Here is a 288,358-nt window from a genome sequence, read left to right on the forward strand (position 1 = left end):
CAGCGCCTGTGAAAATTCGTAGTTGCCGATAAAACATTTTTCAAAACACGATTAAATGGGAGATGATTAACATCACATTGTTAAAATAGGGTACATATGACATGACCTATTGGATACATTGTTAATCCAAACCACCGGAATTTCCCTTTATGTCATTTTTACCAGGGTACACGGAGACGGTCTCTTTTCAGGCATGTTGGGGCCCCTAAAAACCATTCAGCCATTGGAAGAAGAATAAACACCATGATTGAAGATTTCCATCTGTCAGCATCATGTCACCTTTATTAACCGAGCTGGCAATATTTTAAGTCGCATTTTAACATTATTCATTGTTTTATATGTACAGTATAAGCACAGGTTAACCAATGTAATATTCAGCGGTGAAAAATTATGAACAGATGTCATTACATTGAAGAGTTACAGCAGTAAAACTAACAGCAACAAAATATTTTGTTTTGATGGATTTCAGACTTCACATCAGATTCCATTAAAAAAACGATGAGGACATTGTGTTACATATTCACGACACACATACACACACGCGATCACGGAGTGAATAGCCATCATATGATCTGTGGTTGCTATGGGAACTGATCCCTGGAGTCAGCCCTTTGTAAGTGAGTCACATGAGTGGATTGAAGTAGACAGGAAACAGACTGTGGATACTTGTTTTAGGATGACGCAGTACATGTGTGTGCATGTGCTGTGTTTTGTCCACTGACACGAGGCTGTATCATATGAGGGGGCGTTAGAGACGTTATTGAGGATTAGCTCTCAGACTTGCTACTCAAATGCTTTCACAATAAATGACTTTTCAACTAACTGTATAACAGAGTTTGAATTGTGTTCATAAAAGTGATTTGCTGTTAATGAGAAGGTTACAGTTGTGTTTATGAGAGCATTCGAGTAGTATTTATGAGACCAAGATTTTTCCTCATGTGGATGAGCGTTTGACCAGTGTTCATAGGAGGGTTTGAGTAGTGCTTAGGAGAGCGTTTGAGTAGTGTGTAGGAGAGATTTTCATTAGTTTAAAAACTGCATTTTGTGTTTCCTTGGGTCATCTCTGAGGGATATTAAAATTGATTTGATGATTTGAAACCCGTTTGTGTGATATGCAAAAAAAAAAAAAAAAAAAAGAAATTTGGAAAGGGGGTAATACTTTTTCACAGCACTGTAACTGAACTGGGCAGCACGGTGGATCAGCTGGTAAAGCGCGGGCCTCACAGTTCTGAGGTCCTGGGTTCAATTCCAGACCCGCCTGCGTGGACTTTGCATGTTCTCCCCCGTGCCTGTGTGGGTTTTCACTCCGGTTTTCTCCCACATCCCCAAAACATGCAACATTAATTGGACACTCTAAATTTCCCGTAGGTGTGATTGTGAGTGCGGCTGTTTGTCTCTGTGTGCCGTGCGATTTGCTGGCAACCAGGTATGGTGTACCCCGCCTCCTGCCCGTTGACAGCTGGGAGCACATCCCGTGACCCTCGTGAGGATGAGCGGTGAAGAAAATGGAGATTGAAATTAAGAATTTGTTCAGTGTACTGAGAAACTAATAGCTATTCGTTCATTGAACCGCTCATGATCTGTTCGACCCGAGTGATTTATTCATGGAATGTCTTAGTTTGTGATGCGCAATGGAGCGATGTACAGTGTGTCACGTCCCATCGGAACCAGAGTAGGACCCAAATGCAGGAACTCGGAAGACGCAAGGTAGTTCAAGAAGAGACACGTTTGTTGTATGCAGAGGTCGGGGATCGAGCAGGCAGTCCGGTGCAGCAGCGGTAGTTGTGACGTCGGGCGAAGAGAACAGATGAGCGGACAGGCAGGAGTCGGTACACGGGGAAACAATCAACGCAGGCAGAAGTATCAAGGAGTCAGGCTTGCAAGGTTGGTCGGAGAACGGACAAAGGTCGGTACACACAGGATCAATCAGGAGTACGAGAGTGCTGGAACAGGACATAAAGCTCAACGAACTGGCGGAGGACCAGTCGTCACCGGGTCCTATATATACGGGGGATGATCAGGCCGCATGAGGCACAGGTGTGTGCCTCCCAATCAGCGCAGCTGCACAGCTCGTGCTGAAGCGGCAGGATCATGACACAGTGTCTTGTGAAAGTATTTGGCCCCCTTGAACCTTTCAACCTTTTGCCACATTTCAGGCTTCAAACACAAAGATATAACATTTTCATTTTTTATCAAGAATCAACAAGTAGCCTCATGGTTTGGTATGGGCCTGCTTTTCTTCAGCAGGGAGGGTCCGGATATCCCGTTCTCCGCTGATGAAATAGATTTTAATTTTAATTTTATATCGGCGGCATTCAGTACACGTAGGCCGCGTGGCCTAATGGATAAGGCGTCTGACTTCGGATCAGAAGATTGAGGGTTCGAGTCCCTTCGTGGTCATTTTTGGTACCGGCAAAGAGCGACGGAGAACCTTGTTCTGGAGCCTGGAACGCGTTTCTCTGTTATCTGCGTGTCACTGCGGAGAACGGAGAACAATAATTTGATATTCCACCAACTGACCTCTATTTAGTTTAGTTTTGAATAATAAAATTCTTTTCAGGGGACAAAAATGGAAATAAAAATGCAACTATCGTAAAAAGCTTCATTAACCGTTCGGATAACTTCAATTATTGTTTTTCAGTTAATAAAGAACAATGTAAATTATAAAACGTAAAAACTACCTTTAAAAAAAAAAGTCTCCCTTGACTTTGATTATAAGTGACGATGCACATTCTTATAAAACTGTGATGCGCCGCTTCTGCCACCCCTTGCCTGGAATTCTGGATTATAGAAACAGAACGGACGCTTTTGTGACGTGGGTTACGCCTGGCACCCGTCTCCCCATCACGTGATACTTTTTTTTTTAATCCTTTTGAAAGGTTGGCGATTAAGTTTTTGTGGAGGTATTTATTGTACTATTGTTATCATTATTATTTGCTGCAACAAAAACGCACAATAATACATTGTGTGTTTTTTTGTTGTTGTTTTTTTTTTTTAAAAAAACGTGTACACAATTTTCTGTCCGCCGATACGGGAATGTTACCGGTCGACACAAAACATATACAGTAATTTAAAAGATATACTGAACAGCCACGGGTGAAGAGGAATTGATTTGTAAACACTAAATTACAGAGGCGTGCTTCAGTATTCTTTTCTCAGGTTCTTTTTATTCCTGAAGTATGTAAAACACCATTCTACAAATGTAGACAAGACTAAATGCAGTGCACAAACAAAAATATGTGGACTATCAATGCCAAGGATGGTCACATGTACCTCATAATATTTATTTAACATTTTTAAGGTCCCATGAAGGAGATTTAAACTGAATAAAGCTGTAGATTTACACCCATTTGGCCACTAGATGGAGACATGCCCCATCTTTCAATTATAGGTCAGCCAAAACAACAATGCCAAAATGTGTGCAATATCCAGGCAGCCAAGAGGAGAACATCCAACCTCCACCCAGGCGGGGCCGGGATTGAACCCGGGTACTCTGAACTGTGAGGCCAATGCTTTACCATCTGAAACACTGTGCCACCCAATTTATGAATGATACAATTAAATATAATTAACGATTTATCCTTTTATTGTCAAACTATTCCACACATTGAGAATCTACATTTTAGCATGCTTTAATTGTCTATGAAAGACCTATCCCAGTAAACGTGACCCACAAAAGGTTGTTCCCCCTCATCTAAATGGATGCCGCACCCACGAGTGTCAATCATTTTTCCCTTTGACTTTATTTTTAAAAATAAACACCCAAAGAGAATGAGTGGATGCCTGCCTCATTTAAATATTTGAAATAAATAAATTGCTCATTTTTTTCCCCCAGTTTAAAGATCAGAGAGACAGTTGACAAATGCAGACAGACTCAGTTTACTAATCTGAAAGAATCCAGTGACAAATTGATTTGACAACATGGTAGTTACACTGAAGACGTGCGTGTGCGTATTGTTGTGATGCTCCATTTGCACAGTCGCCATGTGAATTATTGATATGACAGACCGCAGCTTTGCATGTCAACACATCTCCCTGGATACAAAGATAGAACAAAACCCCTGCCAAGATCAATAGATTGAGAGACAGAAAGCAGGTGGGAAAAGCAAGAGGATGCTGATGAAGCGAGGAATTCCAAACACAATAATAAAGAAACTGGTGTATGGTCAAAGTGTTTGAGAAAAACACATAATCAAAAGTTCCTTTGTGGCATTTGCTGCCCTTTGCAAAACTATCCATGTTAAAATGCTGATGTTCACCTTGTCATGTGGGGAGGGGAACCCGTGTGAGATCGAAGGACTGTGTTACAGCCCCAGACACAAAATCAGCAACTTTTAAACGCTGAAAAAGTCTCAACAATTCAGAATTATATTATTATTAGTATTTACATTTATTTTCTGCCCTTCAAACACATTTAATGTATTGAGAAACAACACTAATTTCTGCTTAGTGCCACTTGAACGCCTGAAATTATTGAAACTACACTCAAATTTATCCTGCTCATGTAAGTATTATTCTCTTTGTAAATATTCTTCTTTTTTTGGTGTTCATCTCACAAACTCATGCCAATTCAAATGATCACAGATTTTTCTGTTACGTAATAATGGAATAAAATGTTTCTTATAGATATGCAAACAACAACCAGATCGACTGCGACTTCATTTCAGTTGGAAAACAATATCAACTTTAAAGCTTACAACACGGTGTATTGTAAAATATGTATAGTCAATAGCTGGCAGAGTATTTTATTTTATTTTTATATTATCCATACCTGTCTTTCTTAACATTGCCCAAGTACCTTCTCGACTTGAATGGCAGGTAGTCATGCGAAAACATGTACGGTTAACAAAGTCCATTATTCAGACAGTTTGATCCTGGAACAGATTTATTTGACTGTATTTTCAATATTTTCAATGGGGATCATTATTTTAAAATAAAATAAAAATTCCAAGGTTGATCACTGGTGTGTTCCGTAGAGCAGTGGTCGGGAATCTATGCCTAGTGAGCCATATCTGGCTCTTTTGATGGTTGCATATGGCTCGCTGAGCCCCCATACCGACATACTGTAAATGTCATATCTGTCACGTATGCAACGCAAATGCGGCAGTGATAGTTTGTCCTAGTAGGGTAGCCGTAGTTTGCTGTCCAATTTGGCAGTTCATGTGCGCAGGTGCAGAAGAGTCAAACGCTGATCGTGTGGGAACAACTAATTGTGGAAACATTTTTGAGAACGATCACTCGAAGAAAAAAAGATTAGTTCTGCAGTTTTTTTTTTTGGCAAGAATGGACAGAGAAATTCGCCTTGGTGGAGAGAGAAGGTTCTGCCGTGTGTCTAAATTCTAATGACAAAATTGCAAAGAGGGGACAGCAGAGAGAAAACATGTCAAGAGCTACTTTCCAGAGTTCAAGTTTGTCAGCAAATCCGTGTTTGGACCCAACAAGGTGAATTGAATTCAGATGGCTTTTCTGGCGCTTTTGCAATTGTGAGAAATGGAAAACTATTCACATAATGGGAGTATGCCAACGCATTCGTATTTGATGTTGCCAATAAACATTTTGACAACTTTGCACAAGCTCATCAAACGAATGCAAGATATGCCTTGGTCATCAAGAACTGTTCACCAACGCATCATCATGATGGCAAATCAAACTGAATGACGTTCACAATTAACGGATGGAAGTGTGAACGCCTGCATGAAGCTCATTCTAACGACGTATGAAACCGACTATAAAGCTATCAGCAAAATCCACCAGAAGTTGCATTAATGGTCAGAAGTACTTTTGTCATCATTGGTGAGGAACAGCGTAATGTTATTTAAAATAATTCAGAGATTTATTGTACTCTAAAATGGTTGGTCTTGTATAAAATGCACAAGCACACTTGTATTTAGTTTTTAAAATCCTGTATGGCTCTTTTGAAATTACATTTTAAAATATTTGGCATTTATGGCTACCTCAGTCGGAAAGGTTCCCAACCCCTGACTTAGGGCATGCACTGACTGTTGTAGATGGGGTATTAGAACAACCTTCTTACCTACTGTTGTTAAATAACATGAAAGGTCAAGATGTGCCGTTGTTCCAAATATATTGCCATGCAGCGTGGCTTTTCCTCACGGGGTCAGCATTCAAGAGCGTAGTAATCCGGCACTCCAGGGTCATTGAGTGAGTGGGTGTATTATTTGTGGAACAGCGAAACATCAGGTTATTACGTCAAACAATATTAAAAAAAAAAAAAAAAGCCTTTATTTTTAAGTCTTTGTGTGCGAAGAGGCCCACTGGCAGTAAAATAGGGCACAGACTGACTCGGCAAAGGGCAGTACAAAGCACTTTGTTGTATTCAGTTATTTATTAATTTGTATTCATTGTTATTCATGCATTCAAATTGTGCCATTGTTATTATTTTTACATGCAGGGTTATTTATGAGTTACACAATACACTTGAGGGCAGATTTATTCAGCTGTGCAGCTGCACTTGGAGAGGTTGCATCTGGGCAAGTCTTGTTTACTAATGACATGTTTTGTGTGTATATATATATAATGTACTGCATATCCATTCAAGATACTTTATATGAGTAGGCTACATGATTTAGTAACCAAAGCCAAAATATTTGAATTATATGAATTATACAATGTCATTCTTGTGTGGGCGCCATGGTGGACGAGTGAATAGCACTTGTGGCTCACAGTTCTGAGGACTATTTAAAAGAAAAAAAAAAAAAACAAAACAGCCTGGTCTGTATCAAGTTTGCATGATTTGTGTGCTTGCGTGGGTTTTCTCCACGTACACCGGTTTCTTTCCACATCCCAAAAACATGCATGGTAGATTGAAGACACGAAAGATTCTGCACGTGTAAATGTGAGCATGAATGGTTGTTTGTTTCTAGGTGCCCTGCGATTGGCTGGCAAACAGTTCAGGGTGTACCCCGCTTTTCACCCAAAGGTAGCTAATAGGCTCCAGCATGCCTGCGACCCCTGTGGGGATAAGCGGCTCAGAAAATGGGTGGATGGATCATTTTCTTGAATGTATTGCAACAGAAAATAACACAATTCGATCATCTTTCACAAGTTTTTTTTTAAACAATAATCAATGATTCTTAACTGAGTGGCTGTAAAAAAATATTATTATTACAATTATTATTGTGACAATTATCCATTCATCCATCCGTCTTCTCCCGCTTATCCAAGGTCAGGTCGGGGAGGGGTTGTGGCAGTAGCCTTAGCAGGGTTGCCCAGACTTCCTTCTCCCCAGCCACTTCATCCCACTCTTCTGAGAGGATCCCGAGACGTTCCTAGGCCAGCCAAGAGACTGAGTCTCTCTAGTGTGTTCTGGGCCGTCTCCAGGGTCTGACACTTTAGCTGCTTGGATAATTAGGGAACACAAACCCCTCCACCACGATAAGGTGATGGCTTTCATTATTATTAAACAGTAGTTTCATTTTTTGAGAGCACAAACAAGTTCAGTCAACAGGGCTTCTGCCCTGAAGTTGGGCACTCCATTTTTCATCAATGGGTTTGAGAGATGATCCATCAACAGTCAAATGCACACAGACTTATTAATATAAGCAGGGGTGGCATGGTGACTCAGCTGTAAAGTGTTGGCCTCACAGTTCTGAGGTCCAGGGTACAATCCCGGCCCTGCCTGTGTGGACTTTCCATGTTCTCCCCGTGGCTGCGTGAGTTTTCTCCAGCCACTCTGGTTTCCTCCCACATCCCAAAAACGCGCAACATTAAATGGACACTCTAAATGGCCCCAAGGTGGGATTGTGACTGTGACTGTTGTCTGTCTCTATGTGCCCTGCAATTGGCTAGCATCCAGCTCAGTGTGTACCCCGCCTCCTTCCCGGTGACAGCCGGGATAGGCTACAGCACTCCCGCGACCCTTGTGAGGATAAGCGGCTAAGAAAAATGGATGGATAGTCTACGTTTCTAATTGTTTTACAATAGAGAACAAAAATGTTTTCTGTGTTGCTCAGTGCTAGACCAGTTAATGCACTGCAATGGACTTGACACCAGGCTGTTGCTTTGCCTCCAAACAAATGATGCTGCATTAGTCACGCTTTTCACACATTTGCTGTTTGTGTGTGTGCTTGATGGCCTGAGGTGGCTGGGGTAAGATTGACTCAGTGTGACAAAATAAGACAAAATAACAGACATTGTTAACTACTGACTTGTGTATTTTTACCCTCACTCAATGTGGACCTAAAAATTCGTCTTGTCATTTCTACACAAGCATGAATATTTTCCATCACCTTCTGTGGGTTTTTGGATTCATCCACATCTACAGTGAAGAAAATTAGTATTTGAACATCCTGCTATATTGCAAGTTCTCCCATTTAGAAATCATGGAGGGGTAGGTGCGTGTCCACTGTGAGAGACATTCATCTAAAAACAAAAATCCAGAAATCACAATGTATGAATTTTTTTTAACAATTTGTGTGATACAGATGTAAATAAGAATTTGAACACCTATCAGCTAGAATTCTGACCCTCAAAGACCTGTTATTCCGCCTTTAAAAGTCCACCAACACCCCATGAATTATCCTGAATCAGATCTACCTGTGGGAGGTCGTTAGCTGCATAAAGACACCTTTCCACCCTTCTTGAATGATGTCGAAGCAGTCCCCACCCGGTCAAAAGACGTAGGCTCTCCACCGTGTCGTGAAGATGTGGCCAGAACACCTCACCAAGGTGTGTGGGGAGCTGACCGAACTTGTCACCCTATCTCTAAGGGAGCGACTGGACGCCCTGCGGAGGAAACTCCCATCAGCTGCTTGTATCTGCAATCATGTTTCAGTCATGACCCACAGCTTGCGACCATAGGCGAGGTCTAGGAACGTAGCTCGACTGGTAAATTGAGAACTGTCTCTTTTGGCTCAGCTCCTTCTTCGCTATTACAGAGCAGTATTAAGTCTTCATCACTGCAAACGCTGCAGCAATCCCCACTACAAACTGCTAAGTGACGTTGACCAGATCTGAGGTTGTTTATGTTTGGGCTCTGCACCGACCAACTGGGACAAGCGTCCCAGTGGCACCCCTTTTAAAACTGTCTTGTAAACTTTAGCCAAGCTCAGACTACACCAATTTTCTTATTTGCTCTTCCCAGATAAATGCTGTATGAGCAGCAAAATTTACCTTAGATATAACTTTGTAACGTTGCACCTTATTTGCATGAAAACAAGCCTTTTTAACAGCCCCTTAATTCCGGTATAGGTTAATACAATGTGAAAGACTTTTTTTTTTCTTTCATTTTCCTCATGCGCTTTATCGACCCCTGACAAATGTTTTTGTGAAATAATGCATGATAATGAATTTTAAAAAAAGAAGAGAAACGCCACTGAAGATTTTGTTGAATATAGCACATGACTTGCACTCGCTACTTGTCAACACAATCTGACACTTATTTGAGATTTTAGAGCAAAGTGTGAGACAGCACTCTATGCTGTTGCAATTGGCAGCAACACTGCGGAATAACTTCACTTCACTTGATAATGTCACTTGCCTAAAGTTTTGAATCTCACTTGCAACCCTAATAAAGGCAAAGAACTATAGAAAACGGATGTCCTGCTTTTCAGTTAACCGGTGGCTTTTAGGTTATACATTATTCAGGAGTATTCCACTTGAGGTAAAAATAAGCCAGTGAATCAAAGTTTATATCTAAGTGTTTTTTTGTAACCTCATTTTCACTTTTCTGCACAAACAAGTGAACATTTCAGTGAGAAATTCAGCTCCAATGCCGCTTTTGATCAAAATTCAGGTAGACTGTCTTATTTTGATTATTAGTAGTGGTTAGCTTCGTTTTACATGATTAAGATATAAGATATTCCTTGTACAGTTCATAAAGTTTTGGTGTCGGTTTGTCCGTGAAACATCTGTATCCATCCTTTTTTTTTTTTTTTTTTTTTAAATGCGAATTATCCTTTCCTGGGAGACACAAAGATGAAGTCTACTGTTGTGTGGTCGGCATTCACAAATTGAGCCAGACATTTTCAATCATTGTATTCACGTGCGCTCATCACTGACTTGACCAACCATGCACTGTCTACATGGAAGTCAGAGAGGTCAATCACTTCACTGTCAGTAATATGCCTGTAACAAATCATTTGTCCTATTTCACGCGGGAAGCTCATTAAATATTTGAAACAAGATAATTTGCTTTGATTCAAAAGGGGGGAAAAAAGGGCAATAAAAGTAAGTTTGTTTCCGCTTGTCCCTTTCGGTGTCGCCACAGCGTGTCATCTCAGATGAACGCACATATCTGTTTGGCACAATTTTTACGCCGGATGCCCTTCCTGATGCAACCCTTCTCAGGGAGTGGAGGCCCCCAGTGGGATACGAATCCACAACCCATGGTTTACCAAACCAGTGGTCTAACCACTGAGCTATATTGGTTACTATATTAAAGATGTACCGTATTTTCCAGACTATTTGTCGCTCCGGAGTATAAGTCACACCAGCCATAAAATCCATAGAAAAGAAGAAAAAAACGCATATATATATCACACTGGAGTATAAGTCACATTTTGGGGGGAAATTTATTTAATAAAATCCAACACCAACAACAGACATGTCATTTAAAATTGAAATGATGAACAATTTAAAATAGAATAGAGGCAACAACAGGCTGAACGATATGCTTACGCTACATGACACAACTGAGAAAGTGCCTGGTATCTTAACAGAACATATTAAGAGTTATCCCAATAAATGTAGCATAAATAACATACTTGGAAGTTTACCAAAACCATCCGTGTCACTCCAAATACCCAGTAACTAAAATCCAATGAAATCTTCATCCCTGGTGTCACTTCTAAACAAGTCCGCCAACACCAGAGGTGACGACAAGCCGCTTCCTCTTCTACGTCACTTACGTCTGACTCATCATCGGTTGCAGTTACAACTAGCCTATTCCAGGTTTTCTGAATCCCGACAGGAAGGTTTTGGTTCTCACGGAAGCCCATACTTTGTCGAGCCATGCAATGACTTCCCGGAAAGTTGCATGGCGGATTCACCCGGAAGCTGTGCTCTTGCAATGATGCAGAGACACTTTGTCCTGGTGAGGTTGCTGTAGTCCACAGGCTTCGTGTCGAACACCGATCGTGTCAGAACAAGTACGTAATTATGGAAACCCTTTTTCACAGAGGCCGCTCAAAGAAAAAAATACGAGGAGTACCGAAGTTTTCAACAATAATGGACAGCCTTTGTGGAGAGGGAGGGTTCTGCACTGTGTGATTCACAGATGGGGAGTTAGCCAAAGCATTCGTCTCGATGTTGCCAATAAACATTTTGCCAACTTCGCATAAAAACAAGATAATAAAACGAATAAAAGACATGCCTTTGTCGGCAAGAGCCGTTCAACATCATGATGGCAAATCAAACTGAATTACATTCAAGATAAACGGACAGAAGTCTCAATGCCTGCATGAAGGTTAATCTAACGACGTATGACAAGTCACATTCATGTTAAGAAGTACTTTTGTCATCACTGGTTAGGAACATCATAACAATGCTATTTAAAATACTCTGCAGAATATAATTTTCTCTTCGATTGCATTTTTCTTCAGTTCTTCTCAGTTGGTATAAGTGACACCCTCTTACGGTTGTCAGTGTGAAAAGAACAGATAAGTGACTCGAAAAATGGATGGATGGATATAATGTGTTAATTTAAAATATAAGTTGCACCCCCAGGCAAACTATGAAAAACACTGCAATTTATAGTCCGAAAAATACAGTACATAAAACAACCTAATGCCAGTGAATGAATACCGCTCAGAATAACTCAAATGTCTGTTTAATTTAACTGAATATCTCTAAGTAAACACTAGGTATGTTGGCATCAGACAAGTATTTTTTTTTACAACACTGCTTAATAGGCTTGAAGTTTCTAATAGAATTTGCTAGAATGAAACGTGTCAAGCGTTAATAACGACTGAATCATGCTTGTGGTCACTCTCAAACAAGTCAGCAAAAAAGAGACGTGTGAGTGATATTGGGCTGTGTGCACTGTCAACTTTGTTTTGCTGACTTCACCGCTTAGGGCTCAGCAGCATTCATGCCAATAATCCTGCCATCATTAAAAATGCGAGTCGGATGAAGAAAAAGCTTTAGCTTTCCGCACTTTCCTCATTTCCCCGTCCCTCCCACTGTATACAGAGAAAGTGACACTTGGACGGAACAGTGTTCCCACTCCATTCTCCAGCAAGACAGTAAATCCTGAGAGGGCTGCAGCCTTTACCCCCAAGAGCCGATTTAGCGGCACGTCTTCCCAAAAGCGCTTAGATTTCTCCGGGTGTTATTTAGCAGGAGGACTGCTGAGAGGACAGTGGATTTTTCCAGAAACATAGTCTCATGTCAACTCTGACTTGGCCTGCAGTGGGGCTTTGCGAACATAGAAAAACTAACACGGCACAACCTACATTCAGAAAAAGTGGAAAAAGTAGACCTAATCTAATTGGGAATGGAGAAAATTCATAACTGTGCCCAAGATTACTCAACTGTAACAAAGCAAGATCCTTGAAGATTTCTAAATAAGTCTCCCACAAGACTGCTAAATTGGCAAGATTCACAATTTGGTTTATTGCTTGGTTGTTCTGTTGGCTATGTAACAAATCTCCACAAAACAGTGATGTCTCAATTGCATTGGAATTCCTGTGAGGGTCTAATTCAGTAAGTGTGTTTTGTTTCACTTCTTTTTAAGATCCTGAAAAAAATAAAATACATTAAAAAAGCGACTTTTTGAAGATACGCAGACTGCAAGCGGACACGTCACCAACACGGAGAGTAAGAGCCATCCATATTCTGAGCTCCTTATCCTCACGATGCTCGCGTGAGTGCTGGGGCCTATTCCAGCTGTCATCGCGCAGGAGGCGGGGTACACCCTGAACCAGGACTCAATCGCAGGACAGAGACAAATTGATCACACCTAAGGGCCCGGAGAAAACCCACACAGGCACGGGAAGAACATGCAAACTCCACACAGGCGAGGCCGGGATTTAAACCCCGATCCTCCGAAACTATCAGGCAGACGCTGGAAGTAGTTGCGGCGCTCTGCCCCTGAAAATCATTTTAATGTAAAATAACCTCAACTTGGCACTCTCCTTACTCACAGCTCAGGCACATAGAATGTCTGTTTGTGCTTTAGTTTTGGCAAATCAAATGCTTATGGTTCAAATCCCATTTCATGCTGTCCGAAGTCACATCGAGACTAACAATTCTCAAAATCTGGCATTTGGGCATGGAAAGGTGACACACTTAGACATAGAGGCAAATATTTGGATTTTTTTTTTTTTTTTTAACCCGAATTCATGAAATATCAAAACAGACATTTGTCCTTGGTTAAACATCAAATGAGCGTTCGAGGATTGCACTACTCTCAAACACCAGTGGGCAGCGCCCTTGTGTGCATGTTTGGATATTTAGCAAATAGTTTGTCACTGTATTTGCATCCCATCATCAAACAGTCCTCTCTCGGGTTTGCTGTCTGTTCAAATGAACAAACAAACTCTGATAATTGATTCAATTCATAATTGATCCATGATTTCAAGGGGACCTGCTAATTACTTTGGGGTCCAGTCGGTGTCTTGTTGAGGGAGTCTCATAGCTGACTGGTTTCAAATAACGCAGTTTATCACACCATGGGGAGTCACTGGTTAACCTCAGTTTGTGCGGCGCATGTTTGCTACAATGGAATACGTAATTTAGAGTAGGATGAGTAGAAAAACTCCGTCCATGTCTTTGGAACTCAGTTGAAATGTTTGCCCTGTTAATTATGCTTATCCTAAGATCATTTCTATTGGAAAAATACTTGAGTTGACTGTTAGAACAATATTTTATCATGTTTATGCCAACATTTTTCTTGTGACGGGAGTTGGGATGGTTTAGATGGGCTTCCAGCAAATGTCATTGAAATTCATCAAGAAGCTGTTCTTTTCCAGAGCGCATCTGTTTTCTCTTTAAGCAACCGAAGGTGACAGTGAAAAGCTAGACATTGTCCTTTGGGGACAGTGGAACTTTTTCAGGAAATCTCCTGTCATCTTGAGTTATTTCATTGCGGACAAAAGCAGTAGATTAACTGTTCAACGGACATGCTCCTCAAGGAGATTCAACTCTTCATCCCTCCATTCAGCCATGACAGAAGATGAAAGATACAGTACATTTGCTGTCTTTGAAATGCACTTGACTGGACAGTGAAATTGAATTGCTGCTCTGTAGACGGGATTGTCTTGCAAAATGTCATTCAATGTTAATTTCTATTGAAAGGGTGGCCTAGTAATTAGCCTGTCTGCCTCAAAAATTTGTGAGGTTTGCCATGAGAATGTCACCAGTTCACGTGCGAGGCTGTGACCTTAATGAGCACAACCACTAGCATAAAAAAGGATAAATGGATGATGATGATGCTTTGAAAAAAACACCAAGGAAGGACACTGCATGCACGTGTTCTCGTTCTTTTGTATATTTCACTTATGCAGTGTCTCTATACAAAAAATAACAATGTGAGAGCAACTAGGACATGGGTTCCACTGTGTTTTTGCTCATTTAGGTTCAAGAGTTTTGGGACCTGCAGATTGTGCTTTCTTAGGGATTCTAACCTTGAAGAGCGAATGTGATGTATGTCAAGGCATGCATTTATGAATTACAGGTAAGAGTGAGCACACCTGTCTCTTTGTGTTACTTTCAGCACACAGGTTGTGAGTGTGTGTGTGTGTGTGTGTGTGTGTGTGTGTGTCAATGTGTACACACGTGTGCTTTTCTTTTCTGCAGCACATTTCTATGGCATGATATGTCTTAATAAATCAGATCAGCAGAACCGGTGACCCCCTTTTACATCTCCTCTTATCTTTCATGGGATCGATTTTCACATTTACTTTCTGTTTAATAGCCATAATCCTCACAGAGGTCAAATTCTTCATTGTAATCAATTCCTATTGCGTAATGTGTTTTTGTTTTTAACTTTTTTTTTTTCTGACATTGGTGGGACTGATTTTGTTTTAATAAAGTAACAAATGTGTTGTGATGCAAAATTCAAGGGGAAAAAAATAATACACAACAGGTGAGGCAGTACTGATTAATCAAAGCATAACATTGTGTCCATGACGCTTTCTCTTATTTGTACAACACAAGTACGTGGAATAATGTGGCATATTAGCACAAACACAAACTCTGCAAAATTCAACAAGTAAACTGACAGCATTGCAACTGATCTGATTACATTATTGCTAAGAACTGTTGGAAATGCTGCAAAGTGATATCCACGTTCTAGCAGTGAATTTTCAAACTTACAACTGATTATGTATTGTAGAGGAGGCATTTTTCTAATGTTGAAAAATTAGTCGAGGGCCACTACGAGCGCAGAGAACCAGTTGCTCTTTTGTATTTGTTACTGCCACGCTACTTCTGAAGTCAAAGTTGTTTGATGGTTTAAAATTATACCAATAAAAAACTCAAGGCTAATTTTCATTACCCTGTTTTTGGTTTTAGAATTAAGAGGATGGACGCTAGTGATCGCAGCAGTTATGCTATGCAGACAAGAAAAACACTATGAAATTAAGAGAATAGAGTGACAAATTCGTCCAGTTTCAGGGAACACCCATCCATTCATCTATTCACTGAGCCACTTTTCCTTACAAGAGTTGTGGGACTGCTGCAGCCTATCCCAGTAATCTTTGGGCAAGACACGGGGTACACCCAGAACTGGTCCCCAACCTAATTGCAAGGCACTTAGAAACGAACAACTGCTCACATTCACACCTACGGCCAATTTAGTGTCTCCAATAAATTTAGCATGGAATTTTTTTGGGACATGGGAGGAAACCATAATGTTCGGAGAAAACCCATGCAAGCACTGGGGAGAACATCCACACTCCACACAGGTGGTGCTGGGATTTGAACACCGGTCCTCAGAACTGTGAGGCAGACACTCCAACCAGTCATTAACTGTTTTTGTTGTAGCCAAGTACGATGGTCATTATTCCGTATCAAGGTCCAGAAAATGAGCCACATCGGCTGGGGGGCGCTCCACAGGCGTTCCACCATCAGCGTGGTCGGTTTTTGAGCACAGTTAGAGATGATGCGTATCGTGGGGGGCGACATCACACAATGGGCATTTATCGACAATGTTGTTGTTGAGTCGATGCTGATAGTTGTTGAGCTTGTGACACCAGCCCGAACGGAGTTGCGATAGCATCGATCAAACGGGCCGTGGGAGTTGTCTTTTCGGATAAGGCTACTGGAGGCGGGTAGCGGCCCAACACGAAGTCAGTCACCGTCCTGCCCTTCAGGGAACAAAACAAAATTTGATTTTAAATGTTGGTCAGAGCTTCTGATATGGCATAAGCCAGAAGAGAAGGCTTTGCTGGTCTTGAATGGACATCAGATAAAGATAGCTAGGTAGAACCTGTAAATCCTGCTCGCTTCATTCTTCCCTTGTACCTATTTGCTCTTGGATCAGCATTTCATCTGTTGGATTGTTGATTGGTTTGTCAAACCCTTTGGATATGCAACTGAAACCTGAGTGGTGAATCAAAATAGAAAGATGGCGGCGCTCCGGACACAGCGTTGGTCCTCGGGAGACAGCACCGGCGAAGGGAGGGAGGGATTAGCATAGCTTTGAGTGACCGAGCCTTTGTCCGGCAACATCTGCAGTCCAAAGATTTGCCTCACACGGCATCGATTTGCACATCAAAACAACCTCTTAGTTGAAAGGCTGCACCTGCTTCAAAATCCCTGAGCATCTATGCTGATGTCCCTCCTCCAGGATGAATCCCAAATGGCAGATGGGAAACGTCTCTTAAACGTGTTATTAGTTAGCGTGGCTATCCAGTTAAGCTCTCTCAGCAGTTGTCTTGATGATCTCATTAATTTGCCATTAGCATACAGGAGCTAGTTTCCCTTCAAGTGCTCATGGAGCTGCAGAGCTTTCAATTATTTAGGCTGGCTGAGCACTTCTACAAAAGACTGTTTTTGTGTTCTTGCTAACCGTGCCTCATGAATTATTAAAACAGACGATAAGAGAAGAGGCCTGTTGAATCTCAGCAGTTTAATCAATGTTTTAACCTCATTAACACGGGGACGAGAGTGAGCATAGCCCTTGCTTGTTTTTGTGTGATTTATTTTTTGGGAGTGCGGGGGGAGAAGGGTGCAGTATTGTCCAAAAAAAGGACAAAAACAGAAAAAAATCACATTTGTATCTGATCTTTCAACAGAAATTAAATTCTGGGAAACATTTACTGCATTGTAAGGCGCACCTTCAATGAATGGTTTATCTTAAAACTTTTTTTCATATATAAGGCACACCACCTTGTAAGGCGCATAGAATAGACACTACAGTAAAGGCTGGGGTTACGTTATGCATCCATTAGATGGAGCTGCACTAAAGGCTCAATATTCATCCACATATAAGGCTCGCCTGACTATAAGGCGCACCGTCGGTTTTTGAGAAAATTAAAGGCTTTTCGGTGCGCCTTATAGTGCGGAAAATACGGTGCCATTGTTGGCACATGCACAATTATTAGGCAAGTATATTGCGCTGTCTTGTATTTTTATTAAAATATTGTTACGTGGTGAGATTTTTAAACCCATTGGATTAAAGGTGCCTATTTAATTGTCTAATATCTACTGCTATTGTACCATCCATTAGTCCATTTTCTGAGCTTCTGATCCTCACATGGGTCGCGGGGGTGCTGGAGCCTATCCCAGATGTCATCGGGCATGAGGGGGTGCCTTTGTGTCTTACCTGGTCTGTGTCAGGAACGGTTTTGACAGATAGATAAACAGGTTAATTGTACCTTCTGCCTTATAATGGGGATGTGTTTGATTCTTCCACCTGTCTTTATTCATCTCTGCTATAGGTAGATGTATGTAGTTAGTAATACTGTAATTTTACAAAAATTAGCCATCTCTTTCCCTAAACAGGTAACACCTCTCCACAGGGGACCTTTTTGGGTTGTGGGCCTAGTTTGTAGTCGTAGTTAGTTACAAGCTTAAATGAAGTTGCTCTGAGCTGCAGCAGATTCAGAGGAGTAATGGGCACCTTTGGAAGGCCTCAGCTGGAAACAATTTATTTGCCTGCTAATCGGGTTCGCCCACGTAGAGTAGATGTAATCGTCAAGAACAGGAAGCACGGCAGACCCTGATTCCAGCCTTTAAGGGAGACAGAAGGATGAGGGAAAGACTTAGATAAGCGCTTAATGATCTATCCTGGAACAATAACCCCCCTACTGTCCCTACAAACGTAGACGGTGTCATCTTTTGGCCCTGCTTTAATGCAGTTAAAGACTAGAGTCAACCAGAAGCTGGTAAAGATCAACCTAATCCGATTTTATTCGATTTAATTTGTCCCAAGGTTGATTAAATTACTTTGATTAAAGGATATGGTTGGAACGAAATTAGCCAAAACGGGCAGGAGAGTTCACGTACAGTTCACCAGAATCCGATGAAAAAGTCAAATCAATTATAAATCTACTTTCAAGTCTTTTTTCTTAAATATTGAGTCGTATTACCAGACATAAAACAATAATAGAAGTCTTAACAGAGAAAATGGAATACCTGCATCCCTTCTTGCTTTCTATACAAATATAATAAACTTACCCTCCCATCTGGTGTGATTGTGAGTGCGACTGTTGTCTGTCTCCATGTGCCCTGCGACTGGCTGGCAATCAGTTCAGAGTGGACCCCGCTTCCTTCCCGTTGACAGCTGGGATAGGCTCCAGCATTTCCGCGACCCCTGTGAGGATAAGCAGCTCAGAAAATGAATGGATGGGTATATATCTATATACAGTGTATACACACACACGTCAATGCATGTCATTTATATATATATATATATATATATATATATGTATAAATTAATCTAATCGCACAAATATTGCATTAAACATTGATTAACTCGGATTAACGCTACTGTATAATTAAACTGTATTTATACAAAAACACCTTTCCCCAAATACTCTATATAATTAACTTGGTTCACTGATGCAATTGTTCACATAAAATGTATGTACCTACAAATACAAGCGTTCATCTGAGATGACATGCTGTGGTGACGACTAAAGGGACAAGCCAAAAGAAAGGGGGGAAAAAAAGAACTGTTGTTGTCTTTCCTTTGCTAACCTAACATAACCTTTTGCAACCCTAAATAGGAGCACTGACATATTGGCACTATCGAATAAAGTGTTGATTCTTACCATATGTTGTAAACAATTTCACTTCAGATGATCTTGATGTTATGCAAAGTTTTTCTTTCTCTGTAATTCAGCCATCTATACATTTTCTATGGTGTTTGACCTCATTTGGGCCATAAGTGAGCTGGAATTCATGCAAGCTGACATTAGCTGAGAGGCAGGGTCTACACTGAACTGGTTCCCAGCCAATTGGCACTACCACACCACAGTGCTGCCCTTCTCCATTATGGTTCTTTTAGTTTTGCCTAACTTGGGAGTGGATTTTGACCTCTTTTCCCTACCGCTTCCAATACAATTGTTGCCACTTTCTCTCAATGCTGAGTGACTTGGAAGAAAAAAAAAAATACTGCTCCCACACATGGATAGATAAATACATAGCTATTAATCCCATTCTCTCTTAAAGCTGAGCTAAAATTTTACAGAATCCTGTACCTTTCTAATCCTGTCATAGTTTCCACTCACGGTGACCTTTTTTCAGATATTTTGTGCTCCCACCCGATCCCGGCGACTTTTGTTTCCGCTTTTGACATTTGCTTGTGATAATGTCCAATCCCATGATAGGTTGTGAAATTCACTCCGAACCGGTCCCAGGAATCCTGAAAAATGTACTTGGACTTTTGATTCACTCCATAAAAGTCATATTGTTTAAAACAAAAATGCATTTGTTTGAATAAATGTCAATACATTGTCATGTTTTTGTTGGACCTTGCAGACGTATTGAGTTGACAAAACAACATATTATGACTAATGCCCGGAATCATCATTATCATATCATTGTAATCATGTTATGTAAATAATTGGGTGTTTCACCGTTCATGTTCCTCACCTCAAGGGAAAACCCACCCTATGATACTTGTGACCTGATGGGAGGGGTTGTGAATCTCGAGCTGAGAAAAATAAGCCCAGTGGTCGTTAGGACTGGTTTAAGATGCTACACTAGCATCAAGTGGCCATAATCGCACAAGCAGAGGGGTTTGCATTTGTATTCGAGGCACTAGATATCGTCATATTGTATTTTTTTCTTTGTTTTTTTGTACATGTGTGAGGGAGGGAAGTCTTTGCTGGGTCTCCAGGGACAATGTATATGGTATATGAAGTCGACGACGGGTTTTTGTGTATATGCACAGACAACATCACCTTTGAAGAACATGGCACGCTTACACTTGCATACATTTGCACACAGTGGTGGGATATAACACATTGCAAATACTGTACTATATTTTGTCGCTGTCCTTACAGATCTTACAGATATCCATACTTGAGTATTTCTCTTTCTGACTTTTTAACTTTTACTCCCTTTATTTATAAACAGATATGGTATTTGTACTTTGTCCACTCATGATTTTTTTTTCCAAAATACACTTATTGCTTTTTTTTTTTCTTTTAACCTCGGTGAATGATGAGCACAAATGGAAAGTGGTAAAGTCAAACACTATCGAGATCTTGGAGTACGACAAGCTGGAACATGAATCCAGGACCATTAACAACAATGACACTAATGGAGAAGGGAGATAATTCCCATCCATGGCTTTGTTTAAGAGAATCATTTGAATTTGCGTGTTGTGTTTTGACCCATTTTAAAAACCACAAATAAAAAAAAAAATCTGTCTAATCTGAAGAGTTTGCCGGCTAATTTATCATTTTTTAATTAGTTCAAACTAATAGCCAAATGATGTTTTGATATATATTTTTTTTTAATTGTGGGAAGTTATCAAAATGTTAATTGGAACTAATTGACAGTTAAAAGAACAATTTTTACTTTTGTACATTCACTTTTTGTAAAAAAAAAAAAAATGTAATTAGGGGAAAGAGTCAAATCAGTATTTAAAGCTTGCATCATCCTTTACACAAGTGTATGTACTTCTATTTAAGTACAGAGGGTGAGTCATTTTCACTCAGTTTGAAAATAAACAAGCTAAAACACACATGCACACACAAACGCTACTAGTTGCATCTGAATATTCTGTATCATAGGCTACTGTGTGTGCGTGTGTGCGTGCGCACACGTCAGTGCCCTGTGATGAGCGCACTCCACGGCTGACGATGCAGCTGGGAGCAGCATGAGTCCGGAGCGAGCGGAGCATGACATGGTGTGTCAGAAAGCCGTGACCCTTATTGTCGACCTCTGCCAGCACAACAGCACGCTGTTGGAGCAGGACACGTGTCAGGAGTTCCTCTTCCTGTTGTCCGGCCACGGCGCCAAGCACACGGATCAGGGTAAGGAGCGCTTCGATCCTGGTGATGATGATGATGATGTGTGTATGTAGAGTATATGCATCAGGCATATGTGGAAAATTTCTTCCTTGTTTTGTTTTCTGCCCCTTTTTCAGCATGCAAGGTTGACACTTGAATAGGGCTGCAGTTTTTTTTTCTGCTCGGCTTGAGAATGTTTGTTTAGGAGCCAGCGTCAGTGTAGGAGACACACTTAATTGAATAAGTGAAAAAAAAAAATGGCGCTCAGTCGTGAACCTGTTTCTGAGTAAAGTTTGTATGAAGTTTCTTGGAATTGCATAATGTTTGTTTTGATGTCTGCCTGACGGTCACAAGGACTTGGGTTCAAATTGCCTTTGCGTGTTCTCCTCCTGCCAGCTTGGCTTTCTTTTTCCTCCTTTTCAAAATATCCATGGTAGGTTTCTAAAATTCCCCCCCTTTGGTGAGAATGTGAGTGTGAATGGTTGTTCTGATTGGCTGGCGACCGGTCCAGGTTGTACACTGCCTCCCGCCCAAAGCCAGACGGTTTGGGCTCCAGCACAATCAAGAAACTAATGAGCGGACAAGCATGAGGAAAAAAATAAATGGATGGATGGGAAAAAATAATTATATCTCAATATTTTATTGTTTATTACATTAATTGTTGCACTTATTTGGTGCAATGAGTCCATGCTGGTGCACTCATAAACCTGTAAAATGATCCTATTCAGAATGTCAATATTAATATACAGAGGAGCCTCTGAGTTTGAACATTTTTTTTTTCATTTGGAAACAACTTTTACCATGCGAATTGTAAAAATCCGTTTTTGGGGAATTGTAATTTAGATTCGAAGGGGCATTGAGGCATCGTTTTAACCTTTTTATAAAAGGCACGTGTGTACAACATTTGAGAAAATAAATTGAAGGATTAATGCCCTTGTTCAATGAAATAGTTGACAGATTTGGGCAAAAGCTACAAAATCTGTCACTTAACCTTTTCAGTGTGGAAATGCAGAGGCCGTTGCAGTCCACTTGCATTGGAATGAAATGTTACAGTGAACACTGGATCCAGCAGATGCTATGGTTTGGGGGGGAAAAAAAGAAATATTCTTTGAAACATGAACACAGCCATGAATTATACTAATAATTTTTATAATATTATCAGTTGATTTAATATTACTAATTGGAGAATGGGGCAAAATAATCCTGATTGTGAAAATCCTAATAATGACGTACTTTAACACACAATGGTAAAATGACATGCAGAAAATGGATAATGTCAGAAATCAAGTATATCGTTTGGTAATAATAATAACTGAAATTCATGTAACGCCTTTCAAGGTGGTGGTCGTCTGATGCCCAAAAGTGGAACTAGTGTTGAGTTTGTTGTCAGGATGTGAAATCAGAAAGTCAAGTGCTGTCAGCAGATGCGATCCAAAATGCTTTACTGCTGGACTGGGCCACTTTTTAGGGTCTGGCACATGCCTCGCCATTCCTGGTCGTCTCTGCTGTCACCCTGCATCATCGTACAATGCGGTGCCATGGGCCTACGCTACATCAAGCTGCTGCTTCACATGACGTCTTCCCACTGATGTAAACCGTTTCTGCCACATAGCTCTCAAGACGAGATACTTGTTGTGATGTTGAGGTTGTATAGGTTTTGAGGTGGGGTCCGCAAGTCCCCACATACATATTTTCCACAATGGTTACCTATAATACGGTTCCTACTGTACATTTTTGTTGTCCGGTCCAGTTCAGCAATTTGGAAGACAATAGGTACCTTGTTTTTGGCTATTATGACTGTCCAGAACTGACCACACATCATCTTTGTCCATATTTGGACCCTTTGCTCTGATTGGTTCCCTTCTTGTAAAGCAGACCTTTTTGTTATGTTGATAGCACTGGCTTGGTAGCAGATGGGGAAGGCAGAGATCTTACTGAGTGATGTAGATAATAAACTTGTGAAAGTCGAGTAAACTCATTTCAGACCTCCCTGGAGAAAAAAAATGTCTTGAACTCAGGAATGTTTGGTTGTTTTTAAATCATATTTCATAGAGACAATATTACATCCCAAATACCTGAAAAATACCTGTTTGGGCTCTGACTGATTCTATTAACAAAATCATGTATCTGTTCATATATCCATCCATCCATTTTCTTTGCTGCTTATCCTCATGAGCGTCACAGGGCGTGCCGGCGCCTATCCCAGCTGTCAAGGGGCAGGAGGCGGGGTACACCCTGAACTGGTTGCCAGCCAATTGCAGGGCACAGCGAGAAAAACAGTCACACTGACAATCACACCTAGGGCCAATTTAGAGTGTCCAATTAATGTTGCATGTTTTTGGGATGCGGGAGCAAACCGGAGTACCCGGAGAAAACCCACGCAGGCACGGGGGAGAACATGCAAACTCCACACAGGCGGGGCCGGGATTGAACCCGGGTCCTCGGAGCTGATCCACCGTGTCGCCCTGTTCTTATATCACAAAACAAAATAAATTCCATGTTGTCACAATGTGAAAAAAGTCTGTGGGTGTATTTTTTTTTTTTTTAATCAATAAATAACATGAGGTGGCACAGTGGAGTGTGGTTAGAGCACTGGCCTCACAGTTCTGAGAACTGGGGTTCAAATCCCGGCCCTGCCTGTGTGGAGTTTGCATGGCCTTGCCCTCGGGTGTGATTGTGAGTGTGGCTGTTGTCTGTCTGTATGTGCCCTGCGATTGGCTGACAACCAGTTTAGGGTGTACCCCGCCTCTTGCCTGATGGTAGTTGCAATAGGCTCCGGCACTCCTGTGACCCTTTGTGAGGATAAGCAGCTCAGAAAATGAATGGATGGAAATAACATCACTAAAACACTAATAGTCAACTCACAATGCCCATTTGATCTATGCAGTAACATATTACACGACAGTTTGGCCGTCGGCACAATTTCTCCCCATTACGCCCCGCGGGCAGTTGGAAAGAGGTGGTGAGCATCAGTGAGTTTCTTTGGCCAGGTGTGTCCTGGACTATCTCCATGAGTGGGCTGTCACCTTCATGGGGGGCTGGACTTAGTATAGCCTCTGGCGTGTCTAAAAGGAAATTTGCTCAAGTCCTTGGGGGAATGTTTGCAATTTCACAGCAGGAAGAAAAGATTTTTATTTTTTTTTTGGTCTGTCATTGTATCGTATATCTCAGAATTAAAAAATGGATAAGCGGTTTAAAATGTTGGTTGAGCAAGATAGAAAACGAGTGGTAACAATAGGAGACTATTCATGTGGTTCTTTATAACAAGATGATATGAGCTACGTGAAAATGGGATATTTTGGTATGCAGTATTTCAATCCAACTTTTGTGTGAAGGAAACAAAAAGAAAGTGCTATATATTGTTCTTTTGCATTCAATTTTCAAGACGCTTATCCTCACAAGGGTCACGGGAGGGCTGGAACCTATCCCAGGTAACTTCAGGCGAAAGGTGGACTACACCCTGCACTGGTCGCCAGTCAGTCACAGGGAGATATCAACACCTTTACTGAGTGGAGTACTATGGTTCATTCAATTAAATATAGGTTGAACATTATTTGGAAATCCCTGTATTCTGTTTTTATTTATGTTTAGCACAATTTTACAACTTCACCGGAATTGAGTTTATTACAGAGTGCAAACACGAATTCCAATTTATTGTAAGTGAATACAGTTCAAGCATAAAAGCCAATACATGAGTAAATACCTACTTTTTATTTATAAATTCATGTTAGTGAATTGTAAAGGACAGGTACATATTTGTTGTTCCACTTGGCCATTTGTTAATCAAGTACGCTCACAAACTGCAAAGAACTTAAAAGCTCTGTTTTCCCCTTTTATATACTCACTAAAATTTTTCATTGCAATCAGGTCAGCCGAAAAGTTGAAGTCAAGGCTTCTGGTACAAAGTTTGTTTATAGTGTCTTACCATGACACACCACCTCGCTGCCTATGTGGTAAGAGGGCCAACTTCATAACAAAAAGCTAAAATAAATATAAATAAACATAAAACCTTCTTATATTCGGCTTCATTACTACATGGGACATCAATGCAATATTAGGTTTTTATTTTGAACTGCCCTCGTAGCATGGTGATAGCACTTAATGAAGCCTGAACCATACATTATTGGCTGACTGTGGGCACTCTTGGAATTTTTTCTTAAGCAGCAGTGCCCGCATTTTAAATTAAAAAAAAAAAAAAAATCACAGACATATTTTCTTGCGGCAGCCAAATTTACAATTACCATTAAAATGTAATAATAACGATGCCCTAATTTCTGGTGTAAAAACAATCCGCTAACTTTTCATTCTTTTATCACTCACCCTATGCTTGTTGTATCTTGATAATGTTGTCAGGGTTTATTTTACTATCATATCATATCATATCAACGATGATATCGTAGTGCGAGAAACCCTTCAATTTCCACTCCTTTGCTACCTAACCCAAGAGAACTACTGCAAAGATTGTTTCAATTCAAGTTTGTGTTGGGCCTTGGTGAGGATGTTTTTCCTGCACGCTATCCATTAATTTTCTTCGCCGCTTATCCTCACGAGGGTTGCGGAAGTGCTGGAGCCTATCCCAGCTGTCAACGGGCTGGAGGCAGGGTACGCCCTGATCTGGTTGCCAGCCAATCACAGGGCACATCGAGACAAACAGTCGCTCTCCCAATCACACCGAGGGGCATTTTGGAGTGTCCAATTAATGTTGCATATTTTTGGGATGTGGGAGGAAACCTGAGTGCCCAGAGAAAACCCGCACAGGGAGAACATGCAAATTCCACACAGGCGGGTTTGGGTTTGAACCCAGGACCTCAGAACTGTGAGGCCAACGCTTTCCAGCTGAGTCACCGTGCTGCCCCTTTGCTCCACTCATTACCTATTATTACAGTTCTCATACTTAATTCTGGCTCAGCTTGATTCTTTTGACTTGCTTAAAGCCACGGTTGCATTTGGTGATGGGTCACATGGTTGGGAGCTGCCGATTAGTCTCATTCCTGCAGGGCCTGAAGCCCACTTGCATGTCAAACCTCATTTGGCTCATCAGCTGCTCTTGAGCAATGCAATCCTGCTTCTTCACTTCATGTTTTCGACATAGATGCAGATTGAACTGTTATGTTGAGTCCAATTTATTGAAGTCCAGTTTTCTTTGAATGGTTTTCACTACGTTTGATCATCGATTGCAGCTTCGGGGAAGAGTTCAATATCATTCTACTATGGTGTAGATGGGAAAAGTAGTCGAGAAGTGGTTATTTTAAATGACAAGATTGCTAAAAATGTCTTGGAGGAGAAAAGAGTGTCCGATTGTGTGATCAGGCTGAAACTTGAAATTAAGGATGGTATGTATGATGAAATTACTGGCTACACCCCACAGGTAGGATGTATGGCCTAGAGGTGAAAGGAAAATTCTGGAAGGAGCTAGACAAAGTAGTTCTAAGCATTCCGGAAAGAGAGTGTGTCATGAGCCAGGCTGGACCACGGCCAAGAGGGGCGTGGCCACTCCTCTGGGCGGTGAAAACCTGTCACCCCTCATGGCTGTTTCACATTGGGACTGTAATTACACTGTGCATTTGAGTTGGAGTTTTTGGCACTGGGATTTGCCAGTTCATTGTGCCTTTGTTTTTGGGAGTTGCATTCATAACAGTAGGAATCTCCACCACTGAAAATAATGTCATGTTGAGCTATCCTCGGTACAGTGTTTCTGTGCCACCTCAGTTTAGTCCTTTCTCAGTATATGTTCAATAGTAAAGTCCTAGTTCCTAGTTTGTCTCCTAGTCATCAGACTTTGCTGCCTCGATGTCTTTTGGATCCTTCTTAGCCTAGTGTTTCTGTACCTCTGCCTTCTCAGACTGCTTACACCGTATGACCTCCACTTGAATAAAACTATGCCTAACATGTCCTTGTCTTGGAGTCTGGCATTTGGGTCCAGCCCTACACCGGAGGTTCGTGACAGAGTTAGTTGTGGTTGGTGCAGATTGTCATGAGCATATTGGTGAAACCGAGTGATGAAGAGGTGATGGGTAGATTTGGCATCCAGGAAAGGAAGTTGGTGGGCCAGATTGTGGTAGACTTTGCAAAAAGGATGGAAATGTCTGTACTATTAAAGACTTTTTTTTTTCTTCCCCCCAGGGGAGGTAGGAACAGGTAGGAAGTGACCTCTAATAGTAGCCAGGTGGATTACATCATTGGAAGGGACAGCCAAAGTTAGATGTTTGGAAGAAAAGGTTCAAGAGAGCAGACTTTGATGGTTTGGACACGTCCAGAGGAGAGGGAGTGGGTATATTGATAGAAGGGTGCTGAGGATGAGCTCCATCCAGGCAAAATAGCGAGAGGAAGACCAAAGAGAAGGTTGATGGATGTTGTGAGGGAAGACATTAGTTGTTGGTGTTAGAGAGGAGGATGAAGGAAAAAGGCTCACATAGAAAAGCATGATGTGGTGTGGCGACCCCTAATGGGAGAAGCCGAAAGGTTTATAAAAAAAAAAAAAAAAAAAAAAAAGAAGACACTAGAGTAGATGAAGTAAAAAAAAAATCCTTAAATCAAGCCTGTGGAGCACGAGAAAAGGATTTTGGGAACACACACACTCACAAATAAACGCAAATGCACATCTAACCACATAAAAAATTCTACTTCCATTATCAGCTGTGTGGGCCTGAATTAAGCGGCCTTATATTTGATCACATTATTCCCCCTGTTAAGCTTTATTAGGCAGAACCCGAGTTGGAAGAGGACATTTGCATCAGTCATCATTCAACACTGGACCGTACTGAATTCACTATCAAAACACAATAAAACAAAACATCCATTTTCTTAGCGGCTTATCCTCACAAGGGTCCTATCCCAGCTGTCTTCGGGCAGGAGGTGGGACACAAAACAAACAAAATAAAAAAAAATTAACTATAATTTTGAGATGAGAAGATGAAGAATTTCTGCTCTTATGCATCTCCTGTCTTGAAAAGAGGGTTCTCGGCCATTATTATCGGAAATTATCCATCCATCCTTTTTCTCAGCCGTTTATCCTCAAAAGGGTTGCGGCTATCGTAAATTATGCCCTCAAAACATACAAATTTAAGTGTGTGAATTTTCACTCACGCAAGCACTTAAAGTAATGTGTCTATTGTGTTATGATTGTTGAGAGACACATTTTCACTTTAACGATCCTGTGCTGCTAAGAAATGTTATCTCTTATCGTCAAAATCTAAAATGACCTTTCTAACCAATGATGTTCAATGTAAACTGCTGAACCATTCAGTCATATTATCTATCCATCCATCCATCCAATTTCTATACCACTTATCCTCATTAAGGTCTCGGGTGTACTCGAGCCCATCCCAGCTATCTTTGGGCAAGAGGTACACCCTAAAAAGGTTGCCAGCCAGTCCCATCCATTTTATATAATGCTTGATTTTATTTTCAATATACATAAGTCAGTTCTTTCACTCAGTGTCATAGTTTTGTGAACAGTCTGAAAATGCTGCTCCACATTTCCGTTTTTCATTATAGCAATTGCAGACTGGCAGATGAGGCAAACGCATTTGGAAAATGACCTAGTGGAAAAAAACGGTCCTCCTCCCATTCTGTATGGAAGTGGTACTTTTTAGTCATTTTTACTTGGTCCAATTCTCCCATTTATTTTTATACTCTTAGGTTTAACTTTCGGTGTAGCCTCCTACATTCGGGGCTAAATCGCTATCTTGCTAGAACGCATCGTTATGTGCAAATGCACAGTGACACGTGTCAGAAAAGGTCACAATGGTTAGTCAAGTGACAGATTTCATAGTCAAGGATGATAGCCCAATATCTACGTTTTCATGGCATGTATTTGACACATTGAGCACCTCTGCTCAAGACCGTATACTGCAGTCTGCATGGCTGTTATTCCATAAGGAAGCCTCTTCTAAAGAAGGCACCATCTGACATGGATGATCAAAAATGTGTTCTGTTCGGACCAAGACTTGCTGAAGAATCAAAAAGAGTAGTTTTAATTCCATGTCGAACAAATGTAACCCAGTGCTGTAGTGCCTCGAGATACAAGTGACCAGACTTGGGAGTTTTTCAAGATACGAGTATCTGCTTTGATTTGTGAGCCCAAACTTGAGGACTGAGTGCTGTATGACTGTCCTCCACTCTCTCGACAGAAAGCAGCACTTGGGAGAATACAATTTGAACATATAATTCAAATTAAAAAAAAAAGAGAAAAACTAAACTGTCCAAAAAGAGACTTCAAATGTGTCCACAATAACCATTTAATGTTGAAGTTGAGCCTCCTAATGTGAATTTACATTGTATAAGCTATCACCCCCGCAGTGTGTTGGATTCCTTTTGGTGCATCCATTCGACACGCCCACAGCATCAGAAAACTGGGATTGACTTGAAAAGTAACCATGAAACAAAGAGAATCAGATGTTGAGTAACCTGATTCTAGTGACTTGGCTGGTCCGACTTCCGTTCCTGTCATCAGGTGCCCTATTCAACTGTGATTTAGACACCGACAACAAGGGTACGTTGACTTACGTGCTTTGTTTTATGATTATAGTTTACAAGAAGCATTCCATTTTGAAGTTGAGCCTCCTAATGTGATTTTTACCTTGTATAAGGTATCACCCCTCAGTACTTTTGATTCCTTTTGGTGCATCCATTCGACACACACACAGCATCAGAGAGCTGGGCCTTATCGTACCATTTTTAAAGCCTGATTTGATAGTTAGTGTTTTTGTTTTTTTCCCCCATTGAAATTTGGCAGGTGAGTTAAAATTACTCCTCTCTGTGATGTGTTGTCTTTACATGCCATTTCTTGGGCCTGTTTAATGGCACTTTGAAAATTATGACACAGATGCTTGCACGAGTACCTCCCTCCTTCTATTTTTTTTTTTTTTTTTGTAAACTTGGGAGGGGCGGACGACAAGAATATTTTGAGGAATCTGAATTTGTTTTTTGATGTATCCTGACTAAAGTTGTGTCGTGGTACATTGACGTGACTTTTGTGGAGGTTTCATGCGTCTGTTCGGTTCCTGCTCACGGTTATTGTGTGTATGTGAGTGTGAACGATTTTCTGTCTATATGTGCCCTGCGACAGACTGGTGACCAGTTCAGGGTGTCACCGGCCTTTCACCAAAAGCCCCCTGTAATCGGCTCCATTGCCCTGTGACCCTGAATATGATAAGAAATGGATTCTAGATTGTGAATAGCTGGATGAATGTATTATGAGTAAGGGTGTATTGCAAAGCAAAGCAAATTTATTTGTAAAGCACATTTCATACACAAGGTAACTCAATCTGCTTTACATGATTAAAGGCATTTGAAAACAAAGAGATGAAACATTTAAAATGGCATAAAAACAATAAAAATGAATAAAAACACAATTAAAACTGCATACAGCGGAAGTGTGTGTTTCTTTCGGCTTGACCCTTTCGGGGTCGCCACAGCGTATCATCTCAGATGAAACGCATATAGATGTTTGGCACAATTTTTGTGCCGGACGCCCTTCCTGACGCAACCCTTCTCAGGGAGTGGAGGCCCCAGTGAGATACGAATCCACAACCCCTGGTTTACCAAACCAGTGCTCTAACCACTGAGCTATGGGGTCCAAGAACTGCGTAAGTAATATGATCAAAAAATGTATATATTCTAAAAAGCATGAGGGGAAAAAAAAGGAGAGTTTTCCACCTGGATTTAAAAACCTTGACACTTGGGGCTGACCTCACCTCTGTTGGCTACTTATTCCATTTGTGTGCAGCATAATAGCGAAATGCTGCTTCACCATGTTTGCTTTGGACTCTGTGCTCCACTATTTGACCCGCGTCAGTCAATCTCAGAGCGCTACTGGGTTTGTATTAATGTAAGCATTTCTTTCAAGTATTCAGGACCTAAATCATTTTGTGGTTTATAGACCAGCAGCAGAACTTTAAAGATGATGGGAAGCCAGTGCAGCGACTTTAGGATTGGATTTATATGCTCTGACCGCTTTGTTTTGGTCAGACTGTGAGCTACTGCAGCTGTTGAATCCTTTTTTTTTTTTTTTTTTTTTTTGGTGGGGGGGGGTCTAGTCAGAAGATCATTACAGTAGTCAAGTATACTTGACATAAAAGCATGGATGAGCTTTTCCTGGTGTGCTTGACATATACATGACTTCACTCTAGATATGTTCTTCATATGATAGAAGGCAGTTTTTGTGATTGATTTGATTGTTGAAAGTCAGGTTGGAATCCATCAGAACACCAAGGTCTTGGTCTTTGGTTTTTAAAGATAGAGAGTCCAGGTGTTTACTAACAGCAATTCTCTTTTCTTTTTTGCCAAAAACAATTGTCTCAGTTTTTGATTTAGTTGAAGAAAATTTTGGCTCATCCGGTTATCTGATTTATACAGTGGCAAAATACTTCAATTGAACTGTAGTCATATGGAGAGACTGCTAGATATAATTGTGTGTCATCTGCATCGCTATTCTCCTCAAAATTAAAGTTTTGGAGAATTTGACCCAAGGTTAGCATATACAGGCTGAACTGGAGAGGTCCAAGAACTGACACTTGAGGGACCCCATAGGTCATTGCTATTTGCTGAGACCGAGCACCTCCAATGGTCACAAAGTAGCTCCTTTCATCTATGTAGGACCTAAACCATTTGAGGACAACATTCTTTCCCTGAGAATGATACGATTCACAACAGTTCAGTGACAAGAAATTGTGTCAGTAGCATGTTGGCCAAAAATTAATCCACTGTCACAGTGAAATCAAAATGCCTCCACATTGCACAGTGCAGATGAAACCTTCTAGATTCATGTTCTTTTATGTAAAGGAATTATGGCTATTAAGTGAGGATAAGCGGTTCAGAAAAGGGATGCAAAAATGAAATACACAGATTTTCCTAATTTACTTATTGCTGTGCTATAAAACAAAGAGGGGAGCAACTAATTATGTGTATTTCAGCTATGACTGTACTTATTTGCCATTTTTTTTTCCCTGAAAAAAGCAATGTTTAATTGTGTGTTAGACTTATGAGCGGGGTCCTTGGAATTTTTAGGAACTAGTATTTCTAAATGATCAAATACAAAACACTGTAAGGTCTTCATCAGAAGAATATTTTAGGAATAATGCTCATAAAACATAGAGAGTTGAATAAATGAACTGCCATTTGTAATACAGTGGTGAGCCTTGGAAACAGTGACAAGTATTTAAGTCAACTCATTCTCCTCTTTTGGTGCCACAAAATAGCCCCTATTGACCTAAATAAATCAAGCTTTAACATGTACGGAAGCCTCACAGTTCACAGACGTCATCCATATTGATAATTTCTTGCTCCTTTTCATCTGCCTTCCACTTGACAGACCGAGGTCTTAAACATCAATAAAAGTGCCTTAAAAAAAGAAACCTTACACACACATAGGCTACGTTCACAATGTAGGGCATCATACCCAATTCAGATGTTTTTTTTTTTTTTTTTTCAATCTGACCATTTTATGTTGTTGTTCACACTTGTATTGTGGACTGTGGATGTAATATTTTAAGTTTTTGCCATGATATCATGTCAGTATAAAGGTACTTTCCGCAGATATAATGTTCACCACTTCTCCTCAGATTAGGCGGGGCACACCCTAAACCAGTTGCAAGTATAGAACTAAAGTAAAAAATGTAGTAACGTGAAAGCAGTCATAGTTATACACTTAAATGACTCAGTCAAAAACGAATGCTGTATTTTCCGGACTACAAGTCGCTCCAGAGTACAAGTCGCAACACCCATAAAATCCATAAAAAACAAAACATATATAAGTCGCACTGGAGTATAAATTGAATTTTGGTGGAATTTTATTTGATAAAATCCAACACCAAGAACAGACATGTCATTTAAAATTTAAATTACAAACAATTTAAAATAAAAATCAAATAGATGATTCTGATTCTGAAATAGAGGCAAAAACAGGCTGAACGTTATGCTTACGTTACATGACACAACTGAGAATGTGCCTGCTATGTAAACATAACATTAAGAGTTATTCCGATAACTATGGGATAAATAACATGCGAAGAAGTTTACCAAAACCATCTGTGTCATTCCAAATGTCCGGTAACTAAAATCCAATGAAATCTTCATCCTCTGTGTCACTTCTAAACAAGTCCTCCAACTCCAGATGTAGCCGACGCGCCGCTTCCTCTTCTACGTCACTTATGTTCAGTTTCATCATCAGTGGCAGTTTCTGAATCCTGAAAAGATGGTTTTGGTTTCACGGAAGCCTAGACTTGGCCGAGCCATCCAATGATTTCCTGGAAAGTTGAATGCCTGGTTCACCCGGAAGCTGTGCTCTCCATCCGACATCAGTTACACAGGCCTAAAGCGCCTTCTTATGGTTGTCTGTGTGAAAATAACAGATAAGTGACTCGAAAAATGGATGGATGCATTTAATAATGTGTTGAGAATTTCACATACAAGTTGCTGTAGAGAATAAGTCGCACCCCCCAGCCACACTATGGGGGGGGGGGGGTAACGCCACATAGTCTGGAAAATACAGTAACTGCATATTTTATTTACAGAACTGATGTTGTTACAGATGAGAGAGTTCAGTGACTGAGGCCATTATTACTGGTTCCTCATTATTTCACCAGTACTGTAAGAAACCAGTACAGAAATACATGTACTGCACTTACTGACCTTTAACAGATTAATACAGAGGTGTCAAACTCATTTTTGTCGTGGGCTACATTGTGGTTATGGTTTCCCTCCGCGGGCCATTATGACTGTGAAACCATACAAATCTTAAATTGTCTCATCATATTTACATGAAATTTATGAACCAGTTTTGGAATCAGAAATCAAATGTAACCATTTCAACCATTGTCAGTGTGTGGTAACACAAACATGCTTATAACATCTCAATGTTATCGTCATGATACATGACAATTTGAATTTTTGTACAGATTTTCACAAGAATCACGGGCCACATAAAGTTACGTGGAGGGCCAGATCTGGCCCACGTGCCTTGAGTTTGACACCTGTGGTCTAATATATTTAATAAAAGTGTGTTACATTTAGTCTATCTACCGGAAAAGCCACTAAAAGTGCACAGTGGAGTCTGACATGTATGGTGCACAACCAGCATCCGGCAGTGTTGAGTTGAGCTTCAGAGAGCTCCAGACGTCACATGGCCGTCCAAGGCGTGCATTTGATCAAAAGAGATTAGCAAAAAAAATAAAATAAGAATTTGAATGTATTATTTTTGGTTTGTTTGTTTTTCTTGCTATCATATTATTGAACAGCGTGCAATTGATTGAAACATCTAAAATATTTAAAAACAGCAAACTGCTTCCGTTAAGGTCAGAATTGAAATGTAAGCTTATTTTTTATTTGGGGTTCATGTTTTTATACGTGATTCGTTATTACTCAGTGCCTCACCAATCATGAACCTATGAACCTCATGACATGTCGCTGACACTATGAGCTAGCCGGGGATATGCAGTTTGTTCAGGCAATAAAGCAGTTTCTGCCCTTATGTCATACTGTGTCTCCGCAAGCTTTGCAGCAGTGTTTACATCAAATTGGAGTTCAAGGTTAGGAGCTTATATTGAAGCTTCGGTGTCAAACTGTCGGCCGTCACAACTGTTTATTAAACACAGGAGCCGTTGTTATTCAGCCAGCATCTAACTACAGACACTTGAGAAGATAAAGTATGAATGAGCAAATTTGATTGACCGGTGAAGGGTTGTCCTGCAGCTCCAGGCTGTCACTGGCACATTTTGCAGGATTTTAGAGCTTTATTTTACCAGCATGGTGATTTTTAAAATTTTGTTTTTTTATTATTATTTCAAATTTGGCAGGCTTTTTAAAAACACTTCTCTGAAGTGAAGCAAATTTATGAGAAATTACCACGTTTGCAGGGACTTTAATGTGATGAGTATTGATTGCTTAAATTATGTATTTCTGGCCCGAAATACCATTGACTCTTGTTCAAAATTTGACATGCACAGTGGTTCAGCGTTTAGTGTGATTGTGTCCCAACTGGTGAAAGTGGGTTTAAATTCAGGGCTGGCTGTAACTTGTCAAACACTGTTGTCACATGGGTGATTTATTTATTTATTTATGTCTTCCAAATTGTCACGAAAGCAAACAATGTTTTTGCCTCATAGCGCTATCTGACACCTGCTTTGTATTCTTATTTTAAAAATATTAATACTGTGTCATTCTGGGTAAATTAAAAGGATAGACGTACAGTACCTTTGGAATTGGAATGTCAAAACATAGCTGCAACTACAAAGAAAAAAGAAAAGAAAGATTCATTTGACATGCGTGGTCCAAATTAGTGGCAGCTTTGGGAGTCCAGACTTCTAGGATAGATGTTAATTAGTTTAGAACCCACGGAGGCTGTCTCACAGCAGGGCAGCATCGAAGAAAGCAGTTTATAGAGTCGTGGGGAGTCCGTCACCTCATTTTGCGGGGGCCATGTCCTCTACAATGTCATGTATTCATTTTTTAATCAATTTTCCATACTGCTTATCATCACTCTGATCACGAGTGTGCTGGAGCCTATCTCAGCTCACTCTCGGTGAGAGACGGAGCAGCCAGAATGGACCCATCCGTTTTTTCACCACACAACATGATTTTGGCGTATATGGCTTTTTGTCACTCCCGCCAGGAAAATCCTCTTGAGGGATTTGTTTATGAGAAGAAGCAGGAAGTGATGTTGGTTGCAGACGCCCACTCAGGCGGTCTCATGTGTTTCTACTACTTTTACCTGCTGGAGGATAGCTTTTTGTTCCTTTATGTTAGCCAAAATGCCAGTTCGTTGTATTGCTGGACATTGCTTGAACACTCGGGAGGACGGATTTACCCTTCATAAATTTGCAAGAGACCCAGTTTGTCGTGAAAAATGGATTGCACGGGTGCAAAGGACGAGAGCTTCGTGGGTTCCAAATGACAGATCGGTGTGTATACAGCTCCAAAAAAAAAAAAAGTCAGGGGGGGGACATAATCCTCTCAGAATGTAACAAAAGATCCACGTACATAGGTCAGGGGCGCTTAATGTGTCGATGTAACCGTCTGCTTCGGCCGCGCCTCATCCACCGCAGACGGCTTCGGCTGGGCTGGCTTATACATACTGTCTGGGAGTCTGTTGTTTGTTAGAAGTGAGCCGCATATCATCTAAATATGGCTTGAAACAAAAGGGTAATATTGCCCCAGCCGGTCACTTCACTCGATTGTGAGATGTTCTCTTCTTTGAAAAGTGCTTCCATGTCCCATAGTAGGTGCCACAGCGTGTTTTCAATGGTGAATGTCACGGTGTGACGTAATGAACAGATGTTGCAGGCAATATGGCTACCACTTGAATGTCGAATGAGACTCCCGCAAGTTTGCGCATGGCTGATGCACTCTCCGCTCATATTTATTTTTTCGTATAGACATTGAAGTGAATAATGTTTTATGTATTTTTCATTACAATACCTATTTTAGAATGTTTATAGGCATGACACTTGACCTTTAAGCACACCATCAGTGACGAATTGAATTTAGTTTAAAAAAAATACTAAGTTAGTTTAAATGCTTCAATACTTCGGTATTATGCAACTGATGTACATAATAATAATGGAGAAAAGATATTGAAACTGCCTTCACCAGAAATCTCATAATATATATCAGAAAATGCTTTGAGAATACTGTGTATCGAGATGAACAAAAATCTAACAGTCTTTGCAACAGTGTGTATTCTTAATGAGCTACAAGTTCATTAGAGTGGAAACAATTTTTTACGCAATCAGTCAAAATGACTCGTTACTATGGTGAAAACATAACCGGCTTGATGAGAAGAAGTCAAGAGTGGCGTGTCAGGTGCTGACAGCTTGGCGATAATGAGGAGGAGGTCTGTTGCTTAAAACTTTATTTGCTGATTAGACAATAGTGTCGCATCACCAAGGATCACACGAAGACTCACCAAGTGAGTTAAAATATGACATTACACGAAACGACTTTGCTCTCGTGGTCATAAATTGTAACAATATAAATAGTGTGGTGAAGAAATCAAATAAAAGTAAAAATGTTCTCTTAAAATTTCACTCTGACCAGGAGTCAACCACACCTGCACGGCCCAACGCTCTATGCCCTAGGAGTAGGGGATACTGGGATTTTTTTTGTTTCAAGCAGATACCATATGAATACATAGCTAGTAATGCAGATAACAATATATTTTTTTAAATTGAAATTTCATGTTCATTGCAAATTTTGTGATTTTTGCCTTGACTTATTACCATTATGATTACACTAAAACACTACAAAAATTTAACTGCAACAATAGACAAAATATGAAAGATTATTAATGTTGCAATAATTATTCTACTTTCACATTTTTTGGGGAAAAAGTCACTGGTGCAAAATACCAAAAAAGGCAGCAATATAACAAAACTATAAATATAACAATGTCAACATTACAACAAAAATTACCTTCCATTGCATGAGATTTTGTAAAAAATAAAGTAAGTAGTGCAAATAAAGTGTAAACTACAGGTGGCTCGCATTCTTAACCTTTTCCTATCTGCTCACAAAGCCCTCATAGGAATAATCCCTTAAGGCGCACTTTTGGCTCTGTTCCCATGTTGACAACAGATTTAGAGGTTTTTGTTCAGGAACAGTAACATTCTTACATTTTTCCCTTTTATTGCAATTCTTCTCTGAGTTAATAAGTGTCCCGCCTTAGAGAAAATACTTGGTGCAGGTACACATGTTGCCATTTGTCTCAGCTGTTTTCTTTCCAGTCTTGCTGAGACAGGGAAATGTTTGCTCATTCATTTTCCAGTATATATTCGAGTCTTTTGCTGGACGACAGAAGAGAAACTGCAGCATTGATTATTTCATGCTACTATCAATCCGATACAAATACTCATCCTGGTATCGATGGTATCGATATTTATACCGATACTAGCTGTGTAGATGATCAGCCAGGTTAACAGTGTGAGCGAAACATCTCCCCACTGGCCATTTCCACATGATTAGCAATGACTTTCGTATTGTCAATGGCCACGAATGAATGAGAAATGACATTGTCTGACTTGGTTATTTTCCACTCTTCCACAGTAGCTTTCAGTATTTCTGTCACACACACACCCGAGTGGCGGTGATGCTCTTTTGTACACGTGTGGAGGACTAGGTTTTGCTAGCCTTCAGTCCACTATGATAAAGTGTTTGGTTATGGTCACGTACCTTTGTTTGCCACGCAATGTCCATCCATCAGCTATCATTGCGATGGATTCAGCCTTTATTTTTATCATTTCTATTATATCATTCATCAGAAAACGTAGTCCCATGACACACACTGGAAAAAGCTTTATGAAGAAATGTTTCTACATTTGAGGCTTATGTTTTATTACATTAATTGGAAAATAAAAATATTAATTATACTCTACCATCTGAGGAATCCCCAGCTTGGAATGTATAATTAAAACAAATTTTGTGTTCTTGTTAGTGAGTGTTAATTATTTGCTTATGGTGTGAGCTATGCCCTAATAGTGTTACTAGACTTTGAGTACATTTCCCTCTTGCCATTCTTATTTAAGTGTTTTTGACTAGCACTGTGAAAGTGGCGCCTCGTCATTGACTGCACGCCTCATTGTACCTCACTTGCGCAGCTTAATGGCCAGTGCTTGAATGACAGGTTGAAATAAATCTGAATAACAGCGGTAACCGTATGTGGCATATAAAGTGAGCGCTCACATAGGTTTGCGAGCTCACGTCGGTCAAAAGTGTGCCAGGTTTTCCAGAGTGGTGGCAACTGAGCGTGCTTCGTAAAGACACACAAGGACAAAATTCCCCCCACCCCCACCCCCACATGTTTGCACAGGACTGGAAAATAAGGTTGTAGGCTTGATGTGACATTTGGCCTAGTGACTGGCCAAAAAGGCGTCAGCTGAGCTGACGAAAACTGATGGCGTGACCTTACATATTGTCTGGTAGAAAAGTGCTGCCTGATCCACATCATCATCTTAAAAATCACCAGCAAAGGTCCTCATCACAAAATGTCAACAACTAAAAATTCTAATGATAGTTGTACTGCTGAATTTCTAAAGGCCATCAGCACAAGCTTATGTGATATTGAATCTTACCACTATTTTCAAGAAATACCAGTTTTATTCAGAATATTGCCAGTGTATGTTTAAAAAAGTTAATGAGTGATTACTTTTTAGGAGAATTTGTAGAATACACTGTAACAGTTTTGGTCTAGAAAAGCGATTGGCGTACCAGAAGTTGGTAAACTTCATGCACACAAATATGAAACCATTGTCAGAAATACAAATTAGAAAACTGTGATGACTGATTCAATGACTGCTGTGTGGAACTGTCTAAACCAGGCAGGCGGGCTTCCTCAGGAGCCACTGGAAGTATATTCCCTGCATTGCTGTTTTGAGGTTGGATTTGATGTTGGTCTCCCGCTTCTAGTCCTGCAAGAGTAATTTCCAGAAATTTGAATGTCTCGAGGGTTGACATAGGGCACTAAGACAGCGTGAAGAGCAGGTGTGGTGAAGGATGCTCTTTGAAGTCCACAATCATCTTTGCAGTCTTGAACGTTTTCAGCTCGAATTTGTATTGGCTGCACCAAAGCTCCAGCCACTCCACTTGCCCTCTATACACAGACAAGTCACCGTCTTTGATGAGGCCCATGACTGTGGTGTCTGCAAACTTCAGGAGTTTGTTGTGTTGAGGTGCAGTCATTTTTGTAGAGAAAGAAAAGTAGCAAAGAGGACGCATCCAGCTGGGTGGGTGGGTATGGGGACTGAATGTAAATCTATATGAAAAGTTATTCAAGTCATCATCATGTCCTTTATTATTCACCGCATGGGGGGATGATCCCTTGTACTGTAGTTTGCAATTGTAATCATTTCCAAACTAATGCAGAGTCACTTGCAGCAAATTTATGTTCCTGCTTTTCTGCAAAATTTCTCTCTGTGATGTTGATTTTTTTGGCATCTCATTTCCAGCCTGATTACACAGGGCTCTGTCCCCATACCAATCGGCATACTCTTCCGCCTGGCTATGTTGGAAAATGTTGGCAATTAACCATGGCTTGTCGGTATCGAATGTTCAAATTTGCTTTGATGGCACACACACACACATTGACTTGGCGACTCTAAATTGCCTGTAGATGTGATCATGAGTGTGAATGCTTGCTTGTTTCTATCCGCCCTGCGATGAGCTGACAACCACTTCAGAGCGTACCCTGCCTCCTGCCAGAAGATAGCTGGGATAGGGTCCAGCGCTCCCGTGACCCTTGTGAGGTTAAACAGCTCAGATAATGCATGAATGGAAAGTACACAGACACACACGCCTTCGCAGAATCTGATATGGGACGCAACATTGTCTGTCCATGCATTCAAGCTTCCAGTTGAAGAAAAAACTCCAACCTGTGGAGTCTAAACATTCTTAAAGGTCTGTCTTTGGTTCACAGACTTCGCAGCATTTGATTCTTTGTCTATATGTTGTTATTAAGTCGATTAAACAGTGATCACACAAGCCCAAAGTTACATGTTACATACATGCATGGTTTGAGTCAATTAAGCATGGTATAGCAGTGGTCTTGAATGCTGTTTTCCCTGATGGGAAAGCCATTGCGCTCCTTGTATTTAGTGAGGTCAATGTTGTGTTTTGCTTTGTTAAAGTCCCCAAGAATATTGAGTGGTGAACATGAGTGCTTTTTTTCCCAAAGTATGTTTGCATTGGTTAACCAGTGTTTGCACTGCGGCTTTCAGTTAACCCGCGGAGATTCAAAATACCAGCGAGTATGAATTAAGTAGACTTGTGCAGCGGGTTGAATGACTTACAGTTCAAAAACAGTGACTACAAGTCGGAGCTGCAGTGTGTTGAGCCCTGTGACATCAGTACACAATTTTCTATCAATACGGAAGCATACTATCCTAATTAGTTTTCCCCGATAGCTCAGTGTCGCGGCCTGGTCTATGAATTTGAAGACCGTGTAGCAGTAGGGCGCCATCAGGGATGCGTTCACAAAGCCAAGTCTCCGTAAAGCAGAGGTCTATTTGAGGAGATCAAGCTCTTCCATTTGAATTTGCGGATTTGTAAAACCTGGTAAAAAACGGTTCAGGGAAGACTCCCTAATGTTTAGCAAGATTTCCCTAGTTTAAGTAAGTTACAGAATGTCTCCAAAGACGAAAGGGGTAAAAAAAGAACCATTCTAGACAAGGCGTTACTGAGGTCACCATTGGCGTAGGCCCCAGTGCGTGAGAAAAATCTGGCTCAATCGCTGGTGTACGAACACATTGCTGTATTTCTGTTTTTGTTGTCATGAGGGAAGAATCTGAAAAATGGAGGTTGACTTTGGAAGTGTCAATGAGTTAAAGTTAACCTCCAAGTAGTAATTTTCCACACAGCCCTAGGCCTTATGTCCCTCATCCAAACTATCTATCTATCTATCTATCTATCTATCTATCTATCTATATCTATCTATCTATCTATCTATCTATCTATCTATCTATCTATCTATCTATCTATCTATCTATCTATCTATCTATCTATATCTATCTATCTATCTATCTATCTATCTATCTATCTATCTATCTATCTATCTATCTATCTCTATCTATCTATCTATCTATCTATCTATCTATCTATCTATCTATCTAATCTATCTATCTATCTATCTATCTATCTATCTATCTATCTATCTATCTATCTATCTATCTATCTATCTATCTAATCGACAGTCCCATGATAAATTATTTGCCCCCTTCTGATTTCATTTTTTTCACATGTATCAGACACAAAGGTTTCAAACCAATTTGAATATCACTCGGAGACAACCCAAGGAAATACAAAATGCAGTTTTCAAATGACAATTCAATTTATCAAGGTCCCCCCCAAAAAATCCAAACCTTTCTGACCCTATGTGAATTAAGAATTTCCACCCCTTGTTCAATCACAAAGTCACTGTGACTAACCACAAATTTGGGAAAGTTAAGTGAAGGTCAATTTCACAAGCCACACCCAAACCTGATTACCATCGTACTTGTTGAATCAATAAATCACTTAAATAGATTCTGTCAGAGAACGTGAAATAGGCTACAAGATCTCAAGAACCAATGCATCAGGCCGAGATCCAAAAAAATTAAAGAATGAGGAAAAAAAGTCCCTGAAAGCCATCATTCTAGAAAAGGTTACAAAGCCTTTTTTTAATGCTTTGGGGCTCCAGCGAACCACTGTCAGAGCCATTATCCACAAATGAAGGAAACTGTGAATAGTGGCAAACCTTCCATGGAGTGGATGCCCAACTAAAATTACTCCATGAGTGTGACGACGACTCATCCAGGATGTCACAAAAGAACAACAACTGAAGACCTGCAGGCCCAACTGGCCTCAGTTAATATCAGTGTGAATGACACTACCATAAAAAAGACACTGGCCAAAAATGGCATCTGTGGGAGAGTTCCGAGGTGAAAACCCCTTTCTGTCAGCAAAGAATAAAAAGGCTCGTCTCACTTTTGCCAAAAAACATCTTGATGATCCTCAAGACTTTCGGATAAATGTTCTGTGGACTGACAAGTTGAAAATGTAACTTTTTCTTAATAGTCTGTGGCTGCTTTGCTGCCTCAGGACCAGGACGACTTGCTGTGATTGAAGGAAAAATGAATTCTGCTGTGTACCACAAAATCCTGAAGGAGACCGTCTGGCCATCAGTTTATGCCCTCAAACTCAAGCGCTCATGGATCATGCAGCAGGGCAACAATTTGAAACAGACCAGTAACTGCATTCCTCAATGGCTAAAAAAAATGAAAAACAGCCAAGATTTTACAGTGCCCACATCAAAGTCCGGATTTAGATCCAATTGAGATGGTGTGGTGTGACTTTATTTCGGCAGTGCATGCGAGAAAACCTCCAATATGATGGAGTTGGAACAATTCTGCAAAGGAGAGTGGGAGAAGCTTTTTCCAGAGTGATGTGAAAGACTCATCACCAATTATCACAAATGCTTGATTTCCCTTATTGCAGCTAAGGGTGGCACGACCCATTATTAGGTTCAGGGGGCAATTACTTTTTCATAGAGGGTCAGAAAGGTTTGGATTTTCTTTGTGCATTAATAAATTGAAATGTTTTTTGAAAACTGCCTTTTGTATTTCCTTTCATTTTCTCAGTGATATTAAAATTGGTTTGATTTGAAACCTTTTTGTATGATAGATATGCAAAAAAAATAATAACAGAAATCAGGAGGTGGCAAATACTTTTTCATTGCACAGTAGGTGAGGACTAAATTGGCCGTCAATGTGAACATGAGTGTCAGTGGTCCTTTCTTCTGTGTGCCTTAGGCCTGACTGGTGACCAATCCAGTCCACATCATGAATGAACGTGTTATTTCTTGGACAAATGGCTTGAGTGAGTTTACTGGCCTACACAAAAAAATGTGTACGCATTATTAGATGCAGAATGCTACCTGTTTTTGCATAGCCAAAGAAAGGTCAGTCTAAGTAACCCCAGTCCAGCCTTACACCCATTACTGACATTTTTGAACTCTTAAACCTGAATCTTGTTAAATTGTACCAAACTGTAGGATACATTCATGAGACAAGTATTAAGTATCAGAATTTGCAGGCTCAGACAGGGAGCCTTGCTACATTATTCAGCTCAAGTCATACACAATTTAATTTGCACGTCTCATTTATCTTTCCCATATGTCATAAATATTCCGTTACAGATTGTGTAAGCAAATAAAAATTACCTTATCTTAATTAGTCCCCCTGCAGATTTAGCTTCATAAATAACAGACAACAGCTATGCTAATAAACAGCAGGTTTTTTTTCTACTTTCATCACGCCACGTACCAACTATTTTCCAAGTACAAACAACAACAACAAATGAAATAAGAATAATGAGGGAATAACATTTGAAATAACTGCAATGTCTAAATCACCTCAATAATAAGACCATCATTGACTGTAAAGTTTTAGTGTCGGCATCTGTCTTTACGCAGTACTACTTGACAAAAATCATATGATGATGGGCTCAAAATATTACAGTAACAGAAGAATGTCCAAATGAAAGTCTGTGATTCACAAAAAGCTTTGTCAATTGTTTCTCTGGCTGGTGAACTTTGGGTTTATAGAAGTAACAGATCTGCTTCTCCATCATCATCCACTTGACTACTAGCAATCATGTCCGACTGCCATTGCACGGTGGACAAAAGTATACAGCTAACAGTCGACGTGGAATATTTAGGAGCGATGAAATTTCATAACTGGCCTTGTTGCACAGGTGGCATCCTATCGGGAGCTCCACGCTGGAATTCGATGAGCTCCTGCAAGTTACCCATTCTTTCATAAATATTTCTCAAAACGGTCTACATCAGGGGTGCCCAATGCGTCGATCGCGATCAACCAGTCAATCGCAAGGCAGTTTCGGTCGATCGCGACGGCGTGCCGAGAAACAAAAAAAAGACATCAGCAGTATTTTCTTTTAACTTTAGCTCACCGCGCATGTACACACAATGACAATACAGGAAAAGACGCTGTCAGTGAGTTCCCCCCTATTTTAAGCTTTTGCGTGAGAAATCTTAACAACCATTAGTATGAATGCTGCAGTAAAGATGACAAAAATGTATCACTTTAATACGGAATGGGAGGCGGACAATTTTTTTAACGATGTCATTTTTGAAGTGCGTTTGGCTCATCTGCCAATGTAATGAAATGTGTCACGGCATTTTCGAACTGTTCATGAAAAATATGACACTGACATTCCGCCGAAAAGCAAGCTGAGAATGAGAAAAGTGAATGAACTAAAATTCCAGTTGGCTGCACACACACACACACACACGCACACGCACGCACACATCTCAGATTGTGAGTGACACAGCCCAGGTGTGCATTTTCATTCGTATGGTGTTTAGTGATCATCAAAGTGAACCCAGATAGTTACAAAAAATGTTTACATAATTATGTTGTGTAATATTGGCTCATGCGGCTATGCAAGGGACACAAACATACAATTACACATCAAGAATCCTCAATATACTTGCATTTCTGTAGTTGGTAGATCTTTGTGACTTGGTCATTCTATTTCATCATTTGTCATTCTTAAAAAAAACCAAACAAAAAAAAAAAAACCGTCAGCCCCCCGCCCCCACGTCGATCGCTAGAGGCTGGATGCTTGAGAAGTAGATCTTTGGGTAAAAATGTCTGGGCACCTCTGGTCTCCATGCTGAGGTGTTAGATTTTATACCCCTGTGGCCACAGAAGTGATTGGAACACTAGCTTCCAAATGTTTGGGTGGGTGAAATATGGAAGGCTATTGTTGATTTTATGTTAAGAATAAGTTTGAGTAAAATGCATCTAATACAAATTCAAATAAACAAATTGTGACTTTGGGACAAACTTTTGGCCAAAATCCTACCAAAAAAAAAAAAAAAAATCAATGAACAAGAAACTTGAAGTAAACATACATGATTTACTGGAGCGAGCCAAAAAAAAACATTGTGGGCTTTATCTTGTCCCCAGGCTTTGAGTTTAATGTAGGAAATAATTTAATAAGAATCAGAATAAAACAAGATCATCAGGAGAGCACCACACTAATTTACATGGTATCGGTGGTGACTTGGGAGTTCATGTGTGGATAGCTCAATATGTGAATAAGTTTCACAGCCGGTATCTCATCCCCTTGCGACATCAATGATCCTTTTTCGACAAGCAAACTCGCAGCCAAGCGTATAATTACATACGGGTGGCTACGGTTGGAGTTCTGTGTGCGATGTATGCCAGCGAACGGTAACAAATAACCTGTCATCGATGTTGGTGGCCGAGCACGGCCGCTAATACTTTCCCTCTTCCAGCATGAAATGAAGACAAATACAAGTCGCGTTGCTAAGTGATTAATGCCACCGTTCAAAGCATCCTTCTTAGCTGTTATGCACACATTTTCCCACTACTATATTTTCCCCAACTTCGACACGTAGTGGAATTAATTAAATGGAATTATGAGATTTAGTCTAGCAAAACCCAAATTTGTCTTTGTTTTAGTGACTCTATTCACAGTTGTCAGTTAGAAGCCATTATATTTTGGTGTTTATTTGGATTAAATTATAGCTACAATATTGCTCCTCTTTGCATGTCTGCACGTCACCACAATACTCACAGCATCATCAGTGTTGCTATTGAAACATCCATCCATTAATTTTCTGTACTGCGTCTCCTCACTACATTTTACATTTATTTTTCCATAATGAACGTCTTAAAATACAATGTAGCCACCCAGTAATATCCAAGGTTTTTAAAACCAGGTTTATTAAAGGGTAAATATTAAGGGGAAATTGAGTTTTTAATAGCTTGTGGGTCTCTAGAGTACCTACATGCCAATCAAGTGTAAAATTAAACAATTAAGCAGAGTGCCCCCCGCTAGGGATGCAACCCCGCTGTAAAAATCCACAAGTAATTCACACTCCTCCTTAAAAAAGGTTTATAATTGCCTATAAGTGCCAGAAAATATCAAAAACAGATTATATGAAGCGGTCAGTGGTGTAGTGGTGCACAAACCCGCCTTTGGTGCGGGTAGCTTGGGATCAATTCCCGCTCAGCGATGGTGTCTATCTGTCATGCGGCTGACTGGCGACCAGTTCAGAAAGCTAGCTGGGATAGGCTCCAGTTTTCCCCAACCCCTGTGAGGATAAGTGGGTTGGATAATGACATGAAATGACACATCATATGAAGCTTTTCAAGTTACTTCAACATACAGTAGTTCCTCAATACCAAAATGTCCCATAAGACCCAAGACAATAATATTATCAGTGGCGGATATTCAATAAGGGCATTTGGGGCTATCAATTTCAAACAAAAATACATATACAGTAAGCATTAAGAGCGGTTTTAATTCAGGTTGACTGCATCTGCCGGGGCTGACACCACCAGTGAGGGATGGCACTGCTGATGCCTTTTCACTGCCCCGAACCAGTGTTGAATTCTTGGTAACGTTGTCACGATGCTCGTTTGAGGCGCTGTCAATGCATGATGAACGTACATAGAAAACTACATTTCCCATCACCTTTATCTTCATCCCAAAGATATTTGTTTTTCCATACTTCTTGGGCTCTGGGGCACAATCGTAGGGTCGGGAAAATAAGTGTAGACATGTTTCTGAGGAAATGAATAGTAGTGAAACAATCCTCTGGTGGTACAGTGTATACTTTTGTGCCTCGTAACTTTATATTGCAATATGAATCAGACATGCAGCACTTCAGCAAGCTGATAGGTGATGCTAGCATGTAGCTAGCCAGTCTCCATAAAAAGTGGGAGGCATGCACATGAGCTGTTAGAATTGTAACACTGTTCAGTTGATTTTAAATTAAAATTAACAAAGTGTAAATGCCCTCAAGTTTAAGTTGAAACTCTGCAGTTAAAGCAAATTTGTTTATTTCACTCCAAATCTATAGTGGTGGTTCCATGCGAAAAGCAAGGCAAAACAAATGTACTTATACATTACAGCTCATACGCATAAGTCATCGTGCATTGGATGATTAAAAGCATTTAAAAACAAAGGAAAAAAAAAAACATCTTTTAAAAAATTTAAACTGCGAAAAATTAAACTATAAACACATACCGGTACACAAAGTTCATGTCTTTGTTGTTGGCGCTACCCTCTTCTTTTTAGAAGTGTCCCTCACCCAATATGTTAAATGTACAAAACAAAAAAATGAAGTATATACCATTACTTTTATGATGCATATTGTTTATTTATATTTAAAACAGCAGACACTGCAAGAAAGATCACTTTTAATGGGAAACCCTCCAAAAAAAAAAGAAGGGTTTGTAACCTGGACTTAAAAAACATTCACACCTGGGGATGATGTCACTTCTGTTGGCAACGTTATTCCAATTGTGTGCTGCATAAAAGCTAAATGCTGCTTCACCATGTTTGCTTTGCTCTCTCTGCTCCACTCTTTGACCTCAGTCGATCTCAGACCTCTACTGGGTTTATATTCCATTAGCATTTCTTTCATGTCTTCAGGACCTAAACTATGTAGTGACTTGAAACTTGGAAAACTATTCTAATCTGTTCAGACCTCCCGAGCTGCAGGATTCTGAATGATCTGGACCTGGCAGCCTTTTATCCCTGTACCGTGATTGTGTGTGGTGTAATGCATTATAATTGAAGAAACTGGTAGGGGTGAGGCAAAGCAATCGCAAGGCAGTACTGACTTGGAACCACCGTCACCCCCACCAGCCCGACCACCCCCCTGAGGATTTGAGAATGTATATAGCGCAATAAAGAGCCGCAGGAGAAAGGCATGGAGGGCCAGAGAGCAGGCTGAGTATCCTCCCCAGCCCGACCCTGCCCTCCCACCCACACACAGATGTATGATGAATGAGAAATTGAAAGAGCGGCAGAGCAGTGAAGGTGTGGTTGGGGTGTAGTTTGGGGGGGCCACTCCGCACATATGATTGAAGAGACAAAGAAGTTTACTGAACAAAATTTATGCATGAGCTAAGCTCATTCATGTATGATTACCATGACATAGATGATAATGATAAAAATAATAATAATCACCCTACTTCCTCTATAGGATAGAAAATCTGAAACATGTCAGTCAATAGACTTATTCAGTGTTTTCAAATCTTTGTTGAGTTGAGGCATTTATTTTAGATTACATTCGGAAAAACCTCTTTTTCAAGCAAAAATACCATAAAAACTCTTAACTACTGAAAAAATGATCTTGACTCAATTCAGTCACACATGTATTTAGCCTATTCAGTGTCAAATCTGGGCTTCTTTAGATGAACATAAAGTTAACATATTGGCAGAAGGCTTACTCTGTTGTATGAGTTGTCACCAGTGGCTACACAGGTTTATTGTATCTTAAGAGCATTTAATTTTTCTGACTTTTACTACGTGCCCCTGGCACAGATGGAAGAATGTATATTTCTGAGTAATAAAAAAAAAAAAAAATATATATATATATATATATATATATATATATATATATATATATATATTGAGGCAGCATGGCGGATCAGCTGTAAACGTGTTGGCCTCACAGTTCTGAGGTCCAGGGTTCGATCCCGGCCCCGCCTGTGTGGAGTTTGCATGTTCTCCCCGTGGCTGGGTGGGTTTTCTCCAGGCAGTCGGGTTTCCTCCAACGTCCCGAAAACATGCAACATTAATTGCACACTCTAAATTGCACCTCGGTGTGATTGTGAGTGTGGGCTGTTTGTCTCTATATGCCCTGCGATTGGCTGGCAACCAGTTCAGTGTGTACCGTGCCCTCCTGCCCATTGACAGCTGGGATTGGCTCCCGCACGGCCTCTGACCCTTGTGAGGATAAGTGGCTAAGAAAATGGATGGATGGATATATATATATATATATATATATATATATATATATATATATATAAGGTGGCAGTCTTGCGGCTGTGGGTTGTGATGGGCTATACACTCTACACCTACACTGATCGAATCAAATATAGTCCACGGTAAGTCCCACCCATTTCTTTGGGCTGTTACAGAGGTCACCCGCCAATCACTCTGTGCTTGCTGTTCTAACTTCTTGATATTAAGCCAGCAGGAAAAAATGGGAAACAAAAAACATGCCCATAAGAAACAGGTAGTGCTGGAAACCTGAGCAATTTAAAGAAAAAAAAAAATCAATGACCACTTATTTGGTCATTGACGAATCTGTAGGTTCGAATCTGTAGGTTATTAACTGACTTACTACTAATAATTTTTGTAATATGACGATGATCCTGCTAAAGCCAGGATGTCAGTGGATTATTTGACCAGGCCAAAGCCAAGTCATTCTACATTCCACTTACATCACAAGGAAGTCAAGTAGATAATAGTACAGAGGGGCTTTTTTTTCCACCCACATAGGCCATCATGCATGATTCTCAACTGTTATCACCCGGAAACCCACATTTTTCCATTGTTGCTTGGTTGTGACCCACTTTTTTTTGGGAGAAAAATGTATTGCTCAAAAATTGCTTTTGAAAATATACAAAATATTTTTTTTTAACATTAAAACACTACGTGCACGTTCCAAGTGCCCTTCACGGTGCCCTGTCCTCTTAAGAAGATAAAGATTAACATTACATCTGCAAGCGCAGAAATGAATAGATTACAATTATCACAGTTACCGGTACACAAAGTTCATGTGTATCTTGTTGGCGCTACCCTCTTCTTTTTAGAAGTGTCCCTCACGCAATGTTACATGTACAAAACAAAAATATGAAGTATATACCATTACTTTTATGATGCATGCTTGTTAAAGTATTGTTTGTATTGTTTATAAAATAAAAGACAAGTAACACCTTCCACACGAGATCTTCAGTTAACGACACAGTTCTGCTTTAATGTTAAGACAAGTCAGAATGCATCATAGTCATAAAAATCATAATCACTAACCTACATAATCTTAATCAGGAACCTACACTAACCCAGTAATAAAAACATGAAAACTCATTTCTTAAAAAAAAAAATCAACACTTAAACGGCAGGTGGTTTCCTATAATGCTCATAAAGTGAACCTGTCAATGACTCCCCAGCCACTTTTTATCCTAGTAGGCACCTTCTTCTGCCCCAATGTTATTTTACCCCATTTTGCATGAAAACACCCTGAGTGGTTCTGCCAATATTAGACATGCCATGATCAGCTGCATTGAATGAAGATCTTCCAAAATGTTCGAGAGGACCAGAGTGACATGTCCATGTGCAACCTCATACATGCAGTGTTGTGGATGAACTGATACATCCATCCATTTTCGTAGGCGCTTATCCTCACGAGGGTTGCGGTAGTGATGGAGCCTATCCCAGCTGTCAACGGGCAAGAGGCGGGGTACACCCTGAACTGGTTGCCAGCCAGTCGCAAGGCACAGAGAGACAAATAGCCACACTCACAATCACACCTTGGGGCAATTTAGAGTGTCCAATTGATGTTGCATGTTCTTGGGATGTGGGAGAAAATTGGAGTGCACAGAGAAAATCCAGGCAGGTACAAGAAGAACATGCAAACTCTACACAGGGAGGGCTGGGATTGAACCTGGGACCTCAGAACTGTGAGGACAACACTTTCCAGCTGATCCATCGTGCCACCCATCCAAGAGTTAAAATGCCTTTATTGTCGTGACCTTCACTCCATTTTTTTGTTTTTGTCCCTCCCTGGGCTGCACAGTACACCCAACAAGTAGAAACAAGAAGGCAGTTGCAGCGTACACCCGCCCACAAGATGACAAAAGCCATCCCACTGAGTGATGTGGAAGAGGGTTAGACATGCACACTTGTAACGAGAACCATGGATGAGAGCACTTGCATGAGACGGGAGTAGCCACTAATGATCGGTTATTGTCTTGATTGTGTCGTGAGTCTTCAGTCAAATTTGGCCCTTGCCTTAGCACGTCTAACGAGATTGGAAAATTTACAACAGCTAATATGAACTTATACCTATACAAAGAAATTGAATGAACCAATAAAAGTGATTCGGTCAATTTGTCTTTTAGTTTCAAGCCCATTTTATCATCCAGATTTCAACTTCCAACAGGGCGGGGAAACAAATACCAATCACCATCTGAGGAATTGGTACTTTGCAGTACCGGTGTGCCGTTCAACCCTAATAAAACCATTGGCATTTTAAAAATTGTTTTGCTCAAACCTCCTCTCTTCTCTAATTTGGCTCCATTTTCCTCACAACTTGCCAACTCATTGGTTTTACTCCCCCTCTTTCTGAATCAACTTTGCACATGAGCATTCACCCGATTAGAATTGCGTTTGATGCGTTTCTAAGCAGGTGAATTGGGACTAAAACGGTCCTAATTGCTTTGGCTTGAAGAAAACTTTTAATCATTTTTTTATGAGAACTTTGGCAGCCCCGGAAATTCTCAGGGACTCAGGTAATTGCATGCGTTTGGCCTGATGGCATGTTCAGCTGCAAGATGTGCAAATACCGATTTTTTTTTTTTAATCCAGCACTTCCGTGCAAAGAAAATGAATGGATGGATGGAATATATTGGTCTGTTCATGGATCCAACTCCTGTTGTGAATCTGTGTTTTCAAATCCACACAAGCAGCCCGTGCCATAGAAAAACTGAAGCACAATCTATCACTTGGGTTTATTTTTGCATAAAAGCAATTCGATTAATACAGATATATTACTTGTTATTGTTGTTATACAACTATTGATTGATCTCGTCACCTTTGCAATGAATCACCTGTCCATTGTTGAGGGTGAGCTGGAGTCTTTCCCAGGTGAACTACACTCTGGATTGATCGAAGATGGCCAAAAGTGTATCTACCACTCGATTACTTATGACACAGCAGACCTTCACATCTTTTCATCAGAGGTAGTGGACGTGTATCCCTGTACACAATTGTTTCTATTTCAAGACCATAAAAAGAATTGCATTGTGTCAACCCAAATGAATTTTTGCTTGTGAACAAATGTCTGTTCCACTTGACAGCGTTAGTCATTTCCTGAAGCCGTACAAAGGGAACTGGAGCCAGAGGCTTGATTACCTGTGATGGGAAACTGTGTGGAATGACAAACTAGACCGATCTGATATATTCATCTTCCTCGAATGAAGGAGCAGAACACATTATGTTTTTCTTCAGAAAACCCGTACATTAGTTCTCTGTTCAGATGACTCAGGTGGCTGCTTCTCCATATTTTCCAGGTCAGCGCCACAAACCAGGAGAGGATTATAGAAGGTCTATATTAAATCTCCTCCTATAACTTCCTAAGTAGATTCTGATTTGTACTCTCATGGCAAAAGTCTACCGTGACCGCTGCTCCACAGCATGAGCCCACTTTCCCTCTGAGTAGAACTTTCATATTCCTTCCTCAGGCTGTCGGCTTCAAGCTACTTTGATAGGGCCTGAGGCTGCTTTGCTACAGCCTGAGAATGAAGGAAAGTCATGGTGTGCCATTCATTGAAAAGATGAATGTTACCTTGGGACTCCCCAGTGAGAACTAATTCCTTCTGGGTACATTCATGACCACAGGTTTACACACAACTTTCCACAAAGACATGGAATGTGTTCATTGATACATTTGAGATTGGAATATTTGTTAATCTGAGGATGTAATTCCTACAACACAAAAATATTGGGTAACATTATATATATGTATATGTCTATTTATTTTAAGAATATACAGTATATATTGAATATAGTGCAGGCTTTTCTGGTCTTGCATGAACAGACTCAAACTCCACACAAGCCGGTCCGCGATTGAACCTGGGTCCTCTTAACTGTGAGGCCAACGCTATACCAGCTGATCCACCGTGCTGCCAATATTTATTTTCATTTCTTGTAATTATTTGGATTTAGAGTTTGAAAGAATTTAACCCCCTCTCCTGATATCATTGTTTTTTTGCATAATTAGAGCCACCTCAGTAAATAAAATGTAGATTGACTTAAAAAAAAAAAAGTATTTGCAGCCCTTTAGTTTTGTATTTATTGATTTATAAAAGACGACACGGTGCAGCAAATGGTGAGAGCATTTGGTTTCACAGTTCTGAGAACCAGGGTTCAAATCCCAGCCCCGCCGTTTGCCTGTTCTCCCCATGTCGGTGTGAGTTTTCTTTGGTCATTCCAGTTTCCACCCACATCACAAAAACATCCGTTAACTGGCGACTCTAAATTGGCCCGTTTTGAGTGGGACTGTTGTCTGTCTCCATGTGCCCTGCAATTCTTCCAATTGCACCCAGTTCAGGGTGTACCCCGCCTCCTTCCCGATGACCACTGGGATAGGATCCAGCATTCCTGTGACCCTTGTGATGATAAGCGTCTCAGAATATAAACCTCAGGTTAGGGTTGCACAATGAATCAAATTTTAATTGTAGTCTCAATTGTGGCTTCCAGGGTTGAATGAGCCCGATCATGTGCATTTTTTTTTTTTTTAACTTTTAAACTGCGGGCGCTACTGCATATGAAAAGTGTCTCATATGCACCAGTCCCCTAAATTTAGTCAGCCAGACATCAATAGGGGCGGAAATACTTTTAAAGCTTCATTGAGTGAGGAAATGTGCTGGAGGGCCAACTTCACAATAAAATAGCATTGATTTCCAATGTAGTAATATATGAAGTTTTTATTTTTCAGTTGGGCCTCACAGCATGTTGGCAAAAAGGCAGCGTGTCATGGTAAAACACGATTAAGAATCGTTGTGGTGGGGAGGGACAAAAAGGCTTTGCCCTTTCTTAAAAAAAGGCAACTAATTTTGGGTGCATGGATTTTTCCTTGTCCATTTATTCAAATCAAAAAAATCATTTTCTGCTGAAAACTTTTTTCGAAAAATTTTTGTTAAATTTGTGCAATAAAATGACGATTTTTCTCAAATATTGAGAAATAATTATGATTAACAATCATGATTACAATGATAATCAAAATAATCATGATACTAATAACAATCCTGATGATAATCAAAATAAACGGGATCATTATATTGACCTTAATCATGCAACCCTACCTAAGGGTATTGTTGTGGGTATATAAAGATCAGATCGGAACATCTCTTGTTTTCCAGAATATTTCTTACTATTGTGAACGTTGGGCTCGTTTCAGGGGTGGACCTGTTTTGCAGTCAGTGTTGGTGCAAGAACGCATAAAAAATGGGGGGGAGCTCAATAAAAGTTGATAATATATATTTTCTGTCAACAGCTAATGTGCTAATAACCCAGCTGTTGTACGAAAACTTCCAAAAGTGCCTGTTATTTACATTCATTCTTTAAATGTGCATGTGTGACACCAAATGTTGGGCCAAGTTTAAAAACAGCCAGTATACTTGGCGTCGCCATTAAATGAATGGTACTTCGTTATACAGTCCATTGAGCATCTGTCGTTTGTAATGGCTGTTGCTATCTTAAAAAACTACTTAACTACCTGGAACTGAGGCTCACCGAAATCTGATCGTATTCCAGACTTGGTTTTTAAAGGATAGTGAGTCCAGGTATTTATTAACAGCGATCATCTTTTCCTTATTGCTAAAAACACTTTCCAGTTTTGTTGTGGTTTAGTTGAAGACAATTTTGACTCATCCAATTCTTTTAGACAGTGATCCAGCATCTTAATTGAACTGTAGTCATCTGGAGACCCTGCTAAATATAGCTGCAATATAATCTATAATCGTCAAAATTAAAATTCTTTTTACCCAGAGCAGCGCATATGAATTGGATGAAAATGTAATTTATCAGGTAAATAAATTTGGCAGAGTTGAACACTTGCACCCTGCCCGCTTCTGGGTTTCGCATTTGTCTTGAAAAAGGCTTGCCCCGTTCCTTTTTTTTTTTTTTAGATGGAATGACAACCTTTTTATTCATCAGTCTCAAAAATCAATTGAAGGTTGTTACATGTGTTCTCGACGTACAGGGATCAATACACCAAGACACACGTCACAACAAGCAGTGAAATTTTAGATGGAATTAAAGAGAATCTATATCATACAGGCATGACTACAAAGTACAAAAAAGGAAAGAAACTAATGCTAAAAGAAAATCAGCTATACAAAAATGGACAAAAAAGTGTGTGTCTGCGTGTGTGTGACCACTGGCTAAGGACAAATGTTTATTGGGGTTTAATAAATTTAGTCTCCATGAGAGAGGACAGTGCTGCAGCTTCGAAAGAAGCTAGTAATTTACCCCAAATTATTAGGCTCTGGTTGTTCCCTGTAGCAAGCATTGCATTGTGTGACTTATGCCCGCTGATGGTGTGGTCTTCCCCAGAACTTAAGAATATGAAGGTATGGTTGAAGCAGGAAGAACAATGGCAGACTAAAATGATAAAACAAAACAAAGATAGGCAGAGGAAAAGTTGCTGTCGACACCTTGTTGGGTGAGTCATGATTATTTCTCCTCCTGGTTGGCAACTTTAAAGGAACCGCACTCGGCTTAAAGCATGCCAGGTCTTACCTGCGCTGATCGGCTAGCGGTCGCCACAATAGACCTTTCCGACATGTCAATCACTCGTACAATAACAGCCAATCGGATAGCTGCATTGTTTTAACCCTTGGCTTGTCCCGCCCCTCCCGTAGCCATGTCTTACAAACAACACTGTCGGTAGCGTGCGTTTAGAAAAGTTAATGTTAGGAAGAAAATGGTCCTCAGATGCGCTTGGCGAACATGCAATTGTGACGAAAGATATCCTGCAAGGGGCTCCGGGTTGATTCATTTTCCAAAGCCTAAAACACAGTTGCTGAAGTGTCTCCGACCTCAAGGATAACTCGGTGTGAAAAATATCAACAAATACAAGGCTGTTTGTTAGAAGGGAAGTGAGGGAGAAGTATCTTCTGAGTTTTTATTGAATTATCAGTGCTTTATACATTGTAGGAGAACAAATTTCACTTTGTTAGTGTATCACTGACCTGCTGAATGAAGTGTGTCATGTTTTATGCCGATGAGTCGGGTTCGTGATACGTAAATGCGTCATGTCATGCAAGAGAAATGTCTATTTACCCATTTGTATCACATCAGACTTTTAAGACAGAGCACTGGGTTCCATTACGAGCCAAGTCAAATGAATACACCCACTCACTTACAAAGACTTAAATGATATTATTCGTGAGCTTTCCAATTAAAAAGTACTCACCCTGCTTTACATGTACAGTAAGATTCCACTATTTTATTCTGTTAGATTTCAATATGAAGTTTGTGAGGCATCAAACTTTTTTTTGCATCGATCCTCAACGTTTTGCTGTAACTCTCACGTTGCGTCCTGCTCCGTCCAAAATCTCCATTCTGTGTACATACCCTTGCGTGGAATAGTTGAGACGTCTCTGTAGAACTCTCTTGGACAAGTCCGACACGTTTGACAAAAAACATACCCCAATATTATATGGAATACGCGATACCCAGTTCAAACCTATTATGTTCAATCGCCATTTTGGAAGGTTGTGGGTCCATGGCAACTGTAGCTAAGGGGGGCGGAGCTGAAGATCGCCAGTCGGAAAGGTCCATCGGCTAGGAAGCCAAGTCTACCCTCATCCCAAGATCTCGCAGTGACTGTGCCCAAACAAAAGAAAAAAGGGTCGGGGGGGTAGTGATGTATGGCCACCCAGCTGGTGTGTGACTAGCAGGGACCGGAAGACAACATAAGAAGCATAACAGTTCCCTTTTTCATTTGACAAATCATGTTTCTGAAAACACCAACCTCCGCCATATTTTTCCACTTTCAAGAAGCTTCTGTTACAATAAGATGGAGATAATTCCTTTGGATACAAAAAAAAAGAAAAAATGCAGCATTGCTCTTAACGTCCTGGCAGTCCTGGTTGTCCTATGGACCAAAGACAAAGTTTTTTTTTTTCACGGAAATGACTGAATGTGTATTTTTGAAAAAAAAAAATATGGTTAGGCTAGTGAGTCCAGATATCATCATGGCTTACATTAGCTGCAGGTGCCTGCTCAGCACAGGTTGAGCCTCTGGATGCACTAATTGTTCCCTCTTCTGACACCGGCGGAGCCGAGGGAGGCCCTAAGGACGCAGCAGCGGCACCATGACAACAGAACCACTTCTTTAATTTGTTTTATTTTCAAACGTCTTAGGAGTAGTAAAATTAAAATCCGATATGTCTGTTCACCGGTAGCTCAATGCGCACTTGTTTTGAAATTATGTTAGAGTATCGCGTGACAAATGAGCATTCCAGATTTTGAATATATGGCACGACATATCCAAGTGTGCAATTTTTTTCTGATGTTTATTTTGTACAGTATTTTTTTTTTTATTTTTAAATGTTTAGTTCACTGTAAGGGACTCAAACAAATACACAAACGCACATTAAACGTTAAATGAAGGCTGCACTGCAGGGGCCAGTGGTGGGAGAGCACAGCAACTCATTTGCGAGTGCACTGGCAACTTATTTGGGCTGGCGTTGCTCAAGCAGGTCAATTTAAACACCTACGCTGATGAAAATCCAGATGGTCCTTTATGGCCATGAGAACACAAGGTCCAGCATTTTCAAAAACAATTTGAAATGTGGACTCCTAAGACCACGGGACACCTTTCCACTTTGCTTCAGTCAGTCTCAGATGAGTGCCGCTTTGCATTGGCATAGATGTCGCAATGAAGTGTGTTTATTGACAACTGTTTTCTGGAGTGTTCTCCAGTCCACATGGCAACGTCCTCTACAAAAAAAGGACGGCGCTAGTAGAAATCAGTCCAGCCGCAGTTAAGCCCTACCTTTCATTTATTATTCAAGTTAAAAAAAGATTAAAAAGTTCACTAATTGTGGAACTCTTTCAATCCACTCCCCATTTACGTGTTTGTGCTACTTGGACTGTACCTTATTTTTGTGCGGGGTGAACCAGGGGAAGACTTTAACATACTAGCCTACAGTCTGTTGTAGCGATGGATCATTTTGTGATCAAGAAAAGCACTTACTTTTCCAACATAGATATGCAGGTAGAAAATGAAAACTTCTCCCGGGTAAAAACAAAACAATAGGGAGATTTGAAAATTTAGCCTGGTGGTCCTGTAAGGAAAGCAAAGTAATAAATGCCATATTTTTTTTTTATGGTTGGTTGTTTGTTGGTAGCAGAAATCACCAAGATGAGCCAGTTCATTTTATGCTCTTTAAGTGTGTTCCCTATTGCCACAAAGTGTTTGCACTTCTCATAGTGGATTTGGATAATATTATTGCTATTTTTGACCTCATGATCTTTTGATCACAACCATCGGTGTGTATGCACTATTGTCTGTTATTATTGTAATTTTGGGAATTATACCACATTTTTTAGATTTTTAATTGCTGGAGGGTTTGATTTTTTTTTTTTTTTCAAGCCAATCATGACACCTTTTTCTAATTAATTTGTTCACCTGTGAAATGGTACAAACAGGTGTTGTTTTCAAAATGTTTTTTTTTCTTTTGTTGCACGTCCAAGCTTTATTTTGCAGTTATAAAATTCAAAATGAGAGAATAAATGTTCATCAGTTTGAACATTAAATATCTTGTCCTTGTTGCGTTTTCAATTGCTTATGGTTGAAAAGGATTTGCCGATCATTGTATTGTATTTTTATTTACATTTTCTACAAGGTCCCAAGTTCACTGAAAATGGGGTTTGTACAATTATTAGGGACTTTGACAAAAAAAAAAAAAAAAAATTGTTTTTGGAGACTTCAGGAAACTCTTGAACAACAATTTGGACAACAATATGTTCACCCCCCCCACACACACACATACACACCCACACACGCACACACACAGAGTGACTGAAAATAAAGTGAGTTTACTCAAACCCACCAGTAGTTTATTTAACTTTTTTTTTTTTTATGGAATCCAGCAATAGTCGTTGGCTCTGGCAAATTATTTCAACCAAAATAGATGATAGATGAAATAGATAGATGATGATGCCAATGCCAGTGCACCCCGCCATCTGAGGTGACCAAGTTTCATGGGCATTCTCAGCAGCTTGCTGCCTTCCTGGTTCATTGGAGACTTTTTATTTCTCTTATTGAGACCCTGGAGAGAATGATCTTGCCTTCCTGCTGCCTAATCACTGCTAATCCTTTCACGACAAAAAAACACGGTTGCTCAGGTTACTCTTCCAGAAGGATTAGCTTCGGTTATTTATCCATCCGGAGAGGTTAATTATGGTGGGTGGCTGGCTCCTGCATGCTTAGAACCTTTTGTGAGCACTTCTGAAAATGCTATGCTTTGAGGGCTCCATAGCTTGAACACATCCCCATAAAACAAAACAAATAAATAAATAATAAAGGCGCCACGGTGTATCACCTGGAAAGTGTTCTGCAGTCCCGGGTTTGATGCCAGCCCCCGTGCCTGCGTGGGTTTTCTCCGGGCACTCCAGTTTCCTCCTACATCCCAAAAATATGGAACATTAGTTGGACACTCTACAGAAGAAAAAGAGGAATGCACAGAGCCTACAACTGAGTGTAGGGACTTTGAATGTTGGGACTATGACAGGAAAAGCACAGGAGTTGGTTGACATGATGATTAGGAGAAAGGTTGATATTCTGTGCATCCAAGAGAGCAGGTGGAAAGGTAGTAAGGCTACAAGTTTGGGAGCAGGGTTTAAATTATTCTACCACGGAGTAGATGGGAAGAGAAATGGAGTAGGGGTTATTTTAAAGGAAGAGCTGGCTAAGAATGTCTTGGAGGTAAAAAGAGTATCAGATCGAGTGATGAGACTAAAATTTGAAATTGAGGGTGTTATGTATAATGTGGTTAGCGGCTATGCACCACAGGTAGGATGTGACCTACAGTTGAAAGAGAAATTCTGGAAGGAACTAGATGAAGTAGTTCTGAGCATCCCAGACAGCGAGAGAGTTGTGATTGGTGCAGATTGTAATGGACATATTGGTAAAGGAAACAGGGGCGATGAAGAAGTGATGGGTAAGTACGGAATCCAGGAAAGGAACTTTGAAGGGCAGATGGTGGTGGACTTTGCAAAAAGGATGGAGATGGCTGTAGTGAACACTTATTTCCAAAAGAGGGAGGAACATATAGTGACCTACAAGAGCGGAGGTAGAACCACGCAGGTAGATTATATTTTGTGCAGACGATGTAATCTGAAGGAGGTTACTGACTGTAAAGTAGTGGTAGGGGAGAGTGTAGCTCGACAGCATAGGATGGTAGTATGTAGGATGATTCTGGTGGTGGGTAGGAAGATTAAGAAGACCAAGGTAGAGCAGAGAACCAGGTGGTGGAAGCTGAGAAAGGAAGAATGTTGTGCGGCCTTCCGGAAAGAGGTGAGACAGGCTCTCGATGGACAACCGAAGCTCCCGGAAGACTGGACGACGACAGCCAAGGTGATCAGAGAGACAGGCAGGAGAGTACTTGGTGTGTCATCTGGTAGGAAAGGGGAGAAAGAGACTTGGTGGTGGAACCCCAAAATACAGGGAGTCATACAAGGAAAGAGATTAGCGAAGAAGAAGTGGGATACTGAGAGGACTGAGGAGAGGCGAAAGGAGTACATCGAGATGCGACGTAGGGCAAAGGTAGAGGTGGCAAAGGCTAAACAAGAGGCATATGAAGACATGTACACCAGGTTGGACACGAAAGAAGGAGAAAAGGATCTCTACAGGTTGGCCAGACAGAGGGATAGAGATGGGAAGGATGTGCAGCAGGTAAGGGTGATTAAGGATAGAGATGGAAATGTGTTGACTGGTGCCGGTAGTGTACTAAATAGATGGAAAGAATACTTTGAGAAGTTGATGAATGAAGAAAATGAGAGAGAAGGAAGAGTTGAAGAGGCAAGAGTGAAGGACCAGGAAGTGGAAATGATTACTAAGGGGGAAGTCAGAAAGGCACTACAAAGGATGAAAAATGGAAAGGCAGTTGGTCCTGATGACATACCGGTAGAGGTATGGAAGCAATTTGGAGAGATGGCTGTGGAGTTTTTGACCAACTTATTCAACAGAATACTAGCGGGCGAAAAGATGCCTGAAGAATGGAGGAAAAGTGTTCTAGTTCCCATTTTTAAGAACAAAGGGGATGTTCAGAGCTGTGGGAACTATAGAGGAATAAAGTTGATGAGCCACACAATGAAGTTATGGGAAAGAGTAGTGGAGGCTAGACTCAGGACAGAAGTAAGTATCTGCGAGCAACAGTATGGTTTCATGCCTAGAAAGAGTACCACAGATGCATTATTTGCCTTGAGGATGCTCGTGGAAAAGTACAGAGAAGGTCAGAAGGAGCTACATTGTGTCTTTGTGGATCTAGAGAAAGCCTATGACAGAGTACCAAGAGAGGAACTGTGGTACTGCATGCGTAAGTCTGGTGTGGCAGAGAAGTATGTTAAAATAGTACAGGACATGTATGATGGTAGCAGAACAATGATGAGGTGTGCCTTAGGTGTGACAGAGGAATTTAAGGTGGAGGTGGGACTGCATCAGGGATCAGCTCTGAGCCCCTTCCTATTTGCAGTGGTAATGGATAGGCTGACAGATGAGGTTAGACTGGAATCCCCTTGGACCATGATGTTCGCAGATGATATTGTCATATGCAGTGAAAGTAGGGAGCATGCAGAGGAACAATTGGAAAGATGGAGACATGCACTGGAAAGGAGAGGAATGAAGATTAGCCGAAGTAAAACAGAATATATGTGCGTGAATGAGAAAAGTAGAGGGGGAAGAGTGAGGCTACAGGGAGAAAAGATAGCGAGGGTGGACGATTTCAAATACTTGGGGTCAACAATACAGAGCAATGGAGAGTGTGGTCAGGAAGTGAAGAAACGGGTCCAAGCAGGTTGGAACAGCTGGCGAAAGGTGTCTGGTGTGTTATGTGACAGAAGAGTGTCTGCTCGGATGAAGGGCAAAGTTTACAAAACAGTGGTGAGGCCGGCCATGATGTACGGATTAGAGACGGTGGCACTGAAGAAACAACAGGAAGCTGAACTGGAGGTGGCAGAAATGAAGATGTTGAGGTTCTCGCTCGGAGTGACCAGGTTGGATAGGATTAGAAATGAGCTCATTAGAGGGACAGCCAAAGCTGGATGTTTTGGAGACAAGATTCGAGAGAGCAGACTTCAATTGTTTGGACATGTTCAGAGGCGAGAGAGTGAGTATATTGGTAGAAGGATGCTGAGGATGGAGCTCCCAGGCAAAAGAGCGAGAGGAAGACCAAAGAGAAGGTTTATGGATGTGGTGAGGGAAGACATGAGGGCAGTTGGGGTTAGAGAGGAAGATGCAGGAGATAGGCTAAGATGGCAAAAGATGACACGCTGTGGCGACCACTAACGGGACAAGCCGAAAGGAAAAGAAGAAGAAGAAGAAGAAGTTGGACACTCTAAATTGCCCCTAGGTATGATTGTGAGTACAACTATTGTCTGTCTCTATGTACCCTGCGATTGACTGGCAACCAGTTCAGGGTGTACCTCGCCTCCTGGCCGTTGACAGCTGGGATAGGCTCCACCACTCCCGCGACCCTCGTGAGGATAAACGGTTAATAAAATGAATGGAGAAATAAATGAAAATGACACCATGGACCAGCAAGGTGCTCACCAGCATGCTGTTATTTCCCTGCTGTTCACCAGCAAGAATAGCACGATAATGCAACAAAAAACAGCAAATGTTTGTGAGCTTTTGCTCGTCTATAATGTATGCTGTGGTTTTTAATTTAGCAGTGTCAGGCTTACTCTCACCCTAGTAGCAATTTGGTCAAACTTACCTAATCAATAATGAAACCCTGTGTTCCAGAGTTGAAACAACCTCGACCTTTAAGTAACATTAAGGTAACCACAATGTAATAATCAAGCACATCCATGCATCTGCAAACCGTGGAGTCAATGTCCAATTTGGATTTCTCAAACTTCAAAAGCTTTTAACTGCACAGGTTACCCCTGACCTGAATTTTGTAAGTGTAAGTTTATTTTTTTGGAAAAATCAACTTGCCAACTTCTGTTCAAAGGGGTAACCACTGAGGAACTTGTAAATTTGTGCCAATAATAATGATAACAATATACTGGATGGAATTGGACAATACCTCACTATGTGTGTATCTGAAGGAGGGGGTGGGGGTGAGGAAAGGTTGTTCATATCAAGCATGTGGGGAAAAAAAAAGAATTCCTGACAAAATTTTGAAAATCTGGAAATTCAGATAAATTTGGATAAATTGTTCTGGATGTGAATTTCTATCTACATTTGCACAAGCGCTCTCCTGTCTTTATTTGGGCTAAAATAGTACCGCCACAGATGAAATATTGGCGAAATAAAAGTGCAAGTTAACTGCAGCACGGTACTTGATAGTTGTCCCCTCAGATTGACTAATCTCTAGTTTAGGTTATACCTCATCTCTTATCTGGGAAAACCCTCCAGAACAGCAAAATGTTGGTAGAAATTATCATTTTACCCTTAATGCAACAGTCACACTTACTTCACTGATTACTGTATATACTACATTATATACTACTCTCTTTAGTGATTGGTCGGCAGTAAATCACATATAAACAAACAAAAATTAAAATCCATAGATAATTTAGACTGGAGTCTTCAAACTAGCTTTTGGAACACAGCAGGAAGTTGGTTGACCCAGAGAGATTCCATGCAAGTACAGCAAGAACATGTAAACACCACACAGGCCTGAACCCAAAAAACAAATCCAGAGTCAATTGACTGTGAGGCAGACACACCAAACAAACCATCCATCTATCTATCCATCTATTTTCTGACCCGCTTATCCTCACAAGGGTTGCGGGGAGTGCTGGAGCCTTTCCCAGCTGTCAATGGGCAGGAGGCGGGGTACACCCTGAACTGGTTGCCAGCCAAACGCAGGGCACATAGAGACAAACAGCTGCATTCACAATCACACCTATCAGCAATTTAGAGTGTCCAATTAATGTTGCATGTTTTTGGGATATGGGAGGAAGGAAAACAGAGTGCCCAGAGAAAACCCACACAGGTACGGGGAGAACATGCAAACTACACAGGCAGGTCCAGGATTGAACCCGGGACCTCATAACTGTGAAGCCAATCCTTTCCAGCTGATCAACAACGCCACACCAAACAAATCAGATGTACAAAAACATTCCATCTAGAGTCCAAGGTTGACAACACTTGATTTAATATAGCACAGTAATAATGCCCAAGATGTTAATTTTTGATGGACACATCAGACAATGGCAATAGCTTGTTAAAAAAAAAAGTTTTCATTGGTCAGTACTTGGAGTTGAGTGCAGACAATCCTGTCATATAAAAAAGTCAAAATGATAATAAAGTGGACTTACAAAGTCTGCCATCAGACACACAGTACGGCGCTTGGAGGGTCTTCCTCCTCACATCATCCAGGGAAAAAGCTTTGATTGTGTTTGCGCTCCATCTAAGCTGGTTTACTCTGGTGGGACTCCGCTTATATTTGTAATCGCAGCGGCAGTGCTTGTGAAACAGGCCCCAAGGCCATTTTCAACATCATCACGAGTCACTGCCTGCTGCTTCCCTTCACCATTGCCTATGTGGGGGGAATAAGGAAAGAAAGCGTATATAAACATGCTTTCATGCTTCAACTGGCCCTCACAATGGCCAAAGTACCAGACAGACGGAATGAAGCTTGGGATCTTAATGAGAGATGACAAAGCTTGAAGCAGTGCAGCTCTTATCGTGACAACGGCCTTTAAGAGATGGGTCGGGGTATTCCAGAAGTTTTCTATGTTCAAGAGAAGATGGCAATATCAGATGTAATACCACGGTTGAGTACCCCGCGGCAAACTGGCACTATCTTCCTATGGCACCACTGTTCTGTCCAACTTGTTTGGCAAAAAGTGTCATATTTGCACTGGTATTTCAAAGTGCTTAATCACTCACAAAATTCAACTGTAACATCTGACCGGTGTGCTTCAAGGTTATAAAGGGGTTGTTATTTTTTGCAAAAGAGCTCCTGCAATCAGGGTTGAGTGAAAAAAACAAACGGTAATTTCTCGTGAAAAATGTGCACTTTTTCCCTGAAAAATGGCGTTAAAACCTGAGGGTGCATACTATACATGTATATTAAGGCTATGAACGGATTTGTGTTAAAAAAAAAACCAACAACAATGCAACCCAGCACAGATGTGGGAGGACCCGGCCGAGCGTCCGCCTCATCATGCTTCGTGCCAGCCCTCCGGGGGACACTGAATCTAATGTGATGTGTCCAATATGCGATATATATACACTGTGAGTAATAAAAATTTGTAGGGTGTGTGAAATAAGAGGCTGGACTTCAGACCAACCCGACGATAACACACAAAAGTTTATGTTTGTGCTTTATGTCTGTCTTACCAAACCACGTCCCGATTCTCGAATGCTGATGTAAGATAGGGACGGGGTAATGTTTCTAATATGACGGAAATTACAAAAAAAAAATAGATTTGAAATCCCTATAACAGTAAAATTATTGTGGACCACTGTATTGATGCTTTTTTGTGTCAGTGCCTTTGATACTAAGCAGGCCAGTTTCTGATTCATAGAGAGTGGGCCAGGTAAAAAAGAAAATGGTGGAAAAAAATATGGACGAGGGCTTTGTTACATCCAGGCGACCATTCTAGTTCTGAACCCCCACCTTTTTCCTTAAATAGTAAAGTTCAAAAATGGAATGGTCATAAGAGTGGGCAAGCTATGATGGAGCTGTTTTTCTTCAGCCGCCAGAGGCGTACTATGACCCTTATAATTTTTGGGCTGCTCGGAGTACTCCTTTCAGTCACTCTCATCTCAAGTGAGTTCATTTCTTGCAGCACCCTGTAGCAAAGACTTGAGCCTATCTCTGTGTTTCTAAACGAGGTGGTAATATACAGTAACAATACTTACAGACATGTTTTCTCAAACCGCTATGAAAAATGACTATCACAGGTTCTTAGTGACTCGCTTGCAATAGTAGTAGAAGGAAAAAGCGCTACTCTTTTGTATCTACACCACTGATAGTGCCTGTCAGGAGCTAAGGCAGGCAAACCAGAAAGAGCAGCACAGTGAATTGAATTGCAATATTAAATCATTATGTATAAACTGTGTAATTCTTTACATTCCGTTAAATTATGTTATCACGGTTTTAATCATTTACTGAAGTACAAAAACACAAACAACACTGCTTTTAAATACTTATCTCAACCACTGTAGTACAAAGTACTATTATTTTGTGAAAGACAAAGTCTAGTTAGTTTGAGTGGATGAAGGTAGTGACAAATGACAATATGAAGTGATAGTCCCAATCTCCATACATATTATTGGATTAACGTATACATTTTATTGCATGTATTTGTTGGGAATCCATAAAAGATATTTTATATTTCTAATTTACGCACGGGCGGCATGGTGGATCCGCTGGAAAGTGTTGGCCTCACACTTCTGAGGTTCCGGGTTCAATCCTGGACTCGCCTGTGTGGAGTTTGTATGTTCTCCTCGTGCCTGCGTAGGTTTTCACTGGGCACTCCAGTTTCCTCCCACATCCCAAAACATGCAACATTAAGTGGACAGTCTAAATTGCCCCAAGGTGTGATTGTGAGTGCAGCTGTTTGTCTCGATCTGCCCTGTGATTGCCTGGCAACCAGTTCTGGGTGTACCCCGCCTCGTCCCTGTTGATAGCTGGGATAGTCTCAAAGCACTCCCCACGACCCTTGTGAAGATAAGCGGCAAAGAAAATGGATGGATGAATGGATGGATGGATAATTTACACACAAATAACAACTACCAAAGTCTAGAACTCACTTCCCAATAGCAGCTTTCGCTCCGTGAGTATCTTATTGACAGAATAACTGCAAGTTTTGGCGCCTGCCTGATAAATGATTCAGACTGCACTGCATGGAAAACATGATATACAAGGGAACTCAGAATCCAGCAGAATTAACTGGGCTGCAGGGACGAATAGCACAAGTTTTGAGAGGGATCTACAGACCTTGCAACAAGACGGAAGCAAACAAACTAAGAGAATACGGGCAACACATAAAAAACATGCTGACACATACACTTCATGCTTAATAGTTGCTAGGTACTGTACTAGTCCACTTAAATGGATCCACCAGTTCTTTTTCAGAAAACTATAACTATATATCCTGCATATATACTGTATATACAGTTCTGGCACGGTGGACAACTAGTTTGAGCGTCTACCTCACAGTTCTGAAGACAAGGATTTAAATCCTGGCCCTGCCTTTGTGGGGTTTTCATGTTCTCCCGTACCTGAGTGGGTTTTCTCCAGGCACTCCGGTTTCCTCCCTCATCACAAAATCTTAAGTCAGTTGAAAATTATGAAGTGCTCGTTGGTGTGAATGTGTGTCCGAATAGTTGTTTATCAGTCCAATGCGAATGTATGACAACTGTCAGAACTGAAAGAGGACGTCAGTGCCATCAAGACAACAAAGTTACGAGAGGACAGTTGTTGCTGTCAGGAAATAATACGATATAGGCATAATACTTTCCATTTACAGTGAACCCAAGTTTATCGTGAGGAATATGTTCTAGACTCAACTGCAATAGCTGAGGTCATAGTGTGACACTTGGGATTTTTTGTTGGTATGACGAAAATTAATACAACTACTGTAATAATCCTTCTTTTAAGAAGGTGACATTTAGATAACAGTATTCACATTTGTAAATTGATCCTGTCAGACGGGATCGTGGCCTTTGATTCCACTTTCACGTATCGTGTCTGACTTTGAAATGTTAACAATAGCAAATGTTTCCCACCAGAGGATCTTTACAGTCACATCTCGTACTGGATGTGTTCGCCATTCAGTCATCAGCACTTGAGCTGCTCCTCCGCCCGTCAATGCCAATCCAACTGCTGTCAGCCGACTGACTGCTTTAAAGGTCATTGTTAGACAAGTTTGCACTGATGACATCGTTATGTGATGAGATTTGATATTGGTTGGACTAGATGCACGATGTAACATCCGGTTAATATTTAGCGCCTGTCATTTTGATCTTTCAAGTGATCTGTATTTGATACACTACTTTTGTTTACTGAACACGGGGAAAAAAACTTGTCTGCACCTATGCCAAAAATCCAGGTAAATAAATTATGTGACAACACACAAGTATGCTTAGCTACAAAGTATCAAAAAGCTAAATATTGCTCGAGTTTGTCTGGACTGATTATTATTTTCACATTATTCTATATTTCTTTCACAAATTAAAACAAATGTACCACTAATGTCACGTCGCATGTACATACTTTTATAACATAAGATGCTTCCAGATGTTGCTCATTTCTTCTCTAAGCCGTTACTTCTGATGACTTTGGGCTGCCGTCACAATTGTGCAGGGTAGGTTCACCTGTTTCTCCAGAGATGAGGTTCGGAAAACCAGATTCTGTGGTAAACCCTTCTTCCCTCAACGTGCTGATAGTAATAACAATATTGTTTACTTACAAATAACTCACAACTATCGTAATCTACAACTCACCATCACCATATCATGCTATTTTGTGAAGATCTTTTTTTCTGGGAATTCCATCACTTGAACTATGCAATCTATTTAAGAGCCACCATTTTCGTCCCTGTTCTTTGACATTTGGGGTCTTGCAGCAAACCCTTGGGAAGGTTCTTTCACTTTAAAACCTTTGTATCCCCAAGCAGAGGAGTACAGTCCACAGTGCTCAAATGACAAGAATGGAGAACATGTTGCTTTTTCACACCCACTTTATTACTAGGAGAAGACGAAACGTGTTACCTTTGTCCCATTCTGTAAGTCTCCAATCTCTATGCACCAATATAGTGCTCAAAATACTGCTTCACCCTTTTGTATTCTTCCACTGGAATTGGTACCCCAATGGAGCAATGTCCAAAAGTCTTATCATATTTCCTAAACTGAGTAAAAAAATGTCTGCTTGTTGTAAACATGACCACAGATGATAATTAATTGTGACTGATATCTTAGTCTCAGAGTCCATGCTTCAGAAAGCTAGAATAAATCAGGAAAGAAAACCTCACTTCAATCTGGACCCATTGTCAAAGGCTACGTGCACTGATTACAATGAATACTTCACCATAATGATGATCAAGATCTGCTCTGATGCAGCCAAACAGGACAAGTTTTTTTTTTTTTTTTTTTTTTTTTTAAGAAAGATCTGCTCTTCCTCTTCTTCAAATTTTCATCTTGAGGTTCTGGATTATCAAATTGCCACACTACAATGTGTTTTGTCAGATGGGACATTGGTTCACAATTTCCTAAACTTGCCAAACACACATCATGTGTTACTTGTACTTTATAATCTAATGTCCCGGTAATATATTTTAAGACAACACTGCTGTGACTGTACGCTATTTCTGAGTTTCTGCCGTCCTTTTGTTTTTACCCTTCTTGAATAAAACTCTCATGAGATCAGGTTTTGATGGTGAAGCAGCACTCCCCTGTGCTGCTATCAAAGCACACACATTATCAGTGTAAACTTTGCAAAATGCACATGAAATGATGCATGACACACAGTTCCATGGTGACGTGTAATAAATCAAGGGCAAGTCAAGGTCGGATAGAGTGCAACCTCTATGGCTGAAAACAATCCATTATGGGACAACCTCATCCTTCTCATCCGCTTATCCAGGTTGGGTCACGGGACATTAACCTAAGAAGAGAAGCTCAGATTTCCCTTTTCCCTGCCACTTGTCCAGTTCTTCCAGGTGGATGCGACAGACTGATCCGGAGTCTGCATCACTGCAGACCTTTTCCTACTGAGGACCATGGCTTCAGATTCAAATTCTCATCCTGAACTCTTTACACTTGGCTGTGAATTGCTTCAACAAATTATTGAGTTTGATGAACTGAAAAGGACCACATCATGTTCAAAAAGCAGCCGTACAATACTGAAAGCATCAAACCATACCCCCTCAATGCTTTTATTGTGCCTAGAAATTCTGTCCACAAAGTTCTGGACACCACATGTGACAGAGGGACACCTTGGGCCGAGTCCAGCTTTCACTGGAAATGAATCTGACATACAATGCATACAAAACTCTGACACTGGTCGTACAGAGCATTAGCGAGTCTGGTACCTATACTCCTGGACGCTCAGCACGGGAACCCTAAAATGGACCACAGGGGAATTTCCATGCACATTCCAGGACCTGCTAGGGGGGTAAAATTCTTCCTAACCCAAGATTTAACATCCCTATGAACCCTCCTCTCAAGAACCTCCATGTAGATATTACAAAGGAGGCCAAGGAGTGTTAGCCCCCCAAGATTCTAGTCCCCCTTCTTAAAAAGGGAACCCATCATCCTAGGTTGCCAATCCAGAACCACATTAGCCCGATACTGAGACGATTTTAAAGACTCTTGTCAACCAAGACAACATCACGACATCAAGACCCTTTAGACTTGGCAACGGGCACCAGACACCTCTGAGCATTTTTAACCACCTCTGGGACCTCAACCACTGAAATATGAGCGTTAACCTCACAGTTGCTTCCTCATATTAACATGGGTAAGTAATGGTAAGTAATCTACCTCATCACCTATGAACAGGCCCAACTGGACTGTTTCTTCATCTTGACAGGACCCCTCACCAGTGCTGTCCATCAAGATGTTAAGGGATTAAGACTAAGAGAGGCACCGGCTGCAGTGACCACAGCTTGGATCTGTTCCTTCACCATTTAATAAATTGAACGCGGCCCATTAAGGCTCCTCCACTTGCCCCAGATTGTGGTTGTAGTTTTTCTGGAGGTGGGAGTTAAACTCCTTCTGACAGGGAACACAAGTTCAGGGTGTACCCCGCTTCTTCCCCGTTGACGGATGGGATGCGCTCCAACACTCTCACGACCCTTGTGAGCATAAGCAGCTAAGAAGAAGGATGGATGGATGGATTTATGGATGGATGGATGGATGGATGGATAAAGTAATCCATTCCAGGGTCAGAGCATTGCCTTTACAAATTAATTTTAATTCATTAATGACCTGAACTGGAAATGCGAAAACACACACACACACACCACACACACACACATACATTCTAACAATCTTAAAGAAATAAAAATAAAAACGTTGAAAAAAAACGTGTTCTAAAACTTAACTTCAGTTACCAGTGATGTCAGCAAAAATTAATTATGGAGGGCACCTCCATAAAATATGCGACCACGAGACTTACTTTACAATAATTGCGCCATGAAGTGCATGGTTTTGGAAGTGTTTATGCACCGGTTATGAATGACTTTGTGAACACTAATAATTCATGTGAACATTGAGAGGAACCTACTGCCATATTGTGAGCCTGCATGAACTTCTACAGCTTTTTTAGAAATCGATGTTTACATTAGGCAGCACGGTGGATCAGCTGGTGAAGCATTGGCCTCATAGTTCTGAGGACCCGGGTTCGAACCTGGCCCCGCCTGTGTGGAATTTGCATGTTCTCCCCGTGCCTGCGTGGGTTTTCTCCGGGCACTCCGGTTTCCTCCCTCATCCCGAAAACATGCAACATAAATTGGATACTCTAAATTGCCCCTAGGTGTGATTGTGAGTGTTTTGCTTTTCAAAGCTCCTTTATTTATATTAAAAGTCTCATACTTTGCCAAACCAACTTTCACAAGTATTTGGGATCTAACATTGCCTCTATAATGCTTTAGTAACCATGTGAAATTATTAAAATGTGAAATGATTAAAATCGTCCACGCATTTCTAAATTCCAGATTTATTTCTGCTGAGAGGCATGAAATCAGGTCTTTGGAATTTCTCGATCTTATCTACATACAGTAACTAGGGAAGATCTCCCTCTCTACCCCTCTGCTTCCAAGCACGAACGCGTGTTCTCTCACAAGTGTATCTTCTCAACTGAGGCAAATAATCAGAGGAAAGGGGGCGGAGTTAGCGAAACATGGACAAAGTGGGTCAAACAAAAGTACCTGTGGGGGGGGGGGGGGGCTTTTCCGGACAATTCAATGATTAAAAAAAAAAGGAGTCTTTTTCAATAAAACGGACATGTTTAGAGTCCATGTTAGAGAATCACACAATGGAGGTCTAAATTGTGAAAACATGGGACCTTTCAAAATCACATTCTAAAATATAGTATATTAGATATATTCTAGATGATTTCCCACAATCTCCACGTATGTCCTGCAATTAACGATGGCAGAAGTGGTCATTTTCCAAGATTTAAATGCAGCACAACCTTCAGTAATGCCAGTCGATTTCCAAATAGTTTGTAGTTTCAATTTCATTATTGATGATTTCAATTATTTTCCCCTAAGAAAATAACGAAAGTAAATCAATAAGGTGTATTTATTAAGCTGTTGCTCCTGCAGTGTGAGGCAGTGGTCACATGTGGTCTCATCCTCCAAAGGCTGCTGAGGAAGTGATGCTAATCTTGCTGGAGGGAAGACTGGAAGAAGTGCAGGAGGCAAAGGGAAAAGAGGGCTGGGTGGGTAGGGGGACAATCACCTCTCCTACTCTCTCTCTCTCTCTCTCTCTCTCTCTCTCTTCGCTCTCTGTCTCGATGATTGTGCTGCAATATGTCGCATGGCCGCCGTGAGGACTGCAGACGAGTCTAATAGTTAATCTTAATAATCGGGGTTTCACTATTTTCATTATGTAACAAAGCAATAGTTTTATTTCACCTTTTGAAATAAGAATGTAGTAATAAAAATGCTCCTTTTGATTCCATTGTAGTCAGGTATAATTTAACGTTAACCACGGAAACAACTCTTTGGATGTATGAAGCATTCAATCACCTGCTTTGATATTTATGAGGAAGCCACCAACTCCACCGCGCACCCACCCAATCCATTGATATTCATGCGGCTCAAACTTATGCATCTTTGCTGCATCGTCGCTCGTTTTTTTTCCCCTCCCCAACGCTGCATGCTCAGTCTCAGCGTTGTGGTCTGACCTGCAACCCCCCCACCTCACCCTCCAACCCCGCCCCCCATTTTACACCGCAGCATCCCGCTGCTATAGAAACCAAATGGAGCATCCCGGGTGCTGCATGCAAGGCTCTCAGTAACGTGCGCTCAGGAGAGGGAGAGCATCAGCAAGTGATAGAGCTACCAGAGGGGTGGCATTGTTGGTTGGGGGGGAGGCGAGTAGAAGCAGAGGGAGGGAGAAGTGAGCGGGTGAGCTTACCCAGAGAGGAAAAGTCACTTTCACGGGTGAGTACGGCATGGAGCGTTGTTGAGTGTCTTTCTTTTGTCTTCTTTGTTGACGAGTGATTGTGGGTTTGCCACGGGGAGGCTGTGAAACAGGTAGCGGGAGTTGTGCTGTCTCATATTGTGGGTTGTAGAGTTTTAGTTTCCTTAGTATTTTACTTTTTGATTAAAAACAACTAGCTTCTTTCTTTTGCAAGTCATACATTTTCGCTGGACTACCGTATTAATATTTGATTAGGCTTTCTGTCTCACTCGCCTCTGGTCCTTTTAATACCATCTCTTTGTTGTCCTCCAGCTTTTATCAGTCATTAAACTCATGTAAAAGCCCGACATGAGGACACCTGCTCTGCTGCATAGCGCAAAAAATGTTCAAGTCAGGCTTTTGAATTCTGTGTGAGCGCCCGTTCTGTTCTGTCACTTTCCAATCCTCCTCTTGATCCTGCTCTTCCTCAGCACTCCTTGTCCTGCCACTTTGATGAAGGGCCAGAGCTGTTGGGCTAATGGGGAGGAGATCCTTCCTAATCTGTAGGGAAAAAATGTAATTGTGACAGCAGTTGGCACCTTTGAGACGTTTGTTGTTCGATAACAGGCCAAGCTGTGAAGACAGAAGGCAAAAAAAAAAAAGAAAAAGAATCCGTGCAACCTGTTAATGATTCTGGTGCCTATTCACACCCTCTTCTATTCCCACACCCCCTAAAAGCAACAGAAGCCTCATGGTAGTGCACTTTGCTTCGTTTTGGGTAAGCTTTTGTTTATTTATTTATTTATTTTTGCATAACCCTTGTCCAAAACTGTGAAGGGGACCAAAATGGTTAAATAGATTCTCACCACTTTTGGGCAGATTGCTGCTAATAGTACAAAAGCACCTTGCAGTATAGAAACGTACTGTGTCTTGTGATCACGCTCGTTCTTGAATGACATTTACAAATGCTGACCTTCAGACTCTGTAATATGCATGAGATGGCAAAGTGTAGTAAATGCACACTGTGCTGAAGAAGAACTGTTTTGAAGTTCAGACTGAAACAGGAACACTATCTTGGCTAAAATGTCACTTTTTAAATTGTTTTCCTTTAAAAAAAAATTTTGAATCTGACCCTTTGGCAACATTACAGCTGTTGTTTTAGGAATGCTAGAATAAGAATTACGACAGGTTACATAACCTGCTGTACACATTTACAGTAGATTCCCTGTTACAAAGGCCAAACTCTCTTCATCACTTTTTTGGCTTTCTTCCCATTTCAAAATTACAACATTTTATTGTATTGCCCATGTGAGAAATATCTGTCCACCAATCAATGAACAGTATTGGGTTCCGTTCCTACTTAGTTAAACAAATCATGCTGTATAACTGTAACCTTCAAGACGGAGAAAATGTACTAAAAATTGGGATGATCGTATTTTTGAGGACGTATGTATTTAAAATTACAGAGAAAGGGTAACACATACATTTTCTTAGTAAAGCAGAGTATTTGTCTGTTGGGCTACCAAGTGCAGTGGTCTGATAGCCATTGAGCTTTCTCTTTCTGAATAAGCAAAGCAACGCTAAGATTTTTTTTTTTTTCTATAGTGTATTTCATACACAAGACACTCTCAATGTGCTTTACATGATTAAAAACATTCGAATTCAAAGACAAAAATAAATATAATACAAAATAATTACAATTAAAACTGAATATAGTGCAAGAAATATAATTAAAAGTGGAAATACTCGAAAAAGCATGAGGGAAAAAAATAACATTTTCAGCATAGATTTAAAAACATTCAAACTTGGGGATGACCTCACCTCTGTTGGCAACTTATTCCATTTGTGTGCAGAATAATAGCTACATATTGCTTCACCATGTTTGCTTTGGACTCTGCACTCCACTATGAGACCTGAGTCTGTCGGTCACAGAGCTCAAATGGGTTTTCGTTCCGTAAGCATTTCCTTCATGTATTCAGGACCTTAACCATTTAGTGACTTATAGACCAGTAGCAGAACTTTAAAATCTATTGTAAAGCTGACTGGAAGCCAGTGTAAGGACTTTAGAATTGGTGTTATATGCTCTGAGATCAAATAGGATAAATACAAAAGTAAAAGGTAAGCCTGCTTTGTGGTTGTGATAGAGCAACACCCAGGTCATAAAGAAAGATGTCCTCATTGTGTTTTGATTACTGTCTTCTTGTCCTTTTTTGTCGTCAAAGCAAGATGGCTATTATTTAGACTCCCAATCAAACACTGAGAAATTAACTGGACTGGAACGCTTAGTGGAAACCTGAATTGAAACATTTCCATTCTTTCGTATATGACCGCAGTTGCCCTTCCTGACTTGCTATTTGTGTGTTTGTGCTCTGTGTACAGAACATGTGAGTATGTACGTGCGCATCGGTGTTGACATGATGGCGTGTAAGGCGAATGACCGCTGGAGTCGCTAGTTTTCTTTCCATGTGGATACACGGATTCGTGGCGCCTCTCATGTGACACCTTTTATGACTTTTTGTTTTAAATGTCACTCACTGAGGCTGGACTGTAAAGCAACACCCCGCACACACGTTGCTCTGTGATAAACTAGGGGAATAGGCTACAGTGTTGGTGTGATAATGATGACAACCCCCCACTCCACCACAACCAATCTCCTCCAGGCACAATTTGTTTCAATTCATAGAGCCCTTTGGCCCAGATCAATTCAGTGTGAGAGGAAACAATATTAGCCTTATAAATGAGGGGAGGTGCTCTAGTGAAAAAAATCACACTTGTTACAGGGAGCTCATGTGTAATAAACAAAATAAAACTTGTGTGAATACAGTAATGCTATCCTCTGTAGCCAAGACACAACAACATACTTAAAAGAGTTGCATAGAGAAGGTCTGACACTTCAAAACCGTTTTTCAGTGAGGGATAAGGGACTGCATCTGACCGTAACCTGCACATTTCCCCTCCAGTATAAACAGATCAAAACAGCCAGAGGCTGCTCCATCTCTGTGTTTTCGTCCGGTGAACAGAAAACCATAAATTTAGTATTCCAAAAACAGTCAAGTCCCAAAGTCGATACTGCGTTGGAGTTTGCAGGAAACAGTGGAATGAAAAAAGTGCTTTCAGGAAGTGTGTAACGGTACTTGAGTAAAAACAAAGGAAGAAACTAACTGGAAAGGAGAACCTCTGGGGTTTATTGATATGAATTTGTTGAATTAATCCATTCTTGGATCAAACTTTTACCTTGTACGCCTTGATCAAAGGGGGAGTTTTGAGCGTTAAAACGGTTAGCAAGATTTTTTATTTTTAAATAATTTTACCAAGAAAGGCTCAATGAGTAAAAAAAAAAATTCTAGGAGACAAGAGTCAAGACAAGGTTTTCCTGGTTTAGAACAACAGGTAGTCATGGAACACAAACATATATAAACAATACAAAATAAATGTAAAGGCACATCGACATATCCAGTGAACTCTCGAAAAAGCGTATCCCAGATGAATCTGGTCGAGAGGCTGGTACACACAGAACTGCTTGCCAGCCATTCACAGGTTACATATAAACAAACTACCTACCGGCAATTTAGTCTTCAACTAACCTATTATGCGTGTTTTTAGAATGTCAGAGAAAACTGGAGTACCAGGGGAAGATAAACACGGAGGCACAAGGAGAACTTGGAAAGTTCGCACAGGCAAGGGCAGATTTGACCCTGGTTTCTCAAAACTGGGAGAGAGACGTGCTAACCAATCACCCATCTTGCAACCGGTATCAACATCCAATCTCTTAAATTTCAAAGATTTAAAGAGGCCAAGTACTACTGCAGAAGCCGCTTATATAAAACCATTTTTCATTTCCCATTTCAAGCCACACTTTAAGAAAAGACAACAAAAAAAGCTCTTCTGAATGAATAACAAAATGAAAACTGTAAGTTCCAACATTACTCACCCTGATATCATCTCAAAGATAAAAGGGAATGACAGTCACTCACATTTGAAAAATGTACGGGTGTGGTCAGTCATGCTCGCAGATAAAGTTGCCGGTGTGTTTAGGGATGGAATCTCAAAACCTTAAAATAACTTACTGTCCATCCATCCATTTTCTTTGCCGCTTATCCTCACAAGGGTCCCGGGGAGTGCTGGAGCCTATCCAAGCTGTCGACGAGCAGTAGACGGGGTACACCCTGAACTGGTTGCCAGACAGTCGCAGGGCAATAACTGCAAATTAAAAACAAAATAGACAAATACATAACTAAAATGGAAAAATTATCATTTCCAATTTCAACTGATATTAGCAGAACATGATATAAAACGTATGTGTGCGTGTGTGTGTCTGTCTGTCTGTCCGTGAGTGTTGATCTTTCTCTTGATCTCTTTCTGTTTGCTTGTTTATTGTAAAACAGACTTTTTGTTACCATAATTAAAGCGCACCCAGGTATAATATGCACGCCCAAAGCTGACCGCAAAATTCTGGAAATCCTGGAATATATAAAGAGTTCAGACGCAAAACAAGATATATCCATTTTTGTTGTTTCTGAAGATTCTTTGATTTAAATAATGTAATTTAATTTATCGATGCGTGTTTATCAAGATGAGGAAGCTGTGCAATCAGGCTCAGCTCAGGTCAAGTTAATGATGTCAGTAACAATGACTGAAACCCTGCTGGTCATCTTTCTTCTACTAGCCACTGAGTGTCTGAGAACACACGGCCCAAATGTCAGCCCATGCGTGATCCAACAGGGTCACAGTGATGGATGCATCATATCTTTATGCTGACTTGCTATTTTCCGCCATCGGTCTGAGCCCTGGGGGCCGAAGGTCGGGTCAATGCTTGGAGAAATTTGATGTGGTGGCTTCTTTTCTTCAATACGGAGCAAGGCTGAAGCCAAACCAACGGGGGGTGTAAGACATCTCTTTAAAGAATAATTATGACAAACAGTATGCATCAATGCTGTCTTAACCCTCAATTTATGTTTGCTTCTTATGTCCACAAGCAATGTGCTTGGGTCAATGTGACATGCTGATCAGACCTTAAATCATCAAAAATTATAAAAACAAAAATCGTTATTTTTTTTATCCATCCATTATTGCTTATCCTCCCAAGGATTGCGGAGGTCCTGGAGCCTATCCAAGATATCTTAAGGCAGGATCCGGGCTACACCCTAAACTGGTTGACGGCCAATCGCAGGAAAAATCAAAACAAACAACCATTTAAACTCAGAATCACACCTCAGAGTAATTTTGAATCTTCAATTAATGCATGTTCTTGGGATGTGGGAGGAAACCAGAGTGTCAGGAGTAACCCACAAAGCCACTGGAAGAACATGCAAACTCCACACAGCCAGGATCAGGTTTCGGTCCTCAGAACTGGGAGGCAGATGCTCAAACCAGTACACCATATTTTTTTTCAATTATTTATTAAACATACAAAATAAATGGAAAAAATACGGCCAGGAAATCATATTTTTTGCAATATTTTCTCAGTTTAAAAAAATCTATTTTACTTTCGGCGTAACAGTGGGGTCAGGTAATTTTTTTTATTTTAGAAAAGACTGACATTAATGACTGATAACGACCACGTGAGCTTTTTTTTTTTTTTTTTAGATTCGCTGGGGTGCACTGGTGCATAAACTTACCAACATTGGCTTGAACATACCTCCGTGTAGATTTATGTCACACGCCACACCGCATTTACGACAGTCATGAAAAATGGAGCCCAAAGTGTTCATTAAAAAAAAAAAATTGTGGCTAGTATGGTGGAAACTGGAAAAGCTATTTTGACGCAATACTTTCAATTTACGTGACACTATTTTTGTTCTCGCAGACTGACAGACAATAACGTACGGAATTACTCTAATATTTAAACAGGCACTTGGTGATGTCGCTCTTCCCACTTTCGATTGTGTTTGCTGTCATTGTGGTTGCAGGTGAGCTGGAACTTAATCCAGTTGACTTCGGGTCAAAGGGAGTGATTGGTCGTCAGCAAATCATAGACTTGGAAATATGGCTTCATCAACTATTCTGGTTGTCTCAGAAGATATTTAACCTTTCTTCATCAGTTCACACAACAAGACTTAATTGGGACTCAATGAGAATAGATGTGAGAAAAACTCAACTATTTATGCTCCAAGTTGGAGTATATTAATTTTACCATATGAGGTTTGGGGCGTTCCTCCAATTTAAATAATATTCCACACCAACTAATGACTTGTGAGTCCTAACCAAGCCTTTGTTACGTGAACTGTTGCGGTGAAACATCTTATAAGACAACCACAACAGTCCATTTGCAATCGGTTAATGCCCCGAGAACAGAAAGGCCCTGGATGCATGACAATATTCACAGGCAAATGTGGCCTTGTAAAGAAACATTCCATGCACGCACACAGTCTTCGGCTCACCTTCCAAAAATGAATGTAAAAATTACAAATTTGATGTATGTAAGTGACGTGAGCCTCTAGGACACATTAGTGAAGCAGTAAAATTCGATGGACAACATGGTTGACTTTCCTATTCAAGCTAGTCCAAATGCCTCACTAACCGATGCTACATGCACTCATATACTATTAAGTCAGATCGGTATTTTCCGTCCCTCTCTTGTCCTTCATCAATGTACCTCCCATATTCCATTAGTAAAGTATGAGTGCCATTTTGTGGACATTTGTATAATTTTGTAAACAACTGGGGCCAGGGTAGGACCAGCTGACTACTGCAGATGCAAACTGAAAACGATGACAAAATCTGGTTTTGGTTGGATTTGCGCTTTCAAATGTTCCACAATTGTTTAGTTTTTATGATTATTATTACTTTGAAGAAAATTCTAAATAATTCTGCAGAATCTGTTGGTGTGGGAAATGAAGTACAAAATATCATAATTACAATGAGAATATTGTAAAACTACCTTGTGGCATAGTAGCCATCTCTCAATGAAGGACTTGGAAACCAAACTATCATAGGGTTTATGGATTTTCTCATTGCAAAGCAAAGCAAAGCAAATTTATTTGTATAGCGCATTTCGTACACAAGGTAACTCAATGTGCTTTACATGATTAAAGGCATTTGAAAACAAAGAGATAAAACATTTAAAATGGGATAAAAATGACAAACACAATATTAAAAAAAAGACAAAACTGCATACAGTGCAAGTAATATGATCAAAAAGTGGATATATTCTGAAAAGCATGAGAAAAAAGAAGAGTTTTCAACCTGGATTTGAAAACATTCATACTTGGGGCTGACCTCACCTCTGTTGGCAACTTATTCCATTTGTATGCAGCATAATAGCGAAATGCTGCTTCGCCATGTTTGCTTTGGACTCTGCGCTCCACTATTTGACCTGAGTCAGTTGATCTCAGAGCTCTACTGAGTTTGTATTCCATAAGGATCTCTTTCATGCATTCCGGGCCGAAATCATTTGGTGATCTGTAGACCAGTAGCAGAACTTTTAAAATCTATTCTAAAGATGACTGGAAGCCTGTGCAAGGACTTTAGGATTGGAGTTATATGCTCTGACCGCTTTGTTTTGGTCAGAATGCGAGATGCAGCATTCTGAATGAGCTGCAGCTGTTTAATACTCTTTTTGGGGAATTCAGTCAGAACACCATTACAGTAGTCAAGTGTACTTGAGATAAAAGCATGGATGAGCTTTTCCTGGTCTGCTTGACACACACAAGACTTGACTGTAGATATGTTTTTCAGATGGTAGAAGGCAGTTTTTGTGATTGATTTGACGATTGTTGAAAGTCAGGTCGGAATCAATCAGAACACCAAGGTTTCGGACTTTGTACATCTAATTGTTATAAAGTTTGTATAAAGTTATCTTTGACTATTCATGAATTAATTTTCCGAGCCGCTTAACCTCACAAGGGTCGCGGGATTGCTGGAGGCTATCCCAGCTGTCATCGGGCAGGAGGCGGGGTACACCGTAAACTGGTTGCCATCCAATTGCAGGGCACATGGAGACTGACAAAAGTCGCACTCACAATCACACTTAAGGGCTATTTAGAGTGTCCAATTAATGTTGCATGTTTTGGGGATGTCGGAGGAAACTATAGTGCCTGGAGAAGACCTACGCAGGCAGGGGGAGAACATGCAAACTCCACACAGGCGGGACAGGGATTGAACCCGGGTCCTCAGAACTGTGAGGCCAATGCTTTATAGCTGCGCCACCGTGCCGCCACCTTGATCCATTTTCTATATTTCAGGTCCTCATTAGGTATGCAAGTGAGCACGATCTTATCTCAGCTGAGTTACACCCTGGACTGGTCACCAGCCAATCACGGTGTACATATACATAAACAATCATTCACACTCATGTTTACAGGAAGGCCAAAGCTGAGGGTCCAACCCAGAACCTCAGAACCGTGACGCACACGTTAAGCACTACATCACCATTGTGCCCTGTATTAAAATAGCCTTGGAGAAAGGGATTACCCAAACCAGTTTTTCCAAACAAATCCGAGACGTTAAGCAGATAAAACGCTTCCTTCCTCAATCAGCATCACTCATACGCCCGCAATCCACTCGACAGGCTTAGACGCAGTTGTATTAATTCGTCGCAATAATGCCACGCTTCAAGCCTGCGCAGTGCCAACTAGCAGGCAATTGTAGCTCGTGTTTGTAATGGATGCAGCAAATCCATTTAAAATCCCCGGTGATGAAAATTAGCACCACTGAAAACAAGTGGGAGCCATCTCGTCTGTCTGTTTTTTTTTTTTTTTTTTTTTTTTTTTTATAACAAGGCCTTGTTGGACCCTATTGGTTTTTATTGTGATGCTGCTGCAAATGAAAGCATCCATGGCACAGCACATCACATCAATAATGTCTGACATTATTATTGGATGGCATCATGCTGCCCTGGTCCGACACTATCGGGCCGACACTTTTGTTTATAAATGGATTATAATACTGTTGGTCATTCATATCCTAAAGCCTGAACAAACTGCAATGAGTCATTACGGTACATAAAGGCGGTTACAAGTCCTTTGCAAATAGTGAGCTCACAATTATTCCTGTCCTGCTGTGATCTTTTGCTACTTTCAAATGGTTTGAAATTATTATTATTACATAATGACGTTTCTGACACAGTAGAAAAATACTGTACTTTATTTCCACAAGAATAGAGTAGAATAGCCTTCCCCAAGGGTTGGATGCATAAATTGTGCCAAATGTCTTGCTAAGCGTAAGAATTCAGGGCTCTTGACCAACTACTGATTGCTTTGGTAATTTTTGAGTGTATGACGTGTATAATACATTAAATCTGGTTGATTAATGTTTTAATTTCCCTCCAGTCGCTGCACTAGTTGCTTTATTTATTCAGGTAAGATATTTCATCTCAACAGGACTTCCGAGATCCTTTGGCACAAGTACATTGATATAAGGTTTGCCTGTACTGTATTCACTTTTTATCAATTGCTAAAACACATTTCTCGAAACCCCCGCTCATTCTCTCAACACCTTAAACATAAATCCAAGAATTCATGCTAAATTCACAAAGCCCCCGACTCTCCCTGCAGAACCAAATTGTTAACCCCCATAAAGCTTCCAAGCCACTGCACAATCATGAGACACTACATCGGAAAAAAGGAAAACGCAATGATTGGGTCATCAAGCTCCAGAAATGATCTTTACTCTTCACAACAGAAATGCATTTTTCAAAACAAATCAAGTCATGTTTAGTACCTCAAATAATCGCCATCATAGTCCTACACATACATAACAAATTGGCACTGCTTATCCTCACTAGGGTGTGCTGGAGCCATCCATCCATCTATTTTCTGAGCCGTTTCTCCTCACAAGGGTCACGGGAGTGCTGGAGCCTATCCCAGCTCTCTTGTGGCGAGAGGGTGGGGGGTTGGGGGGATACACCCGAAACTGGTTGCCAGGCAATTGCAGACCACATCTAAACAACCCATCATTTATACCGCAGGTGTCAAACTGAAGGCCCGGGGGCCAGATCCGGCCCACCACATGCTTTTATGCGGCCCGTGAAGGCAAATCTTCTGCGTCAACTTCCATGATTCTTGTGAAAATGTGTACCAAAATGTCAATAATTGTTATATAACACAAATGATACTGTAACTCCAATGTGGCCCGTGACAAAAATTAGTTTGACACCCTTGAACATCTTACTTTTCAATCAACGTATTTTGCATGTTTTTGGGGTATGGGAGCAAACCAGCATACCTGGAGAAAAAAAACCATACAGGCATGGGGACAACATGTAAACTCCATGCAGGGGAGGCCAGAATTTGAACCCAAGTCCTCAGAACTGTGAGGCAAATGTACGAATGTCCAGTCAGTCACCGTCTCGCCTCCTTGCACTAAATCAAAGTTACATATAATATTTTTTTAAGTTTTAGTACAGAGTTTACAAACCATCATAGTAACCGATCCACGACTTGCTTTTGCGTGGTACTAAAATGATGTTGTGTGACACAAATGGACTCTGAGGCTTGATTTTGACACCTGTGATGTAGGTAATGAAAAAAAAAGCAATTACCTGTTCATGTCTCCGAATCTTCAGACTACATTACAAAGGGGACACTGAATCTGCTTGGGGTGGGCTGCACTCGCTGTATTCCCGCTTGCCTCATTGTTAAAAAGTGGAGGAGTGCATGATCTATGAAAGTTCACCGAGAATTTCATCTAAAATATGGTACCTAATTGCTTTTTGTCTAATACAGTCGTGGACCTTCACTTTCTGCTCTTGCTCTTGCATTACGCAACAAAAGTGCATCAGAGTGCAATATGTGTAAAAGTGGATGAAAATACATTGGCAAGCTGTGTCTAAAGAGGTGAAAAGTGGTTACGGTTCAATTCAATAATTGGTTTCAAGACACTGAGTATTTAGTTGGAGAGTAGGATTTTTTATTTTAGTACTGTAATTGTCTTCTCCTTAAGTATAATATCTACCGGTAAGTCTCCTTCTGTATTTGTCCAGTTATTACTCCCTTTTTCATCCATCGGTCACTGTTGTTCATTTTTGTACTTTTTGCATGTATCCCTTTCTTCCAGGCCTGTGATTGGCTAAAAAGCCCTTACTTTTTACAGTTATAGTGCAACCAATTTATTTTGCCATGCACCCAAAAGCCGGTTCAGTGTTTTCATGTGAACAAATTTAATGGGACCCTAATGTTGAGAAGAATTTTGCTTCCAAAACTACACTTAGCAAGAAAAAATAGAATCAGACTGTATGTTGGAGAACTAGCCCGAAATAATTTGATCCTGGAATCCCATCTCCCTGCGGCATAAGCTGTCACATATCTTTTAAAATGATTGGCTTCTTTGCCATTCAGCATAAAGAGGACAGAAGAGTTTATAGTGTATGGGGTTTACATCCAAATTACAATTCTGCTAAAATATTCTGTGTGGATACTAAATGATGCTGTCCCCAAAAATTGATGAATGGGTATAATGTTGGTTTTGATTCATCACAGCATATCATCACGATCCCCAGATATAATGACAATAAGCTCCCAGAGGAACGGGTTTCGATACTTACGTACTGCATTTCTTCACTGACTCAGTTATACAGTGGAGTGTCAACGCTAGAGAAAAATTGTAATCTGAGGACAATTTGTTCGGATTACTATTTGTTTTTTTTTTAATACTGAATAATGGTCAGTAGAGTTTAATACGTTTAATTGTAGGTCACTGATGACCTGTAGTGGTGCATTGACCTGACTTCAATGCAGGCAGTGTGACCAGTGTAAGTGTCTCTCTATATCCTGTATGTGTGGTGTGAATGACTGGCAACCGGTCCAGTGTGTAGTCTCCCTTTTGCCTAAAGTCATCTTGGGTACGCTTCAGCTCCCTCTGACCCTGAACAGAAAACACCCTACTCATAGTGGATAGCTCGATTTTCCATTATAAAACAAGGTATTGTTAAGAAACATTTCACCACTTACTGAAGTTTAACTGCTGCGATTGCCTGGCAACCACTTCAGGGCGTACCCTGCGTCCTGCCCGTTGACAGCTGATATAGGCTCCAGCACTCCGGTGACCCTCGTGAGGATAAGCAGCAAAGAAAATGGATGGATGGATGAAGTTTAAGTACCTTACTAGCATAAAATTATTTTCAACACTTCCAATTGTAAAAACAAAAAACAGTAAATATCCAGCTCAACTTTGGTATCCAGTTATGACATACAATGTGTATAGTAGCACAGGAGTCTAATTGCTTGAAAGGGATTTCATCATGTTTATATTATTCTTCTCTTGTGTCCTTGAAATAAGTGAAGTAAGAAAAAAAATGAAGATGGCCCTTTTTGGCCCGAACAACCTTAGTGTAAACTAACGACTTTTTGCGTCGGGATGGTAAAAAATGGAAACAATTCCCCAAGTAATGACTGAGTAGCTAGTAGTAGTTGAGTAGTTGTTGTAACTGCATCTAAATGCATCTGCATGCTGATGATAATTTTGATCCAAATATAAAAATGGTCTCTTTCAGGTGATAAGAATTGTCCCACTGCGTGAACATTCAGTCATGAAATCGCTGAATAAGCGTCGCATGTTGTATTTGAATGTTAAAATATGATTTCAATATTTGCTCTGCCCAAGCAGAGGCAGACCACCAATCATATGTCAGAGATAGTGACTTGCGGTCAAAAAGCAGGTTAATTGTTCAATTTTCTGCCATACTCTATTGGCCATTAGAAGTCTTCAAGGAAGCAGGCATAAAATTACCTTATTAGGGCACGATTACGGCAAGAAAAAACAAACATCTTCAACTCCCAACTTCTGTTTGATTTAAGTTTTTATTGTTCTCAGAGTTAACGATGATTAACGATGAAGAATTACGGTACGGTGATTTTAACATAAAATATTACCGCAATCCCTTCAACATTGCTTGAATGTTGTTTTCTGTGATTTCCAGCCCATAAGCCGCGATTTTTTTCGTACCCTTTCACTCCTGCCGTTTATGCAGTGATGCGGCTAATTTGTGCATTTTTTTCTAACGGCTGCAAGGGGGCACTCTTGCAGAAAAGGTGAGAGTGAGACCTGTGGAATAAATGTGCCGATGTGCTGTGATTTACCGGTCCTGCCCTGATAGCGCTGCGCTACCGTGTTACTGCCGTGTCTCAGTGATTTTTCCCAGTATGTTTTTTTTTAAGTGGCCCTGTTAGCGCGCCGCTAGCTCTAGTGTTAAACTCTCTGTGTACCGTTTTTCTTTGTAAATATCTCATGTTTCAATGTGGGTGTCACTGTAGGCACTTGCGACTTTTATACAGCTGCAGCGTACGTATGTACCAAATGGTATTTCCTTTACAAATGTACTGGGTGAGGCTTATAACCAGGTGCGCTCTGTAGGCCGGGAATTAAGGTAATTGTATCCATTCTCAAAAGATGAGAAAAATCACCTGTTACTCATACAAGAATGATGAAACACCACTTAAAACATAAAACAGTCACAGTAGACTTATTGACGAGTTATTGACCATTTTCAGTATCTGCACTAATCTTTAAATCTGACTCATAGCAGTGGTTCATGTATTACAGAATCAGCAATCTCTTTGGACGTCCATACCACGTCTGAGATGCCCAAAAATGATCGGGGACCTATAAAGCATGGTGCCGCTGTGTTTCCACAGATGCAAAACATTTCTTACCTTATCGTATTTGTGCAAGGCTCAAATTAAGCCATCTCGTATTGCACTTTGCGAGTCTAAATTTGCATTTTGCACATCAAAAACATACTGAAAAGCAAAACTGCAAACCAGTGTTATTGCGGAGTGAGGATGAAAGCAGACAGAGGCGTATGTGAATAAACGCGCCCATGTCACCGATGCGTGGATGCGAAAGTGAAGTTATTCAATTGAAGGGAAGGAATGCAAGGGTTGCAAAATGTGACAAAAAACGAATGGTAAAAATGTGGTCGGTTTTCACAGTGAAATGCAAAGCGAGGACCCGTTCTTTTCAACACAGGCCGAGTATTGAGGCTGGGGAACTCTCGCCACCAAGAGACCAAGATGAAGTTAATAGAGTGAGCTAATCAGTGATCTTAACATTAGTCTAGTTTACAACATGATGTCAGCCTGAGTGTGGCTTGTTTTTGTTGTTGTTTGTTTGACAGTATCAAGCAACCATAGCTGTACATATGGTGTGCTTTCTACTCAATGTTGTTACTCTGTAATATGGCCAATTCGATGACCTGTTAATGGCAAAACTAATAAAATACACTAATTGAATGCAAATAATCACTACAATTTGTTAGTAGTGAGTAAGTAGTTTTCTAAATACTGCAAGTAGGACATATGACAAACTTCTTGAACTCCCACATGAGCATCGTTTACCTCATTGCCGGAGTGTCAAAAGCATTTATATTTCTTCTTCTCCCCCACCGTGGTCTCACACATCCAGCTTATCCACTAGCACTTAACACCTCCTCGCAAGTGCTGGAGCTTTAGGATTTGGGGCTGTGGGGGGTGGGATTATGGGATTTTGTGAATAGGACACCACAGAATAAGCACTCCAAAAATGGCTAAGGTGCCCACATCAAGATTAGTGGGAATTATTCCCGCCCTTGGGGAAAGCAGGCAGGAAGACAAGATCCCTGTGCATGTTGACGAAACAGCTTTTACACATTTACGTTGCAAGCGACAAATCCCATTTTGTGCTGAATTTTGATGTATTGTACATTTCCAGTGTCATGGTATGCCAATCCTCCCCCGGGTCCGTTTTGATTACTCAACAAGCACAGAAGTGCCTTGTAATTAACTCAATTTCCCAATTAAAACACAATACATGCACTTAAGGGAGTTTGAGATAGCACTATGTATGCAAATGGTTTGGGAAAGGTCAGCAGTGTATCCAAGTGCTGAGTAGTAGTCGTCGTAGTAGTTTTATCAGAGCTGAACCACGTCTGTTCAAGACAGTTCAGTGTGTCTGTTAAATGTTTTCTTGCATCTTGTCAATCAAGGGCCCCTTCAAAAATGACATTTATCACACTTAGAAATTTGGGATGTTTTATGTGTCAGGAGAGTCGTTTTTCATTCATATGTAAAATGCTTGAGGTCTGTTTAGTTGTGTGTTTGGTGCTATATAAAAAAAAAAAAAAACAAATAAAACTAGAAATGGACTGAATTCGGCTGGCGGCACAGTGGCTCAGCTGGAAAGCGTTGGCCTCACAGTTCGGAAGTCCCAGTTTAAATCCAGGACCCACTTGTGATGAGATTGCATGTCCTCCCCGTGCCTGTTGTGGGTTTTTTCCGTGCACTCCGGTTTCCTCCCACATCCCAAAAACATGCAACATTAATTGGACACTCTAAATTGCCCCTCGGTGTGATTGTGAGTGCAGCTGTTTGTCTCTATGTGCCCTGCGATTGGCTGGCAACCTCTTCAGGGTGTACCCCGCCTCCTGCCCGTTGACAGCTGGGATAGCCTCCAGCACTCCCCGCAACCCTCGTGAGGATAATGGAAAATGGATGGATGGATAATTGAACACTCTAAATGGGCCCTAGGTGTGATTGTTAGTGCGACTGTTTGTCTCGATTGGCCCTTCGATTGGCTGGCAACCAGTTCAGGGTGCCTCCTGCCCGTCGACACCTGGGATAGGCTCCAGACCTCCCGTGACCCTCATGAGGATAAGCAGCTAAGAAAATTGATGGATGAATCAATCAGGCTAGGTGAACTACTAATTAGCACATCTGCCTCACAGTTCTGAGGACCAACGTTCAAATCCCCCCCCCCTAGCCCCCCCAAGAATATACCCCGCCTCTCACCTGGAGATAGCTGAGATGGGTTCCTGCATGGCCATGACCCTGGTGGAGATAAGCAGTACAGAAAATGGACAAACTGTGATGAGCTCAGATGTCCAATAACAGAATCTCACCTGGGTTCTGGTTGGGGGTGAAGTTTGGGGGCCAGGGAGGGGGGGTTCTTCTTGATCACACCCTTTCAGATTTCACGGTCATTGTGCACATGAGCTTTGAAGTCCCCCGTGGAATTCGGAAGAACTTTCTTACTACAATAATTTTATGTGGCCCATGAACAGAAATCTTCCATGATTCTTGTGAAAATCTGTATCAAAAATTCAAATTGTCATCCATCATGAACAATAATGTTGAAATATTACAAGCATTTTTGTATTGCCAAATATGAACAATAGCTGAAAAAACCATTACCCTTGATTTCTGATTGCAAAGCTAGTTCATAAATCTTGTGTGTAACTATGATGAGGCGATTAAAGATTTTTACAGTTTCACAGACATAACAGTCCTCTAAGAGTAACAACTTTTTTTATTTTTTTTTTTATTTTTTGCATGGCTTCTTTTAATTAATTGGTGGGGACAGAAACTTTTATCTCTGGAATGACCCAACTGCTGGTTTCGTTCCACAAAATTAAATCCAAACAAGGTAATAAGTCAACTCCAATTAGATTATCATACTGCATTTTCCGTCCCGTAGAATTTTGTTGTTTTTTTTTTTTATTTTGTTTCTTTTTTCTACTCAGGTTGATGAGCGCTTTTCTAACAGATGACCTGGTTTCCATAGAGACACTGTTTGATTAGAGGAGAAAGCCCTCGGGTATCAATTTGCGGTCTTACTCCATTTCCCACCAAACGTGTGCACCACTGTTGGAACTCATTGAAACCTCAACTTAAATGTTACGTGGCATTGTAATGCAGCATTGGTGGTGGCGGTGTACTTCCTTTGTGCAAGTCATCCGACAAGGAGCTCAGACTAAAAACATCGTCGCCTGCCTTGCTGCCCTTTGCTTCAGAGCCAGCAGCCACCTGAAGGAGCGTTGTGGCCTGATTGATCTCGCTTCGGCGTTATTGATTGCGAGGAGTGTTTCTCAGCGTGAAGGAACCCCGAAGAGATCGAGTACTGGCCGGCAGTGTTCCACTCCTGCAGAGGCGTGGGTGTAATCATTAATAGTGCAGCTAAAAAAGCTGGAGGTCGTTCCATTCTCACGCTGTCAGGGGAGCTTGCATCCGGCGGGAATAATATGTTTCGCTCCATTAGCCGTGTGTCTAAAGAGGAAGACCAACGGCTTTTCTTTTTTTTTTATGATCACTTCAAATTCATCTTACGATCATGGCTGTCTGTGTCTTACTGTTGCTGGATTATTAGCGCTCAGGTCTTTCTTTGCAGCACTAATGTTATTAGCTGCTTTTCAGCTTGGGTGATTCTATTTCTGTAGCCATTACCGTAAACACTCCCTTCACTTGCACGTCTGATCGACAAGTGTGCAGAAGTGTGGTGGCGCAGTCGTTCCCTCATTAACCTTTTCCCGCTGGACTAGAGAGTCAACACTCACGGAAACTGTGAAGAAAGGTTGAATACAAGCAGAGCAATTAAATGAAATAAATAACACCTTTACACCTTCAATTACAAGACCAAACCCTATGAACAATTTAGTGATTTTATTTTTTCAACATAAAAAACAAGAACATTTTTTCCTTTAGGTCTTTAGAAAGTTTCATATTCAGAAAAGATAGATAACACCATATTGTGTGGGTGTGGCACAGTTCAGAAAATGCACGGTTTTTGTTTGGCTATAGGGTGACTTTTATTTCATTGTCATTTACATTATTTTGATTAATCATAAATATATCTATCTATGGCAGTGCCGTTTAGTAAGAGGCAGAACAATAAAACGCTCTTCAACTGGATGGCAAAATGTACAATAAAGCTGTGTATCCAGCTTTTGCAATTCATCCAACAGAATATGTCGTGACACCAAACAAATAAATCACCTTTGCGTTCAAATAGGCGGCACGGTGGATCAGCTGTAGCGTGTTGGCCTCACACCTCTGAGGACCGGGGTTCAAATCCCCAGGTGTGTCGTCAATTAACTCACATGTTGTTTTCAGTTAACCGATCATCATCTGGGCTGTCCCGTGTTCTTTGAAGAAAGAACTTTTTGTGCATGTAAACTTTTGACATTGAAGAAAATAATGCAAAACTCTCTAAGGCACTCTCGTTCTCATTATTGTGGCATTTAACAAAATTAAACAATTTTAGCGATCCTTACTGACCTGAAACAGGAGAGGTTTATTTTGATATGACTTCAGACAGTGAGACAAAAACGAAATGAGTGTTTTTGAACAGTGTATGTACACTTCTGGCTTCATCTATCCATCCATCCATCCATCCATCCATCCATTTTCTGAGCCACTTATCTTCACAGTTGTCACGGGAGTGCTGGAGCCTCTCCAAGCTGTCATCGGGCAGGAGGCAGGGTAGATCCTGAACTGGTTGCCAGCCACTCGCAGGGCATGTATCTTTGTCATATCTCCTCTTCATCCACACATGGCCATCTCCTGATTTGCTTCATACTTCATGACTTCTTATTCCTGGTTCGGCTCAACTCATGCAGGTCTGATTAGGGTCACAAAGAAGACAGATAGAAACAGAAAATAATTTTGAATCTGTTTATGGTAGACTTTTCAAGTCTTTTGGGATTGCACTAGTTCCATATGCAATGTTCTCTGCCTTTTATTTACAAAACCCTGTCCAGTCTGTTAACTTTCTACAAGTATCTACAAGTGTAGTGTCAGCTTCAGTTTGCCACGAAGAAGGATGGTCAGGGTCAGCCATGGCATAGTCACCACCAGGCTTTCAGCAGCTCTTCTGTGATATTTCACATGATGTGTGCTGGACTCTGCTCCTGTAAACAACAGAGACCTGAGTTCCTAAAGAGCAGAAATTCCTGTGCATCGCTTGGATGAGCTGACGAGAGCCGTTCAATTAGGTACAGAACTTCAAAGTCATCTCGGTGTGAAAGCAATCTGTTCCCGTTCAAGTCGGTAACATTTAAGATCTGTTAAGATGTGATATTCAGTTACTACACAAAAGCGCTTTTGACTCCGAGACTTTTCCCTTCTCTTCCTCAAAGGATGCTTATTGTCCTTTCACATTTCATCAATGGTGTGGGTTTAAAGATTAAACAGCCTCACCAGTGAACATAATAAAGATGTAAAGCACAAGGAAGCAATCTGCTTTTCTCGTAAGAAAACCAAAAACCGATCCAGAGTGAACTCATCCTTGCCTGGAGGTTATAACAGCTTCTGTTTGTCTTTAGCAGGGGGAGATTTAGCTCAGTAAACATTCTGGAGAAAAAAGAAAGAAAGGAAAAAGCTAATTCAGTGTGGCCTAAAGCGCCTTCCTGCGATCTGTGCACTATCACATGCAGACTAGCATCTTCTGAGAGCACCACTCATGTGTGGTAGATAAATTAGCGTCAACGCAGTGGGTGGAATAGAACATTGCTCTAAAATGTGGGGAATTGAATTCAAACTTGGTCGAATGGGGAGCGTTCCAGGTATTAGACGCTGAAATATAATTACATGGAATGAAAAAAGCAGTGTTGCTTGCTTGTTCTCCCTCGGGCCCCGCGCATCTTGCTTGTCAGTGTCCTCGGCCCGTGTCCAAGTCTTTGTGTTCAATTCCAAGCGCTTTCAAACTAAACAGATGTGACCAGGCTCTTTTTTCTCTCAGCCATTTTGACACCTCGTCTCTCATCCCAGGAGTCTTCTTGGATTGCCATTCCAATGGATTATCTTTAACCTGTAGTTTGCATGTTCTTCCGTGCTTGTGTATTTTCTCTGGGTACTCTGACCTCCTCCCACGTTCCAAAAACATACATGTCATGTCTTAAAGACTCTAACTTGTCCACTGGTGTGAATATGAATGTGAATGGTTTTATATGGGTCCTGTGATTGGCTAGCAATGAGTCAGAGTGACCGGCTAGCGAGCAGTTTTGGTTGTAGGCTTCGACACACCCAGCCGTGAACCTAGTGAGGAAATGAGAAAACAGGTGTGCGCCTCTGGCTCACTCGGTAGAACACATCATCCAGTACCCAAAGGGTCACAAGTTTGAATCCTGGCTCCAACTATCTGCGTGTTGAAGTGTCCTCGGGCAAGACACTGAACACTAATGTGATCTCAATGGGCGTGGCAGCAGCTCCCGGTTGTCATATGGGTGAATGTGAGGCTTTATAAAGTTCTTTGGGTACTGTGATGGTGTAGATAAAGTAATATATGAGTGAGATCAATTTCCCATTATTACATTTTGGATCAATGACAGTTTAGATGTCCTAGTTTTGTTTTGTTTTTGATCGTTTTAATATAATTAACCATGCATAGTTGAACTTATGATCACGAGTTTTCCTTTCTGCTTGAGTTAGCAAATATGGAGCGGTGTCCAATAGAGTTCAAAAAACTATTTTTCTTACTTAATATATTGCAGTGTTCCATGAAAATACAGCACTAGGTTATGTGCAAAAATACTGACCTAATATACTGTCTCTATTTGTCCTCTCACCCTCATCACTGCCATCTGTTCATCCATATTGTGTTCTCGGACCCTACGGCTCGCCACCAGACGCTACTTTTGGCCTCCTCCTTGGTGTGTTTGTGCTCTGTGGCTTGGTTCTGTTGGGCCTCCTGGCTTTTGGCTCCTGGAAGCGGTGCGGTCTGCCTCAGCGGCGCAAAGCCAGCTTCCTCGCTCCGTCCCCCAGCCCGGAGCACCACCCACTGCAGCTGCCTCGCCCGTTGCCATTGCCGTCACCCCCAGGTCCCCGGCAGCAGCAGCAGCCATCGGTTACCATGGCAACCGAGAAAGTGAAGGACCCCGTGGGCCCGATGGGCTTCCTGGAGGCCGCAGTTAAGATAAGCCACACTTCTCCTGACATTCCCACTGATGTTCAACTCTCCATGAGGGAGCACTTCCTGCGTCGCACACAGCGCATGCAGAGACAAACCACAGAGCCAGCTTCCTCTACCCGGTTAGTTACAACACGTGTCTTTGTGCACTCTTCATACACATACTGTGTGCCAGACTTACTAATAAATACTAACACAAAGTCTAAGACTGATAGCTTCAACACAATGCACCCTGGTTTCTTATTGGTTATGGCGGGGATAAAATATAAGCGTATAGTAAGTGTTGGTATCATTAAAACATTTACTCATGAGACAAGTTCATAAAAGACATAATATATTATGTAAACTTTAAGGCTAGCCAAGTCATTACAATGTTTTAAACACTGTAGAGCAGCAGCTTCCAAACTTTTTTTTTTTTGCTCAAGACCGGTTTCACAGAAATATGTTGGTGGAGTACCGTATAAAAATCCATTAAGAGTTTGGCACTTTTAATGATAGCTATGGAGGAAGTCACGTCCAGTCAAATATAATATTTCATAGTTTAAAAGCAATTGTCTATTCTGTATATACATAAAATAATATTAATTCAGTGTCTAAACAGCATTTAAACATACAGTATATGTCAGAATATGAAACAATAATGATAAATATAACAAACAGTACTCTTAAGCAAATTCACACAAATAACTCAATACAAATGCGCTCTGTTGAGCAAAAGTGCAACTTTTTTACTTCAAACAATGAGGGTAAACATGAGAAATTTGTGCTAGTGTTTTGTGATCAAATATTATGTATTTTAAACAGGGCTTCAAATCTTAGTAGCTGCTAGAGAATTATTTTATTTTTGTTGAAAATGTTTAACTAGAATTTCAATGTTTAATAGCTAAAGTGTTGTGGCTGTTTTGTTGCAATTTTAATTCTTCAAGAGGGAACATACATAATAATTTTCATTACTGTACTCCACATTTTGTTTGCTCTCCATTCTCCTGAGATATATTTTATTCTCTTTTTTTTGTTAAACAGTGCGAAATAAACAGTAATTGGGGCAAAATAATTTTGCAATAAACTTCCATGCAAAATACATTTTACATTTTCTGTTAGTGAGTTTTTTCTTTTTTGGTTAAATTTTTATTGCGTTGTATTTATTGTGGTCTTTTCTAAATCTCGTATCTGACACCCTGTAATAAAAATTACAACTGGAACCAATGCTTACGATAAATAATAAAATCTAAAATAAACTTTTTAAAAAAAATTAATAGTTATAAAAAAGCCTAGCAAACATGTTCCAAAAAATTATTAAAGCTAATTTAATTTTAAAAATAAAAGTGATAATGATTTTTTTTTTAAATTAACACAGATGTCCATTTTTGGAATTTTCTCTCACATTATTTGGCTTTTTTTTCTGAAGAATCGCTCCCAAGATGTTTTTTTTTTCCCCAAACAAATATTAGCTTTTTTGTGTGGGTACTTTTTTTATGTATCATATTAATTGACCAGCAGTTAAACAGATGTTCGGAGGCACAAGCAGATATGACTGATTTTAAAAACTAACAGACTCCATGACAAAGATTAACAGTGAAAGGGAGAGATTTGGGACAGAATTATAATGCATACGGAACATTTTGATGTTCCTTTCACATTTAATTGAACAGCATCGTTGTTGCGCTTCATTGGCGAGGAGAATAAGATCGCATTTGATGCAGCATATTATTTAAAGACATTCTTACATAATCCTAGATGATTTTTAAGGCAAAAGTGGGTTGTAACCCGTCGTGCAACAAGTCAGCAACCTCAAAGGCATGTGCATCTTCTTGCAGGTCATTAGAGTGAAGCTAATTACATGTGACGACTTCATCTGAAGTTTTCCACCAAAGGGACAAAATGCTGTGCACGATTGTGTGTTTTCAGCATGTTGAGCGACCGCAGGCTCGTCATCCTTTGAATCATTTTGTCCTTGAATTAAAGCAGGAGAACACCCCCGCCGGGCTTAAACTCAACGACTCATCAAGCATTCGGCATTGACTCGTATCTGTGGCAGTGGTATCAGTGTCACTTCTTCATCACTGATTAGCGGTGAACAGCATCTGCTCAATTTTGACTTGATCCACTTCTCTATGTTACCATTCAACATTAATTAAAAGTACGCTTTTGTCCTAAGATGAAAAATTAACCGCTTTGGAGGATGCAAAAAAAAAATGAAGTTGGACAAAAGCTCTTACTTGTCCCTGAATTTTAAATGTTCATTTTAGAACTACATTGTTGCTACACACAAAAAAATAAATCATAACTCATTGAATTGTCACGCGGTGTTCATAGTTTGATTTTTTTTTTTTTTTTAGAACTATTAGATGTTGCTACCATTACAAAAAAGACTTGAGTGTTCAACAATGCAGCATAATTATTACATTATAACTGTAATTGTCAATAAAGAATGGTTTTATCATGTTATTTAATGTATTTGTTAGGGTTTGGCTCTTTTGTTTGTGTTCATTACCGAACACTTCAGTGGCAGCAGTGCACTTAAATGTGCAATCTGCTGGAAATCAAGATGAAGAAATTTGACATCGTATGGAATGAATACAATGCAACAATACATCTGTAAATAGTACGTTTCTTTCAGCTTGTCCCTTTCGGTGTCGCCGCAGCATGTCATCTCAGATGAACGCACATATATGTTTGGCACAATTTTTACGCCGGATGCACCTTCCTGACACAACCCTCCTCAGGGAGTGGAGGCCCCAGTGGGATATGAACCCACAACCCCTGGTTTACCAAACCAGTGCTCTAAACACTGAGCTACGGGGTCTCCACAATACAGCTTTAAATAAACCGGATAAAAATATAAATGCAATTCCGATTTTTCAGAATGTCTCAGTGTGCAAACCTAGAAGTTAGTAATGGTGTCCTGGTTCACTTGCAGCTATGGTGCAAAAAAGGTGATGAATCGTTGTCGTTGAATGAGAATGGATGGATGGAAGGATGATTGTTTCAGAGAATGGGATGACACACTAGGAAGTGTCTGGCCATAATTTGTCCTGTATTTTCCTTTTGTCAGTAATTCCTCTAAGCCTGATATAAGGGCAAGACTGTACATATTGAAGCTATGACGTCAAATATCAGAATCAGGATTAGAAAAATCGTTATTTGCCAATTATGTCTGAAACGCTAGTTGGAGCCGCTCTAGTACGACGTACGTTATGACAGACACACACTCAATTGAGACATAAAGACATTGCAGTAACAGTCACGGAGTAATAAAGGACTGCTAGGAATCTGGCAATGATTGAACTCATTTCTTTTTTTTTTTTTTTTTTTTTTGATAATTGTGCAAAGGATGGCGAGTCCTTGAGCATTTCAGTTAGAGTTCCTAATAGAGCAATAGTCCAGGGCAATGACCATTCTGCAAAGTTGTCGAGACTTCGAGGAATGTATGAAGTTTAAAATTACTAGTTGTGTGATAATTTGCAACAATGTCAACTGTGCAAGTGTTGCAGATATTCCTCAGTCGATCGTGCAAGTGAAGCTGATGCATGCAGGCTAGTACTGTTTTGCTGTATACTGTATTGTTCAACAACAGAAGTGCAGACGCTTGGCCTAAATCTACATTTTTCCTTTTTCTTAAACTATGGTCAGACAATACAGGATCAGAGAAACATCCCATTGTTAAGCACTTCACCTCAGGCAATCTGATGCTCGACAGGCAAAGAGTTTCTCACACCCAAATGCGAAAAACAAAAAAATCCTCAACTTTGCGTAAGCTTTTTGATAACAGTCACATAAAGTTGCATGGTAGCAGTTACTAGCATACGTCCAGGTCACAAATACCTGGATGAAATCTACCTAGGCGCCGACATGCAAAAATAACAACTATGTATATAACTAGAGTTCAGTAACACACTGTAGTTCTGAGTGAAACATACGACATACTCGCATCGGCACACTTCACAGTAATGTCAGCGGCTGGATGAGTGGCTCATTTATATGATAGGAAACAAAAAACATCTACATATTCTAATGTTTTTTAGGGAGAATGTGAAGTTTGATATAAATTATCCTTTGAGAAATTTGACTCACTAGCTACACAGTGCTAGCTAACCCATAATAAGGATATCTTTATTATAAAGTAGTACCACAAGTTTGAAAAATGAAATTTTTTTTTTTTTTTGCTAAACTCCCATTAATCATTTCCATAACTTCCCGTGTCACTTGTCTCGCTGCAGGCACAATTCCTTCAAAAGGCACCTTCCTCGACAGATGCAGGTTGGCAGCCTGGACTTGGGGAACGACTACATGTTGGAAAAAGAGGAAAAATCCACAAGCATCGGCCGCATTCAGCCGGAGCTCTACCAACAGAAAACATTAGACACCGAGGACTCCTCCAAGAACGGCAGCAGCAAAAACTGTGGTAGGATTAACTTCTCTCTGAAGTATGACTACGACAATGAGGCCCTACTCGTCAACATTATCAGGGCGGTTGACCTTCCCGCCAAAGACTTGTGCGGCACTTCCGACCCTTACGTCAAGATCTACCTGCTGCCCGACCGCAAGAAGTTCCAGACGCGCGTCCACCGGAAGACCCTCAACCCCAACTTCAGTGAGAACTTCCACTTTCCCGTGCCTTACGACGAGCTGGCAATCAGGAAGCTCCACATGAGCGTCTTCGACTTCGACAGGTTTTCAAGACACGACATGATCGGGGAGGTGGTGATGGACAACCTCTTTGAGACGTCGGACCTAGCCCGCGAAACAAATATATGGAGAGACATCGAATATGCCACCAGCGTAAGAATACAGTATTACAATACATTACTTTTAATCCATACATTGAGGTCTCTTCGTGTGATTTCTTCAATAGTTTATCTATCTTCTAAACTCGTTCCAGTTCAAGTCGACAAATTAATGGACTCCAAAAATCATACAAAACCTATCAGGGATCTACAACACATGTTTTTGCAAACTGCACAATGAAAGGACTGAGCACAGATTCAAACCCAGAAGCTCTTGTATGCGGGGCAAACGCTTCTACACTAGACTTAATGTTATAAAGCAAAGCAAACTTATTTGTATAGCGCATTTCATACACAAGGTAACTCAATGTGCTTTACATGATTAAAGCCATTTGAAAACAAAGAGATAAAACATTTGAAATTGGATTAAAATAATAAAAATGACATACAAAATATTTAAAAAATAATAATTAAAACTGCATACAGTGCAAGTAATATGACCAAAAAGTGGATGTATTCTAAAATGCATGAGAAAAACAGAAGAGTTTTCAACCTGGATTTAAAAAGATTCAAACTTGGGGCTGACCTCACCTCTGTTGGCAACTTATTCCATTTCTTTGCAGCATAATAGCGAAATGCTGCTTCACCATGTTTGCTTTGGACTCTGCGCTCCACTATTTGCCCTGAGTCAGTTGATCTCAGAGCTCTACTGAGTTTGTATTCCATAAGCATCTCTTTCATGCATTCCGGGCCGAAATCATTTGGTGATCTGTAGACCAGTAGCAGAACTTTTAAAATCTATTCTAAAGCTGACTGGAAGCCAGTGCAAGGACTTTAGGATTGGAGTTATATGCTCTGACCGCTTTGTTTTGGTCAGACTGTGAGCTGCAGCATTCTGAATGAGCTGCAGCTGTTTAATACTCTTTTGGGGGGAGTCCAGTCAGAAGTCAAGTCTACTTGAGATAAAAGCATGGATGAGCTTTTTCTGGTCTGCTTGACACATACAAGACTTGACTCTAGATATGTTTTTCAAATGGTAGAAGGTAGTTTTTGTGATTGATTTTATATGACTGTTGAACGTCAGGTCGGAATCAATCAGAACACCAAGGTTTCGGACTTGGTCTTTGGTTTTTAAAGATAGTGAGTCAATGTGTTTAATAACAACAATTCTCTTTTCTTTATTCCCCAAAACAATTGTCTCAGTTTTGTTATGATTTAGTTGAAGAAAATTTTTGCTCATCCAGTTATTTATCTGATTTAGACAGTGGCACAATATCTCAATTGAACCGTAGTCATCTGGAGACACTGCTAAATATAATTGTGTGTCATCTGCATAGCTATGATCGTCAAAATTAAAGTTTAAAGAAGAATTAAAGAATTAAAGAATTTGACCCAAGGGTAGCATATACAGGCTTATACAATAAATCCTTTTCATATGCCATTAATTCTCTATCAATATAACGCATGGGAGTAAACGTTTGCAGCAGTTTGGCCGCTTGTTTGAGTAAAATGTAAAATAAATCTCACAGTTGTCAGAAGGGTGTGACATGTGAAACAGTGCAACTTCTGCCACAACCCACCAGTGTTACCTCATGCTTTTACAGAACTTGACGGCTGTGCACTCACATCACAGTTCGACTTTCACACCTTTCAAAGAAAATTTCTCACCACGCCACAGGGAGACATGCACATCACATGTTCATCTGTGTGTGCGCAATACTGTGCACCTGGTTTTGCCTTGCTTGCCCCTTCACAATGAAAGAGCATCTCAGTTTTACTTATTACTGCAAACAGATTTAAAAAATGTCTTCCTTTGGCCATTTCATTTTCAGTGCTGAAAACATCTACAGTATGTTTTAAGTGTTCGTTATAGATATGCAAGTACTTGACAGCCAAAACAACGGTGGACAACAATATTGTCAAATCAAAGTTAACGTTTAGTACACAATGATCATTCCCGTAGGTGTGAATGTGAGTGCAAGTGGTTGTTTGTTTATATGTGCCCTACGATTGGTTGGCAACCAGTTCAAGGTGAGCACTGCCTCCTTCCCAAAGTTAGCTTGGATAGGCACCAGCACTCTTGCAACTGTTGTGAGGATAAGCGGTACAGAAAATGGATGAAAGGATCATTTAAATCTCCACTGTCATGCCTGTTAACATTCTAAAATAGATATTGTAATGAAAAATAGATATAACATTATTCACTTCAATGTCTATACGAAAAAATAAAAAAGAAATATGAGCGGAGAGCGCGTCATCCATGCGCAAAGTTGCGGAAGTCTCATTCGACATCCAAGTGGTCGCCAAATTGCCTGCAACGTCATCAGAAGATATAACACCGGGACATTCGCCTTTGGAAACATGTAGTGGCAACTTGCCATGGAACACGGAAGCTCTTTTCGAAGAAGAGACCATCTCACAATCGAGTGAAATGATCTGGCCATTATTACCCTATCATTTTGATGATACACGCATCACTTCTAACTAACTACAGACTCCCCGGCAGTATGTAGTGTACTCAGGAGGATCAATGCCGGGCAGGCTGGAGAGCTCCTTTCTCCTCCCAGACGCGGAGACAAACCACCTCCACGTCGGGGTCAACGTGGAAGCCGTCACCGGTGAGCCGACACGCAAAGTGGGGTGCCCAGACACCGGTGGCCGGTGGGGGGAGAGCCCGGCCAAACCACCTCCCCACCCGGGTCACCTCCGCGTGGGGCCCGGCCTTGCCCACCGTGGACAAAATGGGTTTGGCAAATGCGACCATCGCCACGATTGCAGCGCATGCTGAACCAGATGTGATGAGTCAAAACATTTGCAACAGCAGCCACATAAGAGATGAGAAACCTAGTTGGTCGTAATAAAATGGGGTCAATGGAACTAAACCTGACAGTACATAATAGAGTGTGTTAAAATTTGAAGGCACTTCCAGTGGGACAGTAAGCACAAGTCAGCCCCAGGCATCTCACACTCGCTGCCAACAACTCTTCTAAAACTAAATCATGTGTTTAAAATGGGACCACAACGGCATTCCTGTTTATAATGCTTGATGTTTAATATGTGTGTTGAAGAGAGGGCGGGGGGGAGCACAAGAACATAGTGCACTCCGAAAGTGAATAACATGTTTTGATGGAAGAGAAGGATTTGTGAATTAGTTACAGCAAACCAATATTATCAAACATTTATTCACCGGCAGCATGCAGCCGACTGTGCTAATGTAGATTCCGGAGCCGGGCCCAGGAGAGGAGCTTCTTTCAACTCTGCCGGGGTCACGAATATGCTCTGAAATTGCTTGCTGTGATGTTTTATATGTAGAATGCCTTGACAGAATGTGAAAAACATGAGTGACCCCATAAGAATATGACAGGCCAGGAGGGCTCGAACTGGCATCTGTGATAAACTGCGGCCTGAAAACGGAATGCACTCTTGACCGTCCGGGACTCAGCAGGCCCTTCTGCCCACGGCCTGTCATGGATGCTGTGATAGGCTGTGAGAAAACTTTAAACATAGCCTGAGAGAGCGATTTCAAACGCAAATGTTGTCGCAATCTTCCCTCAACTGCTTCAATAAAAAAATTAATCATCTTTAAGGTCTGCTCACTTTATCAAATTTGCAACAGCGAATCTAACAACCAAAACCTGCTTCTAAAATGATTAATTTTTCCTTAACTTGTACTGTTGTTGTTCCTGCTTCCGGACATTTTCACCTGCTGATGTGTGTGTGTGTGTGTGTGTGGTGTGTGTGTGTGTGTGTGTGTGTGTATGTGTGTGTGTGTGTGTGTGTGTATGTGCCTGGTTTTATTCCACAGGAGAGTGTCGACCTTGGGGAGATCATGTTCTCACTTTGTTACCTGCCCACTGCTGGAAGACTCACACTGACTGTCATCAAGTGTAGGAACCTTAAAGCCATGGACATCACTGGATACTCAGGTGTGTGTCTGTGTGTGTGTGCATGCGTGTGTGTGTGTGTGTGTGTTTACTGTTGTTTGAATCAAATGAACACACAAGTGTCTGGCAACCTGTCTGTTTTTTTTTTTTCCCGCAATTATTTAAGAGCATGGCATGCAATATCAAGCCATTGTCAGAAAGTCACTGAAAACATTCTTCTTCTTTTTTTTTTAATAATTGTCTGCCATCCCATGTCTTCCTGCATCACTGATATTGCTTGTTAAAGGTGACTTTTATTGTTCTTTAAATGCCAGAGTTCAATTATAATTGGGATTTATTGTGGCATTTTCCCCTCCTGGAGTTTAATGACATTGAAGTTGAAATGTCAATATCAACCCATATTTTAAGACCGAAATTTGGTCTTTTTTACCTTTATTTTAATCTGGGTTTCATGAATTACTGTAATTTCTCGAGTATAATGCTTCCTGAAGTATAATGCGCACTCCAAAGTTGACCTAAAAAAAAAAAAAAAAATCTGAAAAACCCTTCTACCAATGTACAATGCGCACCACCAATTTGCTGCTACCCATATGACCAAAATATTGGGAATTATCTGTATTTATATTTTGTCAGGTTTGTACTTGTATTGTTTTTCAAAAACTGTCTGTACAACAATCATTAATAATAATCATTGTGGATGTGCTGATGTAGCAGTAATATAATCTCAGGAAAGGTCACAGGACACACTTGTCTTGGTCCCTGTAATTCTCAGAACAGAATCTCTCAACCAACTAAAATAAATGATCAATGATGGCATAACATTTTATTAATACTGTTACAACACATATTTCAGTCTTAAATAAATATTTAACACTATTAGACTTGAAAAAAAATTGCGTTAAATATTTGTGCATAGTGCAGTTTATCCTCTACATAGAACATCCTTGGCCAAGACTTCAAAAGCAACATCTGGCTCGTCTCCAATCTGAAAAATATCCATCGTACCTGTGGTGACTTGGTCCAGTCCTGGATTTCTCCTGAATTCATGAATAGTGAGCCTATTTTGCTCCCACAGCATCCTCTGTGCCATCCGTGGCATTTGTGGGGAAACATTTTTTGAATCCCAAGACTTTTGGTTCTGCAGCGCAGCCTCTCGCCTACCTGATGCCATAGCTTTCATATGGCGTCAGGTGACTAACAAAACAACTTGAGCTCAAACTACGTACAAACGAGGGTGATGGGCATATTTTTAAAAAAGCAACCCATTTCAATTGTGTGCACTCTCTCATTTTTTTTTTAATGTGCCCATGACACTCGTATTACGTAGTTTGAGCTCACATTGTTTTTATACCCCCCTGAAGCCATTGAGGTGAGCTATCGTTGTTTCGGACTGGGCGCTACTTCCGGGTTGGCGGAGTCATTGGCACGAGTGTTGACATTTCTTTTAAAAGGGTTTTTTGTCTTGGTTTAAGTTAAAATAAACTCACGGGCAGTCCTTTCTGATCTTTGGTGCAGTAGCAACAAACATGCTTCGCTAACAATCGTAAAATGCAAGCTCCCTGAGAGGTCATAGAGTTCAGGTTGGGGATGCACATTACCACAATAAATACAAATGTCTAACATAAGACATCAAATATCATATCAAAATGTATATGTATACCTTTTTTTCACAACTCAATGTACCTGTGTACAACTATACAATGTGATTGTATTTTTTATTTTTCATTTTTTATCATTATTATTTATTTTTTTTCATTATATATATATTTTTTTTTTAATTTTATTTTTTTTTGTCTTTCATCCATACCTAAATATGCTTAATATGCTCTATTAACTTTATGAAAATATTTTTGGAAAAATGTGCGCATTATTTTGGAGAAATTACGGAATATACATAAAGCAGCCTGAACATAGACGGTTTCCTCTTATAATGTACACTAGTGAGTGGGATTTTATTTACTCAGTTGCAAAGCCTGCAAGTTTCTTGGGGTAAGACTTTCATTGGGGGAGGCCTTGAGCTTCGCAAATTCATTTTTATTGCACTAATAAATATAATTTTGCACACAATGCTTAACAAATTTATTAAACCATGTCATAAAAATGAAAATCCACCATCAGAGTACTATAATGCAGGCTTCTGATTTCTTGAAGCTCCCGACATTTCAGTTTTCAACAAGAAGGAGGAAGTTCAAAATGCGTTCATCTTTTTATATTTACATAATTTATCATGCACAGCTGGGAGACATCGTCTCTCCAGCGTGACTTGGGTCATCCTCCCAGTGAAACATGCCCAGAAAACACTTCACTGGGCAGGTGTCCCGGAGGCATCCGAATCAGATGGCCGAGCCACCACGTCTGGCTCCTCTCAACGTGGAGAGCAGCGGCTCTATTCTGAGCCACTCCTGGATGATCAGGCTTCTTTTTTTTTTTTTTTTTTTAAATTAAACATAAGGAAAACAAATACAATGGGTCCGGAAACTAGTTAGACCCCCTTAAATATTTTCACTCTTTGTTATATTGCAGTCATTTGCAAAACTCAATCAATCAAAAGGCTCCCCGTATTGACAGGAAAAAAATGGAATTATTTAAATTTTTGTCCATTTTCACCTGTTTAGAAACACAGTACTGCAGGGGTCACCAACCTTTTTGAGGCTGAGGGCTATTTCGTGAGTACCAATCGTATGAAGATCTACATGGCATTGTGGAAAACTTCCCAAATAACAAAACTCATTATACTTTACAAATATATAAATACTTCATATTATATAGCATTATTTGAAATATGGGCGGCACAGTGAATCAGCTGGAAAGTGTTGGCCTCACAGTTCTGAGGTCCCGGGTTTGATCCCGGACCCACCTGTGTGGAATTTGCATGTTCTACCCGTGCCTGTGTGGGTTTTTTCCGGGCACGATGGTTTCCTTCCACATCGCAAAAACATGCAACATTTATTGGACACTCTAAATTGCCCCGAGGTGTGATTGTGAGTGTGACTGTTCGTCTCAATGTGCCCTGCGATCAGCTGGAAACTAGTTCAGGGTGTACCCGGCCTCCTGCCCGTTGACAGCTGGGATAGGCTCGAGCACTTCCGCGACCCTTGTGAGGATAAGCGGCTAAGAAAACTGATGGATGGAGAGTAATAATAATAACAATTTGTGACCAGTGCTATTTTTAGAACATGCCTCGCGGGAGCCTTAAATGGTCCTCATGGGCAACTACGTGCCCGCGGGCAACGCGTTGGTTATAAGAAAAAAAAAAGGAAACAAAACAAATACAAACAAAAGAAATGTGAAATATGATGTGGAAAAAGTAAAAAAACTATTGGGTTCCACCTTCAGTTCTGAATGCATATTTGACTTGTATAATTGCAATAATATAGGAAGCTAATCATGTGCAGTATACACTGCAAAAAAAGCCAGTCTAGAAATGATATGACTCAAGTATAAGTAAAAGGTAGTCCTCCAAATAACTACCAGTGAGTAACTTGTGATGTATTTATTAATCAGAGCATAAACATGAAATAAAATAAAAGAGAATGCAAATGTGCAAATTCATTCAGTATTTTTGCTGAACAATAACAATCCAAAAACATAACAAATCAAATTTTCATCAAAAAAAATCTCTTGAAAATAATTAAGGCAAATTTAATTCCAAGAAAAAGTGTTTCTACTTAAACTGGTGTTTGAGGCTGAGAAATTCTGTCAAGATGTAGTTGAGCTCACCTCAACACACAGCTTGGGCTACAGTACCAATCCACTTGAGAGGACATTGACTCTGTTCCTCTCTGTTGTTGCCCACAGCGAGATGCGTAAAGCAGGTGTGGTCATACTTATTGCTCCCTGGCTCGGAGCCTTTTCATTGGGGTCACACTGGTGGACACGATGCTATCCTGCCTCCATTTTGGGGTTTGATTTAGTCTTGGCTGTTGTTTGTGCCTATGCACCAAACCAGATCTTGGGCATTTTGCCTTTTTGTGGACATCTGAGAGGGAATGCCCAACAGCAGTCCCATTTTCTGTTGGGGGAATTCAATGGTCACGTGGGCAATGGCAGACATATTAGATGAGGGAATGTTGGCAATATTTGCCAACTGTGGAGCTGTGAAGACCTTTGTGAGTCTTTTGTCATCAAGGGCTATAATAATCAAATCGAAATGACCTGGCCGGCCCGATCAGGAGGAAGGGCACCCACAACCATAACCCGAGTGGTGCAGAACCCGAGTGACGTTCTGTTATTGGACTTCTGTGCACTTTATGGATCGTCCATAATGAATACCATGTGCAGTTCATATGTGCACTTAGCACCAAGACACACTTGGCCACAGTCTGATTATCTACTTTGTGGTTGTGTCATTGATTCGTGCTTGCATGTCTCGGACACTCGAGTGTAGAGTTCTGAGTTGTCAAGTAATCAAAGGCAGGTGGTGTGTATTGACTCCAATGAGGGGAAAGATGTCCATCCGATCTGGCAGACTTTAGCATATATTGATGAGGTGCAAAGAAGCGCTGACAGAGTCCACTGTCAGAGGGTGTTTCAACTCCCACTTCTGTCAGAACTTCAACCGTGTCCTGGGGGAGGGAGAGGACACTGAGTCCAAGTGGGCCAAGTTTCTCGAATGAATGCGCCAAAAGGAATCAATCATACTGAGGTGGTGATATACGATGTGAAATCATGTTTGGAGGCTCAACTTCAACACCGAATGGTTATTGTGAACTATAATCCTAAAAATAAACACCCAAGTCAACTTACCCTCCTTTGTGGTGACTGAACATGGCATCTGACGACAGGAAGCCCGGGCAGTTTGACAGTCAACATTGCCCCATTCACAAGTATCAAGTTACTCACGAAGCCACGTTGTCTCTGGTGAACGTTTACTAAACAATCCGTCGCATAATGCATGCTACAGAGTTGTCTGGTAGTGATGTTCAGCTGGCCATCTGCACGTGACTTCAAAAGGTCAGCCCTTGTCGGCTAGGCCGAGCCGGCCGGCGGCTCATTTTCGCCGGCGAGGTGGCTTATCAGGGCGCCGAGCCGGGCCGCTTTACAGCGTTGTCGTAGCACGCGGCTGAGTGCGCCATTACCGGCAGCTTTTGTTCATACCGCCGCCGTTCACGAGCCCGACGCGGCAGTCGTCCGATGCGCACATCGACACATTTAGCACCCCATTCATACGTACACAGATCTTTTATTACATTATGAGAGACCAATTACGTGGTCCGCCCCAAACTATTATTTTTTTTTTTGGAGCTGTATACACACCTACCTGTCCTTTGGAACCCACGAAGCTCTCGTCCTTTGTACCCGTGCAATCCATTTTTCACGACGAAGCGAGTCTCTTGCAAACTTATGAAGGGTAAATCCATCCTCCCGAATGTTCAAGCAATGTCCAGCAATGCAACGAGCTGGCATTTTGGCTAACACAAAGGAACAAAGAGCTACCTTCCAGCAGGTAAGACTAATAGAAATAAATGAGTCCACCTGAGGGCGGTCCTGCCATGTATGTCACTTCCTGCTTCTTCTCGAAAACAAATCCCTCGAGAGGATTTTCGTGGCGGGAGTTACAAAAAGCTGTATATGTCAAAATCATGTTTTGTGGTGAAAAAACGTTTTTTCATTAATAACATCCTAAAAATCATGCATTTGGTGACAGTGGCCCTTTAAGTCCCGAATTTTTTTTGGAGGTAAATAACGTCACCAAACCTTTCTGTAAATTCAGCCATCCAACAACGAACTCATAAGTGAGAAGCATAGCCCAAAAAAATAATTTCAATATCTTTCTGCAATAACTTTCTGTCTGCTGACAGCAAATACTGGATATCAACCTGTAACATTACATTCAGGATTAGGAAAAATACAAATTTACAACTTGTACAATTTACTTTTAAAATTTGTAGAAAGAGCTCCAGCGAACCACATTACATGTATGCAGAAAATTGACATGTTTTTCTGATTTATCCACACAATGCACCGAGAATCCCCCAGACACCAATTTTCATGCTATGTAGGAATGCGCACCAATTAAGTGCTTTGGCCCTCCGTTGCATAATAGGGATAAAGATTTTCAATTCTGCTTGACCTAGCAACAAAACAAAACAGGTTTAAAAAAAAACAAGCAGTGTGAGACAGCACTCCCCCTCTCAGTTGTGCATTTAAATGTTTGTGTCCCCTTGTGACTTTTTTTCCCTCTTTCTTCCTCCTTCCATCCAGACCCTTACGTCAAAGTGTCACTAATATGTGACGGGCGACGTCTAAAGAAGAAAAAGACTAGCATAAAAAAGAACACCTTGAATCCCACCTACAACGAGGCCATCATCTTCGACATCCCACCTGACAGCATGGACCACGTCAGCCTGCACATCTCTGTCATGGATTACGATTTGTACGTAAGAAAAGTGGGACATACATCATTTTTTAACATTTTCACTGATTTTTAAAATGTAAGAGACCCCACACAGGATGAGGCAGAAAATCGCCACGTGTGCTTCCTGTTTTTAAAATGACCAACACAGCATAGAGCACACCCATAAAGATGTTTGTCGTAGCAGCAGGACTGATGTGTGAGATGGACCATGGTTCCCGAGGGAATACAGACTGAGAAAAAAATAACAGAAGAGAGAAGAAGTTCTTTTTGGCCATTTTTTTGTGGTAAATTACTTTGGAGACACTCAACAAAACCAGTTAGTTTCACTTGAGCTTCATATCATTTCCTAATTGGCTACCGTTCTGTTTCTCGTTACAATCACTGAGTCTGATTCTTGCCCCAGCTCAGTGTTGACCACACACTTAACACCTGGATCAGAGTGCAGGATTTTAGCCCCATTATTGGGCCAATTTGAGAGATGCAGCCCCCAATGCCGACATTGTGTTGGAACCAACAAAACTTTGTGTAGTGTGATAATCCACGATTCAGTCTGGATTTGCAACATAAAAAGTGGCATGCAATCGTTAATCCTTTCCCAATTTTTACAAAAAAGGGTTAACTTTATTCATGTATCACTCTTTTAGCCAATGATATCATGTATTTTGATATATAGTGAACCCTCTTTTATCACAGGGGTTACTAACCTGACCCTCCAGCCCCCTCCCTTGCTTTTACCTATTTTCAAGATGTTTGAATCTCCCCATTCTGATACTTATTAATATTTCTCACAATTTATTTAACCTCAGCCATACTCATAAACATTTAATACAGTCTTAAACACTTCTTATACTCTTCAACCTCTATAAAATGAACATAATGAGAAGGTAAACATCATCAAAGTTGATGCCGATTTTACTGCAAAGCCTGCGAGAGTATTATAGCTATCACGCTGATATTATTTCGTCCTTCTTTATGAAGCGGACCGAAGATTAATTGATGCCATAATAGCTCCAGACAGGCATAGACCTTGTGCTTGTATGCCCTTGCTTCAACAGGTCGAGAAGTCTCATCTTTATTGCTCGATAGTTCCTAATAATACCATCTTCCGCCACCGCTAACTCCCAGCTGGCAGGTTGTTTGGACGGACCTATGGGACTCGACATAAAATACTGTAATGTCTTCCAATGATACACTACGAGTAGTTTGTCTGGTATTTATTGATAAAGTAACAAAACACTGTGAGAACTCCACCATCACCAAACTCTCACTTCACTCACTAGCACAACTGCGCTTTCGTACTGTATTATACAGATATTTTATTTCTTGCAATGTGTTCCAAGTTTTGGACTAGAAAATGCTTATTTTAACAGGAAAATCAAGAAAAAAAATCAAATGAAAGCCTATGATATTATGAGTAGATGAGAATATGAGATTATATTGAGTGAATTATCCTTCCATCCATTTTCTGTACCGCGTATCCTCTTTAGGGTCACGGGCGCGCTTGAGCCTATCCCAGCTGATTGTCGGCCCCGACCATTTTGCAAACTCAAATTAATCCATCCATCCAATTTCTTTGCCACTTATCCTCACAAGAGTCGCGGGTAGTGCTGGAGCCTATCACAGCTGTCAACGGGCAGGAGGCGGGGTACACCCTAAGCTGGTTGCCAGCCAATCGCAGGGCACATCGAGACAAACAGACACACACACAATCGCACCTGCCTGTGTGGAGTTTGCATGTTCTCCCTGTGCCTGCGTTGGTGGTTTCCTCCCACATCCCAAGAACATGCAACATTAATTGGACACTCTAAATTGCCCTTAGGTGTGATTGTGAGTGTGGCTGTTTGTCTCGATGTGCCCTGCGATTGGTTGGCAACCAGTTCAGGGTGTACCCGGCCTCCTGCCCGTTGACAGCTGGGATCGGCTCCAGCACTCCCGCAGCCCTCATTCGGATAAGCGGCGAAGAAAATGGGTGGATGGATGTAATCTAATTGTGACATGACCGTCTGACAGTGGGTGTTTTGTACAACACGATGGTTCCATGTTTGTAGACATCAATCATTTGGAAGACAAAGGCATTATCTCTCTCTCTACACACATTCAATCAATTATTTAATTAGTGGGGACACAGGGGGCTTTATGTGATACCCAGCTTTTGAAAAAGAAAAAGAACAAACTCACTTTAGCAGTGTTAAAGACGGCAAAATGGCTGTTTTGTTCTGTTATGTTTAGTTCAACTTTGTCAAATAACAGGGCTTCCCATTTCGGATGCCACTCCAGTGTCTGATTGAAATAATTAGTGTTGTTGTTTTACAATGAGTGACACTGCACACACCTTTCCCCTGCAGGGTCGGTCATAACGAGGTCATTGGCGTAATGCGGGTGGGATGCAACGCAGACGGTTTGGGAAGGGACCACTGGAATGAAATGTTGGCTTATCCTCGCAAGCCCATCGCACACTGGCATCCCTTACTAGAGTCCAAGAAATCTGAGAAGGAGGTGAGTGTGTGTGTGGGGAGGAATTTTGGTGTCTCCCTAACGTTTTGATTGTGCGGAAATGTAAACAAATCAAACTAGTGACTGTTGAGAGTGATTTTGTTTCATTTACAGCCAACATTTTCAATATTTTCATTGCTTTCATCAAATTCCATCTTTATTTTTACCAGGTGTTGACTTTGAAAAATAAATGTCTGCTGTGGACACACCCAACCAGTGCAGACATGAACTTTCACACTTCCTAACAACAACAAATTTTTACACGTCAGTTTTTGGGTGGATTTTTCTTTTTCATGATGTTTCTGTATCCTCATGAAAGGAGAAAAACCTGACATTTAAACAGGGGTGTGAGATTTAATATTTTCGCTATGAGTCCAACATAATCGATACATGAATTTAGTTTACTGAGTACCACGAATCTCTGTGTGGACACAATTGTTTTTTAATGTCATGGTTAAAATGAAACAAGAATCTCTCTTTGCATGTGTGCATGTGTTTGTGTCGCAGTGGAAAGCAAGGGCCGCCAGTTTTGACAGTCAGGGCTCCTGTCCTTCCCCCCGCCCCCCGGCGACACCCTGAGCAACGCCACCTGAGACCTCTGCAACCTCCTTTCAACCCAGATGAGCAGGGGGCAGTAGGAGGTTCTTCCTGCCTCCTGCAGATCCATTTCCTGTCTGTGTGATTATCGAGGAGAAACCCTGCTGTCGCTCCGTGCTCCTGCCAACCCCCCAGACTGACACACACACACACACACACACACATACACACACACACCCCTCTATCCCACTCTCCCAGTTGACTGCCACACCCCACTTTCCGCCAGTGTGGTCCAAGAGGAGTTAGAAGCACGTCAGATCAGGTCGTATTTTTGGAGGTTATGGCGCTCGATCTGCAGAGAGGGGTTTTTTTAATGCCCCTCTTCCCTGTTAGGGGATGTGCGCACACCGTTAAACTACGGAAGTCTCGGAGGGAAGGGAGATGTCTGAGGAGGCACGTGTCGCCTTTTATAATGTCCTGGTGCTGTTGTCATTTGCATCAAAACTAAAATCAAGCCCTAGCTTCTTTAAGGTGTTAAAATTGAGTTGTCAGTTGCATCCACCTATTGTGATGCTAAATTTTCAGACTTCTGGCTAAATCATGAATGAGCAGAAAAGGATGAGGACTGAAATATTGATTTAATTAGACCTCAAGAGCAAGCAAATATAAACAAAAGCTATTAACATACGGTAAAAAAGTTCTTGATTGCTCTGACCCAATTAGTCACCGGTTGCATTATCTACTTAAGACCAATAAAAACCCTCAAAGAGAGGCCAACCTTTTCAGACCCCCAAAAAAAACAAAACAGAAAAAACAAACAATGTGAGATGAAACGTAATTTTTAATGCATTATGCTAAGTGGAGGCAACAGTGATTTGTGTTCCAGTTGACTCAGCTAGGGAATCGCTCCCCGTGGTGTCGTGTGCATCCGTGTTGATGCTTCTGCCAAGTCTGCGTCATTTCTTGATGTTTCGCTGCACTTCTCCATAATTCATTTTATCTCGGTTTAGTTAATAAATAAACTTCCATATTGTATGAATATAAAACGTGAATTAAAAAATACATTTACACAAATAAAAGTACAGCATCCAACCCAATGTAAAAGTGCCCCATCCATCTGCAGTTTAGTTAATAAGCACACATGTCCACGATCGCACAATTTCTCATAGTTTCTGATTGATGTTCGCATTGCCTCCTTGGTCTCTTGTCGTTGTGGAGGATCTGTATGTATAATTTTGTGCATATATTTGCTTACATCTATTTTGTGATTGTTTGCATTCTTTTCAACCAGACAAAATGTGAAGCTACATGTAGTCTAGCACGTGGTGATAATGAGAGAAAAAAGAAAAAAAACTCTTCCTCGATTTTTACACGTCATGAAAGTTTGCGTTTGTTCTCTTATGTAAAATGTTATATTTTGTCACCCAGATGCCGTTGTGGTTTTGTTGGCTCCCCTTATTCAATTTGCTGGACCTGCTGTCTTTCAAACAAAAAAGGTGAATTTTAATGACGAAAAGTGTTTCGTTGTGATGAGAAATCTGTACTTTGGTTTGTTTTGTAGATGAACAAGTAAATATTTTGTACCAAGAACAAATCTCCTTTTAGGCTGTGTGAGTGAAAAAACGGTGTAGTTGTTGCATTACTAAATGTAAATGTGCGTTATGAAAAACCAACAGGAGGCAGTGTAATTACAGCACTCACAATAAAAAAAAAAAAAAGTTAAAGTTTGTTTTTATCTGAAAAACAATTTGTTTTTTCGCATTTCAAATGACATTAAAACCCAAAGGGGAAAAAAAATCATCGTGTATTACTACATACAGTGAAGAAGGTGAGTATTTGAACATCGTGCTAATTGCAAGTTCTCCCACTTAGAAATCATGGAGGGGTCTGAAATTTTCATTGTAGGTGCTTGTCCACTGTGAGTGCGATAATCTAAAAAGAAAAATCCAGAAATCACAATGTATGATTTTTTAAACGATTTATTTGTGTGATACAGCTGCAAATAAGTATTTGAACACCTGTCTGTCAGCTAGAATTCTGACCCCAAAGACCTGTTAGTCCACCTTTAAAAGTCCACCTCCACTCCATGTATTATCCTGAATCAGATGCACCTGTGTGAGGTCGCTAGCTGCATGAAGACACCTGTCCACCCCATACAATCAGTAAGACTCAAACTTGTGTCACGGCCAAGACCAAAGAGCTGTCCAAAGACACCAGAGACAAAATTGTACAATTCCACATGGCTGGAAAGGGCTACGGAGAAATTGCCAAGCAGCTTGGTGGGAAAAGGTCCACTGTTGGAGCAATCATTAGAAAATGGAAGCTAAACATAATGGTCAATCTCAATTGGAGTGGAGCCCCATGCAAGATATCACCTCGTGGGGTCTCAATGATCCCTTAAAAAGGTGAGGAATTAGGACTACACGACAGGACTTAGTCAATTACCTGAAAGAGCTGTGACCACCATTTCCAAGGTGACTGTTGGTAATATACTAATACGTCATGGTTTGAAATCATGCATGGCACGGAAGGTTCCCCTGCTTGAATGAGCACATGTCAAGGCCCGTCTTAAGTTTGCCAATGACCATTTGGATGATGCAGAGGAGTCATGGGAGAAAGTTTTGTGATCAGATGAGACAATAATTGAACTTTTTGGTCATAATTCCACAAACCATGTTTGGAGGAACACGAATGATGAGTTCCATCCCAAGAACACCATCCCTACTATGAAGGATGGAGGGGGGGGGGTAAAGAGAGGATGACCACGGCCATGTATTGTGAGATTTTCATGCTCTTTCCCTCCGTCAGAGGATTGAAGATGGGTCGTGGCTGAGTCTTTCAACATGACAATGACCCGAAACACACAGCCAGGAAAACCAAGGATTGGCTCCGTAAGAAGCATATCAAGGTTCTGGCGTGGCCTAGCCAGTCTCCAGACCTAATCCCAATAGAAAGTCTTTGGAGGGAGCTGCAACTCCATGTTTCTCAGCGACGGCCCAGAAACCTGTCTGATCTAGAGAAGATCTGTGTGGAGGAGTGGGGCAAAATCCCTCCTGCAGTGTGTGCAAACTTGGTAAACAACTACAGGAAACATTTGACCTCTGTAATTGCAAACAAAAGCTACTGTACCAAATATTAACATTGGTTTTCTCAGGTGTTGAAGTACTTATTTGCAGCTGCATCACAAAAATAAATCATTAAAAAAATCATACATTGTGATTTCTGGATTTTTCTTTTTAGATGGTCTCTCTCACAGTGGACATGCACCTACCATGAAAATTTTAGACCCCTCCATGATTTCTAAGTGGGAGAACTTGCAATATAGCAGGGTGATCAAATACTTATTTTCTTCACTGTACATACGACATCTTTGGACAGCGACGGATACTAGCAATGAACATGAAAGTCTTCACAGGATTCTTCTTATTCTGAAAATAGAGCAAGAACAAGAAAGCATGAGTTCTAATGAGTTATGACCACTGTTTTCAGTTTATAAAACATTTTTCTTTTTAATGCCATGTCATTTTATACTGTTAGTTTTGTTACTGTGATGTTAACAAGTGGTTTCTTTCCATATGGTGAAGTGTTTAAACTGTACTGTAGAAACTGTTTAGAAAAATGCTGGTACTCAAATTGGAAGGTGATCAGACATATCCAGCGGAAGTCAATGAGAGCCAATTAGCTGGGATTTAAAATGTGATTATGCAGTTCCCAAGTGAACAAAAAGAGGAAAAATTAGACTTTGATAGATCGTAATGGGCGAATAAAAAACTAATTTGGAACAGGACAATGGCAAAATGTGGCCTCATCCAGTTGTGATTCAGATCTTTCCCTGATAAGGCAATGTTCAGTTTAAAAAAAATGTGTCCGTAGTTCAATCAAATGACCTGAACTAAAATCAAATTAATTAATTCAAACAAATGCTAAGTTGCTGTCAAAATTGTAACGGAAACTAATTGGACAACAATTTAGTATTTCAAATCCACTGGTGGCGCATCAAATTCTATCTCTGGTGGCTTTTAAGATTTGTCTTTACTGCCTGCAAATGGCCAAAAGAATTACTACAGGCATGGGGGAGGGGGGGTGACCTGATTGCATCTTTTAAATAAACAAAATCAAAGGAAAGGCTGTCAGCCAATCAGATATTTTAATAAAAACATGTCAACAGGGTTGACTGTTCCAGGAGTCCTGCCACAAAAATGGCACTAGGAAAAAAAAAAAAAAAAGATTGTGTTCAATGTTGAAACAAAGCTTCTGCCATGATGGATTTCACAGTTCTACTGGCCTCACTGTGTTCACATCATACATTGCAGTTTCTCTCGACTGGCTTGAGGGCTTCGGGATCAGTGCAGATGTTTCCGCACAGATCTGTTTTAGACATTTACTCCCTGTTTGGTGTGTCGACAAGGTGAAGCCAGTCCAGTGGGGTCTTTGTGTTGAATTGGCTCTCGTTGTTTGTGCTTTGATGTCACCCCTCGCCATATCATTGAGGTCTCCAACTTTGATCTCAGTCGCTTTTATTGGCCTTTGATTAAAATTATTTTTTTTTTGCATTTTATCTTCTGAGTTCTGTTCTTTGCTTAGTCATACACTATGGTGGATCTGTATGTCTTTTTTTATACTGGAACTGCCCCAGTAGGGGAAAAAAAATAGCAACAGATATAATAACTGCCAAACATCTAGGGATTTAAGTATACCAGTACAACACGAGAACAAGTACAAGCACTTACAGTATATTTGTCTACTTGGTGATATCCATTAAAATGTTTCTTTTGGCTTGTCCCGTTAGGGGTCAGCACATCGTGACATATCAGATGAACGCTCATATTTGTTTGGCACGGTTTTTATGCCAGATGCCATTCCTGTCGCAACCCCTCTTGGAGAGTAAAGGCCCCTGTGAGATACAAACTCACAACCCCTCGTTTACCAAACCAAAATTCGAACCCCTGAGGTATGGGTCCTCTATTTGGTGATATCCATTACGTGTTGCAATTAGATGAAAATGCTTTTTACAAAAACTCAGAAATGTTCTTAGACATGGAGGAGATGGTCAAGGGCCACCGAAATGCTCAGAGTCCTGGGACACTTGTACCCTTTTTTTTTCCCGGGTTCGATGCCCCTATTTACATTCCCTAATAGACACATTTTACTTTAGCGGGCCACATAAAAAGATGTGCCATCCTTAAGCTGGGCCCAAACCGTTGGCAAACATTCAACTCCAACGTTCAAGCTGTCACTATCTTAAATGAATAATTGGAATTTCCATAATTTTTTAATTTTCTCAAGACATTTACCTTGGGACACTTATTACAGTACTGTATATTATGTAATGGGATGAAATGCATATTGTTTTATTTCACAACATAACAATTACTCTATAATTATGAGGATAAATTACGGCATCAATAATTGTTATTAGGGCAGCACAGGGGTGTGTCTGGTTAGGGCACTGACCTCACAGTTCTTAGGTCTGGGGTTCAATTCCTGCCCAGCCTGTGTGGAGTTTGCATGTTCTCTCCATGCCTGCGTGGGTTTTCTCCGGGCACTCTGCTTTCCTCCCACATCCCAAAAACATGCATTCATTGGAGACTCTAAATTGCCCCTGGGTGTGATTGTGAGTGGGACTGGTTGTTTGTGTCTATGTGGGCTGCCATTGACTGGCAATCAGTTCAGGATGTAGCCCGCCTCCTGTCTGATGATAGCTGGGATAGGCGACCCTTGTGAGGATAAACTTCTCAGTAAATGGATGGATATACGCTATTCAGGTGAAGTAGTACACAGTAGATGTTCTTGGAATTTAACTGTATTAATACCAATAGTCTGATTAACCCATCCAAACGCACAGGGGCCAGCATGTTTGTAGGAGTATGATGGACATCCAAGCCATACTATATATCAGGGCTCGGGAACCTATGGCTCGCGAGCCATACCTGGGTCTTTTGGTGGTTCCATATGGCTCGTGGAGCCCACATAATGACATACTGTACATGTGATTTCTGTCGTACAGAGAAGGTTTGTCCGAGTGCGGTTTCCGTCGTTCGGTGTGGGAGGCAACGCAAATGACGTAGAGACAGTTTGGCCTAGTGGGTTGCCGTAGTTTTTGCGTGGTAGTCGATGTCCAGAGGTGCACAAGGGTCTAACGTTGATTGTGTTAGAACAACTAATTATGGAAACACTTTTGACAAAGGTCGCTAAAAAAAATATATATATATGAGGAGTCCCAAAGTTTTCAACAAGACTGGACAGCCTTTGTGGAGATGGAGGGTTCTGCTGTGTGTTTAAATTCCACAGATGGGGAGTATGCCAAAGCATTCATACTCAACATTGCCAATCAACATTTTGTCAATTTTGCATAAAGACAAGATAAACAAATGAAAGACATGCCTTTGTGGGCTAGAACTGTTCATCATCCTACCCACATGATGGAAAATCAAATTGAATTACATTCACGATTAACAGATGGAAATCTCAACACCTGCGTGAAGCTTAATCTGACAATGTACAAAACAGACAATCAAGCCATTAGCAAAACCAGGAAGCACCTGAAGTCACATTAATGGTAGGAAGTGCTTTTGTCATGATTGGTTATCAACATCATAACGTTATTTAAAAGAATTCAGAGACTTTATTGTATTCTAATATTGTTAGGTCTACGTAAATGCGCAAATACACATGTATTTAGTTTTTTAAGTATTGCATGGCTCTTTTGAAATTAAGTTTTAAAATATTTGGCATTTATGGCTCTCTCAGTGGAAAAGGTTCCTGACCCCTGGTATATATGCAACCTGGTTCCACAGGTCAAAGCACTTCCTCCCAGTTCTTGTGAATAGCAAAGGAGATTGTGATAAATTAACTGTAAGGAACTTGAATGTCTTTTGTAGAACACAAGATGTCACCATAGACCCACCAAAAAGAAAAAAATGTTTAATTGGTGTTTACATATATCGAGTTATTCATCCATCCATCCATCCATCCATCCATTTTCTTATCCGCTTATCTTTACGGGCCAATCCCAGTTGTCAACGGGCAGGAAGTGGGGTACACCCTGAACTGGTTGCCAGTCAAATGGAGGGTCCTTAGAGACAAACAGTCGCACTCACAATCACACCTAGGAGCAATTTCGTGTCCAATTAATGTTGCATGTTTTTGGGATGTGGGAGGAGACCAAAGTGCCCGGAGAAAACCCACGCAGGCACGAGGGCCGGGATCAAACCCGGGACTGCAGAACGCTTTCCAGGTGATACACCGTGGCGCCTTTATTATTTATCTATTCATTTTGTTTTATGGGGATGTGTTCAAGCTCTGGAGCCCTCAAAGCACAGCATTTTCAGAAGTGCTCACAAAAGGAGAGAAACCCACTATACACAGGCGGGGCCGGGATTGAACCTGTGATCTCAGAACGGTGAGGCCAACGCTCTCCAGCCAAGTCCCGGTGTCGCCATTATATCAGATCATTTTAGTGTAAATAGAATATTAATGATTTAACTTTTGTTCAAACACACCAGCCATAGAAAAATCACATTTAAACAAGTTTTGCTTAAAATCATCAAACGGTAGCCGTTCTTGTCAGCATAGCATAAACCTGAAACCAGCTGATCTGTTTTCCAGTTTGGTCGCATGACACTCCACGTGTAGATAGACCACATGTGGATGCTCTGACTGTGACCAAGAACAATTTCTCATGCCCACAAATTTAGGAGCATCTCAAATTCTTCTAAATCTGCATCAAAGAGAGAACACTGAGGAACGAGCGTCGAAGAATCTCCGTGGAGGAGCTAAAATGGGACAGCCACCCCTGTTTCTTTTGCAGATGTTTTGTAGCTCCTCCACAGTAATGTTTAAAAATGGCCTTGTAACAGCTGTATCATATAGCAAATAAAATTTATTTGTATAGCGGGTTTCATAGACAAGGTAACGCAATCTCCCTTACATGATTAAAAAAAATTACAAATAATAACGGAACATATTAAAAAAAAGTGCTTTAAATGCAGCACCAAGCCTAGTTCATGCCAGCAAGGGCTGGTTTGACAAATGTCAGAAACAGTTTGAACTTGAAAGTGTTTCTCTGCGTGGTGAGGCCGCCTCTGCGGATACCGCTGGGGGGAGGTGTACGTGAACAAATTTAAAGTCATCACCATGGGGTGGGGGTGGGGGTGGGCTCTATATCTGAAGAAGTTTTTAATATGGATGAGATGGGCTTATTTTGGAAACGAATGCCCTCTTGCACCTTTATAATGCAGGACAAAGCCAAAAGCGCAGTACTGTATTTAAGTCCCAAAAAGGTTGTGGGACTCTGGTTATGTGAGGAAATGCTGCAGGGTTTATGATGAAATTTGGGTTTATTTGTAGGTCAAAAAAAATGCAAGAGCGCTAAAAAAGAAAAATAAGAATGCCTTGCCCGTTTACTGGATGCAGAAGGCAGAATGCTTGACAAAATTGATTACTATGGATTGGTTCAAAGACTGTTTCATCCTGGAGGTCAAGCGTTATTTGACAAGAAAATGACAAGACTTTAAAGCGCTGTTACTCGTAGACAACGGCAGAGGCCACTCTGATGATTTGTCATCTGATGGTGTGCAAATTGAATTTCTGCCACCAAACACTATATCAGCGATATAGCCCATGGACCAGGGCATGATCCGTGCTTTCAAGGCCTTCAATATGCGCTACACACTGCAACTAAATCTTTAAACATCTGCTTGAAGAAGAAAAAAATGTGCCCAGAAGAGGTGCACAACTCTATTGGATGCTCTCCTGATGTGTTGCATCACTCTGCGGGTAGATTCATCTGTGAATCTGGCTAAACAGCTTGGGGGAGATGGCTTTAATGATATGACTCCTGACGACATTAATGCCCTCACACTCGCTGACTGATGAAGACCTGGCAGAGATGACGAGGCCAGCAAGGAGGATGAGGGAGAAGAGGAAGAAGAGGACACGAGTGCATGACGAGGATGCTGTAACACTTGACAAAGCTTGACAACCATATTGAAAATGACAAATGAACTTCAGTGAGCAGCACAGGAATAGGACCCTTGGATGTTTCGTTCATTGGAGTTCTCAAGCATAATTGAATGTGGCCATGTCTGTTTCTAAGAATATTTTCATACAGAAGAAAAAAGAGCATCATCAATGACCCAAAACTATGATATTCACATGCAAAAAGAAACCGGAAAATGACAGCAGAGCCGTGCCAGAACGAAGAGGCACGGCCAGAGGAACTGTAAAATATGCGTGAGTCGCTATTAATCATTTATTGTATATTATTAGGGAAAAAAAATAAAGAGTATACAAACAGTGATTTGGACGTATCGTTAACAGGGTTAGTTTTTGGAGGGGCTTTTTTTTTTGTTTGTTTTTTGCAAAAAGAGTGACCACATCAGGAGGGTTCACAAATTTTCAAGCAGCATTGTTTGTTCTTGTTCATTGGAAGAATCTCTAACTACAAGAACACTCAAAAATGACCAGAAATAGCCATGTTCTTCACGACAAAAGATGTAAGCATTCTTAGTGATTTATACGTGTAAGACTTGGCTGTAATTCTGAGTCCCCTCATGTTTAAACAGGTTGAATAAAAGGAACAGGACTTAAAATGAAGTGCTTCACCAGTTGTTTCATCATTTCATTATATATATATATATATATATATATATATAGAGAGAGAGAGAGAGAGAGAGAGAGAGAGAGAGAGAGAGAGAGCGTCTAGTAGTGCCATGATTTCATTACACAGGCTCATAGTCACTGGATAATGAAAGTCTGTTATAATTAGGATGTCATTTTGTCAAATGCATTTGGATACAGGGTTGAGAATAATTCCACTTGAAAAGTGATAATAATAATCAAGGCGTGGTGATGATTGATTTGTGACATCTCAGTGATCTGTGACTGTGCACTGCTTTGAAGAACACACTGCAATTTGAAGGGGAAATAAAATGAAATGAAATGAATGTAATCAGAATAATTTTCTTATGACTGAACACATGTTGGAATCAATCATCAGCAAAAAAGCGGATGTGTGCTGTATACATAGACCAGCAGTTCCCGACCTTTCTTGCGGCACAGACCAGGCAAGTCGTCAGTATTTAAGGTCGAATACAAACACAATTTTTTTAAAAAAAGATCCAATATTCAAATGATTATTGTCCAATTACAAATACAACTTTTCGTATTATGTAGTGGTTTCCCTGCGCTTTCAAAAAATACTCTCGACCACCTGCAGCACACAGACTTTGAAGAGAAAAAGCTATCAACTGGCAACGATATTTTTCTGCCAATTAAAGGGTTCATATGTCGATATTCGGCCATCAACGTAATGTGGTGGGGACACATTACGGCCGTTGGGCAGTTGGCAAATGTCGATGAGCGCAGGTGAACATTATGGGCTTTCAGCCCGAGTTAGCCGACTGACTCCTCCGCGGGCACTTAAGTGAATCAAAGTGTAAAATTCGGTGATTTGCCTTCTTCGGGATCTGCAGTGCATTTTTGACAGGGAACTCCCACAATACAGAGAAGCTCCACCTCGGTTGTGTGTCTGGTTTGAGGGTGTGTAAATGACGGAATTAACCATGCTTAGGTTGTGAAACCTGTAATTTCCTTTTGGTAGTCAGTCTGTATAGGATTTGGTAACCATCGTCCCAACTGTAGAGTTGTTTCTCGTCAGAGTTGTACTTTAGACTGGCATGTGCTCCATACCGTCGGGGGAAGTAGAAGAGGGGGGCCTCCTCACTCAGCACCTTGTCATTGACATCAAATATACACTGCACCCGGGAGCGACTGGCCATCTGAGTGTTGTAAACAACATAGACAATGCCACAGACAACGAAGGCCGACTCTGAGTTCTCCCTTGGGCAGCGGGTGTCCCATATTTGTTCAATATCGAGCGAGACGGGATCCATTTTTGCCAGGTTGATGTTGGGTTCGGTCTCACTGCTGGCATAAAGAAGCCAGAGGCCTTGGTCATCAACTGCGAGGTCTGCCACCGTTTCGGGGTTGAGGCTGTAAACAGCAGCTTGGCTCTCCACAGGGAGGATGGCTACGTCCATCAGCTCATCCCCAAGGAGGTCATATCTCACCACATGCACGTCTTCCCCCTCCTGGATGTAATACAGATAACCGTTGTAAACAGCGATGCCGCTCCCCCTCCAGTCCAAAGGCAGCCTGATCGGCCGACCGAGTGCAACTTCTGGAGAATGTCCAAACTCCAAGACGGAGTCGAACTGGTAGATGGTGTCCCCTGCTGTCCCGTTAAAGATGTAGACCTTGGATGACCGGGGGTCTCGGAGCCACACGCCCTTAGAACAGCCCACTCGCTTCAGGATCTTCACAGATCGGATGGCAGAAATTATTTCCACGCAGTCTGTGTAGACACAAAAACCAAAAAGTTGGTTTCAATGCACGGTATGTTGGAGATACATACGCCTCGCAGTTCTGAGACGTGGGGTTAAAATACCGGCCCCCTCGTGTGGAATTTGGATGTTCTCCCCATGACTGCATGGGTTTTTCTCTGGGTACGCCGGTTTCCTCTTACATCCCAAAACCATACAAGGGAGGTTGATTCAAGACTCTAAATTTTCTCCACAGGTACAGTGTATTAATATGAATGAGAATGGTTGTTGGTTCATATGTGCCCTGCAATTGACCCCTGTGTGGATATTGCGCAATCCGCGTCACTGACCAATCAGAGGCCAGAGATCTGCATAAACCAAAGCCCGTTTTTGCTCCCGCCATTTTCTCAGACAACATTGGATGGTGCAGTATAGGTTTAGTTAGCGTTTTATCGCGTATTTGGGTTATTTAACAAAAAATATGGTTAAGAGGTGTAGTCACGGACTTTGTAATAGTGACGACAGGTATCCTGAAAGGCTAGTTGGTGGAGTTCGATTCGTACCCTTCCCAAAACCGAAGACCCAGTACGAAAAATGCCTTCGATGGATCAAACTTTGTGGAAGACTGCATCATCAACTAAATCCATCTAATATCAACCGGAACACATATGTTTGCACGAAGGTATGCCCTATATTTGATTTTCAATACATGTCTCGTATAAATGAATTCGAAGTTCTTCGCTAGCATAACACTGCTGCGTGTGAACGATTGACACACTTGTTCTTTGTTGAGCGATATTTAGCGATGATCGGACTGCACAAACGTATTGATTTCTTGCTGGCTCACGGCCGCAGCTTAACCAGACTGTGTTTGCACGAAGATATGCCCTAAATTAGATTTTTAATACACGTCTTGTATAAATGAATGAGACGTTCTCCGCTAGCATAACACCGCTACGTGTGAACGATTGACACACTTATTCTTTGTTGAGCGATATTTAGCAATGATCGGACTGCACAAACGTGTCGGTTTCTTGCTGGCTCGCGGCCGAAGCTTAACCAGACTGTGTTTGCACGAAGATATGCCCTAAATTTGGTTTTTAACACACGTCTCGTATAAATGAATGAGACGTTCTCCGCTAGCATAACATTGCTACGTGTGAATGATTGAATGAAATCAGAAGCATGGCGTCTCTCTCAGTTAAGAATGTATTGTATTTAGAATCTATAATATATCGTTGATTTGAATGAAATCAGAAGCATGGAGTCTGTCTCAGTTCAGAATGTATTGTATTGTATTAGCCATTTTTACTGTTTGTCTTACGTCAGCGCACGTGGCGTGACGTCACTTCAGGAGGCATGGTTAAGTGCCCTGTACGGAGGGGTCAATTGGTTGGCGACCAGTTCAGGGTGTTCCCTGCCTCATACCCAAAGATAACTGGCGAAGTCTCCAACACGACCATGACCCTAGTGAGGGTAAATTGTACAGTGAACACCAGTATATTCATGCTTTATCATATGCGAATTTGCTTATTTATGGATGCTTTTTGGGAGCCTATCCTCCTTTATTGGCTGAAATCTTGCTTCTCGTCCCTGCCTTGTTTGTACCTGACCTTCCCTGTGCCTTTTTTATAGGATCTGGTTTCTGTTTCTGGCCAAAGTTGCCTGTACCGTCTGCCTGCTTCTGCTTGACTTTAGTCAGCTTGTCTCCATGGCTCACCTCGCCCGGGATAAGACTAGCTTCTAGAAAACCCCCAATTTAGTAAAGACTTCCAGTTGACAGTGTATGGACATAAATCTGTATTTTTTTAACATTGTTTTGGGGTCCTGTCCTCTGCAACAACTAAGGAGAGGGAAAAAAGACATTTTATCACGTGAACCATGTAGTGCAAATCCTTCACAAATAAGGATCATAACCCAACTCTGACTGATTAATTGAAGTTACTATACATCTGACTGTTAGTTTGACAATGGTTGTCAACACAATACCAATCTCTGCCTAGGAATTTAACCATAATTCCTACTGGGTACCATCATGGAATCACCAAATTTAGACCAAAGTCCCATTCAAAGCCTTGTGTGAGGCACATGGAGTTGTATGGACGGAACATAAAAGCGGCATGGGGTAAAAGAGGCTGGATACTCAGACATGACCGGGGGCAAATAAGCATCCAGCGCTCCAACAAAATCTCCTTACAAGGTTCATTTTGGGTCACCTCACAATAAACACAATGTCTCTAATGATCTATCTCTGTGTTGCTCTTTGCTTCTGGGAAAAACATCAAAGCCTCATTCTGAAGTATATGACTGCACAGGCATCATAATTGCACTGTATTTTATGTGTGTTATTGGCTTTCTAGAATCATTGAGCAAATTGTTCATTTTGCCTAAATACTCCCAAAGCACTTTCACGATCCAACATCATCATTTAGAGCCAAATAAGATGTATTTTACATTTCACTTCATGTTCCAGCGAAATGAATACTGATGTGATTCAATAAATCCAAATAATTTTAACTGCATTAATTAGTCCTGTAAACAACTCTGCTGAGTTTTGGAATCTGGAGTTATAAAGACAACTGCTGTTCACCATTACTCAAATTTTAGATTGTAATTCCCCAAAGAAATTATCACTGGAAAGTGACTCATTGCAGGCTATTTACGTAAGTAGAGTTTGGAGTCTACAACAGACTTAAAATACATTTTAGCATTGATGACCCAAACACATACATACGTATGAGTGCATACGTGCATCAAAGACAATTTTCTGTCTGACAAAAACATGTGCTTTTATCGCCATTTAAAACAAAGTATCTAAACATTGCCCATAATCATCCATCCATCAATTTTCTGAACCGCTTATTCTCACGAGGGTCACGGGAGTGCTGGAGTCTATCCCAGCTGTCATCGGGCAGAAGGCAGGGTACACCCTGAATTGAATGCCAGCCAATCGCTGGGCACATGGAGACAGAACGCAGTCGTACTCCATAATCATTGTTTATAAATATGTTATTTTTTTGTAATGTGGATTATGGTATGCATCCATCGATTTTCTACACCACTTATTCTGTTCATGGTGGGGGAACTGGAGCCATTCCCATCTTACATCAGGGCAAAAGGCAGACTACTTTCTGAAGTAGTTACCGATCATAGAGCAGATTTCACAATCACATTCATCTACAAAATTTCATTAGTGGAGACTGAAATTGTGTAATTTAAAAGTCTCATATCTTGCCACATCAACTTTGTGTGGTATTTTGGGTGCAATATTCTCTTTATGGTGCCTCGGTAAATGTGAAATATGAGTCAAAAGTCATCCACGCATTCCTGATTTCCAGATGTTTTTTTCTGCAGAGAGGACTGACATCATCCATCCGTCCATTTACTGAGCCACTTATACTCACGAGGATACTCTGGGTAATGTTGCATGTTTTTGGGATGTACGAGGAAACTGGAGTGCCGGAGGAAAATCCACGCAAGCACAGGGAGAACATGCAATCACCACACATGCGGGTCCGGGATTTGAACCCCGGTCCTCTGAACCATGAGGCCAACGCTGCAGCTGTACCACCGTGTCATTCAAATTTCTTGAGTTTATCTTTGTCACTAGCAAAGAGCTCCGCCTTCTCTCTGCTACCTAGCCAGCAACCTCAAAATAACAAACGTGTGCTCTCAGAAGTGGATCTTTTACACGGAGGCAACCAATCAGAAGAAATGGGATGGGGGAACTTTGTCATATATGTATGGACAAAGCAGGTACAAAACTTGGTTATACAGAAGTAGCTGTCAGAGGGGACTTTTCAAAACACTCTTTTGTATGTCCACCATGCCGCGAGACACATTTTAATTAAAGTCCCTGTGAAATGAAAATCAATCGCTCTTGTAACTTTAACACCAAGTAAAGAGTTAAAAAAAGTGAAAACAAAATGAAATACAAGATGAGGCTCAGCTCTGAAACGCTGTAACCATGGCCACTGGATGTTTTAAAACCCGTTGTGTGTCACATACCTCTACTGTCTGAAATATTTCTTATCTCGAAGCATTCCTCCGTCTTTGAGCTGCAAAAATGTATCTACCTAAACCCTAACCCGGCACATATCCTACCGAGTTGTCGCGGTGCTATCTTTGCCCTTGACACCAGTTAGCTCACTAGGTAACATGCTATCAGAGGCTCCATGAAGCTGACTCCACCGACAGAGTCCACTGTGTCACCTCCACGCTCGCTAGTGTAAAGGTGCGTTGGTCCATGTTATCAAAACACTTCCAGGCAAATCAAAGATTTATTAGCTGAGTTTCATGTCATCCAGTGTCTAAATGCAACCGAGTTCAGCAAAACACTTGAAAGCACGGGTTACCTGGTAGAAGCTTACAGAAGGTAATGTCTTTTGTTTAATACAAGATGTCAACACAGAGCCACCAAAGATGCCAAACAACCATCCATCCGTTTTCCAAGCCACTTATACTCACCCTGGTCACGGGAGTACTGGAGCCTATCCCAGCCAACATCGACCAAAAGGCAAACTACACTCTGAATTGGTCGCCAGTCAGCCACAGGGCACAGTTCAAGAATATCACATCATATTTGTATAAATAAAGGGCATGTATTTACTGTAACCATCTAAAAGAAACCAAGTTCAGCTTCGAACCATAACTATTCTTGTTAGTGTAACATTAACAGAAAGTCTTGGACCCAATTTTTCGGGTTTGGTCTGTGATATTCCGCATATCAAGATTTGAGCACATTCTTCACACATAGTTCACTTTGAAATTAAAATCACGGAGGAGAGCTATTTTTTAGCTTAAATTGTGGCATCCACACAAGCTGTATTGTCACGGTATCTGAATTCACTTTACTGAGTCATTAACCTTTTTTTGAGGGTAAAAGATGAGCTGAATTAATGCAACAAAAATTACAGGAGTCTTGATAATGTAAATTTTGGTGGTCCAGCTAAAAGAATGGGGTGGGCCATAATTTACCCACCCCTGGTTCGACTCTTAGAATAACCTAATGTATATAACCTTATATTTCTGCAGTTGCCAATCTTAACATACATGCATTTGTCATCTATGAGGGCATTTTTGAGTCTTCAAAAGGATTTAACTCACCAGAGACTCCGGAGGGCAGCTCCTGCCATCCCTCCTCTTCCACAAGTCGGCTCTCCTCCTGGCTCCACACTCCTTGCTCCACCACCCGGTCTGCTCGGTTACCACAAGCCCGTGGGGACATCCGGCTTTCTACTAAGTCCATGTCTCGCTCCACCCGGTCCAGTTGGAGCGCTGCTGCTTCCACGTCTGTGGAAAGTGTGCTGTGTGCCTCCTTCAGACCCTCCACAGTCTTCTGGGACTCTTTGTAAAAATTATGAAGGGCCATGCGGTATTGACGAGATTGATCTCGGCACAAGTGCATGTGGTCCTGAAAAAAAAAAAAAAACGGTGACATGGAGAGACTTTTTACTCGGGTATTTGGGATTTTTTTTTTTAAATGCATTCAAGTTTTTGCTGATAGTTTCCCTCACAGGATGAATAAAGCATTGGTCCCTCTGTCTCTCTGCAACAGCAATGTTCATGAATACTGGCACCCTAGGGTTTTATATATATATATATATATATATATATATATATATATATATATATATATATCATACGTTCTAGTATGACATTCAGTAAATAAATCGGCTCAATTCACTGATAAGATGAAGGGCCCAAGTGACCAGGATTCAGCAAAATATGTTGGGGTTTTTTTCTTCATGCTGATAACAGTTCCAAGATTGTCAATTACATATTACTGCTGCTGCTGTAACAAATGGAAATGAAAAAAATTCTGTCTCCTAGAAAGGCATTACTTCTGGTAAAACAGCACATTGAACTTAATGATTTCACTGGAAGAACATCTCCACGAGGCACGCAAATGTAATGAAGTAGGCCTCTGGTTAGTCATTACTTCACTCTGCTACCTCAGCTGCAATGTTTGTTGTTGAAAAGATGGTTGTGGATGAGACTCAGGAGGAGAAATATTTGTTGTTCATGTCTACTGTAGTGTTATTTCTTTGCTGACATTGCCAGCTACTGACCTGTCACACTTATCCGTTTTCACTTGTTTTTGCTGGGCTGTGTAAACATTTGTATAATTTTACATTGCTTCCATTTTATTTAATTGCTATTGTGTAATTATACAATGACCTTGTAGATGGAGGAAGGAAGCGTGATGATGCCGCATGCATCTAAGGATAAGCCATCGGAAATGAATTTGATTACCTCAATAGCCAACAATCTGTTCTCCAGATAGTCCATTAGGGCCTGGTAGTAGAACTGAGCTCCACACAGCATCCAGGCCGTGGAAAGTAACATGATGAACAGCGGCTTCATTGTCCTCTGATTGCTTCTGTGTGAAAATCTTCACTTTTCGGGGTTCAGAACTTCCTTACATGCACGAAAGGGCCACCAAGCACGCATGGGCTGATGGCCGTGGTGCTGTGTTTCTTGGGGGTGGTGGTGGTGGGGGGGAGACTTTCCACTTCCTTGAGCACTTTCTCTCTTTTCTGGAATGTTTTCTCTCAGGGAGGAGCGTTCTCACTACCTCCAAGAGTGAACTGGGACACTGTTGCACATGCATCCTGCATGAACAAACATTATTCATTTCCATGCAGTCAATATTCTTCATTCATCTCATCATAGTCTAGAGCATTTAATCTTTTTTATCCAAGTACTGCAGCTGTATTTATATTTGGATCTGACACCCAACACATAAGATAGCTTTAATAGTAATGTTATGAAAAACAGAATTTTTAGTTGCGTAAACGTGTACATGAGACTTAATAGCTTGCAAACTTTGTCTGCAGTAATTCCATCAAGCATGTGAGCCACTGCCCATCAAACTATTGCAGTGTTCTTTTGTGACGCTCTTCCAGGCTTTCAACAAAGTCTCTTTCAGTTATTGTTTTTGGGGGAGGGGAGTACAGACTCTTCTCTTTGGCAGGTAAAATACACCTTCTATGGGTTAAGTTCCATTCTGACTTGGCCCTCTACTGTTTGTCAGTAAGAAGTAAATTTCAAAACCAACAAAGTTGCTGTGGCTATATTGTCAGACAGCTGGAAGAAGTCTCACAAACACAAATCATTTGATAGATACAAACTGCCGTAAAGCATAACGATTTTTCATTTGAAAAAAAACTCTTCCCACAATGTTGAAAAGTGAACCAAAAACTCAGAGACCCACACCTTTATACTAATTATTAAACACCTTAATGCACATTAAGAACCTCTTGATTACTTAACTTGACTGTGCCTTAGTCTACCTTTTAATTCCCTAACAGTAAGTACAATTAAAAGACGTGTTAAATTAAATAAGTCTGCTTCTAGAGTAATTTATTTAAGACCCAAAAGATGTCACTTGGTCCCCTGACTTTCTGCTTCCAAAGATGAAAATCATGCTTAGAGCCACATTAACCCAGTTACAATGATGACTCCCTTTGACTGTAGGGCTCAACCCATATTAATCTGTTTTAAACGACCTACTGGCAGAATAATTGTTGCGTCACAGCAACAAAGGATCCTTTACATTGAACTTGCCCCGGCAGTTTTATTTTTTTGTGGCGCATATGTGGGAGTCTAGGGCGCTAAGAGGCCAGTGGGTACAGCTGTATAGGAAAATGAATAGTTACAAATTTTGCATCAATTATGGACACAACATCCGCTTTGAACCAATCAGCGTTTGTTTATATTCTAGCTGTTTGTGCTAGTCCAATTTCTGATAGACTTATAAACAGAGGAAGGTAGTAGTAAGTTTCAAGTCTTTGCCCTCAAGTCCGAAGTCAAGTCCCAAGTTGAGACAGGCAAGTACCAAGTCCGGTCTCAAGTCAAGACATGCAACTCCCAGGTCAAGTTCCACACCTTGGGTTTCAAGTCCTTTCAGAATAATAATCCACTTTATTGGCTAAGTATTGCATGGCAAAAACACAGAAGGAATTTGTCTCCGGTAGTTGGAGCCGCGGTAATACAACGACAATGCACCCAATGACAATAAATACTTGTAAGACATGAAAAGGGCGGCACGGTGGATCAGCTGGTAAAGCGTTGGCGTCACAGTTCTGAGGTCCCGGGTTCAATCCTGGAACCGCCTGTGTGGAGTTTGCATGTTCTCCCCGTCCCTGAGTGGGTTTCCTCCGGGCACTCCGGTTTCCTCCCACATCCCAAAAATATCCAACATCAATTGGACCCTCTGAATTGCCCCTAGATGTTATTGTGAATGTGGCTGTTTGTGTCGATGTGCCCTATGATTGGCTGGCAACCAGTTCAGGGTCTACCACGCCTCTTGCCCGTTGACAGCTGGGATAGGCTCCAGCACTCCCCGCGACCCTTGTGAGGATAAGCAGCAAAGAAAATCGATGGATGCACATGAAAAGACTACGGTTCTGCTGGTTTTAGTTAAAATCAGTAGCACCTCCCTGAAGGAAGGAGCTGGAAGAGGTGGTGACCACGACTTGGAGTTCTACAAGGATTTTAAATGCTCTTGTGTTTGTTCCAGCAATATGACAGTCCTCGTCAAAAGAAGTCACGGCTGTAATCCTTGAGCAGCCCCAGGAATAAGGTCCACATTGGGGATCGTTCCAGAACTGAAGGATATTTTCTATCCTGCAAACTCCAACCACGAGAAAAGCCAACTGTAACTAGCTGTCATGAAGGTGATGCCACTGCTATTTAATACATTATGAGCACTCCCTGAAACAACCTCTTTCTCCTGTTCACTTGATGACCAACATATATCAAATATACAACACACACATGGATAAAATACATTTTGAATCAGCTTTGGCATGCTGTGGTATTGATATGATTTTGTCGATATGGATTTTTTTATAATGATCAGACATTATGTGTAATTATGCTTTGAAACTGTCTCTCATCATTCACACGACCCTTTCAAGAAAACCTTTTAACAGGTTTTGGCCATCTATACATATTGGGCCCTGCAGGTTTTGGGGTAGGGGGGATCCTGTTCTCCTGCAGGTCATGTGGGGTGGTGGTGAAGTGGCTGTCAGGGTGGCATTGGGTCCCTGTGGGCACTGCCTGGTGACCAGTTGTCGGGGAGCCTCGGGGGGCGTGCCCTGGGTCCCTGGACGTGGGACGTGTCCAATCCGCGGGGTTGCTCTCGGGTGGATCCCTGTAACTGTTTTCATCCTCGATTGATTGTGTGGGGTCCATCGTCTCCACATTGCCGTCACAGCAATTATAAGACATTTCTGTCAGTCTTTTTGGATGCACAATGGTGAAAAAAATCTCTCGTTTGTAGGCAAACACCTCCGGGATTGTTTCACTGGGTGTGGGACTCACTTATTGCAATAAACAATTCACCTATACATGAAGAGTTGATGGATCATCCCACTTAAATTCTTGTTCCATAGGCCTCATCATTCTCTGTCAGACCCATTGCATTCTAGTTGTATAGTCAGGTTCACGACCTTTGTCTTGTTTTGCATGCTTCTGTCACTATACATTGATGGCAAGGACAGATGAACAAATAAATATTTGTAACTGATAAATTCTAAGGAAAAAGATTATTTTCAGGAACATACCTGATGATCTCTCACCACACTTGTGTGCCATGGTACTGTAATTGCAAAGCACTGCATTAGAAAGATGCCCTGCACATTTTTTTCACAGTTGAGCCACCAGATGGGAGCATCATACCACGTGTCTGTGTGTGTGCGTGTGCTTGTGTTTGTGCAGGCCAGTCAAAGCAATTTTAATGTACTATCCAATTAATATGTTAAATATACCCAAAATATTCCCTTAATCAACCTGAAAACACATATGTTTACCTACCTTTTATTACTTTGAATTCAAACCACCTCATGGATGAAAAGATTTTGATGACATAGCTACTCTGTTAAAAGATTATCTATTCTATTACTAGATGGATTCATCCAGCCATCCAATGTCGGAGCCACTTATCCTCACAAAGATTGCGGAAGGAGCCGGTGTTCAACCTGAACTGGTCACCAGCCAATCGCAGGGCACATGGACACAGACAACAGCCACACTCACAATCACACCTTGGGACAATTTAGAGTGTACAATTAATGTTGCATGTTTTTGGAATGTGGAAGAAACAGGAGTGCCAAGATAAAAAAAAAACCACAGGTGGGCCTGGATTTGAACCCCAGGTCTTCAGAATTATGAGGCAGACGCTCTAACCAATAGCCCCAACGTACCACGGATGAAACCAATGAATATACAACGACTACAAAAATAAATTTTAATTCTAAGGTTTGTTCACATGACTGTAAAAACAACAGTAGCTCTGAAATTCTATAGTGCTTATAGGTTTTTTAATTTTTAATTATTGTTGTACTCTGCGAGCCAAGTACTATTTTGAAACTGTAATTACTTTCACAAGACTATACTATGGACCATTTTATAATGTTTGCAAATGCCAGCATACCCTCAGGTGACATAAAAGAAGAAGTACTTCCGACAGGATGTAATGTCTTGCAATTATAATGGTTAAATGGGGAAGTCATAAATGTGGCGTGAGAAACTAAACTTAAAAAATCAGTTCATAGAGAGAAACACAAAGACTTAAAATGGGACTAGCGGAGACGAAATAAACAAATCTGGGAAAAAAAATTAATAAAACAATAATTCCAAAATATAAATGCTGGTGTTGACACTGGTTCTCCTTTAAGTGGTCTGCTTTTCAACATCTCGAATAGCTCCAACCCTGCTTGTTAATCAAAATGTGGGAGGAGAAGGTCATCAAAGCTGCAGCTCAGTGCCGGCTCGCATAAACATTCAGACTGGGAGAACATGATGATCATGGAGCTTTTAGTCTCTCCTAAATGGTTTTAATCCACCCAAGGCGCCAAGTCACTTGACCTGTGTGAGTCCTGCTGCTCACAGGCTTTCTGGCTGACTGAGCAGTCTTTTTTGCCCCTGTCGGTCCAGGTGATAATCATGGCCTGCCAAGCCAACTTGTATGTGTCTCCGATACTACTACTACAGTACCTATCAATCCCAAGCATCCTACGCGCCACGTTTGCCCACCTGTTTCTTTTCTTTGTGTTTCAATTTGAAATCAGAGCCAAGGGCTGTGCTCAGTTCTAGTTCATCTTGGATATATTTCACGGGCTCGGTCGTCCTCACCGCAAGTAGCCAGGCACGTTTTTATGACAAAATAGCCTTCGCTAAACTCACAGGGACTAATTACTAAGGGCTTATGTCCAACCTCTGACTGATCCATGAGTGATAAAGTGTGTCCCAATATATATGTCTATAGTGTTTTGTTTTGTTTTGTTTTTAGTTAAAAAAAAAAAAAACCCAAGCATAAAACAACAACAAAAAAAACCTTTTTGTTTTATGCTTGGGTTCTTGGAATCATGTGTTGTAATAAAGTTAGATAATTTCTATTCTAACAGTGTAGTGCACAGTTTGGAACAGTTTTGAAAAGTTCTGACCAAGTTCCTTTATTGCTTAGCTGTACAGTATTGCCAGACCCGCTTGAGGTTCTGTTAGGCCAAACATAAAAAATACATTGTGTATTTAGTAAAATCACATAATGTTGAACACAAACATAAACATAATAAAAGTCCACTAGCTTAATGTGGCAGAGTTTCTCAGCTGGTAAAGCGTTGGCCTCACAGTTCTGAGGACCCGGGTTTGATCCGGTCCTCCATGTGTGGAGTTTGCACGTTCTCGACGTGCCTGCGTGGGTTTTCTCCGCCCACTCCGGTTTCCTCCCACATCCCAAAATCATGCCACCATAATTGGACATTCTAAATTGCCCCTATGTGTGATTGTGAGTGCGGATGTTTGTCTCCATGTGCCCTGTGATTGGCTGGCAACCAGTTCAGGGTGTACCCAGCCTCCTGCCTGTTGACAGCTGGGATAGGCTCCAGCACTGCCTGGCAACCCACATGAGGATTGGTAAAGAAATTTGATGGATGGATAGCTTAATGCTAACAAAAAAAATGTGCAACACAATCAATGAGCTAACAAAACTACAATACAGATATTTCACCAATGTTGCAGCAACATTCACATTCAGAGCTTGTAATACTCACAGACACACTGCATGTTTTTTAAGGGTTATGAAAGCGACTCAACATTATTGCTGCTTAGTTGCAGTAAAAGTAGTAGTAATAGTTTCAGTCTTCTTCATGTTTCATCATCACCATTTTATCTGCAGTGTAGTGCAAATGGATACTGCGGCATGACGTATTGCTCACTCACAGTCTCTGACTGTGTACAATGACATTTTCGAAGAGCATCGGTAGGAGTCACGAGTGGAGCCATTTCCGCTTCGAATACCCAAGATGGTGTTTTCGATGTTAGTGGAAAAAAATGTAAAGAATTGTGGTGACCTGGGGGCTGGAAAAGATTAATGGCCTCTTGCTTGAGTTGAGATACTGGCCATGATCTCTTATGATTAACCAAAGAATTTAGTAGGAAGTAGAAGTACTCAGCTTTTTTTTTTGTGTCTCTACAGTAAAAAATCGTGAATGCCTGTTTTTGACAAAAGCTAAAAATCACAGCATCATACAGACGATTGCAAGCAGTTTTCCACCACCATGTTGTGATTTATGAAGGGTAAGTCTAAATGTAAACAACAATGGCAGAGCACTAACCCTAACCTAACTGAGGCAGAGGAAGTTCTGAACAATTTCAGTGAAGTGTGATTTATCAATTTTTTGGAGGCAGAAGCTTGGTTGAGGGATGAAGAGGCGAGAAATTGTTCTAACAAAGGACTTCAACCTGCTTCATTTCAACTACAGCGCCTTGTGAAAGTTTTCGGCCCCCTTGGACTTTTCAACCTTTCGCCACATTTCAGACTTCAAACATAAAGATATATATTTTTTTGTCTAGAATCAACAACAAGTGGGACACAATCGTGAAGTGCAGCAAACTCAGTCCAGAAGTTCAGTGAGGATGTCTGAATGCTCCAATGTTGACTGATGAGGATAAATAGAATAAAACTGTGTGTGATTTGCAGTGGTCTGATACTCCTTCCATTTCAATATGATTGCTTGCACGGAGCTCCTTGAAATGTTTAAAGCTTGGGAAATCTTTTTGTGTCCAAATCCGTCTTTAAACTTCTCCACAACAGTATCTTGGACCTGCCTGGTGTGTTCCTGGGTTTTCATGATGCTCTCTGCACTTTAAACAGAACCCTGAGACAATCACAGAGCAGGTGCAATTATACGGAGACTTGATTACAGATCGGTGGATTCTATTTATCATCACCAGTCAACATTGGATCTTCCAGAGATCCTCATTGAACTTCGGAGTGAGTTTGCTGCACTGAAAGTAATTATCAAGTAATTGTTAAAAAATATATAAAATATCCAATAAATTTCATTCCATTCTACGATTCTGTCCCACTTGTTGCACGGTGGATTAGTTTGTAAAGCGTTGGCCTCACAGTTCTGAAGACCAGGGTTCAGTCCCGGCCCCACCTGCGTGGGTTTCCTCCCACATCCCAAAAACATGCAACATTAATATTTATTTTTTTCCGGGCACGATGGTTTCCTTCCACATCGCAAAAACACTCGAAGTTGTGAGTGCGGCTGTTTGTCTCGATGTGCCCTATGATTGGCTGGCAACCAGTGCGGGGTGTACCCCGCCTCCTGCCCGTTGACAGCTGGGATAGGCTCCAGCACTCCCTGCGACCCTCGTGAGGATAAGCGGCAAAGAAAACGGATGGATGTTTGAAGCCTGACATGTGGTGAAAGGTTTAAAAGTTCTAGGGGGCATTGTATATCATCAATTCTGAAATCAGAAGTCAAGGATTGAGTTACTGGAAAAAACTTTTTTAAAAAGGGCAATTCATAGAAAAAAATCTTTGCAATACTTTGACTATGTATTTAATATGACAATTTTGCAGTACAGATTTTAGCAAGGATCAAAGGAGTTGATGCAGATGATGTCCTTCCGCGGGCCACTTACAATTCCGCAGAAGGCTGGATCTGACCTTTGACACCTTGAGTTTGACACCTGTCATATATGGCATACCAGCAATTTGTAAGAATGTGCTGGAAACACTTGGGAGGACATCACAGAGCACCAATGTGTGATAACATCCGCAACACTTTTCCTTCAGTGGATTAAATTAGTTTCTAGCACCTAGAATGAACCTGATAACGAGAATTCTGCCACCAACATAAGCAAATTAATTTCATCTATCAACTGTTAGGAGTTCTGGAGCCCTCTGGCTCAGGGGAGGGGGATTGTGAGCTTGTCAACCACAGCAAAGTTCTTAGTGAGGATTTCGGAAATGTGTTTCTGTGCAGCCCTTGGTAACAGTTCAAATTACAAAGGCTTTGTCTGTAGAGGTCAATAGTCACTTTGGAGTTTAGATTTTCTCCACTTACATTCTGCTTTGCTACACTTTGATTTAGAGGTCTTTCCTATCATAGTACTCCTCCACAGTATTCAAGATTGTGTTCAATTTCAACTTAATAACCGATGTGAATGACAAAAAATACATTTATACTGAATATTTATGCTTTTTTCAGCATCTTGAAGAAGACCCTTTAAGTCACCAGTCATTTTCACAAGCTCGTAATGCCTACTCATACAGAGCTTGCTGCATCATCTGCAAACACACATCTCATTGCGAAACTATTATGCCACATTTAAAGGGAATGAAAGATGCTGCTTTGATTGGGAAGAATTGAAGTCGGGTGTGATGATGCAGACACCAGCACAGTTGTCCTACTTTTAAATGCTCTGGGAGTATGCCGGTCCATGAAATTACCACAACCAGTACTAGCCTGCCACCCCATGAAGTTATTTTAGTCACGAAAATAGAGTTCCAAGTCTAGTGATTCTTTACAAATTAACCACTACACAACAACTTGGCCATTGTTGTCCCGTCGTTGCACATGAAACTTCTAAAACATTTTAAAAGTACCCTAAATCTTACGTGTGCAAGGTGTGCTCACCTGTGGTAGTCCAACATGATGCAATGGCTCCCTTGGTTGATTTATATGAGTTTTTATTGGAGGCACATGATAATTACAGAGGATGCCTTGCATTCATACTTTCACTCATCCAGACGTGGAGCGAGCCGCTAAACATGTCATCACTTTGTTAAAGAAATATGCAGCGTTTACATTGTGAGCCGGTGTTAAGTGCCAAATCAATGCTGGGACGCAACGCCAACGTGATGGGCTTAAGCGATCAATATAAGTGGAATGTCACCGACTCCAACGTGTGAGATGCATGGCGGCAACACATTTTGGAAAGGGACTCACAGGTGGTCCCCCCTGCATTTACACATTCGTGTTCATTTCATAGTTTGGCGGGCGTCATGCTGCAGACATGTCTCTGCAGTGAGTCATGTTGGGAGATGAGCATGCTGCCAAGGGGAGGGGGGGGGGGGGGGCGTCGGCCCGAGCGCCGCCGCACTCAGCGTGACGCAGGGAGCGTGAGGCAACATGTCTGCTGTGATAGAGCACATGGCCGATGGTACTGTCAATGCTAAATACCTAAATGGTGAAACATATTTCTGTGTGTTTGACACCAGGTTTAGCGGAAAACAGTCAGCTCTTAACACCTTTTGGCAACCAGACATAAATCTGCTTTTGTAATCAGTGAAACATTTTAAACCTGCAATACAGATTATGAGTACGGTAAACATGAACATTTAGTACACACGCCTTACTGTCAAGAGGCCCTGGTTTCCAAGCTTTGCACACACCTTCCTGTGTGGACTTTGCAAGTTCTCTCTGTGCTTGTGTGGGTTTTGTTGCCTGCTTGTGTTTCGTAATGTATGAAAAGTATGTGAAAATATGTCAAGCAAACGTCATCTCCTCAGCACCTGGTGATAATGCAAGTTTGTTTCTTCTCTTTTTGCGCTCCCACATCCCCCACGGCAACATTCACATGGCGATTTATTGTTTGACAAAAGTATGTCGTCGCCCTTCTAACGTTTGTATACGATTGTGGTGGAAGGTGACACGTTTTCTGCTCATGCCTTTGAGAGTTTGATTTGACAAGATAAAGCCTAGTGATCTTTAAAGAGAGAAGACAGTTTTATCGGAACAGATATCGTGTAGTATAGACACTGTCTGACCAAGATACAGCAATATTTTATGGCATTAGTTTGACATAATCCAATCTTGAAAGACATTTTTTTTATTATTATTATCTGATCCAGCGCTAACTGAGCCCACCAGCATAACACTAATGCCTAGATCAGGCTACAGGATTTCAACCTGGCGATACTGTTGCAGCACATTGCAGATGTGCCTCACCGCTTGTCAACGTTGACATGCTCTGGTCGTTCATTTGGACCTTCTTTGTGAGAACATGATAAAGCAGCTAGAGAAGATCGGATAAGGTTTTCTTTAAGAAGAATCGTTACGGAATTGATGCTGGGCCCAGTCGTTGGCACAACCAGTGTACTTCCCGCTCCCAAGTACAGTGAGCTCATCCAACGAATTCTGGAAGCTTTTCCAATGTTTAAGAGCAACAAACATTGAACCAGATGGTGAGTCCTTATGACCTGCCGCCATGTGGTCTAGTTCAGTTCACCACAGTACTCTCTGGTACAGTTTCCAACGGGGCGGGAAATTAACCCACTTCCCAATATTACCATGATACTGTCAAACCTCTGATTATTGGGCGAACATTTTTGCTAATATGTCACTCAAAGCCTGCATCTGAGTTTTAATCAGGTCAAGTCATGTGAATATAAAATATTAAAAATGATGTGAAATTATTCACATTTTATAGCAATTGCATTATTTTAACTATAAAATAATAATAATTACATTTGCATCATTGATAATTAATCCATCCATACATCCATTTACTGAGCCGGTTATCCTGACGAGGGTCTCGGAACTGCTGGAGGCAATCCCAACCGTCGTTGGGCCGGTGCCGGGGCACACCATGAACGAGTTGCCAGCCAATCACGGGGCACATGGAGACAGACAACAGTCACACTCACCATCACACCTTGGGGTAATTTAGAGTCTCCAATGAATGCATGTTTTTGGGATGTGGGAGGGAACTGGAGTGCCCGGACAAAACCTAGCAACGCTAAATTAGTTACGTAGCTTCAGAATGTGACATAGCTCTCTAATAGTATTGTCTCATCCTTCATAAAATGCAGTACAGCACTGAACATTCTAAAAAATCTGTATCGACAAAATCATATCAATACCACACCACGCCAAAGCTGATTCAAAACGTATTTTATCCATGTATGTATTTTATATTTGATATATAAATCGGGGGCGGTACGGTGGATTAGCTGGAAAGTGTTGGCCTCACAGTTCTGAGGTCCCAGGTTCAATCCCGGACCCGCCTGTGTAGAGTTTGCATGTTCTCCCCGTGTCTGCGTGGGTTTTCTGCGGGCACTCCTCCCACATCCCAAAAACAGGCAACATTAATTGGACACTCTAAATTGCCCCTAGGTGTGATTGTGAGTAAGACTGTTTGTCTCTATGTGCCCTGCAGCAGCCAGTTCAGGGTGTACTCTGCCTCCTGCCCATTGACAGCTCCAGCACTACCGTGACCCTCGTGATGACAAGCGGCTAAGAAAATGGATGGCTGTATGGATAGGCCGCTATGTGAAGGTTGATGCAGTGTGTGCACCGTATGCATGTGCAGATGCAACAAACAAAATCTGTACTTCGACCAGCGATCTATGGTGCAAATGGGTTACTTTCGGATAAACAAAAACTTGGGTTTATAAAGTATTTCATAACTCGTGATCCATTGGGTATTTGTACTCCATTATTTGATAGTCCTTTCCCTTTTTTTCCAGTTCAGATTTGTCAAGCAATATAATACTGTGTAATTCTACTGAAGCATGCTGGGTTGTGTGTGTTTTCTTTGATTCCAGGCCAAGGCTGGGATCCAAAGCAGCTATTAATAACATGTGTTTGTTCATGAACCACAATGTCGTGTCCAATATAAGGCAGGGATGTGAGAAGAGAGGCCAACCTGGGCGAAGAGGGAGAAAGAATAGGAGCGTCGGGATGAAAGAGAAAAGGCTTTCCTAGTCAGACTGTCTGGCTGCAGTGCGGTCTCCAAGCACTCCTCCTCATGTGATTCTGGGGTCAAAGGTTAACCCCAAAGATGGATATCGAGCCGAGGCTCATCTCGTTTGCAAAACTCAGGGAGGTTTTATGTATCTTATCTTGTTTTTTTTTTTTTTTTTACATCCACTGTCTGGAAAGTTTGATTATAACGCCATCCCAGATTTTTATTTACTGCCCTATCAGAGAAGAGGAAGCAGGTGAAGATTCACTTATAAAACTTGCATGGAATTTTCATTTGGGGTACAGAAGACTCCTCCTGTAACACATTTAAATGAGATCGGATACAAGAGCTGGTTCAAACATTCTGCCTTTTAAACAATAATGCTCACTTTGAGCTGATGCTCAGAATGTCGATGGTTGGACATTTACGAGTACGTGTTCAAGAAATCAATTTCTAAACACATTATTCAGGTGTAGTACGTCAAATGTGAGACATTTTTATTTCTTTTATATCATTTCAATCATCTTCAATTGTGTACCTAAAAAAAATATCAAATTCCAATTGCTTAAGTCATTGCTAAATTATTGTTTTCTTTTTGTTTACTTGACATTTTTTCTTTATAAGGTTTTCCCTGACCAGCAGGCAGCAAGGTCAAAATGATCCAGAAAAGTCTGCAAAAGTGAGCAAAAACTGTGCCTAATAAACAAGCCACCCCCACACTTTCAACACACCAAAACGTGTGTTTTTCTTCCCAGGAGTCCCAGGTCGCCTCACCCTTATGCCCTACCCCAACCCCAATCCTGGGTGATCACCTGGAGAAAAGATAATGGAGGATAGTTGCACTTATTAGTGCAATTGAAGTCGTTATCATGGAGAGGACTGGCCTGTCCTACACTTAATGTCTGCTATCTTTTTATTTTGTCTGCTGCACAGACTCCTGAGACCAGTTAATCTAATACGCTGTATTTATGTATAATATAATATTTCAAAACAATTTTCCCTGACACATAACTATTACATTCACAGCCTTTAACGAGAAAACAAGGGCAAACTGAATACGTAATAATCATCATGGTCATTTTAGTAGGCTTACATTCCAATGGGCTTTTGTACATATTAAAAAGTAAGAGCCTAGAGCCTCGATTTGCTCCCATGACCTCATAACTGTGAGGGAGATGGACGAACCTGTAGTCCACTATGCCACTTGCTTCCAGACCAATAACCATAATTCTTACTCTTGACGATAGGTTCTTGAACTAACGACCTGCACACTGACTACAAATCAACAGCAAGTGGTCTAGAGGGTAAAACATTTACTGCACGTTAACTACACAGAACGAGAGCTTTGTAGACTAATCAATGTTGGCATAAAAACTAAAGGTCATTGCATCATTGACTGACATGTGAACTGATTGAGGATTTTGTAAACAGGAAGACACCATGCAGTAAGGTTCTGAAATGTACGTCACAGCGCAGTTGGATGAAGACTTTTCTTCTTCTGACCCTGGAGGAATGTCATCCATTTTACCGCTCATACCCACAAGTGGTGAGTGGGTGTTTTTACCAGGTACATGGGCATTGAGATGATCTGCCGCGGATATGTATTTCAGAGGGAATCGCAAGTCACAGCTTTCAGGTTTCTATGTTCTTGTTTCCGTGAGAAAAGCAAGACAGTTGATTAAATAAATGGCTCTGAGTGTGCAATTGTCTTTTATCATGACAACAATTTAAAGGCGCTCCACATTCCAGGGCCTCTTATGATTTTCCTGCTATGTGTCTTGGAGCCCGCGGAGCCATTAACACGATACCAATCTGACCAGTGGCTCCAGTCCGGGCCCCCTGCGGGCCCTTGAATGCAACCATCGGGACAAACAATCAATACCAGTGACAGATCCCCTTCAGAGAGAATGTAATTACAGCTTTGTGAAGGATAGAGTGTCATTTAAGCACACGCACTGGATGTGTTTGTGTGTACGTGTCTGCGTCTGCGTCTGCGTCTGCCTGCGTGTCAATTACCTTGTCCAACTCTTGTATCTGGTTGTGTACTTGGGCAGTGAATGAGGCCGCCTCTTGCTCAAAGTGAACGGGATGCGGTCCAGCTCATCCGTTACCCTAGTAAGGACTAAAGATGGATTTGGACATTCACTGTCATATACAGTGAAGAACACCGTGCTATATTGCAACTTCTCCCACTTGGAAATCATGGAGGGGTCTGAAATTTTCATCATAGGTGGATGTCCAATGTGAGAGAGAAAAACCAAGACCAAAGAGCTGTCCAAAGACCCCAAAGACAAAATTGTACAACTCCACATGGCTGGAAAGGGTTAGGGAGAAATTGCCAAGCATCTTGGTGAAAAAAGGTCCACTGTTGGCGCAATCATTAGAAAATGGAACAAGCTAAACATGCCAGTCAGTCTCAATCAGTTCTGGCGTGGCCGACCCAGTCTCCAGACCTGAACCCAATAGAAAATCTTTGGAGGGAGCTGAAACTCTGTGTTTATCAGGGACAGCCCAGAAACCTGTCTGATCTAGGGAAGATCTGTGTGAAGGAGTGGGCCAAAATCCCTCCTGCAGTGTGTGCAAACCTGGTGAACAACTACAGTAAACGTTTGACCTCTGTAATTGCAAACAAAGGCTACTGTACCAAATATTAACATTGGTTTTCTCAGGCGTTCAATTACTTGTTTGCAGCTGTATCACACAAATAAATCGTTTAAAAAAAATCATACATTGTGATTTCTGGAATTTTTTGGTAGATCTCTCTCATAGTGGACATGCACCTATGATGAAAATTTCAGACCCCTCCATGATTTCTAAGTGGGAGAACTTGCAATATAGCAGGGTGTTCAAATACTTATTTTCTCCACTGTAAGTGCACATGTTAGTGTATACATTAAAATGTATACATGTATACATAAAAATCACAATAAAAAGCTTGGCCTAACTCGAATGACAACATTGCACTGTCATTAATCACGATAACACACATTGTTCAAAAAATATATTCTTGTTTGTTAATTGTAATTGTGGAAGCGCTAATATGTTAATCATTCTGATTGATAAAAGGTAAAAGCAATCAATGTTAGCTTTGATCACAAGCAGCCACATATATGGCGACGCTGGAGTCGAGCATGAATCCACTTTATTCCAATCAATCATGAGCTCAAACGCATTTGACTTTACCTATCTCTATTTATGTCTTTTTCACATTGTGTCGTCATCTGCATCCAGCGAAAAAAGTGACAAAACACATTTTGTTAAAGTAAGAAGTAGATATCCATCCATTTTCTTAGCCACTTATCCGCAGAAGGGTCGCGGGGAGTACTTGAGCCATTCCCAGCTGTCAGCGGTGGGGTACACCCTGAACTGGTTTCCAGCCAATCATAGGGCACATAGAGACAAACAGTCGCACTCACAAAGACACCCAGGGGGAATTTAGAGTGTCCAATTAATGTTGTTGCATGTTTTTGGGATGTGGGAGGAAACCCACACAAGCTTAGGGAGAACATGCAAACTCCACACAGGCGGGTCAGGGATTGAACCTGGGACCTCAGAACTGTGAGGCCAACGCTTTACCAGCTGAGCCACAGATGCCTCAAAAACTGAAGTGTTTGTGTTGTCTTACATCTAACCTCTGCCCAAAGGAAACTGTTTTTTTGTGGGTGAGTTTACCCATTAATGACTTTTTTTTTTTAATCTGACACAAATCGTTAAAATAAATTATGCTCCTGCATTGGATAAAGCAATTTTGTGTGCATGAAATTACGTAAGCACAACAGTGGTTAAAAGTCCACGATGATAGAAAGTTTGCCTTTGTTGTTACATTTTAATCGAGCGCAGTTCTTGTCGAACCCTTTTCTTTTTTACACTTTCTATCCAAGATATGCAAAAAGGTCACTTGAAATTTAAAAAAAATAAAAGCTCTACAAAGTTTCAGACTGGAAAATGTTGGTCACCTGAAGGAGGTGAATGAATGAATTAATGAACGCATTTGTTGTAAAAACAGATTCCTGGAATAGATCTGCTTGGAATTCTGAGGTTCCAGTGCAAGGAAAACTTGTTGCTCTCTTTTTTTCCCTCTCCATCTCCTCATCCTGAAGGAAGAAAACAGTATCATAGCAACCCGTTTGTTTGGTCCCAGGTCTGTATCAGCAGGACTTGGACCGCCAAGGCTGTGTTTGGAGTAACCAACAGCAGCGGCGAAAAAATCTTAGGCATGCTAAAGACATAATATACAGGAGCCGGGCATGGTTTGCACGCAGTCTGAGTGTCTGATCCTCTCTGCAGGTCGCCATGTTTGGAAGTGCTGACAAAACCAGAAGGAAGACAGAAACCGCAGACTCTGGGCCGGTGCCTGGCCCTCTGCCAGGATTGCTCATCCTCTTCACATTTGGCATCCTGCTATGGGCTGAAACTTGAATAAAAAACGGGGCTCAAATAAACAATTCTCATAAGACTTCATTCAAATATAAATAATACAATTAGGATCAAACGCTTACCTTCATCCAACCGATAACGTTAATGATATACATTGTATAATTGGTTTTAAAAGTAATATATAATATATAACTGTCAAGTCTAAAAAATAAGTCAAGCACTGTAATAAATAACATCACACAAAACACTGTCAACAACATTCACATGAATGCCACATTTTTTGACATGAATGTAAAAAAGAGTCACCTCGTATTTAAAAGATGACAAACAGTAACATTCATGACTAACTAGCTATCAGTAAAAATCAGCTTTGCCAATGTGAGATATTCCATTTTTGATTTAAATGAAACTGAAATATCCCCTGCCCTATGTTAATGTTAAATAGTTTCAGAGGCTTGGCGGGTATTCAACATACACAACCAGATTTCCCATTTTGGCCCGTTCATGTACAGAATTGTATATATAACCGTCCATTTTCTGTACCACATCTCCTCATTAGGGTCGCGTGAGTGCTGGAAACCACCCAAGCTATCTTCGGGCGAGGGGCAGTCTATACTGTGAACTGGTCGCCAGCCAATCACAGGGCACCTATAAACAAAGAAAAATTTACACTCACATTCACACCAAATCCACAAACAATTTTGAGTCTTTAATCCAACTACCATGCATGTTTTGGGGATGTGGGAAAAATCCCTCACAGGCTTGGGGAGAGCATGCAAACTTCATGCAAGCTAGGTTGGGATTTGTCCACTGTGTTGCGATATATAATGTATAATAATTCCTCTTTTTGTGTATTCTTGTGTATCATAACTGTAAAACAAAGTGAGCTGTCTGGTTGAAGTGGCAGCAGCATAAGATATAATAACTGCCTGTTGCTGTGTGTGGATATGACCTGTTTTAAGGAGAAATAGACAAAATTGGGCTTGTCACTGCTGCTTTGCTATTGAAGTTGGATGTGCGCAATTAAACTGAATTAAAAATTATCCTGGCACAGTGCATGACTTTTTACCACATTTTCTTCCCAGTTCTGAGGACCCAGGTTCAACTAAGGCCTTACCTGGGTGGAGTTTGCGTGTTCTCCCTGTGGCCTGTGTGGATTTTCTTCAGCTACTGTGCTATCATTCAACATTCCAAAATCATGCAAGGCAGCTTAATTGAAGACTTTAAATTGCCCGTAGGTGTGAATGGGAGTGTCAATGGCTGTTGTTGGTTTTTTTTTATATGTGCCTGCGTGGGTTTTCTCCGTGCACTCCGGTTTCCTCCCACATCCCAAAAACATGCAACATTGATTGGACATGCTAAATTGCCCTTAGGTGTGATTGTGAGAGAGGCTGTTTGCCTCGATGTGCCCTGCGATTGGCTGGCAACCAGTTCAGGGTGTACGAAGCCTCCTGCCCGTTGACAGCTGGGATAGGCTCCAGCATTCCCGCAACCCTCGTGAGGATAAGTGGGTAAGAAAATGGATGCATGGATATATTACGTGCCCTGCAATCGGCTGGGGACCATTTCAGGGTGTTCCCCGTCTCTTGCCCAGAAGGCTCCAGCACCCCCATGACCCATGTGAGGATAAGCAGTACGGAAAATGTTCAGTGTATGAGAAATGAATGGATGGCTAGATGGATAAAAACTGATCCATTTCATCCTACCACCTGATCCAGACAGGAAAGCCTGACCTGAGATTTGAACCCAAAGCCTCTTAACTGTGAGGCAAACATTGTAACCCTGACCATGACAAGTTGAAAGTGTTACCTTTTATTGTGTATTCTTATATTGTTTTGAGTGTTGAATAATCGGGGTGAAATTTGAAAGAATAATGCATATGGTTAGATGGGTCTTGCGCTGATGGGTTTAGAGCTACCTTAAAACTCATCCTTGTTGGAACATGGAGGGGAAACGATCCCGGAACATTAACATTATAATTGATGTAATCCCACTTTGTTTAAAATGTGTGATTTTACTGCAATACGGATTCTTCCTGAGGTGTCAGCCGTCATCCGGCAGGTCGTCGAAGTGGAGGAATGTGTTAATCAAAGCCTCATTAAGTCTGCACACACACAAATACGCGCATGCACGCGCTCGTGCACACACACTAAGCACACTTCACAGATTGACAATGGGCCCCATTCATGCCAAAAGACTTGACTCTGGAGGGAAGCACAAGCAAGAGTGTCTCTCAGCATTTGGACACATGTAATTGCCATCACTCAGCCTGTCTGATGCTGATAATGGCACGATGGGAAATTCCTGTCAGAGCGCTTTCGCAAGCGACTTTTTTTTTTTTTTTTGGCAGCCTCTGTGTTCCACTGCGGGCCAGTCAAATGCGTTATGACATGCCCACATAGCTGTCATTAAACACAATTTGGAAAAAAAAACACACAGCATCGAGACAATTAAAACTCACAAGCGAGTGTGTGTGTGTGTGTGTGTGTGTGTGTGTGTGTGTGTGTGTGTGGTGTGTGTGTGTGTGTGTGTGTGTGTGTTATTGCCTGGCGTCTGAGTAGGGTCTTGTCTGTCAGTTGGACATGTTGACAGACAGTCTCCACCTTCTTTATTTTTAGTGCACTTTGAAACAACATGAAACTGAAGAGGACTAAAAACATGCAAAGTGGGTCTCGCCTGAGCTGGCGCAACGTTCCTGTGGTTAGTGCTCGCATCCAAAATGTGTGCGCTTGTCATCCTGGCAGCGCTTCGATGACTGGCAGATTGCTAACATGCACTTTTTAACTGCATTTTGCCTACAGGAATTCTACAAATGCTTTTTAGTGGGGAAAAAATATGCATATTAAACCTTGTTTGGGCATACTCTATGTGTAATGGCGCAATGGGACTAAACAAGATTTTTAGTAGCTGATGATGATGATGATGATGATGATGATGATGATGATGATGTTTTAAATATAACTGAGGGACCCCAAGCTTGGATGTCACCAATGTACATTACACAATATATATTCCCCCAACATGAGGAATACCTGTACAATCAAATGGAATGCAATTTGATAGCTAAACCATGTCTCTGTCTGCGCAAATATGCTATAGTTTTTTTTTTTTTTTTATATGATGACACATGGCGGCTCAGCTGGTAAAGCATTGGCCTCACAATTCTGAGGACCCGGGTTCAATCACGGCCCTTCCTGTGTGGAGTTTGCATGTTCTCCCCTGTGCCTGCGTGGGTTTTTTTCCGGGTTAGGGTCCGAAAAACATCCACCATTAATTGGACACTCTAAATTGTCCCTAGGTGTGATTGTGAGTGCGGCTCTATGTGCCCTGCGATTGGCTGACAACCAGTTCAGTGTGTACCCCACCTCCTGCCCGTTGACAGCTGGGATAGGCTCCAGCACTCCCTGCGACCCTCGTGAGGATAAGCAGGAAAGAAAATGGATGGATGGATGGATGGATGATGACACATGCTTGGCGTGACAGTAATGTGAAAAAGTATTAGCCCCCTACTCAAATTGCTATATTTTTGCATAGTTTCTCAACCTGAATGTATAAGATCATGAAACAAATGCAAATATCAAACCAATATCACCCAAGTAAACGTAAAATACAGTTTTTTAATGTTGATTTTATTTATTAAGGGGAAAAAACCCATTCAGTTTCCTGGCCTGATATGAAAAGGTAATGGTACAAGTAAATGTAAAATACAGTTTTTTAATGTTGATTCTATGTATTAATGGGGAAAAAACCTATTCAGTTTCCTGGCCTGATGTAAAAAGGTAATGGGCCCCTAAACTTAATAACTCAGCGACAAATCTCAATTAAAAAGCTTCAACAATACGCGTCTTGAGGTCCCAAATGCTTACTGAGTGAGTGCCAGTTTTTTTTTGTTTTTTGGTTGTTTTTTTTTTGGAATGTATTGCAGGTATTTAATTCAAAATGAGTTTATAGTCCTAAATTTAAAAAAACAATCTGTTTATCAATTTTAACACTAAATAGACAATCTATTTTAATTTTTTAAATATAGATTGAAAAAGATTGAAAAATCATTGCCTTCTGTTGTCATTTGCAATTTACACAACATTCCATTACACAACATTGTGTATGTGCATTGTCTGCTTGCTGTTGATTTATGAAAATGACTGTGGGGGATTGAATCAAAATGCCTTTCTAACAGCTTAGCATACACTTAATACAATGAATATGAAGAACAAAATTGTAACTTTTTTTGCTTCCAGTTGGTATTGGTTTGAATTTCCCGAAGGTGGTCTCCAGTTTAGTTTTTTGTTTTTCTTGTTGTTTGTCTCACGTTTTATGTGTACTTTGTCTTGGTTTGTCATGGTTCTCACGGAAAGCGAGAGTGTACGGTAGCTGTGGCCTCACATCTTGTCACATTGCATCTCTGCAGATTACATTTTACAGGCTTCTCCCGACGCTCTTGATTGTGTTCTACAAAAGTCTGACAGTGCATGCGGCCTGCAATCCTTGTAAAATTAAGCCATATTTAATTTACCTATGATCCATGCTGCAGCATAAATGCCTAATATTAAACATGTATGGAGAAATCGTCCGTGTGTCCCACTCCGCTGACATCACGGCACCCTAAATGTTACTTAAAACTTTGAACCGAACAGTTAATGAAGGCTTTATTATGGCAAAAGTTGTTACTGTTTTAAATAGGGAAATTTGGAGGTCGAACTGTCCTTGAACGGGTTGTGTTGCCCCATTTTATGGTGACAAATAACTGTTAAACATCCCTTTTGAGGACAACTCTCTCTCTCTCTCTCTCTCTCTCTCTCTCTCTCTCTTTCGCTCTCTCTCTCTCTATCTCTCTCTCTCTCACACACACACACACACACACACTATCAATAAAATCTGTCCACCAAACAGCTTCGTCCTTCAGTCATTTAGTGGCTAAAGCAAATAAGGTCTTGGTAAAGTCATATGCGTGTGTTGTTTTTTATCCATGTAAAACTTTAAAGGGTGGCAGGTGTGTGTGTGTCCAATTCAGAATCTCTCCAGTCAAAACCGGCATCATTGTGTAAAGGTTCTTGTGGGCTCAAGAACACTTTAGCAAAGAACTCTGAGTTAACACAATTCATCTCTAAATCTACAAATGCTAATTAGAACTATACCACGCAAAGCGAAAGTCATACATCAATAAGATCCAGAAATGTTGCTGACTTTCTCTGTGGTACCGAGCTCATCTGTGATGGACTGACACAAAGTGGATAGGTGTGCTGTGGTTTGACGAGTTCACATTTCAAATTGTTTTTGCATATCATGGACTTCTTGTCCTCTGGGTCAAAGAGGAAAAGAACCACCTGGATTGATATCATTGTTTGTTTAAAAGTTTAAAAGCCAGCATCTATGATGATGTGGGGGATGGTCTTAGTGCCCATGACTTGGGTTACTGCACATCTGTGAAGGCACCATTCGGATACATATAGGTTTGGAGCAGCATATGCTACCGATCCAAGCAATGTCTCTCAGTGACCAGACAAAGCCAAGCCATATTCTGCATGTGTTACACCAACATGACTTAGAGGTAAAAGAGCCTGGGTACTAAAATGGCCCATCCGCAAACCAGGCCTGCCGACCACTGAAAATGTGCCGTGGCATAAATTTTAGTTAAATTAAAGGGGAAATCCAATGCTTTGCATGAACAGTCTATCCAATTGATACACAAACCGATACTGCTATTTCTTCATTAGATGATGATAAATACGAGAAATTGGTGCTGGGCATAATGGTCTCCCATGAAATCGAGCGTTTGGTGCGCACCTTACATGTCACCTCTGCACACGTAGGTCATGTGACTCACGAAAATGGGAGGGCCCCTGAAAATTTGTAATTGTTAATAAAAATCTTCTCAAAACACTATTAAATGAGAGAGGATTTAACATCACATTGTCAAAATAGGGTACATATTACATGACCTATTGGATACACTGTTCATGCATAGCACTGGATTTCCTCTTTATCTAAAATTTATGCCACAGCATAATGTTAAACATTAACAGCGAAGGCATATGTGTGCCCCACTGCGCCGTAATCATGGTAGCCTAAATGCTAATTAGAACTTTGAACTGAATAGTTTCTGGAGGTTTTGTGATGGCAAAAGTTCCAACTATTTTAAAATGAGGTACTTTGGAGGTCAGTGTTCTTGAATGGGTTGTGTTGAATTATAAACAGACCATTTTGTAAATGTGACAAAGTGTGCAAATACAAATGTATCCTCTTTATTATTGTCACTACAATGTGGAGTGACTATGTCAGTTGCATCCAATACAAACATACCAGCATAGTACAATACAGTAAAAAGATATAATTTTATTGCTGCAGGAATCTGTCAAATACCATAAGAGTGATACATTTTCTCAAACATAAATATGAAAAAGTATAATCCTAAGGAATCTTGTGCACTAATGATAAATTACAAATGTATGGCAGGAATATATAACAGTCACTGATATACAGCCTGCTGATGCATTTGGGCAGGATCAAATCAACATTTCTGTGACATCGAATAGTGTTGCGATAACAACCACACTCTTAAACAAAACACCTTTAGGTGCTGTGTTTTTACCATCTCAGCAACACTCACAACTAATGTAAAAAATAGATATATACTGGATTATTATTAATTGTTCGAGAAAATGCACTAAAGACAGTTTGAGTCATATATATATATGTATATACGTATATATACAGAAAGAAGTTCATATTCATTCTATGTTGTACAGTACGTGGAGTAAAAAGACTCATAAGCACAACAATAACGTTTGACATGTTCAGGTCATTTTACTGGTGAAGCAGCACAACCTGGTCCAAGGGAGAGGCAGTGAAATAGAAACCACAACTCACTTTAGCTCCGCCCACTTCAACCCACAACTTATCACACAGCGTCGGGTCAAAAGTCAGTTGGAACTCGCTCGGAACGTGGCCGTGCTTGCTGTCGTATTGTGGCGCCCGTAAGCGGTTCGTTCGAAGACAACGATCGCAGTTTGCCACGACGTGACGCTACACCCCGAGGAGCACACCCATGAAGTCGGAGCCGTTCTGTATCGTAATAGAGGCCCCGGCTGCGTTGTCCACAAAGATGGAGGTGTATTGGCCGTCCTGCAAAGGGGCAACAAATTCTGTGACGCATTATTCCATACATTCCATCAATGTATGAACTACAGAACTTTACAAAATGTAATTGTCTTATGTAATCCATCCATCCATCCATCCATCCAATTTATTAGCTGCTGATCCTCACGAGGGTCATGGGAGTGCTGGAGCCTATCCCAGCTGTCAACGGGCAGGAAGCGGGGTACACCCTTAACTGGTCGCCAGCCAATCGCAGGGCACATCGAGACAAACAGTCTCACTCACAATCACACCTTTCAGCAATCAGCAATTTAGCGTGTCCAATTAATGTTGCATGTTTTTGGGATGTGGGAGGAAACCGGAATGCACAGAGAAAGCCCACGCAGGCATGAGGAGAACATGCAAACTCCGCACAGGTGGGGCAGCGAACGGACACAAGTCCTCAGAACTGTGAGGCCAACGCTTTACCAGCTGACCCACCGCACTGCCCTGTCATAAACCTATGATGTCAAAATGAAAGGTCTAGCATGTGTACTGAAGCTTTAGAGCAGCGGTCACCAACACAGTGCCCGCGGGCGCATAGTTGCCTCCAAGGACCACCCAAGGTGCCCGCGAGGCATGTTCTGAAAATAGCACAGATCAGAAATTGTTGTTATTATTATTATTATTTGTGATTTAAAATTTGAATCTGACTTCCTTACATTAATTTATTTGCAAATAATGTCTTATTATTGAAAGTATTTATATATTTCTAATGTATAAGAATTGTGAAGGTTTGCCACAAACATGTAGCCCTTCATACGATCAGTGCTCACAAAGTAGCCCTCAGCCCCGAAAAGGTTGGTGACCCCTCCTTTAGAGCATGAGTGGTTTACATACATTAGTGCTAGCACTAGCCTGCTCGGCTACAAAAAAAAATATGTTGCCTGCTTGTAAGCCACATTGTATTAAAAGCATGTGAACATACTTTCAGGTGTTTTTGAAAGGACAGCCCATTCACGAGTACCGGTGACGATGCCACACTGTTCCAATTTTTTTCTTTTTTCCCCAACACAATGCAATACATGGGTGCAAGCTATTGTTGCTGTTGTCTCCATGGTAATGGGTATATCGAGTCACGTTGATTGGTGTGTGTTTGATTTGACAAGATAAAGGTCAGCGATCATAAAAGGCAGGATATGGTGCTATCAGAATAAATGCTGTGGGGTGTTGCCACTCCATGTCATAAATGATGTGGTGAGCTGGATCTGGTCCTTGGGCCTTGAGTTTGACACCTGTGTCTTAAATCATTCAAAAGCTCTAAAACTGCATTGCTGGATAGGAGATATGTCATGATAATGTTTGTCTCTGGCATTTGAGAAATGTAAATGCTAGCGGAAAAGATGTGTTCCGCCTGTTATTGTGCCTGCCCTTCTCATCATGGTTCCACACAGCAGTTCCGTTTGCAGCTGCCCTTTAGATATGCTCTTTAAAGACACAAAATCAACCGTAGCAATTTGGCTCGGGTTTGACGCATGCCTAAATGCTGTATTTTCATATGCTTTTCAAACAATGTGCAAATAAACCTGGTGGTAATTTTGAACATTTGGCAGAAACAAACGTTCATGCAGCTGTTTAGAAGATCCGCTCCAACATCTATTTGCTCAAAGCAATGAAATTTGTGCCAGTTTTTAACAGTCAAACCTTTAGAAAATCAGGCTTCATAAGAGTAGTAAGATCCTTTGTTGATTTGTTTTCCTTGTCACTGTGGGGTCTTTTAAATAAAATGAAATTTAATAAAATAAAAATAGTTAAGACGTTAAAAAAAAAACACATATGCATGTAGAGTAACATCACATCGGCTATGGGAAGTTGAGCGACATCCAGACCTCCTGCACAGTTTTTCTGAGCTGCACTTGTTTGTTCAATTCAACACAGGTATGCAAACAGGAGTTCAAAACATCCAGAGATACTTTCACATCCCATTAAGAATACTATTTTAAAAACAGCTAACTAGTCAATTGGTTTGCACGATAGTCAATCGATGACATTTACACTAATCAAATGTCTGTTTGTCCCTGACCAAAGCAAACCACAAAAAGTATGTAGAGCTCCGTTAAAAATGAACCACAGTTGACTCACCTGGAGCTCCAAGAGTCCCTGAACGCTCACAGTGAAGATCCGACTGTTACTTTCCAAGCCAACAATCATCTCCAATGAGCTGTAAGATAAAAATTGTGTTTCAATCACTATTATTGTATACAGGAGACCTTCTCATTGGTATACAATACAATGTTAAGTTGCGTCGGACTTTGCATAGGAAGGAGTTTTTTTAAAGGCTTTCTGAAGCTTTAGCTTCGGAAATAAAAGGCAGGTAACCAAAACAAACTCCATTTCAATGAAGTTGGAATGTGTAAACTCATTTTGAACTGACGATACGTGCACCTGCTCAGTGATTACTTGGTTTCCCCAATAGCAGCCAATGAGCAAGCGTGTGTCACAACATAAACAGACCAATTCTTTTCAGGTTAAGACTCAGCCGTTTACTGCAACTCAAAGGAAAACAGGCCCCTACTTTTTAACTTGTCCTGTTCAGCTGAACACAAGTAACATTACACCGTTATTTTTGGATGGAAGGGGCCATCTCCAAACTGTTCTCGAAAAGCTCGAAATGTACAAAATATTAGCTCCTGAGCTTCTTCAACAGGAACACTGAATGCTTGATGAGATTCTAGACAGTCAAAGAGTCTGAGGATGACCCCTTCCTGTTCCAAAATGTCTATGCACCAGTGCACAAAACAAGGTGCATAAAGGCACAGGTGAGAGAATTTGTGCGGATGAACTGCACAAAGTCCTGCCCTCAACCCGATACATCACCTTTGAGTTGATTACAAGTGGACAATGAGCAATCCCTCCTCATCCATCATCAGTGTGTAACCTCACAAATACAGTATGCTCCTGGAAAACTGGGCAAAGAGTCCCATAAACTCACTGCTAAACCTTCTTGAAAGCATTCCTACAAGAGTTCAAGCTGTTACTCCTGCAAAGGCTAGTCCAACATTATATCATATAGATTTAGAATGGTCTATCACTTAAAATCATGCAAGTCAAGGCAGGTGAGCGAATGACTTTTGGTCTTACAGTGTAGGAGGATGGATGGGTGAATTCCCAACTCTTTTTTTCTTTTTCGTTTTTTTTTTTCAAGTATGCAGATTTGCAGCGTTCGACATAGTCCAACATGAGCGCTACATGTCCAGACATTCAAACGGAATTTTCTCAGTGCCACTGTACTCTCAAATAAGTGTCGAGAACAAGAATTTTAACTGACGCTTTGTGTGCTTTCAAATAGGAAATTCCAAATTGGTTCCACACATACCGAAACGGTGCAAAAACTCAGACATGAATTCAAGTAGCGCTTGTCAGCAGTAAAATAACATTGTACATTGCAAAGTAAACAAATTGACAAATGGAGAATGTTATGAATGTTAAACTGCCACGGCGGTCAGATTTATTTGCTTCTGAATAAATATCTAACTATGTTATAAAGGTTGATGCATGTAAAGAATGTGAAAATGAAAAAAAACTATAAACAGGAAAAATTGCGCGAACGAAGCCAACTCATATTCAAAATAATAACAAACAATGTCACCCTATGTATCGACCTTTTCAGTGTTTTATAGTTTACTACTGATGGTCGTTTTCTCATTTTGATACTTAATAGACAGCAAAAGATTTAGAATGTTAAAAGATAAAATACATATGCAAAAAGCATCATCTCAACTCCAGACTTTAATTGAAACACTACAATAAAATGCTTAGCTCACCATATGTACTTGCCCTCAAATTTATTTTAAATAATAAGATAGTTTCGATTTTTAGAAAAATGTTATGTGGTGCTTTGCAATGGATTAAAAAAACAAAGTAACCCTCGTAAAAATTGGCTGAGAAATAATCAGGTTCAGACTTAATTTTAAAGTCTTTGCAATGCCTTTAACAAGAACATCGACCTTTCCAACATTGCTGCCAGACAACCACATCAGTAAGTTGGTCTGCCACAGCACGCTGCCGAATAGTTTTCATTTATATGGTCAGAACTGTTACATACTGTACAATTGTACTGTGGCAACTTGAATAATGTTTAATTTGATAACACAAGACATGAAACGACACCGTACCACACGATGATGCGTCGATTACTCCACTTAAAGTGCTGAATGTTAATGTGGCGGCATTGACTCAGCAGGGGCTTGTTATGGCGTCTCCCACTAATAAGATAATTACACACTTGGCGCAATCGAGCTAATTCCCAGTGTATGTATCAGATCCGATATAAAATGTCTTCTAAGCTAAGCTATATCAAGTTCTTTCATCATTATTATTATCAGTAGTAGTATCCATCCATATTCTTTACAGCTTGTCCTCACAAGGGTCACCGGTCAGCTGGAGCCTATTCCAGCTGTCTGAGAGGTGGGGCACATCGTGAAATCCCCGCCGACCCATCTAGGGCACATAGAAATCAACATCCATTCATATTCACACCTATGGGGAAATGAGATCCTTCGTTTAACCAACCATACATGATTTTGGGATGCGGGATGAAGCCGGAATACCCAGAGAAAACCCACACTGGCATAGGGAGAATATGCAAACTCCACACAGGCAGGATTTGAACCCCAGTCCTCAGAACTGTGAGGCAGACACTCTAACCAGTCGTTCACCAGCTGTACTGCCAGTACTATTATTATTATTTTTATTATTCTTGTCATTATATCATATCACCCTGTTTTGGGTCATCCAACAAATGGTCTTTCTCGGTCTTTTAAAACCTCGATCAAATTTCGCAAGTCTTTCCAAAATTAGGTCATGGCCTCAGCCTGAACATTTTCTTAAGTTACATTATAGCTCCAGTTTATTTCTAGAACTGATTATTATATACATTATCATCATGTTTGTGAAGAAATGTGTTTAACAATCTACAAATATCTAATCTTAATCAGCGCCCAGATTGGATTTTGTTTTGCTCTTGAGATTCACCTTGTGTGATACTTACGTGTATCTGTGGCAAAGTGACTCGATGCAGATTAAGACACGGACATTGTCCCTGGCCTTCAACTGGCTCTTGCTTTTCTTCACTTCACTGTGATCTGGAAAAAGTTCACATTTATTTATTGTTATATCAAAAGCAACACCACTGCATTTATGTACATTAGAAATTGGACCATAGTAAAGCTCCATCATTGTTTCAGAAGATTATGTTAAAACACAGACAAATGTTTTTTAATTTAGCGTGTGCTTTTGCTCTCGTCGTTGTAGGTTAACAACTTAACAACTTTACCACAGTGGGTTAAAAGTGTCTTACTTCATACTTTGAAGGAAGGTCTGTGGTGATAAAGCGACCTTTTGAAAATCAATTTTGTTTTAAATGTTTTCTTAAATAGTTAAGTTCAATCGTTTGATTGTTAGTATCCACAACAACATCATACACTTCCAAGTCTACACAGAATCCGTCAATGCTTACATGAGGAAGTGCATTGAGAATATTACCGTCTCCACAACCATTTCCATCAGGGCCAATCAAAAGTCATGGCTCACAAGGGAAGTCCACAGGCTCCTGAAGGCCAAGAATGCTGCCTTCAGAATGAACGAGGTGAGCCGAAGGAAAGCCAGGGCCTACCTGTCATGTGGCATCGGAGAAGCTAAGACAGTCAGGCCCTGTCTGACAGACATGCCACCCCCTCCCCACCAAGACCTGCGACAACTCCTCTTCTCTGCTGGATCAGCTGGCTTTGCTTGCTTTGAGGCAGACAACAACACCCCAGCACAGAAGATCCCTTCACCTCCAAGTGACCACATGCTGCTGCTGTCTCTGGAGAGAGTGTGGCAATCACTCAGAAGTACCAACACAAGGAAAGCCTCCGAACCAGACAACATTCCTGGTCATGTCCTGCGAGACTGCACAGATGAGCTCACAGATGAACTCACAGACATCTGCAACACCTCACTGACCCAAGCCGATGTCCCAACCTGCCTCAAGCCACCATCATCATCCTGGTCCCAAAGAAGCCATCTCCCTTCTGTTATGTATGTTCTGTAATGACTACCGCCTGGTTGCACTCACTCCCATTATTATGGAGTGCTTTGAGCACCCAGTCATGAAGCACATCGATGCTCCTCACCCCCACCCCCACTCTGGACTCCTGCCAGTTATTAGCATATTGGTCCAACTGACCGATGATCCTATCTCCATAGCCTTCCACTTAGGCCTCACCTACTAGGAGACCAAAGACTCACATGTCAGGATGCAGTTCATCAACTTCAACTCAGCATTCAACACCATCATGCCCCAGCAGCTCATCCTCAAACAAGACCGGCTGGGACTCAATAACTTCCTGTGCAACTGGCCGTTCAACTTCCTGATGAGGAGACCGGAGGCAATTCTGGTTGGCAGCAACACTTCCAGCACCATCATGTTGAACACAGAAGCCCTCCAAGGATGTGTGCTCAGCCCCATCCTCTTCACTCTGCTGACCAATGACTGCACACCCCTCATGCAGCTCCAACATCTTCATCAAGTTTGAAGACTAAATAAAGTAACTGGTGGATCTCTCAACAACAACGATGAAACAAGCTACAGGAGTGAGGTGAGCTGCTTAGCTATGTGGTGCAAGGACAACAATCTTCGTCTGAACAAGGAGAAGACTAAGGAGATCATAGTTGGCTTCAGGAGAAGGCATACTCAGCATCCTCCACTAAACATCATCAGTGCTACAGTAGAGTGGGTGAGCAGAGCCGAATTCCTAGGTGTACACATCTTCGAAGACTTATCCTGGATCACTAACACCACAGCACTGGCCAAACAGGCCCCCACAGCGGCTGTACTTCCTGTGGAAACTGAAAAGTGTGAAATCCCAGTCCCCAATGATGATCTTCTACAGAGGGATGATCGAGAGCATCCTGTGCAGCAGAATTACCGTGTGGCATAGCGCCTGCACTAACTGCCGCAAGATCCTGCAGCACACTGTGAGAGCAGCTGAAATGATCATATATGTTTTTCTCCCCTCTCTTCTGGACATTTATCACACCCACCTCACTTTCAAGGGCACCAGCATCGCAGGTGACCCCTCTCCCCCATCCCACTGCCTCTTCAGTATGCGGCCATCAGGGAGGAGACTGCAGCGCTTTCTGGCCAAAACTAGCAGGCTCAAAGAGTTTCTTCCACTAGGCAGTCAGCATGCTCATCTCCCTCTCTGACTTGCCTCATTTCCCCTCCCAGGCACACATTACCACTGAATCTAAATCATAAATTCAGCTCATGCACAAACCACACTTTAAGCACTGTATTTGTGTTACCCTTGCAGCACTGTCTACATTACCAAACTGATTATTCTGCTACACTGGTAATAAACGTCTATAATTTAATATACCCTCCATAATACTCAACTACGTACATTGCTGCTCATAATGTCAATAGCAGACATATATTTGTATATGGGAGTTGCAGTTCCTCATGTTAATTTAGCCAGATTGACAATATTGTTTATATTGTTTCTAATGTAATAACGTACATATTTTACACAGAGCAGTTTATTTATCTTTATTTACCTTCATTTATTTATTTATTTTAACTGTTTAGTTTGGTTGGTTATTACACCACCCCAGGTCTGAGAGGAATGCAATTTCGGGTATGTTGTACGTCATGTCAGATCTGACAATAAAGTTACTTGAATTGGCATTAACCAAACAAGCCATCAAAAAATGTTACATATTCTTACAAAAAAAACAAGAAATTTGTACCAGGGACAACTTGCATTCACCTTAACATAACAACAACAATTCTCAAACACATAACTCATGCATTATACAATCAGGTTGAATATCAAGTTATGAAGCAGCATGTGTGGCCCGTAACTACATCTTTAATAGTAGGTGTTTTGATTTACCAATGTGGACATTGGCAGAGAACTGGTAGATGCCTGTGATGGGGGCGGTGAATCTGCCAGTAGCCTGGTCCATGCCTGACCCTCTCAGGAAGGCTCCCTTAGCTGGTGGCTGAAATCATAGTGACATCATAGACGGAATTTTACAAATAACAGATAATAATTGATGATAAAGTATTATGTATGGAGGTACGGACTGGAAAGGAAAGGAATGAAGATTAGCCGAAGTAAAACAGAATATATGTGATTGAATGAGAGGGGCGGAGGAGGAAGAGGGAAGGTGGACGACTTCAAATACTCATCAATACAGAGCAATGGAGAGTGTGGTAAGGAAGTGAAGAAACTGGTTCAAGCGGAGTGGAACAGTTGCCGGAAGGTGTCTGGTGTTCTATGCGACAGAAGAGTCTCCGCCAGGATCAAGGGCAAAGTTTATAAAACAGTGGTGAGGCTGGCCATGATGTACGGATTAGAGACAGTGGCGCTGAAGAAACAACAGGAAGCAGAACTAAAGGTGTCAGAAATGAAGATGCTGAGGTTCTTGCTTGATGTGAACAAGTTGGATAGGATTAAAAACAAGCTCATTAGAGGGACAGCCAAGACAAGGTTAGAGAGAGCAGACTTCAATGGTTTGGACATGTTCAGAGGCAAGGGAGTGAGTATATTGGTGGAAGGGTGCTGAAGATGGAGCTGGCAGGCAAAAGAGCGAGAGGAAGACCAAAGAAAAGGTTGATGGATGTTGTGAGGGAGGACATGAGGACAGTGGGTGTTAGAGAGGAGGATGCACAAGATGGCTTAGATGGAAAAAGATGACACGCTGTGGCGACCCCTAACGGGACAAGCTGAAAGAAAAAGAAGAAGAAGAATTGATGAGAAGTTATGTGAGAGAGTTTGAGAATAAGGAAACACACAAGTTGGGAACCTAGAATCCAGTTCATTTGTCTAGCTTGGCTAATCGAGGCCCATGTTACCCTTCCTCATACATGGGACCATATCATAGAAAAGTCATGTAATTAATGCCTCGCCAATAGTTGGGACAGCTAAGTTCCAAGATTGAGTTTATCTGTGTGGATGGCCTCGGTTCCATGCTTTCTAGTATTTTCTACGTTTTGTGTTTTTCATTCATCTTTTTGGTGACAACTTTAATAATTACATGGACAATTTAGTAGGCTAGACTACAGTAGCATATGGTGAAGCATATGCCATCTCTCAGTGAAAAGAAGAGAGACAAAATCCTCCATGCATATGTTCTAAACCCTAGATGTATTCAATAACTCATGGGTCTCATCTGTTTACAGGCTACATGTTGTTCCGGCACCATGATGATGTTTAGGGTTGCTTGAAAAAATGTTCTGTTTCATTTTACAGTTGGATTCGTACTACTACCGAAAAGCTTCAGGTAAAGTTAGGAAGGGCTGAAATGTCTGGTACCAAAGTTTGATCGCGAACAAAGCAGATGAAATCAACATAATATTTGATTAAAAACAAAAAGATTCCACGAGGGGACCTTGTTTTTTTCAACTATCTGAGCAAGTCACAACTCCACACAGCTAGCCCCCGGCCTGTCCACCTCCGTCTATAAAGAATCTGCTATGCTACCCTTGTCAACAGCTTTCTTCCACTACAGCAAGCTGTTTCTTAAAGTGTCTATTTCTGTCCTCTCCAAACTTTATTCCAAGTCACAGACAGAGTGGCTTTTGTGTGCTGTCCAGAAAGTGATGTGTGGAATTGAACTGATATTTTGGTTGGTCTTTGGGTGGAACTTGAGGCTTCAGCATGCCAGTTCCCACTGCAGGGGACGATGCCTCACACAAATTAAACAATGACTACCAAACACTAAACTCTCTCCACAACAGGCTTACCAGTGAAAAGTAAGTGGGCCAGAAACAACATTTTCGAGAACAAATCTTCAAGTTCTGTCCACAGTTTCACAGGGAATAAAAAAAAAAAAGATAACAATATAATTTATCAGATTATATTTATCTGTATTTAGAGGAAAATATATTTAAGTTGGGAAATACATTTTTTGAAGATCCAAAAAAGATTCATTTTGACAAAAGCACATCTAAGTCGAGCCTCATAAATATATATAAATATACCACTTTAAAATTAGCTCAACAGGGGTGCTAGAGCTCCTCAATGTAAGGCTTTTTTAGGCAATCGTTAGCCTGAAGAAAAACATTTTCTGGAAAGGGCACAACAAGAACATAAAATGAAAAACATTGTGAATTACAATATATAGTTGACCATAAATTAGTCAAACTAAAAGCATATGAAAAAACAGTGAAGAATGTTTGAAGAACTGTAGACGCTATGACCGCTTCCAAAACAGACAATTTAAAGAAATGTCCCTAAGCACAGGGAATATAGGATCGCCAATTAACCCAACATAAAAGTTTTCAGAATGTGCCAGGAAGTCAGACTATTTAGAGTAAGCCCACATAAGAGCACACACAGGACGGCCTGAGCCAAGATTTGAACACAGACTCTCAGAAATGTGAGGCAAACGTGTTAACAACTTCACACTGTGCTACCCACATATGAACATGCAAAAAAATAAAAATATTACTAAGGACTTTGCTTCAGTCATGCAGCAAGTGGAGCGTAGTTGTGAACGTTTGCAACATACTGTTTGAAAATTCTGGAGCTCCACCAGAGTCTTCTTGTCCACAACTATGGGTCCCTTGAGTTTGCAGTGGAAAGCCTCATCTATCCTCCTGTAGGAGGTCATGCCTTCCTGCAATGTGAGGAGAGCCACGGGCAGCTGGCTGGAAGAGGGTTGTCGATCCACAGCCACCGCTCGTCTCTCCGTAGCCTCTGTTAGGAACACAAGATCGTCACCAACGAGGTCCAGCGGATACTATTTTCGCAGATTATTTGTCCTACATTGACCGGACAACCGAGCAATTACCTTTTATCATTTCTTTGAACTCTTGGAGGAGAACTTCCTGGGTGACCTCGGCTCCAGGTGAGCCGGGTGGTCCTTGTGGGCCCGGAGGACCTGGAGGACCAGGTGGGCCTGGCTAGGGTAAGGACAGACACTGAACTTTAGGAACCAAACAGCTCACCAAAGTTCACATTTTTAGAGAGTAACTCCTCAAGTGTCATGCGTGTGTAGGTGGGAATTAAGGCCAGATGGAAAATAAAATAACAACAATAGAGGGTGTATTTCTTCTTGACAAGTGGCTCTTTATTTCAAGAAGAATCCAACCTTAGGCATTTGTCTTCTTGGCATTCTGGAAGTGACCATTCAATGTCCATAAATCAACACACTGCATTACGTGTCTAGCTCTGGCCTTTGGGTACCCTGCCAGAGCTCTTGGTGCATTCATGAACGGATGCAAAAAAGAAAAAGTGGTATGGTATGGAACAAGCAAATGCATGTTTCAGTCTCATTTTATTTTATCCGCAACCCTTGTGAGGATAAGAGGCTCGGATAATGGATGGATCTTATTTAATCTTTTAACTCAAGGAGATATTAGCAAACAGAACCAAACGTTATTGCTTGATGGAAATGAAGCATTTTTGGATACATTTTTTTCAAGAGTGCAATGCTCTCTGCCATCTTCTGGGTTTACCAGAGGTCTTTTCCTTTTGCGACATTTTGCTGGGAAGTTGCCAACAGGTCTTTTGACAAAGTCCATCCATGATCCCAATGGATCCACTCTCTGGTTGTCAGAAACCTGCAACGAGAAGGTAATATTGCCTTGGATTTGCAAAGAAGGAGGAACAGTCTTAGGTAAAGTTATAGTGAGCCCATCTGTGAAAGCTGTATATTTTTATATTTGAAGAACTATTTTCCAAAACACAACAAGCAACAAATTTAGAAAAGACTGACCTTGCCATTCTTTTTTGTGTACACTGTATTAGGTTTTGTTCAGGCTGAGTGGATAAATCACATTTCCTGGATTAGTCACATTTGATTCTTAGCATGACGGAAAAGAGCTCTTGATTTGCATTATTAAATCATGGGATTTTCCAAACAGGACAAATTGTTTTCAATAACCATCAGCATTCAAAGTTACAGTTTGAAGTGTATTCAATGTATTCTGGCCAAAATAGAGGAAACTAGGAACAAAGGATCAATATAAAAAATAATTAATTGGTTTGTGTTTTGGAGTCAATGTTAATGAAGTCAATAAATTCCATGCAAGTTATATTTAATGTTTTTCCTATGCCATAGGGAAAACCTGAGCCTTGCAAAAATGCCGTTTCCTGTTGATTTGAAGTGTAAAATAAAGTTAGTTGGCGAATGTTTGCCATGTATCATCAGACTGCCTGATAAACTGATGCGGAAATTGTGAAGCTAAAGTTTAATTCACAATCATTATTTATTTGTAGAAAAATAAATGTTGCCTCCAAATAAACATCTTCTTGGTAATAGTTACCTGGTATTTTCAGCAGTCATATATTAAGAAGTATTTTAAACTTATATACATATTTTGTCGACATAATGTAGAATACAGAATTAGATCATAATACCGTCATAATATATAATATATGATAAATGTATGTTAGTAAATGCATACCTGAAGGACTATTTAAGATTTTTTAATAGTAATTTTAAAGGTCCAATTAAACTAAGGAAGACTTTCTGTCTCTCTTGCACCATTTCCTTTAACGAGAAAAATGAAATGTGGCTTTTTGGTTAACCATTTTCAGTTTGGCCAGCGGCCTTTTAAAACAATCAATTACTGTAATGCGAATTTTGTCCCTCTATATTTTTTTTTTTTTGACTCATGTGCCACATCAAATCCTAATTTCCCAAACAGCCTCAGACAAATATAAACAAAGTGAATGATTTCTGGAATGTTCCCTAAGCACGCTGGTGAAAAACATCTTTGCAATGCATTTGTCTGTGAACTGTCATCGTTCGTTATTGTAATAGTATGCAGTATAGCCCTACTTCACTTGATTAAATTGAGTTAGTCTATTTGATATGTACGTATAATTATCTGAAACAACTCACTCATAATAGGTTCGTGCACAACCCCCGTTGGTTAAACACGAAATGTTCCAAGGTATCTGGACACAACCTTCTCATGCATTATACTGCATATTTTGATTTATGTCAAACGAGAGCCTGAATGAATTCCAGTTGCATCAATCTTAAGCAGCCTTTCACCAAATGTCAAAGTCTTTTGCAGTCGAGATAGATGAGGAGATAAAGACGAGCCACGAAAGGTGAGTCGTCTGAGATGGAATTTGTTTAGGTTTGGCAGCGGGACGCAGATCACTTATCTGCAAAACCAACACACAATTTTTTTTTTCACTGTACAAGACCTGCCTCTTGTTCCACTGCAATAAAAAAACTGACTTCTTGTTTGCCTTCTCAATGTGCTGGAATTAAAAAAAAAAAATTCCCCTCAAATATTTGGAGTTTCTCTTCTGTTTGACAGGAGACTAAATAAACAAGTTAACATGTTGGATTTTCTTCAGTTTTTTTTTTCTTTTTACTTCTGAGTCTGGGAAACATACAAAAGCAATGAAAATGAGAACTTATAGGACTACTTTTCCAGCCTCCAATACACTTTCCATAAAATAGAGCCTAGTAGAGGTTTTCCATTGAGAGGTTTTAAGAATAAGAACAGTTTTACAGGGTGATTATGTACTTTTTTTTCCTCAGTAGCCAGCAGTCAGTGTTAACATAGCAACTCTAAGACTAGGAAATTGAGTTCTCATTTTTTCCTCAACAAGCATGAAATAAACAACAAGACATGTTTGAATTATTGTTATCATCCCTGGTTATCTTGGCAGCCAAATAGTGATAGTCAGAAAGTGAGCAAACAATAAAGTATTTCTCAAGCCAAGCAGCCATTGTGGTAAAGGCTCTGGGTCGCGTCCCATTATGTTTTGTCAATTGGAGCCAAAACCCAGATTGCCCTTGCAAGACCGTGGCTTCTATGTTAGAGTTGTGAAGTGGAAAGCAAAAACTTTCAAATGAAAGTGTTAAAACCTCATCCATGTATTCACATCTTGTGGGAAATGAAAGGTTAGATTAGTTAAGTTCTACTAGTTTACACTCGTATGTCTAATCATTGTTGTTAGTTGTTTATAAAGATTTAGGATTTTGATTTTGATAATGCAAAAACAATTTCTACATCTACTTGATTTAATATTTCTTATGGAGAGGGGGAGTTAAAATCTAACAAAAATTGAAGGGTGGGCCACAAAATTACCGTTTGTAATTATAGCATTTCTATTTGATGAAAATTCCTAAACAGAATTTTCCCAAATTTTTAATATCATGGAAAAGTTTATTGACTTGGATAATTCCATAAAAATGTCATTGATTGTTGAGTCAGGGCCCACAATTTAAAAGATTTCAAGAATTTTTTTGTTTATGTTTTACAAAATTTGAGATTCTCACTAATGAAACCCACAAAATAAAATAAAAAAGTAATATAGTGAAGAAATCAGCCAAAATTTTGCAGGCCATAAATGATTTATTTATTCAATTCAGAGGACCTGCAAAGGTTTCCCAGATGTCATTAAATTGCTCCAGTTTGGTTCAATGGTCTCAATAGGGTTCAATATGGTGAAAACCGTCAGAATTGGGAACTGGCCAGAAGACCATCATTGATGCCCCCCATAGGATGAGCAGGCCACAAACATTCATAGGGAAGAAGATTGTCTGTATACAGAGTGATTTGTCCAAAGATATCAATGGAAAATGTGGTGTAAGGGCAAAATGTGGCAGATGAAGATGCACCAGCAAAAGAGATGACCATGGGTTTCACCTCATTATCAAACTGAGAAGATTTAAGAATCTAGATGCAGAGAGAGTGGAATGACGTGGAGTCACAGCTTCAAAAACCACCACATTCAGATGCGTCCGGGAGATGGGAAAGACCTTTAACACTTTAGGTGTGACTGTCCATCCATCTTTTATTGGGGCCGCTTATCCACAAAAGGGTCATGGGAGCGTCGGAGCCAACCTTCTTTAGGACAGGATGCGGAGTGCACCCTGAACAAACACCTGTTCTTTAGATAATTTAGAGTGTCCAATTAATGCATATTTTTGGGATGTGGGAGGAAACCGGAGTGCCCGGAGAAAAGCCATGCAGGCATGGGGGAGAACATGCAAATTCCAAACTGGTGGGGCCAGGATTTGAACCCAAGTTCACAGAACTGTAAGGCCAACCCTCTACAGCTGTGCCACCATGTCACCTCCATAAATATTAGTTGATGGTATGTTAGTATTTGAACCCTGAAGCCATTTTTGGGACATCAGGAGAGCAAATTCCACAGTAAGTCGAAGCTTCACATTGGTCATGTCATTGAGTAAACTTATGAGGCATTGGAGCATTGGTTTTGCCTGCATAAAAAGAAAGGCAGCATATAATTAACAGGAGTTCATCCATACACCGAGATCGTTCTTGTTAAAACACACACACACATGCAGGCATCATTATAATTAAGATATTAAAACTTTACCCCTCAAGGATTTTCTGTACTCAAGGACGAACGCCAACAGCAAATGTAATTATTGACTTCATTTATGTGCTTAAAATCACAGTTATTACTGGAGTTCAATCATCATCTTAAAGAATGATGAACTTGTTCCATTCTAATGCTTCTCCTTATTTATGGTTGTGAACCGTTCGACCGCAGTGGGGTGCTCTGATGGCTTGAACACCTTATGTGCTTTTTACACAAGGATTTTATTTCAGTTAAACATTGATTTACACTCCATGCTTAACTGGCGTATTGCAGAATTGTTGCGGTCAGGACAATAATGTGATAATATTGTATTGTGAGTCCTTTTGTGATTCCCATCCCTGTTGTGCATCCGTGTAAAGTAGTCAGTGTAGACATGCATGTGCAAATCCAACAATTCACAATTAGTATTTTTTGACTCCGCTTCCCTCCAACATCCCAAAAACATGCACAGTAGGTTGACTGAAGACACTAAAATGTCCATAGATGTGAATGTGAGTCTGTGGTTGTTTGTTTATATGTACCCCGCGATTGGCTGGCAACAAGTTCAGGGTGGAGCTCGCCTCCTGCCTGCAGTTAGCTGGGATAGGCTCGAGCACTCCTGTGACCCTTGTGAGGATAAGTGGATCAGAAAATGGATGGATGCAACAGGAGTGTGCCAAATTTTCTAAACGACTGCTACAATTAACATTTACAGTCAAATGACAGACTAGAAGCATTGAAAAGGATTGCGATTTGTCACATTGAATTTTAACCCTAACCTTGATTGTTTGTTTTTATGGAAAGAGGAGAGAAGCTGTCAGAATGTCAGGTGGTGTAGGTGGGCAGTGTTTTGTCTTGCTAACTAGTGGGTAAGAGTTGGAAAAAATGGAGTCCAGGTTGGAGGAGCCCAAGAGAATTTTGATTGCATGCAAGTCCTGAAATGTGGGAGGAGAGGGGGGGGGTGTAACTACACTTTTTATACAGTTTTCACTGTACATTGAACAGTCTGGTGTCTTCAAATGGAGATGAAGCGGGCCTTGGTACCAGTCTGACAGCTGACAATGAACACTATCGATGCACGAGTGCCTGGAAGTAACTTCGTCTGTCAGCAACCCAAACCGGGAGAACGTGTCACGTCGTCTGCCTGAAGATGAGTAGTTCGTTCTCGGCAGCGTTTACCTTTCTCAGTGTCGCTCCAGGCCATGCCACGGATACGCTAGTCTGGAACTGATCCCCGACAAGTTTGGGACCATTTACAAAACACGCTTTTAAACTAAGAACAAATAAAAATGGAGTTGCTTGCCTGTTTGCTTTTATGAAAAGAGCAAAACAACACAGTTGTCGTAAATATTGATAGCGATCTGACATGAATGAGGACAACCAAAACAAGGGACCCCTGTGGTATTTTTGCATATTTACTGCTACTCCATCAACAGTCAAGTTACATTCTGTTCTGATGATGCTAGCCACTGCTCAGCAAGCATAGTAACAGTGTTGTCACTCATTTCTGCAGGTCCACGTGGCAGGAAATGGGTTTGATAATATTGCCATCTTTATGTAAAACATTTAAAAAATTCATTATGGAAAAATTCCGATTTTTAAGAGGTCACTGTCAGGTAACCCTTCCCTTATCCTACATTACATTGAAAATGGTACAGTCGCCCTTTTTGAACATAGAGAAACATCTATCCATCCATTTTTTTCTGCTTATCCTCACAAGGGTCGCAGGAAGTGCTGGAGGCGGGATACACCCTGAACCGGTTGCCAGCCAATGGCAGGGCACATAGAGACAAACAGCCACATTCACAATCACACTTAGGGGTAATTTAGAGTGTCCAATTAATGTTGCAGGATTTTGGGATGTGGGAGGAAACCTGAGAGCCCGGAGAAACCCCCCGCAGGCACGGGGAGAACATCTAAACTCCACACAGGCAGGGCTGGGATCGAACCCGTGTCCTCAGAACTGTGGGGCTAATGATTTATTAGCTGAGCTACCGTGCCGCCCAAAGAGAAACAATAAATAAATAAATAGAATGAAACGTGGCATGCCACGGATGAGTTATTTTGGACCTTATGACATTAAAACAAACAAAAAAAAACATCGAAATGCAAACCAAAAGCATTTGACATGGTGGTTCCATACTGAAATCATCCAACCACGAGGTACTGAGGTACAATCTCCCCCATATACTGCATATTATCATTTGTACTAATAAAATCATACTCTTTAAAAGACTCCTTACTTAAATTAAACACCAAATATTTGCTGCCCCCCCCCAGAAACACATACATATCATGACTTTAGGAAATAATGTCAATATTCACTACTACAAAACTACAAAGTCACAAACTACAAAATCACTCAATGTATACAAAGCAACCGAATTATCAATTTTCTGAGCTGCTTAACATAATAATTACTGTTATTATTTACAGAAGCCTTATACTGTATTTTACCTCAAACAAAATCACGATCTGGCAATATAAATATTCCTTCGAGTTGATGTGTTTGTGGGGTGAGGCTGGGGAATTTGGTTGAATTTTTATGATGCCATAAAAGCAAAAATGTGGCTGGCACAACAGTACCCTGAGACTTCATTTCAAGCATCTCCTGTTTTTTTTTTTTTCCATGAATTTTACTTCATTTTACAAGTGCTTGCGCATGTGTTGGCGCACAGGGGCAGAGAGCCATGTTTTGTTGCTGATAAAAGTGTTGCACAGGCAGGCTTGAGGCTAGATAGACAGGATGATGAAGATCCGTCTAATCCTCTTGTTATTTTCCATGCCTGTGCTGCACCCTGTGCAGTCATCCATGCATGGCTGAAAGGGGATCACAGTGCACCCATCACGACCTGAGAGGCAGGGATCCTGGGGAGGTACAAGATAAGAGCATCCTGCTAACCTGAGTGCATCCAATTTTTTTACAGTACATGAGACAAATTATCTCTGAAGATTGCCTGTTGTGAATGTTTGAGAATATTGTTCCTGTCCGAAGAAACTCTCATTCAATGTAAGTCCTCAAGCCGATTGCCCCTGAAATCATACAATTTGAAAATCCATCCATAATTCTAGGGAAATATTCAACATCATGCGACGTCAGCATCTCATGAGAGTTCATTTCAGTAAGCACAAAGTTGCTTTTTGTGGGTTTCTTACAGCGCATAATCCAGTCGGCGTCAACAAGGGACATTAAGAGAAATGAGACACGGCAAGTTACTGAGCGTGAAGTCAGCCGAATCAAATTCAAATCAGCAACAGGATCCAGGATCGGCTCTTGGCATCAAATCCTTAGATAACCATGAATAAGTATTGAATAAGAGGCTCTGGTAGAGGCCTCACCTTTGTTTCACTCCAGCACTTTATGGCCACACCAAGTGTAATGTTTGACTTGACTCGAGATTCTTTGGTCCTCTCAACAATGATAGACAGCTCACAATTTTTTTTTTTTTTTTTGAAGAGCAATGAAGGTTGCAGTGTCTTAAAGAGGTTAAATTGGGACAATGAGAGAGGTTCAGGCAAAATTATTATTTTTTTTTTAAAACATAAAACAAGTCCTCATCTCAATATTGTGATTTTAGTACCTTCAAGGAAAATGATGTGAGGGTTCCCCACTGCAAACAGCCCACACGCAGGATTGGTCATCCTGGAAGTGTTTCCACTTGGCATGAAGGGGTAAAAAATGTAAATGTTTGGCCAGTTTGACATCAACTATTTCATGCAAGGGTGCCTCGACCAGACATGCTCTTTTTCTTGCCATGTGTCGAGCGATAACAAACTAAATAAGCAGTCTGAGTTGTTTCAGGGAACACTTTTGCCTCTGAAAGCAGAAAATTTTGGCAACGGCGAGGTAATGTTTTTTTTTTAATTGTTATTTTTAGTTTATGTGATGCTAGAAGTTCAGGTCGTCATCAGAGGTGACACCATTTGGCAAAGACAGTCTTCTGGCATTGACCTGCATCATTAGGGGGGCCGTTTGTGCCATGACAGCTATTTAAATGTTTCACAGACAGATGACGGTGTTGCCGCAATAATATTTGTTCACACAGTTCCAAAAGTGAATAAAAGCAATGTCACTTTGTAAACAAACGCATCACACATGCATATCAACAGCTCTAACTCCCAGGTCTCTCGAATAGACTTCATCAACGTATGAGTAGGTTTAAAATGTAATGTACTTTATTTACTGTAGAACTTGGCAATTTGTTTGATCCTCAGACAACTGATCCTTAAAAGTGCTGACTGGTCCTTGGACTTGCTCCGCACATTCTGACTGAACGCAACAACTTTTTTCTTACAAATTTAACTGTATTTTTTGAACAAATGTAATGGCAAACTTTTTAAAACAAAAAATTAACACCAGAAATTGCCAACAAATCTCTTTATTATGACAGAGAAGTGTTTCATACTTTAATACAAATCCCAGGAAATGTTTTCACTTCTTTGTTACTTTGTTACTTGTGTGTGTGTGTGTGTGTGGTGTGTGTGTGTGTGTGTGTGTGTGTGTGTGTGTGTGGTGTGTGTGTGTGTGTGTGTGTGTGTGTGTGTGTGTCTGAGAAGGTTTTTAAGCGGTTAGTGCATTTATGGAACAAAATTACCATGCATAACTTTATTATACACAAATATCATCCATCCATCCATTTTCTGAGGCGCTTATTCTCATAAGGGTCACAGGAGTGCTGGAGCCTATCCCACCTGTCAATGGGCAGGAGGCGGGATACAGCCTGAACTGGTTGCCAGCCAATCGCAGGGCACACGGAGACATACAATTGCACTCACAATCAGACTTGGAGCAATTTAGAGTGTCCAATCAATGTTGCATACTTTTTGGGATGTGGGAGGAAACCGTAGTGCCCAGAGAAAACCCACGCAGGCATGGGGAGAACATGCAAACTCCACACAGGCGGGTCCGGGATTGAACCCGGGACCTCAGAACTGTGAAGCCAAAGCTTTCCAGTTCCTCCACCGTGCCGCCATACACAAATACCTTACAAATAAAATTTACTTAATTAAAGATACGCAATTTCACTTTAAAATTTCAAACAAATTGATGTCTAAATTATGTTAATTACAAAGTTTCTTTGAATCCTACTAGAGGACCGGTTGACCAATTAGGGTGGCCCTTAGTTGTCTTTGGGTGTGGACTTCTGAGGCCTAGTTGCCCTAAAATTCTGTTAGCCATATTAGCAAGTGGTGTTCTGTCATTGTTACAATTGTAAGATACCTGTGCAAGGATATACTCAAGACTGAGCACGGCTATAGTTTATCATTTCAATGTTGGTGTTGTTTTCAATTTTCAAACTTTGCACTTTGAGACCAGTTTTCAGTTTAAAAAAAGGTTTTGTGTAAAGTCTTTGGATGGATTATGTTAAGTCCAGTCTGAGTGTGAGAGATCAACCCAATGTTAGTCGGCAGAGACAAGGTAGGGTTTGAAGTGGCGCTAATCCTAACCAAAATGTTCTCTTTCAGGATCCATCGGAACAGGTTTTGAACTTACACAGTAGGTTGTCCCACTTTTCAGAGCTGTGCCACCCCATGATTGGATGTCCCAGACTCAGTGGAGTCAGACAGGGTCACTGACTGACAGAATCAATTGACTGGGAAGAACACCACCACGGTTTTTAAAATATCCGCCCACCTAACGCTCCCAGGAATTACATCATGGCACACGGCCTACTATGGTGGAACGTCGGCTAGGGTAGGTAGGTGTTGGAAAGACATTTGTGAAAACAAAACACCCCCGGACCCTTTGGGATGGGACAGAGGAGTGGAATCTGAGCGGGTTATAATCTTCGGCAGACTTGAGAGCTGACACAAGGTCATTCTTCATTGGTTCTGCTTTTACAGCGTGGTCCAAGCCAAATAAACAGCAGCGGACCACAACCACCTACATGGTGTTTCATAGATACAAAGGAGAACTCACTGCTTGTTTCCACGGGAGTAAGATTCCAAAGGTAGGGACTGAAGGGAAAGAAAGCTGGTATATAGGACAGTATGAGTTGTATGCCAACAGAATGGGTGGGCTGAACACAAGCAACTTACCCTGGTGGAAAACCTTCACAAATATTCATCGCCAGCAATAAACCAAAAAGCAAACACCCTCACATTCATAGCTGAGCTGCCCTTGAGCAAGGGACCCAATTTCTCTCGATGCTGGAAATCTGGTGTTTACTACTGGTAGAGTCAAATCCACATAAAATATTTGTGGAAATACACCTACTATCTATTAGAGTTGGAGCTTTGGTCTCAAGAGCTCAAAAGGGGAACATTTCATCCAAAACGTAATAGAATCCGACAAACACAACCAGTGATCTGAAATCTAATGGGTAAAAGTATCTGAACATTGTAAATGGGATTTTCCTCATTATATCAAAATTCCTACCAAATGCACTGGCTGGATCACATCCAGATGAAACAGTTTCCTGTTAAAGTTGTGACTGCATAAAACACCACATTTGGTTTAAACTGGACAACAGACTACTAAAATAATTCTCTACAAATGTTGTACATTTTGAAATTAGCTTTTTGTTTTGATCCTGATGGAGTACAGGCTGTGCTCCTAATGACAGGTGTGGTTTGATTCAAAAGAACTCAGGTTCAATTTCTCTCATAGTGCTGAACAGTAACATTTATCCTGGATCCAGATCCTGGTCAAGATGTTTTCCAGTACCTTTGCTCTAGTTCACAATACCCATCCATCTAATGTCTGAAACACTTATCCTCACAAAGGTCATGGTAGTGTTGCAGGCAATCTCAGCTATCTTCAGGCAGTAGGTGCCGTACACCTTGAACTGGTTGCCAGCCAATCGCAGGTCACAAAGAAACAAACAACTAATTACCCTTACAATCACACCTAGGGACAATTTATAAAACACAACATATATAATTTATTTGTCTTCAGTCTTGACCTATTCATAACATTACGATTGAGAATTTATGTCTCGACTAAATTAATTCGGAAAGCTCCTCAGGGGGTGAGGAAAAGTTTGCCTACTCCTGAAAAGAACCTCTGAATTTTGCTCTTATCTGGAGTATTTTTGCAGGTTTTAAGGTTGTTCAACAGATGTTTCAACGTCATCAAGAGTTCATTTCTCTGATATTAAAGCATTGAATAACTTCTCCTGGGAACTTTACTCCTGGAGAAGGCTCTCAGTGACTGTTTGGATTAATTTACCATAGGTTGCCATGTCCTTAGCCGCCACAGACTCCAGGTTTACCTCCTTGGGCACTTTGTCCGAGAGACGGATGAGTATCAGCTGTATGTCAACTGGCTGCAGTGACTTTTTGACTTTTTGCAGAAAACCTTTGCTCAATTTCACCAGACTATGCTGTAACAACATGGTACTGTGTGACGCTCAAGAATGGTCTTCAGAAACTAATGATTCAAAATCCTTGTCCTGTCAAATGACAGTTTTAAGTTGGCACTAGTCTTCCACTTCCTGGGCTCTATCTCCATACAGGGGAGCCTCTGTGAGACGTTTCTGATAGCATCTTCTATAATGTTAACAAAATATCTATATCGACTGTTTTGTGCTTCATCTGCCTGTGTTTTTGATTGCTTACTTACTCGGAGGCACAGCGCTCCTGATTTTTCTCAACATATAGCAACATCAGCCTGCATTCTCTTAAAATCCAACAACTTAAACATTTAAGAGTAGGGGGGCATTTGGGATGGAGCTTGGAAGGGACGCCATAGGATTAAGTATACCTGCAGAAGTGCCTTGAAGACTTAATAGGAACTTGATGTTCGACCAACTATATCAGTTGTCAGCTTCTCAAATTACATTTGTGAGAACCTGACAAACCTTTTCATGGGGAGCAAGACTTGGCAGTGGGTTGGCTGTACACTTGATGTCTCAATGTCTTCTGAATCAACCTCAGGTCAAAAGCAAGCCTTTCTGGGCCTCTGCTGTTCCTGACTATATCTGAGCTATCGTGAAGGTCATCTACAACAGTTGTGACAATGTCAGACACTGTGCCATTACCATCTGGTGGGGAGGGTTCTTCAGTCAAAAACCTGCAGGTTTAGTGTCTTTCCATTTAGACCATTTGTGGAGGATTTGAAATACTGCCTCAGCTTGTCTCATCCATTCATTTGATTTAAGGGAAAAGGATTACTTTTGACTTGGCAGCTCCTCCATCTATATTGGGTAAGTATGGCAATGTCGTGGACTGACAGCTGATCCCAGCACGGTCCAAGAGACCAAGGTGTCAATATAACACAAGCCACATGAATCTACAATTCACCATAAGCAAGAGGTACAATCTGGTAAAGCATTTTGAGAGTGGTAAAAATGTCAAGGCATTAGATGCCATGGATGTAGATGATGTGGGACCAGCGAATGAGCAACAATCTCGATTACTGAAGTCAAAGTATATGTATATATATATATGTGTATACCCTTTGGGAAATCCCATTTGATATCAGTAAGTCGAACCTGTTGACATAATCGCACAGGTACACTGGGATACTAAGCACTGTGCACACACACGCATGCAAATGCACAACTCATTGAGCCCTCCAGGACAGGAGTTACCCGATCAACCCTTGTATCGCCGAGCAGCTGGTGCACCGGTATAATCGTTTTCAGGGCATCGATGGAGAGTTTATTTAGTCATCTCTGTGAACATGTCTGCCAGAGTTCCATCTGTGCCAGAGTCACAATCACCTGCAGCCAGCAGGCACCACTGAGCTGGCAAGATTTTTGCAAAATGTCTCGACACAATTGAGAGAAGAGTCCGCTGCTCCATAGCCAAAAACAAAACTTGACTGTCGAATGATCATCTTCGAGCTTGGTCATTACTCAGCCTCGAAAAAAAAAAAACTCCCACAGCATTGAATAACAATAATAATAATAATGGGAAGAAGAAGCAGAAAAAGAAGAAAAACGAGAAGGTAATTTTTGTCTGAGATTAAAGCCTGCAACTGACCTTATTTGTCTCCAGAGTGGTTGAAGGACATTCACACTAGACTTCACACTAATTGATGCTCTGATCAGTTTTTTGCAGTTCACATTCCTGGCATACCCGTGGAAGTCATCCATTAAGAATTTCACACATTTCGATGTGGCCTGCTGAGGTCTGACCTAAGAGGTCACACCTGTCCCCAGCAACCATTTAGCTTTTCCGTTTGGGGACTGCAAAACGCTGAGAAACCTGTTCATGTCACTTATCGCCGTTATTTAAAAGAAATAGCAATGCAGTACAATTATATGTTGGTTTTAAGGGTTCTAGTCACTACCTTGGGAATTCCAGATTCTTCTTCGCTGTTGGACAGAGTCACGTTGTAGGTCTCCGTGTGTTGCAGTGGTGTCTCCTTGAGCTTTTTCCTCTCCTTTTTAGCTGCTACTCCATCCAAGATGCAGTAGGTCCAACACATTGCAAGCACCACAACAAGGGGAGCAGTCCCACACCACATGTCCAACAAATTTCACCTGGATTTTGATGGAGACTGAATACTCTTGAGGTGGCGTCTATTTTAGGATGCTCACCAACCCAGCGTCCTGAATGATGAGAAGGAGCCAAAGAGAACACAGCAAGTCCAAGAGACAGTCACACTGACTACTGCAGCTGGGACCCCCCCACCCCCCCACCCAGTCCCCCTCACCCACCTCGGCCACTTGGTGCAGGCTTACTCAACTATGAAATGTTTCAAGCAGAATGCTCCGAGGGAATGACACATGGGCTCGGATCTGACAGCAAATAAACCCATTAGTGAGATTTTTCACGCTTTCTGCTCTGTTGGGGGGTGAGCTGAAAGATGGGAGGTAGGGGGCTAAGGAGGTCTACCAGAAGATGAAGAAGCAGAGAGGAGGGGCATCAAAAATCTGAGGGTTTGCAGCGGCTGCTTCTTCTCACACTCTCACTGTGCAGCGGATCCGGCAAAGTGATGTGGTAATTGTTAAAAGGCGAAGGTCAGCAAAAGTCGGGGTTGGCAAAAAGATGTTGCCGTCTTTTAGTGCGTCCACTCGTGGGACAATTGGAGACAGAGGTCTGAGGTCCAGTCTTTCAAAACTCTTCCCAGTGGTTCCTCTTAAAAATTCCTTTGCACAATCATAGGGTCGAGCTGCAATCTTTCTACCGCATGGCACTCAGGTGCCCTGGTGGTTCGCTGAAGGTCGCCCCCCCCCCCTCCAGCAAACTCACATCTGTTTGACATCAGATGCCAGGAATGAGTTTTGCTGCTGTTCGCTGTGTAGCCATGTTCTCCCCTGTTCACTTTCTGAGCATCCAGGAGGAGCACTGTGGAGTTTTTATAATGAGCTGTCCTCCCACCCCTCTTCTTTGCTGTTGGCAAGCACACAAGTTGGCCCAGGTCTGTTTTATCTCACCTGAAGCACAAGAGCTTCTTTGGCAGCAACTTGTTTTTGCATGAGAGGTGTGTTCGGACGTGTGGATCTCCAAAACGCTATTCTCACTTCCAAGTTGCCTTGAGCAGATTCTTCTAATCTTAGATTTAATAAATCTATTGATGAGATGAAGGATTGTGCTAAATGGCAGTTTGGCAATTAAATAAAAAAAAGGAAATAACTGGTTGGGGAGTGTTATCTGGTAAGTACAACTATCAGTACAAAGATGTGTAAAAGATAGTTGTATCGCAAGTCAAAATACTCACTTCTCAACAGTTTTTAGGCATGCAATATTATATATTTTAGCATTGTGCCACCCAGTGGCATAATCGTAAAGTACAGTACAACTTTTTAAAAACACTGACCTTTCCAATATGGCTCCTAATAAGGGCGTCATTATGGATAACTACATAACACCCCCTGGTTGCGCTAAAATGAAATGTCAAAGTGGAGCAATAAAAGCAAATAAACACTTGTGAGCACCCTTAAATCCAGCCCAAACGCTCCGAACAAATGAGTCTTTATTTCCCTTAATCTGGCTCCGGCAATCCCGCAACCCTTGTGAGGATATGTGGCTCAGAAAATGGATGGATGGATTTGACTTAATTGCGACGAATTACTCTGCTTGGACCTTCTGATACTATTTAATGGTCTCAAATACTTTAAGGGTTGAAAGTGGGAGCCATTTTGTACTGTACAAGTCGTACCATTTGGCAGCGATTGTCATTATTAGGCTTCTTGTCGATCATCAAGAACAAGGCAATGGATGCTCTTTATTTAGAAAATATGTCACACTTCATAGCCACATTTTATAATATTTTTACGCACACAGATTATATAAAATTTACAATCAATATGTTTTGATAAATGGTGTGGTACATTCATTAGGAGCACATGAAATCATTATATAAAATATACATACGTTAGTGTAGTGCTTATCCTAAGCATATGGACGGAGTAAACGAACTTTATAGGTTGTCGTGTTAACTTTGTACACTTTGTAGCTTGTCGTTTTACCCATTGCGGGCTCGACATGCCACATATAAAATGGCAAATACGCTGACGTAATGTAGCCAGGGATAAAGCCACTCAAAGAGGAGTTTATGTATTAATGTCTACGAGTCTCTCAAACTGGGAAGAACGAAATTACGAAAATTGGGTCAGTTGAGTGGATTTCCCGAAAGTGACACTAAAGGGACATTCATAAAATATGCGAGATATAGTTTCAGATTCATTTTTACAAAAACAACATTTGTAATCAACATCAAGAAAACGTGAAATTTATATATTAGTTGGGTATTTGCTGTATTTTAAAATCTAATTCTCTAATTTTGTTTGAAGCCCCGTTTTCCTCCAGTTAGTACAAAAAAAAGGAGTATCCCAAAACAACATTCCGTGTAGCATTATTTGTTCAAATCTGTAAAAAGATTCGCTGTTTGTTGTTACACGTATTTTTCTCAAAATATAAGTGCAATTATAGAAGGGACGTTAATAACTGCTACATGTTGCTCAGTTTTGTAAATTGATTTTAATCAATATTATTCCACCGGGAAAGGAACTCATTTCTAAGTGAAATTCTTTAAATGTGACGAGTTTTTTTTTTTTTTTTTTTTTTTTTATAAGAAAATCGTGATAGCAGAGAGGTTGGCCAGGAATATTTACGGCCTTATTGTGAAAGTCCGAGTTCCTGTCGTCATTTCCTCTGTGACTCGTCAGACACACACCAAAAAATAAAATAATAAAATCAGCATCGTGCCAAAAGTCTGACGTATATCTGACTGCGTGAGATCACGAGAACTTTCCATCCGATTTTAGGGTCACTTTCGTTTAAGAGCTTCGCGCCGTGCCTCACGCGTTATCTCGGTGAAGGGAAGGCCACGTCCACAGCTAACCCCGGCGGAAAAGACGTAGCGCCCGGTTTCGTGGTAGCGGCTGGGCACCAACTCTGCTAGCCGCCCGCCTCTCAACTACCAACGGCGTCACTAGCAGAAGTATCTCTTCGAGAGGCTTTTCTTCGGTGAGTGTGCTTATTTTGTCGATTGTATAATAACGGCATTGCCGTAACAATGCGATCATTGTACACTAACGAGCGAGATAGTTGACACAGCGTTTTGAAGTACTCAGTCGTGTTTAGCAAGTTTCCTTTCGATAAGCAGTCGCTTGTCGCCCAGAAATAGAAATTGTCTTGGACGGGGGTACCGACTCGATCGCCCATTAAGCCAAATCTCAAATGCACGCCCAACTCGATAAACATTGAACATACAAGACCTAACTTCTTTCAACATACGTGTGAAACGAAACTCAGGCAGGATGCAGTAATTTTTCCAAAATAAATCAAGTATAACTTGCAATCATTCAAAACATTGCTGTCCATAGAACTCTCAGAATTACAGAAATAAAATTGCTACGAGTCATAGTTTAATTTGGTTGGGGTAAAGTTGGGTTTTCAAATCCCGGGATGGATTGCAGGTGTCCATCAGTGTGGCAACTCAATTTTATATTACAAAATAATTTATTAGTTACATTCAGCATCTCCCACAAGTAATTCATAATACAGCAGTAATACACAACTTGCAAATCAGTACCCTTTCAGCGATACCCGTCATTGCAAACTCAAAATAGGCCGTTTTCCGTGTATCATATAGATCCAGTAAGTTTTGCCTGCAGGGATGGAGTGTCGCTATCGTCACAGATTGTTTCAGACTTATTGAAGGCTGGCTAGGCCATTTACATTAATTATATGGATCCAAGGAGTTTTTACTCTGTGGTGTGATCCTTCACCACCGCCACCATCGCTGACGTCATAGGCCATTTTGTACTCCTTAAATGCAGGTAGCTAGATCAGACCACACACATTTCTTAATATTGCTCTGCAGCGGAGTACTATGTGATCGCATTGGCATGAGGATCTGCAGGTGCACTTGGGATCTGCTTTGCGTATGTCACAGAAATTGATGAGACGAGAAAAACCTGCTGCTGCATGAAGTAACGGTACTCTTACTCTGTTACAATGATCTAAATGTTGCTTTCTACTATCATCAATTATTGCGTACTTGTAAAGTATTTCGTCCATGAGACTATGACTTTGACTTACACATTTGGCACTGTTTGCTCCAATCCAATTGAAGCGTTAGTCGAGTTCACCAAACGACACAAGAAAGTAGACTTTACACCGATATTGTCGGCTAATATATATATTTTTTGCTGATCGGTTTTGATATCTTTCGCTGATCCGCTGTCATAGTTATTACCAGCCCTCAACGGTAACCAAAGTTAAAACTTTGTCCTGATGCAATGGCTTAGAAAATCCCAATCTGCGAGTTGTGTCCGGGCATGCCTTTCACTTTTTGAGAGATCTTGAAATCCGCCTTGTATTCTGATATGATGCTTATCTCTCCACAGGCAACCATGGCAGTTCAGAGAAGACTTGGCTACCAAAACCTTGCAGTGTCGCTGTTTCTGTGGACCTTTTTCCTGGGCATGGATGTGAGAGCTCGGCCGGCCAACATGTCTGCCCCGAAAGACAAAAGCTTAATCAACAAGGACGAGAATGAGATTCTTCCGCCAGACCACTTGAATGGCATGAAGATGGGCCTGGATGGTCAACTCAACAAGGACTTTCACCAGGAGGTCTTCTTGGGAAAAGAGATGGAAGAGTTTGACGAGGACTCTGAGCCAAGGCGGAACAGAAGGAAGCTTATTGACATCTTTTCTAAGTACGATATCACGTTCATTAATCAATAATTAGGATCCAGTGTTGAGCACACCCCATCACTGTTGGATGCGTGCGGTTAATTGGGGAGTCTGAGTATTGGCTCTTATGAACAAAAGCTAAGGCTTGGTTACAGGGATGACCAAAATAATGGATTGATCATTCATTAAGAATTGAGCGTGTGCGCTTGATGGCATCTTGGAGAAATTGAGGTATAATGGGGTTTACTACTCATCTACAACCAGCAGAGAAAATCCATCCATTTTTGATAGTCCACATTGGGGTTATGTGTGAGCTGGATTCTAGCTTTACTCGAGGCTAGTGGTGAACGATTTACCATTTTCAGATCAAAATTGTGATTTCAGACAAAAGAAAAACAAAAAACAGTTTTTCATGGAGTCTGCTTCTGGTTTGTGCTACATGGCACTTACTCCAAGCTCCCCTGCATTTATGGTACTAAAGGAGTCCTGATGGGTTTCTCTTTTTAAGGGGTTAAAGCTCCCCATTGTCCTTACCTATTACACAATATACCGTAAGAAATGGTTTGTGAAATAGCTACTCACTCATAAATAACATTTCACTTCAATCCTTTGAAATGAAAACCAAAAACATCAATCGCAGGAAAAAGTTGGTTCCATTCAGTCTCATTCGATGACACATGAAAACCATTCAAAGTAGATGTCTCACTCCATTCTTATTTCTCGTCCCTAGATAGGACTTTGTTCACGAGGACATGTATCTTGATATAGATATGATTTTGAAAATGAATTATTCATTCATAAAGTCACATAAATGTCTGATTGTCACTTCATCCTTTGTGCTGCAAGATACTGTACTTGGCCAGTAAGCCTGATTCTGAAGGAAATTAACAATTAAAGTGGGCTAAAAATGTGCATTATAGCACACTGGTCTATATTGTGAATCGCAAGTTGAGATTTAAAATCAGTCCCTGCTGCCACAATGAATTTACCGTTTTTGGAGCCAACACATCATTAACAACATCCATCCATCCGTTTTCTTTGCCGCTTATCCTCACAAGGACCACTGGAACTTATCCCGGCTGTCAATGGGCAGGAGGCGGGGTACACCCTGAACTGGTTGCTAGTCAGTCGCAGCGCTCATTGACACAAACAGCCGCACTTACAATCACACCTAGGGGCAATTTACTGTGTCTAATTAATGTTGCATGTTTTTGGAATGTGGGAGGAAACCCACGCAGGCACGGGGACAACATGCAAACTCAACACAGGCTAGTCTGGGATTGAACCCGGGACCTCAGAACTGTGAGGCCAACGCTTTACCAGCTGATTCACCGTGCCGCCCAACAACATACAAATGTTAATTTTTTTTTTTGTTCACGGTAATTAAAAAAGAAATCTTGTATGAGTGCAAAATTTCCCTTTGCAACCCATCTTGGTTCCCTTCCCCCAGAGTGGATTTCAACAAGGATCACAGTGTGAGCGCCAAGGAAATGCAGCGCTGGATTATGGAGAAAACTGAGGAGCATTTTCAAGAGGCCATGAAGGAGAACAAGAACAGCTTCCATAGCGTTGATCCGGATGGTGACGGTAAGTGTGTGGATTTAAAAACAAGAATTTTTTTATTTCTATTTCTAAACTTGTTTTTTTTTCCACATTGATTACCAATTACATAGGTTATTACTAGACAATTGATCTCTGCTCAAGTCATCTTAAAACAATCTTTGTTTCCCCCCCCCCAAAAAAAAAAAAAAATTTGCAGGTCATGTGACATGGGATGAATACAGAGTCAAGTTTCTTGCCAGCAAAGGTTTTGATCAAAAGGAAATTGCTGAGAAAATCAAGAATAACGAAGATCTTAAACTTGATGAGGATAGTAAGTACAGAACTCAATGGAATATTTCTTGAATTTTTATTTGTAGTTAAGAGGATGTGATGGAATATTGAGGAGGGAAAAAAGTCCACTGAAAAAAAAAAGTTTATAAGTTTTACAATAACCAATCCAAATGGGAAAAGTTATAACTTTACAAGATAGTTAGAATATTCTTTTTTTACCCTCATTCATAATTCACAAATACATGCATAACAATTTAAATATAATTGTTTTGTAATAATCAATGTTATAAGTATTTTTTAATGGAATATTAACCAAACATAAGTATTCTTTAATAATTTCAGAATAAATTTTTAAGTCAGTTTTTGTAATAAATTGAATAGTTACCGAATAAAAGTAGTTATAAAAAGTTGTGATTTTTGTTTCTTTAATTAAAAAAAATGCTTAAATCAAGATGAAACCCAAAATATTACTGACTTGTTTAAAAACCAGACATGATTTTCTGGAGTTCTGGAGACTTAAAAGAACTTGCAAAAAAAAAAAATGGATGCTCATAGAGCACTGTACTGTATAGTATAGTATAATAGTGTAGTATAGTATAGTAGGGTAACAATTGTTAGGGGGAAGGAAAAAGGAGAGAGACAGGCAATTTTCAGGCAATAGCAATTAAGAAATCCTGGGGAGCTTCATATCGAGCAGATTGAGGCTGGTGTCATTGCATCAAGAACCGTGACATACAAATGTCTGGATCACATGGGCTCCAGCTACAGAATTCCACAAGTCAAGTCAAAGCGGTTGAGCCAATAAAACTTTGCCCAACATATCAAAGAATATTTAAGAAATGCAAGATCTGTAATGTACGTATAATATGATTTTTGAGTGAGCTGAGTTGTTTTTTTTTTTGTGTGTTTTTTACTAAAAGAGGTAATAAGTAGCACGCAAATGCTTAACATTTCGCAAATTCTATAAAATACATTTATACCATACACTGAGCACCAACATATGCAGTTTAATGATCAAAGTCCAGCCTTCATAAGTAATAAAATGCATTTTAGTAGTAAAAAATACCAAAATTAATAGTGGGTGTGCAGGGTTATTATATAATCAATAAGAGAATAAATTCTAAAAGGATCTGCTAGTGACAGCTCTAGGTGCATTTATCATAAATGTTAGTCATCATTTTGTCTGCGGCTTATGGATTTTTAGTGGACTACCCAAATGTACGTCATCAGTGCTCAGTGATTGAGGTAATACATCCCCGTTTGTAGTGTAAAAGTTTGTCAATTTTTTTTTTTTTTTTTTTGCTGTCACTTATAGCGCAGGATGTTCTGGAGAGCCTGAAGGACCGCTGGTTTCAAGCTGACAACCCTCCAGCCGACCAGCTCCTCAATGAACAGGAGTTCTTGGCCTTCTTGCACCCGGAGCACAGCAGAGGCATGCTCAAATATATGGTCAAGGAGATAATGCGTGACTTAGGTGGGTCCCACTTCTCCTCCACTCGGCTGTCCTCGTGGCATCTCGATCATTTATTCTCCTCTATCACATCATGATGTCTCCAATACGAAATACAATTGTTCATTATTGTGTCATTTTGTATCATTTCACTGTTACAGTATGTATTGAACTTTCATAAAGAGTGTCAACTATCATTAACATTTACATTTACAAGCAGGAATTGGAAATGCCGCATTTCCTCAGATTTCCTTCTCCTAATGCTGTGCTACATCATCCACATTTCCAATCAGGAAAAAAAATTGTCATAACCAGGGGTGTCAAATTCATTGTCGCTCAGGGGCCATATGGAGGAATATCTATTAGCAAGAGCACCGGACCAGTAAATCATGGTCTACAAGTCACATACTTTATGACTTAAAATAAAAATATTTTCTTTGTTTTAATACAGTCACTTTTACATCACAACATCACTATTAATCCTAAGGCATTTTTTTTAATTATGAGGAAAAAGAACACACAATCACAGAACAATTTCAGGGTGTCATTTCTCAGGCAGAAATAGATATAAAAATAACATAATCCTGTTCCCTAAACAAGTGGAAGAAGAGCATATTTTGTCATACCGCATAACAACTTTGTTGCACCCTAGCAGCTGTTTGTTGAAGTTATTCCGGTGCTTTGTAACATCCACCATAAATGCAAGGTTCCGCATCCAATCTGCGGAATGAAATTCTAACACTGGTTTGCCCTTTTCCTTTTTTTCCGTGAACTGTCCAATTTCATCTCATAAATCAAAGATACGTCTCAGCATGACACATTGTAATCTGGTGTGGCACGCCATACGTGTAATCTTTTATCTCTGAGAAGGCTGTCAAACGGACGGTGATTCAGCCTTCTGGATCAGATTAAATTAACAGTTTTGATGACCACTATCATGGCGTTATCTAACTTTAATGACTTGCAACACATAGCTTTCTGATGCAAAATGCAGGGAAAAGTCCAAAAATCATGTCCTCCATTTGCAGATTGCACTTTCACAATTTTGTGACAACACCTGCTGTTTTTTCTCGATCGTTGAGGGGGCGCACAGTCTGCAGCCTGGCAGACAGTGCGGGACCAGCACTACGACGAGTGCGGTGAAATTATCAGATTCTGTCGTCATATCTTTCATTGGCACCCTCTCCACAAACTCTCCAGCGACGGTCAATGTATCAACTCTGCTGATTTAAATAACCAGTTGTGCAACGTCTGTCATGCCCATGCTTTCATCTGTTGCAACTGAAAGCGCAATAAAGTATACTTTACGTTGTGCTGTAACTAGTTGTCCAAATCTACTGAAAGATCGAAAATCCCGTCTGCAGCGGTGTTTCTGGTCAAGATCATATTTGCAAAAGCCTGGCGCCTTTCAGGACAATCTCTGCTGCCTTCATCATGCATGTTTTTACAAATTCAGCCTGATGAAATGGTTTTGAACCCACTGCAATTTCATTAGCATTGAGGTATCCAGCCTTCACAGCCTCGTGACTGATGTCTCTGCTGTGAGTAAACACAGTGCTGCAGCTTCAAACCCGCCAACAGTTCATTCACCTTCTTTCTTCTCCGTTGTCCTAGAAAGTCTCTCGATTCTCCAAGTTTTTTTTTCCAGGATACATTGTAATATTGCAGTAACATGGTTTAATATTATTCCCAGAATGCACTTTTGGTGGGAGGTTAGGAAAAAAAAAATGATACATTGTTTGCATCGGACTGAGGCTATAATCTGTAACAAAAAACAAAACAAAAACAACACGATTTTGAACATGAATCTATCCACTGCACATTATCCACTGAAAACCTTTAACTTAAAATACAAACCTTCTTTTTTTTTTCTTTGGTTTTGCCATAGACCAAGACGGTGACCAGAAGCTGACCTTGTCTGAGTTCATCTCACTCCCTGTGGGTACTGTGGAGAACCAGGAAGGCCAAGACATGGATGACGATTGGGTTCGTGAGCGGAAGAAAGAGTTTGAGGACGCCATCGACGCCGACCACAATGGCATTGTCACCTTGGAAGAACTGGAGGTGTCCCTACTTCCTCTGCTTGTTCTCTTGATATTTGTAGAATCTTCTTCCTGTCAAACACAACACATATTGATGGCATAGTACAATTTGATCAATCAGTAATGAGTAATCCTAAAAACTCATTGGGAATAAGTAACCGTGATTGCAGTGCAATTTTGAGTGATTTCCCCCAACCCAATATTCCATCATCACTGAGTTTTGGATAATTCACTGTTGGTGTCCACCAATGTGTTTGGGGTGTTGCCTGCACGACAGCCACCGACCACCGTACGGCCACAGCTCCAGTCGGCTGCCTCAGCAATGGAGGTGCGGAACATTGTCTACTCAGACTCAATCTCCCCCATATCCCCTGGAACATTTGCAAAATTCTTTGGTTGGTGGAAATTGAAAATCCTTCTAACAGGAAAATCTGCCAGCCGTTCCCAGCAGACCCTCACAATAATGTTTGGGCTTGCAACGTCGGATTGGCATCTTCCCGCAACATCGGAGCCAGCTCACTGCCAGGTGGTGATCAGTTGACAGCTCTGTCCCACTCTTCACCCGAGTGTCCAAGACATGCGCCCGCAAATCCAATGACACCATAAAGTCGATCATCGGAACTGTGACCTAGGGTGCGAAGTGCACTTGTGGACACCCTGAGGCCTGACCATGGTCTTTGTTATGGACAATCAGTGATGAGCACAGAAGTCCAGTAACAGAACATCACTCGGGTTCTGATCGGGAGGCCATTTTTCCCTATGCAGATAAGTTATATTTAGCAATGTCTCCAGATGACTACAGTTCAATTGAGGTCTTGGGTCACTGTCTAAATCAGACAAGAAGATAATGGGATGAGCCAAGATTTTTTTTTTCCCAATTAAACCACAACAAAACAATAGTTTTTGGCAATAAAGAGAAGAGAATTGCTGTTAGTAAACACATGGCCGCTCTAGCTTTAAAAAGCAAAGACCAAGTCCAAAATCTTGGTGGTTGTGATCGATTCCGACCTAACTTTCAACAGTCATATCAAGTTAGTCACAAAAACTGCCTTTTACCATCTGAAGGATTGCATGTGTCAACCAGACCAGGAAAACCTCACCCATGCTTTTATATCAAGTCGACTTGACTATTGGAATGGTCTTCTGGCTGGACTGTCCAAAAAGCTGCAGCTCAGGTTCTGAGCAGAACAAAGTGATCACAGCATATTATTCTCGTTCTAAAGTCTTTACACCAGCTGCCAGTCAGGCATAGAATAATTTTAAAGTTAAAAGAAATGCGCTGTTTAGCCAGCCATTGCTTGTTGCAAAAATTATATTCACAGTGAAATGTATTTTGAAGATATAACTGGAATTACTCAGTATTTATAATAGACAAAGCTAAGGTATGCCAAATAGGGTAGATGCATGAATGAAAGGGTTGGTGCAGACCCCCGCGAGTGTATGATTTTACATTTTAATTTCTACATTTTGTCATTTTAAGCATTTGTGTTTTTTTTTTTTTTTTTTTCATTGAAAGATTTTAATATATGATCATGTCGTTGTTTGTTCAACTTTCACCCCCACCTCCTTCCCCCAAACCCGCTGCTGGCCACCAAGTACCCACCGTAGAATAGCTTCTGATCCTATGGGAAACACTGAACGCCTACAGTATGTGACATCACCGTTCCGAGGCCTAAAGCCTTGAGTGAGGCTCTAAACAAAGCAATCAATCGACTAACCTCGTATTTTCGACAGATATTAATGTACATGCAAACTTTACCTTCTCGGTTGACGAGTGTCTTGCGGACAGGCTGCAATTTCAGAAAGCCTACTCAACTAACATGACTTTGTTCACACATTATTGTTAAAAAAAAAAATATATATATATATATATATATATATATATATATATATACACACACACACACAGACTTTTAAAATACTTTTCCTGTTTGCCAGGAGTACATGGACCCGATGAACGAGCACAACGCTCTGAACGAAGCCAAACAGATGATCGCGGTAGCTGACGAGAACCAGAACCACACTCTGGAGCTGGAGGAGATTCTCAAGTACAGCGAATATTTTACCGGCAGCAAGCTGATGGACTATGCCAGGAATGTCCACGAGGAGTTCTGAAGGGCCCACTGTGTCGATTTATGCGTAGCCCGTTTTTATTGCCGACCTGAGTTGCTCAGTCTCGTTCTTGTTTGGACTACAGTACGTGCAGGCAAAGCAGCTGGCTGTCCCCTTGAAAGTGTTGCACTATATTCAAAATTGATTAGTGTGTTTAGCCCGTTTGCAATATGTGTATATGAGATGTATCCCAGAATGAGACCGAAAGATCAGCTTCTAAGTGTGTACAGTGTAAATATTTGACTCGCATGCAGCTGCTTTCTCTTGTTCATTAAATTGTGCTTCCTTCTATATTAAGTAAATAAAAAATACAAGTAACAAATTAATATATAATACAAGCTCAGGTTTCCCACAAAAAAAACTAGGATTTATTTAGATGTGCTACTTTCCTAGCCCAAATATACATTCGTATGAGCAGCACTGTTTAAGATATTGCTATAGATGTGACACGCTTTGATCATTTTGTAATTTTAGCAGATTTTCAAGTGCGTGAAGCCCAGCCCAAAAGTCTGTTTATACCCTGTATGCTTGGAATACTGCACAATAGATGTAAGAAGAATGACAACTATTGCAGATGCACTGTGAAACAAATACATACTTGCTTTCAAATTTTTGGGTGGAAAATATCGATTGACTGTATCCCTGCGAGTGACATTTCAAAGAATCAATATCGGCAGTCAATGTTTCCGGGGAATTGTCCACACGCACGCGGTCGCAGCGGGCGTTTACGAAACATTATCTCGTTCTTATCCGACGAAGATGATGATGAGACTTTGTCAGCTTTTTCTTTTTTTTTTTTTATTTAATAAAAGGTCTTGTAGAGTTAGCTGCCGGTGTGACGGTCTGAGCGCTCCCCCGTGTCTCCTTGTGATTAATGCGCATGCGTTACTAATAGGGGAACTCTGGGTACGGAGTAGACGCTTACTGGGAAATCCCCTGATCTCATAGTTCCTTCTTCTCCATAGAGGGAGCTAACATACGTTATATCCTAACCTTAAAACAAAAGTTGAAAAAAAGATATACACATATATGTATGTTCGCTGTGTTGGTCTTTCTGAGACGTCCATAGCGAACACGAACACTCGGCGACAAGTCGTCGAATGGCACATGTTGAAGCACGGATGGAGATGTTTCTGACTGGCCGGAAGTTTACAAAATATATGCGCATGCTCATTCATCCCAAGGAGACTTTTCAGCACGGGGAGCGCTCAGACCGTCACACTGGTATTCACATTCTCACCACCACATTCCTTTCTCACCCCACTTCACAGGATATGGAAGGTGGGCTTCCTCGATGTGCGGAGAAAGAACGGATCAAAGCCACAACTGCCAGCTCGTGTTCATTTATCGTACTCAAACCATTCCCAAAGCTTAGATACTTACTGAGAATCTCCACAAAGCCCTTTTCTACATTTATTTTAATATAAAACACCAAATATGTAATTTTACATCCATGGAATTGATGAAGTCTCAATCAGAAAACGCCCTACTTTTTTGCCGACTTTGTGAGAAATGCCATAACTTGTCCTGATGGCTGTGCATCATTTTGTTAAAAAAAAAAAAATGCTTTGCAGTTTTGTTAGTGATGCATCAGACTCCTTTGCATGCTCTTCATCAGACAAATTTCTGTATTCACCCTCATCGTTGGTCATGGAATGGCGATTCAAATAGTAGTCTTTGAAACACAGCGACCTGTGTACCACAAATAAAGCACACAGATTTAGCTTTGATTTCTGTAGAGAAGTTCGTGGCACTCCGTGTCTTGTTGAAAACACGGCATTCGTTAATCAGCTTTTCGCTGACATTTTGAGGGTAACCTCGCTAGCATCACTTACACAGAAGTTTTTCTTCTCTAAAATAAAAGTAACAGTTGTATTGCACGCACGGCATACATATTTTTTTTGTAATTTACATTCTAATTAATATTGGCCTCACGCTGGCTGGGCTGAGCCGACCACCGGGCCAGATGTGGCCCACGGGCTGCAGATTGCCCCAGTCTGCTCTAACCAGTCATCCACCATGCCGACTTACCCATTCCATGTTTCTGACATCTCCTGAGTTTTAATAATAGAGCTATGATGCCATTTTATATGTTGAAACTACCGGTAAATGCATGTTGCAACAATTTTTTACTTCATTTCAAGATTTTGAAATCTGTGGATTTATTACTAATGTAATTTAAACACACTAACATCAAATATACAACTTTTTTTCCACCACAACTTTCAAAAAGCTTATGTTCTGTCTACTTATAAAGATGGGTTTGATCCATTTTATCACACAAAAACTAATAAAAAGCAAAAAAATAAAAGGCAATAATCATAATCATTGCATCGTATTACTAAATGTTTTACCTTTATTGTATGATGGAGTCCGATCCAGGTGTGAGCAAAACTGATATCAGTCCCTTCAAAAGTCACTTCAAGAACAACCGCACTTTCAAGAAATTTGCAAATGGAGGGCGGATTCCCATCAAGAACGGGACAGATGCTCTAATATTAGAAACAAAGTCAAAACAAAAGAAAGCATTAAAGGTGGCATTTCATGTACAACGTGCAGTGGAACATGTGCAAATTGTCAGTGCAGTAAGCTGGTGTAAAGGTGCATTGCAAGATCAGTGTGGACCTTTTTCATATCTTGCATCTTCAAAACTTGTTTATCTTGAAAGATGAAATGGGAATCATTCAACTGGGCTCATCTTTCAGGACCGAGGACATCTGCAAAACATTATTTTTGGTTAAAGCAAAGCAATTTTTTGTATAGCTTTATTTTATACACAAGGTAACTCAATGTGCTTTACATGATTAAAAGCATTTAAAAACAAATAAAAATGCTTGTAAACATTTTTAAATGAGAAAAATGAAAATATAATTAGATCAGCGTACATGGAAGAAAGATCATTTAAAAATGGGAACGCTCTAAAAAGTTCTTTTGTTTCTTTGGTTGTTTTTTTTTCTGAATTGTTTCTGTCATTGCCATAAATCAAACTTCACTGTCGATTAGCCAGCATGTCTCATTTTTAATCATGATCTGATTTTGCAGCAGGATCCGCATGCTCAATTTCATAAGTGAAAATACCCCACGGATAGATCTTATTTTTGAGGATCATGTGTAATTTTCAGCCTTTGTGCATACGCTCACTGTCAGCATTCCTACACACTCTTTGATGAATGAGGCCGCAGTTTCTTTTCAGTTTTAATTCATTTGATTTTGCACATTGTTTACGATTTTACGCCGCCTCCTGCTTGAAGATAGCCGAAATGGGCTCCATCCAAAAATCCCGCGAACTTTGTCAGGAGAAGCGGCTCAACCCTTTTGATGTGGCCCTTAGGTGTAAATAATGACACAGGTGGCTGGGCTATGGGCCTAGAGGGCTCATCGACCACTTTTAACTGGATAGAGGAACAAACTCCAGACACATCTCACCACTTATTTGATCGATTTATTGTGCTGTATTTTGTTTTCAGCAAAAGACTGAAGGGTGCTTTAATTTCTGGCTTCAACTATCAGTCTCGCCGCTGTCTGTTATATATTAAATATTTGCGATATTTTGCAACAGTCACAGTTGATGGGGTGCACTCTTGCAAATTCCCAACAAGTGTACCCCATGTGCGTATGCAGTTTGGTAGGATTTTTTTTTTTATAGTTCTACGCCATTTTCAACTTTCCTATCCTACGTACTCTTCGATAAGGGAGGCCCCTGATCATTGTTCAAGTGTACGTCAGGACCCAAATGCACCTTTTTGCTAATACTCTCCTGTTTTTATGCTGAATACGAATCTTAAATCCATGATGAAGGATACATTTTTCGATTATTTGCAACAAATGACCCCACATTGTTGTATCCGCCGGAAAAGGACAGAAATGTGGCGAAAAAAGCCGATCAGGGGCGTAACGTAGATTGTTGTGACAACATGGATCACACAGGAATACACTGTAAGAACACCAATAAATTTTCCAATAATTCGAGTGATTAACATTATTCTGAAGGGTGCCACGAAGACGGTGAGGAATATGAGCTTTATGAAGGCGTTAAAGGTTATCAATTTCAGCCAGTTAGACACCACACACGTTCGAATTCAGATGACGTAGACGGCGATGAAGAAGCCGACACAGCAGTCAGCTCCATCGTGGACGATACGCCTCGTGTTGAAAATATCGATTGCTAAGCGTTTGTGAAGTTCTTGTTTGGTTTAGTCATAAACTGATAAATAGTAAAGGCTTCGATATTCTGATTCCAAATACGAAGTTTTCAGTTTTGTTTTGAAATTACGCAAACCCCGTGTATTCAGTAATTTGGTACGCGACTACTTTGCGTGTAAAATGCTTATTGCACCAAAGCACACAGAAGCCGTTAAGTAGTCCAAGTTTGGATATCTTCACAAGTGAGGATTTTAAAGAACGTAATCCATTTAAAATGTTGCCACATTTATTTGAGCGCTTTAGCTGGTCATAACTTACTTCACCATAAATAGAATTTCACGTGGTAAACTGATGCCATAACCAGACAGTACCGAGACCCGTCCAAACCCCATTTTTGTCATAATTTTCCCAAGATGTAATGAGCAGTACCACAAAACTTTATGCTGAAAGCTGATATCCTGTCCTTTTGTTTGGGCATTAAATTCTTAAAATACAATTGACTCCCATCTTATCGTGGTTCCAAAACAGCCCATCCCAGATTTTGTGACGTCAGAGGGCCACCCACTAAATGCGTCGTTTTGCAGGTAAGAGAAACTAGGTCAAAGTTCCCGGACTTTAAGTCATGAACATATTTTTTGGGTAAAAACATCAAACAGCATATGCATTTTATGGAACAGTTGAACATATATTTTTGTCTAGATAAGATAATTTGCATAAGAAATTACACATTCCATACACTTTAAAAATGAAGGCACATTTAGAAAGTGGCATAATTTGCCTTTCAAGATCTACGGATGTGACATGGTCTTTTATACAAATATGTTTCAGTGACATCACAAAGTGCATTGGTTCCCTTGTCATAGGGGCTAAAATGAAGCTGCTCAGTGGGCTGTGCAGAACGATTGAGAATCGGGTTACAGACCGGCAGTGTTTACGGAATCCATCATGCAGAATCAACCAGCAATGACGGATTCCCCAGCGCCTACATCAGCTATGCCAAGTATCTACGTCGTGTCACCTCTGCAAGAAAAACTGGCAAGAAACATTGTGAGCACGCTGATAATGACGCTTGTCCAGCGCTTCCCAAAGAAAGTCAGGAAGTCGATTGAACAATATGACGTACAGCTGATAATCGGGTGGATCTACCGTAAGGTTCTGAAGGAGGTCAACCTGGTGCCCCTGGCCGCTATGGACATGGTCACCTACAATAAATTTATCAAGACTGTGATTGAGAACCTCTTCCAGCAGTATCATTCACAGGAGAAATTGCTGGAAGCTCTAATCTCTGATGAGCCATCGTTTGATGATGTTGTGTCAAATCATCTGACCAAAAATCTCAAAACCTTCAGCCACGCCTCAGCGATGAGCCCAATGAAAAGGTTCTTAACGGCCTTGGGCAAGGCCTTACTCAGGCCCACCTCTCCGCCAGTCGGTCTCCAAACAGTCTCATAAGTGTTTCAAGTTGGAAGTACCCCCGCCTTGTTTATTGCATCCATGACGCTGCAGTTTGTACTCGGTGCAAATGTTCCATTATTAAATCATATACTCTGTGAACCACTTTGGCTGTTTTGACCATCCATTTGCATCTGATTAGGGAAACGTGCCATCTGACCTAAGAGATTTGTATTCAACACCCAATTTTGCCCTTCATTGGGAGTAAAACTACAACTGAACAGTACATCATACTGAAATAAGATGCATTGACTGTTAAATGAGACTCGCTGACTAATACGAGCATACGACAGTGTCTGGCAAGGCTTCTAATTTACAAATCCCCGTTTACAGCGACCTAATCTTCAGCTACAGTCAGTATTCAACCTAGAAAATTGCAAGCCGTTTGCTTCATGATTATCAATAACCACACACTCTCCCAAAGGGAGATTGTTCTAGGGAGGAAATGATCAATTTACATTTTTCATTCGTGGAGCTTGATGAAACCAGAGTAAAGGCGTTGATGGTGAAATGTGGTTCGGTTGCTTCCCCAAAAAGATTCCGTTTAGTCAACCTCATTCATTTACCTTGAAATGCATTGCTTAAGTACTGTGACCAACGCTTGGATTCTATGGGGTCACTAAAGCACAATTTAAATCAACCAAGGCAGACAGCGAGCACAAAGAATCAGATATTACTTCAGTAAAACCTTTCGAGCAAAAATTTGAAATTAATAGGAGGAAAGGTCACACAAACACGAAAAAAAGTCCATCAAATTCTTTCACAACTTGTATTTCACAGGAAGTAAATCAATTTTCTTTGCCGCTTATCCTCACGAGGGTCGCGGGAGTACTGGAGCCAAACCCAGTTGTCATCGGGCAGGAGGCCGGGTACACCCTGAACTTGTTGCCAGGCAATTGCAAGGCACGTGTAGACAGAACAGTCGCACTCACAATCACACCGAGGGGCAATTTGGGGTCTCCAATGAATGCATGTTTTTGGAATGTGTGAGGAAGCCGAAGTGCCCGGAGGAAACCCACGTAGGCACAGGAAGAACATGCAAACTCCACACAGGCGGGGCTGGGATTTGAACCCTGGTCCTCAGAACTATGAGGCCAACATGCTTAATAGTTCATGCCACGGAAGTAAATCATTATTTACGTGATTAAGGGTCTGCCGTTCAAGATCTACTGATGTCACCAGCCTCATGCAAGGGAGGCTGAATCACATCATAAGGTCATCCTTTGTCACAGAGCTAGATTGAAAACTGCTAAATGGAATGTGGCACCTCGAGGATCGACAATCAATTGAGTGCTCAAAATGCATAGACCGGAATGAAACGTGGGACACACTGGACAAGAAAAATGCAATCATACATTGGAGTTGAACAGGAGACTCTCCTGCCAATTGTGTCCAAATATTTTGAAAACATTTCATCAGCTCAGTGGTGCCTGCTGTCTGAAGGGCATTTTGACTGCAGAACAGGGGCCACACTGGCGGACATGTGCACAGAAATGACCCAAAGACTGTCTGCTGATGCATTGAGACTGGTCATACCAGTGTTCCTGCAGCGGGTTGGTGATGCAAAGGTTGATTGTTTGACTCCAGTGCCCGAGGGCGCAACGAACAGTGCATTTGCTTCAGCGCTTAGCATTCCAATACAACAATGTGACTACGCCAGCAGGCTGGACTCGCTGTTAACGGATGAGGTATCAAAAAGGGTAAATCGTAGTTTGGCATCAGCTACAGATATGAACGCTCAACAGCTCGTGCCGCTCATCTACATCCCTGGCACTTTTACTAATCTCAATGTACTTCACCAGATGGTATGTCTAGCTTGCAGTGCACTGTGGACTTATCTAGGTCATGTTGAGTCATCGACTCGATGCTTTGGACCATGCTGGCGTCAACCTTCAGTCCACAAGCACCACGGGCACACCAAAATAATTGAGATTGAGGAACTACCAAGGAAATCCTCCTGCAGCCCAAAATCAAAAATTAGTGTCGATGAGGCCACCGAAGCAGTAACTAAAATCCTCCGCAAATGGTCTGAATGCAAGGAAACAGAACCTGCAGGTTTGCAGCTGAAAACCACTCGAGATGTTCAGGGCACAGCATCTGACATTGTCTCAACAATTGTTGGTGATCTTCACTATGCCTCAGAAAAGGACAGGAACAGCTGCAGCCCTGTAAGTCCTCATTTTGATCTGAGGTTGATTGAGAAGACATTGACCAACTTTTTCTCATCCCATATGCAAGTGACTTCAAGCAAAAACAGCTTTGTTGAGTTCTCAAAACTGAGATTTGACAAAATGATATCTGACGTACTCAGTCAGGGTCTGTGCAAAGACTCAGAGTATCTGGTGACTTTCCAAGGTGCCTCTGCTGGCGTTGGTACGCAAGACCCTGAGGTGTCCCTGCCAGACATCATCACTCCTCATTTGAGTTTTGAGGGTATCCAGGATGATGTTGAAGACTTGTATAACAATTTTGAAATGGCCGAAAAAAAAGTCAATAGAATCCATGAAAGGCTCAATGAGGAGGTTAAAATGTTTTCAAAAAAGATGCGGGACAAAATCTATAACCATATTCAGGCAAACCAGATGACCTATACCTCAGAGCTTGTTGGCAAGCCAACACACGAGCAGAAGAAGCACAAAAAACAGCACCCCGATGTAATGTTCAACATTGTAGAAGATTCCGTCGGAAAGTTCTTGCAACAGATGCTCCTTTGGATGGAGATGGAATCCAGAAAGCAGAAGACCCGTACCAATGCCGTGTGTGGTGCCTTAGACGATATCGACACGCTTATGTCCTCAATTGAGACGAAAGATAAAGAGGAATCCAGTTTGAAGGACGACAGCGAAACCATCCGGACAAAACCAGAAGCATTGGTGTCTCCAGAACACCAGAATGAACTGCAGTCCCACACAGCATCAGTCGCTATCACAACAGCAATCCTGGAGAAGCTGGCTCAAAGCCTCGTGAGCATGATAATCATGACCTTGGTGCGACGGTTCCCCAAAAAAGTGACAAGGTCTTTGGGACAACATGAAGTACAGCTGATCATCAGTAAGATCTATCATGAAGTTTTGAAAGAGGTCAACTTAGAGTTCCTTGCCAACATGGACATGGTCACCTATGGGAAATTAATCAACGTAGTGATCAAGGACCTCTTCCATCAATATCATTCCAAGAAAAAGCTGTGGGAAACTTTCAAGTCCAATTCTGATTCAATTCGAGAAGCCGTATCAAAACATCTGACAAACAACCTCAAGGCTTACAAAGATGGCTCAGGTCAGACCAAAAGATTCTTTCCCATTTTATTCAAACCTTTCACATCTTAACGCCTGGATTACAAACATTTTCCGGGTTGTTCAAGAAACAATGAATTCCCATTCAAGACATTTTAACGTTGACGTCCAAAGGGGATTCTCACATGTAAACGGGATGCATGTGATGATTGGTAGTGTCCACGAAGAGATGGAAATACATGGATTTGGCTCCACCTGTGCAACTAACAGCTGAAGTTCGGATGGATATAAAACAAAGGACCATATCAGTCACATTTTTAGACGACTTCCAGTTCACGTTTGCACTTTTTCTGTAAGAATTGTCAGTACTTATAGGTACTGGAAATACCGACGTCCCAATGGGAGTCTGGTCAATGTGACCAATCCTTGGTTGTTGTTCAAGAGGTGTCTCACGGGCACCCGTGAGGCAATGGCAGGTGTGACCATTTGTAACAACATCATTGCATTTTAAATATACAAACAACTTCTGACTATGCTCGGTTTTTATGACATTTCAAAATCTAATGGTTCTGAAACTACCTCTTTGACATATCACGGACGGACACAGAGTAGCCTTATTCTGGAGGTCCTCGTGCTTGGGTTCGTCGGACCAACTACATTTAAAAGTCCACACTTGAGTTTTCACAGGCTAAGTCGATTTATTCGCAATCAATGTATTGTGTCAAAAAGTCCACAAATTCAGTGCTTCTTTATATGTTTACTATCGTTCATGTATCACTTAATAGCAGCACTCTATTAGTATGCCTGTCTCCCATTACAGCATACTCTCGAGATGCATGAATAAAAGCCACATATATTTAATTCCCTTCCACATCAAGTTTCAATTCAATAAAATAAAGATGTTCAAAAATCCATTTTTGTGCATGTGTCGTAATATGGCTGCCGAGCAAGCGCCTCAGAATTATTTTTGACAGTCCAGTGATTTTTTTCCAAGGCCTTGGAGGTAGTTGGGGTTTTCCACAGTGTACTTTATTCATCTTCATTCATTTACAAGTCTTTTTTTATTCAATATAATTATACTCCGTAGAGGAAATGATCGTTAGGGAAATGTCTGCTTTGAGCCAAATTCTCAGAGAAAATGCTGGATTTACTTGTTCTTCCTCAAGATAGATATCTTATGAGTACTGCGGGAAGAACAGTACCAACAAGGTTTCATCAGCATCGATGCCTCCAAGAATGGGGTCATTTTCATGTGCTCCACCACCATCGTCATCCCACTTGATGTTGCTCCTGAAACGCCACTCCTCCTTACATTTAAGTTTATTCCACTACTCAGTCATTTGTGCTGTGGGTGACCTTCATCCACCACCAGAGACCAATTTTACTTTTTAGAAGCCAGCATGGGGGCTTCTGACTGGGAGTAGTCACCAATGCCAAAAATCACATTTCAAATTCAAAAGTCACAAAACCTTTTTTTTTTTTTGTATACCTCTTCCCTGTATGCCTATATTATGTATTACCTATAACGGGGGTCACCAACATGAATGGTAGCCCGTGAGGTATGTTCTAAAAATACCATAGGCCACAAATTGTTACTATTATTTGAGCTTTAAATTCTGAATCTGACATGCTTACATGGATCAAAATTTTAAAATACCTGTAATGTCATTTACTACAATAAATTAAAACGAAAATATTTTATGTACGTGTAATGACCTGAGTCTGAAATTCTCCGCAAACAGGTCACGTAGCCCTTCATACGATCGGTGCTCACGAAGTAGCCCTCAGGCTCAAAAAGGTTGCTGAGCCCTGACCTATAAAATCATAACCACTACCATGCGTGAAGACATATACCCATCAGGTTGTACAATTTGGTTGATTTGCCATATGCTAACATTTTGGATTCTTCTGCTGATGCTTTTGTTGCAATGCACGATGTAAACGGAAGATGATAGGTAGTGTGATTTCATAGCAACTCCCCGAACTTAGTAAAGATCTGACATCCACAAACAAGCAACACAGACAATATATATTTCTCTCGCTGTCGTAATGACTACATTGTATAAAACACTTTTTTTCTTTCCATTCCACATTAATTACCCTGTAGTCGTATCAGTGGAGACAAGTGTACAAGTATTATACTACCCATGTAAGAGTGCTTAACAGTGTGATCTTCAATGAAAACACAGAAATGTGTACCGTACTAAAGTTAAGTGAACCACAATGCTTTGTAGGAAAAGGGATGTGAAAGTGTCCTACTAGAGTACAGTAAGGAGGAGAACAGGTCCTTCTGTGAAGGTCATTCCTGTTCCGTGGTAACACAAGTGCATCCCACAGCCAGCGCGTAAGGACACCTGCACCAGACCTCGCTTTTGTGGTGGCGCATTCTCTCAAAGACCCAAATTTGGATGTAGATGGGCTTGGCAACCATATGTGCCAAAATGCAGTTCTTGCATACAGCATGCTCAATGACCGCAGGCTCCCTGTTGTCAGCAACATTCAGGCTGTAAAGAAAGGAAAATTATTGAACGCAGGATTTGGCTTTGAAGATCCCAAAAAAAAGCTCTTATCAGACTTTCTAAAATACGTTGGGCAACTATTAATGGGCCCTTGCATGGCCCTATTTAAGGCCAATCCTTAAATAAGTGTGTAATTTGACTTTGAAAGGATAAAAAGTGGCTCCGTCTGATGGACATTTCTAAATGTTAAACGTGGGAGACAGGTGTGCGATTATGGTTGCTAGTCAACAGCTCATCTGCGACCCTAATGAGGTTAAGTAGAATGGAAGCTGAATGACTGGATATTAAAATTAACATGGGTGTCAAACTCATTTTTCCCCGCGGACCACATTGTGGTTCCGGCTTCCCTCGGAGGGCCGTTATGACTGTGAAACAATACAAACATTTCATCGTCTCATCGTATTTACATCATCAATTTATGACCTACTTTTGGAATCAGAAATCAAGGGTAATGTTTGGTCGCACAAAAATGCTTGTAATATCTCGACTTTATCATTTATGATGCAAGACAATTTGAAATTTTTGTACAGATTTATACACGAATAATTGAAATTGACACTCTAGATTTGGCTTCGCGGGCCACACAAAATCATGTGGCGTGCAGGATCTGGCCCTCGGGCTTTGAGTTTGACACCCGTGACATAGAGGTTTTCTTTAGTTTATGTGATGACAACTGAATTGAAAATGTCCATCGTTTCATCCATTTTCTGAACCATTTCCTCACTAACGTCACGGGTGTGCTGGCGTTTAGCCCAGCAAACTTTGGGAGGTAGGCAGATAACACACCCTGGATTGGTCGCCAGCCAATTTGCAGACAAAATATACACAAACAAATATTCACACTCAACGACAACTCCGGACAACTTATTACCGCAGCTCCCTCACGGTTCTGAGAAGCCGGGTTCAAATCCGGCTTCACCTGCGTGGAGTTCCCGTAATCTCGCCGTGCCTGTGTGGGTTTTTCTTTGGGTACTAAGGTTTCCTCCCACATCCCAAATGTGATACACGTAGGCTCTAAATTGTCCCTAGGTGTCAATTTGAGTGTTTGGTTGTTGGTTTATAGGTACCCTGCAACTGGCTGGCAGGCAGTTCAGTGTGGGCTCCAAATAGCCTGCGACCCTAGTGAGGATAGGCGGTACGACAGATGGACGAATAACTGAACTGAATGGCACAAAATGTCCCTACGATCTTAGCCCAACCCCTCCTGTGACCATTTTAGGTTGTTAGTGACAAAGACTCAAACTCACGTCAGTTCCCAGGGAGCAACGGAAGAGCCTCCCAAATCCGATATGTGCTGGAAATCCGTGTACTGAAAATCCGATGCATTGGTGCACCTTTTGGGACAAACAGGTCTGCTGCACACTGTCCCCAACGTGACCAGTAACAACTGGAAACCCTAATAAAGAAAACACAAACAAAAGCACGACTTTCATCATCGGTATGACCTCTTAAGTGTTGCCATATCACATCACAGCAAACTTATGCAAATCCAACCCATTGGAGAAAAGACGGACTTTCTTATTTGGAATTTTATTAAATTAAAATTAAAATTAAAATTAAATAAAATTATTAAAAAAAAAGGCGCCATGCTAGAGTCACTCTATCAGTATTATATAACACCAGCAGATGTTTTGTTTGAAGAGATCACAGCTACAGGGCTTGTGATGGTGATGATCATTTATCCCACCAATAGTTGTGCTTGTTATTATTCACTCACTTCATACTCCCTAATCACTGTCAAAGGATTTTTATACAGTAGCTAACTTATTAGTTAAAGAAGGAAAAAAAGGGGTTTCTAACAGTAACCTGCTGCAACATTAATTACATATTTCCTACTACATAATTACAATGTACTTGAGAAATATCAGTTGTTGACATTCTGTAATACGTATTGAATAAACATTTTTAATTACATTACATTGATTTCAGCTGAGTGCATGCAATCAAAGCATTCTGCCCGTCCTGGTTTTGATGCCTGGCTTTTTATGAATCTGCACGAGGCATCATGAGTGATAATGCTTTTCTAGCAGCCATTAATTGTCCACGAGCTTTTAAAATGCATTACATTGACAGCATAATCCAAGGAATAACCTCTACTCGCTAGATTTTCGAGCAGCACTAACTCATTGACACAGCCGAGGGTAAAGTCGAAGTTGTTTTCTAATTTAGTGGCTGTGTACATTTTGCAACACCAGCTTTGACTAAAACCAAATCAGTTAGCTACCCCACTGTGACAGCTTGCTGATAATGTTTGCTTGCTAGCGATATTTGCCTACAGCTCTCCACAAAGACCAAGTATGGAGGATGTCCTTCTGCATTTGTAGGCAGCGTACCACTCAGAGCTATTTGTATTTTCATGCGGATTTTCTAATAACACATTGAGTCCCATTTACAAAACTGAAGAGTGTCAAACCCGCTACAAACTATCAAACAGGCGACGATGCCCCTTGAAAATCAGTCCTCGACAGGGTGGACAACTTTACGAGTGAATTTAGCTAATTTAAGCTAAACTGCAATGCACATGCTTGACTCTTCCGTATTTCAGTACTTTGTACACAATAGGAGAATTCACAACAGACATTTGATCCATTAAAATTTGAAATACACGCCCTTTACTGTCCCAATTTGTGGCTCGCCCAATCTTTCTGTTGCAACAGGCTGATGACACTATCAATCTCATCTTTATGCCCCGTTTCCCTCTGAGAATATTTTGTGATTGTTTTTGAGCGAACGCCAAAGCAAGTGTCTTATGAATGCAAAAAGAGCTGGAACAGTGCCGAGACCTTAGCATGGTTTCTGCATAATAAAGCAAGAGCCCATATTGACGTTGATGGCAATCTGACAGAGGTCATGATTACGGAAGCTTGATGTAAAAATACAATCAGTACTCACCAAAGTTTTGCTGGCCCTCATCTTGATGACAGACTAGTAGATGCTTAAATAATGTCCAAACTCTGAATACCTGTGAGACAGGTGGCTCATTTTTTAAATACCCTGCCATCCCTGTGACGCAAACACATATTTGCATGGTGGGCTGACCACAAGTGAGTTACTTAGGTTCCGTCATCCAAAGCAGAGTTGAAAACAACACCTTAGTTATCATTTTTATCTTCATATGAATTATGTAGGACGGGGGTGTCAACTCTTTTTCGTCACACGCATCATTGTAGTTGGGCTGTCATGACTGTGATCCCGTATGAAGGAATTATCACCTCATAATTAGACGTGCAGAGCAAATTGATGAATATCTACTTGTAAAACCAGAAACCGATAAAAAGAACTACTACATTTCTGTTCAAACCTGGATCGGGGATGAATAAAGAATGCTTGCAATATCTCAACATTATTACTGGAATACAATTAGCAATTTTGAGTCACTTTCGCTGGCCACTTAGAATGATGTGGCGAGCCGGATCTTGGCCCTGGGCCACCAGTTTGAAATCAGTGATGTAGGATATCGCCGTATCTCTGACCCAAGATTCTTGAGGTAGCTGTGGTCCATGTTAGAAATTTTTACCTGGTTCCTATTTAAATTGTCTCACACTGAAAATCAGGGATGGCCAAACAGTTTTGAGCTCTTTTGAACGTAACCAAAATAAAATGTGGCTACTGGTAGCAGTTAGTATTCTCAATATTTAAAAATAATGTGTGCCTAGTTTGTGGAAGCTAGTTTCTCAATTAAATAAATCTTTTTTGGGCAATACAATACTCCTTTTCACATATGGAAAGCTAGGTCAGCCAGCCCAAACGTGTTAAGCTAGCAACAGGTCAGAACATCGCCCTCATAGTTCCAAGGTTTTGCGTCTTGGCTGAGGCCCCAAAGTGTGGATTTGACGTGTTGGCTTTTATCTTTCCATGCACGTTAGATGCGAATGTTTATTTCGTCTGTTTTCTCTCTGCATTTGATTCGCAGTCACTACCTATAGTCCACGGTCAGCTCTCAAATGATGACAACCACAAAAAAAAAAATTAAAAAATGGGTTGACAGTTAAATAACATTTCTGCTTATGATGATTAAAAGCTTCGACCAGAGTTTGAATGCATTTTTAATGTTCATGCGGGAGAGGATGTGTGGCATCTTGGTTCATTTCTTTTCTGTGTTTTTGCATTTTACAGTGTGATGGCAGCCATGTATGGGAACTGTTTTCTGTGAAAATCGGATCCATATGACCCGATGATCAATTTCTGTTATGCAGCATGACCAATACAGTATCAGGTGTCTCCGAAGTTCATACTCCTGAAGTTTCATGATCCAGGCGCTGCTGTGAGTCACCCCTAGCAACACTCCTGTTTGAAAGCAAACAATGCTGAGGCCTGCCTGATTTCCCTGTGTGAATGAGAGAGCATGTCCGGTTTTCCAGGCAGTACCAAGAGATCACCGGTCTTCCTTGTGGAATTTACAAGTAAAAAAAATGGGAAGAAGAATTCGAGAAGGGGGCCAACACATTTTCACGCCAGGTTATGTTCACGTAAATATATATGTATATGTAGTGGGTCTAACTCTATGTTGTGTATTTTTTGGGGGGATGATAAATGAGAAGACACACACGTTGGCTGGTTTAATCCTCTCTCTGTATTATAAAGGAGACACATTCACGGATGTTCACAGGTTTCTCTTCACAGATACTCTCAAAACGCTTACACTCAGATGTCTCGCAAACAAAAGGAAGTAGTTCCTACCACCACATGATAAGTGTGGCTTCAAAACAAAGCACGCAGCCTACTGCATTTGTTTCTCAGACCCTCCACCAACAATTCAACGGCATTTTCTGCCCCACAATGAACATTTTTAAACACGCAATTTCTTATACCATCAATGACGATGGAAAGAACAAAAAGGAATAAATGACAGAGAAAGTGCTGCCTTTCAAAATAAAAGTGCACTTCCACATCCTGTTCCTATCATAGCGCACAACATCTCACCATTAATACAGTGTAGAAGAAAAGTATTTGAACACCCTGCTATATTACAAGTTCTCCCACTTAGAAATCATGGGGGGGGGGGGTTCTGAAATTTTCATCGTAGATGCATGTCCACTGTGAGAGAGATCATCTAAAAAGAAAAATCTAGAAATCACAATGTATGATTTTTTTCACGATTTATTTGCGTGATACAGGTGCAAATAAGTATTTGAACACCTGTCCATCAGCTAGAATTCTGACCCTCAAAGTCCACCTCCACTCCTTGTATTATCCTGAATCAGACGTGAGATCTGTGCGAGGTCGTTTCCTGCATAAAGACACTCGTCCACCCCTTACAATCAGTGAGACTCAAACTTGTAACTTGGCTAAGACCAAAGAACTCTCCAAAGACACCAGAAACAAAATTGTACAACTCGATTGGTAATAAACTAAGACGTCATGGTTTGAAATCATGGATGGCACTGAAGGTTTCCCTGGTTAAATCAGCACATGTCAAGGCCTGTCTTAAATTTGCCAATGACCATTTGGATGATACAGAGTAGTCATGGGAGAAAGTTTTGTGGTCAGATGAGACCAAATGTTCCATTTTGGTCATAATTCCACTAACTGTGCTTGGAGGAAGATGAATGATGAGTTCCATCCCAAGAACACCAACTCTACTGTTAAGCATGGGGGTGGTGGCAGCATGCTTTTGCGGTGTTTTTCTGCACATGGGACAGGACAACTGCACTGTATTGAAAAGAGGATGACCATGTGAGATTTTGGGGAACAACCTCTCTGCCTCAGTCTGAGCATTGAAGATGGTTCATGGATGGGTCTTTCAACACGACTGTGACCTGAAACACACAGCCAGGTAAACCAAGGAGTGGCTCCGTAAGAAGCATATCCAAGTTCTGGCGTGGCCTCGTCAGTCTCCAGACCTAAACCCAATGGAAAATCTTTGGAGGGAGCTGAAACTCCGTTTTTCCTCAGCAACAGCCCAGAAACATGTCTGATCTAGAAAAGATCTGTGTGGAGGAGTGGGCCAAAATCCCTCCTGCAGTGTGTGCAAACCAGGTGAAGAACTACAGGAAACATTTGACCTCTGTAATTGCAAACAAAAGCTACTGTACCAAATATTAACATTGGTTTTCTCAGGCGTTCAAATACTTATTTGCAACTGTATCACACAAATAAATAATTCAAAAATTCATACATTGTGATTTCTGGATTTTTCTTTTTAGATTATCTCTCTCACAGTGGACATGCACCTATGATGAATATTTCAGAACTCTCCAAGACTTCTAAGTGGGAGAAATTGCAATATAGAAGGGTGTTCAAATACTTATTTTCTTCACTGTATACACAGTACACATGTATATACTGTATGTATAATAGAATACCCCTATACTGTATTCTCTTATGTAGTTAAAATGATGCTTTCCCGACATGTTCAGAGGCGAGAGAGTGAGTATATTGGTAGAAGGATGCTGAGGATGGAGCTCCCAGGCAAAAGAGCGAGAGGAAGACCAAAGAGAAGGTTTATGGATGTGGTGAGGGAAGACATGAGGGCCGTTGGGGTTAGAGAGGAAGATGCAGGAGATAGGCTAAGATGGCAAAAGATGACACGCTGTGGCGACCCCTAACGGGACAACCCGAAAGGAAAAGAAGAAGTTAAAATGATGCTTTCCCAATGATGTCATCACTTGGCATGATGTCAGCACACATGGCCAATGACATCACCTCTTGGGCCAACTCTCTCTATTGATGACAAATCCAGTGAAAACAAAGTGAGCTAAAGAAAAATAAAATAAATGGGTGTTCCATCTCGGCAACCAAAACCTTCATTTGTGGTCATACCTGTGAAAGTAATCCTCTCCACCTTCGTCCCGCGTCGATGGTGGCTGAGACAGTTGCAAACATTGAGGTCGTCACGTGTCATTGAGTGCCCGAGAGTTTAGGAGTTCAGGTCACACAGCGGTGGCAAAGAATGGGGATAGTGGCTTCAACATGATGAAGAGATGTTTGAAGATCTGGAAAAAAAACCCAAAAAAAAACCAGAGTATTTAGCCGAGAAAGTGTGTTTTCTCCAACTCACCACAGGCATGTGCGAAATGCTGAGTGGTCCGTCAGTCTGAAAACAATTCCCATCAGCCATCTTTTGGGACCGATCCAACTTTCCCTCTGTGTGCAATTGCATTATAACATGTTGAAACAGGTATTAGTTTTATGTATCTACTTCAGATACATCCCAGAGTTTAAACTATTTCCATTTTTTTGCACTATGAGTGCGTGTGTGTAAAAATGTGCAGTCATTTATACGTCCAAACCATAAACATCAGTTTTACATTCCGCAGAAACCCCTTGAGAGATATTTCCAGACACGTTCGTGACAACGAAAACATCGATAGGTCAGATGATTTTTAAAGATATTTTCTCAGTAGAAATTTTAAAGGTTGATATTACCTGATTTAGGTAATTCAATAAAAATCCAAAAGAAAACAAATGCGGCAGTTTTTCCATATTGAGGTTGGCTAGTGCTCCTGGTCTCGACCAGATTCTACAGTACCTTGTGAAAGTATTCGGCCCCCTTGAACTTTTAAAACTTTTGCCACATTTCAGGCTTCAAACATAAAGATATAGAATTTTTTTTTTTTTTTTTAAGAATAGACAAGTGGGACACAATCGTAAAGTGGAACGAAATTTATTGGATATTTTATACTTTTGGAGGCACGGTGGATCAGCTGGTAAAGTATTGGCTTCACAGTTCTGAGGTCCCCAGTTCAATCCTGGAGCCGCCTGTGTGGAGTTTGCATATTCTCCCGTGCCTGCGTGGGTTTCCACCGGGCACTCCGGTTTCCTACCACATTCCAAAAACTTGCAACATTAATTGGACACTCTAAATTGCCCGTAGGTGTGATCGTGAGTGCTGCTGTTTGTCTCAATGTGCCCTGGGATTGGCTGGCAATCAGTTCAGGCTGCACTCCGCCTCCTGCCCGTTGACAGCTGGGATAGGCTCCAGCACTTCCCGCTCCCCTCGTGACGATAAGCGGTGAAGAAAATGGATGGATTGATGGATTTTATACTTTTTTAACATAAAAAAACAGAAAAGTGGGGCATACAATATTTTTTGGGCCCTTTGCTTTCAGTGCAGCAAACTGACTCCAGAAGTTCAGTGAGGATCTCTGAATGATCCAATGTTGACTGATGATGATGAATAGAATCTACCTATCTGTAATCAAGTCTCCGTATAAATGCAGCTGCTCTGTGATATTCTCAGGGTTCTGTTTAAAGTACAGAGAGCATCATGAAGACCAAGGAACACAAACGGTAGGTTCGAGATACTGTTGTGGTGGAGAAGTTTAAAGCCGGATTTGGATACAAAAAGATTTCTCAAGCTTTGAACATCTCAAGGAGCACGGTGCAAGCAATCATATTGAAATGGAAGGAGTACCAGACCACTACAAATCTATCAAGACCTGGCTCTCCCTCTAAACTTTCACCTGGAAGAAGAAGACTGATCAGAGATGTAGCCAAGAGGCCCATGATCACTGGATGAACTGCAGAGATCTACAGCTGAGATGCGAGAGTCTGTCCATAGGACAACAATCAGTCCAACACTGCACAAATCTGACCTTTATGGAAGAGTGGCAAGAAGAGACATTTCTCAAAGATAGCCATAAAAAGTCTCGTTTAAAATTTGCCGCAAGGCACCTGGGAGACACACCAAACATGTGGAAGAAGGTGCTCTGGTAAAATGAAACAAAAATTTTACTTTTTGGCCACAATGCAAAATATTGTTTGCGCGTAAAAACAACACAGATCATCACCCTGACACCATCGCCACTGTCAAATATGGTGGCGGCAGCCTCATGGTTTGGGCCTGCTTTTCTTCAGCAGGGACAGGGAAGATGGTTCAAATTGATGGGAAGATGAATGGAGCCAAATACAGGACCATTCTGAAGGAAAACCTGTTGGAGTCTGCAAAAGACCCGAGACTGATCCTGAGATTTATATTCCAACAGCACAATGATCCAAAACATAAAGCCAAATCTACAATGGAGTGGTTCACAAACAAATGTATCCAGGTTTTAGAATGACCAAGTCAAAGTCCAGACTTGAATCCAATCGAGAACCTGTGGACAGAGACTGCTGTTCACAAATGCTCTCCATCCAACCTCACTGAGCTTGAGCTGTTTTGCAAGGAAGAATGGGAAAGAATTTCAGTCTCTCCATGTGCAAAACTGCTAGAGACATACCCCAAGCACCTTGCAGGTGTAATTGCAGCAAAATGTGGCGCTGCAAAGTATTAATGCAAGGGGGCCGAATAGTATTGCACGCCCCACTTTACACTTTTCACTTATTTGCCCCCCAAAATTTAAATATCCAATACATTTCATTTCACAATTGTGTCTCACTTGTTGTTGATTCTTGACCAAAAAAAAAAAAAAAAACAAACAAATATATATATATATATATATATATATATCTTTGTTTGAAGCCTGAAATGTGGCAAAAGAAAGTTCAAGGGGGCCAAATACTTTCACAAGGCACTGTACATCGTGGCTAAATTAATATTGATCACGTGATTGAAAACTACAGTACCTATAGGGGTTTTGAATACTACGGGTAATCATACAGTTTCCAAGTACTGTTGCATTGTGTTCTCGTGTTTTTATCACTTTCTTTCAGGGTGTGGGCATGGCAGAGGACGTGCGCCAACTCTGATGGGCTAGGAGAGGCATGCACGATCAAAAACAAATAAATAAATAAAATAAATCCTGTTTCGGCCGAATCAACAAAATCTACACAATACGTCCCAGTCACAAACAAGAAGTTTGTGATTTGCGGCAAATGTTCCCAGAGTTAAAGGAAAAACCTGTCGAGTTGAAACCATTTTTATTTTTGTAGTCACGGTGGCGATCAATGACAAACGAGGCCTTACACATCACAAGGCATGACACAGAACTCCAGTTTTTTAAGAGACAAACCCAATGGTATCGGTGGAGGAACGTCACTTCATGTCACTTCCCATTTCATTACAGGCGAAAAACTGAGGCCAAAGGAAGTGGGCGAGTATGTCATTCCTACATCGTTGTGAGATACGGGGCAGCAGGACACACACAGAAAAAAAAAAAAAAAATTGACGTGATCAAGGCTACAAAAACTGTTTGAATTCATGAGAGAACAATTATGATACAGATACACAATAATCCCCCCCAAAAGAAGTGTGTCCAAAAAAAAAAAAAATCTGGGAGTCGGCACACAATCTGCTGACCCCAATCTGCACTTTTGAGGTAAAATTCAAACCAGCAAATAGGGGAAATGGGGAGGGGGGGTTTGAATATTTAGACCACAAATAAACTGCCATAAACAAATGCATGGTCATAGATGCCCAAAATGTATACCACAGGGCATCCTCCAAAAGTTAATGATATATTTATATGCAGCACAAAAGTTCCAATAAGACAGACAAGAAAAAGAAAAGCCAGCACATCATTTGATTTGAAGAAAGCGGAAACACTTTTGGCCCGTATTGGCATCTGGAGTATTATTAACGACGTTAAATCTGATCTGCGTTCCTAATTAAATCCTGACTCGTGTTCTGCCACAAAGTTTCATTGTAGTCGCTGACAAATGAATCCAATGTATCCGCCCCCGCGATCCAGCAGCTTGGCTCCTTCGCAAAGAGACGGACATTCTTGGGTTCGATTCCAAAGCACGGCAGCGGACTTTCCCCGCTTCTTCCCAGACTGGCCAGGTACCCGCCGATGTGGAGCCACGTTTGCGATGGTTCTTCGCTGTAATCAGGCAACATTCCAACAGTGACTTTGTAACACCCTGGGGAAGCCATTTGTGTCCTTGTGCTGTTGCCGTCCTTCATCCGGAGGTTGGATTTGGTTGCGAGGAATGTTTGCTTCAAACACAAATTGTCTTTTTGATGTTTCTCTCTTTTTGGGTTATTTTATATGAAAAAGTAGAAAAAAACGGGGACATTTCCGTCCTCCTTGAAAACATCTTGCTCATTTGATGTTGTTGAACCGTGCCGCACAGGCTCAAGTGTCACTGGTCTTCAGAACAATTTGGCGACAGCGTCAGAGGAACAATGGAGGTGAAAATGTGAAGGGGCAAAAATGCTCACGGAGTTGGCAAAAGTCAGTTATTGATGCCTTTTTTTTTTCCAAGGCTTCCAAAAAGACAAGCTTTGCAGTACTGTTTGTGTTTATTTCTGTCACCTGATCAGACTTGCTCAACTACACAAACACATTGAGGACAGGTTTTTGAAGGTCACCAATGGAAAAGGTGTGCTGTCCTTCATTACCTGATGGTTTTAGCTGCCAAAAGACTGTGTAACCTAATAAACCGATATAATTCAACTGAGAGGATTGCAAATATAATTGTCTTTGTGAACGCGCAAACTTTTCATCACTTGTCACAGTAACAGCACAACGTTAAATTCATGGTCAATTGTTCTTATTCATCCAGACGCAAGTATCAATTATGTCTTTGTGAGCCATCAAATAAAGATGATTGGGTTTTATTACAAATGTTGTAACTTCAAGGCAATTTGTTTTTTGGGGTTTAGGATTTGAATGCTTATTGTTGAGGCCTTTTGACAGGGTTGCCATGCTACATGAGGTCGCCAGACTCCCTGGTAAAAGCTGAGCTTTGCGTCACATTTTCATCTCTGTGTTCCCCCCTCAGAGTTTCCGACTGAGAATGTTGGACCGGACCAGTGTTGATGTCTTCTCATGCGGTGTCCTTCAGGTGGTCTGCAGGACACAAAGCAGGACAAAAAAAAATATGATAATGCTGAAACACAGGTAGGGGTTGCTCCTGCTATGAAAACACAGCTGCTTCAATCCTGTGAATAAAACGAGCAAAAAATGCAGTGGCTCAGTGCAGTCAAATGTTATAAAGACTGAAACTAAAACAGCAAACAGAAAGCGGTGGCTGCAAAGCAGTGTTTTTTTTGTTAAATGCTCAATTCAATCCTACTTTTGCAAAACAGGCCCTCTCCCCCAAATTTATATTATTATACCTGTCTGCACATTTGTGTATATTGTGCCCTGTGATTGACTGGTCATCAATCCAGCAACAAAGGCAGCTGGGATAGGCAGGACCCACCATAGATAAAGAATCAGTCTACGTTTTGCTGAGCTTTTTCTCAGTTTTGGGCTGGCTAAGTAATCCTGATGTCAACAAAAGATTTTGCCGACTTCTTATTTCCAATTTTACGAAATTTAAAATGAGTGCAACTGTATTGTGAAGACAAATACGGAACAGGTCCAGAATTCTTTTCAGCATTATTGTTAGCAAACTGTTGAAAATGCACCCTGCTATGTGTGATGGAAACAGAATGTGTTCATTTTAGACTCTGCTAACATTTAACACAAAAACAATCTTTGATGAATGAAAAAAAATGTGTCCCAGTATTTCTCAGTAAAAATGACTTCATATTTTATTCTTTCAAAGACCGCCACTTCTGGTAGATAAACATTCTAATTAGCTTCAAACTAGAAATTCGAAAACATTATTGAGCCACTGTGCGGGGGGCGAAACCTTGGAATGTTTAAAAAAAAAAAAAAAAAAAAAGTGACAAACAACCGTGCATGACCCATAAAGTGTTACCGATGAGATTTACCTCACGATTATGCCTTCACGAACATGTACATAAATAAAGCATCTTAATGAAATTCAATTATTTTTAAACTCCAAATGTGTAACTCCTCTTTCCTTTCATTGTGCTTTCCATCAAATAATAATACCACTGCTTTACATAGTTAGTGTTTTGGATCTTTCATTGTAAGCACAGCAACAGCATATTTGCATCCCAGCCTTGTCGAGCGCAGCAGCCAGCCATAAACATTTGTTGGCACAGCAACAACCTAATTAACCCTGACAAATACTATGATTGAGACAACTACCAAGGTGAGCTGCAAGATGTGGGGGGGGGGGAGGGAGGGGAGATGACATTGTGGATTTGTTTTAACCTGTGATTACAAAATGTGATGAGAAATAATGCAGGATCAGTGTTGGAGATTTTTTTTTTTTTTTTTTTTTAAATACAAACTACCTCAAAGTTCATTTCACCAGTGAAAAAAGTCCTATTCTATTAGATGGCAGGAAGTACATACAATAATTATTTCATCCATTTTTGGTGACATTTAGTTTTGTTGGTGTGCCGTGGGATTTTTCCATTGTAAAATATGTGCCTTGGGTCTATAAAGGTTGGAAATGACTGACATAGAACACCAAACACCTTCCGCCAGCTGTTCCAACCTGCTTGGACCCATTTCTTCACTTCCTTACCACACCCAGAATTACTCTGGATTGTTGACTTTGACCATTCGTGGACAGCGTCCCATTTATGGGAAATCATGAATTTCACGCATTATATCCTTCAGTATATCAAAATATTGAAGTGTTTTAATCTGAAGCCATAATTTAGTATCAGGAGAGGATAACCCATCGGGTCAAAGTTAGCACGGAGTTATTTCCCTTTCCTTCCTCACCCAACATGGCTGCCTCAAGTACACATGGAGCGTTTTCCAAGAGAAGAAAGGGAGAAAGGTCAATATGCAACCTAGTTTGTCTTCAAAATGCTAATCCATCATTATTATTAATGCGTAAGTGTCATTCTAGAATAAGAATTAATTAATAAACATATGTCTAGTATGTACCACTTCACAGAATTGATAACATACCCATCCCAGTTTTGGGACGTGTTACATTGCTTGCAATAAATGGTCTTAATTTTGGAATGAAGACTTTGAATAAATATCTATATATGTTTATTAGGAATAAAAGAAAATTGTTTAGATTATTTCATCCTTATCATTTCCATGATGTATTATTTAGTGATAAAATAAAATAACTTTTTTTTTTAAATAAAATGAAATGATTTTATAATACATGAATGCAAAAATCTAATTCCATCTGGTTAGTCGATGAACTACAATGGAGTAATTGATTCTAAAAATATTCAGTAGTGACAGCCAGCACAGCACTGTTCACTCAATGACATCACATGTGGCGAGGTCTGGGCCCTCCCTACTAACCTGCCTCGGCATTTTGTGGCCTGAGCAGGACGACAGGTCTTCCTCCCCCGAACCCTCACGTTCCGACTCCCGTTCGCGTTTTCCTGTGATGCCGCCTCTGATGTGTGAAATTCCTGAAGGTACAAATTGGGGAGGGGGGTGAGGTGGAGGGGTTATCGAAGATACAAAGTGAAAAAAAAAAAATACAACATGACCTTAAGATCTTATCAGTGCTGTACTAAACAAGTTCATTAACTCCTTCATATTTTGGGTGAATCTGAACTTAACTTTTTTATTTCTGCCTAATAAATGTTTTATAGAAAGTGCGTAATCTCACGTGTGAACACATTTTGAACGACAATTAACATTTGCTCAAGAATGCCAAGTTTGGTTAGGGACTTTCAAACGAAAAAAAAGGCTGAACACACTTTAGGAGTCAAGGTGCGTGATTAATTGAAATGGAATTGTGATTTCAATTTTGTTTTCTTGGGATTATAAAAACAACAAATTCAGGTTGTGTATGGACATTTCTTCATTGTTGAGGGTTAATACACGATTTATAGTTTTTACATTCTGAACAGTTAATTTAACACAGTGTTTGCGTTAAGAATGTGAAAATGTTACTGAAACATTGTAGAGTTAAAGTTCTAATCATCACTCACAAGTGATCATAAATCCACACAAACATAATCCAAATTCTTGTCAAGTCTAAGAAGAGTAGAGTAGTTTACATTACAAAGGGAATTGGGGTACTACATTTACTTATTCCAAAAATTTTCGTCAGGAATGACTTCCTTCAGCTTGCGCCATCCTACCTGGATGTTGAGGCACGGCAAACTCGTGGTACAGTCGGGTACTGGTGACCATCAGGTTGTTTTCTGGCACTGGATGGTAACCTGCAAGACAACGTGAAATGTTACAGATCCCACTTACACTTCAAAACTGAAATTTTGTTACAGATTATCACAAAAACCATGGAAGTTGATAGACATAATTTGCCTTCGCGGGCCACATAAAATCATGCAGCGGGCCGGCTCTGGCCTCTGGGCTTTGAGTTTGACACCTTTGATTTAAACAAATTTCCCATTTGCCTACGGTATATCAAACGCCGTGTCATGGAATAATAAAGAAAAGCATATCAGTCAAGTGCACCCATTCATTTACAGATGTATATTTGGGGTCCATGAGAAGGGTTGCGTCAGGAAGGGCATCCGGCGTAAAAATTGTGCCAAACATATATATGCGTTCATCTGAGATGACACGCTGTGGCGACCCCGAAAGGGACAAGCCGAAAGAAACACACACACACAGTGTATGCAGTACATATCATAGGCAGTTTAAATGTACCCTTGCCTACACTATAGAGCTTGTACACCCAAATCACATCACTGGCCAGAAGTGACGGTCAAACAAACCATTCTTCAATGCTAAGTTGGTTGGAGACTACGCGAAAATACTTCTTATAGCACAACGCCCAGAGTTTTATCCGATACAGTTAAACATTTAGAAGGTGATAATAAACGAAGGTATATGGAAAAATGAGAGACACTTGGCATAGAGGACCCCATATTTAACGCCGAAGTCGAGGTTTTCACCGATAAGAAGTTGGACTGTTAACCCACTTCTGCTCGTCTTGGACAAGTCTATCTACAGATGGATCTGGTGAATAAGTCATCGAGATTTACACAAAAAAGTTTGAAAGCGTAGAAAAGTCCGGACGCATACAAATACTTCGTTGCTGGATCTGTTCTCAATCAAGAATAAATCCAAGTAATGGAGCCACTCGGATTTTTTCAATACAAATACCAATATTGAAATAAATGACCCCTGATTTTACACAAACTCGCATTCATTAACTATGATTGGAAAAAGGAAAGACAGTGAGTCGGCTCCTCGTACACGGAAGCGCGTTGCGGCCACATGAACTTTGGTAAACCGCTTTGTGATAAATCGATGGGATAGGCTTCAGCCCCTGTGAACAGAAGCGTGTTGCGGCCACACGGTAACCTACGTAAACCTCTGCGTGACCGACGGTTTATATACATTTTCTTTCTTTTTTTTTTTTTTTTTAAATACGCATTGGACTCATTTGAGAACAATGAATATTAAAAAAAAGAGTCTGTCAGGGAGAGGTTTACTGAAGATTAACGTGTGGCCGCAACACGCTTCGTGTACGTTGGAGACGACTCCCTGTCTTCTTTTTTGTTTGTTTTTTTTTTTTAAACGCATTGTTCTCAAACGAGCCAACTCGGCATTATAAATACGTCTTGGGAATTTGAGATTAAGTAGAATAATTCCTACCTGAAATCAAGTGCTCATTACACAGGCGTGTGCGTATTTTGGTTGTGCACCATCCATAATGTTTAATTGATGAAATCCATTGATATTTTCTGGTCTTTTCAGCTGGTATTCTATAGAATGAACTCTATGAATATCTGTCTCGTCTGTTGTAACAACCAACAGGACAACAGGTCACGGGCAATTTGAAAAATCTGCTCTGGTTCAACGGCACTCGCAGTGCAGAGCAGCTAGATTTGACCAGCAATATGGCGCTGTAAAAATGGTGATGTCACGTGGACGAGCTCTATTGATTTACGCCTCTGACCAATCACAGTAGCGCTTTTGTTTGGTTTTTACTACAAACACTCAAATCAGGAGTGAATGTGTTATCTGGCCACATGACGTCTGTAGTTTTCAACTGCTTGTTCATGCCGGCTGGCGTGCCAGCAGTTACATGGGAGGTGCAAAATAAATGTGAGGCTTTGTTTTGTACTAAAGCCATTTCATTAAAACTAAACTCGAGAGTGTGCCACATGAATAGATGTATTACAAAAGAACAAGCAAACCTATGTTAAAGTAATTATACTGATAGGACTTGATGAGAAAAATGAATTAAGATGGGATTTCCAATCATATTTAGTGCCTGTAAATAATTTGCTGTATATGAAATCACAGGTGTGCCTTACACTTGGGAAAAACAGCTTCCCTGATTTTGGAGCGAAATTTGGGAGTGTGCATATTACACCCGAGAGGGCAGTATACATGAAGATTTACGGTACTTCCTTTTTTGAGTATGAAAGTAGCTTCAAGCACGTCTGACCACAGAGATAGAGGATGGAGGACAGAGATGGAGCTACTAACTGTATGTTCAGCTAGCAGGGGAAAGTTAGGTGTGGAGCTAACCTGCTATGCAACAGTTACAAGCTGTGACTGGGACTAGTGCGGCAAAACTGTCCTTAAATGATGCAGAACTGTTACTCTAAAACCCTAATCCCTGCCTCCATGCTAGCAAACAAGATAAAGACTTCTGAGAAGAATCCTTATCACCTAAAGGAGGATGAGAATTAGCTAATAATGGGACACATTGAGCGATCAAGAGCAGGAGAAAATGGAAACGCAATCTGATCTCATAGTGCGAAAGTGAAATCTAGACTAGCGAAACACGAGAATAACTGTTCAGTATGTACTTTACACTTTTAACAGATGTCTGGGTGGAACCCTATTACAGCGGCTCAACTTTCAATAACACACAGGGTTTCCTCCAGTTAAGACGGTCTCGACCTAATACGTTTCGACTTTACAACGCCCGTGCCCCATCCACAATTTTGTCTGGCTAATGCTTGTCGATGTTTGTGCGCCGTGAGAATCTTTGAATTTTTTGCCCTCCTTTCCTGTCTTTTGGTAATGCTGTTGCAGGCAAAAGAAAATCCATGACCATGGAAGCAAAGCTCAAGATCATTAAAAGATTGGAAAAAGGAGAGACACCAACACCACCAAGGCTTCAGTCGGCCGACCGTGGTGACACTTAATAAACACAAAGCCCGTATTTTAGCGCATGTTAAGGGTTCCGTGCCCATCAATGATCACAAAACAAGGTTCTTTGATAGTTGTCGAGATGGAGAGGAATGAGGACCAGGTTCCTTAGCAATAGCTAAGCTCTCAGCAGTAATGCTAAGTACATCATCTTGTTTATTTCAATGTTTTTTTATACAAAGTATTTTGATGTCAATTCTGACTTTAATTTTGTGCAATCCGACTTAAGTCGAAATTCGAGTTAAGTCGCTACTCAGTCGTAGAGCGAGGTCTCCCAGTATTAGCATGTCAATTAATAAGAAAAATAAATACAAGACCTACATAAGCACACGACAGAAAACCAGAAATCCATCGGTGTATTAAAGTTCATGTCAGCCACGACAAAACTATCAGATTATATTAACACGCATAAAGACCCTTTAGAGACTGAGGTTTTAAGTTTTATTTCTGCTAGTCTCAGTACTTTAAGGTCAGTGCTCAAGCCCCTCTAAGATCAGACCTGTGATGACGGTGAGGAGGAGACTCCCCTCTCTCACCTTCCAACCAATCGCACACGCGCACACCTCTGAAATGTTTGAATCCATGTGCCTTCTCTAATGTATAAAGTTAGGGTGAACTGCCAATTTTGTATCAGGGTTTTCTAGGGCTGCACAATTGATGTTAATTGTAATCACGATCGCAATTCATTAACTGAGCCAGATCATCTGCAATTTTTATTATTTTCTTGACATGTAATTGTAATAGTGCTGTGTGGCATATACAGTGTAAAGCACTTTGTCAATTTAGTCAGGAAGCCACCAGGGGGCGAACGTTTCATTGAGCTCCCTAAACAACCCTGCAGTGGTAGCCTCCCAGTCATTCTTGGTGGAATTACAAGAATGAATCATGCCTAGAGAAGCAAGTATAGTACAGTAAAGGTTAGAGCGACCACTTCTGGACATATATTTTGATTCAAGGCAAGAAGTTTAACGGTCTCTTATTTTGCCTACAAAAACTGCCCCCTTTCCGCTGCCTAATTCCACGTAGAAGACCAACTTAAGAAAGCACACGTGAGAGCAAGATAGAACGTTGAGGGTTTAATGCTAAGCGGTATGTGTGGAGGAAAGTAAGCACTGCTCATCATCTGTCCAATGCAATCAATCAAAGGAAACATGAATGCGTTCAAGTATAGCAATATGCTAGATGAAAACATTCTCCAGAGTTATCAGGACGTCAAACTGGGCTGAAGGTTCACCGGACAAGACAATGACCCTAAGCCCACAGCGAAAATAAAAGGAGTGACTGTTCTTGAATGGCCCAGTCAGAACTCTGACTTAAACCCAATTGAGCATCTTTGGAGAGAACTGAAAATTGCTGTCCAACAACGTTCTCCATCCAACCCGACAGGATTGGGGAATGGCAGTGAATTCCAAAAATCAAGGCAGGGAAACCTTGTTGCCTCTTTCCCATAAAAACTCAATTCTGTATTAGCTCCAAAGAGTGCTTCTAGTAAATACTGAGCAAAGGGTCTGAATACTTCTGGCTGTGTGATATTTCAGTTTGTCTTTTTTTATATATCTGCAAAAATGTCAAGAATTCTGTCAATAAGGGATGCTGTCTGTATATGAATGAGGTAAAAAAAAAACTTTATTTTATTAACATACATTTACTTTATTTATATGTTTACTAATATATATAGCAAAGAGTGAAAAATGTAAGGGCGTCTGAACACAGTACTGTGCGTACCAACTATAAATTCTAGGGTTTATTGGTATGATTTTACATGAAGGTACAATGTTGGGAATTATGACATCTGATGGATATTTTCATCCGTTAATAAACCACAAACTCAAGTGTATCATGTGACCCACCGTGCTGTGGCACCATTGGCTGGAGTTGCTGCCCCGACTGTTCCTCGCTGTCAAAGTTGAGAAGAATGCTGCCGCTACTGTTGCCCGTTACAGAGCTGCTTGACACGCCGGGCACTAGGAAGACATCACAGAGGAAGATGAAAGCGGGTGAGCGTGAGCAGGATGCGCTATGACAACAGCGCCCACGCACTTACTATGGGGGGTGTTGTTGTTGTTGTTGCTGGCAGTTGTTGCTGTCCCCGGGTGTTGTTCCCCAGGTGAATAGGCCATCATTCCTCCATTTCCGTTGCCGTTGGTGGACGGAACAGATGCCAGCAGGCCTGAAAAAAGCACAGACATATTTGGACCTAACCTATCACTGATTACCGTAGTCCTGAGCCTAAAATACTGACTGATATTAGAAATATTGCGATTGGAAAAAAAAATTTTCATTTGGAGAAGGCTTTTTTTTTAAAATAGTGACCTGACCTCTGTATGGATAAATGTGTTGTAAACCTTTTCACCATGGCATGACGCACACCTCCGGGTGGCAATACAAAAGCTGTTCTCCAATAGCGTCATTTGTAAACGAACCCATCCATTTTCCCAATCGCTTATCCTCACCTGGGTTGCGGGAGTGCTGGAGCCTATCCCAGCTAACTTCGGGCAAAAGGCGGACTACACTCTGAACTGATTGGCAGTCATTCGCAGCGCACATATCGACATCATTACTGAGTGTGAAACAATCTCACGCTGCCCGCACCAAAGTCAGGCTTTTCATATAATATTTGACCATGGCAGAGAGACTGAGAAAATATCGGAAATCACACGTATGACGATTTGAGCCTTCTCTATAGCTGGAATAGGAATGCGCGGCGTCAATTCAGAAGACGACGTTGTGCCAAATTGCTTTCCAGTAAGAAGGAACGATGGCCGTGATTTATGTAGCAACAGGTAACTTGATTGAAAAATAGCTAAGGTAAAAATTTAAAGCTCATAAACATGACCAGTGAAGAATTGGCTGATTATTTCGTAAAACACAAAAACCAAAGACCAAACAAATTAAAATACCGGACACACAAAGAAAATATTCACACTTTCCCTTGAATTCTTGCCAGCGTCCTCTCTCTTTAGCAACCTGGTTCTTCTTTCACTCTTAATTCATCATTTTATGGTTTAAGAAATGTGATCAAGTACAATACTGTATATTGTATGTACAGCATCAAACACTTACACAGGCTCACAGTTCAGGGCGCTAAATATACAACCCTTCCCACGATGTTGGAGCATGTTGAAACGGGGCGAGTCTTGCTGAGGAAGGCCCTGGGATTTCCAAGAATCTTTGTGAAATGGGGTCCTCCCTGTCCGCTATTGTAATTTGTTTTGTCTTTGGTTTTTGTGTTTTATGAAATGTTAAAGTGTTTCATGTTCTTTTTTTAGTGTTTGATAAATGTTAAAGTGTTACACCATTTGTTATATTGTTTGTTCCACTGTACTCGTTGACATTTTTTAAGGGGGAAAAAAAAAATCCTTTATGCCTCTATCTAGCAGCACAACTACAAGTTTTTGTCATAATTTTCAGTTCAGCTCAATGGTAGACTTTCAGTTTCTGCCACCTAGAAGTACCCTTGGCGTCTATTGTTTACATTGTAATGAAGGTCTATTTGGGAAAATTAAACTTTAGTGCTGATTCAAAAAGATATATGGATATTAAACATTTTCTCAACTTCACAGTGAATTACTGACGCTTCCTAATAAAAAAAAAAAAAAAAGAAAATATGTGGATTTTTTAGCTTGGACATAAGTTTTGCTCTACTGTTTTTGCATTCCAGATTCTTTTGATTGTTAATTAGCAGGATTAGGTAAAAAGAATAGTACTGCACCCATGTCACTGTAGTATTCAAAACCATGAAAAATCTTACTTTGTAAAAATGGTCTCACTATTATTAAGGATTATAAATAATGTTTTGTGCCCTCACCCAGTCCTCTGTATCGGCTGAGCTGCTGGTAGATCTGCTTCATCCTCTCAATGTTGAGTCGGCTCGTCTCAGCGTGGTGCACCATAGGTTTCGGGTAGTGGATGCCAATGATGCATTTGGCGGCCGCTTGCACAGACTCAGGCGCATTCCATGGGTCGTAGATGAACTTAGCAGGAAAAGCTCGGAGGACAGGTAAGTAACGTCTGCAAGCACAGGAGGACATCAGGTAGGCCGGCGAGTGTCAACACGATGTGGATGCTTACACATCTAGTGATTAACCACCATACACCCACCAGTGCACAGCAATGGAAAAACATTGAATCAGTACTGTATTGCTGTGTGTTTTAGCCTCCACATACAACAAACTATAATTTTGTAATTGAATCACAAAAACACATCCCATTTCTTGATCGTCAAAGAGCAAGGCAAAGGCAACAAAGGCAAAATTCTAGATTTTTTGAGAAGCTACTGGCAATTATCGATGGCCCGACTCACGAACTGCACCCATCCTTTTTGGCAACAGAGACATATGGTCCTGTCAAAATGTATTAGCTGCCTTCTTAAATTCTTATACTTTTGCAAAGTTTAAGATCAATAAACAAATTTAAATGTCAAATACATCCCGTGAGGTCAAAATGCTGTTTTTAAATGGTGATTTCATTAATGAAGGGAAAATGAAAAAAACTACTGCAATTTCTGACTATAAGCCACACATTAGGACACTCACTCACGCCCTGCAGATCCAATCGGTATTAGTATGAGTAATATATAGAGATTTTATATATTTATTTATTTTGCAGACCGCATGATTCATCACTTATACTGCTCCATTGACAATAACACACTTATCTATATAGATTTCACATCTTGCACGTCTTATAAGGAATAATTCCTATAAACAGAATGTCTTGTTCTTGTTGCTATGGTGTTCCATGTTCTCTGTTTTCTGTTCTGTATGTTGTACCAGGGCAGCACCAACTGCAGGAGACAAATTCCTTGTGTGTTCTAAACACTTGGCCATTAAAGATAATTCTGATTCTGACCTGATTATAAGCCTCACCCAGAACACTTTTAAAGGAAAAACTATATACATTGATAAGCCGCACTTGTCTATCAGCCGCATGTGCCCTCATTGAAACATGAGATATTTACAAAGAAAGACGGTACACTGAAAGAGTTTTCTAAGTTTTAAAAATATATCTTGGCTTTTACTTCCAAACAGTGCCTGTGAGGCGGCAGTAACACAGCATTAACAGGGCTGGGTTTAAAAAAAAAAATACTGGTAAAAGTCACCAGCAACACGGTTCAAGGCCACCTGCTTTTATTACCTCTGAAATCTTTTTACATTGCTCTAGTTCTTCCCAATTCCAAATTTACGTGCAGCAGCTGTTTCCTTCTTTATCTGTCAGCTCAATTACTTTTAACTTGATAGCTGCGTCATTTGTATTTCTTCTTGCATTTTCCATGTTCATGCTAATTTTATTCATGCACAAAGCGTGAAGTGACATGAAACTTGCGTCTTCCTCGACAGATATATTCCGCCTGTCTCACTCTTACCTTTTCTGCTCGAGTGCCCCTGGCGGCCGTTAGACAAAATGCATGAATTAGCCGTATCATTGCATAAGCCGGAGGGTTGAAAGTGTGTGACAAAAGTTGCGGCTTATAGGCCGGAAATTACGGTATCCAGTTACCTGGCCCTGTGTGAAAATGTAATGGCCCCCGAAACCTTACAACTAATTGGGGCATCTTCTGTATGTATATGTTTTATATAACTGGCAATGAGCCTTTCACATTTCTCTGGAAATATTGTTCTGTGCAGTTCTTCAATGCAGAACTGTTTGAATTCAGTGTAAGGTTTTAGAAAAATGTGTCTAAGGTTTTATTTTGAACCTAATAAAAAATTTGTCAAATTTTCATTTTATATTCAAATTCCAGCTCATAACGACAGCCTGTGCCAGGAAAGGTACCCACCTGATAAAGTCCCCGTTGGGGTCGGTACGTCGGCCAAAGCCCACTGGGCAGTAGCAGTGAAAAAATTGCTGGAAAAATGAACTGCAAGACAACCACATCCAACTTCCCGCATTCACACTCCAGTCGGCGTCAAGGAGCAGCTCCTCGAAGACCTGCAAAACCAAAAACTAAAGTAGGAACAGCTGACTGAACTGCACATGATACTGACAAGCTAGCCAGGTACATCTGAAAATAAAGAATAGCTTTTTCTGACCACAAATTAAAAAAAGTTCTCCTCACTTCATTTACTTTACTCTGTGATGAACCCATAAGGTACATAAATGAAATATAATTAGTAGGAGTGGGTAATATGGGCAAATAAAAATCTCTATTTTTTAAGTTAACTGATAATTTAACAATATTCTATTAAAAAAAGGTGTAAATCTCTTCTTGCCTGCCAAGCCATTTATTGATTTCTGAAGTTTACCCTTTTTTTCATATTTACAGTGAAACCTCCATATAATGGATTGATATAGGTTGTCTATTACAGCTGATAAAAAATAATAAAATTGAAAAAAAATGTCCTAAAGCACCCAGTACAGTAACAAATATTGTAAAAAAATACAGAAAAGCTTGACATTGTTTGAGGCATTATACATTTTATCCAAACTTATCACACTGCCGTAGACATTGCTGATATTTGGGGAGTCGGTTTCAAGAGCTGTGAGGAATTAGTGCATTAGTGCATGCTGTTGCCATACACAAACGCCTTGACAGAAAAAAAAAAACATCTTCCTGACACTACAGACTTGTGTGTCCTATTCCTCTTCGAGCCATGTGCGGTCTCTCTGTGCAGAGCACTATGCTAGATATGCCACTTTCATAGACCTCTTGCCATGTGGACTGGCAAGTCAGTGGAAGATCTGGAAATTATGCCCCATTCAACATGGCCACTACGTAGTGAAAGAAGGTCTGTTAATTCTATCTTGTCATAGTGTGACCTAAAAATACACGTCTCTGAGTCTCTGCCTATATTGTGATTGTGCCACAGCACCAGTAAACAACAGTGGGCTATTCTGGAACTAAATGAATTTTTCAACGCCAGTTTAAGTGACAAATGGAAACTATTTTTGGACACATTGATCGGGCTTGAAGGCCTGTTTTAACTGATATCCTTGACATCGGGGCCCTTTCATCGAGCTCCACTGCATATCTTTTGTTGAGAAATTTCTATCGCTTTTTAAGGAGCCTACAGATCAAATTGTTAATATTGATGACAAACATCCAATTGTAGCTAACCTTCATCCCTTCTTCCCAGCTGATCCAAAGGTCCCCTCTGGTGAGGAAGCATGCCACAGCATGACGGGCCAGATGATGGATCCAGCCCTCCTGCCTCAGCTGAGTCATGATGGCGTCTATCCAAGGGAAGCCTGTCTTGGCCTCAGCCCACTTGGCGAGCGCCTCGGGGTTTTTGTCCCACGGGATACGGACACAGATGGGATTGCCCTCCATCTTGTCGAATCGCGGGTTGTTGGTGGCTGCTGTGTAGAAGAACTCCCGCCATAGTAATTGTCCGTAGAGCGAAAGAGGGGGAGAGCTGTTCTTTTTCACCTAGGACCAAAACAATGAAACAAGGACTTAAATAAAACATTTGTAGAATAGGCAAATGACAGAATAAAGAAAACATCTCCAATTCAAACTGTCAACAACTGTCAAGACAGGGCACCCTAAATTGCTCCTAGTGGGCCTGTCAGTATCTTGCATGACAGCAACCACCCATTAGTCTATGGATGTGTGCGTAAATGCATGAATATTCACGTCTGTAAAGTGCTTTGGAACCAGTGATCATGAAGACAAATGCACTCCAACGTTTTCAAACCTTTGTTCAAAAAACACTGTCACCATTATAAAACCGTTGACTGTATATTGAACAGCAACACAATATTCCTAATAGTCATCCAAGTGTCAAAAAAAGTTCAGCACTGTTCATGGACGACGCCACAGAAGGTTACACATAAAGGGCCATTTTAATTCTCCCACTTATGGCTAATAGCCAAAATTAAGAACTTTTATTTCATGGGCACTTAAAGTGCACAGACACATAAAATATGATTTTTAGTGTGTTTGTAATGAAAAAAAGGCAGCCGGAATGGACCTATCCGTTTTTTTCACCAGACAACATGATTTTGACATATATGGCTTTTTGTCAATCCCACCATGAAAATCCTCTCGAGGGATATGTTATCGAGAAGAAGGAGGAAATGACCTTGGTAGCAGACCCCCACTCAAGCGGTCTCGTCTGTTTATACTAGTTTTACCTGCTGGAAGGGAGCTCTTTGTTCCTTTGTGTTAGCCAAAATGCTGGTTCGTTGTATTGCTGGATATTGTTCGAACACTCGGGATGATGAATTCATTCTTCATAATTTTCAAAAGACCCGTCGTGAAAAATGGATAACTCGGGTGCAAAGGACGAGAGCTTCGTGGGTTCCAAATAACAGGTAGGTGCATACAGCTACTAAAAAAAATGAATAGCTTGGAGGTGTGGGGTGGGAGGGAGACGTAATCATCTCAGAATGTAACAAAAGATCCGAGTACGTAAGTCAGGGGTACTAAACGGGTCGATATACCCGTCTGCGCCTTGCTCTGCATGGTTTCGGCCAACCTGGCTCATACATACTGTTTGGGAGTCTGTAGTTAGAAGTGATCCGCATATCATCTAACTATGGCTCGAAATAAAACGATAAGATAATTTTGCCTCGGTCACTTCACTCGATTGTGTCTGCGGCAGACGGCTTCGACCGGGCTGGCTCATACATACTGTCTGGGAGTCTGTTGTTAGATAGAAGTGATTGGCGTATCATCTAAATATGGCTAAAAACGATAGGGTAATATTGCTTTGGTCACTTCACTCGATTGCAAGATGTTCTCTTCTTTGAAAAGAGCTCCCGTGTCCCATAGTCGGTGGCACAGCATGTTTTCAATGGCGAATGTCATGGTGTGACGTAATGAATAGAGGATGCAGGCAATATGGCTACCACTTTGATGTTGAATGAGACTTCTGCAACTTTTCCCATGGATGACGCACTCTCTGCTCATATTTATTTTTTTGAATGGACATTGACGTGAATAATGTTATATGTATTTTTCATTACAATATCTGTTTTAGAATGTTTGTAGGCATGACACTTGACCTATGAGGACACTGAATTGAATCAAAAATAGCAAATGATCAAATAAAGTTATTACATTTTAAGTATACAGTTTCACAGTTATAATTGCAGGAAGCCATTATTAGTATATAGCATGTGCCAAAACTGACTGACACCATTGCATTTTTGTTGCGCTATGGAAAACCAATCCTGATTTCTGTGACAATTTCTCACCTTGCGGTAAAGGTCAGTGAGCTTGAAGTAGAAAAGACGGCAGGAAAGGCAGCCGAAGCGCAGGTACGGGCTGAGGCCTGTTGGACTGGCCAGCAGCGAGTTGGCGTTCATCCTCGGACGCTCAAAGTTTGCCACCCATGCCTGGAAGGTGCACAAGGAGAACAGGGGAGGGGAGGTGCAGAGCATCCCACAGCAACCAACTGTAAGGCTATGTCCACATGTGCACGGGTATTTTTAAAAAAAAAAAAAAAACTAAATTTTTCCCACTCTGGGGTGTGAAAAAATAATTTCCACATCAAGACGCAAGAGCATATTGAAGAAACAGGAGGCGTTATAAAAGAACAGTGCAACATTTTAATCAAGCTATTTAAGGTCAAGGTGCATCGACAACAATGTAAATGTATTAAATGCTATTTATTTGAATTAGCTAAACTCAGAGTAAGAATAAAAAAATACTTGGCAGAGACATAAGAAACCTCACCCACACCAATGAACAAAGACCACCAGCTTAAAAAAAAAAAAAAAAAAAAAAAAAAGCAACCTTGCCAGAGTTTTCCAAAAAGTTATTTTTCAGATCCTTTAAATTTGGTTATAGAAAAATATGCACTAAAAATATTTTATTTTAAAAATATATTTATTCATTTTAAAAATACCCATCGTTGTGGACATGGCCTTACATAGCATTCCAGAAAACAGGGTGGCACCAAATTTAGGACCTCCAGTTTGAGGAAGTGCAATTGAACACAAGGACAGAAATTGACTGATTTCACAGAGTTGCGGTAGTCCTACTTCACTTAACAATGATAAGAATATAAAACCTCTCCAAACAGAAAAAGCATTTCTCCACTTCATTAATTTCTCATCCTTACTTTGTGATGGTTTGAGCAGGTCAAAATGTATGTAAAGCGTCACCACATTGTTTTGATGATATTGCTTGGTTTGCATCAGTTTAGTTAAAACCAGAGCGAAATATCCATTTTCCACACCACTTATCCTCACTAGGGTCACGGGACACACCTGGAACTGGTCGCTAGTCGCAAACAACGATTCGCGTTTACACCTACGGCCAATTTAGATTCTTCAATTAAGCCAGAATCCATGTTTTGAGGATGTGGGGAAGAAACTTGAGTACCCGGAGAAAAACCACATTGGCACAGAAGGAATGTGCCAACTCCACACAGGTTAGGCCAGATTTGAACCCAAGTCCTCAAAACTGTGAGCCCGGTGTTTTAACCAGTCGTCCACTGTGCCGCCCGCACACAGAAACTGGAAGCTAGTATTATATTTACACGTACACAGTCATCACTGCACTTTGAAAACAAAATGTACCGTCTTCATATTTATTGGTTATAAGAGTGCCTTTTAAGTCCATCTATTCTTTATAAAAAAAATCTGTGGAAACATTTGGATGTACAAGAAATCTGATTTGCAGTTCTCAGCCAAGTTTTTGTACACATTTGCCTTGAGCACACCAAGGTCAGACCTGAGACGCTCCAAACAAGACGTCTCACTTCCCAGTTTTCTGGAATACAGTGTTTAAATCTTTGTGGATACTTGGGGAAGTCTGTCTCATCACAAATACAGAAAAAAAAAAGACAGCACTCACTTTTCTTTCTAAATGGCGCTCTATTCTGGTCAGAGCCTCCGTCTCTCCTCCTGGCCACACGGCAGTCGGCAGGCCATCAATGTCAAAGCCTAAATACGCCCCCCCACAAAAAAAAAACAAAAAAACAGGAATTTAAAATCAACTAAAAAGGCAACTTGTAACGTATAAAATGAAATGCAGTGAAACGTTTAAGTTGAAATGCAATCCATTCAATGACACTGGACTGAACGCAGATTTGGTTACCTCTAGGATCACTCGTTCCCTATGGGAAATAATTGGAAACCTACTGGGTACTCAAACAGGGTTGGTTCAAAGTTGTTATTTTATTATTGATGTCACATGAGCTATTTTGCACTACTCATCCAGGTCAGAGACATGCATCACTTTGATATGATGTGACGAGTTTCATTCCTGTTCTACAGAATGATCATTATCACGTTTTTCTCCGTGCATTTCTGTTGTTGTATTACAAAATACTTTTCTACCAAAAAAAAAGTTATTGCTGTCATCAGACAATAAAAAATATAAACAAGTAGCATAAAAATGTATACATCAAATACAGTACACACATTAACACAGAGCTAATCTTTCTCCTCATAGTTCAAGTGTCTACACTGACAAGAACATGCACAGTATGTATATGATGTTGCTTTATTATTTATTTATACAAAGTGACAATTCAAAATTTTTGCTCTGAAGTGCACAAGGGCATTGTAAAAATAAATGGAATCGAATATACTCAGACGTGAAAGAGACTTCTTCCAAACATGCGTAAAAATTAGATATCTGATTATCTGCCAATGTGACAGCTGCGTAAAAGCACAGATAGGGTATACCACATCAATACGAGCTTAAGACAAAATACACTATTACACAAAGGTGTGGACATGGATTCTATTTCAATGGCATGAGAAAGTGTATCCAAACATTCGACTTGTCGTGTAAATACAGATCAACACAGCGCACATGCTGCTACTGGTACTCCATTGGAACTCAGTTTTCAGCTCCTCCAGGTGGGAGCAGCAGATGGCTTCCTTACGCTAAATGTGGCCTGACAGAGGTTAACGGTATGACTTTGTTCAAGGCTAATTACGGGAACAAACCTGCCTGACCTCATTAGGAACCTTAAATATACTGTATACTGGCACTGGCATCTTATGTGAAGGGTCAAAGTGTGAGCCAGGTGCTGGCAGCAGACGGCTGCAAGCTAGTGTTTGCTCTCAATGGAGCCAAACCATCTGTGAATGGAAAGCAGACATCTGGATGGAAGCTCAGAGGAGGATGAGCTGCCACACAATTAATCCAATAGTCAGATTTAGACCAGTCGGGTCTTTAAATACAAAAAGTTCCCTTGACAGATGGACTTAATTTGACAACGGTGCTCAGCTACCACAAAAGAACATCCATCCATTTTCTACTGGTTATCCTGTACAGGGTCACAGGTGACATGGAGCCTATCCCAGCCGAGTTCCAGCGTTTTCTGATTTCTCTTTGGGAACAATGGTTACTTGTATAACTCTTATTTCACATGGATGACAATTAACTTTGCTAATGTGTTTTAAATCACTAATCGCATATACAATTTTGATAATGGTTAAACTTAGACCCATTCATTACTTGTGCGTATTGTGTAAAATGTACTCAAAATCGAGGAGAAAAAAAAAAGATACATAAAAATTGGCATATCCACCTGTTGTAATGCAGCCACTGTATTTTATAACAATGTCCAACTTAGGTAGTATTCCAGTGGCCTTTTAGAGTAGCATAATAATAACATTTGGTATAATTTACACTGTGTGACTTATTGCAATTTATGTCCACATAAACATATTTTCATTATTATTAATCATAGCCATTGATGGTTGTTGAATTCAAATATCCATGTTAACATGGAGGCTTGGCACTGAATGAGTTAATAATAAAAGAAAACTATAAATCACAGAAACAAGTGACATTGCCATTATTTAGTTGTGTCTCTCACCAAGCTCCTCCAGGGACGGGACCCCATACTTGTCTCCGTGGTCCTCCAAGACAGGGGTTATGCAGTTGGCCATCAGGCTCTCTGAGAGTATCTCCACGGGCATCTCAGGAGGATCCAGGCGACTGATCAGTGTCTGGAAGCGCTTGTAGGTAAGAGGGGGTTGGCCACCGTTCAGTTCTATAATCCTGGTGGGTAAGCGAAGAGGTAGAAACCATCATTCGGTCTAGTTCTACTGTATTTACCCTAACCATCAGCAGATTTTTTGTATGACACTTATTCAAAATTATACTCTAGCAATACTTATATATTATCACCACTCTAGTCATTACCTGTTCTAATTAGTGGTTAAATAACAAAAAACGGGAATCATCTTTACGCAACTACTTTCTCATTTTTAAAGGCTGAATGATTGCATCGAAACATTTACTCAATTCAATTCAATTTTATTTCTATAGAGCTAAATCCCTCCAGACGTCATCTGAGGGCACCTCATACGTGGAGCGGTTCAGAGACCACATTACTCGCTTTTTAAAAGACCAACTGAACATCACATAAGTGAGGCTCTAGACAATGGAAGCAAGGAAAAACTCTTGAGAAAAAAACTTTCAGGAGACCTAAGACAGTGTGGTGTGGACATCTCACTCAACTGGTTAAGTTTGAGAGACGGAAAGACAGATGAACAGAGTAAGAATGCAACAAAAAGAGACATGACAGGAATAGAGTGACAATGAGAAAGAAGATATAACAAATGATGCTATCAAATTATTTTCCTCCATATCAGATAATTAGAAACTGACTTCCTTGAACAATATCTTGCAACCTGATGTGGTGAAAATGTTTGAAAAAGCCCAATAAACATGTTCTTTGGAGAAGTCCCCTGTTGAAATGAACTTCTCATAACAGCCTGACTAATACCCAGAGGTTCATAATGCTAATGAGAAGTTTAGATTAATGGTCTAGTGTCAGGTTTTTCAACATACGTACTTATCCAGGTCATAGAGAGTGTGTGAGATCTTGACGATGACCTCTACTCCTGCCTCCATGGCCAGTTTCTTGATGGCGGCATCTCTCTCCTTCCCAAAAGGCTCAGAGTCATACTCAAAGGTCAACCGAGAGATCTTCCACTCCTAGCGCATACACAACAAACATTTATCGTTACAAGTGTCCAAATAAAAATCACAAAGCCTCCTGGAGGGACACTTTTAGGAGAAGCTGACCTTAAAGAGCCGTGGGAATACATTGGCTGGTTGGCCCCTTATGACGAAAAGGCGGGAGTTAAGCTTCCGAAGGTTGGCATCCAGATCCTCCAGACACTGGAGAAGAAACCTGACCAACAAGGGGAAAAATAATTAAGTTGATTTCAGCACAAATATACAAACAAGCACTTGTCCAAAGTGGTGAAGAACAAAGTCCGCTGCACCACTGCGCTAGACTTGCGTTACCCTGTTGGTTGCTTACTTTGTTACTTTGCATGACTTAATACCTACACAAAACAATTTCTATGAACCTTTGCATATAAATATATATGTATAAATAAATGCAATTTATTTAGTGAATAAAATGTCGAACTGAGTAAAGATATTGTGAATTAATTTTAACATTGGTACTGGTCCAAGATATCGAACTAGAAATTCACAACTTCAATTGTGAAATTGTGAAGGCTCTACTGAGCCTGTATCTTTCTAATCCCAGATCCTTGGTGCATAAAAAGGAAGCCTTGGAACTACAATTTACTGGTAATCGCCATGTTTGTGACTGTTGTGTACTGATTATCATTGAAACCTGGCTTCATCCGACCATACCCAACACTAGCATGCAACGAGCAGGCTGCACGTTGCTACGCTGTGACAAAACTAGTTTCTGGTAAGACCATCAACCTCTGCTCTGCCTCGACCCCCACCCCCACCTTCACAGTCTGTGAGCATGACATCAGGCAGGTGCTTTTGGCAGTCAACCCCAAGAAGGCCCCAGGCTCACATCGAGTTCCAGGTAAGGTACTCAGAGGGTGCGTCTCCCAGGTCACCTGCATCTTTACCAGGATATTCAGTCTCTCCCTGACCCAGGCAGTCATTCCATCCATCTGAAAGATCCCATAATCATCCCAGAAGAAAAGAAATCTCACACCACCAGTCTGAATGACTACCGCCCAGTGCCCCTCACTCCGGTAATCATGAACAGCTTTAAGAGACTGCTTCTTCACAAGAACAATGGCTATGTTCCCGCCGACCTTGACGCCTATCAGTTTGGGAAACCTGATCTCCTGAAGTTGCCATTGCCATAGCCCTCCACATCATGCTGGCTCACTTGGAGCAGCACATCAGCTACATCCTCATGCTCTTTGTAGACAATAGAGTGCTGCGTAAAACTATTCACCCCTTCCTGATTTCATTTTTATTTTTTTTTGCATATCACAAACAGTTTTCAAACAATCAACCCAATTTTAATATCACTCAAAGACAACCCAAAGAAATACAAAATGCCGTTTTCAAATGACAATTCCATGCTTCACTGTTGTCATAATGTTTTTTTTTTTCCCCAAATACTGTGCCATTTTTAACACAAGGTGTAATGGGCCACACACCTTCCAAAAAGTTTGATTTCTGACTCATCAGTCTATAGTATGATTCTTCAAAAGTCTTGAGGATCACCAAGATATTTTTTGGCAAATGTGAGATGAGTCTTTGTCTTCCTTGCTGACAGCAGGGGCTTTTTTCCTGGGAACTCTCCCAAGGATGCCAGTGTGTTATGGTAGGATCATGAACACTGACCATAACTGAGGCCAGTGAAGCCTGCAGGTCTTTAGATGTTGGTTGAGGTTCTTTTGTGACCTCTTGGTTAAATTGTTGTTGCACTCTTGGAGTAATTTTAATTGGTCATCTACTCCTGGGAAGGTTTGCCACTGTTCACAGTTTTCTCCATTTATGGATAATGCCTCTGACAGTGGTTTGCTGGAGCCCTATAAAACCTTAAATTAAATTGTCATTTGAAAGCTGGATTTTGTATTTTCTTGGGTTGTCTCAGTGATATTCAAATTGGTTTGATGATTGGAACCTTTGTGTGTGATTGATAATGGGGAAAAAAAATGAAATCAGGAGGGGGCAAATACTTTTTCAAAGCACCGTAGCAACGCCATCAACGCATTAATCCCAGACATTCTCATTACAAAACAAAAACACCCTTGGCCTTCAACCTCTTACAGAGCCTGGATAAAGACCTCCCTCACTACCAGTCCCAGACTATGAGACAAACAATATCTCAGCAGTCCTCGGGAAGCACAACCATAACTCCACCCTGCTCCTGACCTTGTATCGCTCATCCATTGAGTGTCTGCTTACATTCTCCATTACAGTGTGGTATGGGAATTGCACCATAGCTGGCACAGAGTGGCTGCAGAGGACAGTAAAGACAGCTTGGAAAATTATGGGCTGCCCTCTCCCCTCTCTGATGGACATTTACAACACCTGCTGTCTCAGTAGAGCACAAAATATCATTAAGGACATTTACCACCGTGGAGCTGACTTGTTTGAAATGCTTCCATCAGGGAGGTGCCAGTTATATCAAAGCAAGGAGAAATCGACTGAAGAACATTTCTTTTTCCAGAAGCCATCATGACTAAGCCCAACTGCCCCAGACCATCCCTCAGGACATCTCTGGAACACCACTGCGCAATAGACATTTACAGGATGGAATGCAGTGCAATCTTTTAGTATTTTTAATGCAGAATGTGTTTGATCTTAAATTGTTATTTATTATAGGATTTATTGTTTTATTTTTCACTAAAAGGAAATGTTTGAATTGCATTGTACATGTATATGGTGACAAAGAGGCAAGAGCTGGAAACTTGGTCTATTTTACCACCTTGGGGGAAGACTTGACTCAACTTAATGCTCTTCTACATTATTAATTTCACCCAATCAGACTTTTTCTTTAGGAGACAATGGTAATTATGACAATGAAGAGGTCAATGATGAAGAAAATGTTTCTCCATGGGTAGTCATATGTAGGTGTGTGTGTCAGGCCTCACTGACGTCCACTGCAAACTCGAAACTTGACCTGAATGTCACTTGTGCTCCCAACTTGTGTGTTTTTCACAGAGCAATCTCTGACATCCATATCTGCATTTAAGCGTTTCATATGGTATAGATTAGCAACAATTTTGTTTTGTTGTGTTAGTTCTCTTCTGTATCACAAATGTGGTCTCTTATTGGTCTGCCTGGATTGATAAAATCAAATTATGATACATGTTAAGAATCTCAACTGAGCATTTTTAGTAATATTGGTATAACCAATAAAACTTAAGTACTCAGAAAATTTGCTTTGATATTTTGTTGATTGGTAGACAGAATCTTGCCTTCTTGAAATAAACCACTTGTCAATTTGTACGTTACATTGGTGATGCTGCTATCACTATCCTCCTCCACACAACACCTCAGGTTTTATCACCCCAAACTGTGAGAAAATGATCTGCTGTTGGAAAACATGACTGAAACACCCTTGATTGTTGAATGTTCCAGTGTTCATTCACACCTGCATGTATGACATACAAACCAGAATTGAGACCAGACTGTGTTTGATCTGGATGAGGATCAACCAGTAGCCTGGCAGGCCACTCCTGTCCATGTCAGTCAGCCTGTCCCTGAGGAGAAATGCCCTAAAGACAAAGCTAATTTTTTCCTCACAGTTCAAGTTCATTTGTCTGCTGCGATGAGAACAATATGACGCTTTGCAGATCTGTTTGTGGTCTGTGATGCGTTAAGCTATTGCAAGTTTCTGCTGTTCAGCTGCTGGTTGGAGAAAAGTCAGTACCAAACCACCCATCCATTCAACTCCTTTACCGCTGATCAAGGTGAGGTTCATCAGGAGCCTATACCAGCTGACTTTGGGTGATAGGAATTAGGCACACAACTCACTGGATTTGTCCAGAGTCTATCACACAGCACATATGTGAGTTAACTATGAATAGTTCTTTTCCCTTGATAAATGAAATCACCATTTAAAAACAGAATTTTATGTTCACTTGGATCATAATTGATATTTACATATGTTTATTGGTCTTAAACTGGAGAAACTATACAAAAATGATAATTTCAGGAGCGGTTAATACTTTTTCACTGCGTTGTATTGCTATGCTTGTATTTAAAGATTCCTTTTGAACTTTTAACATACGGTTCGTTAAAAAGCAGTGCTGCAAAAATAAAGATTTTCCCCAAACATGAGGAACAATCGTGATTACAATACTGGTGAAAATAATTGTGATTATTAGTTTGACCATAATCGTGCTGTCCTAGCTATTGCTGCATCAAATAAGAAACGTGTTTGTGCCTTAAGATCATTGTCGCATTGTGAAAAGTGCTAAAGTGATAAGACAAACATTTCCTATCCTATTGTTAGTATTCTTTCACAAAATTACACGTGTGCGCGTGTGTGTGTGAGAATGTGTACGCGCATGCACGTGTTGACTAAATCATCAAACCGAACACCTTATATAACTGTTCTGTCCTACATCTGTTGGTGCAAATAAACTTTGTTTCCATCAGACCACTACACAATCCCTTAGCCTAGAAACCTCATTCCTGTTGAATGTGCACAAAAACAATGCAGTTTCTGTACCACTGCATTAAAATGATATTAACAAGGCCAGGAGTATTTTCCGAGTTTCAGTTTTATGACAAGCAATCACCTTCAAAATACATGACAGTTGAACCTGATGGTTGACATAAATACATTTTATTCACCTCACCATAATATAGAATTTCCTCAAACACTGGCCACTCCCAAAAGTGTTACCTTATTGTGGTGGTGGGGTTTGTGTGTCCCAATGATCCAAGGAGTTACATTGGATGGGGCTTTATGCCCTGGCAGGGTCACCCATGAAAACAGGTCTCAGGTGAGGGACCAGACAAAGCACGGCTAAAAGAGTCCTATGATGAAAAATATTAATGGATCTAGGTTTCCCCTTACCCGGTTGCGGGTCACCAGAGACTGTTGTTTGTGCCTATGTACTGAACAGCAGTTCAGAGTCCCCAAACGTTTTGGAGTCCTTTGAGAGGGTGCTGAAGAGAACCGGTGCTGGGATGTTCCATCATTTTGCTGTGGGACTTCAAAGCTCCTGTGGGCCGTAACAGTGAGACCTGCAAGGACGTGATGAGGAGGAATGGCCTCATCAATCAGAACCCGAGCGGTATTCTGTTACTGGAGTTATTTGCTCATCAAGGATTGTCCGTAACAAACACCTTGCTCAATCATAAGGATATTCATACGTGCACTTGGCACCACGACGCCCTAGGCTGAAGTTTGATGATCAACTTTTGGTCGAGTCATCATACTTTCAGCTGCATGTCTTGGAAAACCTGGTGAAGAGAGAGGCGGAATGTCAACTGATCACCACCCAGTGGTAAGTTATCGCCGATGGTGGCGAAGATGGCGGTCCGACGTGGCAGGCCAAACACAACCTTGCTCAATCATAAGGATATTCATACGTGCACTTGGCACCACGACGCCCTAGGCCGACGTTTGATGATCAACTTTTGGTCGAGTCATCATACTTTCAGCTGCATGTCTTGGAAAACCTGGTGAAGAGAGGCGGAATGTCAACTGATCACCACCCAGTGGTATGTTATCGCCGATGGTGGCGAAGATGGCGGTCCGACGTGGCAGGCCGAACATATCGTGAGGGTCTGCTGGGAATGTCCGGGAGAATCCCTAGTCAGAAGGAGTCTTAACTCCACCTCAGGCTTCACCCATGACCCAGGTGTGGCGGGCGACATGGAGTTAGAGTGGACCATGTTCCACATCCATTGGTGAGTCGGCCGAATGGAGCTGTGGCCGTAGGGTGGTCCGTGACTGTCGTGGCGGCAACCACCAAACCAGCTGGTGGAAAGATTATTGACGAAAGTGAAGGATGCCATCTAGATGAAGGCGGAGTAATATCAGGCCTTTTTGGACTATGGGACTCCTTAAGCAGCTGATGGGTCTGGGCTGGTCAAGCGGAACACAGCTTTGGTGGTCGCTGAGGCAAAAACTCAGGCATGGGAGGAATTCAGTGAAGCCATGGAGAAAGCCTTCCAAAAGCTGTCAATTAAATTCTGGTCCTCCGCCCGGTGTCTCAGGGGGAAGCAGTGGACAATCAACACAGTGTATAATGAGGATGGGGCATTATTGACCTTGGCTCGGGACGCTGTTGAGTCGGTGGAAAAAAACAGATTGAACACCTCAATTCCGCCTTCCCATGAGTAAGCAGAGTCTGGAATCTTTGGGGATCTCCAGGATTGAGGTCACCGAGGTGGGAGAGGAAAAAAAAATATCTAGTATAATATCAAGTATCTCGGTAGCAGAGCCCTGGGGGTAGATGAGATTCACCCAGATTTTCGACAGGATTAGGACTGGATAATGTGGAGCAGTCTTAATTGACATCTCTGCAGCAGGTTTTCATCCTGGCCGTAAAACAGTGGACCAATGCTATATTTTCTTTCTAAATGCACTCAACAACAACAACAACTTTCTTTCGGCTTGTCCCATTAGGGGTCGCCACAGCGTGTCATCTCAGATGAACACTCGCATTTGTTTTGCACAGTTTTTACACCGGATGCCCTTCCTGACGCAGCCCCTCCTGGGGAGTCCCCAAAAGGCACTCAATCATTCCAAATGTGTTTTGTGGACTTGGAGGTGGCGTTGGACCATGTCCTTCGCAGAGTCCTGTGGGAGCTGCATTGGGAGAATGTGATACCAAACTGTTGGACTGTTCGGTCCTCGTACGACCAGTGTTAAGAGTTTGGTTAACATTCCCAGCGGCAAGTTGGACTCCTTTCCAGTGAGGGTTGGACGCCACCATGGCTGCCCTTTGTCACAAATTCTGTTCAGAACTTTTATGGAACGTAGTCTTATTAAAGTATTATAATTTTAAAAAAAAAAAACCTTTGGGTTTAGTCCCCTTTAAGTACGGTAGTAAAGAGTCATACAATGCAGCCTCTGATCATCATAGCTGTCTAGTGAGAGTTTTGTCCATGACGTGTAAACTGAGAACAGTTTCAACTTCCTGTGAAAATGAATTCTACAAAACTTACACCCAAAACATGTTTCAGTTTTAAACAATGACATGTATTTGAGAGAAATAAAATGTTAATCATGTAACACGAGACTGCATCTTCCTCCCCAACTGAAATTCAGATGAAACATCCTTTCCAATCACAGTTACAACTTCAATCTATTCATTTGAACACAAATTGTGCCTCCTTAGCTTAAACAACCACTAAATCATTCTGTCACTTAAAACTGCAGGACCTGTTGTGTTTTGAGCAGATTGCCTGCTCTCTATTATAGCACACTACTACTACAAAAAATAGCAGTTAATTCAATATGTCAAACAGCAGTGGTATCAGTCACTTTTACATATATTCTCAGTGTATATAAATATATATATATATACATACATATATATAATGTGCAGGCTTCTAAGTTTCACTCCAGAGACGATTATGACGTTTTATTTACACCATTGCATGTTTTGGCAGACTGGAGTGTTGGCTGTGTATCGAGCAAGTGCACTTCCCTCTGCCATCATATTTGCCTGCAGCTTTTTTCAGGGAGCGCGTCCATCAACTTGGAGAGCGCCTCGCCGCAAGTAGGTCACGATCACGTAACCACTCATAAGTTGCATTTGGCTGTCTGGCACACTAACCTACATCTGCGTCTTCTATTGATGAGGAATATTTGCCAAGACAAACCTTTCTACTTCGTCCTGTCATTTCCGGCACATGACAGGAAATGGGTGTTAGCATCAAGTCAATAACTAAAGCTAGTGAAGCTAATCCTGGCAGCGGATCCGTGGAAAGATGGTGGAAAACAAGGGCAATGACACTCATCGCCAGATTGTTACATCTAATAATTGGTGGACAGCAAATGTGTGCCAACAAGAGGTTTATTCATGATAAAAGTAAAATCATGTGCACCAAGTATATGACACTTTATGGCACTGTGTCGTGGTGGGGATGTCATAACACAGAATACCGCGTACGGCCGGAATGTGTAAAGGATAGATATTGTGCACTATCGTGGTTATTTAGCTTTATGTTGTAAAAATGTATTGACATGAAACCGGTCAGTGGCCAAAAATGTTTTGGCACCTCTGCCTTTATACAAAAAAATATCATTGATATTGTGTATTATTTGTCTATGTACTTATTTATTTCAAGGATAGATCCCTATGACCAACTCTAGTATCCATTCATCCATCCATCGATCCATCCATCTTCTTTGCCGCTTATCCTCAAGAGGATCACAGGGAGCATTGGAGCCCATCCCAGCTGTCAGCAGGCAGGAGGCGGGGTACACCCTGAACTGGTTGCCAGCCAATCGCAGGGCGCATTGAGACAAACACCCGCACTCACAATCACACCTAGGGGGCAATTTAGAGTGTCCAATTAATCTTGCATGATTTTGGGACATGGGAGGAGACCAGAGTACCCGGAGAAAACGCACGCAGGCACGGGGAGAACATGTAAACTCCACACAGGCGGGTCTGGGATTGAACCCAGGACCTCAGAACTGTGAGGCTAATGCTTTACCATCTGATCCACCGTGCCGCCCAACCCAATTATATATGCACTATTAGTACACACACGCGAGTGCACGCACACCGTGGCTGAAATTGGTCTTTAACACATCACAATTTTTCTCACTTCCAAAGGTGCCATTGACCTGAAGATTTTACCAGCTGTTGGGAAGTCCATGCAACCCATATATACGAAGAAAGTCGGAAATTGTGTGTAAAAATTTGAAATGACAGTCAAAAAGTATTGAACACATGAAGAAAAGGAGATACAAATACGAATGGAAAGCCAAGCCAACACCTAACATCTATCAAAATCAATCAAAGCAGCAATCCAATCAGATGGTTTGTAGTCCAATTTATGGCCTACAAAAAGGTCTCATGGCTAAGGTGTGTGTCAGGACACATCTCAAGATGCAAAGAGATAAAAAGCGACAACTGACCCACTGTAAAATGAATGCGCAATGAAGCTAGGTCTTAATGCTATCATAAACAATTCCATGACGCACATTTTCTCTACTCCATGATTGGCAAACTACTACAGTATTTTGTTATTTTCTTTCCTTATTCACAGAGACAACACAATCGCTATACGGTCTAAGGCGTTGTTTAGTTAACGTTACAGGACGGGCACGGAGTCGCATCTCTCTGTAACATGATACATGCGTCGCACTCAATAACGTGTGTAATCAGAGGATTTTACATGGATATTCCTGTCTTCATCGTAACATATTTGATAAATGTGTTGCAGACTATGGTTGTTTCCAAATGATAGATGGGATCTTTATGGGATCACAAGGCACTAGCATCATCTTTTCGATGTTGTCCCCGTGCACCAAGGGCTACTGGCGGGAGTTTCACGGGATAGCAAAATGTACAGAGAATAAAATTGATGAGATCCTTTTACAAAATTGAGAATTAATTCAATATTGATCGAATCAAGCATCTCAAAATAGCCCCTGGAACTTAGAAGTCTGGATAAAAGCTAACCCATTGTACTTCACAACCACTCCACAAAAATAGCATACAATCTGCCAAATTCATGCTAACCTTGATGCACTAAGTAGTGTTTCATGCAGTTCTAATATAAAGAATATACCATTATTGTGTTGCGGTTGTTATTTTATATGAAAAATCTCCACTAAATCCACACTCAATAGGGGTCATGATGATGTCTAAAGATGCATAAATGCCACAGAAAAAAAGGCTTACCTCCACCTGTTGACCCCGACATTGGAGGAGCCTGCAAACCAAGGGTCCAAGAAGTAAACGCAGCGTACTGTGGCTGCGCCCTGGACGGCTTCCCTGAGCGCTGGGTTGTCATGCAGACGAAGACCCTTCCGGAACCAATGGATGGAATTGGGGGCCATGTTAGTCTGAGGAAGGGATGAGACAAAGATGACCGAATTGTGTGTTTTCACCAACTGCAACGTATGTAGTATCACCGGTGCCAAGCCTTTGGTGTAGTGAGTGGAGAATAGAAAAAGTTGATGAGCAAAATTAACAAACGATGTATCCAGCAACACCAATCCGTTTGCGCATGTGCAAACTCATACTATGAAACCGCATGCTTTTGGGATGTGGGAGAAAACCATACAGGCACGGGGAGAACATGCAACGCCACACATGCGGCGCTGGGATCTGAACCCTAGTCCTTGGAACTGAGAGGCAGACCCTCTAACCAGTCGTCCATTGTGCTGCCGCTCGAACCGTTCCCAAATATATAAATATATATTTTGGTCCTCCTGTAATCTTGGTTTGACCCGACTGATTAGAGTACATAACCTGGTAAGGGAATATTTTTGAAGGTGCTCAGTTTCGAGTACACGAGTATCTATAGTAAATGAGCAAGTCATTTAAATAGACACATTGGTCCGTCTTGTGATTGGATCAGTGATTAGTTATTTTAAACAAGCTGACCAGGCACAGAAACCCTGATCGTGTAAAGCCTAATGAGTCAATACTGCCACATTATAATATAGTGCATACATTTTTCCCACGCCAGGTATGCATGGAATTTGGTCTCCAACCTCTGCCACTGACATCATACTAGGACATGAGAGGTGTGTCCATTTTGCCAATGATTAAGTAGTGTTCCAAAACCAATTAATTATTTACCAATTGCTCCATAAAGGGATTAATATAATTGGAATTGACTTCCATTTTATATTCCACACTTAAACACTTAAAATCAATTTCCTAGCAAAATATGGACCTTTAAGACACCATAGCGCTCTCAAATCAGTAGGATGGGTGTTCCATTCAAAATGAGGGAAAAAAAACCTGAAAGGAGGCCATAGAGATATTATTCCCAGGACTATGCGAGAAAACGGTGGCAGACATACAGTAGCCCCTTTACAGTCCATTTCAAAGCCACGTTTTGTTTGGTTTTTTTTCCCCCATGTTGCTATTCTGCATAAACCACACCGACTTGGAATGGTAGGAAAAAGTCAACATGACAATTTTCTGCCTCATGAGGTACAGTCGTATCATAGTCAAATCAGCGACACAACTGTGTGAAAGTGAATTCTGCTATTCTGGAACCAAAGTGGGAAGTTGTCAATTGTCTCGCATCGTTTCCTTGGACGCAAGCAATTACTGCCGTCCAACCTGTATTGCACAGAAGGCACGGGTGGATAAATCCCAGCACTTTTCTGTTCCAGCCCTGATGAGGCAAATCTGTGTTTAAGATGCTCTGTGATTAATAGCTGACAAGAACCTAGCGATCTCTTCACCTTGCATCATGTATCATGGAAAAGCACAAGGATTCTGGCAAAAATACAGAAGTCTCGAGATCAGACACCTACCAAGCAGATCTATATTCTTAGCTACCAATCTTCTGTCAGCTACCATAAAAACTTTATTCCAAATTGCTGATTATAAACAAACAACTTTATTGATTTGAATTATAATCCAGTCTCCTCAAACAGGTGACAAGCGATATGATAAAACTGCCTGTATAGTCAGCCTGACAGTCTATGGCAAATGAAGGTTTTATGAAAGCAGGAGTAAAGATTTTTTTAACATAATCTGGTGTAATTGTTCCAACTTGTCTTGGTTTGAAATTGCACCATCATTTCCTCAAATAGGCAGTCCTCAAAACGGAAGTCCTCATGACATGACAACAACAATAGTGTATCCTTCACCAGGAACAGGGAGAGATTTATAGATATTTGATTAATCCTATACTTTATTCATGTCGTGAGGGAAACTGCTCATCGCTTCCTCCACCATGTTATCGATTTTTACAACAAGGCAGCTCAGCTAAATACACAACGGTGAGAGACGCCAACACTCAACAGGTTTGTCATGGGAGTGTTTCGCATGAATGGTGCCAGCCCTCGTATAACATAAACCCTGTGACAGCAACAGACTGTTCGAGTGGAAGGGAAAATGGCTCCTGTTTGACAACAATTTGATGGCTCAATTAGAATACTCACATGGGACATTTTGATGACTGAAGCAATGAAAACAATGTTACATGGCAATGACAACCACTGATTGGATCAGATTTCCAAAATATTTTTCTCCATCGTAACCTCAATTAACAGTTGAGACAAACGTGAAAGCAATTTAACCACTGTAAAGGTAAAAACAACAACAACAATAAAACTAGACTGTTATTACAAACGTGTCACCTTTGTACCAAGTATCCTAAAATACAAGAAGGAATTTGTAGGCAGTAGACAATTTGAAAGTTATGATATTGAGATTTTTAACTGGACTTTACATCGATCTGGTCAGCCTGATCGGCGTCAGCCACTAATTAGCATTTTAAGATGATCAACTTTAATGTCTTAATTTCCCGATCGTTTGGCTCTGCAATAGACATTTACTCAGCGTCGCCATCGTGTACATTATATCTGAATCCGAAAGCTGGGTTATTTTTAGCCTGGTTGTGTCTTTTGACGTATTACTGTAAATACCTGACAACCAATAATGTTATTTAGAAAAAAATGTCACTTGCAGGATAGACAAGACATCTGAGACAGACAACTGAATGCGTTGATCAGACAAGAAGACAAATTTGGTCTTTCACGATTGCACCATCGCACCCTGTTTTTTACTATCACTGGGCTAAATCTTCTCAACTCAGAGGTGAACAGATACATTTGTTACCATGCTAACAACAACGAATCGCAATATGTATTTATAGACCAACATGGGGAAAAATGTGTGTTAATGGTCACTGGTGCTCAGGAGAGAATGTTCGGTTAAGGCTTGTTTGGGGTAGATTCCCCACGATGCGGCTGCAACAAAATGTTATGTATTCTAGAGAGCTGCTGCTAGCACTAACAGTTGCAGGTAAACATGATGCCGTTCTGTCGAATTGTGCTTGAAAGTGGGAGAAGTAACTTAATGACATTACGTTAGCATCGATTATTACCTGACTGATGATGACCTGGCTCATTAGAATACATCATGACCTGACGAGAGGAGTGATTTTTAACCCTGATGGAGCCAAGGGACTGTGACAGAAGACTGTCCGCTAGGATGAAGGGCAAAGTTTATAAAACAGTGGTCAGGCCGGCCAAGATGTACGGATTAGTGACGGTGGCGCTGAAGAAACAACAAGAAGCAGAACTGGAGGTAGCATAAATGAAGATGCTGAGGTTCTCGCTCGGTGTGGACAGGTTGGATAGGATTAGAATTGAGCTCATTAGAGGGACAGCCAAAGTTGGATGTTTTCGAGACAAGGTTCAAGAGAGCAGCCTTTGATGGTTTGGACATGTTCAGAGGCGAGAGAGTGAGTATATTGGCAGAAGGGTGCCGAGGGTGGAGCTGGCAGCCAAAAGAGCGAGAGGAAGACCAAAGAAAAGGTTGATGGATGTTGTGAGGACACTGGGTGTTACAGAGGAGGATGCACAAGATAGGCCTCGATGGAAAAAGATGAAATGCTGTGGCGAACCCTAACGGGACAAGCCGAAAGAAAAAGAAAAAGATGGAGCCATATCTTAGAATTGAAAACGATCACAACACACCAACAACAACAAAAAATGTCCAAAAAGTAATTTGTTCTGTTACTATTATGGCTCAGTGGCATATATAGATGAACTGAGCTACATTATTTACTGTAAATATAATGTTTTGAGCAATTAAGTACATAACCATATGCAGTAAATGAACAGGTTATTTAAATACGCACATTGCTATATAATCTTTCTTTCTTTTTTAAACACAATGACCGCCCCCCCCAAAAAAAAATATCCTGATTTTAACATAACGAAATAATGTACTTATTTAGTGACAGTACGCGTCCATCTTGTGCATTCACTGCAACATTAATGATGTACGACACAATAAATACCAGATGCGCAATTGCACACATCTCCGGTGGTAGTTTGTGGTGAACTTCCCGTCCATGGAAAGAAACTAGGTCATGCGTCTGTTGTGCATTGGAACCTGGCGCAAACTTCATTCACAATATCAACCACAAACTAAGGCCATAGCCAAGGGATCCTTATTCAAAAATAATAATGATAAGATTACACCCAACAAACAAAAAAAAGGAGAGACCGACAATAAAGTGAACGTGATCCGTGGGAAACTCGAAACCGGGTCATGGGCGCCATACTTATGTAAGCGGTAACGCTATTTGTAGACGTAACTTGCTGTACTTTGCAGACCTAACTTAACACTTTCCGCCACCAAATCAACAGCCTTACCTCGCTCTGGCACCATGGAGTTGATATTTATGTCAAGCCTAAAGAAACGATCATTCTTCCTTCCTGTGTGTGAACGTGCGAGCCGCCAGCTGCATGCGTGACGCCTTTGAACAGAATGTCCCACTAGTGTACAAAACTACTTGCGGCTTGCCGGGTTTCATAAGAGTTGGCCTCAGTGAGCATGCGCCGACTCCGTGTAGCCTCTTTTCTTGCGGCGTTCATTGTTCTCGTGACCTCTTTGTATAGCAGACATTCCACGTATAAAAACAAAAGCACAGGAGGTCCGTAATCGGCAAGTGTGCTTTAACGTGATACAAATAAGGTAATGATACTACTTTCGAAAAAATGACAGTGGATTGGATTGACATAAATATAAACTTTGGAATATCGCAGTTTAGGATTATACTCTAGAACGCGTCTATCTTATAATAAACATAACTGCATCATATTTAAATTAGATGCGATCTAAATTTATATATACTATAAAATTGATAGATTTCAATCGAATGTATTAATTAGTTGCCGCCGTTCCGCGCTCAGCATCTGTGATGGCCCAACATTCGACATCAATTGAACGCGGCACCAGCCCTTCTCTCACGTGAACGCAGCAACGCTTCAATTCTGGTTTCCGATTGGTCGGTGCGTCGGTGTCGTCGCCAACTGGGTCACGTTTAAAAGGCGTGCAAATCCGGAAGTTCCCAAATTTGTTTATTTCCCAAGATAATGTTTCCATTATTTCCATATCGATAAGATCATTTCACCACTGTAAAATGCAAGCGAAAAAAACCGACTACCATTTTGAGAAGCGTTGAAGTATTCGAGAGGAAACGGGGACATGTGAGAAGAGCGTTTTATAAGTAAAACTGCTGCTATGGCGGAATTAATTAAATGTACATCTGCCAGGAGGATACGAAAACAACTTCTTCATTAGATGTGGATTTTTTTCGTATTGTATGTCATTTAATAGTTAAAATTATTTCGTAGATTTTTATGGTGTTTAATTATGGGTTCTCTTACTGAGCAGAAAAACGTTTACTGACATTTTTGCATGATAGTTTGAACTTTCAATTTTTTTTAATTATTATTATTTATCTTTTTTGGAAGTTTTTCTCCCAAATGTATGACTAATGGAAAATCTCACTTTGAATGCCCCACTGTTTTGTTTTGTTTTGTTTCTAGTTTTGTTTGTTTTATAATGGTAATAGTTTGACAGTTTCTTTTTCATCAGTGTAAAATGAACAAATTAGAGAACAAGTAATTGCCCAGAACAGGTAGTGTTCAACTGGATAGTGGTTTGATTGCGTGCTGGTTCTCTTTCATAAAATAGAATTTGGATTTCCCCCCCGCCCTTTGTATTTGAAAACAATCCAGGTTCCCTCTTTTTGAGAGTTTGCCATCCTTCAGGATTTCTTCATGGCATTATCTTTGGCTTGCGTCACCTCCTCTCAGCTTCTCGGTCTCTGACGCCTTCGCTCAAGGTCTTGTGCTGGATTGACGTATAACCACATTTGTTTTTAATGCTTGTCAGGGACAGTGGAGAACCAAACAACACCAAATAATGTTGATACAAACATGTCGTCCAAATTCCTTTTCCCTGTTTTTTTTTTACTTCTTTAAGAGTGTTTTCAATACTCTAATCTGTTTGCATCTCAGACTAAACTTCATTACTATCTTGTATGCAATTAATCGAGAAGTGTTTCTCTGCTATAAAGTAAGCTACCATATTTGCACCATAAGGAAGTGCTCAATTTCATACAACCAAGCAGAAAAAAATAAGGAACTAAAGTGTCGACAAGAACACCACAACAATGACAATGTCGCTGTTATTATTTTCTCTCCTAAAATGATTTTGAGAAATAAATGACAGACTTTAAACTGGTGCTTCTCTTTGATAACCAACTGCGGCTAGACGTGGCTCCATCTGATAAGCAGACGGTTCCAAGTACGGGATAACACCATGCCTGACTGGAATTCGCAGTTGGTCGGGTGGTGGCTGCAAGGAACCTGATGCATTCCATGTTCTCACACTTCTCTTTCTCTTCCACGTCACATATTCAGGCCTAATTTGTCAGACTTACCATGTTTCCTGATCTACCTCCAACAAAGACACATTTCCACCAAGCTTTGCATCTGAAGATGCTAAAATGCCTTTGGTTCAGGATGGGCCTAACTTGGAGCTACTGATTTCTTTATTTGTGTATGTGGTTGCAAACATTGCACAAAGAAGTCATTTGTGCTGTTTCTAGCAGTGGTGGTCCTGGACTGAATGGCGCTCTGTGGATTTCTCTGAGATTGCGGATAGTGCTGCTTGTGGATAGTTGGTGGAAAATTAACGGTCCCAAAATTATCTAAATAAGTAAGGCATTGCGTTGAGTGCCACTCCCCAGAAAATGACATATCGCCGATATCAAGAACCACATCGGCCAAACAATTCTAACAATTCAAATCGAGTAAGGGGTTTCACTTCTCTTTATTTTCCATAATCATCATCTTTGACAAGGAGTTTAAGTGTCGTAATTTCTCAGATATAATATGCTTTTGATTATAATGCACACCGCCAAAGTTGACCCAAACAAAAATCAATGTACAATGTACACTGCGGACCCTTGACTTTCTAGTAGTGGTGTAATGATTGATTCATTACATCGATGTACCGATTTATTTTCCTACAATCCAAGTGGATCGGTCAGTGATCGGCAAGTTACTGTTCCAGACATAAATATATTGATTTAGATCAGTTTAAAAGGTAATCAATGGATTGTACTGATACTAATACGTAACGCACAGGATCTAATCATGCCAGGCTTTTTATGGAGTGCATGTGTATTTCCAAGAAAAAGCCTTCCAGTTTTTTTTACTTCCCTTGATAGTTTTCAATTACCACATGGGAATGAGCACTGTCAAGGTCACTGCTAAAAAAAGATGCAGCAGAGACCAGCAAGGTGAAAACCAGCAAAACAGCCATACTCTGTACTTTTGTTTTTTTTTTTTGTGTGTGTGTGGTTTTGTGTTGGTCTTGCTGGAACTAGCATACCACCAGCATGCCGGTTTAGCTGGTAACACCAGAAAAACCGAATCTGACTGGCAAAGTTGAATGTCAACCAGCATTGACCAACAGCCCATGTTGATGGTAAGATAAACATGATTTAACATGTCAAATAAACATTTTACTGAACATTTCTTTTAAAATCAATTTTATCCAAGAAACACATTTATCAATACACGAAACGTATCTGGCAATGATTACCTGGTCTTATGGTCTAGTACTTTATGCAACAATTTTTATGAATTGTGTCAAATAAAACTAACACAATAATAGTGGTTTAATCACAGGTATCAAACTCAAAGCCCGGGGGCCGGATCCAGCCCGCTACATGGTTTTATGTGGTCCGCGAAGGCGAATCATGTGTGTCAACTCCCATGATTCTTGTTAAACTCTGTACAATAATTTCAACTTGTCATATCATAAATTCTAAGATGGAGATATGGCAAGCATTTTTGGCTGACCAAACATCAACCATAGTTGAAAAACACATTACCCTTGATTTCTGATGAGTTCATAAATTACAAGTGAACATATGATGAGGTGATTACAGGTTTTCATGGATTCAATCATGACGGCCCTCTGAGGGAAACAGGAACTACAATGTGGTTCACAACAAAAATGAGTTTGACACCCCTGATATAAATAATAACACTGAATAACAATTAACAACAATAACATTCACAATAATTAATCGTAGTGGTTTTACGTGTCCTCAGATGTCATTCAAAGGTTGAGATTTTTTTCCCCTCTCTTCTCTGTGACGTACTGTCCACATTTTGTCACCCAAGCATCCACTGTTGACTTGTCCATTTTTTTCCCCTGTGGAGCCACTCTTTGTAGCAAGCTAAGACAACACAGATTGGTTTGATTGGTATCGGCAGATAAGTAGCATTTTATAATGATCGGCTTTGATGTCATAACTCCTAATCACAAATTAATAATACATCCACAAAAGACATTTACTCCGCGTTCCCATTTTGTACAGTATATTTGAATCCATAAACAAGTTTAATTATAGCCTTGTCGCTTGTCTTTTGACATAATACTGTAATTATCTGACCATCAGTAAAGTTATTGAAAGAGACAGACAACAGGTCTGCTGACAGACAACATGTAAGGCCTGGATCTGACTGCAACACAAATTTGGCCTTTCATGATTGCTCTAGATCTGACGACTGCAATCAAATCTTGTATTCCGATACCACTGCATCCCGTCTTTTACGATCGCTAGGCTTTATCTTTATCAAATGTGACCAGATGCGCTTGTTACCATGGTAACAACAATAGATTGCGGAAAACAACAAAAATGAGGAAAATGAGAAATGTCACTGATGCTCAGAGAGGATATTCATTCAAGAACTGCTTAAGGTGTGTTCACGTACTTTTAATACGATGTGTCTCGCAAGCAGGCAACAGAACGTTCTGGAGCCAAGCAAGCTAGTGTTAGCACTAACTGTTGTACGTCAACATGCCGGGATTCTGTTGAATTGTGCGCTAAAGTTTTGGTGTGTGGGATGTAATTTATTCATCCATCCATCCACTTTCTGAGCCACATATCCTCACAAGGGTCGGTCGACCCAACAGCAGGGTCGCACTCAACCCAATGGCTGGGTTGCATTCAATGCAACAGCAAGGTCCTGCTTCAATCCATTTTCACGTAGACAGCCCTAACCGTATCCACTCAATGTTATTCTGAACCGAAAATCTCTTCTGGATCAAAGGAAGCAAAATTATTTACTCATTTAGTCATATTTGGCTGGGTGATTTTTAAACACTTTGTTCAAGACCTTAAGACATAAACGTGCCATCAACCAAGCACACTCGTGAGCCTCAATGGCAGCTTGTCTATTAGTCAGTACTAAATCATCCAGGAAAATGTGAATAATTCAACAATTACTGTCCATGCACACTGTCACCTTGTTGACCAGGAGCATGCAGACGATTTACTGGTTGCCAAGGTAAGGGTGTCTTTTTGGTCAGGTCTTGTTTCCACCAGTGACAGTTGAGGAGGGTGGTAAGGGAAGCAGCTGATGTCACACATCATCAAACAGCTAATGGTGCCTCTGTTGCAGAAGTTAATATGTCAAGCCTTATTAATATTTAATAGTTTGATGTCTGTTGCAGATGTCAGTAATCCAGTTTTCCCCTAGACAAAAAGAGTATCTGAGATATCCCTAACTCCATTCTTCCCACCCACATTTAGCATTTCAGATATCTGCAACTTACAAAGTTGTTTTACCTTGGACAAATGATGTCACTTTTGAAATTCACGTGTATGGGGTTTGTCATTACAGGTATCTAAAACTGATTTCACCATATCTGGACGTATTTAATACATGTACATTTTGTAACTCCGCTTTGAGCTAATGTATCCACAACTGGATTCTCACTGGTCAGAATTCCAGTTCATTCATTCATTCATTCATCCATTCATAGGGCTCTGTGAGCTGACATCCGAGTTATTGGTGGAGCAGTGAAGACCTATGTGTGAGTGACAGTCTATTTGGCATAGGTCACACTTTAGGGATGGTTGTTGGTCTGTTGGAGTTGCTGCGGTCCTTTCTATGGGCTCGCTTCTCTGCAACAGCCTCCACCTGCTTTGTTTCGCCCGTTTTGAAGTGCCGAGTCAGGGCCTCTCTCCACTTTGAGCGGTCGTCTTATCAGCCTCTCGCTGGTCCCTGGGTTATGTTGGTGGGCTTCAGGATCCTCTTTACGACATCGCGGTACTGTAGCTGCGGTTGCCCCGTAGTTCTCACCCCAACAACCAGCTTGCCGTACTGGATGTCTTTGGGGATGCGGCCATCTTGCCTTCGGTGGATGTGGCCCAGTCATCTGCCTTGCTGCTGTCAGAGCACAGTTTACATGCTGGGTAGACCGTTGATGCTGGGGCTTGGTCTTGAAGAACGAATTGGCGATGCACAGGTTGTGGTCTAGGCACAGCTCAAGCAGTTGTTGGCCGTTCTCGTTCATCTTGCTCACACTGAACTGTTCATGGCAGGAGGGCCACACTACTCAGTGCATAAGAATGTTCAGCTTCAAAAAGTGTGTTAAGAGAACATGAGAAGAGACGAAAATGCACAGGTAGTGACATGGCTTAGGCAGACTCACTTTCTTTCAAAGCAGGACGACTCCAATGTTCCGGTGTTACTTTGTCATCAAAGTTAAGCTAGACTGATTTATTGTTTTTATGCTTTACAAGAACAGCGGTTAACTTCTTTTTAGGATTGTGGGACACTAAGAATAGTATAATACGAGATGTGTGAGGCGGACCTGGGAGGCAAACCACATTTATCGTGAAAGTGGACTCATTCACTGGCAGCCTTCCCAGTTTGATACTATTGGTAGTAACTGCTTGTCAATGACAGGAGTTGACTTTTAATACTAAGCAATAGTTCATTTATTACACTTGAATGACAGTCGGTGCCTCTGTTTTATGTGCCACTGCCAAAAACACTGCTATTACATTCAGAGCCCCCGACCACCCACCGCCTTTGTCAATAGTCGGTACCTGCGCTTCCAGAAGTGTAGTCAACATTGGCAACACCTTCACAGTACATCTGCGACAATTGATAAAATTGCTTTATACATATTCCATACAGTATTGACTTGGAGGTTCGTGTCATGTGTTTGTCTGACACCAGCTGGACAAACGACGCACTGCAAGTCAAAATAATTAGCAGAGTACTGTGCAGTAATCATGAATTATGAATGAGGACGGTCGCTAATAGAATGATACGAAAATATAAAATAAAACAGCAGCATTTACAACGAGCAAGTAGAAACAAGATATTCGATGTTTAAAAAATGAACAAGCTGTCGTTGTATTTTTGTGAGAGTAAAAAAAAAGGTATTAGGAAATGTTTTTGGCTTTCGCTTTCTTGATGTACATTTCGATGACGACGATTGACGATTGTGGAAGACGCGAGCATTTTCAAATCAACGTAAGGATGATCGTCACGTGCTCTGTCGAGCACCTTTGGGTGTTCTTTGTACGTCTTTGGCTTCGTGCGTGCAGCGTAAGGTGGATTGGGTGTCGTCGCGGTGGTGGGAGGTCACCAAGTACTGTACTTAAGTAGATTTAGCGCGTATTTGTATTCTCCTTGAGAGGTTTAGTTTTCTTGTGACTTTTTTTTTAACTTTTACATCCGCGCTTTCTACTCCTTACACACGGTCACCACCACAAGTCTCCGCAGATGAGGACACGTCGTAAGGAAGACAGAAATAATGGGAGGTAAAGTCAAGATGACGACTGACTAAGTCGTGGGTGACGAATATTTTGAAGTTGACAATACAAATGTTGACTTTTTAATTTGTCTTTTGCATTTCTGTCACCACAAAATCAATCTCGACACAATTGGTACATGCATTTTCACTGGAATCCAGGCGACTCCTCAGAGCGATGGATCGAATGCTCGCTCTTCTCTTGCTCCTCCACCACCTCCATCTTAACTCCGCTGACGAGGAGGTGCAGGTGCAGGTGGTCGTCAACAGCACGCCTTGCAGCGTCACGTGTGGCATGGGCGTCAAGGTGCAAACGGTTTGCAAGATGAAAGATGGCCAGAAGGCCCTGGAGGAGAAACGTGGAGCGGTTCCCCAAGGAGATGAGGTACCAGGCTGCCAATCCAGCGATGATGATCCACAGGCAGGTTTTATTGTGTGCCCGTGCTCTAGGAATTGGAACAGTGCCATGATGTGGAAGTGAGGTGTCGGGAGTCGTGGCAGTGTGGACTAAAGACAGTCACCATGACAACCGGAGAGAGGCTGGAGCTCAACTGTCTGGTGGAGAGTAACAAAAAGCTGGTGAATAAGCTCTTGTGGAGGTGAGCAGTGATTCCCAACATTAGTGTGTCTGAGAGATCATTAGGTGTGCACTGGAAATGATCCAATTTCACATAATTGGTTTTGAAAATAAATGAATTTCCTTTTATGTACGCCGGGCAAAATGTAGAGAGGTGCCACAAAATGGCAGGAGATGCAAATCAACCTGAGTCCATCTGTTGCCATTTGACTAAGACTTGAGATCTAGATTTATTTCTAGAACGGACGAGAAACACTGGAGATGAGGACTTCCTAACACGTTTTCTGGTCACATGCCTCGGCAAGAATCGTGTTCATTTTGAGGGATACCTAATTCAAATTAGCCCAAGAAAGCAGATTTATAGTGCTATTTCCCTGTAAATGTCACATAACCGGTGGTGTGGTGGTGCAGCTGGGGAGCGTTGGCCTCACAGTTCTAAGGACCGGAGTTCAAATCCCAGCCCCACCTGTGTGGAATTTGTATGTTCTCCCTGTGCCTGTGTGGGTTTTCTCCGGGCACTCCGGTTTCCTCCCACATACCCGAAACGTGCATGTTCGGTTAATTGAAGAGTCTAAATTGCCCGGAGGTAAGCTTGAGAAATTTGAATGACCTGATTTCAGGCTTCTCGGCAGCAAAACATCTTTGAACTCAGCAATGCAGGAAGGATTTTAATTCTTATTTCAAATATACTGAGGCACCATAGAGCCAATATCACATCCCAAATTGTAGAAAAAGTTGGTCTGGTAAAATATGGCACTTATAGGCTTCCTTCATGATTGCGTAATTGCTCTGGATTCGTTCTCTATCCGAGCCAATGTCCAGGTTTCTTAGGAGTCAATTTCATTTCATTCTTAGATATGGAGTTGAGGGAGTTACAAACATCCATCCATTTTCTTATCACCCCTGGGGCACAGTGAGGCAGGGTACACCCTGAACTGGTTGCAAGCCAATCGCAGGGCACATTGAGACAGACAACAGTCACTCTCACAATCACACCTATGGGCAATTTACAGTGTCCAATTAATGTTGCATGTTTTTGGGATGTGGGAGGAAACCGGAGTGTCTGGAGAAAAGCCACCCAGGCACAGGGAGAATGTGCAAACTTCACTGAGGCGGGGCCGGGATTGAACCCGGGACCTTAGAACTGTGAGAGCAATGCTTTCCAGCTGCCCCACCATGCCGCCGCATTAGAGACAGCCATATTAAAATGATTGTTGTGTTCATCTCACCTCAGGGTGTCGTGGCACCGTGCCCCAGGGGTGATCAGCTCTGACGACTCGCTCTTCGTGCGCTGGGAGAGTCCGCTGGTTGACCTGGTGGTTCTGGACCCAGTCAAGGAGGAACATGCAGGTGAATGGGGGGTCAATACCCTCAAACCTATTCAGATTACATCAGAACAGCCCAACAGTTTGCTTTTGGATCTACCAGGAACATACCGTTGTGACGTGCTGGATGCTCATTTCAGAAGGTTGAAAACAGTTTACTGGGGGGTCCGAGTACTACCAAGAGGAGTCCTGAATCTAGACTACGACCACGCTCAGCGTGTGTGGGAGTCAGCTTGGCACTGGAAAAAGCACCTTTTCTCAAGCCATCATGACACCAGGATCCTCTGGCTTTATATTGTAAGGCCCATTTTGACAACTAATCGTTTGGGATAATGGCAGTAGTGTCTTTATATGATTATTTTTTTTTTTTGTAATGTTGGTAAGCCCAATGTTCAGCATATCAAACAATAAGAATGAGGATGGTCTTGTAGCTCCCTGAGGGTAGCACCACCCTTGTTGGCAACAGGCCTCCCAGTGAGTTAGGTTTGATTTGCACGTGTTGGTTAGCAGGAGCTGACTATATATATAACATTCATAACTCATGCAGAGAAAAAATACATTACAGGGTGTCCACCGTTAATGATGCTGTTCCGTCCCGAGGACACCGCCATAGCCAGATTCTTTATCTCTAATTTATGATAACAGCGTTGGCCTCGCAGTTCTGAGATCCAGGGTTAAATTTTGGCCCCACCTGTGTGGAGTTTGCATGTTCTCCCTGAGCCTGCATGGGTTTTCTCTGGGCAATCTGGTTTCCTCCCACATCCCAAAAAACACAACATTCATTGAAGATTCTAAATTGCCCCTGGATGTGATTGTGAGTGCAACTGTTGTCTGTCTCCATGTGCCCTGCGATTGGCTGGCAACCATTCCTGGGTGTACCCCGCCTCATGCCCGATGACAGCTGAGATAGGCTCGAACACTCCCGTGACCCTTGTGAGGGTAAGCGGCTAAGAAAATGGATGGATGGATGAACAAAATACAGATTATATTTCATGTTTTGACTGAGCAGAAGCAACATCATCCACAATAAAAATGCATTATACATAGAATTTTCCAGAATTTTAAGGTCAACTTTGGGACTACGTATTATACATGGGTGCACATTACACATGAGAAACTATGGTATCTAATACAAGGAATAAATACCATGAATAAATCAATTTAAACTGTTTTTATATCCACAGATGCTGACTATTCTGAGCGTTCTCAACGTGGCAGCGGTGGTTTTCCTGGTGGTGAGGATGTTGAAGAACAGAGCTTCTTATAAAATCCCTGAGGATACAAATTATACTGAAGCCATGTCACAGCTTTGAAAACCCCCACCCACAAGTGAAAATCAATGTCAACAAAAATCTCATGAATTTTAGCAGTCTTTATTCTGTTTTCTCCCCCTTTGTGGTCCAAAGTTTAAAAAAAATGTATTCGGCATTTATTACCATAACGATGTACCATTTTTAATAATTGGTTTGAAACTTTCTGCATGATAATTATAGAAAATGCATCTTTGGCGAGTTTAAAACCAAGAATTTGGTAAACACATTTAATTTTTTTTTCCTAATCCAGACCACAGAGGGTGAAACTTGGATTGTTAGTCTGTAATTTGTAAATACAGTCTGCCAATTTGATTGAATGTCTCTGAGCAAGTTTCACCTCAAGCAGATTTATGTGGTGCCTTCAAGCTTCTGGCATATTTATTGCTGGGTATTTGGCCAATCTTCTTGGCATAACTGCTAAAAAAAAGAGATTTGTCAATAGCCAGACACAAAATCAGATCGAAATATACATTAACATTACTGTTTATGTTTTATAGAAATTCAAAGAAAGATAAAATCTTATGATGTATCATCAACATATGAAGTGAAGTCCGGTGAGATTCCCAAAGGCAGCAAGTTTAAAAGTGAAATGAACACAACTAAGTGGTGACAGTTTTACCATATTCACTGTTTGGACAGTATTCAATGAAGGATTTATCTATCTTGAAATATTTACAGAGGGGTGGCATGGTGGTGCAGCTTTGACTGGGGTTCAAATCCCGGCCCCGCCTTTGTGGAATTTAAATGTTCTCCCAGTGCCTGCGTGGGTTATCTCTGGGCACTCCAGTTTTGTCCCACATCCCTAAAAAAACATGCATTAATTGGAGCCTCTAAATTGCTCCGAGGTGTGATTGTGAGTGCGACTGTTGTCCGTCTCCATGTGCCCTGCGATTGGCCGGCAACCAGTTCATGGTGTACCCTGCCTCCTGCCCAATGCCAGCTGGGATTGGCTACGGCACCCCTAAGAACCTCATGAGGACAATCGGCTCAGAAAATGGATGGATGAATATTTACAAAGACTGTTTTATTTGTTTGACAGTTGTCTTGTTTTAAAAACAGCATAACCCCCTTTTGTTTGTCCATCCAGGAGCCAATAGATGGCAGTGGTCGCTCACGATAAATCAAGTCTCTCAACCTTACTCTTTTAACTTATGTGTTAGCCACTATCAATTTCTCTTTAAAGTAACTCTCTTTCAACGTGTCCCATTAGGAGTCGCCACAGCGTGTCATCTCAGAAAAAGGTACATAAGTGTCATATCAGGGGTTGCATTAAAGGTCAAAGATTGCTAATGGATATCAGCTATACTCAAACACACATACTTCCAACCCATCTACACAAACTGTTCTCTACCGTACTGAGTTGAGTTCTGCACCACACTAGTGTCATGTATGACCACAATCTGAAAAGTTATGTCACAAAAACTCCAACCATATTAACGTAAATGTGATGACCATTTTAGTGATGAGCGGAAGCAACATTTCATTCCAAGACTTGAGGTAAATAAGATCATTGCAATTACCATGACATTGAGTGTAATTCATTCATTTCCTGGTGGAATGCAGAACCAGACTCATTTCCATTTGTGAGCTTGACAAGACACAGCCATGTTTACCCTGCCGCATGCAAGTGATGACTTGCATGATAGCGATCTTGGGATTTCAAACAAGCCAGACCACTGTCACGCAACCTTGACGAAGGATGTGTTGTGAACTATCTCAGTACAGTTGAAAATTTGGAAAAAACAACATAGGACACAGGAGAGTGTGAAAGAAAACTGAGCCCAATCCAAACCAAAACACTGACCATAACAAAGTCAAATCAAATTCTAGTTTGCTTCAGTTTATTTTCAGCTCCCCTCTCAAAAAGACCAAAATACAGGCAAACCAGTTGAGAAATACAAATTGTAGGTCCCATTAATGATGGAGAAAGTAATTTTAATTTAGCTTGGTCACAATTATTTTACGAGACAAAGCTGGTAGGGGTGTGTATACTTTATAGATCCACTGCAGCAATGTTCCTGTATTTGTATTCTGCCTTGTGTGCCTGCAGTATTGTGCTGGATGACGATAAATTATCAAATTGTAAGCGCAGCCTTACGTACATGCAGCTGCTTCACTTGAAGACATTTTGTGCCTTTTTTTGGGGGTGGGCAAATAAAAACACATGTACTTGTCACTTGCACAACTGCACTGTCAGTATCTCGGCATTACCCAGTTTAGCGTTATTATTGCGGACAAAATGACATGCTACAGTTGTATCGTTTACTCAGAATGTGCCATTTCGCAAAACATTTTTTACTATCAATTATTTGAATGTAGTAATCAATCAGAAATCATACCTTTGCCTTGCAGTCAGTGAATGTAAGAATTTTTATTCTCCAACCACAAGCCAAGTTGTCCCTGCAGTCGAGGGAAAATGGCAAATTAGCCTTGAAGTCCAGGTATTCCTGACTTCTACCCTTGAGGAGTAGACACAGTTTCGTTTCCCCTGTGCTCCTGACTATGAGCTGGACTCCAGAACCAGAATAATTAATAATAATTAAGAATAATTGGATTAAATGCTTGATCTTACAAAAAGCTTGATTAATGCCAACGAGTTATAAGACAGTTTTTGCGAACATTGTTGACTCATAAAGAGTAAGTAGGAATCATTCTTATAATTACATTCGATTAAAAGTTGACCAGATCTGTTTATGTAGTAGCATGATGGAAAATGAACATTCAGTTCATGTACTATATTCAGTAAGTCGATGTAACAACCAAAATTTAAAGCAAAAATTTTGATATTTTCATTTGATTTATAGTAATTCATTACAGCGCCTCTATAATTTATATATATTATTGATTCTCACCAAGGCGGCACGGTGGTTCAGCTGGAAAGCGTTGGCCTCACAGTTCTGAGATCCCCGGTTCAATCCTGGGACAGCCTGTGTGGAGTTTGCATCTTCTCCCTGTGCTTGGGTGGGTTTTCTCCAGGCACTCCGGTTTCCTCCCTCGTCGCAAAAACATCCATCCGTTTTCTTTGCCGCTTATTCTCATGAGGGTCGCAGGGAGTGTTGGAGCCCATCCCAGCTGTCAACGGGCAGGAGGCGGGGTACACCTTGAACTGGTTGTCAGCCAATCACAGAGCACATAGAGAGAACTCCACACAGGCGGGTCTGGGATTGAACCCTGGACCTCAGAAATGTGAGGCCAACCCTTTACCATCTGAACCACCGTTCCACCCATCCCAAAAACATGCAACATTAATTAGACACTCTAAATTGCCCCTTGGTGTGATGGTGAGTGTGGCTGTTTGTCTCTATGTGCCCTGCGATTGGCTGGAAACCAGTTCAGGGTGAACCCTGCCTCCTGCCCGTTGACTGCTTTGATAAGCTCCAGCACACCCCTTGACCCTTGTGAGGACAAGCAAATGGATGGATTCTCACTAAAATCATTTTGGAATAAATTGAGAGAAAAATGGTTTAGATAGTTCATATACATAAATAAATAAATATTACAATTGCAAGCTCTATTGCCAGTCATATTGTCCACTATATATGGCAGATACACTAGATTAAAGGTCCCATGCCATCAAAATCATTTTTTATCTACTGTTTTATGCATAATATAGCCCAATATAAATTTGTCGCTTTAAGTTTGCCATCAAAGCGGTTATTGTAGGCGATAGCCAATGACGGAGGCATGGCAAATGCGTCGATCGGAATTAGGTGACATTGTGATGTAACTAGGCTACTCATTATTCAAGTCTCTACCCACTTCGTGGTTGGTTTGCGCCCGCTCAAATCAGGAACAACAGCTGAGCGACAACACGGCTGCATCTTGTCCAAAGTGAAGACTTGTGCATCGTTTGCCAACCTGAGAGGAGGTGACAAGTAAATGGCTTCAATTTATTTTTAGAAAATCCCTCAGCATTTCAGAACAAGAATTGTGCTCTATTCGGGCCCATTTCATGGTGGATGATTTTGTAAACAAGCCTTCACACGCGAAAAATACATTTCGAGATTTTAAACGATTGGGACAAAGGCGCCCGCCGTGCTGCCACACAAATAATATGATGGACACATATTGCATTTTCCAAAAATGCTATTTTTTTTCTTAATGTGCGTCAAAGATGGTCAACTTTGGTGCAGCCAATATGGGTTCAGTTCCCACTTAGTGGCAGTGTGAACGTATCCTCCCTGCAACTGGCTGGCGACCAGTTCAGGGTGTGGTCCGCCTCAACTGGGACAGGCTCCAGAGCCCTCCAATCATAACCAGGATAAGCGATTTTGAAAATGGATGGATTTATAATGTACCTGTGGATGAAATACCAAATACATTTTTTTTTATTTACAGTATCTGTTATTATTGTGCCATAGGCGTAACAAAAGAATTTAAGGTGAAGGTGGGATTGCATCAAGGATCAGCTCTGAGCCCCCTTCCTGTTCGCTTTGGTAATGGATAGGCTAACAGATGAGGTTAGACTGGAATCCCCTTGGACCATGATGTTCGCAGACGCTATTGTGATATGGGATGGGTGGAGGGGGAAGAGTGAGACTACAGGGAGAAGAGATAGTAAGGGTGGACGACTTCAAATACTTGTGGTCAACAATCCAGACCAATGGTGAGTGTGGTAAGGAAGTGAAGAAATGGGTCCAAGCAGGTTGGAACAGCTGGGGGAAGGTGTCTGGTGTGTCTCTGCTAGGTTGAAGGGCAAAGTTTATAAAACAGTGGTGATGCCAGCCATGATGTACGGATTAGAGATGGTGGCACTAAAGAAACAACAGGAAGTAGAACTGGAGGTGGCAAAAATGAGGATGTTGAGGTTCTCACTCGGAGTGAGCAGGTTGGATAGGATTAGAAATGAGCTCATTAGAGGGACAGTCAAAGTTGGATGTTTGGAGACAAGGTTTGAGAGTGCAGACTTAGATGGTTTGGACCTGTCCAGAGGCGAGAGAGTGAGTATATTGGTAGAAGGGTGCCGAGGATGGAGCTGCCAGGCAAAAGTGCGAGAGGAAGACCAAAGAAAAAGTTGATGGATGTTGTGAGGGAAGATATGAGGACAGTGGGTGTTAGAGAGGAAGATGCACGAGATAGGCTTAGATGGAAAAAGATGACATGCTGTGGCGACCCCTTAAGGGACAAGCCAAAAGGAAAAGAAGAAAATGTGTCCTGTTTGGGTGTTTGATCAAGCCAAATGGAGGATGTGTATCGCTTTGATGCTGGAACAGATATACTCTGTCGTAGTATTTTAAGCTCCCCCTGTGATTTCTTAGTATTACAGTACAAGTAAATATAGAATAAGAGGTGATCAGTCGAACACAACAACGTTTTTAGGAGAGGGGGAGAAAAGAAGGCAAACGACAAACGCATTAATTGTCAACAAGATGAGAAAAATATATCATTACATATCTATAACAATACAACATTTGGTACGAGTGTTGTATGGGACAAAACCACTACAACCTGTGAAGGAAGGACATAACAAGATAAGACAGAATAAGAACAGTAGGGGAAGCATTTAGGACAAGGGTGTCATCAAACCGGCAGCACAACTGCAGTGTGGTGGGAGTGACTGCGTAAATTCTAAGTAAGTAAGTGTACAGGATGAGAGTGTGAGTGAAGTGATACAAAAGCAATTCATATATTCATGAGTTATTTGTCGCATCCAGACAAAAGAGTACAAAGTGATGTGTTCAGACAGCCATCCATTATCTGAGCTGCTTATCCTCACAAGGATTGCTGGAGGCCATACCAGGTCTTGTCACTTAAGCTACCATACATGTATGTGGAATGTGGGCGGAAACCAGAGTGCACAGAGAAAATTCATACAGGCATAGCGAAAATGCACATTCCACAGAGGTGGGACCGGGATTTGAACCCCAGTCCTCATAATTTCGAGGGAAACGCTCCAACAAGTAAGTCACTGTGCTGTGTGCAGACTCATGCAAGTGTATTGACACTCCTAATTAACAGCCAAATCTCACCCACGCAAGACCCACCACCGTCCCTCGGAGAAGGGCATGTGTGGTGCATTAAAAAACACATGGGGATGAGTGTGTGTGATGCATTAAAATTGATGATCATTGTCGCCAAAATTGATGCGAGTGATGTACGTAATGTGCCGGTCACATTCAAGTGAATGGGAGTGCAGTCGAGCTTCTCAATATACTGTATCTCTACTCTTTTGTTTTCCTCTCTCTGCAGAAACCTGCTTCTTCCTTGATTTTTATTCATTCTTTTTGTGGTTTCATGAAAGTGTTAAAGTACAATGTACTTCATACAAACCCTCAAAAGTCGATACAGGATCACCTTTAGGGCATCCGAGATCAAATCCCTCAATATGTGCGTGTGGGTTGTCAACTGTCATTTCAGTTCCTGTTCCTTTCCAGTGGCCGAACAATCCAATGATTGGTGAATTACCATAATTTCTCAAGTATAACGCACCCTGAAGTATAATGCGCACCCCCAAAATTGACCTTAAAAAAATCAGGAAAACCCTTCTATCAATGTAAAATGCGCACCACCCATTTGTCGCTACCCATATGCTCAGAATGTAACGAATGATCTGTATTTATATTTTTTTTAGGTTTGTACTTGTATTTTTTTTATAATCATTCATTAATGATAATATGCATGTGATGATGCAGCAGTAATGCAATCTCGGGACAGGCGACAGACCACGCTTGTCCTGGTCCCTGTAATTGTCAGAACAGAATCCCTCAACCAACTAAAATGAATGCTCAATGATGACACAACATTTTATTAATATAGTTAACACATATTTAAGTCTTAAAAATATAAATTCTTTAACATTGTTTATCAAACACTGCATTAAATATTTGTGCATAAAACATTTGTGCATAGTGCAGTTTATCCACTACGTTGCACATCCTTGGCCAAGCCTTCAAAAGAAGCATTATGACTCATCTCCAATCTTAAAACGATCCACAGTAGCTTTATTTGGTGCTTCCCTGTGGAACTCATCATTGATGACCAAATTTGGGTTGCACAAAGCAACCTCACCTGCTCCATTCGGCTCCACTATGGCGTCAGGTGGCTATCAAAATAACGTGAGCTCAAACTATGTAGAAACGAGCGTAAAGGGCACATTTTTTAAAAAGTGAGCATGTGTGTGGTCTACTGTTTTTTTTTTTTTTTTTTTTGTCAATGTCCCCATGATGCTCGTATTACATAGTTTGAGCTCACATTGTTTTGATACCCAGCTGAAACCATTGGGGGGAGCGATCATTGTTTTGGACTGCGGCGCGACTTCCGGGTTGCCAACATCATCGGCACGAGTGATGACACATTTCTTTTAAAAGCAGCTGCACAACTGGATGTTGTAGTGTTCATTTTGTTGTCTTAGTTTAAGTTTAAACAAACTCATGAGCAGCAGTTTCTGATCTTTGGTGCAGTCGCAACAAGCATGCTACGCTAACAATCATAAAACGCAAGTTCCCGGAGGAGCTCTGGGAGCTCAAGTTGGGGGCGCACATTAGCGTAATAAATACAAATGTGTAACACAAGATATCAAAAATGATATCGAAATGTATATGTACACGTTTTTTTTTAACACCCTATGTACCTGTATGTGACAATACAATGTGATTGTATTTTTTATTTTTCATCCATACCTGAATATAATGCGCTCTATTAACTTTTTGAAAATATTTTTGGAAAAATTTGCGCATTATTTTCAAGAAATTACAGTATGCTTCATATTGACACCAAGAGACAACATCAAAGGATCAAAATGTAACATTGCAGCCACAACATGCCAAGATATTGCCAACTACAGTACCGTTCAGAGAAAAGCTGTTTTCCACATTCAAATAAAGGAGCAAAGCGATCCATTTCATTTCAAATTTAAGACCATTTTACTTTTATTATACTTTCATTATTTGCTTAAATATGACCTTATACATTTAAACGACAGATAAGGTGTTGTCCATTTGCTAATCAGACAAGGATGTTTTGTGTAGTGTGGCGGGTGTCCTTGATCTTTGTGCGCAGAAACCAGCTGGTGATATCCTCCTAGCCCTGGCTTTGTCGTGGAGACGAACGACACCAGATAGGGAGCGAAATGTTACCCAAAACCAGACTGGGGGGCAGCCACTTACCATGGAGCCTAACATATTAAAACCTTGTGTTAGAGGGCAGCTCTTGTCTTCGTCTTCGGGCTATCCTGCCACAAGACACATGTTTCGTGTGCGGCAGATACCGAGATAAGACCCGGACGTCTGTATTGCACATTCCTTTGTAATAAATCAATTTACTCGTGCAGTCATTGGTCATCTCTTCCTCGATCAGTGAACACGTGTAGGGTCCAAACTCGCAAATCCCTACAAAATGTTAATAATAACTCCACAATCTTATCTGCCAGGACATCCTGAGCATTTCCAAAAACAAATCACAGTGCAAACCTGATCAGATTTGAAGAAAATAAAAAGACTATAGATGTGGCATGGGAATTTTAATATGTACACAATTGATTCCACGTGATTTTAATGTAATATTTCAGGAGATTGGAAAGAGTATCAATAAAATACTGGTACCAAGCCCAGTGTTTACCAAACTTTACTGAGCCGAGGTACCTATTTTACATGAGAGAACTCTCACACCACATCTCCAAACACAAACACCACAAAAAGCAAAGCATGAATACTGAAAAAAATTATCTTGTCTCAAGTTACTTCGAAATGTAGTCACTCAGTGTCAAATGTGAGCCTGTTTAATTGAACGCAAAAGTTATGTACTTGCAGGAAGCCACGACTTTTTCTGTTTTATGAGTGGTAACAAGTGGATTCGCAGGTTCACAGTACTTTCTCTACGAGCTAATGGCAATAGCATTTAGTTGTTCTGCCAGTGTGACTGTGAGCCACTGTCATAGATAATAGATAAACAAAGATATATTTGTGTTTATTAAACAGTTTTCAGAGAGATTCATTCAAAGCGGATTAATTCATGCAGCACCCCTGATGATCTCTCAGAGCGCACAAGTGTGCAATGGCACCATGGTTGGAAATTAGGGACCCCGCCCACGGTGTTAAATAAATGCACATTTGTTACATCATTAAAAAAAAAAGAGATTAACCTAATCCTCTATCCCAAATGTGTTTATGAAGGTATATTTAAAGGAATCTTAAAAAATAATACCCATAATGCTTTTTGTGACATCCAAAGACACTTTCCAAATTTGAGCTGCAGCTCTCGGTGCTGATTATATAGCAAATATGTTCAATTGTAAAGAAAATATGATAGAAGCCACAGGAGAACATGGTGGTGTTACACTATATGCACAAACTCCTTCTTGGATGACCTTTTCTGAAAGTGCTACTCCATAATTGGACACAGTCATGGGGGGAGTCGGCATACTGTACACGTGCAAGGGTCCTGGAGTGATGACAGAGCGCATTAAATGAGTTGCATTTAAAGTGTGACGTTTTGGTGTTCCAGTGACAGGCGAGAGCGCACATCTGACCGGGCAGACGTTGTGTGACGTGATCGCTTCCGACAGGTAACTATCATTTCTCAGCATGGCCTTTACCGCGACGCAGCAAGTATTTTTAAGTTTGCTTATGAACATCTTCCTCCACCATGATTCCGTTCCCCCCCTCGTCATTTTCTTTTGCTCTTTGGCAGTGGACGAGGACCAACAAATTCCAAAATAGAGGCTCCTTAAAAGACGGTCTAATCATTTGTCACCTCAAAAACAAACCTGCATGATATGGTGGCACCTATAAACAGCTCACATAATCTGTTCCAGGAAAACGGATATGAATACTAGTAGACACAATACAGTATAAACATTTGAATGGCTTGAATACAAATAATTGGGTCCCGAGAGCGCCTGTCCTTTCATGAAGTGCAGAATTAAACAACAAAGTTAATCTTTAGAGACCTTCCCATTTCGGAAACTGCATCCTGCACTCCTCCCTTGCTGTTGTGGAAAGGTTGGACTAATATGATACTGTACGATAACCTCCCCCACACTGAGACTCTCCATCCATGACATGATCACCGAGGCAACCGACACCAACAACCCCGACGATGTGACGTCCCCGCCATCATGTCAAAGCCAAAGGGTAAGAATAGCTCCCTCAAGATTTGTGGGATGGGCTGATTAGTGTTAGTTAACAGTGATAGTGTTTCATAACTGGCACATACTTGACTGTTGTTGACATGGTGATGGTTGTGGGTATTTTTATTTGATGACTTGCCCATGGATCATCTACAGTGAGAGAAAAGGGCTACCTTCATGAGTAAAAAAGCATTTTTTGGGTTTGTGGGCGTTCCCCTCTTTTAAAAGAAAAAAAATAATTTACAACAGGAGGAGGAGACAGAGCAATGGTGAGTGTGGTAAGGAAGTGAAGAAACGGGTCCAAGCAGGTTGGAACAGCTGGTGGAAGGTGTCTGGTGTGTTATGTGACAGAAGAGTCTCTGCTGGGATGAAGGGCAAAGTTTCTAAAACGGTGGTGAGGCCGGCCATGATGTACGGATTAGAGGTTGTTGAGATTCTCGCTTGGAGTGAGCAGGTTGGATAGGATTCGAAATGAGCTCATAAGAGGGACAGCTAAAGTTGGATGTTTTGGAGGTAAGGTTCGAGAGAGGAGACTTGGATGGTTTGGACATGTCCAGAGGAGAGAAAGTGAATATATTGGTAGAAGGGTGCTGAGGATGGAGCTGCCAGGCAAAAGAGCGAGAGGAAGACCAAAGATAAGGTTGATGGATGTGGTGAGGGAAGACGTGAGGGCAGTTGGGGTTAGAGAGGAAGCTGCAGGAGATAGGCGAAGATGGAAAAAGATGACACGCTGTGGTGACCCCTAATGGGACAAGCCGAAAAGAAGAAGAACAAGAATTAAGTTATTAACTAAATTGTGTTTTGAAACTGGAATGCCTGGAGAAAACCCACACAGGCACAGGGAGAACATGCAAACTCCACTGAGGTGGGTCCAGGGTTTGAACCCCATTCCTCAGAACTGTGAGCCCAACGCTCTAACTAGTTGCTTCACTGTGCCAGCCCGTGTTCAGAAACTACAATACAATATTCCATCAAAAATATGATTCAGGTGGAACAGTGGACGACTGCCTCACAGTTCTGAGGACTCAGTTTCGAAACCTTCCTCCCCCGTGAACAGTTTGTATGTTCTCCCTGGTGGGGTTTTGCCGGGTACTTCAGCTTCCTGCCACATCCAGTAAACATACATGGTAGGTTAACTGAAGATTCTTAATTGCCCGGAAGTCTAAATGCAAGTGTGAATTGTTGTTTGTTTATACGTACCCTGCGATTGGCTGGCTACCAGTTTAGCATATACCCCGCCAGTGGGATTGGCCGGGCGAGTCCGGTGACCTGGCTGTCACGTCTGTGATGAAATCGATACCGATTTGGTTTTGATACTTTTGATATATATATATATACTATGAGCTAGGATTTTGAAACAATTCTCCATCCATTTAATAAGGAGTTGTGATTAACCCAACATCACAAAATATTAAAATTATAATATATATATATATATATATACTCTAAATGTGTGTGTGATTGTGAGTGTGACTGTTTGTCTCTATGTGCCTTGCGATTGGCTGGCAACCAGTTCAGGGTGTTCCCTGCCTCCTGCCTGTTGTCAGCTGTGATAGGGTCCAGTACTCCCTGCGACCCTATTGAGGATAAGCGACAAAATAGATGGAGAGTAACATAATAATAGAACAAAGAAAGAAAAAAAATAGCATCTCAAGCATTTAAAGAGGGCAACATCAGGCTGTCCTTTTGTCGCGCTTCTTTTATTCACAGAACATAGTTCTTTTCACCCAGTTTTTTTTCTCCACTTTTTGAATGTTAATTAAGACTTGTATGTAGATAAGGACATTTAATCCCAGTGGTATGTTTGCATGATTTATTTCAAGAGTTGGGGGTCCTTTGTCCATTTAATTATATCTTGATGTTGTCTTCACAAGCACGTACTTGACACATAGCCAAAATATAGTACATTACCTCGATTATTTCAATTAGTTTCATGTCATGAACGCAGCCATCAAGTGTGTGTTGAGCTCCATGCCAGGTCAAATGTTTGCATACTAATGTCTTAAGAACGTCATCAAACAAAGAACAGATTTTAAAGCCACAACAACAAAGAAAAGGTTATTACATCATGCGATGCACAAATAGTTGAATTTTGTTTTTTGTTCATTTTGTTAAATTTTTTGGTGCTTTTAATTTTTTAGAGTCTCTGCCTCACAGTTCTGTCTCACTCACCATGACAACAACAAAGACTGCATTCTTCTGAAAGCAAGCCAAAAAAGTATACTCAAGTTTCCGATGTTATTTTTAGGCAAATCTGCATTGTTGCCTTGTGTGATTTGAAACCCCATTCCACTACAGAATTTGAGATGACTTGGAGTGATCAATCATTACAAAAACTTCTTTTCCCAGACTGAGGCACATCTGCACAACGGTATCCATTATTGAAAACACCGAGCGGCATTCACACATGACTTGTAACACAATGATGTAATTGTGACCCAGCAGATCGTCACAAGTAACCTCCGTGGACCATGTCAGTTAGTTTACTTATACAGCTATAAATACAAGCACAAGTGATTCGACATGATGTGATGTTTAATTGTTTAATGATGGAGTGCCTTTCTAAAAATAAATACATAAATAGTAAAACAGATATTTTCTTGGCAGCACGGTGTAGCAACTGGTTAGAGCATCTGACTCACAGTCCTAATGACCGGGGTTCAAATTCTGCCCCCCGGCTGTGTGGCGCTTGCATGTTCTCCGGGTACTCCGGTTTCCTCCGCTTAAGGCCATGCTACCTTGAGAACGCCAGATCTTGTCAGATCTCAGAGGCTAAGTGGGTTTGGCCCTGGTCAGTACTTGGATGGGAGACCGCATGGGAATGCCAGGCGCTGTAAGCTTCTCTCCCCAGCTAAAATACTGAGGGGTTGCGTCAGGAAGGGCATCCGGCGTAAAACTGTGCCAAACAAATATGCGTTCATCTGAGATGACACGCTGTGGCAACCCCTTACGGGACAAGCCAAGAGGAAAAGAAGAAGAAGAGTCCAGTTTCCTCTCTCATCCCAAAAACATGAATGGTAGGCTAATTGAAGACTCAAATTTGCCTGTAAGTGTGACTGTGAGTGCGAATGGTACAGAAAATGGATGGAAAGATGAATATATTTTCTTTACCAATCAGAATCCCTTGATGTTTTTTTTCTTATTAGTAATGGCAAATGGGTTTTTATATTTTCAACTATCTGGCAACCTGAAACCCATTTCATCTTCTTGTTCTTTCTTCCCCTTATTTTCTCTTCTGAGGTGTTGGTTGGAGCCCATAACCTTCCAAATTTTAGAAATAAAAAAAGGCAATTCATCCATCTTCTTTGCCGCTTATCCTCAAGAGGGTTGCAGGGAGTGCTGGAACTTATCCTAGCTGTCAACGGGCAAGGAGGCAGGGTACAGCCTGAACTGGTTGCCAGCCAATTGCAGGACACACACTCACAATCAAACCTAGGAACAATTTAGAGTGTCGAATTAATGGAGCATGTTTTTGGGATGTGGGGGGAAACCGGAGTGTCCAGAGAAAACCCACGCAGGTACAGGGAGAACATGCCATCTCCACACAGGCCGGGCTGGGATCGAACCCGGGTCCTGAGAACTGTGAGGCCAATGCTTTACCAACTGAACCACCGTTCCTCCCATCAAACAAACATGTGTCAACACAAGACAACTAAGAAGCCATTTTTATCCATAAGTGATATTTAAAAAAAAAAAAAAACAACTTAGCTACAAGGTAAAACCTCATGTTCACAAAACATCGTGGCATAATTTTTGCGCACCTGCATTATACTGAGCGGGAAAAGAATCATCTGCTTCCATATAACATTGGCTGAGAAACCTCATTTTTGTGTGGTTTTTTTTTTAAATATTTTTATTTAAGCATGGGTGAGCTAAAACCAAGAAACGACATGGAGCAAAACATCTTTACAGCAGCAGCACCCAGGATTTGGCAAAATTTCTATTTGATAATAAGCCTACGATAAAAGGTAAAATATCACTAAAAACAACTAGGGCATCAAGTATTTAAGAGTGTGCTCCACGTTATTAGCTAATGTGGAATTCATTGGTCATCATTGGTATCATGCCAAATATCATTGAACATCTATCCATCCATTTTCGTTGCCGCTCATCCTCACGAGGGTCACGGGGAGTGCTGGAGCCTATCCCACCTGTCAATGGGCAGGAGGCAGGGTACACCCTGAAGTGGTTGCCACCCGATCGCAGGACACACACTCACAATCAGACCTAGGGGCAATTTAGAGTGTCCAATTAATGTTTCATGTTTTTGGGATGTGTGAGGAAACCGGAGTGCCCGGAGCAGGCACGGGGAGGACATGCAAACTCCACAAAGGCAGGTCCGGGATTGAACCCGGGATCTCAGAACTGTGAGGCCAACACTTTACCAACTGAACCACCGTGCAGCCTGAATATTAACAATACAGGCATTTTAATAGAGTATTATATTACAAAACACGGTAATATAAAGTTAAGTATCGTTCCATTATAAACGTGCTGAAAGCAAACATGGTAGGTTTGTTTACTGTTCACTTGTGCCACGTAATGAATACATACAGTATGAGCTTTCATTGAGCTTCAGAATGATTTATTAGTTTACTATTCATTCCCCATTTCAAGAACCCTTTTATAAAATGATTTTCTCAGAGGTACATTCCAATTGTTATTAAAAGGTAGCGTATTGTGCTTCAACAACTCTTTATAAGTAGTGGGGCTGGCCTTTGTCAGCCGCTTAATTATCGTCTCCATTTTTTTATCCTGCTTGTATGATATTTTGCGATCTATTGCTCTCTGTTGTTCAATATATGATGTTAAATTTTTTTATTAAGATTTTTCAAGGGAGATCTAATTTCCCCAAAACTATCATAACAAGGTTTTTTATGCCACTCATATAGTCCTTAATGATGCAAGCACAGTCCATTCTTTTAGGAACAATTACCTCAAATAATATATAGAACGTTGCCCTTGTAACCTGGGACAATAAATAAAATATCTTGGATGGATAAAAAATATACAAACAAAATACAGTCACTGATGGTGTAGTGGGACACTCGACTGACATCAGCCCAGACAGACTGGGTTCAGTTCCCACTCAGTGGCAGTGTGAATGTGAGTGCGAATGGTTGTCAGTGTGTATATGTGCCCTCCCGTTTCAGGGTGCAGTTTGCCTTTCGCATCTGGGATAGGCGCCAGCACCCCATGACCCTAACCAAAATGGTATATAAATAAAACACATCATGCTCTGTTTAAAAAAAAAAAAAAAATGGAAAACATTTGCCACCGATTACATTAATGCCTTAATGGACAACATACTGCCAACCAAGTTTTAAGTTGATTAAATAAATATCTAAAGTACAGTAACATTAATAAGATCCATCCATTCATTTTCTTACCTGCTTATCCTCACAAGGGGAGTGCTGGAGCCTATCCCAGCTGTCAACAGGCTGGAGGCAGGGTACACGTTGAACTGGTTGCCAGCCAATCGCAGGCACTTCAAGACAAACAGCCACACTTCCAATCACACAATCACACTTCGGGGCGCATGCACAGGGAGAACATGCAAACTCCACACAGGCAGGTCTGGGATTCAACCTGGGACCTCAGAACATTAAGACTGACGCTTTCCAGCTGAGCCACTGTGCCGCCCTCCACCTTATATATACAGTATATATATATGTAATACGGTGTGCAATTTACAAATGGTGCATCATTTTAAAATGCAAATAAATAGGCTTTCTAACGGTATAAAAAAGTCAAGAAATGTCATTACAACACCAACTACTACCAACAACTACCAAAAATTACCTTCTAAATGTTTTGGTTTATTTATTTATTATTCTTATTTTTTTATTATCATTTATTCATGTGTATTTATTTCTTTATTACTTTTAATGATCTGTCGTATCATTAACTGTTTTTATGATGGCTATCAGTGAGTTTCACCACTCTTAATAGGTATTAAAACAACATTTTTATGTGTTCATTTGAATGTGTGCTCCTCTCATCATGTCAACCTTGCCGCAGTGGGACTTTTCTGCGATCTAACCCATTGATCAGCAAACTATCGTTAATCCTTCCGAGCTCTGGTTGCATCAAATTGAATCCCTTGTTGCAGGCAGCCAAGTGTTCTAAGCAGGTTTTACCTGATCGACTCTTTGGCTGGACTTTAATTAAAGTGTGTGTGTGTGGGAGTGTGAGGGGGCCTGGGGTGGGGGTCTGTGTGTGTTCATACGTGCATGCGTTATCATTTTGTCTTGCCTTAGCGATTTGTGGGTCTGAGTTCATCTCATCAGACGCTGACACTATTTTTTCATTTTTGTCAATTCATCACCAAGCTGCTGTTTTCATTCGTCAGTTCAATTCATCTGTTTATCTTAAATATGTAAAGCTGAAAAGCCCAATTTGACATATTAATGAGTAGAAAGGACATATCTGTTTTTAAAAGTAAACTTAAGTAGATTTAAGACACCTCCAAAAACTAGAGTACAGTTCAATGTACTTGTAGTTTGATACTTCCCACCACTAGTACTGTACTTCACAATCAAAACACAGTGCATTAAGTTACTATACCCTACACCTCAAATTCCAAGCTGCAAAGAATATACATTATGAGTGTCTATATCAGAATAAGAATCTGAATAATATTTATTTATCAAGGACGTCAAAAATTGTGTCTCTCTCGGTTGTACCCACTCTAGAATGTCAAGAGCCATTTGCCAAATTACTTTTGAGAGATAAAAACTTAGTACGGGGAGTCACTGTGCAATTAAAGATGACTTGTGATGTAGTAATGCTGATAGGTTTTTGTTGTTGTTGTTTTTTTGACAATTTTCAATGATGCCGTCTTCTAGCAATTTAGACTGGTTTGAAATGACTAATACAGTGAGAATCTAATACAGTGGTCTTTGTACAAAAGGGCCAGAGACTTCAGGAAATTTAAGCTGTTTTAAAACACATGTCAAACTCGAGGTTCAGTCATTCCTGCAGCGAGAGAAGAGGAGCGGCGCGAGAACGCATCCTTGGGGCACCCCATTCCTGGTGGTGCATGTGAATGGAGGTGGTCACCCCCAGCCTCGCCTGCTGTGTCCTGCCTATCAGGAAGCTGCAAAGTCACTGCCATATGGCAGCCGAGACGCTGAGCTGAAGAAGCTCGGAGGAGAGGAGTGTGGGGATGATGGTGTTGAATGCAAAGCTGAAGTCCACAAACAGGATCGTCACGTAGGTCCCTATGCCGTTGATGTTTTCTAGGATGAAGCGCAGTCCCATTTCATTTTCATCAAGACACCTCTTTGGTTGGTATGCAAACTGCAGGAGATGCAGCAGAAATCCGGTGACGCTATTGAGGTGGTCCAACACCTCGTGACCACTTATGTCAGGGCGACAGCCCCATAGTCATTTGGACTTGACATTGTGGACTTCTCGGGGACTGTCATGATAGTGGAGCATTTGAGCATTTGTTCGTTTGTAGTGTGTCTTTAAAAAGTGAAAAAAACAACTACAGTTTACTACAACTCATTATTGCAGGTGATCATTCTGACCTTCTATTTTATACATAAAACATTGGTTTAGTCAAGTTATCATAAACTTACTGTTACGGTGCACATAGGGTCACGTGAGGAATGCAAACCAAAGTGCTGATATCACTTTCCATCGTGCAAAAGTGTCACTATGCAAAGAGCGCAATTTGTTCTGCGTCACAGGCGATAATTACTGTGAGCGCTGCAGGGCTGCATGAATAAATTCAATCTTGCGACAGATGAGTTGCAGTCTCAATATTGCTATGATTGTTCCCTGACATGACAAGGACATATTTATTTATATAAATCAAATTCTGCAAGCAACGTGTTTAGTAATCATGATGTTTAGGGGTGATACATAATTCATTAGATTTAGTAGAAAAAAAAAACTGACACGGCTGAATCTAAGTAGAACATCATTGGGTTGATGGTTTTGATATGTTGATGATGCCCGTTTGTTAGTACTGTAATGCACATATACTTGGGCTGCAGAATATTCATTTGAGCATACAGTATGTGTTAACAATCATCACATCACAGGGTCCTGTGCAACTTTGCTTTATTTATATGAAGTAAAATTAATAAGTGACCTGAGGGGAGAACCAGGTTGGGACCTGGTTGGACCTGCTAGCTAGGACCGATGTTACGGTAAATTATAACTCATCAAAGAACACATGCGACGCAGCCCACTGTGTCTGCTTGTCACGCTTGGGCGAGTGAAGAGCGAGGAAGATGCGGAAAGGCGTGGAGGATCCAATTTCAGGGAAACAAAACGGCAGGAAAGGAATCTCAAAAATCTTTAATTCTTGAAAGCAATGTAACAAAGTCTGCTTTAAAACTAAACTTAAACCTTGACTTGACTTTGAAAAACTCAAAGCGCAACAAAGTAACAAGCAACCCGCAATGTGGACAATGGACCGGCAGGAACTGAAAAAAAAATAGGGTGTTCAATACACAGAGACGGACCAGGCGCTTATCCTCACGAGGGTCACAGAAGTGCTGGAGCCTATCCCAGCTATCATCGGGCAAGAGGTGGGGTATACCCTGAACTGGTTGCCAGCCAATTGCAGGGACATAAAAAACAAGCATTCACACTCACAACCACGCCTAGAGGCAATTTACACTCTCCAATTAATGCATGTTTTGGGGATATGCTAGTAAACTTGAGTGCTCGAAGAAAACCCGCGCAGCCACGGGGAGAATATGCCAACCACACATAGGCGGTGCCAAGATTTGAATCCTGGTCTTCAAAACTGTGAGGCCAATTCTCTAACCAGTTGCACTACTGTGCCGCCCAACCAGTTAACCTTTAAATGTCAAATGTGCAATTAAACCTTTGGACCGCTTAGCAAAAATCAAGAAGCTGAGTCCATGGTATGGCATCTGCTAAGAAATGGCATCATGTAAATTACATTGATATAATGGGAGCTCAAAGCACAGGTACAGAGGTTCATGACTCATGTAGTGGAAAATGTGTTTAAGAATCAATCCACATTATTCTATGAACAATTCCCTTATAATCTGCCCGAGTGAGCCAGACAGCTGCTAGATGGAATCATGCCATGTTTCCATGGTAGAGCTGAACCAGCTTAGTGCCAGTAACTCATCATCTCCCACTGATTGTCGTCACAGCAACCAGCAAAGACTGCTTCTCTACGAGGACCACAAACCGGTTAGTCAGACTTTGTGTATTTCAGTTTTATATAGAGTGGAACTTCAGAGTTCGAGCATAATTCCTTCTTGTGAAGTGATTAATATCCAATTTGTTCAACCTCCAAAACATTTTTTTCCATAAGAAATAATGTAAATTTGTTGAATCTGTTCCCAACTTCCAAATAGTAAATTCCCATTTTTGTGAAAACATGTAAACCTTGTATTTAAACAATAAAAAATGCATATACTTACAGCAGCCTAAATGTCTATCATTCACCTTTTAAGTGGCGGTGCGACGGTATCCGAGGAACTCGAGAGGGAAGGAGACAGTGTTATACCAAAGTTACCCTCGATGATTTGACTGCATAATTCTTCTATCTGAGGCCTTTGTTTTGTCGTGCTAGTCCCTCCTTTTGGCAGCACCAGTTGCCTTTTATTGCATTTTTATTCTTTAGGATAGGCGAAAATATTCGACTTAGCCATATGATGCTAGCAAGAGCCATAACAAACGCACACCATTTCTCCTTCCTTACATTTCCTGTGGTTCGCTCAACTTTACTTTTCCTTTGCTGATTGTTGCGCTCCTGTCTTTCTTTGGGCCCATGACAAAAAACAAAAAAAATACTGAAAAATACCAAAAAACAATTTTGAGGAGGATTGGCAAACGTGCTTGCTCACACTATGAGCATGCACTGGTTTGTGTATGAGTGACTATTAAATGTGGGAAGCGATTCATCTCGGCACCCGCCCGTGTGCGTCAGGCGTCACTCGGGTAAACTCGGCTACCTGGTCAACATAGTTTCCCACCCCAAGAATCGGGTCAAAAACAGAGGATTTTTTATGCAGATTTTTGGGCCGAACACAGATTTGTACAACCACTGCACGGTGGTACGACTGGCTAGAGTGTTAACCTCACAGTTCTGAGGACCGGGGTTCAAATCCCAGCCCCGCTTGTATTGAGTTTCCATGTTGCCCTGGTGCCTGCGTGGGTTTTCTCCAGGCACTCCAGTTTCCTCCCACGTCCCGAAAATGGAACTGTGAGGACACCGTTTTCCAGCTGTGCCACCGTGCTGCCCAACTTTAGGTTTATCCATCAATCAATTCATCCATCCATTTTCTTCACCGCTTAACCTCACGATGGTCGTGGGGCGTGCTGGAACCTATCCTAGCTGTCAACAGGCAGGAGGCAGGGTACACCCTGTACCGGTCGCCAGCGAAACGCAGGGCACATAGAGACAAACACCCGCACTCACAATCACACCTCGGGGCAATTTAGAGTGTCCACTTAATGTTGCATGTTTTTGGAATGCGGGAGGAAACCGGGGTGCCCGGAGGAAACCCACGCAGGCACGGAGAGAACATGCAAACTCCACACAGACGGGATTGAACCTGGCACCTCAGAACTTTAGGTTTGATAAACTAAACTCTTGTCACATGTTGTACTCAAATTAGCAAGGAAACTTCATGTCATCCCATGAATACCTTTGAAAATTTTGATTAAACATGCTTCTCGTGGATACTCTCCATGCACATTTTATAATACACAGCAAATAATAGTTTTAGGATGAATTTAACTGGGGTAAGAGGTACAGATGAGGATGTTGTTTTATTCTATGCTATTATTTTTGAACCATTTTTAAGAGGAAAAAAAACAACATCCATGTTCAGTAGAACAAGACTTGCATTTGCTACCAGTTAATGTCACTGGTGGAACCCCGTGGGAGGATAGTGGGAAAAAAAAAGCTGCAGAAATATGAAAACTCGGCCTTAAAACCTTAACCTGAACCTAGTGTGGATTTGTGTGTCTTTAGGTAGCCATCAACAAGCAGCTAATCTTAGCAGACACAATTAGATATAAAATGTTGTATTTGTACTAGCGATCAAGAAATCAGTATTCTAACAAGTTCCAGTTTGAACCATCATGTCAATAGCCCGTAGTTATTGTTGTGCGCGCAGGAAGTCTGGCAGCCTTTCCTGCTTTTTTTTTTTTTTTTTTAATAATTGGTGATATGTTCTGAAGCAACCAATCACATCCAAATTTAGGTTAAATGGAAGCCAGCACAGACTTCCAACTATTTAAAGTACTTCTGATGAACCCCAAATCAATTTTACCTGCTCTTGTAGCATTTTCCAAATATTTTTGGAATCACTTTTGGTATTTAGATATGAAGAGTTTGTTTTCAAAACGAGACATAGGCATTTTTTTCAGATTTACGAAACTCACGCCAAAATTATCCAGCTCCGAATGGATAATTTTGGCGCGTGAAAAAAATGCCTATGTCTTGTTTTGAAAAGAAACTCTTCATATGTTCCCCCCACCTTGATGAGGCCGCTATGTACATGTACGCTATGTACTGTATGTATGTACAGAACACTGAGATGAGTTTAGGCTACTTGGATAACATTTATGAACTCAACCAAAACCAGGAATCTCAGATATCTATGGAAAAAATCAACTCAATAGCTTAACAACGGTGGCATTGTGGATCAGCTCGGTAAAGTGTTGGCCTCGCAGTTCTGAGGACGCGGGTTCAATCCTGGCCCCGCCTGTGTGGAGTTTGCATGTTCTCCCCGTGGCTGCCCGCTGAGAGCTGCGACAGGCTCCAGCACTCCCCACGACCCTCGTGAGGATAAGCGTAAAGAAAATGGATGGATGGATAGTTTAACAATACAGTATTGCATATCACAGTACTGTACAGTAATTGTGTATTAATCAATGCATTGAACCTAACCCACTTATGAGACAATGTCTATGCAACTGAAGTGACACATTACAGAAACAGGAACAAATATGAACAAAATATACAAGTACACTTTTTCCTTGATAATTTCACAGTAAGAGTATGCATTTGAGGTTAGTTATACCTTGTTTTGTTTCCCCTTATTTCTGAAAAAATATTTTTTTCTTTGTGAATTTTGACATGGTTGAAATGACTGATTGAAAGTTGATATAATAATAATAATGATAATACAGCAATGACTCAATGAAGCGCTCGTTTTTATTTAGGCCCAAGGAAAAGAAAACAGCGACACAAAACTTGCAACAAGAGTCGATAGATTCTTATCATGCATGTTGTTCTTCGTTTATATAAAACTAGTAGGAGAATATTGGAGCAAAAAATCATTCAGAAGATGTTATAAATACATTCATAAATTGTTTAGACATTGTTGATGAATGGAAGAGAAAACCTTGGCTCACATATTTGTGCTTACATGGCCCCGAGACAGCCACAGAATCAATGTTTGATGATGATACACTGATTTGTTGTAAGTTTGCACAGTTCTGGGCAAAATAAAAATTATTTCAAAAACTTTCATAAATTTTCATCAATATTTACTTTTCTTTTTTCCTCTTTCTTTTCCAGTTTCCAGATCTGTGATTAGTATTAAATCTTCCCATCAATTTTATAAAGTAGCCCCAGTAAAAAAGCCAAATAAAAACCAAAAAAAAAAAAAATTTAGCAAATTAACCGTTTATAAACTCACCGAGCTCCTAATGGGCTTTGAAGATCTTCTACAAATATTGTGTTGTCATGCATGACTGAGTTTCAAGTGTATTAATTTATATAAATTTAAAGCTACAGTTGTCCAAAATTTATTTATTATGTAATTTGAAAACCCCAAAATATTTGGTCTTTTCTCATACTGTAGCTTTTTTTTTTCTGGAGTTAGTTGCCTCTCTGTCAGCTTTGCCATTATATGCTTGGTTCCTTGGTTTTACACGAGCATTTAGAAATATGCCTCTAGGCATTAAACTCTCACACACACCGAGGTACAAAATAGGGTGAATTATATGTCAGGCAACAAGTTACACTCTGACTTCAGTGTCGGGAAAATTCTTTTAGTGCTAATAAGATCTTTGGAAAACACATTATCTTTATTAGCGGCTCACAGCTACAAAATAATAAGATGCCAGGATGGAGGTCATTGTCTTGTCACTTAGCATATGAAATCTATAATTGAGACGTGTCAACACAACACTTTTGGAGATTCCTATTTCAGCTTATTGTTGGACACCGTTAGAAATCTCAACTACTCCTCCATCATTATTACTGTGTCGCTTTATCTGGGAATCCATATTGCAAAAGCCTCAGTGTTACCACGGAAACGCTGCTGTTTGAGGGAGGATTTACCACCCGTGATCATACTCTAACAAGCCATCAGCGTGAAATCCACTGCAGGCCGAGCCCCATTGCCCTCCCCACCCGCCAATTGCAGCCATCTTCATTGTCAGAGATCTTTAAATGCGCCCTGATTGCTGCATAAATATGAATGCTTGCTGTTTCAACAAGTGGCTTTCTTAAGGAAAACCAACCATCAGCGTTGGCTCTTGTCACGAACCAACGGTGTACAGGTGGACACAAATGCAGGACTCCAAGATGAGGACATGATGTTCAGTGGGTTTTATTATAAATGGAAGTTCTGCACAACAACACAGTCCAAGAAGGCAGGATTCAAAACACAAGAAACAATGTCCGATAACTATGAGTCAACTAAAGAGCATAACCCAAAGTGTGACTGGACTATAATGGCGCAGTGGTGGAGTAACGCTTGATGCGAGAAAGCATACTCAACGAACTGGCAAAAACCAGTGACAAAACTCCAACATAAATACATTGTCTAATTACAGTGCCACATCTGACACAGCTGTGACCGGCGACAGGTGTCAGAGATTTTGGCCATGGTCCAGCCTTGCATGACAGCCCTCAGAGATGTGAGCAGTTGTTATTCTTACTGGCATGGATTTGGAGTTCAAATTCTGCTGAAATTTGACATGCTACTGAAAAGGATATAGGCCCCGTAGCTCAGTGGTTAGCGCACTGGTTTGGTAAACCAGGGGTTGTGGGTTCGTATCCCACTGGGGGCCTCCACTCCCTGGGAAGGGTTGTGTCAGGAAGGGCATCCGGCGTAAAAATTGTACCACAATGAGTACATTGTGCCAAACATATATGTGCGTTCATCTGAGATGACATGCTGTGGTGCCCCGAAAGGGACAAGCCAAAAGAAACTTACTTATTAAAAACGAAATAGAAAATAAATGGAAAAAATTGATATACACATAAAAATAAACACGTTTGTTATGTTCACAGCGCTGCTTCGAAGGTGGAAAGCGATCTTCGGTAATGATGTAGATAAACTCAAGAATATCCAGCGACCTCATTTCTGACCTTTTAGCAGAAAGTCATCTGGAGCCCAGGAAGGTAAATCTGATTTTAAATGATATTTCATGTGTATATTGAGTGACTCACCATCGAGATAATATTAGTTCCTGAATTCCAGAAAAAGTTTGTTCGTCAAATGTGTCCCCTTTAACACTTTGGCTGTTCCTAGAAATTCTGTCTGCACAACTCATGAAAAATCAAAGAGACAAAGGTCAACCTTGGCGCGGTGCAACCCTCATTTGAAGCAAATCAAACTTACTGCCAGCAATATGGACAAAACTCTGAAACCTTTCATAAACGTGCAGAACAGAGGTTGTGTTTTTTTTTTTGTCCTCAACACATATTTATGACATTTTTCCTTTTCATTTGACAAATTACATTAGTGAATACAGCAAACTCACTATTACTGCCACTCACTGGAGCAAGTGGTGCCCCCAGATCAGTCCAAGTTACAGCTTTCGGTCCAGGGAACGGGTCCAGATGAATGTCACCGCAACGTCATATTCAGTGTGTGCCAGAGGGGAAGCTGAGTGGAAAAAACATTGGTTCCTCATCCATGGAGACGAAGGGCCATCGCAGCGCCGACATCTTGCTGATCATGAGTGTTTGGTTGGATTAATAAAAATGAATGCACACTCAGCCTCATCATTGTCCTCTGCAAGGACAATCATGGGCACTGAGCCGATACTTTTAAACAAGGTAAAATTTAGAATAAAAAAAACATTATCACAGCAGTTCAGGGGTGGGAGGATTACGCGCAGGCTGTGTCTTTGGATCACCTCGACTTTGCCTTCGTTCTGGATGAGGAAGGCTACAGTCTCATTATGATAGCAGAGATACAGCTAATCAGGTTTTTCCTTTTCTAATCACATGAATCTCATTTCCCGTCGGAGCTCCTCCAACATATTCTTCCTTCCAGTCTCACAGATATTAAGAAGAAGTGTCCTGTTTCCAGATCAACACCAAGATTCAAGTCCAACCATGTGATGACAAAATGTTCATTTACTGTCAACAATTATGATGCTTACTAACACAGTTTTCGTGCGATAACATCCGCAACCCACTGGCATGTATAACGTGTCATGTACGACGACACTCCATTGTGAAAGTGGTTTACGTCTAATTATACAAGGTTGGACATACAGTACAGGAAATCAAAGTTTGAGACACAGGGTTGTAGTTACTCTATTCACCACAAAGGCTACCACAAGTGACGTGCCAGTTGCCAAAACTCAGCACGCTACATGCAAATGCTGAGAAACATGTTGGAATATAAGGTGGAGGAGGATTTCTGTCCTCCTGTCTTGTTAGTAAAATATGTCCTCAATGGAAAACTACAATAACTGTGGCTTTAAATATCCAAACATCTCATTGAACCAGAACTTTGCTGATCTTGGTGAGTTCTTGTTTTCTCCCCTCACTTACTACCTACATCTTGAAACCCATTAGCATAGCCCCTAAGCGTAGGTAATTGGCACCTTGACCCAATAAAAAGCATGCATTTTCATACAGTCAATTATGGAACCCCTAAAGGGACATTGAAAAAAAAACTAACTAGTTTCTCATTGTAATGAGTAATTTACTCATTGTGTAAATTACTCATTACAATGAGTAACTTACTCATGAATAAATTACTCGTTACAATGAGAACGTGTCGAAAAACTACGAAGCCCCTAAAGGGACATTGATTAAAAAAAAAACTAACTCATACAATGAGAAAACAGTTATTGTTTTCATTGTAATGTGTAAGTTACTCATTACAATAAGAAACCACTTTTTTTATTTTTCAACGTCACTTTAGGAGCTCCGTAGTAAAAACTAACTCGTTAACTTACTCATGAGTAAATGACTCGTTACAATGAGAACGTGTCGAAAAACTATGGACCCCCTAAAGGGACATTGAAAAAAAAACTGAGTTGTTTCTCATTGTAATGATGAGTACTCATTACAATGAAAAACAAGTTATTGTTTTATTGTAATGTACAAGGTACTGATTATAATGAGGAACCAGTTTTTTTTTTCAATGTATCTTTAGGGGCTCCGTAGTCAAGACACCAGTGTGTATATATATATATATATATATATATATATATATATATAGTAGCAGAACAGTGCTTATTATACAGTATCTTCACATTTGTTCCAGTGACACAGTACAAGAATTTACTGTCATGGTCCTGCCGGTCCAGCCCTGGCTGTGCCTCATGCTGGCTGATTGGCCCCGGTGAATATAGGACCATGGGGACGACTGGTACGGCGCCAGATCGTTGCAACTCATGCCCCGTTCCTGCACTCGCGTATCTCTGATCAACAATCCGCGTGTACCGACCTCCGCCTGTTCTCCGACCGACCTCATAAGCCTGACTCCCTTGACACTCCTGCATTGATTGATCTCCCGTGTACCGATTCCTGCCTGCCCGTGGACCTGCTCTCTATGCTCGACGTCTTGACTACCGCTGCTTCACCTGACTGCCTGCCCGATCCCCGACTGTGGAACAATAAACGTTTTTCCCGAATTACCTCTGCGTCTGCCGACTCCTGAATTTGGGTCCTACCTCCGTTTCGATGGGTCGTGACATTTACATTGTATGGAGTATTGTTGTAAATTGTGTGCCCATTGCACAAGTTGCTTTATAACACGGAACATAGAAAGTCATGGCCTTCTCTGTGAGCTTGTCATATACTGTAGGTAAAGATACAGATGACAGTACTGAAAACTACTGTGTAGAACTTTATATTTTTCTAGTGCTAGGTGCTTAATAGCCATAACAGAGTCATTGATACATGCCTCACCTCTTGTTTGCGCTACTTCGTTGCTGCACCATGCTGGCTCGAAGATTTGGTTTTCTTGCCGGCAGGTAAGGTCCCGATGCCCATTGGAAACATAGTTGGCACCACAGCTGGTTTTACACTCGGCCTATTGTATCAAATACTTTCTGCTAAAGCTTTCTCAAAACATGCCGGTTCAAAGCGATCAGCACACAGTTTGGAATGCTTGCTACACACCCATGGCTGAACATGTTTCTTCCCCTAGTGATTGACTTTCCATATCCACTGACCACATATCCACTCTAAAAGCATAAAAAAAAACTATTGACACTTCCTGAACCATTTTTAAAATCAACTGCCACGGAATGAACCATCACTAAATCACTAAATCATACCATACAAGGACGGTAACAACAGCAGGGAACAATAGCAGCATGGTGAGTGTTATATCAAAGCACTGCATGTAGCCGAAGACTGGAAAGTGCTAAATGCAAAAGCAGAAGATGCATTCTGAGCTATATTTATTGATTTAACTGCTGTAGAGTTGCTATATCCTCACTTTGAGTTTTAGGTATGGTTTGTCCTCCAACCTTGATCATTCATGAAACTAAATCACATAACTTTCTCCAATAAAAGTCAACTACCTTAAGGTCCACATTTAATCCAAAACCCCAGAGACGGGGTAGCCAAACTAGCATCAATACTGCAGCAGTTGTTAAAAAACTGACACACACACACACACACACAAACAGCAACATAACACTCACAGGAATACATTCTTTCTGCTCTGACAAAAACAAATCATTTTACTCCAGCTTAGTTGCAACAGTTTTGTTTCTCTACCAAATCTACAGTATGTGTATTTATACATATATGTATGCATTGTCTTGCCCCATGGTGGCCTAGGCACATATGCCAGAAGGAGTACCACAATGTGCACTGAATTCATAAAAAAATAATACCAAACTGTTCATTTTTTCCCCTGATTATTTTTAAAATATGATAGCACAGCAATTTTTTTTTTTGGGGTGTGTGTGTGTGTGTGGGGGGGGGGGGGGGTCAATGGGATTTCCATACATTTCAAAGTAGGAAAGTTGATTTGAGATACAAGTGAGTTACAAGTCACAAGTGAGTTTGAGTACTAACATGAATTATAGCTGGCAGTCAAAGTATGTATAACTATATGCAGAGCAGAGCACCAGTTGAGTCCGATAAATCATTTCCACTGATATCCACACAGTGTCACTGAAAGGGAAGTCAACCTCCAACAATTCCCAGGAGTTGAAAGCCAGTGCAAGTACGTTCATAGTTGCAGACCATCTGCTGCGCTATTTCAAACGAGCCACTGCTTCTGACTCTCCCACCCCCACCCCAACTGAGTATTGTCAAACACAAAGAAAATGGACCAGCACCCCACAAAAGAGTTGGTTTGACATTGACTTTGAACAAATCTTTCAATGCTCTGATTTGATTCAAAAGAACAGCCACATCCATCGCGAGTTGCCTGAAAACCTATTTCATCATTGACAGTCATATTTTTTTCCCATTTTTTAATTCTGTAGCAAATTCCTGCACTTAATTTTAACACTGTAACTAACAGAAATTATTGTTTGCAAAGTTCCATCCATCATCTTTTGACACTTATCCTCACAAGGGTCGCGAAGAGTGCTGTAGCCTATCTCAGCTGTCAACAGGTAGGAGGCGGGGGACACCCTGAACTCGTTGCCATCCAATCGCAGGGAACATAGAGGCAAACAGCCGCACTCACAATCACACCTAGGGGCAATTTAGAGTGTCCAATTAATGTTGCATGTTCTTGGGATGTGAGAGGAAACCGGAGTGCGCGGAGAAAATCTACGCCGGCACAGGGAGAACATGCAAACTCCACACAGGCGGGGGCGGGATTGAACCTGGGATCTCAGAAATGCGAGGCCAACGCTTTACCAGTTGCCCCACCGTGCCACTCGTTTTACAAAGTTATTATTCTCAAATAAACTGACTTGTCTCCCTTGGTCAGCATGCTAACGAAACTGAATAACGTTGCTGTGGTTTCTGGGTAAATCTTCGAGAGCCATGTTTAACGATGATGCGCCAGATATCCAGAAAAGTTGTAGAAACTACAAACCAAGATAAAAGCCCGCTTCAAGGCGACGCCTTTTCTGTCTGATGACGCCCGCTAGGAAATCGTCACCCATCCCAGCATTCTCATGAAGGAATTACTAACTGATTAAATCTTTCCAAGTACAGTGTGCAACAAAGCGGTGCGTCGAGTAGCTCAATAGGGGGCACACATTTTTTTTAGGGTACACTTTGTTCTGATCAGAGCCTCCTTGTTATACCGCCTCTGATGCACAGTACCAATTCACTCAAGTGGTGAAGGGAACACAAGTGGGGAATACTCCCTGTTGTCATAACAAGCTAAATGTTCACCTCTAGCCCAGTAACCCGTCCACCTGCTGAGAGGATCTTTTCGACAGCTGGTGACATTGCCGCAGAAGTGCTTTGAAGCCTGAACGTGGAGGCAAGCTGCTTTTCATAAACAAAAATTTACATGTGTACACGTGCTGTATTATCTAAGCAAACGTACGGACGTGCGTGGTTCAGCGGTGAACCTGATCACATTTTGAAGTTTCATGCACTTTACTTTTGTCAATACAGAGCTGTTATTGTGTGTGTGTTTTTTTGTTTTAAACTCTTGAACTGTATATGCACAAATAGGTTATCCGAGCAACATTTTTATTAATTACGAATTGCAAGGGTAAATAAATATTCTGTGTACGCTCACTTTACCTTGTCAGTTTATGTCGTTTTTTTTCCTTTTGTACTTCATATACAAGATAAGTGCTACATATTTTTTCGTTTTATGTTAGATGTTTTGTAAAATTGTGAAAATGTAAACTTATTTGTGTGTTTCTACTATTTACTGAATGAAGATTGATTATAATAAATATTGAATTCAGTTGCAACCTAAATAAGGGAAATCATATTCAATCGCAACCTAAAGAATTTAAACTGAATGTTGTGTACCACTTAACAATACCCAGCCCTAATTAGACAAGTCTCACAAAAAAAGACAAGTAATGTGTCCCATTATTGGAGGGTGAGATATTTGATGCTGCCCCCCTTTGATTTCATATTAGTTGCAAGTCCAATTGTCATCTCACAGTACCAGTAATCATGGTTGCCCATATCAGTGCTTCTTTTTAGATCTTGTCTTAGTTTTTTTGGGAACTTTGCTCACAAACACCTTGACATTAGACTCCTACACCCACCAGGAACTTTTTTGCACAGGCGGGGCCAGGATTGAACCCGGGTCTTTAGAACTGTGAGGCCAACGCTTTACCAGTTGAACCACCGTGCTGCCTTCCAAGGAAATGTTTTGTCAAATATTTTTCTGACAGAATAAGTAAGAAAGAAATTTTGTCTCTGGTACAATAAAGAAAGAAAAGCCTTTGCAAAGCAATGGAAAGGTACAAGGCTTATAGGCTGTCCGCCCTTACAGAAGTCTCAGCAAAACAACAACAGAAATGAAAAAATAGAAGTGAGAGAGACAGAGAAAGAAATGAAAGAAAAACAATTATCTTTGTGCAGCTGCACTCAACTTATCTTTGTCGAAAAAACACCTAGTTCTCACAACATGGCTGGGAACAAGGATGCACAAAAAGGACATAAAAGAGCTGGTTGTTACAACATGGAACAATAAAGCATGTGAAGCTTGTAGAATAGAAGTAATATCCATCCA

General features: G+C 41.0%; 6 protein-coding genes, 1 non-coding gene and 1 pseudogene across 9 annotated transcripts; 5 read left to right on the forward strand and 3 right to left on the reverse strand.

The window, feature by feature from the left end:
• Nucleotides 1-2,327: 2,327 nt before the first annotated feature.
• Nucleotides 2,328-2,400, forward strand: trnar-ucg (transfer RNA arginine (anticodon UCG)). The gene has a single exon. It is a non-coding gene; the product is annotated as a tRNA-Arg (tRNA).
• A 2,749-nt stretch (nt 2,401-5,149) lies between these two features.
• Nucleotides 5,150-114,197, forward strand: syt6a (synaptotagmin VIa). 2 transcript variants are annotated; one of them, XM_061840457.1, is made up of 8 exons: nt 5,150-5,442; nt 21,150-21,392; nt 94,049-94,451; nt 98,550-99,111; nt 102,862-102,982; nt 109,145-109,316; nt 111,644-111,794; nt 112,299-114,197. In XM_061840457.1, the coding sequence occupies exons 2-8, from the start codon at nt 21,236-21,238 to the stop codon at nt 112,368-112,370; spliced, it is 1,638 nt and encodes a 545-aa protein (XP_061696441.1). In that variant the 5' UTR covers nt 5,150-5,442; nt 21,150-21,235; the 3' UTR covers nt 112,371-114,197. The 2 variants fall into 2 exon arrangements, with proteins under 2 accessions (XP_061696441.1, XP_061696451.1); XM_061840467.1 differs by lacking the exon at nt 21,150-21,392.
• Nucleotides 114,198-120,192: 5,995 nt separating this feature from the next.
• Nucleotides 120,193-130,152, reverse strand: LOC133494906 (olfactomedin-like protein 3B). Its single transcript, XM_061809189.1, has 3 exons — nt 129,908-130,152; nt 128,759-129,065; nt 120,193-123,684 (listed from the first exon to the last, which is right to left on the reverse strand). Exons 1-3 carry the CDS (start codon nt 130,016-130,018, stop codon nt 122,888-122,890), a joined length of 1,215 nt encoding a protein of 404 aa, XP_061665173.1. The 5' UTR covers nt 130,019-130,152; the 3' UTR covers nt 120,193-122,887.
• A 22,172-nt stretch (nt 130,153-152,324) lies between these two features.
• Nucleotides 152,325-178,003, reverse strand: c1qtnf12 (C1q and TNF related 12). Of its 2 annotated transcripts, XM_061840491.1 has the most exons (8): nt 177,689-178,003; nt 164,607-164,711; nt 163,940-164,051; nt 163,658-163,845; nt 161,035-161,143; nt 158,145-158,238; nt 155,237-155,315; nt 152,325-153,142 (listed from the first exon to the last, which is right to left on the reverse strand). In XM_061840491.1, the coding sequence occupies exons 1-8, from the start codon at nt 177,863-177,865 to the stop codon at nt 153,044-153,046; spliced, it is 963 nt and encodes a 320-aa protein (XP_061696475.1). In that variant the 5' UTR covers nt 177,866-178,003; the 3' UTR covers nt 152,325-153,043. The 2 variants fall into 2 exon arrangements, with proteins under 2 accessions (XP_061696475.1, XP_061696483.1); XM_061840499.1 differs by lacking the exon at nt 164,607-164,711.
• Nucleotides 178,004-180,476: 2,473 nt separating this feature from the next.
• On the forward strand, nt 180,477-190,217 carry sdf4 (stromal cell derived factor 4). Its single transcript, XM_061840479.1, has 7 exons — nt 180,477-180,813; nt 182,199-182,512; nt 183,940-184,076; nt 184,249-184,362; nt 185,638-185,796; nt 187,661-187,836; nt 189,753-190,217. Exons 2-7 carry the CDS (start codon nt 182,205-182,207, stop codon nt 189,927-189,929), a joined length of 1,071 nt encoding a protein of 356 aa, XP_061696463.1. The 5' UTR covers nt 180,477-180,813; nt 182,199-182,204; the 3' UTR covers nt 189,930-190,217.
• A 20,840-nt stretch (nt 190,218-211,057) lies between these two features.
• LOC133511530 (cryptochrome-1-like) lies at nt 211,058-247,181 on the reverse strand. The gene is made up of 15 exons (XM_061840521.1): nt 246,971-247,181; nt 242,517-242,680; nt 232,975-233,083; nt 232,742-232,884; nt 231,758-231,942; nt 229,777-229,865; nt 228,171-228,311; nt 226,087-226,398; nt 224,809-224,960; nt 222,838-223,040; nt 221,074-221,199; nt 220,880-220,993; nt 216,032-216,112; nt 215,238-215,350; nt 211,058-212,948 (listed from the first exon to the last, which is right to left on the reverse strand). The coding sequence occupies exons 2-15, from the start codon at nt 242,672-242,674 to the stop codon at nt 212,940-212,942; spliced, it is 1,935 nt and encodes a 644-aa protein (XP_061696505.1). The 5' UTR covers nt 242,675-242,680; nt 246,971-247,181; the 3' UTR covers nt 211,058-212,939.
• A 6,769-nt stretch (nt 247,182-253,950) lies between these two features.
• On the forward strand, nt 253,951-259,591 carry tmem81 (transmembrane protein 81). Its single transcript, XM_061809206.1, has 6 exons — nt 253,951-254,247; nt 254,400-254,622; nt 254,688-254,836; nt 256,049-256,164; nt 256,243-256,436; nt 257,324-259,591. The coding sequence occupies exons 1-6, from the start codon at nt 254,210-254,212 to the stop codon at nt 257,450-257,452; spliced, it is 849 nt and encodes a 282-aa protein (XP_061665190.1). The 5' UTR covers nt 253,951-254,209; the 3' UTR covers nt 257,453-259,591.
• Nucleotides 259,592-270,239: 10,648 nt separating this feature from the next.
• On the forward strand, nt 270,240-270,358 carry LOC133497402 (5S ribosomal RNA; annotated as a pseudogene).
• Nucleotides 270,359-288,358: the final 18,000 nt, after the last annotated feature.

Source organism: Syngnathoides biaculeatus, chromosome 2 (assembly GCF_019802595.1).
Source record: "Syngnathoides biaculeatus isolate LvHL_M chromosome 2, ASM1980259v1, whole genome shotgun sequence".
NCBI lineage: Eukaryota > Metazoa > Chordata > Actinopteri > Syngnathiformes > Syngnathidae > Syngnathoides > Syngnathoides biaculeatus.

What these genes read in the sequence shown, in the direction of transcription:
- syt6a (XM_061840457.1), top strand. Translation starts at nt 21,236, where the DNA reads ATGAGTCCGGAGCGAGCGGAGCATGACATGGTGTGTCAGAAAGCCGTG. An exon ending in GGACATCACTGGATACTCAG is followed by an intron (nt 102,983 to 109,144) that starts GTGTGTGTCTGT and finishes CCTTCCATCCAG; the next exon opens with ACCCTTACGTCAAAGTGTCA. An exon ending in TCTGTCATGGATTACGATTT is followed by an intron (nt 109,317 to 111,643) that starts GTACGTAAGAAA and finishes TTTCCCCTGCAG; the next exon opens with GGTCGGTCATAACGAGGTCA.
- LOC133511530 (XM_061840521.1), bottom strand. Translation starts at nt 242,674, where the DNA reads ATGGCCCCCAATTCCATCCATTGGTTCCGGAAGGGTCTTCGTCTGCAT. An exon ending in TATTCCCACGGCTCTTTAAG is followed by an intron (nt 232,885 to 232,974) that starts GTCAGCTTCTCC and finishes TGTATGCGCTAG; the next exon opens with GAGTGGAAGATCTCTCGGTT. An exon ending in CCCAACGGGGACTTTATCAG is followed by an intron (nt 223,041 to 224,808) that starts GTGGGTACCTTT and finishes CTGTGCTTGCAG; the next exon opens with ACGTTACTTACCTGTCCTCC.
- sdf4 (XM_061840479.1), top strand. Translation starts at nt 182,205, where the DNA reads ATGGCAGTTCAGAGAAGACTTGGCTACCAAAACCTTGCAGTGTCGCTG. An exon ending in TCTTAAACTTGATGAGGATA is followed by an intron (nt 184,363 to 185,637) that starts GTAAGTACAGAA and finishes TGTCACTTATAG; the next exon opens with CGCAGGATGTTCTGGAGAGC. An exon ending in GGAGATAATGCGTGACTTAG is followed by an intron (nt 185,797 to 187,660) that starts GTGGGTCCCACT and finishes GTTTTGCCATAG; the next exon opens with ACCAAGACGGTGACCAGAAG.
- c1qtnf12 (XM_061840491.1), bottom strand. Translation starts at nt 177,865, where the DNA reads ATGTGGTGTGGGACTGCTCCCCTTGTTGTGGTGCTTGCAATGTGTTGG. An exon ending in AGCTCCAGAATTTTCAAACA is followed by an intron (nt 161,144 to 163,657) that starts GTATGTTGCAAA and finishes CTATGATTTCAG; the next exon opens with CCACCAGCTAAGGGAGCCTT. An exon ending in CTCTGCCAATGTCCACATTG is followed by an intron (nt 158,239 to 161,034) that starts GTAAATCAAAAC and finishes AACTTTTTCCAG; the next exon opens with ATCACAGTGAAGTGAAGAAA.
- tmem81 (XM_061809206.1), top strand. Translation starts at nt 254,210, where the DNA reads ATGAGGACACGTCGTAAGGAAGACAGAAATAATGGGAG. An exon ending in CGGTTCCCCAAGGAGATGAG is followed by an intron (nt 254,623 to 254,687) that starts GTACCAGGCTGC and finishes CCCGTGCTCTAG; the next exon opens with GAATTGGAACAGTGCCATGA. An exon ending in AGTCAAGGAGGAACATGCAG is followed by an intron (nt 256,165 to 256,242) that starts GTGAATGGGGGG and finishes TGGATCTACCAG; the next exon opens with GAACATACCGTTGTGACGTG.
- LOC133494906 (XM_061809189.1), bottom strand. Translation starts at nt 130,018, where the DNA reads ATGAAGCCGCTGTTCATCATGTTACTTTCCACGGCCTGGATGCTGTGT. An exon ending in ACAGATTGTTGGCTATTGAG is followed by an intron (nt 129,066 to 129,907) that starts GTAATCAAATTC and finishes TTTTTTTTTCAG; the next exon opens with GACCACATGCACTTGTGCCG. An exon ending in GCTGCCCTCCGGAGTCTCTG is followed by an intron (nt 123,685 to 128,758) that starts GTGAGTTAAATC and finishes GTGTCTACACAG; the next exon opens with ACTGCGTGGAAATAATTTCT.